Source organism: Schistocerca piceifrons, chromosome 4 (genome assembly GCF_021461385.2).
Source record: "Schistocerca piceifrons isolate TAMUIC-IGC-003096 chromosome 4, iqSchPice1.1, whole genome shotgun sequence".
NCBI classification, from domain to species: domain Eukaryota; kingdom Metazoa; phylum Arthropoda; class Insecta; order Orthoptera; family Acrididae; genus Schistocerca; species Schistocerca piceifrons.
Window position 1 is genome coordinate 710158843 of NC_060141.1, and position 288358 is coordinate 710447200.

General features: G+C 40.7%; 2 protein-coding genes across 4 annotated transcripts; one reads left to right on the forward strand and one right to left on the reverse strand.

Moving 5' to 3' along the window:
* Nucleotides 1-33658: 33658 nt before the first annotated feature.
* LOC124794630 (autophagy-related protein 13 homolog) lies at nt 33659-109540 on the forward strand. 3 transcript variants are annotated; one of them, XM_047258138.1, is made up of 6 exons: nt 33659-34303; nt 34448-34796; nt 42725-42911; nt 53790-54105; nt 56327-56480; nt 109451-109540. In XM_047258138.1, the coding sequence occupies exons 1-6, from the start codon at nt 34085-34087 to the stop codon at nt 109453-109455; spliced, it is 1230 nt and encodes a 409-aa protein (XP_047114094.1). In that variant the 5' UTR covers nt 33659-34084; the 3' UTR covers nt 109456-109540. The 3 variants fall into 3 exon arrangements, with proteins under 3 accessions (XP_047114094.1, XP_047114092.1, XP_047114093.1); XM_047258136.1 differs by lacking the exon at nt 109451-109540 and having other exon boundaries at nt 33660-34303; nt 56327-56720; XM_047258137.1 differs by lacking the exon at nt 109451-109540 and having other exon boundaries at nt 33660-34279; nt 56327-56719.
* LOC124794629 (SET and MYND domain-containing protein 4-like) lies at nt 94860-205498 on the reverse strand. Its single transcript, XM_047258135.1, has 13 exons — nt 205275-205498; nt 188213-188447; nt 168557-168722; nt 156077-156290; nt 155811-155966; nt 130241-130553; nt 122265-122566; nt 122105-122178; nt 113532-113644; nt 101256-101427; nt 100846-100992; nt 99064-99223; nt 94860-95064 (listed from the first exon to the last, which is right to left on the reverse strand). Exons 1-13 carry the CDS (start codon nt 205418-205420, stop codon nt 94917-94919), a joined length of 2346 nt encoding a protein of 781 aa, XP_047114091.1. The 5' UTR covers nt 205421-205498; the 3' UTR covers nt 94860-94916.
* Nucleotides 205499-288358: the final 82860 nt, after the last annotated feature.

Below are 288358 nucleotides of genomic sequence, written 5' to 3' on the forward strand. Positions count from 1 at the left end.
TCTCGAACAGCTTGCACCATTTTATATTGTCGAACGCTTTTTCCAGGTCGACAAATCCTATGAAAGTGTCTTGATTTTTCTTTAGCCTTGCTTCCATTATTAGCTGTAACGTCAGAATTGCCTCTCTCATCCCTTTACTTTTCTTAAAGCCAAACTGATCGTCACCTAGCGCATTCTCAATTTTCTTTTCCATTCTTCTGTATATTATTCTTGTAAGCAGCTTCGATGCATGAGCTGTTAAGCTGATTGTGCGATAATTCTCGCACTTGTCAGCTCTTGCCGTCTTCGGAATTGTATGGATGATGCTTTTCCGAAAGTCAGATGGTATGTCGCCAGACTCATATATTCTACACACCAACGTGAATAGTCGTTTTGTTGCCACTTCCCCCAATGATTTTAGAAATTCTGATGAAATGTTATCTATCCCTTCTGCCTTATTTGACCGTAAGTCCTCCAAAGCTCTTTTAAATTCCGATTCTAATACTGGATCCCCTATCTCTTCTAAATCGACTCCTGTTTCTTCTTCTATCACATCAGACAAATCTTCACCCTCATAGAGGCTTTCAATGTATTCTTTCCACCTATCCGCTCTCTCCTCTGCATTTAACAGTGGAATTCCCGTTGCACTCTTAATGTTACCACCGTTGCTTTTAATGTAACCAAAGGTTGTTTTGACTTTCCTGTATGCTGAGTCTGTCCTTCCGACAATCATATCTTTTTTGATGTCTTCACATTTTTCCTGCAGCCATTTCGTCTTAGCTTCCCTGCACTTCCTATTTATTTCATTCCTCAGCGACTTGTATTTCTGTATTCCTGATTTTCCCGGAACGCGTTTGTACTTCCTCCTTTCATCAAATTAGAAAGGCTAAGAACTCCAGATACCTCTGTCTGTACTTTGTGTAGACATCATGGTTCAAACATTAATAATAATAAACAACATAACCTTGGCAATTATTAACTCTAATGTAATAGGGATCAGGCATAGAATATTTAATGTCCCTTAAACAGCACAGTTTTTATGTATAAACTCCTCACACAACCTTTCTGGAATGTTTCTGTCATAGACTTTCCAAAATGGTGATTTCTAATTTTAAAATACTCAAATAAAATTGATTTAATTAGAGCATTTCTGTGATTTTCTGTGGGCTCAAAGTCCATAATATGTTCGTTAATGGATTGAAAAACACTACAATCAACATCTGCCATAGCACATGAAACAAGTACAAGCATCCATTTTTCTTTTGCAACATTCCCTTCGCCTGTTGCAACCGATAAGCTTGCTCTGCTGCTTTGCAAATTTTAATAACGTCAGCAGAAGGCGTAACTAAACCTCCCACATTCTTTCTTCTGATTAGTCCAATGTCACTGTCCACTGCCCCACACAAGGAATTTGCACATTCTACACAATTTACTGACTTAGTCAATGAATCCTGCTATGTATGCAACAACATTCCGTACATAATTTGACAGCTGTTCAAATGAGACAGCAGGAGTGCTGTATGAGTGATCATGAGAGACTGATGCAACATCTAGGCCTAACTTCTCTGAATTACAATTGATAGCTGATGTAAATGGGTTAGATTGCATCACATCCAGTCCAGAAGATACACTGAGAATGGAACAATCTGCAGTATCAAAGTAGATCCAAATTCTGACCCTCTTACCTGCTGATGGATAAGCAATCGTTTGTAGGCTGCTTTGCATTGAGCTGCTGTGGGATTGTTGTATCATCACCATATCTTCTGATTGAGCTGAAAAATGTCTCTATGTGGTCCTGTAGCAATTTATATGTAAGCAAGAAATTTAGTTTTGGTTGAGAGCTGTCTATGAGGGAAACATAATTTTCTTAGGCTCTGTATACATACAAGAAAGCCAAGGAAACCAGTCTTTCTGTTAGTATACAAAATAGATGGCCCATTGGCCTCAAGTCTCAGCTCCTTAATATATTTTTCCACTTCATCAAGAAATGGTAAAATATGGCCAGCTGTCTGCATTGACAGAGGTGATTTATACCCTTTGGACAGGAGATTCCTACTATTGAAGCAATCAAAAAGGTTGTTCATTGTCCTTATAAATTTAACTGTATGTTCACACCCTTTAAAGTCAGCTAGCTGCAAATCGTTGTCAAGGAATTCTAGAGCATTAGCTACACTACCACTAAATGTTTGCACAGCAATCCTTACATTCATTTCATGACGATACCACTCAACGTGTTTTGTTCTTACTTTTGTAGCAGCCAGAAGTTTCTCCACTTTTTGCAGCTCATGTAATTTTAATACATAATCCCATTTTATTGGATTTCTGTTTCCATCAAAAATGACACCTTTACCAGCTAATGTATTGTGTATTAACTTGAACATGTGACATGGATCAAGGAATATGCAAACATCATCCTTACATAGAGGGTGTTTAAAAAAAGATTTCATTTTGCACGTTGAAAGACAGGCCCCTAGCTTGTCTACCATTGCAGTGTTTACGTGAGCACCATCAAAAGTAACAGAAATTACTTCTACCCCAGCACCATATGTAAATTTCAACGCCTCCTTAAGTAGGTTTGATTTTTCAACAGCACCCAGGCCATTGACTAAAAAGTAGCCAATTGGAATTTTCCATGAACCATTAACAGCAGTCAACATGAATGTTAATGCCTCATTTGCAACAGGCAGATTGTCATTGTCAAGATCTGTACCATAATCTATGTAACCAATAAACTTATTTCCACAAAATTCAACATGCTTCCTTATGGCAATCTCATCAAACGACATGGCACACAGCAATTTCTTACCTTTGCTAATGAGTTCCTGACTCTTTATTCTAAGCGCTATTGCTGCTTCTTTACTGAAACCACGATCCCCATCAACAACACTGTACCATTTTCTTAATGTTCGTGGATGTGGCAGTGATGTTTTAAAATTTTTCCTTACGTAGCTATATGCCTTGCTACTGTAAAAATTTAGTGTTAGAGCAAAGGTCCGAAGAGCTGCTGGATACATATTTGCTTCTTTACCTTTACTGACACGTTGGAGCAACTCCGAAGTACCAGGTGGCAGCATCTGATAGCAAAAAGCTACATCATTTAAGCGTAAGTATTCCAACCTGGAATCAGTCATACATTTTAAAAATGACAGGCATTGTAAATATACTTGCCTTTAGTAAATTAGCCACGGATTCATTTATAACACGATTATTTTCAAGATTATTTATCAAAGATTTCAAAGACAAGACTTTCTTCTTCATCCCACGAGATGACTGCTGCAAATTCTTTAACTTTCTGGCTTTGATGCTAATCTGCCGTCTTGCCACATCTATCATTTTTTCTGCTATGCCAGGAGTACACAAATCGCTATTCGAAAAGTCCCCAATATACCTGAAACTTTTGTTTTTCGGGGTGTTCGTTTCCATATCGCATAACCTCACTGTAAACAAAACAAACATGCATGTTGTGAGGTATAATTTGTGGGTGAAGCATGTCCGAAATGTCACTTAACGTAACGTGCTACAGTTCTATTCTAATACAATATTTTACTAACTCGCACTTGTTACACACATTCTAACAACATTCAGACTTACAGGCATTGGAAGCACAGATTTCAGAAGACGAGGCATCATCTAACGAATGCCTTCTAGTGTGTGATTTACGGAGCTTAGGCCTCTTCGATTTCATATGCTCCGGAAAATCGAAAAGTGTCGGGATAGCATCACTTCTTAGCCAATTCCCTCCAGTCTTAGCCCTATAAAATCATCAGGTTTAAAAATGACAGACATTGTAAATACAAATTATAAATACAAATTATAAATATACATTGTAAATAATAACTAACCTATCAAAACATTTCTCCTCGAAGTGCTTCGAGCAAAGGCGCGTATGTGCAGATGGCTTAAAGTTTTTCTGCTTCATGGCCTGTATCCAAAGCTGCCTTCGGTTTTCATCCTTAGGGAACCTATGTAGTATGAGTCTGACTTTACAGGTACCACTTTCAACACTTTAATTTACGTGACACTCTATTTCAAGTGTAAAAAACATATAAAAGTTACTTCAGCAGATTTCAATAAATGCATCTGCACTATCATAGAAACACTTACACGTGAAATGTAATGCCATTTCCCCCTATAAAACGCTGAGTACAGCCATAAGCGCAACACAAAACAACCATGTTTTGCCAACATTCACGTGACTTCAGCCCAGAGATGTTGGAGCTACGAAAATGACGTCAGGGCCAGTCTATTATATTTATGGTCGAAGATGGCACCTTCATTTCCCTTCGCAGTGGTTCGGCGATCCTGCACCCATAAACTGCCATTTTATTCTGGCAACAACAGGGAACACACGCAAATACACAACAAATCACAGTTGAAAGACTCGACATGAATAGTGTGATAGGGTCGCGCCATTTGAAAACGTCATTACAAACGATACAACATAACAACGTGGCTATTTGCCCATTCAAGTCTTCGTCCATGTTGTGCAAAGTCCCCGCTTGCGTTTTTGGCATTTTTGTAACCTCCATCTGCCGTCATACAAGAAACAATAAGAAAACTGTATTCACAATGTGCAAACAACAGACCGATTTCATTAATCCTTGTGTCACATCATGAGCTATCAGGAGTCTCTGCACTGCTGTGCCTTGTGGCCAGAAATTCCCCATGTGCTACGTATAGCTGACAGCTCGAATACATAACAACTTGTATCTACACAATTTATAATATGGGCATCTTGTCCGCCGGAGGTAAACTTCCATACAATTTTTACTTAGAACACAAGTCACTAACGAAATTGATTTTAGAGATGTATCCATAGCTTATACAAGTGTCAACAATAGTGAAGTAAGGGTTCTGAAAATAAGCTGAAATGTCAAAAACTACAAAATATAATGTATTTAAGTAAATGTGAAAAGATGGCAAATGCATGGTACGAAATGTTTTTCGTACAAAGACTACAGGATTGTCCAGAAAGGTCCTGCTCCACTATGTGATCAAAAGTATCAGGTCACCTGGCTGAGAATGACTTACAAGTTCCTGGAGCCCTGCGTCGGTAATGTTGGAATTCATTATGGTGTTAGCCCACCCTTCGCATTGATGACAGCTTCCACTTTCGCAGGCATACGTTCAATCAGGTGCTGGGAGGTTTCTTGGGGAATGGCAGCCCATTCTTCACAGAGTGCTGCACTAAGGGGAGGTATCGATCTCAGTCAGTGACACCTGGCACAAAGTCTGCGTTCCAAAACATCCCAAAGGTGTTCTACAGGATTCAGGTCAGTCCATTACAGGGATGCTATTGTCGTGTAACCACTCCACAGCAGGCCGTGCATTAATGAACAAGTGCTCGATCATGTTGAAAGATGCAGTCACCATCCCTGAGTTCCTCTTCAACAATGGGTTCACTGGGCATTCGTCATACCCACACCCTGCCATCGGATCACCACATTGCGTACCGTGATTCGTCACTCCACACAACGTTTTTCCACTGTTCAATCATCCAATGCTTATGCTCCTTACGCCAAGGGAGGTGTTGTCTGCCATTTACCTGCATGATGTGTGGCTTATGAGCAACCGCTCAACCATGTAATCCAAGTTTTCTCACCTCCCACCTAACTGTCATAGTACTTGCAGAGGATCCTGATGCAGTTTGGAATTCCTGTGTGATGGACTGGATGGTTGTCTGCCTATTACACATTACAACCCTCTTCAACTGTCAGCAGTGTCTGTCAGTCAACAGGCGAGGTCGGCATGTACGCTTTTTTGCTGCATGTGTCCCTTCACATTTCCACTTCACTATCACATTGCTAATGGTGGACATAGGGGTGTTTAGGATTGTGGAAATCTCGCATAAAGACGTATGACATAAGTGACACCCAATCACTTGACCATGTCCGAAGTCCATGAGTTCCGTGGAGCACCCTATTCTGCTCTCTCACGATGTCTAATGACTGCTGAGTTCAGTGATAGGAGTACATGACAGTAGGTGGCAGCACAATGCACCTAATATGAAAAACGTATGTTTTTGGGGGTGCCCAGATACTTTTGATCATATAGTGTATTATCAGTATGGAAAATATTGGTAGAAGATGGAACTGGCTTCCTAAAGAAGATTCTTAAGAATGTGAATATGAGAATGAAATCAGGAAAGAAGCACTTCCAACACTAGATTTTTCAGTGTTCCTGAACTAAAGCCTTCTTTTTAAGTTGCACGTTAATGGGTAGTATGAATACAATGACTTGCTAAAAGCATTTAAAAAGTTCTGTGCAAGTACACATTTCCAGCCACTTCATAAACATTAAAAAAGTGGGAACTGTATAAACTATGACTTAAAAACTGCTCGGAACAGAGTACGGAAATTCTTAACTAGAAGTCATATGGCATATGATATGCAAAATTATCCAATGCTTATGCTCAGTAAAATTCTTAAATGTGACAGAAATTTCTGATACTGATGATATTACTGAATTTTTTGAAAAATCTTGGTGGAAATGTCATCATCCAAATCGAATTTGTAACAGAGAAATTATATTCAGTTTGGAAAACTGATCCCCAAAGTCAGGTAAACTTGTTCATGATATGAAAAATGGACTAGACTATGATCCTGAGAACAAAGAAATATTATGTAAGAGACAGAGGAACAAGCAGATTTCAGAACAAACACCCCATGAAGCAACATATTTTAAAATTTGCTCCTATGCTTAGGGATATGATGGACAGGAGACACAGAATATTAGCAGTCTTCTTAAATTTTAAGGCTCCTATAACTCTATGTTCCACCATAAACAATGGTCCTTTTAAAGGTGTGGTGGTTCGTGTGCAAAACAATACAGATAGCTGTAACATAGGTGTGTCATCAAAGGAGTGTCTGCGGTGAGACAAACATGTAGTTTCTGAAGAGGGACAGCAGCCTTTTCAGTAGTTGAAGGACAAACAGTCTGGATGATTCACCAATCTGGCTTTGTAACAGCAGCAAACATGGCATGCTTTGCTGGTACTACAGGCAGCTCACAGCAGTTTAATTCTTAAATTCTTTGCATGTTTTTGTATTTAAAAGATGTAATCCAATAGCTAATAACTGTAAAGTGTAGATTCATGGAGTCTGTAAAATAAGTCACTTCTTTTGAAAGCCCAGCTACAACGCTCAGTATGTGTCAGCCTCTATTAGTGACACACCATGAGTGTAGCAAGTTACATATTTAGCTTTCTCTGTGTGCTTTTATAGTTAATTTCTAAGTTAGTAATACTGGGATGGATAGAATGTGTGCATGCTATTTGTGAACTTAGGAGGAGCTGGCTGCAGTTTGCAAAGAGCTGAAGATGGTTTTGGCCACAGCCAGCAGTTGCCTCGAGGTGTAGCAGTAGTGGAGAATCAGGTGTCTTATGGGACACCTCAGATGTCACTTGTTTCACCAACAGGCACTGCTGCCAGTGCAATGCACCTGATAAGTAGACCTGGCCTGACTGTGGTGTGAGTGGCAGATAGTAACATTCTGACATCGTTTGAGGTAGAGGGCCAATGTGGAAGCTGGCTGGCATCCCTCATTCACCTTGTGAGTGGACAGGCAGCCGCTCCTGCAGCAGAGTCCGAACAGGCACATGGGGTAGGGGTTTGCAACTTAATAGGAGCTCCAATGTCAGACACACTACAGAGCCCCTTAGGGAAACAGCATCCCGTGCTTGGTATGTCTGTTAGAGGGATCTCATCCAAGTTGTGGATGAGGCCCTGCATGTGGCTATCAAGTGTGAAGGGTGCAGTCATCTGCAAATTGTGGCTCAAGTTGGCACCAATGACATCTGTTTGCTTGAGTTCTGAAGCCATTGTCAGTTCATAAGGGCAGCAGGAAGAAGTAGTGAAGACTGCTGACCTCATGTGTGGGGTGTAAGCAGAGCTTGGAATTTGCAGCATTGTTCCCAGAATTGATCAAAGTCTTTTGGTTTGGAGCCAAGTGGAATGTCTCTACTAAACACTCAGTCGATTCTGTGGTGGTTTAGACTGCAGATTTCTGGACCTGCATAAAGGGGTGGAGAATTGTAGAACTATCCCTGATAAGTCAACAGTGCACTACACAAATGTAGTAGCTACTTGGGTACCAGAGTACTTGTGGAGTGCACATGGGGGTTTTCAGACTAGGTGGTAGTTTGATATCCTCTGATGAGTGCTTGCCAGTTGATATGCAGAGGGAAAAGCCAGACTGCATACAAAGGAAAGACAGTTTGACTGTCAAGATTTTAACATTAAAATGTCAAAGTATTCATAACAAGGGTCCTGAGTTTACTGGCCTCCAGGGAAATTGTCATGCTCAATTTATTATCAGAACCGAGAGCTGGCAGAATCCTAAGTAGAAAGCTCTGAAATATTTAGTGAGACATGGAACATATATCAAAAAGACAGATTAGATGATACAGTCAGGAGAGTATTCATTGAAGTCAGCCAAAAGTTTACGTCTGTTACGTATGAAATTGAGTTTGACTGCAAAGTTAACTCGATAGGTGTAACAGGGCTAGGTGAAGTCAAGTTAATTATTTAATATTTTTACTGGACATCCAATTCTGACATGACAGATTTAGGGTCATTCAAAGAAAGTCTACACTTAGTAGTGCAGGAATACCCAGATTATGCAACATCAGTTGGAGATGACTTTAACCTATCAAGTACGAGGATTGGAACTTAAATAGTGGCAACTACTTATTCACAACCGATACAAAAGAGTTACATGTTTGCACCTGTTACTGTCCTTCAAAGTAGTCACCAGTGTTGTGTAGAACCTGTTGCCAGTGATGTGGAAGCATAATATACCGTCAGCAGAGCCTGTTCTGTTGATGGTGCGAATGGATCAGTTTACTGCCTGTTGAATCTCTGGAACAGTTCTGAAGCGAATGCCACGAAGTGGTTCCTTCATCTTTGGAATCAAATCAAAGTCACAAGGACTTAAGTCTGGGGAGTATGGTGGGAGTATGGTGGATGGTACAGTACTTACCAGTTCCATCAACCGAACAGAGCAGCCACAGCTTGCGTTGTATGCGCCTGCACATTGTCGTGCAAAATGATGGGTAGGTTGTGCAGAAAGTGTCACCACTTCTTTTGCAAATCTGGTTGCACATGGTGCTCCAAAAACAAACAGTAATACTGAGCACTGACAGTCTGCCGTGGAGGAACGTAATGCATTAGGATAATACCATCACAGTTGTACACAAGAATCACCATAACTTTAGACTGCTCCATTTGCATCATCAACAGAACAGGCTCTGCTAACGGTATACTACCCCTTCCACATCACTGGCAACAGGTTCTACACAATGCTGGTGACTACTTTGAAGGACAGTAACAGGTGCAAACATGTAACTCTTTTGTATTGGTTGTGAATAAATAATTGCCACTATTTATAAAAGTTGTAACCCACGTATTTTCATTGCAAGTGGTATGGGCAGGCAGTCTTGTGAAGTACTTTTAAGCATGTTTTCCAAAAACTGTCTTGAGCAGCTAGTTCAATAGCCCACACACAATGGAAATATTTTAGAGCTTGTAGCCACCAATAGGCCTGACCAAAGCAACTGTATCAGTATAGACACATGGATTAGTGATCAAATGCCATCATAGCAACAGTTAATAAACGCATCAAGAAGGCTAGGAGAGTATTTTTGCTAGAAATAGCAGATAAGCAGTTCTCAGCATCCCTTTTAGACAGGAAATGTAAAGCATTTAGTTCTAATTTGATGGGTGTAGAGGAATTATGTGCAACATTTAAATGGACTGTAAATTATTCTATGAAAAAGTGTGTATTGATTAAATGGATTAAGAACAGAAAAGATCCACAGTGGTTTAGTAATGAAATTTGGTAAATGTCGAGGAAGCAGAGAGTACTGCACTCTCAGTTCAAAAAAGAATGTTATTAGATGTGCCACTGCCCATGCCTGGTTCATGTGGGTGATGTTTCCACCATGGGTACTGCTGATATAAGACACTGTTCCAAGATGTTGCTGACAGTAGAACACCATGGGGGACAAACCCTGCCAGGGAGGGACACAGAGTGAGCCGGCTAGTGGAGTTCAGGACACACAGTCTCTCCGTTGCCTACCAGCTCTCCTCCAAGTTAGACATGTTTGCTAGCTTCTCTTTTTGGGCACCATGCCCTCAGTCTGACAGTGGTAGTCTTCCATTGCCATAGCACACCCCCTTTGTTGCATCACTTAGTATAGAGCTTGGATCAATAAACTCCAAATGTGGCACTAAAGAGAAATTCGCTAGCACACTTGGGCATCCATGACCTGCATCCATCCTAACTTGGCACAATCTGGTGTCAGAAGTGGGACAGAAGCAACTCTTGTTGACATATCCTTTTGTGGATGGTCGCTACTTATTTTATGGAGAGAGATAACTGGTAAGTTGCATCATTTCCATCATTTAGTGCTTGATGTGCTATGTTGCACTGTGCTGCACATGCATGAGCAAGGGTGTTGTGAACCGCAGGTGATGTCAAGTGTCTCACTGCACCAGGCCCTCTCTTAACACAGCAATAGCCTCTTAGGCCTGGCAGTCACTGCTTACATGTGGTCAGTGCCACACACCATGCTACCACACTGACCGGCCCAGCATGATCTTCACCAACTACATCACCATTGTGGGCAGATGGAACATCTCATTGCTGCGGCACCCACTGAAGGTCCACACCAATGCTAATGCCGCCGTCTCCATTGTCACCGATGCCATGTGCCATGTTGCAGACTCGCAGCCATTTCTGTATCTCTCCAGCTGACTTTGAAAAGACGAATGTAAGTCCTGCTGTTATATGCACTTATTTTGTATTGAATCACTTCAGCGAGCTGCTGTCACTGGATATCATTCATTAAATATTGTAGTTAAATGTTGAGGCATTCTTTCCATTAGACTTTAGAAATTTAACCTCAAATCTTGTAACTGAGCCTGACATGCACTCTGGGGCAAATTGGCCACAGGACTGGTAAGAGGCTGCCAGAAATGCTGAGATAGGTAAAATCACTTTTATCCAAGAGCAGGTTAGTGAATTGTTATTACAGAAAATATAGTTACAGGAACAGGTTGCTGACCTACTACATTGACATGAATAGAGCCAGCAAGTCAAACTAATGCAAGCACTTCTTTGGCCTCTGCAGTGAAGACTGAGACATACGCACCAAATGTGGCTAGTACCCTTCTGGCAGTTTCGTTTGTCTCCTCTTGTTTGAGAAAACCTGGTGTGCTACCACCTATCTGCACAATGTCCATGACTTGGGGTGTACTTGCTCCTGGCTGGAAAATTTTCTCCTGAATGTAACCAAGTTGAAATTTTCAGGCAGTGCCATTGCTTTTGTTGAATCTGTTGATGCATTACACGATGTGACAAGTTTTGATATTCTGGTGGCAGGTTTATCAGAGCACTACTCAGATAAAAAGGCATCAGCTATTACCTAGATTGGTTGTCCACTTTGTGCCAGGAAAATGGCGAGGACTTTGAGGCTTTTGCAGATAGAATACAAACTGTGTCTTTTTGTGTGTACGCATTGGGCAAAGACGCCACGTGAAATGAGGTTCTCACAGAAGAAGCTGATCTGAGAGCTATTGGTGTATTTATCCATGGAATAAATCCACAGACAAGGACTGAGGTTAAGATGGTACCATGACCTCATTACAGGAAGCTGTGAAATTGGCTCTGTTACATGAGGAAGTAAGTGGATTTGTGTCAGCCCCTGTGTGCAGCACTGAGCCACATCGTGTTTATGTAAATGATACAAACAGTCAGCAGTGTGGGAAACCAAACCATGCAGCTGAGGATTGCTGCACTCCTTGTTGTACAAAATGTCATACGGTAGGGCATGCAACCAATGGCTACTCACAAAATCAGAGGTACAGCTTTCCATAGTGGAACACATCACAAAGCAGTTGGTGAAATGAGACAATACAACGGGGAAATGCAAACGCACAGTGGGGAAACAATCATGGGGCAGGCCCTGCCACTGACCCTCATCCCCTACCAGAACAATGAACCTAGTGAGAAAGAGAGAAGTTGAGGAAGTACCAAATCTAGTGTCAGACGACAAGCTCAGAGGAAGGACTGTCCAGAACGCTAAAAGATACAGAAGCTTGTTTCACAAAATAACAAATGTGTGCTTAAACTGCCATGCTACAACATCAATGGTTTAGGTAAGGAGGTAATCATTCCTGCAAATATCTGTCTAGTAGAGTTGTAGACTGATGGGATAAGGTATGAGTTTGAGATGGAGATGGTCAGGAAACGCAGATGCAATTTTGATGTCACTTTAAGGAACAATTTCCTAAGCTGTTCTCAGCCAGTGATACATTACAAGATGCGAACTTTGCAATTCAGTGACGTGACTCACTGTTTTGACAGTAAGCGTTCACCTCAGTCACAAGGAATCTGTAGTGTGAAGTCTCCTCTGCAGGCTCTGAAAAAATTGTATACATGGGCACTAAAAACTAGCACTCCTGTCAGAATAAGTGGAGGTATGGGAAAAGTTCTCAGATATCACTGAGATCAGAATTTCTGGTTGATCTGCTCAGCCAAATTACATTTTTGACCAGTTGCAAATCCATGTCAAAATGAGTATAAGTAAAGCAGAAGCAGTAGGAAAGAAGATTTGTGTTGATAGTTTTGATCAGATGTAGAGATCCCTTGTGGAACTATATTAGTCAGTGGAGAGGAAGTAATTGAAGAAGTTTTTCTACGTGAAAAACAGTTTAAGCAAAGTAGGAAGAAGAGTTGCCAGTGAGAAAGGGTCATGCAATTATGCCTTCACTAAGAAATCGGTTACGAGAGAAATTAGCACAAATGCCTGAGTCCAAGCAGCCTCTTTTGTATCCAGTTCTGGAGGAATATGGGTGGCTATTTTAAGTATGGCAGTATTTGCCAGCAACTGACCTCATACAGCATGAAATTCCCATGGGAGACGCTAGACCAATCACCCAGGGACCGTAAAGACTACCATTTCATCATTGAGGAAGCTATTCAACAGTAGTTGGCTGCAGGAATAATTCAACCCTCTGTGAGCCCCTGGTTGTCACCTATTGTTGTGGTCCCTAAGAAGTCAGTCAATGGAGAAAAGTCCTATCTCTTGTGTGTCGATAGGAGAATGGTAAATATGGTCACAACCCCTGATACATAACCTCTAACCCCTGTCAACAAAACACTAGACAGATTAGGAAACTGTCAGTATTTTACCACCCTAGTCATGCACTCTGGATATGACCAAATTCTAATTGCAGTACAAGATCGACCCAAAATCGCTTTCGTGTTTCCTTTTGGATTATATGAGTTTTCCATGTGCCTTTATGTCAAAAGAGTACACCTGGTGCTTTTCAGAGATTTGCTGACCTGGTATTGAGAGATTTTAAGCCCACTATGTGTTTCATATACCTGCATGATATAATAATTTTTCTTGAGAACTGTTGAGGAACATGTAGAGAGGATAAGAAGTGTGTTGTCCATATTGCAAAGTGCTCTTTTACACCTGAAAATAGAGAAATGTTCTTTTGCGGACTCGCAGGTCTAATACCTGTGACATGTTGTTAGCGCAGAAGGAGTTTAGCCAGACCCAAGTTTGACAGACGCAGTTGAGAATTTTCCAGTTCCTATTAACATTAAGGAGTTACAGTCGTTCCTTGATCTAGCTAACTGTTATCATCATTCTCTGAAGAATTATGCCGTGGTGACTAAACCTTTGATGAAGTTATTAAAGAAAGTTGTTGTATTTGAGGGGAGAGAGGAGAGCGAGATAGCCAAGAGACAAATTGAGGATTTTTTCACAAGTTCACCTTTGCTGGTCTACCCAGATTTTGAAAAATCCTTTATGTTTTTCAACAGACTTTTTGGACTATCTTCACAGAGCTGTCCTTAGTCATAAGTATAATGGAGAAGAAAGATCTATAGGTTACACTTCTAGGCTGATGAATTTAGCAGAATAAACTATAGCACTACTGACAAACCCTAGTGTGGATGTTACGTTTAAAGGATCCCAGCAGTCATTTAACTTGGTGGTTGCTGAAACTGTCGGAGTATGTTATGATGTACGATATAAACCATGATGTTTACATCAAAATGCTGATGGGTTAAGCCATAGAGAAAAGGTTGCTCAGACAGATGATGATTCCCATAGAAGAGTTGAAAGCAGCAGAGGAAAGGGGTGCAGAATGTGACCAGTGTGCTTCCCATACAGAATTTGTCACGGAGGATAGTATCTTGTACTGTAAAACCACACTGAGTAACAGAGTAGTAATACCTAAAGAGCTGCAACAACTCATCATGGTGCAATTTCATGACTGTTTACAGGCACGCCTAATGGGCGACGAATCACAAATGCTAGGATAGCCTCCCACTTCTGGTGGAAAGGTAGGCACACAGATGTTTGGAGGTATATACATAACTGCTTGTGTTGTGTTCAAAGGACACCTCCACCAAGTACCATAGTTCCTCTACAGACCCTCCCACAAGCTACTAAACCATTCCAAAATGTTGCCCTTGACATTGCTGGCCTCTTTCCACAAAGCACACAGAATAATAAATTCATCCTCTATATGACAGATCATTTTTCCGGGTACCTTATACTCAAACCACATGCAGATATGACTGTAGAAATTGTTGTGTGTCTCTTTTCCAATCATTTTGTCTTCCCCTACAGCATGGATGCTATTCTGACTGACCCAAAAGGGATCATGAACCAACAGTAATGCAGTTGTTTCATTTACATGCATAGCCATTTTGACACCTCTAGGCACCCCTGTCTTAGAGCATGCAGGGAGTATGTGCATGAGTTGCACTCGTCCTGCTATGCCTTTGTCACATTTCTCTTGAAATGTAGTAGATACTGAACCCACTGCAGTGTACCACTCAACCTGCAGTTTATCAGCAGCCCTACTATAGGCTTTATACTGGTCATCATCTGACCAGACAATTGATGCTACTATCATCCTGGTTTTGTATTGAGCAGACATGAGGTTGTTGATTGGTTCTCTGTTCATCCAGGACCAAGAAACTAGCAAAATGTGATTTGGGATCACAGAGACGCCAAGGTGGTCATAGTATTGTCTTCCGATTTGTTTTCATACTATGATCTACCCGCTGTATGTCATCTTGCTGTCACACAGACACACAGACTGTCACACAGACTGGAATGCTGGGTACTATGCAGTTTCAAGTAAGTCATAGTGAACCCACTCTTGCACAACACAAACACATACCGAACACACTCACCCTGAGACATATTGTAGAGGATATTGTGAAGGGTACAGCCTTCTCCTATTTTGTTTTTCCTCTTCTTATCCAACTAGCAACCTTTGGGTTATGGTTAATAATACCAATACTACCCCTCCACTGGCGTACCTCAGTTCACCTTGCCTGTGCGAACTAAAGTGCTGGCAGGTCGATAGACACACAAACAAACACAAACATACAGGCGAAATTCAAGCTTTCGCAACAAACTGTTGCCTCATCAGGAAAGAGGGAAGGAGAGGGAAAGACGAAAGGATGTGGGTTTTAAGGGAGAGGGTAAGGAGTCATTCCAATGCCGGGTGCGGAAAGACTTACCTTAGGGGGGAAAAGGACAGGTATATAATTGCACACACACACATATCCATCCATGGAGTGTGTGTTTGGGCCCAAACTCTTTGCTTTTGAATATATCTGCTTTTGTCTGTATATGTGTGGATGGATATGTGTGTGTGTGAGACTGGAATGACTCCTTACCCTCTCCCTTAAAACCCACATTCTATTGTCTTTCCCTCTCCTTCCCTCTTTCCTGACGAAGCAACCGTTAGTTGCGAAAGCTTGAATTTTGTGTGTATGTTTGTGTTTGTTTGTGTGTCTATCGACCTACCAGCACTTTCTTTTGGTAAGTCACATCATCTTTGTTTTTATATATTCAATTCAATTTTTATTATCACATAACATGCCTTATACAATCAAAGATTGTGACATAGGTGACTTGTCAGTTTTACACTATATATAATAATACTAAAAATAGACAATAAACTAATAAGATACATGGTATAACATCTTCAAAGAGGTATTTTAATTACAATTATAATGCATTGTTGTCATTCATGAAATCTTCTACACTATAGTAACATTTATCTTTCAGATATTTTTCCAGGTCTCGTTTGGTACCTTTTACATTTGTGTCATCCATATCTATTTACAAATTTCATGCCCATATAGTATGGGGTTTTTACATATGATTTTAAACGGTGGGTAGGTAACATGTAGCTCGTTCTATATCTAGTATCATATTGATGCAAGAAGAAGTTGCCCTCAAAAAGTTGTGGGTTTCTTTTCGTGAAAGTGAGAGTTTCATAGATGTATATGCTTGGAATGCTCATTAGATCTAGTTTTACAAATAAAGGTTTACAATGTTGCTTTGGTTTTGCTCCCACCATTGCTCGGATGATTCTTTTTTGTAGTCTAAAAGCTCTAAGTAAATTTGTTTTTCAGACCCCCAGAAAATTATACTATACCTAATGACTGAAACAAAATATGCATTATATACAGTTTTTCTTACAGCTAAATCAGTAATACTATACAAGATATTCATAATATATACAAGGCTATTCAGTCGACCCAGTATGTTGTCCACATGGTGACTCCATAACAGGTTTTTATTGACTAATACGCCAAGGAATTTGACACAGTCTGCAGTCTCTAATTTTTTGTCCATATACCTTATTTCACTTATAGACTGTGCAGATTGTTTTGTGGTGAAATGAACAATTTCTGTTTTTGTAAAATTTAATGTCAAGTTATTGTTTTTGACCCATGCCTCCACTTCCCCAAGTGTTTGTTCAATATGACGAATTAGGTCTACCTCATTTTTACAACAGACTACAGCTGTTGAGTCATCTGCATAGAGGATAGTATCAGACTGGACCTGACATGGCATATCATTAATATAATACAGAAAAAGCTGTGGCCCTAATATTGAACCTTGTGGAACACCTAATTGAGTGTGTTTCCAGCCAGAGAGAAATTTCTTGCCGTTGATGTTAATAAGTACTCTTTGTTTTCTGTTTGCCAAGTATGATGACATCCAGCTAAGAGCTTTGCCTTGAAAACCATAGCGTGCCAGTTTTTGTAGCAGCAGGTCATGATTTACTGTGTCGAAGGCTTTGTACAGGTCACAATAGATGCCTGACACACACATTCTATCATCAAGACATTTGCTGACTTTTGTGACTAGTTCATTATTGCATGGATTGTGCTGTGGCCTTTTCTGAAACCATATTGATTGCCTAAGATAATACTGTTAGATGAATTGTGATTTTCGATCTGATCACATGCAGCTCTTTCAAATATTTTTGAGAGAATTGGTAACAGTGAGATTGGCCCATAGTTGCCCAATTCATCTTGTTTGCCTTTTTTATGTATGGGCCGAACTTCTGCACATTTTAATCGATCTGGGAAACATCCCTCATCAAAAGATTGGTTGATTATGAAAGAGAGTGAATATGCAATACTGTGACGGACTATTTTTATTATTTCAGTGGGGACCTCATCCCACCCTGCAGATTTTGAATTTTTTAGGGACATTATGATTTTGATGACATCTGAGATGGAAACATGAGAAAACTTAAAACATGGGCAATTGCTGTCTGTCATATTGGGCTTTGTTTTTGGTGGTGAACAGTCACCAAATTTGTTACAGTTTATGAAAAAGTCATTGAATGATTCACAAATGGCATTGAGTTCTGTAACAGCTCTACCATTTGTCACTATTTTAGAAGGGCATTTTCTCTCTGCCTCACTGCCAACTTCGCTTCTTATAACAGACCAAACAGCTTTTGATTTGTTTTTTGCATTTGAAATGAAGTTATTATTTGCAGTACGTTTTGCTAGTTTAACTATTTTGTCAAACTTTTTTTGTATGTGCTTACATACTTAAGAAACTGTGGGCTTCGATTTATTTTTGCCTCCATATGCAGTTTCCTCTTACAAGGGAACCTCCCCATCGCACCCCCCTCAGATTTAGTTATAAGTTGGCACAGTGGATAGGCCTTGAAAAACTGAACACAGATCAATTGAGAAAACAGGAAGAAGTTGTGTGGAACTGTGAAAAAATAAGCAAAATATACAAACTGAGTAGTTCATGGGAAGATATGCAATATCAAGGACATTATGAACGCAGGAGTGCCGTGGTCTCGTGGTAACGTGAGCAGCTGCGGAACGAAAGGTCCTTAGTTCAAATCTTCCATCGAGTAAAAAGTTTAATCTTTTATTTTTTGGGAGTGATTATCACATCCACAAGAAAACTTAAATCGGGCAAAGTAGAAGAATCTTTTTACCCACTCGCCAAGTGTACAAGTTAGGTGGGTCGACAACATATTCCTGTCATGTGACGCACATGCCGTCACCAGTGTCATACAGAATATATCAGATGTGTTTTCTTGTGGAGGAATCGGTTGACGTATGACCTTGCAATCAAATGTTTTCGGTTCCCATTGGAGAGGCACGTCCTTTCGTCTACTAATCGCACGGTTTTGCGATGTGGTCGCAAAACACAGACACTAAACTTATTACAGTGAACAGAGACGTCAATGAACGAACGGACAGATAATAACTATGCAAAAATAAAGAAAGTAAAGAGGGAAGACTTGAACCCAGGACCTCTCGTTCCGCAGCAGCTCACGCTACCACGGGACCACGCCGCTCCTGTGTTCAAATTGTCCATTATGTTGCCTATGTCGCCAATGGACTGCTCAGTTTGTATATTTTGCTTATTTTTTCACAGTTCTACACAACTTCTTCCTGTTTTCTCAATTGATCTGTGTTCAGTTTATCAAGGCCTATCCACTGTGTCAACTTATAACTAAATCTGAGGGGGGTGCGATGGGGAGGTTCCCTTGTTAGTAGCACTGGACACTCTAATTCCTTTTGTTACCCAGGATCTACTTTTTTGGGACCTGGTCCTCACTGTTACAAAAGGGAAGCATTCATTGAATATACCCAAGAATTCAGTTAAAAAGTTATTGCAATTGCCACTTGTGGAAGTGTGTTTGCTGACTGTCCACTTGGTTTGGCTTAGTTTTTTGCAAAATACTTCCACATTTTCTTGACTGAAATTCCTACATCTTTTTGTTGTGGAGACTGAATTTTGCTTCGGTAGTGATACAAATAGTGCTTTATGGTCTGATACTCCTAAATCTAGAAGAAACTTTTCTTTTACATAATAATTATAACTACTTACAATATTGTCAATACATGTTGCAGAGGTTGCTGTAATTCTTGTATACTGATCAAAATTGAGATTTAGCCCATTTGTGGCTACCAGGTTCTTTAAGTGTGAAGAAAATTTGTCATCAGTCCTTACATCTATGTTGAAGTCAGCACATATAACTACTTTCTTGTACAGTTTCTCACTTTTTAATTTATGTAGAAATGTATCAAACTTATCTAAAAATACAGAGCTTATATGGTACCCAGGGGTGCGATAGATAATTAGTTTGTTATACTCTTTAAGTTCTATACAACAACTTTCAAATGTACCTTCTTCATTCAGATGGCTAAAATTCTGTCTGATATCATAGTCTACCGTGGAATGAACTAGTATGCAAGAGCCTCCATACCCATTGGTCCTACAAAAGCTGGTAGCCAGTTTATAACCTGTAAGTTTATTAAGGAGACTGATATTTTCAGATTTTAGCCAATGTTCATTAAGGCATATTACTTTCACAGATTGCTTCACACTTTCTAGCAAAATTTCTATATCATAAAGCTTCCTGATCATTCCTTCAGACAGACCTCTGATGTTTAAGTGCATAATGAAATTACTACTGCATATATTATTAGGTAGAGGGTCTTTAAAAATAATTTGACTATAAAGTAATGGAACATCGACCTGAGTGTTGACTGCTTGTTCTGGATTCATTGTATTGGGCCAAACTCGGAAAGAATTGGCCCCCTTCATCAGTTTCCCTGTGTGTGAGCATGTGGATGATGAGTAGGTACAGTTTTCTTGATGATAATTTCAATCTCTGCTGTATCTTTTGAGGCTGGTTCTGTCACCGTCTCATCATCTGGACGTGATGTTCCTGTTTGAGCTGTCGCTGTGGCTGCGACTGTGTGTGTGATTTTGAAGTTGTTTTCCCGTTTTTCAATTTCCTTGGTCGAAATTGGTTGCATGGCAATTGGTTTTCTTGCAACGTCATCATCTTTTTGTATTAATTTCACTAGCATTTTGCCAAAGTATGACTTGCCAGCGTTATTATAATGTAGTCCATGTTTCGTAAACAAATCTCTTGCATCAGGAAGATCAAAAAGTGTTACATTTTGTTGGGACTTGCATATTTTGTAGAACTGACTGTTTACCTTTGCAAGCTCCAGATTTACGATGGAATTGAGTTGCAGGTCGTACCTGTGAGGCAAGCTAGTAACTATGGTGTTCGGAACTTTCAGATCAAGTAATGTAGTTTTTAAACACTGGGTCACATGTTTACCCTCATTTCTGTATACATCATTACTTCCACCCATGATTATGACGGCATCATTCTTCGTTAGCTCTTTAAGTGACTTGCTGCTCTTAATTATCTCATTCAAAGGTGCACTGGGTTTCGTCATACCTGTTGCTGTGAATAACATACTGTACTCATTTATTTTTTCGGCAATTTTCTTGGCGTGGCTATCACCAAATACAACAACTCGTCGTTTGATGTTCACTGGTTTATTTTTCGTATTAAATGTTCTTGACTGTGCACTTGATTGGAAGTTTTGTCACTGATTTTTGTTCATCATTGTTTGTTGTCCTATCACAGTCTTCGCCTAGTGCTGTGAATTTATTTGATAGCAGTATCACTATCCCACAAGTATCCTCAAATTACTCTGCCAATTAAAAATAACCAAGCACCACTTAAATAGAAAGAGCTGTTAATATCTCAACCCTTTCTGCATCCGGAGCTGGTATCTCAACTAGCAACTCTATAGCCCTGGTTAAGTTCTTGGAGCTCCTGCATGAATTAGAACCAGAGCAAGATTCATGAAAACATAGTGTGCCTAAGAACACGGGGGCTTTGCAACCCATGCACTAGGTCTCGCAAGTTTAAACATTGTGTGTAAAAAGACACAGCATCACTGCACTTATTTACCTGACAGTGCAGTACTGGTAGTGACTACTCATGGATTTCTCAGGTGTTCAACTTGTAATACTCTCTTCTAAAGTGATGGGTAGCCTTGAGGCAAAGTTGGTGTTCCCCATACCCCTGCTAAAAGATGCCGTACTTCTGCCTTGGCCACTGAGGTTAGCCAATCTTTCTTGCTGTCTTATCAGACGACGTGTGAGAAACAGTCTTCTGCTTACAAGCCCCTTATTCATGCTGGAGCCACTTACAAGGTGGACCTCAATATGAGGACATCCATAATTATTATATGTGTGCACTACCTTGTGTGTCTGATCATACCTTCACAATCGCCCCTGCTCATTGATACTTGACTATTAATTTCTTCATGTTTTTGACATTCTGATGAAATTAAGTACTCATGCAAAATGGACAAACTCATACACATTACACGTCTGCTGCAACTACATTCACTATGATTAATTTCTTATCTTACTATGGATTTACACCTTTACATACATTGCTTCTTTGCAGTTAATGTAACAAATATGTTCTCACCCGAGAAGTCAACTTACTCTGCTCAGATCATTCAAATGCCCTTCACTTTGAGGCCTTATGCCACAACTGACACTCCCTTCTAAACGGATAAAAAGTCTGAAGCTAAAATACATTTGGGATGCATTTTTTAGGCACTTACTACTGATAACAATGGTATCAGGAAGCATTTGACAGTCAGTTCCTGTATGATCATATTTGCATTTGCCAGAGTTGCACATATTACATTAAACAACTATACTTGCGTGCGCGCGCACACACACACACACACACACACACACACACACACACACACACACACATATATATATATATATGACTCCTTACCCTCTCCTTTAAAACCCACTTCCTTTCGTCTTCCCCTCTCCTTCCCTCTTTCCTGATGAGGCAACAATTTGTTGCGAAAGCTTGAATTTTGTGTGTATGTTTGTGTTTGTTTGTGTGTCTATCGACCTGCCAGCGTTTTTGTTCGGTAAGTCACCTCATCTTTGTTTTTATATATAATTTTTCCCACGTGGAATGTTTCCTTCCATTATATATATATATATATATATATATATATATATATATAAAAACAAAGATGAGGTGACTTACCGAACAAAAGCGCTGGCAGGTCGATAGACACACAAACAAACACAAACACACACACAAAATTCAAGCTTTCGCAACAAACTGTTGCCTCATCAGGAAAGAGGTAAGGAGAGGGGAAGACGAAAGGAAGTGGGTTTTAAAGGAGAGGGTAAGGAGTCATTCCAATCCCGGGAGCGGAAAGACTTACCTTAATATATATATATATATATATATATATATATATATATATATATATATATATATATATATATATCACAGATTACTGTACTCCTTTTCAACATAGCTGCAAATTTCAATTGTTACACTCTATTACAATGGGGTTGCTGTCCCCATTATTTTTTGGGTAATTGTACCTAACCATACTCAGTATAAAATACTTGCTGTCTTTCATGCCTCCCACCATGCATCGTGAAAACTACATATGCACTGTCTGCATTTTCTGGAAGGGGTCTTTCAGCTTTTACGGAAAGTGTCTGGCACCCTGGTGGTGCTTCTCTGCAATTGTTGAGGGGGAGACTGCACTTGGTCCTTGGTTATCTTCCCTTGAAATCCAACCTATCCCCCACCACGTTCTATACTTTGTGCCTAGCCGAGAGCACCTATATGTGGTTCACCACACTGCAAGTGAACTGGCACAGTGCATAATGTTCGTTTCCTTAGGACACTGCGGGTCCGAACAAATTGTCAGAATTACCTTCCCAGCCACTCTCACACTTGCCTTCCATTCTACTACTAGGATGAATATTCATATGCATGTTGTATCATTTGATTAGTTAATATTGTCTGTGAAACCTGCAGTACCAATCCATGTGGAAAACATACCTAACTTTTATTTAGATTTCTCTACAGTAAACTGCTATGCAGCATCTACATATTACACGCAAATCATTAAATTTTAGCTACTGAGCTGGTATGATATGAAACACTAGAACCTCAATCCAACATGAAGTAGTCACTGTATACAGAGAATTATCAAACCTGACTGCCACCCAGCAGGTACCGAAGTGTTACAAATCTTGTTATACAATACACATGCAACCCAGTTGTGTATTAACACTTTACATTCTATTATTCAGCTGGCACTGGAACACAGGTTCGGCCCCAACCTGTTACCCACCAAAGCCTTTTTGGAAACATTAACAAACATTTTTTTTTCTTTTATCAACACCTATGCCGATGATTTACCCCATATGGGAATCATCTCTGCCATATTACTACTCAGCTGCTAGGATACAATTGTCACATTCTCTGGATATGCAAAACATGCAGATATTGTTGCCTGTCACTTGCACAAAGTGTGAATTAGAATGTTACTGTCTTTACCCCTTCTAAGTTGCATGGGCTGATGCCCGGAAATACATCCTCTGGCAAACCAAGCACATCTTAATTGTTAGTAAAGACTGCCAGACACACTTGACTGTGTTGCTATATACACTTCAATCTTGCATTCACGTTAATTATTGCTGTGACCTGTCCTGTCCTATCCTATACCTTAGCACTGGGGTGAATAACTGTGGAATTGTATTATTTTCAGAAGAAATGAAATACCTCCCACTGACCCTGAACTGTTGTTGTGATATATGAACCCTGGTTCATAAAAGCTTATTATATTCTGTGCCACAACCCACTATAGTGGCCTTACTTTGTTATGATCACGCATTTATGACTCGGACATATTTGGTTACTTTGGCTAATCGGACTCCTGTTTAACAGTTCCACCTGTGACATAGTTGTGCCTGCCATCAAACTATCTGCCTGTCTTACATATGCACATAAAGCTAGTATTAAGCCTTTTCTGTTTTACCTGCCTGAAGTCCTCAGAGTGTTGTCTCGCCCTGACTGCCTACCTGTATTGACAAATAATACCAGAACTTTCTTCGTGGCATCTATAAATGATTTGTTGGTTCAAGAATGAGGACAGATTACCGTTGACCACGCAACAGTCCATATTAATGACTGTAATACTAAGGATTACATACACCAAGTAGTCGTTACCAGTGTTACATGTGTGATCATTGTCTGCTTCATTATATGGGTTCTGTACATTGAGGTGACAAAAGTCATGGCATAATGATATGCACATACACAGATGGCAGTAGTATTGTGTTCACGAGATGTACAAGGGCAGAGCACTGGCAGAGCGAGCATTTGAACTCAGGTGATCCATTAACAGACTTTGAATGCAGAATGGTAGTTGGAGCTAGATGTGTTGGACATTACACTTCGGAAATCATTAGGGCATTCAATATTCTGAGATTCACAGTGTGCCGAGAATGCAAGATTTCAGGTATTACCTCTCACGACAGACAATGCAATGACTGATGACCTTCACTTACTGACCGAGAGCAGTGGCACTTGCGTAGAGTTGCCAGTGCTAACAGACAAGAAACACTGCATGAAATAACCACAGAAATCAATGTGGGATGTACGACGAACATATACATTACAACAGTGCGGTGAAATTTGGCATTAAATGGACTCTGGCCACAGACGTAATGCAAGTGCCTTTGCTAACAGCACGACATCATGTGCAGCACCTTTCCTGGACTCGTGACCATATCGATTGGGCCCTAGATGAATGGAAAACCATGGCCTGCTCAAATGAGCCCCCATTTCAGTTGGCAAGAGCTGTTGGTAGGGTTTGGGAGACTGGATGAAGTGATGGACTCATGTAGTCAACAAGGCATTGTACAGGCTGGTGGTGGCTCCTTAATGGTGTGGGCTGTATTTACATGGAATGGACTGAATCCTCTGGTCAAACTAAACTAATCATTGGCCAGAAACAATTTGCAACAATTCATGAACTTCATGTTTGCAAACAATGAAGGAATTTTTACAGATTACAATGCATCACATCGCTGGGCCACAATTGTTCGTGACTGATTTGAAGAACGTTCTTCTGGACAATTCGAGCGAATGATTTGGCCACCCAGATTGCCCATCACGAATCGCATCGAATATTTATGGGACATAATCCAGAGGTCGGTTTGTGCACAAAATCCTGCACCGGCAACACTTTCACAATTATGTATTGCTACAGAGGCACCACAACTCAATATTTCTGCAGGAGGCTTCAATGGACTCGTTGAGTCTATGCCACATTGAGTTGCTGCACTACTTTAGGCAAAAGGAGGACTGACATGATAATAGGTTGTATGTCATGACTTTCGTCACCTTGTACACCCAGGGCACTGTGGATGGAGTAAAACGCAACCTTAAGCAATCCTTGAGCAGTAGGCATCTGGTGAATACTATGGCTGAAACAGTTAGAAACATGGAACCCTTCAGGCATGGGCCCTACTCCCTAGTTTAACATTTAATCATTACATAGTCACAACAGTTAGCTATTTTCCTTTTAAAACAAATATTTTCATTTTTAACTAAACATAATGAGATGTAGTAATACAGGAGTACTGAGTTGCTAACTACTAATGTTGTATACCATTCTTCTGTAAGAGTACAGCATAGATTATTAATTAGCCTTGTATTATAAGCTTTTGTTACTACCCCCCCCCCCCCCCCCCCAGACTGAGTGTGGAGATTGTTGCTCTGAATACTTTGTACAATTACTTGTAAACCCCCTTTCTATTGACATTTCCCTATGAGCCCTCACTGATGCGCACCCGTGATTCAATGCTGCAGTCCCCTACCATATGTGGAGTGAGACCGCCATGCCTGCCGGCCTTCCACGGCAGCATCAATGCATTTGGTTACTGCCTCAGCCACATCACTGCACACAGGCACTACCAACGCACTGGCTTGGCAACTGCCTGGCTGCTGCTTCTGCAATGCCTTCGTCAACTCTAACCACTGTTGCCGCTCTGGCACAACTCCCATCTCACAATGTCACATCAGCGTAACGATTCAAAGAGTTGCTTTGTCTCTCTATTTTGTAAAGTTTTCTATTGGGCTCATTTCACAACAAAATTCTTGTATATGCTTTTGTAACATCAGTGAATATTACCTTGATTTGTATCCCATGAACACCTATAAGCAACTTTGTTCCAGCACCTCCCAATAGAATAAGCCCCATACTAAATGTCAGCAACCTGTACACAAGAACCCTTAACCTTTTGCTACCAGTTGATGTTATGTTATTGATGTTTGAGCATTCCTTTGACCCACAAAATGGCTCCTGTGGAAGGGGGAAAGTTGTGCATGATGAGCAGCCAGACAGGGAGAGAGAGAAATCCAAGGATTAAGGAATTCTTCATTCAAAATTTTTTTACACAATATTTTATGATTTCACTGCTGCGTTCTATGATGAGACAGTGGCTGATCTTGGGCAGTTGCATACCAAATCATACTCAATATGCCAATGCCTTGTTCACATGGGTAATGTTCCCACCAGGGGTGTTGCTGACAGGGAATGCTACTCCAAGGTGTTGCTTTGGTGTACCACCCTGCCAGCCAACAAGAAAGCTGGAAATCATCATGTGAGGAATACAGAGTGGGCTGGCCCGAAACGACTCACGGTCTCTCTCTCTCTGCCATCTACCAGGTCTCCTACCACCTTGACATATTTGCTAGCTCCTCTTTTAGGGCATCATGCCCTCAGTCTGCCTGCAGCAGTCTCCCGTTGACGTAGCACATCTCTTTTGTTGTATTCCTTAGTAGTAGAGATTGGAACAATAAATTCCAAATATGGCACTGAAGTTCTTGTCATATTTCTCATTTCGAGAAATTTCATAGTACATGTGGGCACCCACATCCCACCTCCATCCTAACTCAGCTGTCCCTGCACACAACTACTTGTCATACCTCTGTAAAAGATCTTGCCAAGAACCTGAGAAAATCCTTGTTCAACTTAAAAATGGTGAATGGGTCATAAGGTTTTTAACCACTAACTCATTGACCATCAGGTGTGGCAATAAAAGGCAGCAAAAGGAAAGCTTAAGTTTTAAATTTCACGTTTAAGAAATCATTCAGGCAGGAGGATCGTACAAACATACCACTGTTTAACTGTCCCACAGATTCCATTATGGAGCTACAGTTATAGGCATTCCTGGTAAAGAGAAGCAATTGAAAGAATTGAAAACAAGAAAGTGACTAGGGTCTGAATAGAATCCCAATTTGGTTTTACAGGCAGAACTCTGCAGCATTGTCCCCTTACTTAGCTTGGATTTATCGCAAATCTCTCGCCAAATGCTAAGTCCCAAGTGACTGGAAAATAGTGCATGTGACTCCTGTACGTAAGAAATGTAAAAGAATGGACCCACTAAATTACAGACCAATATCTGTAACATTGGTTTGCTGTGGAGTTCTTGAATGTAGTTTCAATTAGAACACAATATATTTTCTTGAGATGGTAAAGCTTCTGTTCACCAATCAGCACAGATGTAGACAGCATTGCTGGTGCGAGACTCAGTTTGCTCTTTTCTCATGTGATAGCCTGCAAACCACAGATGAAGGACAACAGACAAATAACATATTCCTAAATTTCTGGAAAGCATTAGACATAGTGCCCCACTGCACATGTAACAAAGGTACAAGCATACAGAATAGGTTACCAGGTATGGGAATGGTTCAAAGACTTGTTAATTTTATTTAGTATGTTGCCCTGAATGGCGAGAATTCATCAGAGACAAGCGTACCATCACAAGCGCCTCAGGGAAGTGTAATAGGACCACTCTTATTCTCTACGAACATAAATGATCTGACAGAGAAGGTAGAGCAGTAACGTGCAGTTGTTTGCCGATGATGCTGTGGCATATGGAAAGTTGTCATTGTGCAGTGACTGTACAAGGATACAAGATTACTTACACAAAATTTCTAGTTGTTGTGATGAATTATGTCTTGCTCCAAATGTAGAAACACGCCAGTTTATGTACACGAGTATGAAAAACAATACTGCTATATTTGAATACAACATTAGTAGTGTGCTACTTGACACAGTCATATTGATTACATATCTAGGCATAATGTTGCGAAGTGATACAAAATGGAACAACCATGTAATGATGGCAGTAGGGAAGGCGAATGGTCAACTTTGGTTTATAGGGAGAATTTTAGGAAAGTATGCTTCATGTGTAAAGGAGACCACATATAGAAGATGTACATGTATTCGGGCTCTCCACCTCATCAGAATAAAGGAACACTTTGAAGCAACTCAGATGTGGGCTGATGGATTTTTTACCAATAGGTTCAATCGACATGTATTACGGAGATGCCTCATATACTCAAATGGGTATCTCAAACGACAGCCGCTTGGCTTCTCTTGTAAATAATATATTTAATGACCAGTTTCGTAGCCTAGAAGCCACATCATCACATTAGATTATCTTGTATGAGGGACAACTACAACCAAAAGTAGACATCTTGAATAATAACTGCTTTGCTGCTCTTGTAAATAATTTATTTAATTAATTAGGGCTCAATAGGGAATCCATGAATGGAAAACGACATTCTTTTCATTGAGCACTATTGAGAAAATTTAGAGAACTGGGATTTTAAGCAGACTGCAGAGCAGTTGCCAACATACATTTCACATAAGGACCGTGAAGGCAAGAAAGAGAAGTTAGATCACATATGAAGGCATATAGGTAATCAGTTTTTCCTTGCTCTGTTTGCGAGCGGAACAAGAAAGGAAATGACTAGCAGTGGTACAAGGTACCCTCGGCCAAGCACCATATGGTGGGCTGCAATGAAGTAAGATTGCATATATATGTATGTAGAACTACAACTGAGGGCTTGAATCACTATTGTATGGTTAAAAGATGATGGTGTCCTCCTGGATAAAATATTCCAGAGCTAAAGTAGTCACCCATTGAGATCTCCAGGCAGTGACTACTCAGGATGATGTCTTCCTCAGAAAAAAAGACAAAACTGGGTCTGGACATGAAAAGTTAGAGCATTTAATCAAGCAGCTAGGTTAGGAAAATTAAAGAGGTAAACAGATAAACTGAAGTTAGATATAGTGAGAAAATAGTGAAGTTCGGTAGCAGCAGGAATAGGATTTGTGGTCAGGCATGATGTACAAGTACATACAATAATGAATAGGAAAACAGGAATGCAAGTAACCTACTAGGAACAGCACAGTGAATGCATTATCATAGCCAAGACAGACATGAAACCAACAGCTACCACAGTAGTGTAAGTTTACATGCCAACTGGCACCATAGGTGAAGAGATTGAAAGAATTTATGAAGAGATAAAGGAAGTTATTCACGTAGTTAATGGAGAGGAAAATTTAATTGTAATGGAGATCAAAATTTGATAACATGAAAATGAAGAGGAAGAAAAATAGTAGGACAATCTGGACTGGGGGAAAGAAATGAAAGAGGAAGCTGCCTGGTAGAATTTTGAAAAGAGCATAATTTAATCATTGCTACGATTTTGTTTAAGAATTGTGAAGGAGGTTGTCTGTGTGGACGAGACCTGGAGACATTGGAGGTTTTCATATTGATTGTATAATGTTAAGACAGAGACCTCTGAGCCAGATCTTAAACTGCAAGACATTTTCAGAGGCAGATGTAGTCTCTGACACAATTTGTTTGTTATGAAACATAGATTAGAACTCAAGTAACTGCAAAGAGGTAGGAAATTAAAGACATGGGACTTGGATAAGTTGAAAGAATCGTTGCTGATAGTTGCAAAGGGGGCATTAGATGACGGCTGACTGAAACACAGAGAAGGAAAACAATACAAAACAAGTGGGTAGCTTTGGGAGATGAAATAGTAAAGGCAGCAGAGGATCAAATAGGTAAAAAGACAAGGTCTAGTAGCAATCCTTATCTATCATAAGAGATACTGAAATTAACTGATGAATAGAGAAAATATAAAAATACTTTAGGATTAAAAGAAACCACTACCGAAAAGCAGACGCATTGTGTTGTCTATAGGCACACAAAAACCTCGTGCACGCGCACGCGTTGCCCCCCCCCCCCCCCCCCCCACAGCTATGCCCATACATGGTGTGCTGGATAGACTCAGGTAGGGGCATACGCGTGAGGCGCGCACGCGGTCGTGTGTGTGTGTGTACATAATTTAACTCGTCACAGGATAACTCCGAAAGCAGCAGTTTCCCTTCTTTTGACAACTCAACCCTTCTTGCTTTTCGGTGCATGGTCTCTTTTAATCCTGAAGTATTTACATTCGACAGGAACTTTCCTATAATGAAAACACAAAAACGCAGCAACTGAAGCAGGCAAAAGATGATACAGATGTCTAAGAATGAGAGTGACAGAAAGTGGAAAATGGCTAACCAGGAATGGCTAGAGGAAACTACAAGGCTACAGAAGCATTAATAACTAGGGGAAGATAGATGCTGTTTACAGGAAAATTAGAGAGGCTTTCAGAGAAAATAGAAGTGAATATATTGATACCAAGACCTCAGATGGCAAACTAATGCTAAGCAAACAAGGGAAATGTGAAGGAGTATACAGAAGGGCTGTACAGGGAAATGAACTCTAAGACAGTATCATAGAAACAGACAAGGATATAGATGAATGTTAGATCTGGTACTTTGAGAATTATTTCAGTGTATTAAAAGATTTTAGGTGAAAGAAGGTCCCTGGAGTTGACAACATTCTCTCAGACGTACTGATATCCTTAGGAGAGCCAGCCATGACAAAAATGTTTCACATTATGTGCAAGATGTATGAGATGGGTGAAACACTCTCAGATTGCAAGAAGAATGTAACAGTTCCAGTTCCAAAGAAAATGGGTACTGACAGGTGTGAATAATACCAAAACATGTTTAATAAGTCATTGTTGCAAAATGCTGACACAAATTTTTATGGAAATATTGAAAGAGAGGCCAACCTCAGGGAAGATCAGTTTGGGTTCCAGAAAAATGTAGTTAAATGCAAGACACAACTGCACATGCGTGTTCTCTTAAAAACAGGTTAACGAAAGGCAAAACTGTATTTAATGCATTTGTAGGTTTAGAGAAAGATGCTGACTGGAATATACTCAGTGAAATTCTGAAGGTAGCAGGGGTAACACACAGGAAGCAAAAGGTTATTTGTAACTTGTACAGAAACCGGTCAGCATTTATAAGAGTCAAAGGGAATGAAAGAGAAGCACTCATTGAGAAAGGAGTGAGACTGGGTCATAGCCTATACCGAATGTTGTTTAATTTGTGCATTGAGCAAGCACTAAAGTAAACTACGAAAAAATTTGGAGAAGGAATTTTTCAGGGAGAAAAAATAAAAACAAGTTTGTTTGTGTAGCCATCCTCCACAGCAAGCATAGAAATACTTGTTTTGTAAATGAAACTGCCTTTTCCCGGTGCCTCTTAATTTATTTATCCCAGACGCATTTCGCCTTTTTCTTGTTCTAAGGCATCATTAGTGGGAAGATTTGCTGATCTTTTACATTGACGAAATAGTTATAGTGAGTCGCAAAAGAACAAAAGTACACCACAAAAAATAAGGAGAAACATAGTGAACAGTGTGAAGGAGGTCAGAACACAAATTTGTGCTTGTATGTCAGTAATAAAATGGTAGTGCGATCTCCAGACCAGATGACAAGAAACACAGATCAGCAAATCATCCCACTGATGATGATGTCTTAGAACAAGAAAAAGGCGAAACACTTCTGAGACAAATAAATTAAGAGGCAGCAGGAAAAGGCAGTTTCAGTTACAAAACAAAAAATAATTTCATTTACAAAAAAAAAAAAAAAAAATTAAAACTTTGAGGTTTGCCAATTACATTTTAATTCTTTCATACACAGCAAAAGACTTGGAAGAGCAATGGTATGGAATGGACAATATCTTGAAAGGAGGATGCAAAATGAATATCAACAAAAGAAAAACAAGGTTAATTGAAAGTAGTCGAATCAAATCAGGTAATGCTGCACGAAATAGATTGGAAAATGAGAGAAAAATAGTAGATTAATTTTACTATTTGGGCATTAAAAGTGACTGATGATGGCTGAAGTACAGGGGATACAAAATATAGTCTGGCAATGCCAAGAAAAGCGATTCAGAAGAAAAGAAATTTGTTAACAATGAATACAGATTTAAGTTTTAGGAAGTCTTTTCGGGAAGTATTTGTATGGAGTGAGAAGAATTATAAGTCATTTAATAATATACTTATTGTTACAAAGATTAAGAAAACATTTCAAAATCTTTTTCTGTAGTCGTTACTATTTATATGTACTTAAAGCAAACACAACAACACTGCATCATCTGAGACACTTATAAATGACATGGGTGATAAACAAGTTAAACAAAAAGAGAATAGAAGCTTTTGAAATGTGATGCTACTGAAGAATGCTGATAATTACATGAGCAGATCACATAACAAATGAGAAGGTATTGAATAGATTGGGGAGAAAAGAAACTGTGGCACAACTTAAGTAAAAGAAGGGATCGGCTGATAGGAAATATTTTAAAACGTCAAGGAAATGTCAATTTAGTATTGGAGGGAGACTGCGGGGGGAGGGGATTATAGGAGGAGACCAAGAGATGAATACAGAAAGCAAGTTCACATAAATGTAATGTAGGTTGCAGTAGTTAGTACTTAGTTGATAATAATGAGGCTTGCACATGCTACAGTGGCAAGAAGTGCTGCAGAAAGCCCATCTCCAGCTGAAGTCCACAACAAAAGGTTACTCAAATAAAAATCAGCGTTACAATCACAAAAATGCTTTTAATGACACGTGTACAACTAGCTAAAAAAATCAATTGTGTTATTAGTGGGGTAATGTAATATTTAAATTATAAACTAAGAAACTTTTCATAATAGATAAAAGTATAACTCTCAAATGGTTTTCTGTGGGTTTGTGGCTACCAGTCGCTATTTTCTTTTTATTTATGTTTTGAATGACGTAATTTGGGAAATGATGCATATTTTCAAGTGCGTTTTTCGTGTGCTATGCCATTCATTCAATCCGTTCGCGATGTGAGATGCTGCCTTTTTCTGTAGTCGTTACTATTTATATGTATTTAAAGCAAACACAACAACACTGCATCATCTGAGACACTTATAAATGACACAGCACACGCATAAACGCACTTGAAAACTGGAATCATTGCCCGAAACGAGCCGTGCAAAAATATAAATAAAAAATAAATCTTGACTGTTAGCAGAAAAAGTTATTTTATAAACAGCTTCATTCCTTTCAAATTTGTCAGACTTTCACGAACGATTTGTAAAAGATAAAATCAAATTTGTATGTGTCATTGCACATTACAGTTCAAGTCACAAGTTTATCAAATGCAACTGATAACGATAACACACTGGTGTCAGCATTTCCAGTCTATGACTCTGCAGTACACATACTGATACGTTTTAAGATTCCTGTTTATTACTTTTGTGCTTATCACACATTATTATCCGCGTGACATATTATGTAAATGCCTCTATTAGTGCAAGACAAACACATCTCAAGGGCAGAGACCTTGTGACGAATTCCGTAGGGGACGAACCCTCGTAATTCCTAGTACGCCAGCCAATAGCAAACCGACACTTTGCTGCCGCTGACAACGGCACCGCCTTCTTGGCGCCACTTTCACCTTCCTGTGTACTTCCGGAACAAATGAAGGCCGTTGATATACACGTCGGCTTTTATGGGATTATTGTGATAGCGGTTTGTGTGTGTAAAATGTTGAACTTCTTAAGTATTCAATGCCGCTACTATTAATATGTTGGATACTTTTTTAGTGTACAACCCGTTCAAACTAAGGAAATACAAAGTTATGGCATTGACTGTAGTTCTAATGTCCGGCATTTAAGCTCCCAAGTGGGAGTGGTTCGGATCTCCGATCTTGGGAACACTGTTCTCAATTGATGAGAAGCTTTTAACATCTTTAATTGAAGTCAAGTGATTAGACTTTGGAAGTGTAGTGTTTGTGGAGCTAGGCGAAGTGATTTGTGACATTTAGTTCAAGTGGATTTTCTACAGTAAGGTTTCGGTGATCATGCTGTCCAACGTATGGGTATATGTTAAAGCTTGAAGAGACGAGAAAACTGCTTGGATGTAAAATGGCAACTGTTAAATTAAGTATACATGATAAAAAGGAACTAGATAAATTTACAAAATTTCTTGTTTTAAAAGCTGCGCAAATAATTATTCAGTCGAGATTAGGTGAGAAAGTGCACACCAAATGCAAACCACACTCAACGGGGACAGATTGGGTAAGCGGCAATAAAGAACCCACTGTAAGTTTCTGACATAGAGCTTTTTTACAAAATGCCAAAGGTTCCGAATTGCTCGGTTTCTTTAGGCTGTGGTGCTACGTAGCAAATGGTAAGACATTCTGTTCATATGGAGTTAATAATATCAACCTATTTCTTTCTTTTTAGTTTAATCTGGCAATAAAGGATCTTCCCGAAGTGCTTGCAGAAGCCAAAAAGGCGTTGAGCGGTGAAATGGCGTCTACTCACACGTCGCTGTGTGTGGAAATATCACTACGGACTGTTGAGGGCGATGCAATGGTATTAGAGACTTGGTGTTTAGCTGTGTTACCGGACCAGTGTGATACATCTGCGAGAGTTACATATACAGTATACAACAGAATGGGCATTTTGTTAAAGTCACTTGTTTCCGTGACTCGAGTTACTCCAGCATACAAGTTGTCAAGAAGACAGAGCCCAGACTCCTATGTAATTTGCTATAGAATATATGTGGGAGAGCCCCAACTTCACACTCTCGGTAAGTCTAAGCCTTTTATTATTCAGTTACTTGCCGTGTTTTCGGCTAACAGTGTTTGAGATAATTTCAACTTGGGTTTTCTCTTAAAAGGTCTAAATGTTTGTCACTTTGAGATTTCAATTCACACCCATTTGTTCTACTGTGGGGCCATTTTTTCTGACATATAATGTCTGTGTGTGTGAGTATTTCAGCTGCCACATTTATAGTTTTGTAAAAGTTTTTAGTTTCAACTTAACCTTTTGCTGTGAAGGAAATTGAAATTTATGTAATGATTGCTCATTTGATGTGTTACAAAAGTTCTAGTGAAGAGAATGAATGTCACATTCAGTAGCTTATTCTAGAAGAATTAAAAGCCATTTAATAATATACTTATTGTTACAAAGATTAAGAAAACATTTCAAAATCTAATGTAAGTAAACCATATAACACACAGAAGTGCTACAAAATACTACCATTTCCTAGATTGTTTACCTTGGCTGTGACTTGTAGAATACATTTACTATAAGAGTTAAGTGGAAGAAAGACTGAAATGGTGGAAAAAGATGTATTGTCAGGTAAAGGATATAGCAAAAACAGTAGATAGTTAATGGTGGTCCTGGGAGTGAAGAGATGGCTGCACAGCCTAGTTCTAAAATGTTGATACACTGAGAATGTGTTAAGATGGCTCAGATGTTAGAAATGTGATATATTCTGTTGGTGTTTAAGAAAAAATATTACATCATTATATCTGACATTCTCTGAAAGCCTTTGACTTAATCCTGTGAGTATGACCACATATTGTGTGGCAGAGGACCACAGAGATCTTCAACATTTCAATCAATGTTTATACCGTTCTCAGTGTGGCTCTTAAACTTCCACATGTCCAAGAGTAGTAGTAACCTCCTCAGAAGTTTGTAATAACACGGGTACTCTCTTCTCTTAACAGTGTAAAACTCTTGAGATTAGTCAAAGAAAATACTAGTGCACATCTGATACTTTCATCCAGATGTGAAGTAAACTCAAAGGCTTTAAATGTCAACTCACAAAACCATGTGTAATAACAGTTGCACATAGGTTAGCCCATAGGAATTCATGTAGGTGAAGACAAAAAAATCTTACCTTCATAATCTTAGATGATATTCAATTTAACACACCTTAATTTCCCACAACAGTGATCCAAATTCAGCATCTCTCTCTCTCTCTCTCTCTCTCTCTCTCTCTCTCTCTCTGTCTGTGTGTGTGTGTGTGTGTGTGTGTGTGTGTGTGTGTGTGTGTGTGTGTGTGTGTGTGTGTGTGTGTCTGTGTGTGTGACATTCAGATTACTTCTTTCTTGCAAGTATTCAGTGAATTGAAAGGAACATTACTATAATTCCAGTTCTTAATATGGTGTATAATCAAAGTAGATATTAATTGTCAAAAACTAGACAACAGGGGCCAGTATTCATAACTATGATCAACCCCACATATGGGAAATACGGAAGCGTCCGATCCCACCCGTCTGCTTTGACCCACGACGTCACAAATATGGCGGAAACAAAAACACACACACACACACACACACACACACACACTTTCCACAAGAAGCCTAATGACACTACCGGGACAAGCGCGGGAAATTGGGTGTTTTGGGTGGGGGGCAAACTAAATATAAACAAATTTAGACGCCTTGCGTAGCTACAACGTGTTAGTGAAGACAGCCATGCATGAATACCCACCCACCTCCCCAGGGGTCGTAACCCCTGCAACCCATAGAAGATAAAGATGCTTCAGTGGCTGATTAGTGCTTTTTGTCTTTTTTTAAAAAAAAATCTCACGGGATAGAACAAACAGATCAGAAAGATAAATATAATAAACTAAAACAGAAATTGGAGGAAACAGATAATTAAAATAAGTAATAAGTGTTTTTAAATAAATAAAAAAAAATCTCATGAGATAGAACGAACAGATCAGAAAAGTAAATAAAATAAGATAAAACAGAACTGGAGACAGCCACACTCAAACCAAACTCTGTGCCATCATGTCACACACGACAACACCCTTACGTCACGGGTCAAAGCCGACACGTGGGATCGGACGCTTCTGTCGACCCCACATATGTGTTATGTTGTGGGTCTTATGTCCTTTTATTTGAGAAGGATATTAAAGGAAATCATTAGTGAACACACTTATTTTCCAGTTTATTAAATTTAAAAACACCAGTAGGCATACTTAAGAAAAGAAATGACACCATTGTTCATTTTCCCTGTGCCTTGCAGTTGTTGTATGGAATATAATTCGCTTTTGTTAGAGGTCTTAACTGGTCCTCAAATTTTGCAAATTAAATCAGATTCGTTGGACATAAGAAGATCCCTTTCCTCAGGCCAAATCATCATCTTCCTGGTTCATATCATGCAGGTCATTTCTGGCCCAGTTTTGCGAACTTTAATGGCTATACATGGCCAAATGAAGTTGAGGAAAAGATAAATCGATTAGGTGACATTCAACAATGTCGTGGAATAATGTCCTGGGATAACTCAACTGTAAGAAAAGTACTCATTGCTCAGAAACATGCTGGAAGAATAATAGTGATGACCACACATGACAATTTTGTAGACGGCTGTTTAAGAAGTTAGTCATTTTGTCTACTGCTTCACAGTATATTTCTCTCTCATGAAGTTTGTTGCAAATAATCCAGTGCAGTTTGAAAGGAACAACAGTGTGCATAATTACCATATAAGAAGTAAAAAATACCTTTGTTACTTCACATTAAGGTTTTCTGTAACATTAAAAAGGGGTGCACTGTGCTGACACCAAGATTTTTAACCACTTACCCAATTATGTAAAATGTCCAACAGCAAAGAAGTTAAATTTGAAAACTGACCAAAAAAGTTTCTCCTTAACTCACAACAATGCTAAAAAATATATTTTGCAGATGGTCAGCATATATCCATATGTACATATGAAGGTTAAGTGTGAATGTAACATGACGTGTTCCACATCATTATAGTTAATCATACAAGTGATCTGCAGAATATGAAACTAAACAACCAACTCTCAAATTTCACAATGAAAAATCTTTAACAGAGGTTGAAAATACCGCTTTCGTTTTCAACCTCTGCTATAATGCTCAGTTGCTGATGTTCTGCCAACAGGATTGTTTGTAGAAAAATCTTTAATTTAGAAAACTCTCCCCCTGACTCAGCATTGTTACCCCCCCCCCCCCTCTTCTTCTTCTTCTTCTTCCTCCCCCCCTGTAAACACATCCATTATATCTAAAGTGTAAGGGCGATATGGCCTTGGACCTATTCGTGTTCAGTGTTTATTGTTCATTATTTACTGTAGTATAAACTGTAATTTGTATCAACTCACTTCCACCAGCTAGTACGGGCCAAGGGCTGTTATTAAACCACGGCATACACGCACTTTTGCTGTAGTATAAACTGCAATTTGGTATTAAAAAGAGCTACTTTAATTTCAGGTATTTAAATACTGTACTAGTACTGTAAATTAATTTAACATGAACACCCCTTAGATGGGAATTGTGGAACTCCAGTATGTTGTACGGACTCTGCAACTGCTACAGATACCTATGGATTTGTGACTAATACCATGGTTTACCATAGGCATGGCTGCTGGTTATGGTGTGTTACTGTAAATGGTAAATGGAAGACAGTGTTTGATAATTTTGTTCTGCTACTGTCCAAATGAGTTATGTCAGTAGATGAATAATGCTTTCTTCTTGCATTTATTTACGCAGCTACATAAACTAATATGGAAATTCCGGGTAATCAAGTGCGTTTTCAACTTGTGACATTCTATTTCAATTAAAATACCTAATCCTTCTAGTAGCCTTGACCCAATTCATTGTGGGAACGGGTGCAGTGGTCTGCTTTACAAATACCAAGAAACAACAACACACAAAAAAAGACTGGAAAGATTCAAAGGAAGCCTCATCATTTAAGGACCAAACAATAGGGGAATGTTACAAAAGCAATGAACAGGCTAGTGAATATGCATTATATGTGTATATCTCAAGATGAAAAACGTGAAGGTGCAGAACTGTACATTGCCCACATCTACAGTTTCTGTGATAAGGACCATAATTTTCAGTTTACTCTCTTCTGAATCCTCAGATGAAATGATATCTGCATGTCATTGAATAATTTATTAATTTCATTTCATCTTGTTGAATTAAATATACTGATCAGCTGACGTATACTGAGGCATGTAAAAATTATGAATGCCTGCATCCCATTGATATGATGACAATTTGTATGAAAGTCACTACCATCACTCCTGGTATCTTAGTGCTTTTCCATACCAGTGCTCTCCCACCTCCTTCTGGTTCCCACAGCCCCGTCTTCAGGAACTACTTCCTGCACCTGACCAAAGCAGCAGCTTCAAGAAGAAAAATGGGGACAAGGCTTTTTTGGTGAGCTTGGAGGAGCTAGATCCCCCTCCCTCCCCCTACACCTTCAGATTATGAAACAATGTTCATTGATACGGTTCCATCAACATTGGTGACAGGTATTGATTGTGGGGCATGACTGGTCCTCCTGTTCTTTTCATGGAACTGTAATGAATGTGTCACCTGCCAGAACTGCACAACCTTATTTCCTCCTCTTGTGCAATTTATGTTACTCTGCTAGAAAAGCACTTCAGTGATGGCCATTTCCTAAGCTCTGTGGTCATCGTGCATTCTGTCAGTACCATGCTGGCCTCAAAAGGGCATATGGAGGAGTCTGTACATTGGTTTGCACAGATATAGTGAGTGGACAGCCCCACCATTCTGTGTTGGAAGCCTTAGAGGTGCAGGTGCATGTGACCTTGGTATTCACCATTTGCAGTGTCTACGTAGCTCCACCCAGGCCACTTATTTACAATGGGTTGACCACCTTAATCCAACAGTCCTCACCCCCCACTTCTCCTGTTCTCCTTTTCTCCTGCTTTGGGAATTCAGTTCACACTGTTCCCTGGAGGAAGTCCCATGTTGTCTGACAGGGCCAGCTTCTTACCATCCATGATCTGTCTCTCCTCGATGATGGTATTCCTACCAACTTCGGTGCTGTCTGTTACACCTTTCCAGCTGTTGATCTAATATTCCCTTCATCCAATTTTGCAGCTTCACAATATTTATCACATGACAATCTTCGTGACAGTGACCATTTTATGATGATTCTGTTGCTTCCTTGCTAAAGCCAGATGGACCGTCTACGATTTGGGTGCATTAAAGAACCAACTGTGAATTTATGTTTCTGCTACTACCTGTCAGATCGCACCAGTGAGGTTGTGGAGGACATCTCCGATGTTGTCATTTTGCTGGACCTGCTATTCCACTTTCTACAGGTCCCATCCATTGCTGGGCCATGAAATGGTGGACCAAACACGTAGCAACTGTTATTCAGGAGCTCTGAAGAGCCCTTAGACATTTCAGGTGACATCTTTTACAGACAAAACTTATCACTTTTAAGTGACTTCATGGTAAGGCTTGCTGTCTAATTAAAAGCATTAGCAACGAATGCTGGGAACGTGATGTCTCCTGCATGGGCATTTATGCCTCTTCTTTCCAGGTGTGGGTCAATGTAGTCTCATGGGCTGTCGAAGATTCACAGCTTCACTGGTCTGTTCCTCCAGGATGGTCACTGTACTGGTACTGTACATGTCCAGCTCTCGCTGGACATGTAGCAACTCACTTAGTGTTGGCGCTATCTTATGTGGCTGCCTTCTGGGCATGTAAGCGACGAATTGAAGATGGACCCCCCCCCCCCCCCCCCTTTGTTCATCCCTTGGGATGCCAAATTATGTAATGAACCTTTCACTGACTTAGCCAATTGGCCTCGCCAATGTGCTCTGCAAACTACTTGAAAGGATGATTGCCTGCTGATTGTGGTCTTTTCTCCCCCCCCCCCCCCCCCCCCCCCCCCCCTCCCATTCTATCGATGTGATTTCTGGGAGAGTTGATCCACAGCTGACTAGCCAACATCTGATTGCAATCTTTTTTGATCTGCATAAGGCATACAACTGGCGCCATCACATTTTTCGTAGCCTTCTTGTCTGGGGCTTTTGAGCCCCCCTACCAATTTTTATTCATCGCTTTTTGTCCCACTGGTTGTGCTGCACTCGAGTTGGGACTTCACTTGGCTCTCCATGGGTCCAAGAGAACAGCGACCTGCAAGGCTCCATGCTGAGTGTAGCACTCATCATCATCATCATCACCACCACCGATGGGCTAGTGATCACTGTTAGGCCATGGTCACCCCTGCAATTTGCAGCTACAACTTCAGCATTTGCTGCAGCTCCCACTCTGTAACCTTGTCTGAACGGCAGCTCCAAGGCACCATCTGAAGGACCTCTGTCTGGATGCTTTACCATAGTTTACAATTCTCTCGTGCAAAAACATAATTTGTGAGTTTTTGTAGCAGCATGGACCATCCCGACCAAGAACACTACTTTGGTACCCCAAGCTTAGATGTTGTTGCACAGTTTGGTCATTTGTGCCTTCCAGTCTAGTAGTGTAGACAATCTCCTTGCCAAAGTGGGGAACTACCTCTTAATTCCACTGGTACCAACACTTGCTCACCTATGCAGTTGCCAATTGACAATTTCCTGATCCTCCAACATGTCCAGTTCTTTTTGCATGTGAGGGACATCGACCCCCTGACAACCAATCTCAGATGGGAATACCAATTGGAATACATCTTGCATACCCCTGCCAGGACAGAATACATCTTGCAGGCCCCTGCCAGGACCTCTTCCTATCTTCCTTAGAATGTGCTCTGTATGTTTGTGTTCACTTGTGCCCCCTCCCCACTAATGATTGGCACCCATGCCATGAATTAGGACAGAACTGTTTAAATGACCTACAGTCTGTCACCTGGATGACCTTCTGGCTGCAGTTTCTCTCATTTCTTCAAGAATATCAGAGTGCTGTCATCTTTAACACTGACTGTTCTAAAATCAGGGATAGATTGGGTTATGACTTTTCATCTCCCACCTGTCGGAAACACCATTCATTGCCTGTAACATGTAGTGTTTCTGTGGCAGAGCATATGGCCATTAACAGAGTTGTCCCTTGACTGCACATGATGTGTAGTGACTCAGTGAGCAGTCTCCAGGCCAGTGACCAATGTCACTTTTGTCATGCTGTGATATCTGCTGTTCATGACCTTTCTTCGAATTAATCCATACTGCCTGCACGGTTGTCCTTCTCTGGGTCCTCAGTCATGTGGGTATCCCAGGGAATGAACTAGCAGACCGTTTGGCTAGAGAAGCAGATTGCTCCCTGCAACCCCCGCACCCCTACCCACCCGCCTCCATACACTTTGACAATCCCAAGTGTTAATTTGTGAGTGCAACTAAGGTATCTGCTCACTTGGAAAGGGAACAATATTTGGGGTATGGCATGACAACTACTGTGTGCCTGTCCTGCTTTTGGTTCAGGTCACTCTACTTTTTATTATCTTTCACATCTCTTTCTGATATCTGCATGCTCTTGGTTATTTACGCCTATTCCATTTGAATTACCTTCCCTTTGCCTGTTTAGAAGACTGTTGTTTGTTACATCGTAGTTTTACACAAATCTGATGATGTCATCTGAAGGTTGGGCCTGAGAGGAAGGGGGGGGGGGGTCTTGCCTCTGGGCTACGCTTTTGCATGTGCAGCGATATGCTTGGGTGGCTTTCACTTTTGGTAAGTGATAAAGCTCTCTTAATAGACTTGTTCTGCAAATGAAAGACGGGTGACTTCATAGTCTGCTGGAGCCCTTAATCCCCCCCTACAATCTATCAACCCACATGTGTTATCTCAGGAGCATGTGGAAGAAGTCTAGCACAAACTAGTTACTACATTTGGAGTAGTGAAAGTGTCAAGTAACTTTCTGATTTTTCTTAAATAGCCCAATAGTACTTTAAGAAAGAAGTTACATAAACATATGTTAAGTGAACAGTAAAGATTGCTTTTTTTTTTTGCAGGTGAAGGCTACAACAAACTGAGAGTTGGACAGCTGTGCACACCTGTAGGCACAATACATCTTACGGTGGCATACAGAACAAAAATGACTATCTCACCACAACACACAGGCAAAGATAGCTCCATAATGTTGAAAAGTGATCATTTCCACTCTGACCTCAGTCCCAAGCATGGACGATACCAACAAAGGTAAATGCTGTTGTATACTCACATTGAGATGATGTCTGATGTCTGCATAAGGTATTTCCTGTTTCCAGTGAAATTGTCATTTGTAAGGAAAAGTTCACTTTCATACTTTTTTCCTCCCACAGCAAGGCTTGGCTCAGGGCTTTCATACTGACTCTTTTATGGCTGAGCACATTAGTGAAAACTATTAAAGTATTGTGTGTGTGTGTGTGTGTGTGTGTGTGTGTGTGTGTGTGTGTGTGAGAGAGAGAGAGAGAGAGAGAGAGAGAGAGAGAGAGAGAGAGAGAGGATGAAATGATAGAATGGGAAGGTAATACGATGATAGCAAACATCACTAGATTCCTGAAAGATATATGGGAAAAGGGAAACATTCTAGACAATTGGACGATGGCAGTCAGATCCTTATTACCAGGAATGGAGAACCTGAAGATGTGAAGAATACAAAGGGATGATACCCTGCTACCAGTCACTGTGAAACTTCTGTTTAATATGGTAGAAAAACAGACAGAAAGTCATGTCAGTGAATATCAGGTAGGATTTTAAAAAAAGAAAACCCACACCTTGAACAGATACACAACCTGAAATAATCATAAAAAATAGGAGGCAAAGAAACAAGCACATGACCTTGAAATTCATGGGTTTTTAAAAAGGCATCTGACTACAGACAGACAAACATTATTTAACATCTTACAAGGGACATACCCAAGTTTGAACAACTAAAACAAAATAGGAACAGTGATTTCTGTTCTACTAGTCATCAATGTCATTTATCTGCAAAAATTTGAATTTGTGTGCAGTCAGTGTTTGAAGGCTAACAGATCTCAAGACTCTAAGAGCATGAGTCACTGAAGAAACAGTGAAATGACCAAGAGATTCACAAGAGTTATAAATGAGATATTTTCAGTAAGCTAAACACTTGCTTGAACAGTATACACCATCTGTCAAAAAACTTCAAAGACTGTATTCCTGTCATATAAGTGACATCAGTGCAGTAACTATGATGGCAGCTTGAACTAACACTGTAAGGAACAGAAACATATTTGAACAGTCACTTCTGAAGCAAATTGCAATTTGCAACACATCTAAATCTAGTGTTCAAGACATTCTCCAGAATGTTTTGAAGAAGAGGATCTCAAAGGTGGACTTCACTGACAACTCTGTGCAATGTACTCAAGAGGGAGAAGACTACACAGAACCCCGGAAACATTGGAATCACCACAACTTCCCTATAGTTTTTATTAATCCAGTCTTGATGAAACTTTTTGGACTGACAGAGTATGTTAACACCTGAAGTACTTATGGAGTCAGTTCGCAAAAAAGAGAAGTTTCTGTTTTGTTATAGATTCTTCTCTTATTAGACACCGAAGAGAGAAATGTGTAGTGTCAGTGATGTGATTAATACCCAGCAGGATGCAACAGTATGCCCACAAGCAACATGTGGATGTGGTAGATTATTTTCATTGTAGTCAAATATCAAAGCTGTAGTGATCACAATATCCAGATCTTTGCCTTGCCAATGTGTTTGAATACGTTTATCGACACTCCTCATTTTCACTTCAGTGACAAAGGAAGAATGTAAAACAACACAGCAACTTCTGTTGTGGGAAGCTTTACACTGCAAGTACTGCACATAACATATTGTTCCAATCAAATACTTAGCTTTCATGGTAGCCGTAGTGACTATTCTTGCCAAACCAAGACAGTGAATTCCTTCTACTGCCTTCATAGAATTTCTTTATAATTCCATGGTATATTTAAAGTCACAGCTTCATTACCACCCAGAAGCACTGCATGTTTCCGAATGTTTAACACACATTAGGGAAACAGAAACCAAGAAGTTAAGAAAATAGATAAGAAGGTGCTAAGGGAGATATTCGCCCAAAAAAGGAATAAATGCCTTATGAAGAAAAGGAGAAATCGGAAGCTTTACACAATAATAAATTGACAGCTGAAGTGGTGAAAAGTTAGTTGAAGTTCACTGGGAGTACCCATGAAATTAGTGACAGCAGATTGCCCTTGAGGGTCTGAAAGAGCTCAAAGAAATGCAAGAGTACCACATGACTGATGTAAGAAGTTACGGAGGAATTCAGCTTAATCACAGAAGGCATGGACAAGGATGTATAAAGACAACTGACACATGCAGAGAGTTCAAGAAAATCACGAAACAAAATGAGTAGAAGGTTAGGTGGAGCTGTGGGAAAACCAGAGTTTAAAACACCAGCAGTTCTCGCTTGTCAGGATGGATTCAGGTTTTCCTGTGGGAATGATAAGGTCTGTAGGTGGTTTGAGAGATGATAGGCTTGAGGAGAAGCAGCAGACAGGTCAGCAGTGGACATATTCACAGTCCTTTATTCAGTCATTCAATTTGATTCCGACATGGACAAGTCTTTAATTATTCTTTGTGGCTGGTACAGTCATTCCTGTGTGTTTTCGTTTTCATGTAACATTCTGCTCTGAGCAACAGGTGCAGACACAGCCAGTGTTGTGCACATGTTGTCTGGATTCGAAATCTGGATCAATGATGAAGAACAGGGGCAGGCAGCTGGTGGGGTGTTGGCTGTCCGGGCTGGGCAGACAGGCAGAGGTCCCTTGTTCATGACCTGATGGAGGCAGAGTTTACAACAAAGACTCTCAGCAGTGCCGTTTCAAACATTGCAAACCACCTGGAATGGTGCAGTGGTAGGGGTCTGTCATAATTGGCAGTGCGGGTCAACAGTGCAGAAGTCGATGCCAGAGTGGCCTCCCAAAGGCTGGTCCCAGTGCGTTGACACCTGGAATGGTGTCACAGAAGTCTTGCTGCTGCTGCTTGAAGAGTGCTGATCAAGCAAGGATGGCAGATGGCTGCAGCGAATTTCTTTGGCCTGTGGCCTGATTTCACAGGAGCTGATCACACAGTTCAGTGATCAGCACCTGCTGCCTGGCTGTGGCCGTATTGCAGTTCTGGGCTCTGACATTTGCTTAAAGTTTTCCTGTAGTTTTGTCCCATTTCATGACACTGGCTGACTGACTGAGAGGGGCAAGAAGTCACAGTGCAGTGGCCACAACTAGAAATTGCTGCGCTAGGCAAAATCTGTAGATTTGTATTTCATAAGGCTTCTAAGCATACCTTCAGTGTTCCAAAGAAGGGAGTATTGCAGACTTGCTATCAACAGGTGGCTTGGATATGGGAGAAACTATTTACTGTGGAAGGGACAGCAGCTATCAAAACGGAGATACTCCTGTCGGTTGATTGGGTCTATAGGGGTGGACTTTTTATGGAGATATAGTAGAGGTGAGAGGAAATATTCAGTTAGGTAGCACACTAACCTTGAAGAAATCCCATTGTAATTCATGGGTGAGATGGAGGCTGTAGAGGTATGAGGATAGTGTGTGTGAGTCCTGGGTCCAGATTATGATGTCATTGTCAGTGGACTTCGACCAGTCAAGATCTTAGATTACTTGGAAGTCTTCCTCTAGGTGGCCAGTAAACAAGTTTGCTTATGACGGTGCCATGTGGATCCCTGTAGCATGCCACAGATTTGTTTGTGTATCTTTCTGTCGAAGGACAAGTTGTGTAAAAGCATATAATTTGTTATGTGTAATGAGATGATGTGTATTGTTGATCCTGTAGTGGGAGTGATAGTGCTTAATGGCAACAGAGGGCTTGAACATGGGGAATGTATTGTTAGAGGGAGGTGGCATAACAGTGACAATCGGGGAACATTGTGTGGCAGTGGTCAAGAAGTGATAAAGGAAGGTAGACTGTGAACAGTGGAGTCATTGGTCAGCTTGGAAGAAGATTCTTCTGTGGGAGCTCTGTAAGCATATACTATAGGTTGTATAAAATGGTTAGGTTAGTTACCTACTTCTTACTGTTCCTTTGCATGCCATGGATACCTGTAATGCTGATGCTGCATCACTGAGTAGGGGAAAGAGATGCTGTTTTACTTCATGTTGTGTGTGGATAACACTATCAGCTTACTGTCCTTTACATACCAGGCACTGGAAGAATAGGAACAGTAGTAGTTTTTCTATAGTCTGTTTAAAATTACTTGATAGTTGATGTCTGTCACTTGCAATGACAGTATTACCAAATCAGATGTTGGCTTCAGCTCTTGTTATAAATGACACACAGCGCATCACTTCGTAAGTGCTGCTAACAGGCCTGCAAACATTCAATATTTATTGACAGTTTTAGTTTTTCATACTTTTAAAACATTAAAGCAAGCATGACATCATCAATAATACTGTCAGTATTGTCAGTGGGCAATGTGATTTTACCAGGTTATATATGCTTGACATTATTCCATTCTGGAATTCTGAAAATTGAAGTAACAGACTTCAAACTGTCACAATCTAGAAGATCGTTTTTCCAGATCACCAGTTTCACTCTGCTAAAGCGGTGGTGGCATTTTGAAGTTTGTTACTTTGATTTTCATCATTTTACAAGATTGTAGCTGACAAACAACAGAAAACAATGAAAAGGGGGCAATATGTCTGAGAATGGTTGAAAAAAAGCTGTCATATGTTAATTTACTGACTAAAATCTTAATCACGGAAACAGAAGATGTCAAACCATTTTCATGTGAGTCCTTCATCTTATGACTAATTATTAATGTTGATATGATGTAAAATAGAAAAACAAAATTTGTCAATGGGAGGGGCAGTTGCAGTCAATAACATCAAGTATAACTTGAGATTTCTCTCAACAGGCAGGTCATTTGAATGCTTGAAATTTCCTGCTGTAATATCATAAAATACAATTAGCAAAAAGTTATTGAAACCTATGAAGTAATTACATCTGTACTGCAATGATATATTCAGGTAATTAATGTAAATAATGTGACCATTCTGATTCGTATTTCTTAGTCATTGCATATACAGTACATGTTGAGGCCTACTATGCTTGCTTCCTAGTTAAAGAAGAAAACAGGATGCTCAATTGATCACTGTAAAGTGATAAATATGACTACTGCGTAGACCTTTCAGCTATTTCTGTTCAGACTACTATGAAAACTGAATCTGAAAGATGTTATGCTCAAAGATGAACTGATCAATTGAAGAGTGCACATTAGCTGTGTGGCTAGTTCGTAAAGTTCTGCCAATGCTTGAATGGTGAATAATGTTAAACCATCAATGCTTGACCCCACAGGGTCGGTACACATTGAGAATGCTTTTGGGGCCATCAATACTGCTTGTAAATATTTCTGGTATTGGCAGTACATCTGTAAGTGCCCTCAAGTGGTCAATATGGTTACAAATTGATAATATTATGGAACACATGAGACCCTCTTTTCTTGTGTATAATGCAAAGCAATGATGGCAGTTGCTGTTCTGAGGTATGATGAACATAACCGCAACCTCATGAAATGCGGTGTATCCGAGGAGACAGCGGTCAAGAGCTTGTGGCAGAACTCGTCACACTCACTTTGTTTACAGCGATTAAAGCTAACCAATGCAAGCACAATCAAGAGAGAAATCGGTGCCTAAATCAAACTGTTATTTCTGACTTACATTGATTACATGGAACTACCCCCACGCTGGCGTCAGGAGCTGACACATTACATGTTATAGGCCACACAGGCACAGCACATAGAAATAATGTACACTGTTTAAAAGTAAGGAAACTTTTTTGTGTACATTCCTCCACTGATTGCTAGCTGCAGGTAGCTTCTCTGTCCAAAAGAGGGTGGTTACCACTCTTATCAGAATCACTGGAACCTTCCAAAGTGGATGAGTAGCTTGAAGTAATTTGTGTCATCACAACAGCCCTCCAGTCCATTTCTGTGACTTTTTCTAGGTCCTGAATAGTCAGTTTCTCAACTTCACTCATAATAATTTTTTTATTTCTGCAAGTAACATAGCCTTTTACTTCCGTCCAAATAAGTTCAATAGTGTTAAAGTGGCAGTGATAAGGTGATATTCTTATGACTATTTATAAGCTATCTTCTCGATAACATAGGTTGGAAACTGTGGCTTGTGAAGTGACACAAGTACTTCATCCGCAGTAACTCAGTGTTGTTGTAACTATTGAATAATGGCTTCCTTTCGAGAGGACGATGTTGGAGTCTTTATCCTTCAAAACTAAACGGTATGTGGCAGTGTCAATAATAGTTATTGATGAATTTTCTAAACTTAGTAACATTGTATTTTCGAACCAATTTAAAAATGTTTCATGATTCATTTCCTCATGGTACTCTGACGTTTTCTTGGATATGAAAAGCAGTTGACAGCTGGAAATAAAGCTATGGTACATACCAGCATGCAAATGAACAATTGTACCACCTTTTACAGTGGGGAGTGTCACACTTCTCCTTTGTTGTCCTCCAGCCTTTCTTAACAGTATGATCTGCATTCACCCATGTTTCATTGATCCAAACAATGTCTTCGAAATTAATGTCTTTCATTTCACATAAAAATCTGCGTCAGCATGCGGCTATGTGTTCTCGTTCCACCAACATTTTACGACCTGTAATATTTTCGTATTTAAAGCTGAGACTCTGCAGAACCAGTTGCAACGATGATCTGCCCCCCCTCCCCCAAATCTCTCTCCAGAGGTATCTTGGTTCTTTCGTGTGTGGTGCACACGGGTGCCTGGAGCTATTGCAGCCAATTCTTCCTCCCCTGGCTGAATTTCCTTCACCCTGCCCTCCCTCCATATCCTCACTCCTTCGCCTTTGCCCCGTCCTTCCCCCCCTCATGGTGTTCTGATTTATATCGACCTGACTATCCAACTGGTTCCCTGTACTGCTTGCAATTTTGTTCCTTCTGCCTGTTCTTTCATTCTTTTTGCGTTTAGGTCCTCACTTGAGGTTTTACCTCCACTTCTAAATTTCCTGTTTTTAGTGTGAGTCATTTGGGGAAGAACCACCTCCCTAGCGTCTATGGTGTGGATTCCTCTTCCCCCACTTCCTTCCCCTCTCCCTTCCCCACTGTAGCCCACTTCTACCCTGCTAGGTCACCAGCATGTGTAGCCAGTCCGTGATGTGGGGCTGTTATGATGTACCCAGCCAGATGGCCGAGCCTTCAACACAGGGATCACACTACTGATATCTGAGCTATTCCCTCCCCATGTATGCCAAGAAGTGGTTGCTTATATTCTTGGAGCATCAGAACTCTCACAAATGGCTGCCGTGCCAGGTGGTCCATGCTGTGGCTTGGTGATGCCCTAGGGAGAGCCCACTTCGGGTGGTACCAGGGCGGATGCGTGGAACATGAAACGTATCAAGCTACAAAAATCTGTTCGTTCTCAGATGGTCTTCTCTTCAAGTGGTGAAGGATCATCGAATGCTCCTTTGTATGACCAGGCAGCCTTCCTTCGCCGTCTTGGGATGAAACACTTTCTCCGCTACCTCGTCTGTACTAGGATGGATGGGGACACATTCACTGCCACAAAGCCATTGTTTTTTGTGGAGCATATAGAGGACAAGTTTGGTGAAGTGGAGTCTCTTAGTAAGATGCGGTCAGGCTCCCTGTTGATATAAGCCTCTTCTGCCACCCAATCTGCAGCTCATGGTGCTTATGATCGTCTTGGCAATATCCTAATGTCTGTTATTCCTCACCAGTCTCTGAATATTGTCTGGGGTGTTATCTTCCTTAGGGACCTCATCCTGCAAACTGATGAGGAACTCCGGGCTAATCTGGAGCAATGCAGTGTTCATTTTGTTCGGCTTGAGCAGAAGGGTTGCAAAGGTAACTGCACTGATAACGGCTTCTTCGTTCTGGATTTTGGGGGGTACCCTGCCAGAGAAGGTCAACATTGTGTGTTACAGATGAGATGTGAAGGTGAACATCCCAACACCCATGAGGTGCTTTCAGTGCTTGCATTTTAGGTTCTGCCACCTGTGTGTGTCAGTTATCTTGACCGCCACTCAGCTTGCTTGCCAGATTGGCTAGCTTACAAGAGAGAAAAGAAGATGCAAGAGTACAAGTCTGTGGATCACCTGTCCTATGCTGAGGCTTGCCAAAAGTATGAGAGACTCTATCCAGTGTTTCTATCTTTCACTTTTGCCTCTGTTACATCCTATCCCCCTCCTACCTCTTCCTTACTCCAGCCCTGTCCTCCCTCTCCCATCCCCCTCCCCCTCCCATGCAGTTCCCACGACGTCCCGTCCGGGAGTCTCTCCCTTCCCCGGCTGAAGAAGTGCCCCCTTCTTTGGCACCTGCCAGTGATCGGGCTCCCTCCTGGGACCCCTCTCCTCAGCGTCTCTCAAGCCGGAAGATTCCTACAACCATCGGCCACGAGATGCACCATCTGTGTGCACCAAGGTCACCTGCTCTTTTTCGGTTCCAAATCTTTCAGACACCTGTACTCCCTCTGTGTCCTGCCCTCCTCTGCCTTAAAAGAAAAAGAAACATAAGTTCCAAGACAAGGCCGCCCCCCCCCCCCCCCCCCCAGATGCTCCCGGAGGTGCCATCTTCCCCCTTGCAACCTGAGATCTTATTTATAGATGTCACCCCATCCTTGTCGGTGACGACCATTGACAGAGCGACGTGACATCCTCTCTGCTTTTTTATGTCTAACCTGGACTCTCACGACATGTTCATCCAGTAGAACTGCAATGGATACTATCATCGCCTACCGGAAAAAATCCTCGCCTCCTCCTATTCTGCATTCTGTTTTGTTCTTCAAGAACACCATTTTGTGGTTATCAGGCATTCTGTTGGAACCAGGTCCCCGGTCCTCCTGCCTGGTCTGCACTTTGGCTCACTCTGATGTCATTAGTGTCTGGATCCTCCTATGTATCAACCTGGAAGCAATAAAGTTTAGAGTGCAAACGACTCCGGCAATCACCATTAGCAATGTCTGCCTCCCTTCAGGTAGGCTACTTCCTTACATTGAACTTTCTGGCTTAATCCAGCAATGTCTGCCCCCGTTTCTCTTCCTTGGGGACTTCAATGCCCCCCACCCATTGTGAGGGAGTGCCACTTCAACAGGTAGGGGTCTCGATTTGTCTCCCCTCAATGATGGTTCCCGTACCCACTTCAGTGCCGCTCATGGCACCTTTACTGCTATCGATCTCATGATCTCCTCCCGTGCTTCCCTACATTGGTCATCCCATGATGACCTTTGTGACAGTGACTGCTTTCCGGTGATTCTATTGTTCCCCGGTTGCCACCAAGTAATCACACATTGGGCATTCCGCAAGGCCAATTGGCCTTTATTTACGTCTGCTGTGCACTTCGACACTTCCTCTCGAATTCCGTTGATGCAGTCATGCAAGGCACCTCTGCCACTATTTTTCAAGCTGCTGGCACTGCTGTCCCCCTATCCACAGGTCCCCCTCGTCATCGACGTACCATGGCAGTCCAAGGATGTCCCAGTCACTGTCCAGGATGGCTGACGGGTGCTTCAGCGATTTAAATGACACCCTTCACAGACCAACCTCCTCGCTTTTAAGCATCTCCCTGCTAAGGCTTATTACCTTATTAAGCAGAGAAAAAGGGAATGCTGGGAGCACTATGTTTCCTCCCTGGGAGCGTATGCCTCTTCATCGCAGGTTTGGTCCAATCTCCGTAGACTTCTGGGCCGCAAGCAACAGTCAACTGTCCAGGGTCTTAACCTTCTAGGTGCTCTGAGCACTGATCCATTGGTTCTTGCAGAACACCTCGCGACACACTTTGCGACAGCATCGGCACCCTCTTCCTATCCCGCCTCATCCTGCACCATTCTGAGCCCTATAATGAACCCATCACTGAATGTGAATTCTAGCAGGCTCTTCCCTTTTCACGAGACACGGCCAAGTCCCAAATTCCATCCACAACCCGATGATCCAACACTTGGACTTTCCCCAGAGGCAATATCTCTTCAGGGTCTTCAACCACATTTGGCTCACGTGTGCTTTTCCGTCACAATGGTGAGGCAGTATAGTTATCTTCATCTCTAAGTCCGGGAAGAGCCCAACGTCTCTAGACAGCTACTGCCCAGTTAGCCTGATGAATGTACTTTGTAAACTGCCTGCTTCAGATTATGTTGGGTACTCGAATCTTGGGGCCTTTTGTCCCCATATCAGTGTGGCTTTCACTTTTCTTACTTTCCTACCTGTGTCTTATTAAAATGTCATTGTTGATTTGCTTCATGTTTGGTCATGCCATTCCATTTAATTGTGAACTGTGAAGTTTTCTCTGTGAACAGGAACCAAGCTGCATGCATGAATGCATGCATGCATGCTCTTCACGATTACATAATAGGAAGAGTTACACATGGTAGCTCTCAGTTGTCTCTGATTTAGGCAGCAGAATTTCTGTGGACTTGCCAATAGTGCAGTCCCCTTTTCTCTCTTTCGTTGTATGAAAAAACTGCTTCTTCTGCAAATTGTTATTGTCCATTTTTGCTGATACTTGCTAAATATTTCGTTAGACATATATTGAAGAAGACCTCTTTTAGTACCTAAGTGGACTAAAATTTTCCAATAGAGATTATATGCTTCATAGCTCATCAAAATCAGATATTTTTAATAGTGAATTAATTCAGAGATCTCTCCATCTGTAAATGTTTCCAAAAACTAATGTCAGTTATTTAAACAGACCAAACTTACATTTTTTTTAATATACATTTCAGCTTCAGGTCATACAAATGTTACCATTACTAGTTTGGACTGCGTACTAAGTTGCCGTCTGTCATCTTATGATTGGAATGTGTTACATAGTAACTTCACAAATTATGTGATGGTGACTTGGTAGTAAATTGAAACCAGCAATTATACCAATTGAGTGAACTGATGTTGAAGTATATAATTTAAAACTTATACCGACTTGACTTTTGTTTGAAAGTGTGTGTACAGAATGTAATACTTGTCTCACTGTTTATTGTTTCAGTTACGCATAGTAATTGTTAATATTGTTTTACCAATGGATCTGTAACACTCTTGAATTCTAAGTGTCTTTATTGTTCTTTCACAGTGAAGACAATGCCTCATCTCTGTCAGAAACCATGAAGCTTGGAGCATTTGCAGATAGTAAAAGGCATCCTTTGAAAGCAGTTGAACCAGAGCTCATTATTCCAAATGTTCCATTCAGTAGTTTGTTAACTCCAAAGCAACAATCACCATTACAAAGTCCAATGCCACAACAGCAAAACAAAGATCAGCAACAACCATCAAGGGAAAGTGAAGCGGAAGACGAAGGGAATGGTAATCTTACACCTCACTGTCATTCACCAACAGAATCAAGGCGATCAAGCTGTTCTGTAAACGAAGATTTTATTATGGTGGACTTGGTGAGTGTAAAATACGGTGTGAATAATAAACTTCAGACTTTGTGTTTCATTTACAAGATTTATTAAAAATCTTATTTGTTTGATCATCACCCTAATTTTGAAACAGCTTTATTCTCACTTTACAGTTACTGGGTAAGTGTGTGTCAATGAACAGAATTTCTGCACTTGCATTGTGCCAAGAAACGATAGTAGTGATGGCCTGTCTTTGTAAAAGACTATACTTGCAAGCCTCATTGTTAACACTTCTCTTACAGTGACTTTTTCCAGTGGCACTTAAATAATGCATAGAATGTTACTTTAAAAGTGCATTTGTCTGATTGTAATACTGAAATCTTCATCTGTCTGGTTTGAGTGTGAACATGGGTACAGCACTAAAATTTTGATTAGATGTTTCCTTCCCTATTTCTGTCACATTTGTAACATTGATATGCCTCTCGCAGTTATTTTCACTGTCAAACAAAATTACAAAATGCTTGCAACAAAATTTAGTCCTGTGCTTAACCTTGCTTTTTTTCCCAATGTTTCTCTCTTCAGTGGTTCCTAAGGTTATTATTGGAATTGGCTTCACAGCACCTCTAAAAATTTATTAAAAGCCATGAAAAAAAACTACCGTATTTACTCGAATCTAAGCCGCACTCGAATCTAAGCCGCACCTGAAAAATGAGACTCGAAATAAAGGAAAAAAAAATTTCCCGAATCTAAGCCGCACCTGAAATCTGAGACTCGAAATTCAAGGGGAGAGAAAAGTTTTAGGCCGCACCTTCAAATCGAAATAAAGTTGGTCCATTCTAATATGAGACACAATTTAGGTATAATGAATGACGATACAGCTACAGTAGTTTCGTTCGAGTCGTAAGCTTAGCAGTTAAGCTTTACCAGATAGCCATTGCTATGCGTCAGGCGCTCCGTCCGTATTTATAAGGGTACCCTTCCTTTTTCACGTGCTTCGTCTGGTTTGGATCGATTGCTTATTTTGCTTTGATCTGATAAGTGCCGTTTTCTTTGTTATTGGTGTTTACGTCACTCTAAGGTGAAAATGAATTACTGCGCTGTGTCATACATTGTTTGTCGCATTTTGATAGTGCGTGTTTACGGCCTGTCGCCGCTCGCGGCATGGCTTGCTTTTGTGCGCGCTACCGCCGCTTACAATTAAAAAACGAGAGAGGGATCATCTCATCAGTGAAACAATGGCAAGAGACTGCTATTTGTTGTTACTTACACTGCTGCTTTCGTTGATAATGATCAACAAGAACCAAATAATAGACTGCGTATGATAGAACATGTTCTGAACGAGAGTTAGGCGAAAATTTTTCTCCGTTTGAAAATCTTTGTGGCCGCTTCTTTAGTACGTCAAATTCTGCACAGAAATTAGAGTCGTCTTAGATTTAAAAATCTAGTCAGTTGCCCTGCTTCATTTCTGACTGTATCACTATTAGGCATAAGAATAATACGAATATAAACATGACACGATACGTATATTCTTCCGCACTTGCTGTTGTCTCACTCTAGTTTCGTAGTTTATTAGGCAGACAGGATTTAAATGAGATAGCAGGAAACACGAAAGAATACATGGAAAATGTTTATATTCGTATTACTCTTATGGTGAAGAGAATACTGCATGTGATTCACATTTCATCAGGTTCCTATTAGCAACCATCTCTTCTCACAGGTAGGAAAATATTCAGAACGTAGAGCTTGGCCATATTGACAAACATCCCAAACAGTTTTGCCAGTCGGATTTTCGTAGTACATTGAAATTCTGCTACATTCGAATATGAACAATACGGAATTTGTATTATTTCGTTGGATAATGTATGAAAATGCAGTGGTCGAAACTCGGGGCGGAGAAAAAAAGCTAGTCTTCCATCTTTCTTTCTTTTTTTTTTTTTATTTTTTATTTTTTTAATTTATTTACTGACGCATTGGTTTTGGTGCCAGTATTTATCTTTGTGCCTACAAAGCATGCCTGTGTAGCGCTACATATATTCTACTGCAGAAGTTAGTTGTGGTGGCACCTACCAACATTTTTCAAAACTTCCGCTTGCTTTGCACTCGATTCTAAGCCGCAGGCGGTTTTTTGGATTACAAAAACCGGAAAAAAAGTGCGCCTTAAATTCGAGTAAATACGGTACACACAAAAAAGATAAAGTGCAATCACATTAGTAGGATTATGTTGTAATTTTATGGTGAGATATTTGATATGTGTGCCCTTTGTTTTCAGAAAACCCCATTTGCTGGGAGCAATGCCAACAGTGACTTAGGAGCATTCTATCGTGAATGTCAGAGTGCTCCCCAGCTCAAGACTTTCATGGAACAGCCAACTCTTGCGGAACAAGTTAGTGACATCTCAAAAACACTTGAAGCATTCGAATCAAGTATGCGTGAATATGATGATATGTTAAATTCTCTTTGTATAAATGATAACAACAACTAACCTAGCACAGACCATGAAACTATGTATTTAGATGTGTAATATACAGATTACATGAGAGACTGTGTGTGTGTGTGTGTGTGTGTGTACGTGCATCTCATACATAAAAATGGCATATCAAGAGTTGTCAGGCTAGTTCTCTCTCTCTCCCTCCCCCCCCTCTCTCCCTCCCCCCCTCTCTCCCCCCTCTGTCTCCCTCCCCCCCTCTCTCTCACTCCCCTCCATCCCCCCCTCTCTCTCTCCCCCTCATAAGTGGGTGGCTGGATGTGCATGCATGTGTGTGGGTGTCCCCCTTTCCCTACCTACTATGTGCAGAGAGAGAGAGAGAGAGAGAGAGAGAGAGAGAGAGAGAGAGAGAGAGAGAGAGAGAGAGAGAGAGATGTGGGAAGGATATATAATCATGTCTTATTTTGTTGCTGATGATTTTGCAAGACTGTTTATGTAATTCTTCAAAGATTTACATATTAATTTTGTTTTACTATGTTTTTAAGGACATAAAATTTATTTTGTACTGATAAATGTAAAAATATATTTTAGCAAAGCTTTTGTTGAAGTGGAGTGTTTTGTACATAAATAATGTAAAGATATTTGTATATATTATATACAAAAAATGAAATGTACTAGTCATTGTTATAAGGAAAATGACACTCCAAAGCTTCATTGAGGCCTTTGTGTTTTATGTTATGACTGTTTGGTGATGTTACAGTGTGCTGGCTCATACTGAGTCAAATGAAGTTTTATATAGCAAATAAGTGGAGCAGGTGTGATCAGGAAATGTATATAAAATGTATGAAGTCAGTTTTGTAAGTATTGGATTTAAAGTAGCCAATCTGAACAAACCTACTGAATCTAGGCAGGGTGTGTTTTTGACATTCTGCATTAGATTCTAGAGTTAAGTTTCATCACCACCATTTCTGATGAGTAAGTCCAAGGCCAGCCACACTGGCACAGTGAATGTGTGAACTAAATCAGTGGCTAGTGTTTTCAAATCACTGCATGACTTTCCTGAATAATATTTTTGTGCTTACCCCTCTTTCAGGTGAATAGGGTGATAGCTGCTTCAACAACACTAGACTGATGTCAGTGCCTGCCTCTTTCGAACTATTGTGCTGCAGTCTCTGGTGTCTTCACAGTTGATGGAAGTGAGCTAAGACTGCAACACAGTAGATATGTGCCATAGCTGTTAAAAGGACACACATAAAGCTTTATTGTTGCCTACTTTATCTTATGTAGGAATCAAGTTCCCTCTTTGACATTTAGTACCCTTATAATTATTTTCCCACATAGGACAGTTGCAGCTGTTCATCATATTGCATGTAGCAGAAGGCAAACATTCATAAAAAGTTAGGTACAATTTCACAGCCTAATGTCCAAAAGCTGTGAAGTGTCAAGTCATTTCACACAAATGCTGATCCAATTCAGCAAAACAGTTGTTGCTATTTTGACTGTGCCATTGTCACTTGATATTACATTAAGGCAGTTGCTTTGTATCAGTTTGGAATTTTTGTCAAAGCTCCTTTTATTTAAGATAGTTTTACTTTAAAATTATTTTTTGTTCTTACGTTACACTGCAGCAGAAGTAGCCATTTCTAAAAGAGTTCTCAGAAATACTGTGGTTGAAAAGTTAATCCTAAGTAATGTCTCAGCCGTGACGTTTACATTGGACTCCTGAAACCAGATTTCGTAAGCAGATTTCCCATTGCCACTTCTGGATGGTCATGTAAAGACTTCAAAATCAATTCTGGAAATTCGCCTCTGGTTATCAGTTTTCTAATTCCACAATAGATTTCCACTCCCATGTAAAAACAGCCGGTTTTGAAACATGCTTGGGCTGTCAGGTTTCATCTTGTTTTTAAAATGTTTTGGCTGATATGGATGGAGTGGCTTCTTTTACAGTGAAGGATAAGTGTAAATATTAGACTGAACCTGTTTACGGTGTGTCTGTCTGAAGAGAAATGGAATCAGTGCCGACTAAATCGTAAACTGTAACAGCTGCTTTCCAGGCACCGTATTTAACTGGACTAACAAATCTGCATCAGACCTTAACACGTAAACATGACAGTGGAAAAACAGTTTCCAAAATTCAGTTTTCGACTTTCAGAAGATGTAGTGAGTACGATCTTAGCAAATGTTGCCTTTGTGTGTTTCAGGAAAAAGAAAAGTAGAAACTGCTCAGCATTTGTATAATTCTGTATGAAAAATTGAGAGGGGGAAAAAACATGTTTTGGTTGAACTGTCCAACACATTCTTCCCTCAAATAGAGTGCTTGAAGCAGCCCCTGGCTTTAAATTTCCACATATCAAAACTTTTCTTAATGTGCAATGGTGCACAGGAGGAACACACACAATTTTCCGTCCTGTTGATGATAAGGTTGTTAGCTATTTAGCACAAGTGGGAACCAGGATGAGGCAGAAAATGGACTGATGTCATTTCAAAGATCAAAAAGCATTTGTCTGAAGTGATAGTGGAAAGCAAAATTTAGGGTTCTTGGGAGGAGTTTTTAATGTGAATCGCATTCCTCCAGTGCCTTAACTGCTGGGCCATTTCTGTAGAGTTGTGCACAGAAGACTGATGTTTGTGCCGCAAGTAATGTTTTAAACAGCAAGTACCGAGTATCCTACGCAGGAAATTGATGTCTGTTGTCTAGTTTGTTCCAGGTTGTGCCACCTAGATTCTGTTGTTGTGTATATATCCTGATCACACCTCCTACAGTGAGATCTGAGATTCATCATGTAAATACGCACTTAGTTAATATTTTTATATGTATCTGAAGTAATGGTTCTATTTGTAAAACTCCTATTTATTAAATTTAAAATGAGTTTGCAAAAAATGGTTTGATGATATCTTCCTTGTTGGTTTATTCTTAAGATTCAGTACAAGAACAGTGTTGTCTTTTACTGTTTGTTTGTGACTGCTTTTCGGTTTCATTTGATATTCATTTTCTTGCCTTCATAAATTTTGTAATGAATATCAAACAATAGAAAGGAACAAAAACTGGCATAGTATTATTCCATGTGCTTTATGAAACCCATGAAAAAGAATTTACATTTCTAAGGATTTCAAAAGGCCATATGTCATTTAGGTTTGGAATTACCAGTTTTATACATGTTTTGTGTTTTATAGATTTTTAGCGAGTCCAAAATTTCTTTTGGTTTACATTACATAACAAAAAATGGCAATTTTCTAACGAATGTCTGAAACAGCTACATTAGATTGTGAGAGATCATGAGACTTATGTTTGTGCTTGGGTTGTCAATATATTTAGAACAAAAAAACACAAGAATTGAGACATTGGAAGCCGCTTCTAGTGAAACAACAGATATTGATTTGTCTAGGAATTTGTAGAGAAACAAAATGGCGATTCTGTATATTTAAACTTGACAAAAACGAATACATTGAAGAAAGTTATTATGTACATTCTGTGTCATCGGATCTAAAAATATGCGTTTCAACCTTTTAAACACATACACACATTTAATCTGTTCATATTTATATGCTGAATAGCAATTTAAGATATTAATTCAGAGGCTATGAAAACCTGAAATATTTTTAAGGCAGAAAATCAGGCATTGTATTGAATAATTGATGTAAATGCTTTCAAATTATTAGGACAGGCAAGGCACGAAGTTCTGTTAGGTTGTGTGACAGGCGAGTTTATACATTTTGATTACATTGTACAAGTGCACTAATTAATTTAGGTATATATGATATTGTTCTAAAACTGATGTTCCTTTATCACAGTTTTACATTGTAAATCTTTAGTGATGTTAATCTTATAAGAAAGTCAGTGGCTAAAGGTTGTGAGAGTGAATTTAATGTATCGTATCACTGTCATCCTGGCTCAGATCTTTATGTATGAAACTGGCAGGATACTTTAAATAAAGACTGTATTTTTTGTTGCAATTAAAATGCATAGCTCGATCGATGCACATGCATTCATGTAACTATTTGCAAATTTAATATTGAAAATAAATTATTGCTGTAATGTAATGTCTGTGCCTGTATTTTACATTGAAATGGATTTATGTGAGTAATTAATGAATTAGAAACATTTTGAGTGTTGCGTTACACAGTATGTATATTGATAGCATAGGTCACCTTTTACTCACACATGAACATTTATTATTGATTATTCTGTAATAATTGCCCTTCAGTAGCACAATAAGTTACATATTTGGTGCCATAGTCACAAACTATTCATCACAGAAATAGCAGTTCAGTATTTTGCTATTTTGGTTATTCTGTCCTCTTTGTCTAGTAACAATGAGAATTATGTGCTGAACTATAAAATAATTGTGACTGAATCTCTTCATGATACAAGCTGTGTTGTATGAAATGAAGCTTGGTGCTGATACTGTTTATTATTGGTTACTTAAAAAATAAATAAAGACATAAGAACAGTATAATAACTGTAGGTATTGACATCACAGAAATACAATTGAGGTCAAGTTCCAAAATGAATTAATTAAAATTATTACCTTTTAATTTGGTCCTATTTTGCACCATCACCGACCCCAATTGTTTGTCAGTTTTGAAATGCATCCTGACAGTCTTTCTTCATTAGAACGTTGAGTGCCTTCTGTTATTTTGCTCGAATCTGTTCCATTGTATCAAAGTCTCACACCTTCAACTCGGGGAAGAGGTAGCTACATGGAGCTAATTCTGGTGAGTACAGTTTGTGCGAATGGCTGTAAGCAGTTGCGCATTATCACAGTGGAGAACCCAGTCGTTTGTATGCCACTTTGCAGATGTTTTCTCCTATGTCCTTACTCAAACGTCTTACGTCATACGACTATAACACTCTACTAGCTATATGACCAGAAGAAATGAACTCTCTATTAACAGTCCAGTAAACAAGGACTTAATACTTTTCGGCCGAGATGGACAAACTAGTCTGATTTAAGCTAGTTGGTATCTGATGATTGAGGACTAAGTTGCGTGACGTCAGGTACTGTCTGTAGGCAACTGCCACAGTGCATTACTTTCTGTGGTGATAGATAATCACTTCAAAATCTGTCTCTGACAAAAATAAAGTAAAAAATTACAAATTCACATGCAGGATAGATATCTATAGTTGGTCTAAGTGTGTCAAAAATTTGTTCTCAATTTTAATTGGGGGCAAGGTTATTTAATTTTTTTGAAACTAATGAAATTTTCCAGTTCATAAACAGCGTAAAACTTATGTCATATCTCAAAAACTATTGAACTCAAGGCAGAAATTTTTTTATTGATTATCAGAATACCTTATTAAACACCGACTCTTTCCAAAGTTCTGTATGCTATTGCCATTCTTATATGTTGTTGTTGTTGTGGTCTTCAGTCATGAGACTGGTTTGATGCAGCTCTCCATGTTACTCTATCCTGTGCAAGCTTCATCATCTCCTAGTACCTACTGCAACCTACATCCTTCTGAATCTTGGTCTCCCCCTACGATTTTTACCGTCCATGCTTCCCTCCAATACTAAATTGGTGATCCCTTGATGCCTCAGAACATGTCCTACCAACCGATCCCTTCTTCTACTCAAATTGTGCCACAAACTTCTCTTCTCCCCAGTCCTCTTCAATACCTTTTCATTAGTTATATGATCTACCCATCTAATCTTCAGCATTCTCCTGTAGCACCACATTTCGAAAGCTTCTATTCTCTTCTAGTCCAAACTAGTTATCGTCCATGTTTCACTTCCATACATGGCTACGCTCCATACAAATACTTTCAGAAACGACTTCCTGACACTTAAATCTCTACTCAATGTTAACAAATTTCTCCTCTTCAGATACGCTTTCCTTGCCATTGCCAGTCTACCTTTTATATCCTCTCTACTTCGACCATCATCAGTTATTTTGCTCCCCAATTAGCAAAACTCCTTTACTACTTTAAGTGCCTCATTTCCTAATCTAATTCCCTCAGCATCACCCGACTTAATTAGACTACATTCCATTATCCTTGTTTTGCTTTTGTTGATGTTCATCTTATATCCTCCTTTCAAGACACTGTCCATTCCGTTCAACTGCTCTTCCGAGTCCTTTGCTGTCTCTGACAGAATTACAATGTCATTGGCGAACCTCAAAGTTTTTATTTCTTTGCCATGGATTTTAATACCTACTCTGAAATTTTCTTTTGTTTCCTTCACTGCTTGCTCAAGATACGGATTGAATAACATCGGGGATAGGCTACAACCCTGTCTCACTCCCTTCCCCAACCACTGCTTCCCCTTCATGCCCCTTATATAAGCTTATGAAAATTGTTTCTATTCGATTGTGTCAATATTTAAGTCTTAACAAGTATGAGGTTTTAAAGTCTCAATTTCTTACAAATGCCATATAAAAAATTCTGAAAACCACACTCAATATCACTCTCAGTAGTATCTCTAAGCATGTCAGAAATCTTTTCTGTATTTTAATTAGGGCTGATGTTACATTGATTATTGGAATAGGAGAAATGTTCACAACTGGAAAAGTTTTCCACTTACCACTGCATATCCTGAACACGAAATAACATGCACGCACGTGTGATCTCCGACAAAGTCTTTGTTGGTCGAAAGCTCATTTTTCACAGTCTTTCTGTTGCGCCTATTGCAACTCAGCATCTCTGCTAGAAAGTGAGTAGCAACTATCCTTTTCATAATGTTGTTACTCATTAATGTGTCTCATATCGGCATTGAGACATAGTTAAACTTTACAGTACGATGTTAATGAGCATAATACGTATTTTTCTTAATATTGGTACCTTAAGATGTAGTTACACCTTACAGTAGGATGCTAATGTGCATAATATGTATTTTCCTTAATATTGGTACCTTCATTATCCAGTGTGATGTGATTCACATGATAACAATATTGTATAAACAATGGAGAGTTTGTTCTTATTGAATTACACTTTGGTTACACTTGATTATTTATTGTAGGTGTTGTAATTTTGCCAGGTGTTAATACAAAGCATTTTATTAGAAGTTCTTACATAATCTCCGATATTTTCAGTTTACTTCCCGATTCTATTAATATCACTGATTATGTTTAGTGTGAGACATAGTTGTCCATCACACAACAATTGTAAAATAAGTTTTCCTTTTCTTTTCAGCACTACTTATGAAGAAACGTTTTATTTGTATTTCAATGGAATCCACTTACTATATTTTTATGCTTTTAAAATTTTCAATGTAGTTGTAGTCTTGTATTTAGTGAGTGATTAAGGTAGGATGGAGTACACTAATTAAGGTGTCGTGCCAGTAAATAAGACTAGCAAGTCACAGTGCACTGAAAAAGCTTATTTATGTACTGTGTGTGTGTGTACTTTTCAAGTTAGTGTCAACTGGTGTGTTACATTTACGTAGACAGAAAAAAAATTCTTTTTTTTCACTGTCTTTGTGGGGGAGCCTTATGTTGTTTAATAGAGAGATATGGAGCACTATGCATAATAATTGTGGAGTTTCTCCTTAACTGTCGAAGCATGTAGCCTTCAAATCATATCACAAAAGTACTGTTGTCCATCTCGGTAGTCGGAGGTGATGTTTGAACTGAATAACAGACATCTACAAATTAAACCTTTCAAAGTTCCTGCATGCGCTACAGTGATTATCTTCCCTTTGCCAGTCAAAGCTGCCTTACTGCCTACCATTGATGGTATTGTCTTTCTAGCATTGTATTATTTTATTATTATTATTATTATTATTATTATTATTATTAGTTCTGCATTTACCCATGTATCATAATACCAAATGATATCGTGGAAATTTATCCCTTCTTATTCCCTCAGAATACAGCAGCAGCAAGCAGTAATATCTTGCCCTTCTATTAATAATGCTCAGCCACAAATAGATTTATGGCAGAATGCTAACTTATTCACAACCTGTAACAAGGAAGATTTATTAACCTGAAACTGGTCAACTGCTGCAAGGATGGCATGTAGCTTTTTAAATGTCGGATGCTCCTTCCTTGAATATTATGTGAGCATCTCACAACGAATCGCATCCTGAATAGCCAAGATTTGTGACCATCCTGTATAAGTGCTACTTCTTCCCAGCCATCGCCAGTTTTCATGATTCACCTAATCTTTTAGCCATTTTCCTTCCTAATTGTTATTAGTGATTGCAACTGTTCTGTAAAGCAACAGATGTTCACTTCACCACTTTAGGCAAAGGAATGACAGACATTCCCCCAACCCTATCTCTTGCACATAACCATACCTCACCAGACACTTTTGAAAGTGTCTTAGGAGTGAGCAGTCTCAGTCTGTCAGTCTTTTGCCTACTTCTATCAAACACAAAGCTAAAAGTTACCCAAATCTTGTACAGTAACAGCTCACTGTTGAGGAGTGGCTGGTGCAGTGCTTTAAACAGCATAGCGCAAGTTCCAACACGATGATAGTTGACAGTGCCAGGCTCTCAGTGGTGTAGTAGCGGCAGGACCTGTCAGGTGACCACTAGTTTAAATTGGACTGTGACAATTGCATGGTTTCATGGTGATACTCACGAACCCAAATTTCATCAGCAATGACATTTTTTTTTGTAACATCTTGAAACAGTTGTATAAGTTCCTGACAGTGTTCAGTGTTGGGGCGGAAAAGAAACATTAATTTTATTAAAAAACCTAGGCTTTTTAAAAATTTCATCAGTGATGGGTTCATTGCTTCCAAGTCGTGCACAAAGTACCTATCAGCTACTATGGTAGAAATAGCACACAGAAGTAATAAGTTTTGTAAAAGCACTTTATAGAAACGTACATGTTCAATTTAGTACACTATCTAAATTAAATTGAACCTGTTATAACATTTATTATAACAAATAAAACAAGCAATTGTCGACAAAATAATTTAACAGGATAGCACTCCATGCAGTACGTCTCCCCTGACTTTCCCAGAATCTACCCCTTTTCCTAGACCTCTCCAGTCCTTTTCCTCCTCCCCTTCAACCCTTTTGCATGAAGAAAGAGCCACTGGCTCCAAAAGCTCGCCAATTACAACTGTCTTTTATGTGTGTGTTCTGCCACCACTTGGTGAGAGATTTTTATCTGTCCAGTTAAATTATTATAACAACTGTTTGAGCGTTGTTCTATCAAATTGCTGATGTCATAGTTACGAGGGCTACCGATTTGTACGAATATGTGTCAAGGAGAATCTATGAAGCTGAAAAAGGCTTCTATGGCCTTGGTGGTGTTGGGCCAAAAGACTGCCCGGTGTCGACAGACTGACATATTATTGTGAATGAAGAACTTAGCATTTGGGTTTACTGTGGGATACTTTGCCATGTCGTGTCAATAAATCTATAGCATGTGAATATTTGCTTGGCTAGCTTGCCAACTGGAACAGTAATACCTCTCAGAGCGATGAAATGAATGCTTCACAAGCTGCAGGGTGAGGAAAGGTTCATGGAAGCAGTACTGGCAACTTCACAATCCATAGCAGTTATTTTCTATGGTTGAAACTATTCATGGAAATAACAAGCTTTTGTGAGAGTGCATATGTAGAGATGTTCACATTAAATGCAGTGCTTATTTGGAGTATCAAAATTAAGTCAAGGGTGTTATAACATAATTATTCAAATAGAATGCAATGAATGACATTTTAAACTTTTCTGATCGTGTCGCATTTGTGGTATTGATACAATTACCCAGTTCTAAGTAATTAATCATCCCCTTATGTACTCGCCCATTTTCTTCCATTGGCAGCACTGCCCGATGTTTATAATTATTTCACCCTGTATCGAAGGGCTCCATTAGTTGCTCCTGATTCCTAAACCAGCACAAATTTTATTTGTGCTTCATGCAAAAAAGTGATCAATATTTCCAGTATGGGGAAAAATGCTTCAGAAAGTCATGCCTAGAGCATAAAGCATTGGAGTTTAAGAGCAAAAGTTGCTGCCACTAGATGCATTTATGCTGCATTCTGAAACATGAACAGCAGATTTCAGCACAATCAATTGTACTTCACTCCAGGCCATTTTTATGAATGACTTTTACACAATTTATAATATTTTATGTCTTCTGTTTACACTGTCTAGAAGTTTGTTTGAAATGTCACAGATTTATTATTAAATATAAAACCTGTATTAGCTATTGATATGGGGCAAACAATAGTCTTAAGTGGTTTAGTTTCTGGATGATTTCGTAACGCCCCTCACCCTCGACTCTTTATAGAAGCAAACTCCTGTGTATAAAACATCTCCAAACGTCTAGAAGAAACATAGTACAGAAGTAATAAATTAAAATATCTTTAAGCTAAAGTTTTACCACATAAACAGCGAACATTTAGCAAGCAATAAACTGTTTCATTTTTATTATTTTATGGGTTTATAAGAGAAGAAATTTAAGAAAAGATTTGAAATAATGAGTAATGTTTATTGGAAGACCCTACACGCTTCACTTCTTGAATACTGGATGAATGTAACCTGGGTAATTTGCACGGCGTGAGTTTTGCTTCCTCAACACATAAGCAGTTTCTAACTTGAATACCTGCCTTGTTGTATTAAACCTCTACTAGGCAAGTTGCAAATGGAACCGGGTTTGACCGTTGGCCATTTAGTAATATAAATGAACGTGATTTTCAGCAAGTGTTAGGTTAGCTTTACGAGCCAAAAGCAAGTTCAGATGTCATGCAAATTGAGACTTGAGTTCCACATTTGCCCCATCACACACAGGGGGTTATTCTCAATGGCAAGAGCAAAAAACCTCAGCTTCCATTGTCCTCCTCAAAACATGCAACGAAAATGGTTATGGAAGGAAACTATCCATCGTTCACAGCAGTTTTCTGAGGAACAAAGTGGGAATTTTGTTTTAATTTTGAGAAAATTATATTGTAACAATTTTTTGGCTGAAGTAAAATTCATTTGTGTTGTTATTAACTAGATAACATAGATTATCATTTTTAATATGTGTTCCAACATCAAACAAAGGAATATACCTGAAGCCACAGAAAAATCCAATGAAACAGTCTACAACACAGTCCTATTTACTATAGGATTGTTTTACACAAGCTGAAATTTCGTGGTACTTGCACACCATCAGAAGCCTTTTGTCAATTCACAGCTTAATGCACTGTGTAGCATTATTCCCTTCGTTATTTCTGGATAGCCAAATTGCAAAGCAAATGCTGCAATAGCAGAAATCAAAACTTTGTTACAGCAGTGTGTATGGATTTGCACCATACATGAGACATAAACTTACTGACTTTCTTGACAAATGTGAAATGATCATACTTGGATTTGATGAAAGCTTGATACTCTTTCTTGAAAGACCTAGATTGGTGTACATGTAAGATTTTTGGGACCATGATAAATAATTAATAAAGACAATTCCATTTCTCTGAAATGTACAAGGGCAAATGATTTGCTTGAAGTTGTAAAAATATTGTTGGATTTGGAAACCCTTAATAATAATAATAATAATAATAATGCAGTTATCAATTAATGGACCAAATGTGAATTTAAATTTTTCAACGACTAACGAGGAACTGAAAAACCTCAAATTGCCTACAATTGCTACAAATTGGTATCTGAAGTTTGCGTGTATTACCTGGTGCTTTCAAAATTGGCATATCCAAAACTAAGACACTCATGTTTAATAATAGTATTATTTTTTTCACGATATGCCTGTACGGTGATCAGAACAAACTGAGAGAACCGTATCTTTATCTTTCCTACGTCATTTTGTGGAACAGGATGGGTCGGAAATGCCATAACAACTGGAAAAGCCTGGAAATCCTCAAACACAGTCGAACCTATGTTACTGAGATTAATAAAAATCAAAAACCATTTCTTAGTCATCAAGTTTTAGGCACCTTAAACAGCAAAAATAGTCTACATGAAAATTGACCTGAAGGATGGGAACAAACGCATTACGGCAAGACAGAACTAAAAAAATTAAGAATGTATCTAAAGAAACTGTGTTGCTGAAGGAACACGTGTTATTGGTGTGCTAGAGAAATTGCAGGAAAGATCAACCCCCTCCCCCACAAATAGAAGTTAATGTGTGTGATTTCCTGCTTAAGCCCAAAAGTCACATTATACCACAAAGCAGCTCAAAGACACAGTATGTCATGAAATTTTGGCATCAAACAGAACAACATTGGGTTCAAAGACAGACCACGTCAAACTTTAATTTTGTGGAGATCTGCAGAGAAAATTGAATTCACGACAACAGGAAGTCTTACAAGAAAATCCTCTAGATAAATTCTGGATTGATATAATAAAATTATCTTCAATGCCGTGCACAAATTTCTAAGAATTTGTGTGAATTATTCTAACACTCTTACATGGAAATGCTTCTGGTGAATGAATCTTTTTCTGTAAACTCCCAAATTATAGTTGAAAAGTCAAACAGAAAAATGCCTTATTGCTCAAAGATACATACTCGGATATGATACAGCCCAGGACACTAATGGAGTTGACAATTTCATGATGTGACTTACCAAACGAAAGTGCTGGCAGGTTGATAGACACACAAACATACACACAAAATTCAAGCTTTCGCAACGATTGCTTCATCAGGAAAGAGGGAAGGAGAGGGAAAGACGAAAGGATGTGGGTTTTAAGGGAGAGGGTAAGGAGTCATTCCAATCCCGGGAGCGGAAAGACTTACCTTAGGGGGAAAAAAAGGACAGGTATACACTCGCATACACACACATATCCATCCGCACATACACAGACACAAGCAGACAAGACCCACATCCTTTCGTCTCTCCCTCTCCTTCCCTCTTTCCTGATGATTGTTGTTGTTGTTGTGGTCTTCAGTCCTGAGACTGGTTTGATGCAGCTCTCCATGCTACTCTATCCTGTGCAAGCTTTTTCATCTCCCAGTACCTACCGCAACCTACATCCTTCTGAATCTGCTTAGTGTATTCATCTCTTGGTCTCCCTCTACGATTTTTACCCTCCACGCTGCCCTCCAATACTAAATTGGTGATCCCTTGATGCCTCAGAACATGTCCTACCAACCGATCCCTTCTTCTGGTCAAGTTGTGCCACAAACTTCTCCCCTCCCCAATCCTATTCAATACCTCCGCATTAGTTATGTGATCTACCCATCTAATCTTCAGCATTCTTCTGTAGCACCACATTTCGAAAGCTTCTATTCTCTTCTTGTCCAAACTATTTATCGTCCATGTTTCACTTCCATACATGGCTACACTCCATACGAATACTTTCAGAAATGACTTCCTGACACTTAAATCAATACTGGATGTTAACAAATTTCTCTTCTTCAGAAACGCTTTCCTTGCCATTGCCAGCCTACATTTTATATCCTCTCTACTTCGACCATCATCAGTTATTTTGCTCCCCAAATAGCAAAACTCCTTTACTACTTTAAGTGCCTCATTTCCTAATCTAATTCCCTCAGCATCACCGGACTTAATTAGACTACATTCCATTATCCTTGTTTTGCTTTTGTTGATGTTCATCTTATATCCTCCTTTCAAGACACTGTCCATTCCATTCAACTGCTCTTCCAAGTCCTTTGCTGTCTCTGACAGAATTACAATGTCATCGGCGAACCTCAAAGTTTTTATTTCTTCTCCATGAATTTTAATACCTACCCCGAATTTTTCTTTTGTTTCCTTTACTGCTTGCTCAATATACAGATTGAACAACATCGGGGAGAGGCTACAACCCTGTCTTACTCCCTTCCCAACCACTGCTTCCCTTTCATGTCCCTCGACTCTTATAACTGCCATCTGGTTTCTGTACAAATTGTAAATAGCCTTTCGCTCCCTGTATTTTACCCCTGCCACCTTTAGAATTTGAAAGAGAGTATTCCAGTCAACATTGTCAAAAGCTTTCTCTAAGTCTACAAATGCTAGAAACGTAGGTTTGCCTTTCCTTAGTCTTTCTTCTAAGATAAGTCGTAAGGTCAGTATTGCCTCACGTGTTCCAGTGTTTCTACGGAATCCAAACTGATCTTCCCCGAGGTTGGCTTCTACTAGTTTTTCCATTCGTCCGTAAAGAATTCGTGTTAGTATTTTGCAGCTGTGACTTATTAAGCTGATAGTTCGGTAATTTTCACATCTGTCAACACCTGCTTTCTTTGGGATTGGAATTATTATATTCTTCTTGAAGTCTGAGGGTATTTCACCTGTCTCATACATCTTGCTCACCAGATGGTAGAGTTTTGTCAGGACTGGCTCTCCCACGGCCGTCAGTAGTTCCAATGGAATATTGTCTACTCCGGGGGCCTTGTTTCGACTCAGGTCTTTCAGTGCTCTGTCAAACTCTTCATGCAGTATCGTATCTCCCATTTCATCTTCATCTACATCCTCTTCCATTTCCATAATATTGTCCTCAAGTACATCGCCCTTGTATAGACCCTCTATAAACTCCTTCCACCTTTCTGCTTTCCCTTCTTTGCTTAGAACTGGGTTTCCATCTGAGCTCTTGATATTCATACAAGTCGTTCTCTTATCTCCAAAGGTCTCTTTAATTTTCCTGTAGGCGGTATCTATCTTACCCCTAGTGAGATAGGCCTCTACATCCTTACATTTGTCCTCTAGCCATCCCTGCTTAGCCATTTTGCACTTCCTGTCGATCTCATTTTTGAGACGTTTGTATTCCTTTTTGCCTGTTTCACTTACTGCATTTTTATATTTTCTCCTTTCATCAATTAAATCCAATATTTCTTCTGTTACCCAAGGATTTCTACTAGCCCTCGTCTTTTTACCTACTTGATCCTCTGCTGCCTTCACTACTTCATCCCTCAAAGCTACCCATTCTTCTTCTACTGTATTTATTTCCCCCATTCCTGTCAATTGCTCCCTTATGCTCTCCCTGAATCTCTGTACAACCTCTGGTTCTTTTAGTTTATCCAGGTCCCATCTCCTTAAATTCCCACCTTTTTGCAGTTTCTTCAGTTTTAATCTACAGGTCATAACCAATAGATTGTGGTCAGAGTCCACATCTGCCCCTGGAAATGTCTTACAATTTAAAACCTGGTTCCTAAATCTCTGTCTTACCATTATATAATCTATCTGATACCTTTTAGTATCTCCAGGGTTCTTCCATGTATACAACCTTCTTTCATGATTCTTAAACCAAGTGTTAGTTATGATTATGTTGTGCTCTGTGCAAAATTCTACCAGGCGGCTTCCTCTTTCATTTCTGTCCCCCAATCCATATTCACCTACTATGTTTCCTTCTCTCCCTTTTCCTACACTCGAATTCCAGTCACCCATGACTATTAAATTTTCGTCTCCCTTCACAATCTGAATAATTTCTTTTATTTCATCATACATTTCTTCAATTTCTTCGTCATCTGCAGAGCTAGTTGGCATATAAACTTGTACTACTGTAGTAGGTGTGGGCTTCGTGTCTATCTTGGCCACAATAATGCGTTCACTATGCTGTTTGTAGTAGCTTACCCGCATTCCTATTTTCCTATTCATTATTAAACCTACTCCTGCATTACCCCTATTTGATTTTGTGTTTATAACCCTGTAGTCACCTGACCAGAAGTCTTGTTCCTCCTGCCACCGAACTTCACTAATTCCCACTATATCTAACTTCAACCTATCCATTTCCCTTTTTAAATTTTCTAACCTACCTGCCCGATTAAGGGATCTGACATTCCACGCTCCGATCCGTAGAACGCCAGTTTTCTTTCTCCTGATAACGACATCCTCTTGAGTAGTCCCCGCCCGGAGATCCGAATGGGGGACTATTTTACCTCCGGAATATTTTACCCAAGAGGACACCATCATCATGTAATCATACAGTAAAGCTGCATGCCCTCGGGATAAATTACGGCTGTAGTTTCCCCTTGCTTTCAGCCGTTCGCAGTACCAGCACAGCAAGGCCGTTTTGGTTATTGTTACAAGGCCAGATCAGTCAATCATCCAGACTGCTGCCCTTGCAACTACTGAAAAGGCTGCTGCCCCTCTTCAGGAACCACACGTTTGTCTGGCCTCTCAACAGATACCCCTCCGTTGTGGTTGCACCTACGGTACGGCTATCTGTATCGCTGAGGCACGCAAGCCTCCCCACCAACGGCAAGGTCCATGGTTCAAGGGGGGGTCCTGATGATTATATATATATATATATGGAAACATTCCACGTGGGAAAAATATATCTAAAAACAAAGATGATGAGACTTACCAAACAAAAGCACTGGCAGGTCGATAGACACACAAACATACCCACAAAATTCAAGCTTTTGCAACAAACGGTTGCTTCATCAGGAAAGAGGGAAGGAGAGGGAAAGACGAAAGGATGTGGTTTTTAAGGGAGAGGGTAAGGAGTCATTCCAATCCCGGGAGCGGAAAGACTTACCTTAGGGGGAAAAAAGGACAGGTATACACTCGCAAACACACACATATCCATCCGCACATACACAAGTGTCTATATATGTACAGATGTTCAAATCAAACACCTTTCAGCCCTCTAATTTCCAATTGCCTACCAGTTTCAGTGATTTACTATGCCATCATCAGGCCCCTAACTGACGTATATGAAGAGTCCAACCTTGGTTCTGGTCAAAATAGAGGCCAGCATACAAATCTGGTAACTATAACAAGCAGAAATCTACAGATACCAGTATTTGAATGTTGGCCCGTATTTTGATCAGAACCAAGGTTGTAATATTCCTGTGTGTTCGTTATGGGCCTGAAGATGGTGTAGTAAATTGTCGAAACTGGTAGCCAAATAAAATAAGTTTGGAAATTATACCTCAGAAAGGTGTTTGATTTTACATCCTGCAGCGAACAACCGAGTCCCACAACCATCTCTGAAAAGATTGATGTACAGAGGATTAATGTAAGTGTGAGATAACCCACTGTAAATGTGAAATGCTTGTACATTAATAACCACGATAACTGCCAGAATATTGAATGTAAACATGCAAGTGTGCATGCATTTTATTGTACAACTGCCAGATGTCAGTTTGTGGAATGGAGGTGCGTGCCTGTTGTACTTGGTCAGTCAATAGAGGGACAGTTAATGTCATTTGTGGATGACGCGGGAGTTGTCGTCCAGTGATGTCCCATATGAGCTTAACTGGAGACAGATCTGGTGATTGAGTAGGCGAAGGCAACATGTCGACACACTGTAGAGCATATTGTGTTACAACAGTGGTATGGAGCGAGTGTTATCGTGTTGGAAAAAAAAACCTGGAATGCTGTTCATGATTGGAAGCACAACAGGTTGAATCACCTTACTGACGTACAGATTTGCAGTCTGGGTGCATGGGATAATTATGAAAGTGCTCCTGCTCAGACCATAACTCCAGGTGTGGACAGGTTGGTTGCAGGCCCTCAACTGCTTCTAACCAACACATGGCTATCTCTGCACTGAGAGAGAACCAGCTTTCTTCAGAAAACACAACAGAACTACACTCTGCTCCCCATTGAGCTCTCACTTGACACCAATTAAGTCGCAAATGGTGGTGGTTTGGTGTCAGCGAAATGCGTGCTACCGGGTCGTCTGGCTAGGAGCTATCCTCTGATTGTATCAGTTCATTGTGTCACTGTGGTGCCAACTTCTGATCAAATTGCTGCTGCAGATGCAGTACAATGTGCCACAGCTGTAGACCGAGCACAATGATCTTCCTTCTCGGTAGTGGCATGTGGCCGTCCAGAGCTGTTCACTCTCATGACCACCATTGCTAGAAATCATGTAAAGTGGTTACATTCCTGCCGAGTCTTTCTGCAATATCGCAGAAGGGACATCCAGCTTCTCATAGCCATATTACAAGATCTCGTTCAAACTCGTTGAGGTGTTCATAATAGTGTATTTGTCATATTACAGGTATTCTTGATTGACATCGACTCACAATGTCCAATCTCAAGCTAACTAATGCTCATGACCATTACATATTGTATTTAAAGCAAATCGTATTTGCATCCTCATAGTGGCACTACTAGCACTGCTCTTATCCAACTGGTGCAAAATTTTAATAGACATTATCTTTCAGATGTAGAAACATGCCTACCAACTTTTATTTATGTTGCACAACTCCTCCTTGGTGATGTGACTTTTTTCCGTCATTGTGTACATGTAAAAATAGAATTTGCAATTTTTTGTTTTGTATTTCTTACTGCCTGTAAATCAAAAGATAGTGTCTAATATTTATTAATATATACTTGTGAAAGAAGGATGATTTAGTGTCAAATTTAATACAAAAGTAACCTGCTTTGAAAAACCTGGAGAAGACCTTGAATTTGTAATGGCTAACTATTGGACACTATGTCTAGGTATTAACATCACCACAGCCATCTTCATGTTAAGTTCTTCTAACATAATACCTGTAACATAATGTATTTCCAATGTGTTCCACAAGTCTTGTATGGGCTTTTTATGATCTTGCAAAGTCACATCCCTCACTTTCTAGTGTTTCCTGGCATGATGATGGTTGATGGCTGATCAGAACTGTTATTGTAATCACTCTTATGTTTCCTCCTTTTTGAACTGCTTATACCAAACACAAGTATGTGTCTGGCCTCAAGTGTTAACACCAAAAGGTTGCTTCAGTGTTTGGTACATTTATTCAGCCATTCTCTCAAATTAAAAGTAGAAGTTTTTGCTCTTTATGGTCAGGCATCACAAAACTGCAAACTCACGAAAACACAACAGTTGAAATGTGCTCACCAGCAACTAACATAATCACTTAGCTCACAACCGCTTGCCATGCTTGTTTCTTTATGGGTATGCATCAAAAGGTATTTCTGTGTACTCATAACTTTGAGTGCATTTTGCTCTGAGGATCAAGATCCATAAGGGAAGTTGGAGAACAAGGTAAGGGATAAATGAGTCCAGAAAAACCAAATACAACAAGAACAAGGTACATGACTTTCCTTTTTCTCTATCAGCATATTATCAGTTTCACTGCTATTTTAGAATTTTTTCTTGCCCTTGCTAAATTTTCCTAAATTACCAGGTCAGTGCCCACTCTTACATAGCTAGCTGAACCTAATGGATCCTACAATGTTACTGCTACATATTTCCTTATGGTGCTTTCAATGGACACTATCTGAATTGAGTGGTAATGGTCAGATCTCTAAAAGTGTGTGATTAAGTAACAATACAGACAAAATAGTTTATGAGAATGCATCACCATAGACTTGGTATTAAACGACGGGAAGACATTTGGAAAGGACGGGAAGTTGCTTAGCATTTAGACAAGTCCAACTGCGAAAACAACACAAGGAGGGAACAGTCTCACTTTCTTGTCAATAGTTGCTATAGCAGCTGTGCAGCAAACAATTAGTTTTACACAACTGTTATGAAAGTCTACCACGTCTAGAAGCCAAGATGTTATCTCCTGGTGCTGTAGGATATACCATATAAAGAATTACTAGGTTTTTTATAGGTATAATACGAGAGTGTCATCTACTAATGTTAAGCTTTCAAAGTGAGTCGACACACCACAAGTGTGAAAAGAAAACGAGATGAAAATTATTGCAGACAGTAGTATTTAACAGGACAGTTCTTAAAATTACAAATTGTCTGGAACAGGAGCAGGATTTGTGCATGTAATAGGTTCCACATACTATTTGACGTCTCCGTAAAAGAATACCTTCCAATAATGGTTTTTTGAGCCCTAACCTGGATTTTGTGTCTGTGATCCAATATAACAATTTAATTTTCTTGAATAATTCTTTCCATCCTGTTCTTTTATGTGTAACATTTGTAAAGAACACATGCACTGTGGTGACTTAAGTCATGGGGTACCTCTTAGTATCATGTCCAACTTCCTCTTGCCCAGCATAGTGCAGCGACTTGACATGGTGTGCACTCAATAAGCCGTTGGAAGTCCACTGCAGAAATATTGAGCCATGCCACTTGTATAGCCATCCATAATTGCAAAAGAGTGGCCGGTGCAGGATTTTGTTCATGAAATGACCTCTCAATTATGTCCAATAAATGTTCGATGGGACTCATGATGGGCGATCTGGGTAGCCAGATCATTCACCTGAATTGCCCGGAATTGCAAACAATAGTGGCCCAGTGAAATGCCACACTATCATACATAAAAATTCCATCGTTGTTTGGGAACACAAGTCCTTAAATGGCTGCAAAAGGTCTCCAGGTAGCTCAACATAGATATTTCCAGTTAATGACTGGTTCAGTGGGACCAGAGAATCCAGTCCATTCCATGAAAACACAACCCACACCATTATAGAGCCATCATCAACTTGCACAGTGCCTTGTTGACATCCTGGGACCATGGCTTCATGGGGTCTGCACTACACTCGAGCACTACCCTCAGCTCTAACAGCTGAAATTGGGTCTAATCTCACTAGGCCACAGTTTTCCAATCATCTAAGGTCCAACCAATATTGTCATGAGCCCAGGAGAGGCGCTGCAGGCAATGTCATACTGTTAGCAAAGGCACTGACATCTGTCGTCTGCTGCCACGGCCCATTAACGCCAAATTTTGCCACACTGTCCTAACAGATATGTTTGTCATACATTCCACATTGACTTCTGCAGCTATTTCACACAGTGTTGTTTGTCTGTTAGTACTGATGTAAATGCTGCTGCTTCCTTGTTAAGCAAAGGCCACTGGTCATTGCATTGTCCATGGTGATAGGTAATCCCTGAAATCTGGTATTTTTGGGACACTCATGACAGTGTGAATCTGAGACTGTTGAATTCTATAATGATTTCTGAAATGGACTGTCCTAACTACTATTCTGCATTCAAAGTCAGTTAATTCCCATCATGTAGCCATAATCAGCTCAGGAACCTTTTCACAGGAATCATCTAAGTAGACATGACAGCTCCGCCAGTGCACTGCTCTTTCATACCTTTTGTACACGATACTACTGCCATCTTTATATGTGTATATTACTATCCCATGACTTTTGTCACCCCCATGTGTATGGGATTTTCTCATGTGGTGTTGTAATATTTCTGAGACTATTTCACCCGTCATTCAAGTAAGACTACGAGCCAGCTAAAGTCATAGATGTAACCTAGTGGGATATCACTGAACTGTTGCTACACTAGTGACCATTAATATTGCAACACCATGAAGGGTAGTGAATAATAAGACTTTACTTCTTACACATGCACACACTAGTATGAAGAGTGCATAATTAAATTTGTAGGGGATTTGCCAGAACACAGGGTGTAATACTTACTACACAGAGTTACTACCTTGGGCAGCAACAGCAGCTCTAACCTAGCTGGGCACTGAGTCAGTGGGTATGTCAGTCCATGCTGCTAAGTCCTATGCCAGAGTTCACCAATCATAGAGGTGGCTTTCCAGTGTCTCAGGAAGCCATTTTCCATGTGGGTGAGAGATTTGGGGAGCCTGCTGGCCAGGGAAATAGTCGAAAGATGTCTGTATTGAGGCACATTAGGACAACACTGGGAACATGTGGCCTTGTGTTACCTTACTGAAGGATAACGTCACACTCCTTGAAGATGGAGCACAACTAGAGGCCGTAAAATTTCCAAATTATTGGCTATACAAACAAGAGGTGATTGTATTCTGTAACCAATGGTACACCAGGTGGTGGGCCTGTATCACAATGAGAAATATAATTTGGGAACATTCATGCTCCTCAGAGACTCCACACACAGATACACCAATCATGCTGCTGTGTGCAGAATCAGGACTTGTCTGAAAGAACAACATGGCACCACTCCTGTGACCATTGTTGTAGTCAACTAAACCACTGTTGTTATGCATATCTCTCTCTCTCTCTCTCTCTCCCCCCCCCCCCCCCCCCCCCGCCCCTCCCTCTCCTGCTGCATCATGGGAAGCTGCAACACTGGTAATTGTGCTGACAGTCCACGCTGCTCCAGGCAGCATCACACTCCTCATGTGGAAACTTGTCTTGCTTGAAGATATACAATATGGTTGTATGATCCTGTTTGACTGAGCGAACTACGCGTATGTCATCTAAGGACATTGAATATAACCCTCTGGAACCACTGATCCCATATTTGCATGATAGTTGTGGCATCCTGAGCAACAGCCCATGATCCTGCTGCTGTCCAGTTCTGATTCCTCCAGGTAGAAATTTCTCCTTCAACAACCAACATTCAAATTAAACTGCCGACTGAAAAATCTGTCGCATAATCTCTCCTTATATATAGAAAGTAGGTGGTGTTAAGCCCGTCTAATCTGTGCAGTTGATCTCAAATGTCAATCATTAATACCTCAGCTTTTTGCCACTTCATTGTGTGTTGCATGCATGTGTGTTGCAATTGTGATGGCTAGCAGTGCATTTCATGCAATGGTAAGTTTAATGTGGACCGCAACATGGGGCTCCATATTCTTGTAATGATTGCACTGGCATTAGGTGTGCTAATTCTTTTCTACATTTGCAGCTATTTTTCAATATTCACATCACTAAATGCTGTATCGACTAACACTTCTAATGTGTTCAGCTGAAATTACGTTCCACACTACAACAACAACTATGTATTTGGTTGATTCACCAGAGAGAACACTTTCACCACTGCTGGATTACATTCTCACTGATGCATGCCTTTCCCTTGTGAATGGAATGTATTTGCTTTTACTCATTATCTTTCGTTGTCCACTAACCATTTGTACAATGTGGAGATGTTGCTGGAGCATCTGCTTATGATAATTGCTGGAAGTTGCCCTAGAAATAAAATAGCTGTCTGCAAAGAACCTCACACAGGAGTGAAATAGCAGTGTAAAATCAGTAATAAACATGAAGAAGAGCAGTGGACCTAGCACACTCCCTTGAAACTCTCATGAGCAGAAGAGAAAGACATCAGTCTTTCTTGTAGTTTGAGGAAGCTAGGGTACAATTACTTAGATTTAGGTGGAAGAAGGTAGGTTGGGAACTAGCTGCTTATGGCCAGCAGGTTTTCAAATTTTGTAAGAATCAAGACAACTAAGAATTTTGCAGCAGACTTAGGAAACCTAGAATGATAAATCTAATGCAGGTTTCAAATCATATAAGAAGTGGGTGTCTATACAAAGTTTTTACACAAGAAGACTCAGGTACTAAAGGCGGGTATGATTTTGCACTGATAATACTGAACAGCTTAAAAATTTTGTTATTTCTCATCCTGAAGGCATGCTTTCATTGGTCCGATATGCTTAAAAATTATGAAAATACCATATTATAGCTTTTTTTTGCCAATGTACACAAGCAAGCAGATGTGAAACAATTATTGGACATGGTTTTACAGTCTACAATGTGAACATTACATTTCTTTATTATGTCACACACACCACTGACAACTACAGTAATTTATTCAAAATAAAACTCACTGTAGTAGGCTGTGAATAGACTTTGGTTTTCTGCAATGCAATATTACAATGTAAAATATCAAGCAGAATTCATATTAGATAACAAGCTGCGCTATAGTAAGTATATGCAGATTTTGCTCCCTTGGATGATAACATCCCCACAAGGCCCCATGATGCTGTCAGAAATAATTGTTTGCTGTATCTCAGAATTGTATTGTATGGTATTGTATTGAACCGCAGACCTAGAAACAATGGAGAGGCTTCGTCCTGCAGTAGCCCTCAGTGGTTCACAAGCCCACAATAGGCCACAGCAGTCCACCTGCTCCACCGCCGGCCCCCACCAAACCCAGGTGGTGGTGGTTGTTGGGATGTTTAAGGGGGACTAAACAGCGAAGGTCATCAGTCCCCCATTCCAAAATCAGGCGAGCCGAAAATCTACAGAGCAGATAAAAACCAAAGGGGGAGGAGACGTCCCCCCAGGTGCTAAAAGCACACAAATTCAGCAACAAACACTACAGACAAGAACAGGACAGAGGAACACCAGACAGAAAGAAACAGAAGAAAGGAAGATGGCCGGAGACTGGGTGACTGACCACGAGATCAAAAATGGGAAAGAGCAACCATCTCACGGCACACCAGAACAGCAACAGACACAAGGACAATAGACACAGAAAGGGAAAGGCGCAGGACCTCCCTAAATCGAACCATAAAACGGACGACCACGGATAAAATTGAAAACGGTATCAGCCATGGAGGCATCGTCGGATAAAACCAAAGCCAAAGTGCCCGGGAGATTAAAAGATTGCCGGAGTGTGCGCAGTCGAGGACACTCCAGCAAAATGTGGCCGACCGTCAGCCGTGACCCACACTGACACAAGGGGGGATCCTCCTGACGTAACAGATGGCCGTGCGTCAGGTAGGTATGGCCGATGCGCAGCCGACACAGGACTACCGAGTCCCTGCGAGAAGCTCGCAGGGAGGAACGCCACACATCGGTCGTCCCCTTGACAGCCCGTAGTTTATTCGGGGCTGTCATGCCACGCCACTCAGCAGCCCACATCCCAAGTACCTTACGGCGCAACACCAGCTGCTGGTCGCGAGCCGTAAGGCCGATCTCCAAAGCTGGGGCGTCTATCGCCCCTTTGGCCAGCCTGTCAACACGTTCGTTCCCCGGGATGCCAACGTGACCTGGCGTCCAAACAAAAACCACCGAACGACCAGAGTGGGTAATGGTGGAAACAGACTCCCGAATAGAGGACACCAGAGGAGAAGAGGGATAGCAGTGGTCGATGGCCTGAAGGCTGCTCAGGGAGTCACTGCAGATCACGACGGACCTACCTGAGCAGAAACGCATATGCTCAAGAGCGCGCAATATGGCCACCAGCTCTGCAGTAAAAATACTGCAGCCAGCCGGCAAGGAGCGTTGCTCAACATGGGCAGCGTGAGCAAAAGCGTAGGCAGTGCGACCATCAACCAGGGAACCATCAGTGTAGACAGGCTCACAGCCCGGAAATGAGTCGAGGAGCGCAAGAAAACGGCGACGGAGGGCCACAGGCGGAACCGAGTCCTTAGGTCCCTGTGCCACATCCAGATGGATGGATGGCCGGGACAAACACCAGGGAGGCGTAGGTGTATGGACCCGGAAGGGAGGCAGAAGAGGGAATGACCCCAGTTCTGACAGCAGGGACTGGACACGGACAGCTACGGAAAGCCCAGACCGAGGTCGCCGTTCGGGCAGGTGGTGGACCAAGGCAGGGAAAAGCAGGCGACGATTGGGATGGCCTGGCGAGCAATGTACGTGGACAGCAAAGTCGGCGAGCAGACGATGGCGGCGAATCCGCAGCGGGGGAACCCCGGCCTCCACCAGTAGACTATCCACGGGGCTGGTGCGAAAAGCGCCAGTTGCAAGCCGAACCCCACAGTGATGTATGGGGTCTAACAACTTCAACACTGAGGGTGACGCAGACCCATAGGCCAGGCTCCCATAATCAAGCCGGGACTGCACAAGGGCTCTGTACAATTGCAGTAGCGTGCAGCGATCTGCACCCCAAGACGTGTGGCTAAGGCAGCGGAGGGCGTTGAGGTGCCGCCAGCATTTTTGCTTCAGCCGAGTAACATGAGGAACCCATGTGAGCCGGGCATCAAACACGAGTCCCAAGAAGCGGCAAGTGTCCACCACTTCAAGCAGGTGGCCGTCGAGGTAAAGGTCAGGATGAGGGTGGACCGTCCGACGCCTGCAGAAGTGCATAACCCGAGTCTTGGCAGCAGAGAACTGAAAACCATGAGCCAGAGCCCATGATGCTGCCTTGCGAACGGCGACTTGCAACCTGCGTTCGGCGACTCCCGTAGTCGTGGAGCTAAATGAGATGCAGAAGTCGTCGGCATACAAAGAAGGAGACACCGACGACCCCACTGCGGCAGCCAGACCATTAATGGCCACTAGAAATAACGAGACGCTCAACACCGAGCCCTGCGGGACCCCATTTTCCTGTATATAAGAGGAAGTAGAGGTGGCACCGACTTGCACCCGGAAAGAGCGGCGCAATAAAAAGCTTTGAAGAAAAGCCGGGAGCCGACCACGAAGACCCCACCCATGCAACGTGGCGAGGATGTGATGCCTCCATGTGGTGTCATACGCCTTCCGCAGATCAAAAAATACAGCAACAAGGTGCTGACGTCGGGCAAGAGCCGTACGGACAGCAGATTCCAGCCGCACCAAATTGTCCACTGCAGACCGGCCCCGACGGAAGCCACCCTGGGATGGAGCGAGGAGACCGCGCGACTCAAGGACCCAACACAAACGCCGCCCCACCATACGTTCGAGCAATTTGCACAAAACGTTGGTGAGGGTAATGGGACGATAGCTGTCCACCGCCAGTGGGTCCGCACCGGGCTTCACGATGGGGACAATAAGACCCTCTCGCCATTGCGACGGGAACACGCCCTCGCTCCAAATGCGGTTAAAGATGGTGAGGATGTGTCTCTGGCAGTCCCTGGAGAGATGCTTCAGCATCTGCGCGTGGATGCAGTCCGGTCCTGGTGCTGTATCAGGGCAATCGGCGAGGGCAGCGAGGAGTTCCCTCTCACTGAAAGGAGCATTGTATGTTTCATAATGACGCGTGTGGAATGAGAACGGCGTCCGCTCGGCTCGCTCCTTTAGAGAGCGAAAGGCGGGGGGATAGGATGCAGTCGCAGAGCTCTGAGCAAAGTGCGCGGCTAGCCGTTCAGCAATGGCGGCAGCGTCCGTGCAGACAGCGCCGTCCAAGGAGAGCCCAGGGACACCCACAGGGGTCTGGGAGCCATAAATCCGCCGGATCCGGGACCACACGTGCGAGGACGAGACACGGGAGCCCAGGGAAGAGACGTACCTCTCCCAGCACTCCTGCTTACGCCGTGCAATAAGACGACGGGCGAAGGCACGGAGCCTCTTAAAGGCGATGAGGGTCTCCAGAGACGGGTGCCGCCTATGACGCTGGAGAGCCCGCCTACGGTCGCGAATAGCCTCAGCAATCTCCGGCGACCACCAGGGCACAGCCTTCCGCCGAGGGAGGCCAGAGGAACGGGGGACGGTAGCCTCGGCCGCTGAAATGATGGACGTGGTTAAAACACGGACCACCTCGTCAATGTCACCCTGTGGGGGAGACGCAATGGTTACAGCGGAAGTAAAAGCTGGCCAGTCAGCCCTGTGGAAAGCCCAGCGGGGCAAGCGCCCAGAAGAATGACACTGTGGCAGTGACAAATAGATGGGAAAATGGTCACTACCACACAGGTCAGGATGCACCCTCCAGTGGAGGGATGGGACAAGTCCAGGGCTGCAAATAGAGAGATCGATGGCCGAGAACGAGCCATGGGCCACACTGAAATGCGTGGGAGCACCGGTGTTTAAGAGGCTAAGGTCGAGCTGAGCCAACACATGCTCCACGGCCCGACCACGATCATCGGAGACAGTCCCACCCCATAGAGGGTTGTGGGCATTGAAATCGCCCAGCAGCAAAAAAGGTGGCGGCAGTTGTGCTATCAGAGCAGCCAGGACATGCTGCGCGGCAGTACCATCAGGTGGAAGGTAAATACTGCAGACGGTGATAGCCTGTGGCGTCCACACCCGAACAGCGACAGCCTCTAAAGCTGTTTGTAGAGGTACAAACTCGCTGTGAAGAGAGTTCAGGACATATATGCAGACGCCACCAGACACCCTTTCGTAAGTTGCCCGGTTCTTAAAATAACCCCGATAGCCACGGAGGGCGGGGGTTCGCATTGCTGGAAACCAAGTTTCCTGCAGAGCAATGCAAAGGAAAGGATGACGGCTGATAAGTTGGCGGAGCTCAGCTAAATGGTGGAAAAAACCGCTGCAGTTCCACTGGAGGATGGTACTGGCCATTGCTGGGAAAGGCGTGACGGGACGGGGAAGGCAGATTACGCCACTGGGTCACCTGCTGCCTCCAAGTGAGCACCTGTGCCAGTGCTTTCCATGGCGTCAGAGGGACTGGCGAGATCGAGGTCCTCAGCGGACGCCAGGATCTCCACCTCGTCCTCAGACGCAGAGGTTGAAGGTTGCGGTGGGACAGGTGCCACCGCAAGGTCAGGATGCTTGGGAGCCTTTTTCTTCAACGGCTTTGCACGCTGTGCCTTGGGAGGGTCTGGCTGGGAGGGCCCCACTGGGTCAGTCTCAGGGACGGACGACGACCGTGAAGCCCTATGACCAGCGACCGGTTGTTGCTTCAAAACTTTGCGGGTATCCGCTTTGACACTGGGCAAAGCCTGGGAAGGGAGGGCCCCAAGGGACCCCTTCCTGGCTAGAGTAGCCGAAGAAGCCCTACGCTTCTCCGGCTGGGAGGGGGGGACGAATGTCCCCGATGGTTGGGGTGGTGTCGCTCCTGGAGTAGATGGAGCAACAGAGGGCGAAGTGCTCCCCACAACCAAGGGGGCCGGGTCATTTTGACATAGCTGAGAGGCAACAGTACGTGACGACACGGGAGAGGATCGGACCGCTGTTGCAGCAGCGGCATAGGTGGATGTCATGGGCACAGGATGTAGCCGCTCATATTTCCGCCTTGCCTCTGTGTAGGTCAGGCGGTCCAGGGTCTTATATTCCATTATCTTCCTTTCCTTCTGGAAGTTCCGACAGTCCGGTGAGCAGGGGGAATGGTGTTCTCCACAGTTAACACAGACGGGAGGCGGAGCACATGGAGTATCAGGATGCGAAGGACGTCCGCAATCCCGACACGTGATGCTGGAAGTACAGCGAGATGACATGTGCCCGAACTTCCAGCATTTAAAACACCGCATCGGAGGAGGGATATAGGGTTTCACATCACAACGGTAAACCATCACCTTAACCTTTTCGGGTAAGACATCACCCTCAAAGGCCAAGATGAAGGCACCGGTGGCTACCTGATTATCCCTCGGACCCCGATGGACGCGCCGGACGAAGTGAACACCTCGTCGTTCGAGGTTGGCGCGTAATTCATCGTCGGTCTGCAGAAGAAGATCCCTATGGAATATAATACCCTGGACCATGTTGAGACTCTTATGCGGCGTGATGGTAACTGAAACATTCCCCAACTTGTCACAATTGAGCAACCTCCGTGACTGGGCAGAGGATGCCGTTTTGATGAGCACAGAGCCAGAGCGCATCTTGGACAAGCCCTCCACCTCCCCGAACTTGTCCTCTAAATGCTCCACAAAAAACTGGGGCTTGGTCGACACGAACGATTCTCCATCAACCCGCGTACACACAAGGTACCGGGGTGAATATTCGCCACTGCCTTCTTTAGCAAGACGTTCCTCCCATGGAGTAGCTAGGGAGGGAAACGATCTCTGATCCAATTTCTTCCCGTTGAGGTTAGACCTCGATCGCTTAGAGACTGCTGGTGGAGGCCCACCAGCGATAGATGATGTACCACGCTTCATTGCGGGTCATCCGCCCTGATGCCACCTACTCCGACCAAGGGCCCTCCCCACGGGCGCCACCCAGCCACAGCAAAGGCCACCTGGCAGGATGGCCATTGCCGGGAGTCCCGATGCCCCAGGGAGATGGGCATCTACTCCTTGGCATACGTGGGGAGTGAACGGCGCAGGCATCAGTAGAGCGATCCCTGTGTTGTCAGGGGGCTACAACCAAGAGGGTACATGGCGACCCCACCACAACGGACTGGCTACCGTGCTGGATCTTAGGTGCAAAAATGGCCAAGGTCGTCGACACAGTTAAAAGAAACACTGCAGAGTGCAGCGTGGTAATCGCCCAAGAGATCGAAAACGAGCGGGACACCATTGCAACGACGAGAAAGACGGCTATAGGTCTAATTGCACGAAGGATACAGTGCACCATGTAAGGTGCCCTTCCCCAATTGGCTCGCTCTTCGGAATAATTTAGAAAGATGGAGGTCAAACCCGAGAGGGGACCATCACATAAGGCCGAAACGTTTGAGACTCCTTTTAGTCGCCTCTTACGACAGGCAGGAATACCGCGGGCCTATTCTAACCCCCGAACCCGCAGGGGGAACCAAACCCAGGGTTATTGTGTGGTTCACCCCTCAGTAGACCCTCCCCCCCCCCCCCCCCCACCCCCCCCCCACCCCTCTGTGGAACGTCTCATACCAAACGAGTATAACCCCAAATGTTTGCTTGGTAGAGTAATTATGGTGTATGCTTACGTTCACTGACATAGTGTAACTGAGGCAGAATAAAGGGAATCAGCCTGCATTCGTGAAGGCAAAAGGAAAACTGCCTTAAAAACCACCCACAGGCTGGCCGGCACACCGGGCCTCGACACTAATCCACCAGGTAGATACGTGTCGGGGGACCGGCACGTCTTCCCATTGGGGAAACAGCACAATAGACTGCGCGGCTAGCCAGTCGGTTTTATCTCGGAATACTTGTTTCCATTTCCAAGTGTGCTACAGGGTTCAACTGCCATTTCCCTTACACTCTTTTCCACCCCATAACATTTTCATCTATGTTCATACTCTGCAAACCACTCTGAAGTGCGTTTAATTTGTTCATTCATTCAATCATAAATCATGCTCTGTTGATTTATACAAATGTCAATACCAGTCACAGTAATGAATATCACTTTCTGCTATGCATATTTTATCTAATAACATGATAATGAAAACCTCAATTTTCATTGTACTGTCTTCAGTTCTCTAATACCTAACATGGCAACAGATTTCCTACATTTTACTGTTACATGAACTCAACTGTCAAAAGTCAACATGCAGTTTAAATTTGGATTAATTTAATTTCCCACAGATTCATTCATTAAGATGTATGACAGAAATGAACATGTAAAAATGTGGCTAGACAATTAATTTTCAATGCTAAACTTAAATCTTCCCTACCTACATCTACATCTGTACTCTGCAAACCACCGTGAGGTGCATGGTAGAGGGTATGTCCCATTGTACAAGTTATTACATTTTATTCCTGCTCCAATCATGTATGGGGTGTGGGATGAATCACTGTTCGAATGCCCCTGTGCAGTAGTTATTCTAATCTTATCTTCATGATCCCTGTGTGAGTGATACACATATCCCTGGAGTAATCATTTAAAGCTGGTTCTCGAAACTTCGTTAATAGATGTCTGTCTTCGAGAGTCTGCATTTCCCTTCCTTCAGCATTTCTGTGACACTCTTCCATGAATTAAACAAACCTGTCACAATTTGTCTGCCCTTATTTGTACACATTCAATATATCCTGTTAATCCTATCTGGTACGGATCCCACACACTGGAGCAACATTCTAGGATCGGTCGCACGAGTGATTTGTAAGCAATCTTTTTTGTAAACTGACTGCATTTCCCCAGTATTGTACCAATAAACAGTCTTATCATCTGCTTTACCCCCGAATGAACTTATGTGATCACTCCATTTCATATCCCTACAGAGTGTTACACCCAGGTACTTGCACGAGTTGGCCGATTCCAAGAGCAACTCATTGATATTATAGTCATAGGATACTACGTTTTTACATTTTGTGAAGTGCAAAATTTTACATTTATGAACATTTAGAGCACCATGTTGAAATCTTATCAAGATCTGACTGAATATTTATGCAGCTTCTCTCAGATAGCAATTAATTATAGATAACTGCATCATCTGCAAAAAGCCTGATTTTTGCTATTAATATTGTCTGCAAGGTCTTTAATATATAGCATGAACAGTAAGGGCCCCAACACACTTCCCTGGGGCACACCTGAAGTTACTTCTACATATGACGATGACTCTCCATCCAAGAAAACATATGTTCTCCCTACCAAAAAGTCCTCAATCCAGTCACAAATTTCACTCGATACCCCATTTGATCATACTTTTGACAATAAACATAGGTGTGGTACTGAGTCAAATGCTTTTTAGAAATCAAGGAGCACTGCATCTACCTGGTTGCCTTAAACCAAAGCTTTCAGTATGCCATGTGAGGAATGTGCGAGTTGGGTTTCACATGATTGATCTTTTCGAAACCCATGCTGGTTGGCATTGAGAAGATCATTCTGTTCAAGATACCTCATTATGTTTGAGCTCAGAATATGTTCTAAGATTCTACAACAAATCGATGTCAAGGATATTGGACCGTAGCTTTGTGGGTCACTTCCACTACCTTACTTGTAGACGGGTGTGACCTGAGCCTTTTTCCAAGTACTGGGCACAGTTTTTTTTTTTTTTTCAAGGGATCTACGATAGATTATAGTGAGAAGAGAGGGCTAACTCCGCCACAAATTCAGTACAGAATCTGATGGATTCCATCGGGGCCTGGAGCTTTGTTCAGTTTTAACGATTTCAGCTGTTCCTCAACACTACTGACATTAACAGTTATTTCATTCATCTTGTCAGCGGTACAAGAATTAAAGTGGGGCAGTTCTACTGGGTTTTCCTTTGTAAACAAACATTTGAAAATGGAGTTAAGCATCTCAGCTTTTGCTTTGCTACACTCAATCTCAGTTCCTGTCTCATTCGTTAGGGACTAGACACTGACTTTGGTGCCACTGACAGCCTTTTCATATGACCAGAATTTCTTTGGATTTTGTGAAATGTCATTTGACAATATTCTGCTACGGTAGTCACTGAAGGCTTCACGCATTTCTCTCTTGCCAGTCAAATGCATTTTATTCAGTGTCTCTCTACCTATAGCCCTACGCTTTGTTTTACACCTATTATGCAGTAATCTCTGTTTCCTTAGAAGTTTCTTTACAGTGACAATGTCATGGAGGTTGCCTCCCATTATGAACTGTTTTACTCAGTTCCTAGCAATCCAATGTGTGGTTAATTATTATTTTAAAACTGAGCTAGAGTTCCTCTACATGCTCCTGGAGATATGATGCTATGACTGATATTTTATCTAGTGTACTGAGATATATATCTTTCTGGTTGTTCTAGTTGTCCTTTGTACTTTGGTAATCATTGTTGCCACAGCCATGTCATGGTCTCTGATACCAGTTTTAATGTGGACATCCGGAATAATGTCAGGTCTATTTGTTGCCATTAGATCCAATATATTTCCATCATTAGTAGGTTTCCTGACTATCTGTTCTAGGTAGTTTTCAGTGAAGGCAATTAGTAAATTTTCACAGGATGTCTTATCACTCTCACCATTAACAAAACTGTAATTTTCCCAATTAATTAATGGATGATTAAAGTCACTACCAATGACTACATTATGACTGGAGGACTTACGTATGAATGAACTGAGGTTTTCTCTGAATTCTTCAGTTACACCAGGACATAAGTTTTGTGGGCAATAGAAGGATCCAGCTATCATTTTATGCCCACTCCTGATACTGAGTCTTGCCCAATCTCACTTGCAGCTACAATTTCTTTCCCAGTGGATTTGGGTTTCTTGTCTACTGTGACAAATATGTCTCCAGTCCCCATTTGCCTATCCTTTCCATATACATTTAAATTTTCCCCAAAAATCTCCCAGCTATCAATTTCAGGTTTCAACCAGGTTTCTGTACCTAGTATTATGTGAGCTTCACTGCTTTCCGTGAGTGCTTCAAACTGGCATTTTGTTGTGAATGCTTGGGCAGTTAACCATTACGATTTTAATACTCTCACCTGTGGGAGGCATTTCTTTCAAACTTGCACTGATATTTCTGGGTTTCGTACAGCTGTCGTTATCTGGATTGGTTGGAGGGTTGCCTAATCTAAAAAACTCTTTTGTGCACCCCACACCCAGTCACCTACCTGAGTAACAGCCTCTGACATGTGGTGCACACCTGACCTAATTAGGGGGACCCTACCGTTTTCAACCTTATGGCGCAAATTCAGGAAGTCGCAGCGTAGCTTGTCACAGAACTTTCAAAGTCTCTGGTTCAGTCCTTCCACTCAACTCAGAACCAAAGGGCCACAGTCAGTTCTGGGGACAATGCTGCAATTGTGAGCTTCGTTGAAGCTCCATGCGTAAGACTGGTCTTCTCAACCTTCTCTGCCAGTCAACGGAATGAACCAAGAATGACTTTGGAGCCCAGACAACAGGCATCATTTGTTGCAATGTACACCACTATCTGCAGTTGGCTGCAACCTGTACCCTCAATGGCTGCCAGAATATGATGATGATGATGTTTGTTTGTGGGGTGCTCAACATTGTGGGCAACCAAATCTTTCCATATTCAGTATCGGCACTTCCCAAATGATGATGACATGATGAGGACAACACAAGCACCCAGTCCCCAGGTGGAGAAAATCTCCAACCCGGCTGGTTCAAATGGCTCTGAGCACTATGGGACTCAACTGCTGAGGTCATAAGTCCCCTAGAACTTAGAACTACTTAAACCTAACTAACCTAAGGACAACACACACACATCCATGCCTGAGGCAGGATTTGAACCTGCAACCGTAGCGGTCGCGCGGTTCTAGACTGTAGCGTTAGAACCGCTCGGCCACCAGCGGCCGGCCAACACGGCTGGGAATTGAACCAGAGACCCTGTGAACCTGAGGCAGCAACGCTAGTCACTAGACCATGAGCTGTGCTGCCAGCATAGCCTCCTCAACATGTTGAATGTGGGCCCCCAGACATACACACTGAGAGCACTTGGTGTCCTTTCCTGTCCCTTGCTGCCATTTGCCTACGGGATACAATCATTCACCATATGTTTAAACTTCCAACGATTAATAGACGCCTACCCTTTTGCATTTGCCTCCTCCTGACACTGAACAAAACAGGACTCCCCACAACAGGTGATGTGAGTACCACTGGGTCAGTTTCAGTTTCAGTGAAGGACAGCATCTCAAACTTGTTGGTTTGGGAAATCGGTACTACATCTTGAGTCCACCTTCTACAGGATGCCCTATTTTGCCAAGGTCTGCATACATATATTTTTTTATTTTATTTATTTATTTATTTTGGGGGGGGGGGGGGGGTTGCATACACCACACACATTCATTTGGCTCTAGATTTATCACCAAACACAGTTTGAGTTTATTTCAGTTGCTACAAGTTACTGGTGTGGTATCTTGGATTTCATGTAATTAACTACTCATGGCATTTTTCGTAACGATGATAAAAAATTCTATTGGGCAAAGAGTTTTCTAGATGCAGTTGCTAGAACTGATTTGACAACCTACATCAACATATTTGAAAATCAAATATTACAATTGTGCATCCATTGATAATTTTTACTAGGCCATTTGACCTGTCATGGTATTAAAGCTGAAAAAATTAATGACAAAAATTCATGTATACACTCATTTACATATATATAGTTTGACAAAGATGGGGCAGGTAGTAGACCATGGTCTTAAGGGGACACAGTCACAAGGAAACTCCCATAAGGAATCAATGCTAAAACGAGCAAATGTCAGGTACACTTTCTGAAGTAATTAATGGAAATAAAGACCTGAAACTTTTACAGTGTACAGCTGAAACATCATTCTCAAATCACATAGAAAAATGGTTAATGTATTTTATATATTTCATGAGCAATCATTTTTTTGTCCTATAAGACAAAAAATTAAAACTTTTCTAAACACCTTGGAGCTTGTAAATCTGTTCTTTTTATCACTACTGGTCTATTTTTTTATCTAATTAATCATTGTTGTATTAACAAGAGATACTGTAAGTCTGATGTCTGTAGAAGTCATAGTTTTTGAGAAAAGTGTACCAGAAGGTCAAAAAATGTAATTTTGAGAAAAGTGGTATTAAAGTTTTACATGCAAGAAAGTAATGTACAATGTCATACAGACACACTTTTAAAACATTCCAGGGCTATACTGTGGCTCAGCTTCTTGATCTTTATCTTCTTTTCTTTGATCTTCTGGCTATCCTGGCCTCCTTGGTAGCATTTCCTGCAGAAATATCAGCATAACGGATATGGTCCATGTCAATCTTTTTCAGTCCCCTTTCAGTATTGATACCTTCCTTTGTTCCCAAGAGTCTTAATACATCAGTCTTCTTTGACACACCAGCATTGAAGCACATCACTGCATCATGAACACCAAATTTTAGTGTTTCTTTTCTAACGAAAACAGTTTTTGGTAGCCTTGTCCAAATGACAGAATTCAAACTTTCATTTGGGTTTTGAGTTTTTCCATGGAGACACTTTTTCAAGAGCCCTTGTTGGCTAATGTCTCTGAAAATGGGTTTCACAGATAGCAGGATCTTTTCTGGAATTGAATGTTTGTGCTTATAGCTGGAAGATGTAGCTGGGTTGTTGAATTTGCACCAGCTGTCAGGTCCCCGTGGGCGAAGGTTATGTTGTGTTCCTCATCTGCTGACATTTTATGAAAGAATATAGCCCAGATGGCTCTCCTCATTGCTTCTACATTTTTGCAGTTATTTCTAATGGCCATACCATAATAAGTCTGGATCCTGTCTATTTTAGCCTTTGTCAGGCCCCCTTTACCACCTAACTTTTTTTCCTTACATATCTTTAGAAGTCATGATCCCATCCTTTTCTGTACATGTCCTATACATTCCAGTTTATTAATTTTGACTCTAGGCCCATAAGGTTTATCTTCTACCACTTTCTGATAAGCCTTACTGTCCCCGTCCCCAAGATAGTCTGTATAGAGGATACCTCTTGACTGCACAGACCTTTTGAAAATGTTAGCAACACCAGCCACTTCCATGCCTCCACTAGAACCATCATAGTCCTTTTTGCACACATGTTGTATAGTGGGATTTTTGCTACAGATGTCACAGAACTTAGTAATAATTTCAATATCCAGAACGTTCCCTGTATCAAAAGAAGTTGCTGACACAATGCTATTTAGGGATGTGTGCCCACGTTTCTGCCAACTGCCATCAAAACCAGCAGAAATTTGCCTTGGATCAGATTTCGTATCATTCAACTGAACTGCTTCTTTGGCTGCTTTCAACATTGTAGATTCACTTACCTCAGCTACAACTGCACCAATAGTCTTGTTGTAAACATCAAACTTTCTTGGAGGTGGAGGAATGTTCATCACTGCACAAAGAACAGCACCTGCACTTCGCTCTTTTCCAATAGATCTAAGTGCATACACTAATCTTATATTGTTTTCATACAATCTGCTTCTTGTTACGTGGGATGACATTGTATTGGCAGTACAGCTACATTCCAAACATGTCAAAACTAAATTACAAACAATTCCCTTGGTTTTCACCACATCTTCGTGCAAAGTAACGTTTCCACCACAGTTTTTACAATTTGTGTGTTTTTCGATAAGATCACGTAATAACCTCATGGAGATCAGAATGTTTGTGTCAGTAATGACAGAAACACTGTTCACACCACATATTGCATATTGCATTGTCACGCATTTGAGAGGCACTTGGAAAACCGGCAGCACCTAGAAGCTTCTCGCTTGAAACACTGACACTCGCATTGACTTCACTTTCAATATTATTTTCTGCCCTCTGTTCAAAACTAGCAGTTTCGTGGTTTATTTTTACATATTTATTTCTATGAAACTTAGGCCTTATATCCAAACTTACTTATTCTACCCATTGTGTTATAACGTTTCACAAAATCATTACATTTGTATCACCAGAACGTAAACAACTAGGATGAAGAAACTGGCAAACGATAGTCGACAATGCAGACAGGCTGGCAAACATCAGAATAACAATTCTCTCTTGCAACCCAAATAAAGAGTATTTATATCAGTGGAACATAAATGATTGTTGTACTATAGTCAATGCTAACTACTGCGCAAGACACAGCAAAAATGGACGTGGTGCTAGTTACCATGCTTCACGAACAAATTAATAACTCCGAATCTAATAATCAGATTTGTATGAAACAAACGGCATTTTGTAGCCAAATAATTGGAGCATGTACTAAGGGAAAAAAAAGATCGATTTTTTTGAGCCTGTTCGCAACTGTGTCCCCTTTAGCAGGAACTGCCCTGAAAAATCTAAATCATGTTTCTGGATGAAGACCAGGGTCTCCATTGTCCCAAATACAAGGCTAGTCTGTCTAAATCAGTACAGGCTCATTTGGTTTATCCCTAGTGTACAATACTGTTTCGTAAAGAAGTTATTACATAATGCAGAAAGCAAGTGCTACACTGTTCATTTCTCAATACCCAACATCGCATATACTATACAAATTATTTAATAATATAACACAGCATACAAATCAGCTACCATCAGGGCCATGGCAATGACATTTGGTTTTGATTCTGTGTACTGTAATTTCCCATTTACTTGTCTGAGAAACTGAGTCAGCACGTCTCCACAACGATTGAGATGTTGAGCTGAGAATGAGAATAAGGTGTTAGTATTATCCACTACAGAGCTTCAGAGTAAGGTTACTTTGTATTATCTAAGTAAACCTTCACTGCACAGAACATATTGCTTAATATGTACCTTCTAACATAATTTTACAATAAGTTCATTTTAGTAATCTCTTTAATCTCATTTGGCAGTTTATTGTACAATTTTATTTCTTGGTAGAAAATTCTGTTTTGAGTTTTATGTTTATTATTTTGTGGTGAATGTTAGTTCAGTTCAGATCTTGTTCCATGTCATGGATAGAGTTATTTGTGCAGTTATTATCAATTTGATGTATGAATTTGGTTCGTAAATGTACTCAAATTAGTTAAAACCCACACTGTTTTAACTCATATTTACTGTGGAATAGGGTAGTACATGATGACTTTTATAATATTATTCTATTTATGGCTTTTACAACTATAACTGAAGATGGTCAATGTGTAAAAGTAGTAAAGGACAAAGTTTCTCAAACGAATAAGATTCTGTAAGTTTTAATGTTCCGTTCTTTACATATTTATAATGTTCAGGAAATTCAAGATTGTTCCGCTGTTGGTTTCAGGCTATTTAAGTACTCTTCTTTATCCAGTATATCTTGCATCACATTTGTCCATCTGCCACATGTAATTTCCAGGATGGCCTTTGCCTTCTTAACAATGCTTTCTGCTTCCTTCCACTTTTTCCTGAAATAAATGTTGAGCATAAGAATAATGGCAATTTCAGGATGGATTAATACATAAAATGATGGAAAACCAACCACTCACCTTTAGCAGACTGATTTGTAGTGCATAGACACACACAACAGAAGACAGTATTCACTAGCTCTCAAGCTCTTTTTCTATAAGAAAGCAAACACATTCACACACACAACCATAGACACCAATACACACATTACCACGTCTGCAGCGATTAATGATTAATTAAATGGAAACCTTGAAAAGTGTTTAGTTTACAGAAAGTGAATGTAATAATGGTCCTACAATAATTAATTTGCTAATATGCAATAATGTTTTTAATTATAAGCAACTGGAAACTATAATAGAATGCTGTTTGAAGCTTGTCTTTTAAGCTTTAACAAATGACCTCTAAATGGCACTACTGACATGTGACATTACTGTTGTTTGAAAATTTGTTATTGTTAAAACAGCAGCAAAAGCGCAGACATAGCTGAATAGTTTGTTTACAGTAAGTCTTTAAAGAAACAGTGTCATACAGAATTGAAATTTCATTGAAGGTTTTTGCTGAATGATTTGTTATGATTTACATAAAGGTCTAACTCAACAATGGCTCAAATCACTTGATTCAACATCTGGTAATCAACCATCTTCACAAGAGACTGTTTACAATTGGAAGACAGAATTTTGTAAAGATGACCAAAATTAGTTGTTCCAAACAACCCTGATGCTGTGCACAATATAATTGAAGATGTGATTCTTCAATTTCTAGTTGTATATCAGTTGACCAAACAGTCCACAGGACTACTGCTTGTTAACAGTGTCCAATGGGAACAGTAATTTGGCGATTTGACATGTCACCATAGTCAAGTGCACTGACAAACTGGCCTGATGGGAGCTTGGCCGACTCATATCCCCTCCCCCCTTGGGGGGGGGGGGGGGGGTGTTTATATTGATATATAATAAAATTATTTGTACCATTTTTTTTTAAATTCATTGTTTTTATAAAGACACAAAAGGCAGCCCTTATATCAGCAGTTAGTCTGGAACAAATATGTGGTAATAGCTGAAATGTGAGGGACACCAATTCACAAACTGTACATGACGCACTCCATTATGCGCCGTTATAATATGCTACTGAAGAACGGAATGCGAAGGGCAATGTTGATGGAGATGGAAGGAAGACAACTGCAGTGAAAGTAAGTTTCACTTACAGACAGTCAGGAAATAATTTTCTTCATTCATTAAGTATTTACTCCCCACTAAAAATGTCTATTGTATCTCCACCACATAATGATGAAGATATCCCACTAGTGGAGAGCAATGTGGATGTAGAATCATTAGTTGCCTCCACACAGTGGGAGTACAGAAACTGAGCAATGCGGTAAAAGAGACCACTGTGAGGTGTGATTTAGAGGGACAGGTCCTTTGGTTTCTCAGCCACTTTAAATAGGTGCACACGAAGGTCAGAAAACCAATTTACAAACTGTACATGAAGCACTCCATTATACACCATTATAATATTGTCTTATTTATCTTATTATGGACTTGAATTTTGATTTGAGTAAACTGGGGTATTTGTACACTACTTACAATGGACTTGGCATACATCTGGAATTTATCAGCTTGCAACTTGCTGGGTGAAGCTGCACATCGCCATCTCCTGGACTGCATTGTTTGTGAATGTGTTCCACACCAGTATGAACCTCATTCCAAGCAGCACATAGTGTGACTCGCCAATCATGTGTGAAGAACAATTTATGTTTGGTACTCAGTGGGAAACAGGCTTGTTACAGATGAAAAACAAGCTCTGACTGATGAAAAGTTTAGGAAAGAAATTGGCCAGGCTCCTTTCAAAAGAGCCATCCCATCATTTGCCTAAAGCAATTTAATAAATTACAGAAAAAGTAAACCTTGATGACATGGCAGGGTTTTGAACTGATGTCCCCTCAAATGCCAGTTTGGTGTATTATTTCTGTGCTACCTTGCTAGAAGAGAGAGATGAGACATAAATGGATGAAAAGTTGAGTTTACAACGTATGTTCGTACCATTTGTGAAGGAGGTGGCAGAAGGTGACTGATTGTTCAATTTGTCAAAATTTATGGTATGTGTGTACCCAAAGGACCACATAAAACAGTACAGGCACCATAATGGAAAATACATTTTCTCTATAATTCTGATCATAGGGAGATGAAAATGATCAAAATCCATGGTATAAATTGAGGTGACAAAAGTCACAGGATACCTCCTAAGATTGTGTCGGACCTTCTTGTGCCTGGCGTAGTGCAGCAACATATGAACTCAACTAATCATTGGAAGCCCTCTGCAGAAATATTGAGTCATGCTGCCACTACACCCGTCCATAATTGCGGAACTGTAGTCGGTGGAAGATTTTGTGGATGAACTGACTCTCGATTATGTCCCATAAATGTTCGTTGGGATTAATGTTTGGCGATCCAGCTGGCCAAATAATTAGCTCAAAATGTCCCAGAATATTCTTCAAACCAATTGCAAACAGTTAGGGCCTGGTGACATGGTGCATCGTCATCCATAAAAATTCTGTCACAGTTTAGGAACATGAAGCCCATGAATGGCTGAAAATGGTCTCCAAGTAGCCAAACATAACCATTTCCAGCCAATGATCAGTTCAGTTGGACCAGCCCATTCCATGTAAACACAGCCCACATCATTATGGAACCACCACCAGTTTGCACAGGGCCTTGTTGACAATTTGGGTCCATGCCTATGTGGGGCCTGCACCATATCCGAATCCTACCATCCGCTTTTACCAATTGAAATCAGGGCTCATCCGACCAGGCCATGGTTTTCCAGTCATCTAGGGTCCAACTGATACGGTCACAAGTCCAGGAGAGGGACTACAATTGCTTTGGTAGTCGGGTGTCAGAGCCCATTAATGCCCAATTACGATGCAGTGTCCTAATGGAAACATTTGTTGTACCTCTTACATTGATTTCTATGGTTATGACATGCAGTGTTGCATGTCAGTCACCACTGACGACTATACACAAATGCCGCTGTTCTCGATCATTAAGTGAAAGTTGGTGGCCACTGCATTGTGCATAATGAGAGATAATGCCTGAAATGTGGTATTCTCAGCACACTCTTGACACTGTGGATCCCAGAATATTGAATTCCATAACGATTACTGAAATGGAATGTTAACTACCATTCTGTTTTCGAAGTCTGTTAATTCCTGCCGTGCAACCATAATCACATCGGCAACTATTTCGTATGAAACACCTGAGTACAAATGACAACTCCGCCAATGCAGCATCCTTTTATACTTTGTGTAAATGATATTATCACCATCTGTATAAGTGCAAGGCCTCATCCTGCCTACCTTCCTAATTAGCTTTGGAAGAAATCAAGAAAATGAAAATACTTCACAATTAGGCAGTCCAGAACGAAAGTCCTACTGTCCCATTAAAGGAAGAATTAGCAGCACAAAACCACTGTTCTTTTCGTATATTTGAAAGTCTGAACTGACTTCACACTGGAGTTACAAAAAAGGAAGATACCGTGCTTAAAGGAGAATTTGATACCAAATAATGACTCTATTAATATAAGTAGACACTGGATGGGTATCATGTAATCTGCAAAAAGAAACTAAAGCACACAAATTGAAATACAGCCTTAAGTTACATTTTCCTCCATCTGATTTGTTCTTTACATATTTGTTTTTACTTCTTTGAACTGACTTCCACTGAGGAAACACTAAATGTGAAAGGCAAATGTAAAATCCACAAAAATTATTATCTTATGCTGCTTTATATTCCTGTAGCACATCTCTGAACACAAGGATTAAGGACATAGTTTCTTCTTGCCTTTTCAGCTGCACTGCAGCAGGTAAATATATTCTATAAAGGATTTCTTTTCACTGAAATTAATGAAAACAATGTAGTTTCACAATAATAATTTAAGTAAAAATGCCAGGATATTTTAGGAATAAATGGAAGAAAATAAATTTACGTAAAGCATATACTTACAAAAATTCAGATCGCTGTAGACTACTTCCTTTCAAACAACACAGCATCACATCGGACAGTTTCTGCAGTTCATTTGCAAGTTCGATACTTGTTTCACCAAACTGTTCTTCAACCATTGTTATGCTCCTCTTGAGGAGCTGAACACTTTGTTCAAAATCTCCTAAAATAAAGGTATAAGTTATAATACAATACAGTCTTCCACAAGAATCACTCCAAAGCAATCTCTTCTTACAGTCTCATAGAGTTTATTATTATAATGAGGTTTTCTGAATGGCTCAACAAAAACAAATTGCCTAGAAAACTGTAGGTTTAAACCTTCATTTACTTATTTTCTCTTGCCGAATATTGGTCCACCCTTAATTAGCCTGTTGATTGATGTGGTCACAGCAGTCAGTGTCTGATGTTCCCCAGGAGCATTCAAATTCTGAGATTCCAAATTGTTTACCGATTATTTGTAGTGAACTTCTGTGACAGTTTGACTGCATGGCAACTGGCAGACTCTCACGACACTATATCATTCATTTTAGAGTTTAGACCCGACAAAAAGCATTTAGACATACTGTGTAAGACGTCATTGTCATCTTGACATCATTGTTAATCACATTTAATGCTTTGCTTTATATTCAACAATGGCATTCCAAGTAAAGACATGTTCTACCAAATGAAATTAAACTCTCTTTGTTTCACTGAGCTTCAAAATATATCCAAGTAAAATATTTCAGCAGTAAATAATATGCTTTAGAAATATTACTGTAGTGAATATCAACAATGTAGGAAAAGATAGATTGCTACTTACTTTAAAGAAGACATATTAACTTGCAGACAGGCATGATTAAAAGACAATCACATGTAGCTTCTGGCCACAGCCTTCATCATTAAAGACAGACACACACACAACATTCACACACAAACAATACACAAGCAAGAACACCCCAGGCACACACGACTGCCAACTCCAGCAACTCAGACCAGAATGTTGGGAAAGAAATTCCATTTGGCCATTTAAAGCTGCACTAGCATTCTATGTTAGACATTTATTGATTTGAAAGATTTCCAATAGTGTCATCTACCTGCTTTTCTAAACAGTATTTAAAGCATTATAATGTACATTGCATGGAGGGTAACCTCCTGGTACCCTTTCTGCTAACACACTGCTCCAAAGCCATCTCAACTCTGCCCCAAGACCCTAACTTTACTCATCCTGCACCCACACCTTCTTCCCCCACAGTCACTCTTCCTCTGTTCTGTCACCCCTATTCTACTATTCCACATCATCATCATCATAATCATAATCATCATGCACTGCACAAATTCGCTGATGCCAGTGTGTGTGTGCTACATTTGTATCCTGTACACCTACTGTCTCACCCTCCCACATTTCTACCCTGTACACCCGCTGCCTCTCTCTGACCGTCAACCACCCTTCCTCAACCAACCTTCCCACTCTCTGCCTCCTTTTCTCCTCATTCACCACATCCAACACAATCCTTTACCTCAGTCAATCCACAGAACTGCAATCCTGGGGCTGGGCATTCAGCTGGCACAATGTAGCTGTATAGGTGTGCCAGAGAGAGAGAGAGAGAGAGAGAGAGAGACAGAGAGAGAGAGAGAGAGAGAGAGGGAGTGTGTGTGTGTGTGTGTGTGTGTGTGTGTGTGTGTGTGTGTACTCTACCTCAAAAAAAGGTACATCTAAGAGGTAGTGAGGTTTTCAACCTTGTTTCGGTCAGTTGTTACCTAAATTATTTACATTCTGCCAAAACTTTCCTCACCACATTTACTAACCTTTCACTGCACAGCACCTTGCCAGCTGGTTTAAGCATTTAGAGATGTCAGCATTTTTACTGTACAGATATTTCTCTCTCAGGGACAAACACTGCTTGAGCATCTGCAGAGCTTGTTCTATATCACCACTGTCAGCTGCATCAACTCCTGTTTGGAAAACAGTATCACAGATCAGAACATAAGGTTCACTGTTTCTTCTGCTTAAAAGTTGCAAATGTGGGATTATTTCTTTCATGCTTTAAATTTTATTTTAGAGGAAATAATTTTGTTGATGGTTGAAATTGCATACAGTAATGCTGAGTCATGACAATTCAGAAATTGACATTTTTCAAGATACATCCCTATGACTTTTTTCTCAGTTGCACTACCACAATACATTAAGCTTATTCTAAGTAGAAAAAAAAGTATACCTTTCTCATAACAATTGTTGGCTTGATCTACATAATGTTCAGTTTTGTCAGCTCTCTCTTTAAATCTACAGCAACAACACTTTAATATACGGATTTTGTTCTCACTCTCCAATTCATTGTTCGATATTAGAGGTCCACTACACTGCGGGCACATCCATGCTGAAAAATGTTTCTGTAAAATAAAAATAAAAAATACATAAATTATCGCTATAAATTTTCAGTAACCTGCCAAGGAAGAAAAACATTTTATCAAGCTCTAATTTTGATTGGGTTGCAGGAGATTTTATGCCAATTAACTGCCAACATTTGAGATACTGTTTTAGTTTTACAGTATACACCAACATTACCCAAACAGACACTTTAGTAGAAGTTTAAAACAGCTATGTCTGAAGCAAAAAATGGATATATGCTTTCTCTGAATTTTACTACTCAAACACAGAGCTTCAATGTAAATACCTTTACAGCTGGAACACCTACTAGCAATACTCTGATGAGATTATGGATATGAGAAAAAACCACTCATATGGCTTATTCTATCCAAACATATGAAAGTCTATCATCAAATGTAGAAAAGTACATGTGCATGTGCATCAACCCCCCCCCCCCCTCCCTCCCTCTCTCTCTCTCTCTCTCTCTCTCTCTCTCTCTCTCTCTCTCTCTCTCACACACACACACACACACACACACACACACACAAAAATTCAATTAAACATAGCCAGTGTTGCTTCTAGACAATGAGGCCTTTTCAACTATGCAGGTGGGAACCATCCCTGCAACATACCCACTGTTCTGGTTATGTCCCCCACCCCTCCCAGCCTCAACTTTGTTAGTCCCTCCTATTCTCCACCTGCCTCTATCCCATTTCCTGCTCCCACTGAGCCTCATACACATCTTCTCCCCACATCCCCCCCCCCGCCCCCCCATCCTCCCCCAGTGGACCTGTGTGAATCTATCCCCCCCTCTACACCCCCCCCCCCCCCCCCCACACACACACACCAGCACAACCTTCCGATGCTGGACCTAGCAGCCCACTACCCTGTCCCCACCATGTCCCCGCACATCACATTCCCACAAGCACACACAGTACTGCAGTATCTTCCTCCACCCTACCCTACTATTGCCACTCACTCCATTAGGGCCTCAGCACCCAGAAATGACATTAACCATATGTGTATGGGTGTAGGAATTATAAATGTGTGTGTTTGTACATTTGATGAAGGACTTTGTCCAATATCTTAATATTCAACAGTCTTCTTTTAAACAATATCTTAATGATGTCTAACATTTAACAGTTTTCTTTTAAATATGCACGTTTGACATTCAGCATCAACTTTATGTAGTAAGCAACAATCTGTTTAATTCATATCTTTGTTATTTCACACTAGATTTTCCCTGTTTCAAAACATAAGAAAGATCATGTATCCAATGTATGAATTCACATTATTAAGCCAGAAAAATTTTAAAAACAAACAAACAGAGGCAACATTTGCAGATGTGTTATGCTTACCAGAAAATCACCTGGGAATCATGGAATTGAACAGATACACCTACATGCAAAAAGGTTGGTAAGCTAATTTATGCTGTGCCACAATATTGGATCATATCAAACAAAGAGAGGCAAGATAGTAACACTGACTGTAACAAGAAGATATCCGCATGAAGGAAATACAGCAATAACAATGAGGGAAAAATGACCAACCCCCCCCCCCCTCCCCCTCAGATGTTAGCACAGAGGGTACACACAAGGTGTCCCAAGAGGAACGGTCAATATTCAGGAATATGTCAGGAACGATCATTCAAAACAAGAATGTCTAGTCAACATGGGCTCTAACTTGCCTACCGTAAGAGCTAGGAGCACTACTTACTCTTTGATACTGTGAAACAAATCTCTTCTACTGCTTGCTCTGTGCTCTCCATATTTGGGGAGGAGGTAGTATGGACCAAAACAAGAAGAAATTGTTGGGGCAACATGGACCCTAAAATGCATATCTTAAGCACTATGAGCACTTGTTCAGTGGAAGAGATGTACAGTATTTCACAATAGCAAAGATGAGAAAGTGCCCATAGCTCAAGTATGTATTTTAGAGCCCATGTTTACTAGACTTTTTTTTTGCTTCAAATGGAAGTTCCTTTCAAATCCATAAATATTAACTATTCCTCTTTGAGACACCCAGTACAACCACCAGCCATGGGCTCAACTTGTTCACTACCAATAACAGATGGTCTGAAGATTCTGAGGTGAAAGCCAATAGGAAAGATGTCAAAGTCAACAATGTTGTTATTGTGGCTCTATTGCACTTTGTCAGCTATACGCAGCTGTAACTCACCTTTATAATCGAATGCATGACATGGGAAACTATACTTATACCTGTAGAATGGAAAACGTAAGAATGGGACAGCTTCAATAATCTATGAATCACATAGTTTCTCTTCTGTGTAAAACATACTTTAACCCCAGTAATCCTTATCAATGGATTATTAGATAATGGATAGGAGTATAACGTCACATTCTTTGGTACCTTTCCAGGATGTAATATGAAAGCTTTGCGTAACAATAGAATCTACAATGGAAGTGCAACTTCCAAGAAAACATGCAACAATGTGTCTTGGGGTGTTGACAGCAACCCGCACGACTCTTTATGTTGCAGTGCTGCGTGAAAGCTCACAGTTGTGTTCTATAGCAGCTGCTGGTATTTTGTCGCTCTGTGCAGTTAAAATAACTATGGATCATTACGAAATAGAACAAGAAAAATTGTGGAAGCTTATGGAAGAGGTCTTAGACAAAACTTTTGAAGGAGGAGATGAGGAAGAGGAGGAAACAGACAGTTGTGAAGTTCTCTCTCATCACAGTAACGTGGAAACTGAGAATGAAGACAACCTAGAACTGGAACCGCAAGTAAGTGCAGCGGATAATGAAAGCAAGCATGATTTTTTATTGGTAAGGATAAGGTTACAAAATGGATGAAAAGTTATCGTAGTCACAACGTAAGAACTAGAAGTGTAGGCCTCATTATTCATCTCCCTGGAGTGAAACCTATCACAAAATCTACGAAAACTGCTGTGGACTGTTTTTCGATATTTATAAATGGCATAATAATTAGAACGATTACATCATGAACAAATATTTACATACAACACATTGCATCAAATTTTACAAGAGACCGTGGTGCCAAACCAACAAATGAGGAATAAATCAAGTCTCTTCTGGTACTGTTGATATTGGCTGGGCATTACAGGGCAGGACACCAAAATCTGGAAGACTTATAGGACACAAATGATTTTGGAATTGCAATATTTCATGCAACAATGAGTTTCCGGCACTTTCATTTCTTGTTGTATTGTCTGACATTTGATGATATTCAAGACAGACCACAACGTAGAGAACTTGATCGCCTAGCTGTGTTCAGAGAAGTGTTTGAATTATTCACGTGAAACTGTGTCAGTAATTACACTGTGCCTGAATATATGACAGTGGATGAACATCTGGTTGTATTTAGAGGCAAATGCAGTTTCCAACAGTATATACCAACCAAATCTGTGAAATATGGTTTGAAAATTTTCACCTTATGTGACGCAAGAACATGGTATACTTTGGTGATGAAAATCTATGTTGGGAAACAGCCAGAGGATTCCTTTGCACTGTCAAACTTGTATGGCCTATCGAAGGTACAGGACACAGTGTGACACTAGACAATGGGTTTTGTTCCATACCACTGGCTGAAGAGTACTTACAGTAGTAGGAACTCTTAGAAAGAATAAGACGCAGCTCCCTCCAGACTTACGTCGCACGAGAGGTTGTGAACTTAGAGGCAGCCTTTTTGGATTCAGAATGGATATCACCATAGTTTCATATGTGCCAAAGAAGTGCAAAAACGTTACTCTCCTTTCATCTTTGCATCATGATGGTGACATTGACACTAATACTGCGGAGGAAGAGAAACCAGAAATTATAACAATGTACAATAAGACCAAAACGGGCGTGGACACAGTAGATGAAATGTATGCTACTTATTCAACCTCAAGAAAAACCTTCACTGCCCACTTGCCCCATTTTTCCAAATGATTGACATTGCTTGCATTAATACCTTCATCGTATACACAAATAATAACAATGAGAGGATTTCACAAAGAATGTTTTTGAGTGATGTTGGAAGGTCATTAGTAAATCCCATAGTGTGCAAGAGAGCAGCTGCTCACTCCCTGCCTAAACAAGTTACAAAGAAAGCCACTAAAATGGTGGGAATTGAAGACAGCAATAATGCACCACCTTCTGAACACGGAATACTTAAGCCCAGGTACTGCACAGTTGGTCCCCAGAGTAAAGATGTAAAAGTTAAATTGCACTGTGCTCGATATTTGAAAGTTATGTGCCTAAGCACATGAGAAATGTTTGTGAAAAGTGTTACGATAAGGCACCCCATGCAGGCAGTGATAGTGAGTGATTTCATAAAATGTTTGTATGAGTTGGCTGAACAAATGTTGAATTATATGTATAATATCATACCTGTAATACACTACGAAGAATAACAGAAATAAATAATTCAACAAAATATTGTAAGAAAATGGGAATTATTGCTTATGTTTCAAATAACCCAATTTAATACTAAAGTAATATTAAATAAAATGATAATGTACTGGGAGATAACATTCTAAATAGTCATTTGTGAAGTATACATATACATATCAGTTATATGCTGCACAACAATGTCATTATAGCCACTTTTATTTGGGGTGTTACCAACACCCCGCGCGACTATTAACGTTACGAAAAGCCGCATAAGTCCAACAATCTTTCTCTCTCTCTCTCTCTCTCTCTCTCTCTCTCTCTCTCACACACACACACACACACACACACACACACACACACACACATTCCTACAACAGTAATTCATTCCTTCCGTGATTTATTCATTTTTATCATGTACTAAAGATCCCACCATGAAGAAAATTCAAAAAAGTGAAATGAGTACAGCCATACACTAAAAAATAGAATTAACTGTAAAAAACTAGTTCTAAAATGTCAGATGGTTTAATTAGATTCAATTCTATATACTGTAATTGTTCCAGATTTAATTGTCTCAATTTAGCATAAGGTTAAAAATTTAATTAGTAAGACCATCATAAATTGATGAAGTACCACTTTGTAAAGAATTAATTACATTTGTAATCCCTCCAGGTGTTGAATTTAAACATACATCAGTGGAATGTAGCATCTTCCAGTGTAAATAGACTCTAATCTGCATCAGTTCCTGCAGTCACTGTTAAGAAAATATATGGAAATTTATTTGCGAATAATTTCCCTGTATTGGCACAATTCGGGAACTTAATAAATGAGGTGTGGAGGCAAACAATTCAAGACAGATGAACGAAAACAATACTTGCCCCTCAAGTAATCTAAGTAATAAGTAAGTCAGTCAGGATGTATCACCTGAAGGACTGATACATGCCATGATAACAACGATTTATAAAATTAGTTATAAGCAACAGACCTCTTATTACAGACCCATTTACTACCATTCCACGTTCTCAAAATTTTTCGAGAAGTTGGCTTACAACAGAATAGTGAAAAAAATTCTGACATCCTTTTAACAACAGCTTAGTTTGCCTCCTGTACAAGCTTTTCCATAGAGAAATCAATATACCATCACACAAACCCTCTTCTGATAAAGCTAATCATGAAAAATTACCTGCTGGCATTTCCTGTGATCTTTCTGAAGCCTTTGATTGTGGAGATCATAACATTATACTATGCAAAGTACGTGTTACAATGTTAAAGGCATTCACTTTGCATGGATGGAGTCATATTTTCGCAATAATAATAATAATAAGAGACAACAGAGGGTCACAGTAACAAATAATACAAAAGGAATAAGACTGAATTTGGATGGGGGAATCATTAAATATGGTGCCCCGCAAAGTTTGGTGCTAGGCCTGTTCACATTCTTGACCGTATACAAACAATTTTCCTGGGACTTCGAAAAACTGTCATGTTTGCTGATAACAAGTATGTATATCAATAAGCTGCCAAAATACATCTATATCAGATATAGTCAAGAGAATAATGAAACTGCATGCAATTTTTGATGATACAGGTATACTGATAAATGGTCCAAAAACATTCATACCCGACACAATTACGAGAATAGTGGAATGGGCTTCCAGCTGGTTCAAAGTAATAGCTTTTTATCTCATAAAGACTCATGGTATGCAATACAGAGATCAGTAGGCACAGACTAGATCAGGCTCCATGTGTAAACTTCTTGTGTATCCAGATAGGTAATAAACTGAGGTGGCATCAGCATATGGATAAACTAACCAAAATGCTGAGTTCTGCATGCTTTGCACTTAGAAATGTAAATCATTCAGTTGACCTGCAATTGAAATTGTCTTATGACATTATCCTTTGGGACCAAGCAGCTAAGGCCAAAAAAAAGCATTTTTTTACAGAAGCATGGAGTAAGAATACTGTGTAAAGTTTAACATTTTGTATGAGCCTCTTCAGAAATCTGAGGATTCTTACACATATGTGGCAATATATAAATTCTCTAGTGGTATTTGCTAGTAATAAAAGAGTGAATTAAGGATGAACTTTACAATTTAAAAGCAAAATACTAGAAGTAAAATTCATTTCCATATAAATTACATATCCCTATCTAGGGTTCTGAATGGCTTTTTATATTCTAGCTAAGAAGTCTATACCAGGTTACCCAAAGACATCATGCAAAAAATTTGAAATTCCCCAATATTGAAAACAAAGTGAAAGGGTACTTTACAAAGATGGTTTAATAAGTCTTGTATAAAAAGCAAGAAAAAATGTTTTTTTCATAAACGACTCTTCGTACTACACAACATAATGTCCTTTGAGGGATATACACTTGGTCCAGTTCTCCTCCAGCTTTTTGATTCCATCAGAAAAATATGTCCTCTTAAACTCAGCAAAATAATTATACACTGCAAACATTACTTCTTCATTTGATGAAACTTTCTTCCCAGCAAGCCAATGTTTCAAGTTAGAGAACACGAAGCAGTCACTTAGGGATAAGTCTGGTGAACTGGATGGATGAATAACCAATCCAAAGCCCAATTCAGGCACTTTCATCATTCTTATTGCTGATATGTGGGATGATGCATCATCCTCACAAAACAGCACTTTTTTCAGTCAATGCAAGTTTCAAACAATCCAACAATGAAGCATAATAGGGTCCGGTTATGGTTCTGCATTTTCCCAAGTAACCTATGAGGTTTATTCCTCAGGAACCCCAAAAATAGTGGCCATCACCTTACCAGCTGACAAAATGGTCTTTGCCTTTTTCAGTGCACCTTTCACGCACCTCTATTCATTGTTGTGACTGCCATTTCCACTCTGGCATGTAATGATGGATCCATGTTTCATCAACAGTCACAAAACAGGGCAACAAGTCTTCTGGATTGTGATTAAACATCATCAGACATTGTTTGAAATGTTGTGTCAGATGCAATTCTGATTGACTGTGAGCAATTGCAGCAACCATTTCACACACGTCTCCTTCATAGCCAATTTTCCATGCAGGATATTATGCATGCACTCAGTTGACCTGCTTGCAGTCTCTCAAATTTTTATTCGGTGGTCTTGCATTATCATATAATAGATTCTGTCCATGGTTTCCTTTATGGGAAACTCAATTGGATTCCCAGAGCATGCTTCATCTTTGGTACTTGTCTGACCACATTTAAATTCATCACTCCAAAGGTAAATGGTTTTCAATGATGCAGAGTTCATGTGAATGTCATCTAATTCTGTTTTGATTTGTGTGGCAGTCCAACCCTTCAAAACTGACCAATTCAGATGGCTGTCGACAATTAATTGTATGGTGTACACGTTGAAATTCTTTATACAATCCTTGGAATAATCAAGCTTACCAACCATGAAAGTGCAACACAAATGTTCCGTTATTTCATTTAAATTTACCAGACTTATCAAATCACTGTCGTTTTAACCACTCTTTCTATAACTTATCAGAATATCTGATCACAAAGATGTAAATTCTGCTTAATGCTAATGTTCATTTTTAATAGATTTTGACTTTGCCAATGTAGAGACGATAACTGTCCTATTTCAAAGTAGCCTGCAGTGGCTACCTCTGTCTGTTAATATATAACTTAACATCTTCCATATCCCTGAAGGCCCTCCTTCATGACAAGATTTACTGTTCCAGCATAAAATCAAGTGCCACCACACCAGTCAGAAATGAGAGAGCAGAGAGGGCTGTGAAGAAGACATCAGCCAATTGCATGCTGACCAACCCCTCTCTAGGACGACAACACAAAAGCAGCGGCCTCTATGTAAAGAGGACAAGCGCTGTGCTGACTGGTCACGGCCCACTTCTACAGCACCATAAAGATTAGGCACTTCAAGACCAGCGGCTTAGGAATTGTAATTACTGGCAAGATTTCTTATTTGCAAGTCTCCCTTTGCTTGCAACACTTTTGTGTTATTGTCAAAATTAAGTATTGTCATTGTTCATTTTGTAATAAAACTCATTAATATGATTTGCTTGAATGTTGTCTAGTGATCCAAGAAAGCAGGTTTCCTAAGCACCCTATATTTGACGAGTAGGCAGGATTCAACATTTATGGAATATGATGTGTAAATGAATGAATGAATCAATGTCTGTCTTCCACAACTCCTTCTCAACACAACAATCATGTCATTCAAATGCTCCATTGAAGGTAAGCTCTCTTACAAATCCAGGTTCTATAGTGCTTACAGAAATCAACATGTGTCCCACTTACTGGAAGTGGACAAAAATATTGAAAGACTGAGAGAAATGCATGCTTGAACATAAATGCAGATGCTAGCCAAGCCTGCAGGTTGTGCTGTTATATTTGACCATGAATGGCACATGTGCAATGTACTCAATACTTTCAAAGTGTCAATCATGGTCAAAACAATATTCTGTAGAGTTTTGATTGTATTATGTTGCAGCTCAGTGTATTCAAAGTAGGGCAATTTGTTGGTGCCCGTATGGTGTGTATTTTCATAACCACGGTAGCTGAAGTGTTTAAGGGTTTCAAGAGGCACTACAGCGAAGGTTATACCACATACAAAGAAAGTGGAAAAACATCATCTGCTAAGTCATAGTGTGGACTACAATGTGTGCTGTGTGATTGTGACGGACAATCACTGAAAAGGACTGTGATGTAAAATGAGAGGATAATGGCTCCAAAAGTCACAGCAGAACTGAATGTTGTGCTCGCAAACCTTGTCATCACTAATACAACATGAAGGGAGCTCCATAATCAGGGTATTAAAGGTTTTGCAGAAAATATTAATAGTAACTTTAGGCTTTCTGCAGATGATCTAGGTATCTACAATGAAGAATGGTCTGACTAAAGCTGTACAAATATTTATATAAAGATATGAAACAACTACAAACAAAGAGACAGAGGGGCTGGCCAGTACTTACCTCAGCTCAGTACAACCGATAGATAACACAAAACAGAACATAAAATTTACATTCCTAGCTTTTGGAACTTAGTTCCTTCATCAGGGAGGAGAGAGGGGAAAAAAGGCAAGAAGGGAAAGTGGATTTAGTTACTCACAACCCAGGTTATGAAGCAACTTCCTTTGGCTTCCTTCTGACAACCATGCATCCATCCTTGCTACCCTCCCTGTTTACCTTTACCTTTCCCTGTTGCTTCATAACCTGGGTTGTGAGTAACTAAATCCACTTTCCCTTCTTCCCGTTTTCCCCTCTCTCCTCCCTGATGAAGGAACAAAGTTCCGAAAGCTAGGAATGTAAATTTTATGTTCTGTTTTGTGTTATCTATCGGCTGTACTGAGCTGAGGTAAGTACCGGCCAGCCCCTCTATCTATTTGTTAGTATTTGTACAAATATTCAGTCAATCCTTCATAAGATTTCGAAGTGGTGCAAAGACTGGCAACATGCTTTAAATGTTCATAAACGCAAAATTGTGTACTTCACAAAATGAAGAAACACAGTACCCTATGAATTTAATCTCACTGAGTAACAACTGGAATCTGTAAACTCATACAAATACAGTAGGGACATGAACTGGAATGACCACATAGGCTCAGTTGTGGGTACAGCAGATAGGAGACTTCAGTTCACTGGTAGAATACTAGGGAAATACAGTTAGTCTAAAAAGAAGAAGACTGCTTACAAATCACTCATGTGACCTATCCTAAAATATTGCTGAAGTGTGTGGGAGCTGTACCAAATAGGACCAGCATGGGATATTGAATGTATACAGGGAAGGGAGGCACTAATTCTCACATTATTTTTGTGGGAGTGTGTCACAGAGTTATTGAAAGAACTGAAATGGCAGACTCGAAAAGACAGACGGAAAATGTCCCGAGAAAGTCCGCTGGCAAAGTTTCAACAACCAGCTATAAATGATGACTCTAGGAATACACTAAAACCTCCTACATATCATTCCGGTAGCGATCATGAGGACAATATTATACTTGTTACAGCACACACAGAAGCATTTAGACAATCATTCTTCCCACACTCCATACATGAATGGAATGGAAAGAGCCCTAATAACTGGTACAATGGGGTGTACCCTCTGGCATCCACTCAACAATGGATCACAGAATGTACATGTAGAATATCAGGGCAAGCTGGAATTCCAAAATAACTCATCAGTGATGCAAGTGCCCATAACGAGAGAATGAGGTGCCGAAGCCATAAAACATGGACTATGGGGCAATGGAAGAATGTCATTTGGTTGGATGGGTCATTCACACAGTTTCCAGCTACTGGCCAAGTCCCAAGAGTAATATGTGATGAGGGTTTGGTGACAATTTGCACAGCCATGTCATGGTGTTCCATAGGCCTGATGGCTACTCTGCAAAGTCTCATTACTGCCAAGGATTCTGTGACCATTATGGCTGATCAGGTCCAGCCTATGGCACAATGTTTGTACCCCAAACGTGATGCTGTGTTCCAAGACAATAGGGCCCCTGTTCAGACAGCTCACATCATCCAAAAGTAGTTTTGGGAGCACAAAGGATGAATTGTTGCATCTTCCCTGGCCACCAGTCACCTTATTTCAGTATTATTGAGCCTTTTTGGTATGTGATCATTATCCATCTCCATCACATTTACCTGAGCTTGCTATTATTTTGCCAGGAGAATTGTATAAGAATCCCCTGGAAACCATGCATGAACTGTATTTATCAATTCTGAGATGACTGGAAGCTGTTCTGATAGCCAATGGTTTGCCTATGCCATATTAAGCATGATAATATTATGTGTTCTTGGTGTTTCCATATTTGTGCCCACCCTGTGTACCGTATAACATAGATCCAATGGAAACTCGTGAGACATCCAAAGCATTCTACAACTGTCCAATGTAAAACACCTCATATGGATACAATTGACATTCTGTTACAATGGAAGCAAAAAAAGATTTCTTCCTAACAGGCATGTATGTCACAATAAAAGGTCAAATCGAGGGAAAGATTTCACGTAGGAAAAATATATCTAAAAACAAAGATGATGTGACTTACCAAATGAAAGTGCTGGCAGGTCGACAGACACACAAACAAACACAAACATACACACAAAATTCAAGCTTTCGCAACAAACTGTTGCCTCATCAGGAAAGAGGGAAGGAGAGGGAAAGACGAAAGGATGTGGGTTTTAAGGGAGAGGGTAAGGAGTCATTCCAATCCCGGGAGCGGAAAGACTTACCTTAGGGGGAAAAAAGGACGGGTATACACTCGCACACACACACATCCGTCCTTTTTTTCCCCCTAAGGTAAGTCTTTCCGCTCCCGGGATTGGAATGACTCCTTACCCTCTCCCTTAAAACCCACATCCTTTCGTCTTACCCTCTCCTTCCCTCTTTCCTGATGAGGCAACAGTTTGTTGCGAAAGCTTGAATTTTGTGTGTATGTTTGTGTTTGTTTGTGTGTCTGTCGACCTGCCAGCACTTTCATTTGGTAAGTCACATCATCTTTGTTTTTTTTATATATATATACATATATATATATAAAAACAAAGATGAGGTGACTTACCGAACAAAAACGCTGGCAGGTCGACCTGCCAGCGTTTTTGTTCGGTAAGTCACCTCATCTTTGTTTTTATATATAATTTTTCCCACGTGGAATGTTTCCTTCCATTATATATATATATATATATATATATATATATATATATATATATATATATATATATATATATATATATATATATATATATATATATATATAAAAAAGATAACTGAACTTCACAATATATCACATTTTCAAATCAAAATACTTACTTCTTTTTCAATCATAGCTGAATCTGTGCAGCAATCACAAGAACATCTAAAAAAGTACTGTGACTTTAAGATTTCTTGTCGTTCCTTCAGTGGCATTCGTCTGAAATGTGGTCCTGTATAAAAAATCAAATAATTATGAAATGGAAAATGCATGGATTAAACTTTAGATGGGTTTCACGATAATGTATTATTGGGCTGGTGCATAAGTTCATAGCATTTTTCTATAAGTTTAATAAACACAACAGATACACGTAGCAAGATACTTTAGTCATCAATAATGCGTTCTCCACTATTTACAACAGTCTGCCAATGTTGGGATAACTTTTCAATTCCAAGACCGTACAAATCTTGCAGTTTTGAGGCAAAGAACTCACTGAGCCATGTTCGGAATGTTCCTTGACTGTTGTTTGATAGAGCGCGGAAAAGATGAAACTATTAACAGCATACAATCAGGTGAATAAGATGGGTGCAGAATGGCATCCCAACCCAACACCTGTGTATTTTTTGTCAGTCAAGCAGAATGTGGATGGGTGTTATCATGGAGTGGCATCACTTCACGCAGTCTGTCTGGTCATTGTTCTTGGATTCTGTATGCAAGACATATCAGTTGTTTACAATAAATGTCAGTAGTGATGGTTATACGACATCTCAGTGTGGCTTCAGCTGCCAGATGCTGCAGTCATGTGTGTGTGTGTGTGTGTGTGTGTGTGTGTGTGTCTATATACAGGGTGATTCAAAAAGAATACCACAACTTTAGGAATTTAAAACTCTGCAACGACAAAAGGCAGAGCTAAGCACTATCTGTCGGCGAATTAAGGGAGCTATAAAGTTTCATTTAGTTGTACATTTGTTCGCCATTTCAGCCAATAAAGTTTTTGGTCCCTTTTTCTTCGAAGGTGCTACTGTAACTGGACTACAGTATCTGGAGATGTTAGAGAATTGGCTGTTTCCTCAGCTCGAACAAGAAGCACAACAATTCATATTTCAGCAGGATGGAGCGCCACCACATTGGCACTTATCTGTCCGTAACTACCTGAACGTCAACTACCCGAGGCGATGGATCGGCCGCCAGGCAGCCCGTGACAGAGCACTTCATCACTGGCCCCCAAGAAGCCCTGATCTTACCCCCTGCGATTTTTTCTTATGGGGGTATGTTAAGGATATGGTGTTTCGGCCACCTCTCCCAGCCACCATTGATGATTTGAGACGAGAAATAACAGCAGCTATCCAAACTGTTACGCCTGATATGCTACAGAGAGTGTGGAACGAGTTGGAGTATCAGGTTGATATTGCTCGTGTGTCTGGAGGGGGGCATATTGAACATCTCTGAACTTGTTTTTGAGTGAAAAAAAAAACCTTTTTAAATACTCTTTGTAATGATGTATAACAGAAGGTTATATTATGTTTCTTTCATTAAATACACATTTTTAAAGTTGTGGTATTCTTTTTGAATCACCCTGTATATCATCTTTTCGGCAAAGGCCTTATTGGCTGAAAGCTTATATTGTAACAGGTGTTTTGTTGTGCCTATTTGCGATTCAGCATCTCTGCTACATGGTGAGTAGCAACATTCCTTTTCATAATATTTTTACATTCCATCCTGGATTTTTTCCATTGTTTGAAAAATGGCAATATGTTAACTCAAATGGCAACTGTGAACTACAAATAAAAATGATAACCAATAAATAAACCCACAGGAACTGGAATACCAACATAAAAAACAAAAACACTATGGACTTACAAACCAACCCAATATTTGTTGTCAAACAATTCAGCTAACTTTTTATCAACTCCTCATGTCATTCAGAATAAGACAAGTGTATATGCATGCCAAAATCTTATTACACATCTAAGTGTTAGTAACTGTATCCAATAAAGTGTTCTCCAATACAAAGATGTTAGCACATTGTGTTAGCACTCAATTTTCAGTTCAATGAACAGAAACAACCTACACAAATCAGTAATATTATTCTAGCTCTCACATTGCAAGCGAGTACTAGAAAACTAGCAATAAAAGACATAGATATTAAGTATACTGCTATAAAATCCATTGACAAAATGAGCCTTAGTTCTCAAGCCAAATCACATTTTATGAGACCATTCAACCATCACAGTTTTACACCTATGTATAAAAGCTCACAGATGAAGTATTTGTCATTCCATTAACAGAACACATTGGTCTCTTTGGAACACTGCAGGCTGTCTAGAACAGCTATCAAGTAGTCATGCTCTCTCCAGTACTGACATTAGTCATGACAGTGAAGTAGTGTGCAAGTGTCAGTTGACTGTATGGAAAACAGCACATTAGGAGTGGTCTACATGGAGAAGTGACAGAATGGCAGAAAGGGATAACATGTTTTGACGTGGATGCAGACTGTCCAATGTGTCTAAAAGAAACCTTTTGCAACCATGTACCACAGTAAAAGAAAAGTGGTAGTAAAATGATCCTAACTGACAGAGAACAGAAACAAAAGGCATACCGAATCAATAATAATGTTTCAAACCCAATAGGAACTGCTGCTGTCAGTGAATGCCAACTAATATGTTACTGAATGAACATTTCAAAAGCAACAGCATGCAATGAACATTTGGAGTCGGATACATCGGAAAAAAACCATTGCTCACAGCAGCATGTAAAGTTGCTTGTCTTCAAAGGGCCAAACAACAAAGAAACTGGACAGCACCTGACTGGACTCATGTTGCGCCGTCGAACGGGTCATGATTTTGCCTCTTTTCAAATTATGGAAAGCATCAAATGCACTAATGCCCAAATAAGACATTTATACCATAGCTACAGTCGAAGATAGCTCCATGATGTTCTGGGGGCTGTCTTTTGTACCATGACTTGGGCCTATTCATTTACATTAACCAGGGTGCTCTGTTCAGTGCCCTTTCTTCTACAGCTTCATAGTGAATATGCTGTGAAAACTGACAACTGCTGTGTTCACAGGGCTGCATGCATGCAGCTGTGGTTTGATAACACTGAGGCACCCTGCTGCATCTTGACTGGCCCACTAAAGCATCCAATCTTAATCCCATTCAAAATGTGTGGATATATCTGGAACAGAGGCTGAAACATAGCACTCAACATCTCCAAAATTTGGTGGCTCTTTATGATATAATCATCAATAGATGGCTTCAGCCGGACATGACACACTTGAAGAAACTTTTAGATTTTCATCATCACCAAACTGAGGCTACTGTCAAGGCTAGAAATAGTGTTAGATGGTTTTAACCTGTCATTTTCTGGGGGTGACTAATTTTTTGTATGGTTTGCTTATATAGTACATCTTCCAGTCTATGGAGTAGTACTTCCTGTGACCAAAAGGAGTTACCATTACACCAATAATCTGGCAATAGTAAGTCAAGAGGGAGCTGAGTGCCTATTACACTAACAAATTAACTTCATCCAATGCCAGCTAAAACACAACTGCGTGCATTTCATTTTAAGCACAATCAGGCACGTCATAAACTTGACATCACATAGTGGGGGATACAGTTAGTAAACACGAACCTTTCAAAATATCTGGGAGTCACTCTGGACTATACTCTGACCTATGGGCAGCATTGTGAGAATACTAGAATGAAGGTGGAAGCCACAAATATTATTCTCCACGAGATCACTGGTAACACATGCGGCTCCTGTCCACAAAGCCTGAGAATGATGGTACTAACAATGTGTTACAGTGCTGCAGAGAACATGTGCCCAGTCTGGTACAAATCCACCTATGCAAACATAGTGTACAAGGAACTAAACAAAATGTGTAGGCTTAGTATAGGCTATCTTAAACCTACACTACTTGCAAAACTCTTCCAACTTGCTGGTATAGTGCCACCAGATATTCATCATAAAGTAACTGACAATGTGGAGAGAACAAATCAAGCTCATCGGGAAAACCATCCATTACATTGACACATTCCAGCACCTCCAAGGTTGAGGTCCAGAGGAAGTTCCCTCAAGACCACTCCAGTACTACAAGTGACAATGGCCACAGAAAGAAAACAACTGTGAGTCTCTCGACTTTTAGAATAACTCCACCTGGCCTCCTCCTTCAGAAACCCTCACACCTGGGCATGAACAGAATTGAATGGTGTGGAGGTCACTCAGTCACCTTCGTTCTGGAGTTGGAAGATCCAGCAGCAACCTCCAGAAATATGTGGATATCACCAACTGTGACTGCAGAGAACCACATACCATGGAGCACCTATTAGACTGTCAGCTATGCCTTCCATCTAGCACTGAATGTCTTTTGCTTGTGACATTGGGTGCAGTTGTGGTTGTAAGATTTTTGCTGCAAGTGGTGTAGTTTAGTAATTCTTTCTTTCATCTGTTTGTAATGGTAATTACCATATACTGTATTTGTTTTCTGATTAAAGTAAATAGTAATAGTAATACACCTCCTGTTTAGCCACTCAACAAAATCTGAGAAATTTTACACAAAATTAAGGGTAGTACTTTTATAGGACAACTTAAATATGTGAAGAGACTGACTGATAAGAAATGTCATGAAGCAACAAGCAACAGTTAAATTGGTAATGGAGGAAGCCCGAAGGGGTACACCTTTAGAGGAAGATCAGGGTTTGAATATAGTAAGCAAGTTCAAGACAATAACATAACAGTGTTATACAATGCATAACACAGTCTCCCGTAAGCAAAAATGGAATTACACAGTGTAGTCTCCTCAAGCTGAATTACCATGATTGGACACAATGTGTGTAGGTAACATGAAATGTTTGTGATTTTCTGGTTCAATTTGATCTGGTCTGAAATGGTTCAGTCTTCATTCTGTTAATGTACAAACATGAGCACATATAACCACTGCAATATGTACACTGTTTTATATAATAGTTCTTTTTTGCTTGGCTTGCTGATACACTATTGTTCTCATGTTCATGAAGTAGCATTCTGTCATATGACTTGGTATAATAAGCATTTGATCAAGATTCAGTGAAATGTTCAGCAGAAGATCTGATGATGGCAATGTAGTTTGCTGAAACCAGTTATCACAATAAATGCTGTACAACAGAAATCTTGGCTCATTGGAGCTGTACTTCAGTTTCTATGTAAATCTTAAAATACACATGCATTCATGTACTATCATATGTACAGAGGTGTAAAAAATAAACAAGAAAAAAAGAGTAATATGTGCTATCAAAATTTAGTTCTATGATTAGTGTGACTGCATGCCATTGCCATACCAAACATTTCTTTGGAAAAAAAATGGCATGTAGATGTACAAAGCTTCACCTTGTGTGGCCTACAGATTGTTTTCACAATGAATCTTTCACTCTGTGGAGGAATGTGTGCTGTATTGAAGTGCCTTGGCAGATTAAAACTATGGGACAGATTGGCCCTCAAAACTGGAGCCTTGTCTTTCATGGACAATACCTTACAAACTAAGCTACCCAGGCACAACTCACAGCTTCATTTCTGGCATTATCTCTCCCCTACTTAAAAAACTTCACAGAAGCTGTCCTGCATATATCTACCAAGTAACTTTTCTAGAAGATAGATTCACTCTGGGAACAGTCTCCTAGGCTGTGGCTAAGTTATTTCTCTCCAACACACTTTCTTTGAGGATGTATGACTATAAATCTGATTTTACCATGGAATAAATAATAATAATAATAATAATAATTATTATTATTATTATTATTTATAATTTAAGCAAAAGAAGGTGTAACATATATGTCATGTTATGCAGATCATACTTTTAAGTTAAATACATGGCAGTAAATAAAATAAAGCATGTATGTGTGTATCTAATCTAATCTACATTGCATTTAGGCAACAGCATTCATTTACTTTTTTGTTTATCATGTTGTATTACATTTCATAAATTACAATGAACAAATAAATATCTGATTTGCAAAATTCAAAAGTGAAAATTAATTCAGCCAGGAATTGGTTAATAAATGATTAATAACTGTTTTTCACTGTGTTGCTAGCACTGTTTTTGTTGTAGATTACTATTATTATTATGATTATTATTATATAATGTTCTGGCACATGACTTACTGTCATTCACATTCTTGCTTCCTAATGCAATGTTGTTAAGTTTGAATTACAGTCACTTAATTTTGTTCACTCTTTGATATGCTCCTTTTAAAGACTGAACAAATATTGAGATGCAAAACACATTCTGGAGATGGCAGGATGGAGATCTTCTGCAGATGGGGAGCCTAACAGTCATGCCCAGTGTTCAAGCAGAATATGGCACCTGCTTCTCTACTTGGTCCATCAGCCACTATCAAGTAGTCCATGAGATATTTTTCAGGTCTTTCTGTCGCATTAAATTTTATTGGATCAATTTAATTCTCCTTTAAATTTGTTAATAATGCTACTTACCATAAAGATAACATGCTAAGTTGCAGACAGGCACAATTAAAAGACACTTACGCACAAATTTTCAGCCTCAGCCATCATCGGAAAAAGAGAACACAGGCACCATTCACTCACACGTGCAAGCACATCCCATGCACACATGACTGCCAACTCTGGCAGCTTGGGCAAGAGCGCCTGTCTGAGCTGCTGGAGTTGGAAGTCATGTGGGTGTGTGGTGTAGTGTGCTTGCTTGTGTGAATGAATGATATGTGTTTCTCTTTTTCCGATGAAGGTTGAGGCCAAAAATTTATATATAAGTGTCTTTTAATTGTGCCTGTCTGCATTTACCATATTATTTCTATGGTAAGTAGCAACCTTTCTTTTCTTACGTTGTTGATATTCCTACATGGAGTTTCCATTGTTTGATTTTGTTAATAATACATTTCATTGAAGAATATGACACACTGAGTCTTTCCTGTCTGTTTAATTTTCATCCTCTTTTTGGCTACAAAATCTGCTTTTCACTGACATCTAATAAGCCTCAGTGTGATAGTATACAATGTATTGCAACTTTCTTGTTCTTATGCTACTGACTGGTTCTTTAACATGAATGATTTTTGGATCTTGTGTATTGATAATTGTCAGTTTGCTGCTCTGGAATCACAAACTGTTGCCCTGTGACAATACAGTTCTGCATGCAAGCACACCACTTGAAGACAGCAACTACTTTCTGTTGTTAAATGTTTGCTTCTTGCTGACTACGTTGGGCACTTGTAGTAACCTGCTGGTTACCACACTTCCCGACCAAGCAGACATAAGTACAGCCACTATGACAAATGAAATGTGCATACTGACATGCAAACAGCACACCCACAACTACCTGCGGTGGCTGCCGGGAGCAGTCCAGTCACCAATCACCATCACCTGGTCCACTGTGGGCACACAACATTACACCAGCAACACCTGACTTGGACAGCTTCTCTACAAGGGCATGCATGAGCCTCTGGGCCCTCTACTGTTAAATGCATTCGAGACGTGTATGCTACTTTCATTGTATTCATGTTTATGTCACTATGACCCAATAAATTGTACTTTTCATGGGCATGTGTTTCCTTGAGTTCCCAGTTACGACAGCACCAGGCTTAACTGGTGAATACAACAATAATGCAGCAGTGTCTGTTGCTCCTATATTTTGGTATAGCTTTATGTGTGTAATGTCACAGTGCAAACAGACTCACACTACTACTACTACTACTACTACTACTACTGCTACCGCTACCACCGCCACCACCACCACCACCACCACCACCACCACTACCATCACCAGCATTATATATCCCCTTTCTAATGCCCCTCAACCAAAACAGCTGAAGTATGTACATCTATCTGGAAAGATCTACCCTCTCAAGACTGGATTAATAAGAAATAGAGAAAAGTTAAGGTGGTGGTTTTAATGCTTCAGATATTATATACAGTCTACCCACACTTTAGTACAATGCACACAACACTTGTACAAAAAAATGAAACTGTCAGAAAAGTCCTTCTTTGGAATGTTGTTCAACTCATGTGTCACATTGGCTTGAAGGTCAGTTACATTGTCAAAGTACTGACCCTTCATGACAATTTCGTAGCAGGTTTGTATCAATAACACCAAGTCTCATAATCCGTGATAAGTTTTTCCTGAAAAAAATTGTCCGCATTTCACATTTCAATAAAGTCACAGCAGGTGTCCATCCATCATGGTTTTTGTTAGGGAGTCAAGGCATGCAAGACAAACTTTGCACAGACTTTTCTCTTCTTCAAAACATTCTGGAAAATGTCTTCAGTTCTTGATTCAGAGACGTTGCTCCAAAGTAATTTGTGACACAACAATGCTAATACAGTATGGTCACATGTCCACAACTACACACTGTCTGTTCACAACTGATTGGTTGAATATATAATTGTTGCTCAGAATTGTTAGTTCAAGCTGCTTTTCTGATGTCACTTACATGCCAGAAACAAAATCAGTCTCAGAGTTTTTTGGGCAGACATTGTATTTCATTAACTTGTGTGAAGGAAAAGATTTCATTTAGCTGCCATGACGTTGCTACAAATAAAGCCATTTAAAAATAAATAAATAATTTGTAGAGCAACGCTTTACCAAAAAATTTTCATATTGTCTTGATAATCCGCTCAAACTTTCCTCAAAATCCACCAAAAATAGTTTGATAAACATCATTTACGAAAGTTAAGCCTGATGGCTTACCGTAGCAGTTAAATACTTCTGAACCAGCTGCAATTTCTCTGCTGGCGCGCACAACAACATATTCACCATAAAAGCTGCAAATAATAATAATAACAGAGATAAGACATTGATATAACTGTCTGGTAATACATACACAATTTTAGTATCACTAATCACCTACCTACTAATAATGTTTGGATTACATGAATGATTCATCATACTGGCAGATGGATATATTGCTGTAGCAATACGAACTTGAGCTTCCTCTGTAACATTATGAACAGCAGGCACACTCTCAATTTTGGTAATAGCATGAGCATTGCAAATCAACTGTGCAATATGTCTCAGTATCAGTCTCCCAATAAAATCAATGCTTAGCTCAGATTTATCAGAGATATGCAATGATTCAATTTGATTAGTAAGCTGCCTGTTATCAAAGTATTCTGTGCTCTCCTTCAGATATATAAGCAACAATGTAGCAGTCTGAAATGGGAAACAGTGGCAAACAGTTAGGTACTGCACTAATATGATTCATATTTTTAAAAAAAGACTTAGATTTAATGTTCCATCAATAATGAGGTCATTAGAGATGGTGCTTACACTCAGATAAGACAAGGCTGGAAAAAAATAGCTGTAATTCCCCCCCATCTATCTATCTATCTGTCCATCCATCCAAGAAACTACACCGATTATCTAACAAGAGTGTGTTAGGTAATTCTGATGTTAGAGGTATTGGACAATTGTTGCAGAATGAATTATGGTCAGAATTGTGACCTATTGCTATGATGGGGCAACATGCTGACCATTACATGATTGTCTTTTTTTGTTACACTTAGTGATTTATATTTCATTATGTTCGATCTCTCTCTCTCTCTCTCTCTCTCTCTCTCTCTCTCTCGAATACACACACACACACACAAATAGTGTTGCATATTCAGGAATTCTTCTAGTTAGAAGGAGCTGTCACACAGATATGATTTCAGCTTTTGTTTGAAGTTAATTTTATTACTGATTATAAATTATTTCCAACACTGGGTAGGTGGTCAAAAATGTTTATTGCTGAACATCTCACTCCTTCTGTGCCAGACTAAAGCAGAGTGTACGTCATTTCTTCTTTTAGTGTTGTATTTACAACTGCTTCTGTTATTTCTGTTGTGGACTGGGGGCGTCCACTTCAAAGAAACTCTCGTTCCCACTGAAAGAGACAAATAAAGGTGTCCCAGCAGGACAGATGTATGGATTTTAGGGCAGCACACATACAATGAAAGTAACACAGAATAGTGAGTAGTGAAATATGTTACTCAACTCGGGTAACATTGGTTACAGCAATTGTAGAATACAGGTTTAGCCTATCACTCTTGTGCTGACTACAGTTCCATGAACATAAACTCAATAAGGTTCTCTGAACTTAAGTTGGAAGAAAACTAATCTTCTGTCTTGAAGTACTATTTGAAGAACAGTTCCAACTAACAGTACTCAGATGGTCCCTGTCCGTACATGATTATTCTATTCACTGTTCTGTTTCTACTGAAGACTAACCACTGTCTGTCTATGAGGCACTGTTTCTATCCCATTCGACAACTTGAAGAGCTGAAGACATGACGAAAGTTCTGCGAGAACTTCCTACCAAGACTCGGATTGACTTACAACTTGAACTGACAATGTCTGCTAGTTCATGGTTACCTAAGCATGGATCTCTCTTCCTGATGGCATTGACACTCACAGGGGGCACGATTCTCATGGGCAGCATTATTGGTTTGCGTGCAGCAATGTTCTTGCTGTGGACAGACGTCCATGGTACTTCTGGTACCAACTATCGCCAACTCTTCTTGTGTGATATCTCAGTACATCACAATTTCAGAATTGTTATTGTTTGTTGACAACAACCTTAATAAGAGAGTAAAGGTGCTGCGATGTTGCTACAGTACAGTTAGGTCACAATCATTTTCTCCAAGCACTGCCAATATTTCTATGTGTGTCACATGCTTACACAGGTAAGGGAAGGAGTCAGCACTGCCTTCTCACACAGCTCCTCTCCCTTTGACAGTCCTAATGGGGGAGTAAGGCAGCCCTCCAAATATCTCCAATATAAAGCAACTGCATGAATCATCAAATTTCATGGCTAAACAGTATGTCCAACTGTTTAAAAGTTGTCTACATTGGGATTCTGAGAGCAAGCCACAATTTTGACCAATGGACTCGTTTGTCCTCAATGAATAGTTGCCCCAGAGTATGGTGCCACAAGAGCTTAGTAAATGAAAATAGATAAAGTAAGTCAACATTTTTGAATTTTTATCTCCAAAATCTTATATTATAAATAATGAAAATGATGCACAGCTTAACCATTTAATACCTGTAATATGTGACTTCTACTTCAGGTTCTTATCAACACAAAAACCACAGAACAAAGTAGTGCTAACCTGTCTTTGTACAGAACATTATCCATGATCCATGGCTGCTTACCCAAGAGGACCATCTGTTGTACATTTGCAATTCAATTTCAGTACACAATATTTTAACAAAGCGCATTTTTTATTTTTTGAGAGGACAGCAGTATATTTAAATGGGTATCTATCCTCTGCTTTTGCTGATGATGAGATAAGATTGATGTGCATTTTTTTAAAAATTTAATTGCTTGGTCTCCAGTCTTAAGTTTTAAGTTTTAAACATACCCTAGCCTTTGTGTGTCATTTTAGGGAGATAATTTGTGTTGTAACTTTTAATTCTTCACTAATAATCAACTTCATCTCTAAGTATATTTGGATAATTGATAAAGAGCCAGAAGCTGGGCATCAAAATATCATTGGACACCAAAATATCCTATAATCATACTCATCATTTGCATGAACTACTGGGATAAGGTTTGATACTTTTTTTGTTTCAGAGGCACACGGTAAGGAGATCCTCGTGGATGTTGAACATGATACATTTAATAATAATGCAGAACACATACAATACTTAATGTGCTTGGATTTAATGTTAATCCATAGGGAAGTGCTCCTCAAACATGTAGAACATGTGGGCAAAAGAATAAAAATAAAACCCATTTGAACATGTATATGACAAGAGATGTCTGCTTACCAAATAGAGGAGTGGTTGGGTAGTGGTCAAAGACACAGAACAGGTGGAAAAGTGCTAAACTGTCTTCCATGTGATCCATATTCTGTTTATCGGCATTTTCAGATGAAACTTAATATAACTGCCGCGCACTGCACCATTCTCATGCAGTTTAGTAAAAACACAAGTAAAAACTCTTGAATTTAGTACTGTAATTGTGAAATCGTCTAACATATTCTCTGCAAGCAGCAGCAATGTTTGCATTACAAAACTCATACATATCAGCATATGTGGCATTTGTAAATACATATGACATGCTTAAATGATACAATAGAAATGGTCAACAATTCACAATAACAGATGAAAAATTCAGCTCAAGCATAACTTCAAAACTGGCCCTTAAAAATAAAAATGGCATTCAATAAATAAATCCATAAGAACCAGAATACCAAAATGCAAAATGAAAACTTATCTCTGCAACCAGCTATCTCTCTGTAACCAATAAAGCTTGGACATGGAATGTTTTATTCAAATAGGTCTACCACCTCCTAAAATATTTACTACTACTCCTACAACACTTTATACAGATGCTCCAAACCATGGAGCACAGTCAGCCATCCAGTTGTTAGATGTTAGTTTAAGCAGTTATTGTTCAGGGTTCATTATGAGCACTGCTCACCTCTGCAACCTGATTCTTCCAGTTTGGCTATTGATGCAACTGTGGTAAAATAATGATTTTAAAATACCTCTTGCAGTTTCTTTTGAATGACTGGTTACTGTCCACTGGCTCTGCTAAAAGCCACATTTCAAGTAAGCAAAACATAACTGCAACAGGGACAGCACTGGAGTGGTAGAGGCACATGTAAGGTACCTTGATTGGTTGAGTACTGAACAATGTGGCTGAGCAACTGACAGACTGGCTGCTCCTTCAAAGAAAGTATACAATGGTTACAAACTGATGACCACTTCTCTCAGTATACGAGGAGCGTTTGAAAAGTCCGTGCAAAGTCTGAGAGATGGCACCCACCGGTGCTGTTCCGAGGTCATGTTTAGTTAGTAGCATCTTTGGAAAGAACGCACACCAAGCTTCAGCCATATTGGTCTATTGCTTTGTGTTTGGTATTCGTGTGAATCAAGGAAGTCGAGTGATTGTCAAAAAATGGACAAAAAAGAATCTCGTGTGGTGATTAAACATTACTTTATGAAAGGCAAAATGCCTCAGGAGACTAAACAGAAGCTTGATAAACATTACGGTGACTCTGTACCTTCAATTAGAACAGTTTATAAGTGATTTCAAAATTTTTGGAGTGGCCATATGGGCACAAGTGATGCTGAACGTTCTGGACGCCCTGTGGAGGTTATGACTCCAGAAATCATTGATAAAATCCATGATATGGTGACGGATGACAGAAGAATTAAGGCACGTGAGATTGCTAGTGCTGTGGGTATCACAAATGAACAGGTACATAATATTTTGCATAAACATTTCGACATGAGAAAGATATCCGCAAGATGGGTTCTGCGATTGCTCACGCTTGACCAAAAATGGAATCATGTGAAGTGTTACAAGGATGGTTTGCAGCTGTTCAGGAAGAATCCGCAGGACTTAAAGCATTGTTTCATCACTGTGGATGAAACATGGATACATTACTATACTCCTGAGACCAAACGACAATCTAAATAATGGGTTACTAAGGGAGAACCTGCACCAAAAAGGCGAAGACCATTCCTTCGGCCGGAAAGGTTATGGTGACCGTATTTTGGGATTCGCAAGGGACAATCCTCATTGACTATCTGGAAAAGGGTAAAAATATTACAGGTACATATTAATCATCATTATTGGACCATTTGAAAACCAAGCTGCAAGAAAGACACCAACAATTGGACCACAGAAAAGTCCTTTTCCATCATGACAATGCACCAGCACACACCTCAGCAGTTGTGGTCGCAAAATTAATGGAAATAGGATTCCAACTTGTTTCACATCCCCCCTGTTCTCCAGACTTGACTCCTTCAGACTACTATTTGTTCCCCAATTTGAAGAAATGGATGGCGGGACAAAGATTTTATTCAAACAAGGAGGTGATTGCAGCAACTAATAGCTATTTTGCAGACTTGGACAATTCCTATTACTCAGAAGGGATCAACAAATTAGAACAGCGTTGGGAAGTGTATAAGTTTAAAAGGGGACTGTGTCGAAAAATAAAAACTGTTTACCCCAAACACGTAAGTAGTTTTTATTTTTGGACGGACTTTTCAAATGCCCCTCATAACTTACAGTGCTGTAGCCAGTAAACTACATTTGTAACTGTGATATCATCAAGAGATAGCGGCGCCACACCATGGTCAGCAATACGAATAATTATGTTATTGAGGGCTCGCTGTAATGCATAAGAACCAATGGGAGACATTCCAGAAGACATGCACTCCCTCTTAGAATAGCAGCATCCTCATGCTGAGGGCACTACAGTGTTGAGTGTGCAAGAGCTCTGCCCCAGTTTGTGACCTCATCTGAAGGAATCAACATCACACTGTAAGAGCAATGAGTTAATGAAGTTTCTGAGGAACTTGTACTTTAGTAAAGGATGACCATCGAGCCTAAAGAAAATAGTGTATTAATTAGTGCATTAAGTGATGCTTTGCTAGTCAATGACAGTTGTAAATTATTCAGTAATTCTGTGGCAAAGAAGTGTTCAAAATTAAGTAAATATTTTATTCATAAATGTAACAAAGTGAACTAACATTTAATGAGTTACAGTTCCTATGTGTCACCTCACCAAGCAATCAAAAAACCCACAGTTATGACCGGGTGAAAGTAGTTTCTATAGTTTATTCATTTTGAGCCACAAAGGGCAAACAGTGATAATACATTAGGAAAGATATTTTCTCAAATGTATTAGCTTAAAATGAGTAAACTAAAGGACACAGTGCCATGCCAGGCACTAAGGTAAGCATGCAAATTTCTCACACTGCAGAAGTTTCATGTGGTCACAATAATAATGATAACTTTTCCATTGGAATTTGAACTTCTGTTATTTGTATGTTCTCAATCTAGTGTCTACTTCAACCAAGGGCTTGGTATAATGTGTACTTTTTCCAACCCTCCATACATCTTGTGCCCAGCTCTCTTCCCCATTTCCTATTTTTGCATCTCTCTAGGTAAAATATTCCAGTATTCAAATCAAGAACAGCTACCAGCATGAGTAATTTGGAAGTAGATACCCCTGTTGTAGCATAGCAGCTTCAGACACTCAATATAGACAAGTCTTCAATTTTTAGCAATATTATACAACTGCTCTCTCTATGAAAGAATGTTGCATTGTTGCAAAGGTCACACCAGAAAGTAAATGGAAGTAATCTGTTGAGTTACAGGCTCATATCACTGAAACACTCTGTAATAGTCTTTTGGAACATATACTATGTTCAAATCAGTGTTCAGACTGATAACTCTTACTTTTTTACTGTTATCCAGCATTATGAAATACCCTGGAGACAGTGATCTATTGACAAATATCCAGCATGGGTTCATAAAATACTATTCTTGTGAAATACATCATGCTCTTTATTCACACAAAGTAATGAATGCTATAAACACCAGATATGAAATTGATTCCATTCCTCACAAGTGGCTTCTAATGAGATTGTGTGCCTATGGAGTATTCTCAGTTGTGTGACTGAATTCACAATTTTCTATCACACAGGTTACAGCTCATAGTAATTAATGGCATGTCATCTAATAAAACGAAAGTAATATCTAGGATTTCCAAAGAAAGTGTTATACGCACTCTGCTGTTTGTAAGCTATATAAATGATTTCTGAGCAGCCCTCTCAGACCATTTGCGGGTTATGCTGTCATTTACTGTCTAGTGAACTAGTCAGAAGATCAGGATGATTTAGGACAGTGATAGTCAACCTTTCATAGCTACTGCAAAATTTTATGAAAACCTAATGAAAATGTTTAAAACTCCTACCTCCCATTGTGAAATCTGCAACGCCTACTAGTGGGCGGTAGGGACAGTGTTGACTAAGACTGATTTAGGTGACCAAAATTATTTAGACAAGATAATTGCCTGGTGCAAAATGTGACAACTGACCCTAAACAATAGAAAGTGTGACATCCTCCACATGAGTACTAAAATCTTTTAAATTTTGGTTACACAGTAAATAATATAAATTTAAAGGGTGCAATTTCATCTACATACCTAAGGATTAGAAACTACTTAAATTGTAATTACTACATAGAATCACTACACAGAAAATCTTGTGGGTAATGCAAACCAAAGACTGCATTTCATTGACAGAACACTTAGCAGATGCAACAAATTGACTAAATAAACGGCCAACACTACACTTGCTCATCCTTTTCTGGAGTACTCTTGCACATTATGGGATCTTTACCAAGTGGGATTGATGAAGAACGTTGAAAAAGTTCCAAGAAAAGCATCTCATTTAGTGTTATCACAAAATTGAGGAGTCAATGTCATGAATATGATAACTGAACTGGGGGTGGAATCATTAAAACAAAGGCATTTTTCATTACAGCAACATCTTTCCATGAAATTTCTAACACCAATTTTCTCTTCCAAATGCCAAAATAGCTTGTTGACTACCACCAATATAGGGAGAAAATACCATTGTAATAAAATGAGAGAATACAGAGCTCGCATGGAAAGATTTAAATATTCATTTTTTTTTTAGAGGAAAGGTTGAGAAATGGCCTAAAAGTGTTTCTAAGAACCCTCTGCTAAACATTTATTTGTGAACTGCAGATTAATTGTATAGATGTAGAATTCCTTTTTAACAGTTTCAGAAGTTTGAGGTTGAATGAAATTAAAAACTTGAGTGGCTGTCAGTCTCATTTCAGTTGCTTCTTCTTCAATGCCTGGATAAGCAGTGGTTCTCTCCTGTTTTAACTCAGTCAATAAAATGTACTATAATAATTCTTAAATTTCATCTAAAAACCTAGGGATTACAAACTACTTGAATTGGAACCATTGCATAGAAAATGTTGTGGGTAATGCAAACCAAAAATTGCGTTTCATTTATGGAAATGGTTTAATAAAGAAATAACAGTTTAAGCATTGTCATACCAGTACATACCAGAGCATACTGAAAGAAGTCATCATTTTCCATGTTCTCAATATGAGGTAGCAGGCTGTACACAGCAGGATAATTATTATTTTTATTTCCGAATGATTCAACACAGTCTGATTTGTCTGGTGGATGTTTTATAAATTTGCTGTTTTCAGAACACAGAGGATCTGCCTTAAGCACAACACGCAATGCTAAATGGGCTATGCCAACAGAGTGCAATAATTCTAGGCCACCAGAGCATTCATATCTGTGGTACTCTCGCCAAGATGAATCACGACAGCACTGTCCACAGTAGAAAGTTTTAGTACAACCCGTACACCTGCAAAAATGAGTTAACAACAACATTGCAAATAAACTGCAGATATACACGATCACAGTACATTCTGCATTGCCCACAAAATACCAGGTGACATTTTAAATTTCCTACATCCTCCGCATAAAAACAAGAATAATATACAGTATCAAGACAGCAGATTCAATAATCAAAACAGAAAATTTCTTTTTACATTATTACTAATAATGTAATGCTAAGCAGCTAAAAAAACATGCTAATTTATTTTTTCATTATATACTAAAGCATTATAAAGGAGTGCTTTACACATATCCTTATCTTGTAATGTAACGATCTTCCACTGAAAATAACAGACTGCTGAAAAATGATATGTTTGCTGAGAATATTGTTGTCGTGCTCTTCAGTCTGAAGACTGGTTTGATGCAGCTCTCCGTGCTACTCTATCCTATGCAAGCCTCTTCATCTCCAAATAACTACTGCGACATATATCCTTCTAAATATGCTTAATCAACAAATTTGTGAGACTAGGTTTTTTATATTACAACATCAAAGATAAAAGATTTGTGTGAAGCAATCCTTCTCGATCTCTTGGTGTCCCTCTATGAGTTTTACTCCCCATACTTCCCTCCAATGTTAAATTAGGATCCTTTGATGTCTCAGAAAGTGTCCTACCAACTGATCACTTTTTCTGATCAGGTTGTGCTATAAATTTCTCCTGAGTTCTACTCAGCACTTCATCGTTAGTTACATGATCTACTCATCTAATCTTCAGCATTCTTCTGTAGCACCACATTTTAAAAGCTTCTATTCTCTTATAGTCCAAACTGTTAATCATCCAAGTTTCACTCACATACATGGTTACACTCTATACAAATATGTGACTGATGCACATTAATCAAGGGTCAAAACAAAACCATGCCTACAGCTCAGATGATAGCTTAGCAGGCCTATAGTGAACTCATCTCATGAACATCCAGCAGATGCTGATGTAGAAAGAAGACAACAAACTTTTAGTACGGCTTTGAACACTAAGAACACAATGAAATCAGTAATGAGGAAGAAAGTTTTGTAATGGGTAAGTCTCATGCTAGAGGAGTAGGCCAACTTTTGCAGGATGAGCTATGATCAGAATAACAAATCATCAATTTCTTTTTAACCTAGTGCTGGTCTGAGTCAGGTGATAGAGGACTAAGATTTAAAAATATCAGCAAAAGACACTGTGGTTATAGTGAGTGAGCTGGGAAGTAGAATACACAAAGGTGTTGAGTACAATATAGAGTGTGACCTGTTAAAGACAGTCAGCATCAAGGCATACCAGTGTTGGATTTGTACCTGTTTTGAGCTATGATCAGCTTCATTAAAGTGTACGGTTCATGTTGTTTATATTAGTAGATTGTATTATACCAGGCATAGCCTTCACCCAACAGAGAAGGGAAATCAAAATTGGCTGAGCTAATAGCAGAAAACTTACGGGAATAGTCGCTATCACAAGTGGTAAAATGCCAAGAGAGTTGCACCATCCTTTACGTTGGGGAGACTAGAGTACTAAAATTATGAAACTACTTATTTGCAACAATGAATGAGTGCCAAAAAAGCGAGTTAAAATGATATGCCGCCCTCAACATCATGTGACCACTGGCATCAATATGTTGAGTGTTATAATGATTTGGGTTAACATTTAATTTGTTCAGAGCACATATGAAGAAAGGAGGGATGCTCCATTCATAGGAACCACTATGTTTTTAAAGATATAAACATTAAATCTTCGCTTGGAGTAGAATTTGAAATGAGACAGCACTGTCAAGATAAGACTGCAGAACAACTCACAACATCAGAGGATCCTGACACATACGACTACATCCACACTCTGCAAACCACTGCGAAATGCATGGCAAAGGGTACGCCCCACTGTGCCCATTATTGGGGTTTCTTCTCATCCTATTCACATATGTAGTGCAGGAAGGATGATTGTTTGAAAGTCTCCGTGGCTGCTGTAATTATTCTAATCTTGTCCTTGCGATCCCTAGCACAGCAACACATAGGGGGGGTTGTAATATATTCCTAGATTCATCATTTAAAACCAGTTCTTGAAAATTGTTTTTTAGCAGATCTTCAGAAAAGTTTAGGTCTACCCTTAAGAGTCGATGAGTTCAGTTTCTTCAGCATCACCGTAATGCTCTCCCAAGGGTCTAACAAACACGTGGCTATTCACGTCTGGAATGCTGTGCACACCATTTCGGTTCATATCTTTGAGTAATTTTCTAAAATAATTCAATTTGGCTTATTGACTACCGTCTTCAACACAGCTTTGGTAGGCTTTGTATCTTGATCACTATTAACATTTAACATACGGAACTACAAGTCAGGATCTGAGAAGCCATTGTCTATTAATTTTGCAGTATAATTTTGTTCATTGAACCTGCTTATAAATATATTTTCAGTGGCTGTTATTGGGAGTAAACCAGTTTTCAGAATAGATGAAGACCTTATTAATGAATATTTTTTATTTTTCATTCATTTTATTTTAAAATAATCTGCGTTAAAATAAACAAATACCAATAAACTGATGTCTACTAGCAGCTTCACCCACAACCAAGCCTATATGATCATTCCATTTAATATCGCTGCAAAGTGTTACACCCAAGTACTTGTATGAGCTGGTTGATTCCAACTGTGGCTCACTGATATTATAGGCATAGGAGACTATATCTTTTTGTTTTGTGATGCGCAAAACCACTCTTTTGTTGTTCATCATAAATTGGTAGAATACTGGGGAAGTGCAATCAGTCTACAAAGAAGAATACTTACAAATCACTCGTGTCACCCCTTCTAGAATATTGCTTAAGTGCATGGGACATGTACCAAAGATGACTAACAGGGGATTGCTGAAAATATACAGAGAAGGGCAGCACAAATAAATGTCCTTCTTGTAGATGTCTGTTACCTGTACTTTCTTCTAACTACTGAGCATGGTTTTCTGTTGATGGGATCTATGATGGATCATAGTTAGAAGAGGGGCTAACTCACCCACAAGTTCAACATAGAATCTGACAGGGATTCCAACAGGCCGGGGGGATTTGTTCAGTTTTAATGATTTCATCTGTTTCTCAATTCCAATGACACTAAAGATGATTTCACTCATCTTTTCAGTGGTATGAGGATTAAATTGGGGCAATTCTCCTATGTTTTCCTTTGTAAAGGAACATTTGAAAACAGAGTTATGCATTTCAGCTTTTGCTTTGCTATCCTCAATTTCAGCTTCTGTCTCATTTGTTACGGACTCGACACTAACTTTGGTGCCACTAACAGCCTTTACTAACTATGTGGAAGATGTATGGTTGGCATTATGGAATGCAGCATTAGTGAGTGCAAATGATGAAATTGTTTGTCATCCAAAATGCACAATTGAAAATTTGGTACTATGAAGAATGTCGGGAATCTGTAGAGACCAAATTATGGAAGAGGCAAAAATGACTAGAACAATTTTTGGGAGATGCAAAGATCACTTATTATGAGATGAGATGTAACACAGATCAGCTCTTAAGGAAGAAGAAATGGGAACACTACAAAAGTCTGTTGATAGGGGTCAAAGAATCAAAGCCATCACACTCCTTTTTCTGGGCCTCAAACTTGTGAGAGCTGTCTACCAACAAATGCACTGGTTCAAATAATTGAGAGTGGTGAAGTGGTACCATTATTAGAGCAGGCAGATCTATTTAAAAAACCTTTTGAGAACTTACAGGATCGTGGCATTCCAACAGCACTTACAACACACATGCAGGCCCAATTTGATAGAGTGGAAGTCCCTGAACCATCAAAGGAAGAAATGAGTCTCATGCTTAAGATCCTCAAGAACAACAAGGCTCCAGGAGGTAGCGCTATCACAGCCAAGAGGCTCCACTTGGGAAGTGAAACACTGATGGAGGCTTTGAAGCTGTTAATATCTACATTTGGACAGCGAAAACAATTCATGCAGAATGGAAGGGAGCAATTATACGCCCCATCTTCAAGAAGGGTGATGCTACATAAGTGCCCAACTACCAAGGGATTTCATTACTTGAAACTGGTTGCAAAGTCTTTATAACACTGCTGCTAAACCGCTTGAAACCAATGGCTGAAGGAATTGTAGGCCACTATCAATGTGGCTTTGTTAATGGACAGTCCACTCTTGACTACATATTTACCTTGAGGCAGCTGATAGAGAAGAATTTTATGAGTTCAACTGGGAATTACATCTTACCTTCATTGATTTCTGAGAAGCATATGATAGCACTGACTGCCTCCGTGTTATGGAAACCATTGGAGAAATTTCACATCCCACTGAAGTACATCCAACTAATAAATGAAAAGCACCAGTCTGCTTTTGTTCTACAATATTACTTTTATTGTTAACCGGTTTTCGGCTTACAAGGCCATCTTCAGACATTTACTGAGTATTATCACCAAAGAAGTTAAATGTTAGCAGACAACATTCGAAGAGAAGTAACACATCTAGACTGAAGTAGAAACATACAGTAAGTAACATTTTTACAATGAAAAAGTAAAAACTGAACAGTACATAAATAACAATGGAGTAGACAGGAAAACCTTTAGCGCAAAACAGGAATAGCATGCCTACATAACAGTTTCTATTAATAAACAAAACTAATAAAATAAAATAAAATTAGTACTAGACAAGGCCGCATCAAGAGGTATGAAACATGGAAACATACCTCCTGATGCAGCCTTGTCTAGTACTAATTTTATTTTATTTTATTTTATTAGTTTTGTTTATTAATAGAAACTGTAATGTAGGCATGCTATTCTTATTTTGTGCTAAAGGTTTTCCTTTCTACTCCATTGTTATTTAGTGTTACTTCTCTTCCAATGTTGTTCTCACTGTATCATGCCGTCAAGTTCTCCTTCATTCCACTGTTGTTGGCTGGTATACTATTGTATAAGAATTCAAGTACCCATGTTCCATACTTAAATAATAAAAGTGAAGTGACAAAAAATGAGCATCAACAAATAATTAATGCTAATCACATGTTCTTTAGCTTGAACAATTCATTCACAACACAACTGATACCACAGAAAAATAAGATCCAGCTGTAAATCAATTAGTACCCTTATATGCTTGTAGAACCTGGGCATCATCAGCAACAACTGAAGAAACAATCTGTGCCTTCGAGAGGGAGGTACTTCAAAAGATTTATGGACCCATCTACAGTATCACAGAAGGTAAATGAGGATAAAGGAAGAACTAAGACATCTATTACTGGTATGGAAAACAACATATTGCCATTTTAGGGCACAAGAGGCTACAGTGGCTTGGTCACATTCTTCGAGCTGATAGATCTCTCCCATACTGAGTCCTCCATTCGCAACCTGCTCTGAAATGCCTAAGGGGACATCCAACAATGCGATAGAAGGATCTAGTATTAACAACCCATAAAGAAGTGGAGCCAACATTGATGGAAGACGAAGCTGGAGACTGGCAACCATCTACAGTAGGTATCTCCTCTGTTCTTATGGTGCTTTAGTAATGAGATCTTTTATAATATTTTTTTTTTTTACAGAATGCTGTTTTTACCCTTTTGTAGTGTGGTTATTTCTTTTGTTTTTCTGCTCTAGGCCTTAAAGGCTCATTAATGCAATAAATGATTCTGATGAAATGATTAGAGCACATTTTAATAACAAATCCTTCACATTTTTAAGTCATCTGTCCTTTGGTTTTTTTAATATATTATACTAACATTTATAATAGTAAGTGTACATTGAACACCTGCAGATATTTTAACTTGTTACAAATTATTTGGGAGCTATATTGGTCTATTTATGATGAACAACAAAAGAGTGGTTGCTGTTTATTTTAATGCAGATTATTTTAAAAACCCATCCAATATGAGTTTTTTGTTGCCAGTAACATTATCACTCAATGTAACTCCTTCACAAAGAAGGTAGCTCACTGTCCAACAACAGCCACTGAAAATATATTTATAAGCAAGTTCAATGAACAAAATTATACTGCAAAATTAATGGACAATGGCTTCTCAGATCTTGACTTGTAGTTCCGTATGTTAAATGTTAATAGTGATCAAGATACAAAGTCTACCAAAGCTGTGTTGAAGAGGGTAGTCAATAAGCCAAATTGAATTATTTTAGAAAATTACTCAAAGATATGAACTGAAATAGTGTACACAGCATTCCAGACGTGAATGAAAAATACAAAATATTCGTTAATAAGGTCTTCATCTAATCTGAAAACTGATTTACACCCAAAGTAAATCAAATCATACCAAAGTCTACAAAAAAAAAAAAAAAAAAAAAAAAAAAAAAAAAAAAAAAAAAAAAAAAAAAAAAAATGTGAATAAAGGTACGCTGTATGGTAAAAATAAAACTGTATCTGTCATTCAGAAACAGCTCCAATGTCGATGTTGTTGCTTTTTACAAGGCATACTGCAAAATACTGAATACAGTAAGCCAGGCATGGAAGCAACCCACCTCTGCAGCTGAGGTAAATAATGCATCCTGGTGGAGTGGCGCTTGACTAGGAAGTAAGCCAGTTCGAATCCTGGTAGTAGAAAATTTTCACTGCCAATATTTGGCCAGTAAGGGGAAGTGAGGTGGTGCCTCAAAATTCCTGATCACCAGTCTTTTTGCCAATATATGCAAGCAAATTCCAAACCTCTCCACAGTGTATCATGAAGTGAGGGCATGTGACACTGTTGATGATGATTCATTCATCACATGGGGATGTTAAGCTTGGCAGCTCCACTGGTGCTATTCAGAGGAGTGGGCTACGTGCTGGCACAGAGTTTTAACCTCTAACTTCCCTTCATTCATGAAAACATAAACCCAACAACACACTGCATAAGCACTCATCACAATCATCCACATGTCACAAACATACACTTGACACTTCATCACAGGTTGGAGGAATGCAATGGCAAACCAGCTCCACTAGGACCTTGCCCATGGTGGCAATGCAATATTCCTGCATCTGCTCCCCATCGCTCACTCTCTGAGTAATTTATGTTATGCTAGACATTGAACCAAACAGACTACGAGATAAAGACAGCCACCAACTTTAATTACAATGAAAGAGGAGGCCAAGAGAACAGAGATGAGGAGGATAAGATAGCTTTAAGAGTATTGATACACTGTAACACATGACTGCACTATAAAAAAGCTTTTTAACTCATCTATTATAGCTGTTGCTCAAAATTTGCTGTTGCCAGACTCAATAAATGTTTCCAAAAAATGTCAAATATAGTCACAAACAACTTCAGTAACATACATATCATTCTCACTTCACCAGAAGTACTATCCACCACAAAATATTTAAAATGTTCTTCTGAGACCAATAAAATAGTAAGTTATTTGTATACCAGTTATTTATCACTGGAACACCCACCAACTGGCTGAAATAGGGAGAAGTTAAAACCATGTAGAAGAAGAGAGAAAGAAATACCATTTCACTTCTGTCCAATTTCACTTCTGGCACCAGTCTTGAAAAATATTGAAAAGGTAATATACAATGGTTGCCCAGAAAGTAATGAACTGCATTTTTTTCTTCAAGAATTCTTTATTGAACATAATGAGAATTACACATACGAAAGAATGGTGTTTTATCTACATACCCTATTTTTTCAGATAATCTCCATCCCATTCTATGACCTTCCTCCAGCACAAAACAAGGGTGTGTATGCCCTGTCAGTACCAACCCTTGTCCTGGTGGTGGAGCCAGCGCTTCACTGTGTGAATCACCTCCTCATCATCCTCAAAATGTCTTCCACAAATCGCATCCTTTAATGGCTCAAGCAAGTGGAAGTCCGTGGGGGCTGGGTCAGGTGTGTCACGTGTGACAGCTGCGGATGGTCTTCCCAACCACTGCAAATCGTCCCGAACCGCCTTCTTATGACCTCAACCTCCATGCCGAGTGACTAAATGTACTTCTGTCGACAGCAGATGCCCCACAGAATTTGCACAAGTGTTTGTGAATATTCCCCACACTTTCTTTCACTGCAGTGTGAAATTCAATGATGGCATCATCTACAGACACCATTTTGAAACTGTCCTGCAGCTACACTATCTGTCAGAAGTGATGGAATCTTGGTGCATTCACTCAGGAGACTTCAAGTAATATGTACCTAATGTTTGACATTCATAGCATTGTTGCATTACTTTCTGGGCAACCCTTGTACAAGAAGCTTTTCAACTATCTGACAACAAATAATATACTTTTAAAGAAACAATTGGGTTTCTGAAGGGTTCAGGTACTGAGAGGGCAACTTATACACATTGTATGAATGTACTTTATTTATCCCATAATAAATTACAAGTCACTGGTATTTTCTGTGCTATGTTAAAGGCATTTGATTGCATAAATCAAAAACTCCTTTTAACTAAATTAGAATACAATATTTGCTGTATATTGGTTCAAATGTGTTGTATGGAAATACAATCTATTCACACATTACATTAGTTAATTACATCACATAATCATAAACTGCAAAGAACATCTATATATCATTCCTTTGTTCAAAGTCAACTGAATGACTGGTGACAATGATTCTGTGGTTGAAATATACAAGTTGCACAGAATGAGTGGTGACTGGAGATTTACTTGCATGCACATACTGTGGTGGTGGAATGCTGGGTGCATCCAGTGTCCTTGTGAAATCACATACCAGTGAGTCTGACAAGGAGTAAAAATTGGCTTAAGTCTGTTGATGGATATCATGATGGAAGAGCCATTGATGTTAATGTCAAACATTCTGTAGTGACATATGAATGCTGTGCAAAGGTCATTGTCCAGGGGTTGGAATGATTTTCAAATGGCATTATGTTGGACGAAAACCTGTTAGCAGGACTATACATGTAGATAATGATTGGTCGCTAGATAGAATGTTATTTTGAAACAGTCGGGCAGAGCTTGCAAATCTGCAAACACTCATTTGTGAAAAGTCTTTTATAGGCTTTGATCACAATGCTTGAAATGTCAATGAAGAATTCTCCAGGAAGTTGAAGTGTGTACCCATATGATAATTCAACCAATGTTTTGCTGAGATCTTCTTGGAAAGCTGTTCAGATGCCAAGTAAGACAATAGGGAGGCTGTCAGTCCAACACTCTGTGGCAAGGTAGCTGAAGGAGACCTTTAACTGTCAATGGAGTCATTCCACAGGTTCACAGTAGTGGGGTGGTAGGCACAGCTTCGAATGTGGTTCATGCCATGTGCTGTTCAAGACGCTTCAAAGAGGTATGGCACAAATTGTTTGCTGTGACAGATATTTATGGGAAGGGAAAGCAATTGTGTTGGATAGCTTGTGACAGAATACTGGGTGGAGAGACTGGGGACTTCCCCCACCCTCCCCACATTCTCTGCTGCTAAGCCGTGGGTGTGCCTCCAAGGAATTGGGCAACAGCATATCAAAAAATCTGATTATTTAAAATCATGTAATTTATTAGTAAAATGGTTCAAAAATACATAAACATAATTCAACCTGAGTTTAAACCTCATCACATCATAGTTTCTATGGAAACCAATGTTTTGCAGAAGTTTTACATCCCTTGATAATTGAAGATATAAGTTTGAAATTTGAACAATATTAGGGAAGGAAGAATTGGAGAGAAGAGAAATTTGTGGCACAACTTGACTAGAAGAAGGGATCGGTTGATAGGGCATATTCTGAGGCATCAAGGGATCAGCAGTTTAGTTTTGGAGGGCAGCGCGGAGGGTAAAAATCGTAGAGGGGGACCAAGGGATGAGTACACTAAACAGATTCAGAAGGATGTAGGTTGCAGTAGGTACTGGGAGATAAAGAAGTTTGCACAGGATAGAGTAGTGTGGAGAGATGCATCAAACCAGGCTTGGACTGAAGACCACAACAACAGGGAAGGAAAGCTGCTACTCACCTTATAGCGGAGATGCTGAGTCACGATAGGCACAACAAAAAGATTCACAAAATTATAGCTTTTGGCCATTAAGGCCTTTGTCAGCAGTAGACACACACACACACACACACACACACACACAACTTGCATACACATCTGCTGTCTCAGACAACTGAAATCACACTGCGAGCAGCAGCACCAGTGCATGATGGGAGTGGTGACCGGGTGGGGGTAAGGAGGAGGCTGGGACGGGGAGGGGGACTGCTTCACAGACTGTGCCATATGGATCCTTCCCATCAACACAAAGCTTTTCTGAACTGTGCAGGTGGGAACTTTACCTTCAATACATCCTACGGTCCCGTATTCCACCTGGCCTCAACCTTTGTTAGTCACTGGCCTCACACTTCTAGCCCCCTCCCTGTTCCCTTTCCAGCACTACACAGTTGTCATTTCACCGCCACACCCAGTCTTTTAATTTCTTTTATTTCTCTCCTTTCCACAACTTAACCTCCCCCCCCCCCCCCACCTTCTCCCCTGCCCTCTGTCTAAACTGCAGCACTTCACTGTCTGCCATCCCCACCATACTATCCCTCCCCCTCCCCACCCCAGCCTCCTCCTTACCCCCACCCAATTGCCACTCCCATCATGCACTGGTGCTGCTGCTCGCAGTGTGGTTTCAGTTGTCTGAGACAGCAGATGTGTAGATGTGTGTGCAAATTGCATTTTCGTGTGTGGGGGAGAGAGAGAGAGAGAGAGAGAGAGAGAGAGAGAGAGAGAGAGTGTGTGTGTGTGTGTGTGTGTGTGTGTGTGTGTACTGCTGAAAAAGGCCTTAATGGCTGAAAGCTGTAATTCTGTGAATCTTTATGTTGTGCCTATCGTGACTCAGCATCTCTGCTACATGGTGAGTAGCAACTTTCCTTCCTTAATATTGTTACATTCCGTCCTGGATTTTCCATTGTTTAATTCATAATTTTAATAGTGTATGTATCTTGGTATAAAATCATTGTGTAGTAGTTTCTGGCAGGCAAGAAGTGAGTGGTGTATTTGCCATTTACACAGAGAGAAATCCAATTAGAACATTCAGAATCAGTGTGTTATAGTTGGTCATGAAGTTAGTGTCAGTCTGTTAGAGCCTTGCAGCGTATTCACTTGTGACAGTTGCTGCAATTGTGAGCACTAGCCTTGAACAGCTATATGCAAAGGAACTGTCATGTTATCATGAGAAAGACTGTGGTCATACTCAATTTGCACTGTACAAAACTGAACTTTCATGTGAACATAAGAGTGTTATTTGGTTATAATAGAGGGAAACATTCCACGTAGGAAAAATATATCTAAAAACAAAGATGATGTGACTTACCAAATGAAAGTGCTGGCAGGTCGACAGACACACAAACAAACACAAACATACACACAAAATTCAAGCTTTCGCAACAAACTGTTGCCTCATCAGGAAAGAGGGAAGGAGAGGGAAAGACGAAAGGATGTGGGTTTTAAGGGAGAGGGTAAGGAGTCATTCCAATCCTGGGAGCGGAAAGACTTACCTTAGGGGGAAAAAAGGACGGGTATACACTCGCACACACACACATATCCATCCACACATATACAGACACAAGCAGACATACCCGTCCAGCTGGTAAAGCATCACTGTTAAAGTGTGAACTAAGATAGTTCGTGTGAAAGTGTTCTGGACATCAAAATGGAGGCAGACAGATACGAAAAAAGCTGCCTATACTGTCGCAAACCAGCACCCAGCATTATGCTACTACCAGTAATGATGTAACTTCCCGGATTCTCCCGAAATCATCTGAAGATGAACCCGAAAGGGTTCGAAAACCAGTTAATGTAATAAAGCATTATTAATGAAAAAAGTGACTGGTTGCAGTTGTGTATAATTTATTTACACTTGACTTCTGACTGGGACAAGCATATTACCAAGTGCATACTTAATAGGGTTGTACTTTTGAGTACTTGATGGTGAAACTTGTATGTCTCCTACTTGCAGAGCCATGTTTTTACTACGTAGGGACACCACAGAACTATATTCAATTTTGTCCAAGCTATGTGGGGAAGACAAATTAGCTTTCTAGTTGGCCGAACCATGTTGCTATCACACTCAAACATAGCACTATACTGCAACATATCAGTGTCACAAGTGCAACTGTTTATAGCAGCAGATTCTCCCCCCCCCCCCCCCCCAAGCAGTTTCCTTTATCATGTACAAATAAAGGCTAATATGCAAGTAGTGAAAAACCACAAAAGACATGTACAAGTATTCCACATATATATTGTCCTTAACTGCATCGCCCGCCAGTGTGGACGTAAAGATGCCGAAGTAATCAGGGGCAATCATCGAGTTCTTCAGTGTGAGGCAATATTTCAAGTCACTTGGATTCTGAATGAGACAATCACTTTACAAGTGCACGCTTAGTAGAGGTGTATTTTTTCAGTGTTTGATTGTGAAGCCAGACTCTCTTGTATTTCCACAGCCATTCATTCATTAAATGCTGTCATCACATGATTATATTTAGTTTTGTCAAGGTGATGTGGGGCAATAGAAATTATTGTATTTCACTTTGGACAAAACAAAATACTGGAATGCTCAACCAGAATGGCAGGGGTTTCATGCCTATCAGACTAAGGATAATGTTTGCAGAATTTTATACGTTCATCATGGCAGCCGATTACAGAATCCAGCTGTTCATGGGTAGTTCTATAAGGTGTGGTTGATGCAAAAACTTACATAAAATGTCTTTTCTCATTTTACAGTGCACAACTGAATTTTTTTGGCACGAGATTCAATCATTCCACCATACGATTCGGAAACTTTGGTCACTAAATTTCACGTGAAAATGCAATTTATTCAACACAACATATAACTGTTCATTATACTGTGTAATTGTAAACTGTTAAGAACATCTCTACATTATTCATTTGTTTGAAGTTCAGAGACAACACACAATTAAAGTGTTGACACTGTACATAAAATATAACACATGATTTGCTGGCCACAAATATATCCCTCCACAAGGAAGCAAAGAGAACCAACAGGAAAGCATGGTCACCATATAAATGAGGAGGAATTGTTTGTTTGGTGTCCCACAAGGTTACATCTTAGAGTTCTTACCTTATCTTGTGTATATTAATGACCTTTTATCAGTAACATTACCAAATCTGAAGTTTGTTTTGTTCACAGAAGATACAAACATTGCACAAATTAGTACATCAAGTACAGTTTTACAAAGACCTTTAAAGGAAATTGTCAAGAGGATTAATAAATGATTTCTGGCGAATTCTTTGTCAAAAGACTTCAAAGAAACACAATGCTATCTGTGTAGATAAGTATAGTAAACTTAATTTCTGTTGATGGTGTATGATTACAAAAGCCTCCACACTTCACACTTCAGTGCACATATATTTACATTTTGTACAAGTTTGGTCTTCATTTTTAAATGAAAATATGCTAAAGGTTTTTTACTCATTTCATATCCTTGAGGACTGCTTCAGTTAAGGTATATGTGTAAGAAACAGAAGCACTTCTCTTCTCTTCTAAATAAATATTGTATTGTTTGTATGGCATGTTCTACATTCTTAAGGATATCCTCACTATTGCACTATGGAACAAAAAGTCTATCTTTCTATTTATGCAGTGTTGAACAAACAAAAATGACTTACTGGCACCTGAAATAGATATCTGAGGTCATGTGTAAAATTGCTTGGATGTACAGCTGGACAAAAAGTTAAAAATCAAGCACCTTCCCTATCATACCCTAAATGGACAAATGGAATTAAGGTACCATAGTGTCTTAACAAATTTTGACTGCCTCAGTAAAGGTTAGATGATGTATAGCTCTTTTCTTGTTTCCCTCCTCTTTTCTCCTTGGCCTTTCCCATTTCCTGTCTTCCACCTCCTTGCCTCTCCATCACCTTTTTTTTCTCTTAATAGTTTATAATGTCCTCTATAGTTACAAGAGACATGACTGATTTTTGCTTACTATGCTTTCAAGTATATTATATAAATTGTCAAAAATTATATAGTATAAAGCTGTTAGATTTTTATGATTTATGAGAAGCTTAAGTTTTGAAAACAACTTTATATTTTAAGATCATTTTTTAGGTTTATTACTTTCAACTGGATCAATTCCCTTTGCTATAATGCATGTATTTAGTGATCTTCTTTTAAGTCATTAAACTCCGTTAGTTCATGTTTTTCCTCTTACGCTACCACTACTGTATGGGCATTATATGTGATATATTTTAATACAGATTAACTGACACTTTTATATTTTCCATACAAGTTTTAAGATTATTGTATTCAGACACCCCACCATTCCTTGTCCTTATTTGATTATTCACGCGTTCCCAAAAGATAACCAATTCTTTGGTTGTGACCACGTATCATCTACCCATGCTCAAGCTCTCCATTGCCTGGCTGTTTATGTTCACGTGTCAGTATTTCAGAGTACACAGATGCATCCCGTGTCCTGGGAATGAGCATTGATTGGAGTAGCGGTATGTGTTTATTTCATTTATATCTCCTTTTCGGTTGATAAGTCACTTGCATGACACACACTGTCCAGGTTCTTGGGACTATTGCGCCACTTTGCTATAAGCTCCCCCTCTGCTCTTTAAGCTAGGTGCTCATCAGGGCTTTCTATGGTTTTTTATGTATTTTCATGTTACCAGAGGTTACCGTGATGTAATTTGTTTAGGCTTCACTGATCATTTTGGACTTGGATCCCAACATCCAACAGATTCTGATTCACTGACATACTACCACTTAGCAGTTGATTAGTTCGGTCAGACAACGGAAGTTGGGTTCCACATTCTGAGCTAGCTCTCATGATTTAGCTACATGAGTATGAATTTCTCTATTTTATATGTTTTTGAAAGTTCTTTGATTTATTTCATACGAGAGAATATTTTAGGGTCTGTTACTCTTTCATGATTCATCGTTATGCAGATCTAAACAGAGGTGGTAGTTTTCAGTGTCACTAACTGGTTATGGTCTGATACTAAAAACCACTTAAGTACAGCTAAAGCAGCTTCTTAAACGCCAAGATAAAATGTATTCAACACATACTAATACAGAAGGTCAGATCAGCATGTTTTGCACTTACAACTATCTTTGGTAGTATTTATAACAATATTATGAAAAGATTGTTGCTACTCACCCAATAGCAGACATGGTGGGTTGAATATAGGCACAACAAAAAAACTGTCAGAAAGGAAGCTTTCGGCCAACATGGCCTTTGTCGAAATTAGACAACATACACACACACACTCAAGCAAACTCAATTCACACACACATGATCACAGTCTCTGGCTGCTGTTGTTACGTCAACCATATACAGCTTTGATTACTGCAGGCGCAGTTTCTGTACATGGGCTATCATCTGCATTTGTCACACTTACAGTATGAATGATTTGAAAATGTACCCAGTTATCCAAAACTAGTCATCATCAAGAAATAAAAAATAGATACTTCTCAATGTAACTTATGACAGAGTTACAACAATTTATTTAACTTTCAATTATAAGACAAGTTGTGGGCCAATTTTACACCTGAAACATGCTGCAAGTTCATATATTATTTCTTTGTTTACATGTATACATCTGCAATCTTGGTACACATTGAAACTCCTGTGCCACAGTACTGTAACACGCCACTGAGGATGACAAAACAAAATGGCACATCCCATTAGTTATGTAGCACAGATGTTTCCAGTGAGGTCAAATTAGTCTAAATGAAGAAGAATAAAGTGGTTGAGCATCTGTGGTTCGAAGAGTAGTGTATCAAAAACAAGACAATAGTGGAAAAAGTGAAAATTAATCATAGATCAGTTTTAAACATCATGCATGACATTTTGAAGCTGACAAAGGCCACTATCTGCTGGGTTTTGTGGCTGCTCACACACATTCAAAATGCCAAACAAACCAAGGCAACTGTATCAGGTCAATCTAGATGACTTTTTTTGCCATCTAATCATCACAGTTGAGTGACACATGTATCACTATGACCCTGAGACAAAAGAGCACAGTAAGCAGTGGAAACAGGGCTTCATCACCGCCAAAAAATGCTAAGACCCAACCATAATTTGGCAAGGTAATGTTGAGTGTTGGTGCTAACAGAGTATGCTCATAGGGAGCAAACTGTGACAGAAGCATACTATTGAAATCTGCTGATTTAGTTCCAAAGGCTGACAACACAAATTATCACAGGACGCTGTCCAAGGTGATGCTTTTGCTCTGTGATGATGGCACAACTCATTCTGCCCAGGACACATGTTGCTTCGGTGGGCTATCAAATTTTGACTCATTCGCCATGTTCTCCTGATATGGCACAAGTTACTTTTTCTTTTTTCCTCAGATGAAGAAACCAAGGTATGGTAACCATTTTCAGAATGGTGACAAGGTGGTTTTTGCTACATAATATTTCCAGAAAAGCCAAAATGCATGCTTATACAACTACATTTCCACCAAGTTATCAATCACTGGGAAAAATGTGTTGCACTGAAGGGTGACTTTGTAGAGGAAGCATACTATCACCACCACCACCAAGTTTTGTGGTCCCAGCTTTTTTGAGGTAATGATTAAAACTTTAACACTGCCCATCATATATTTGTTCACTTTTGTGCCACAAATAGTTTGAACCTAAGTGGCACACAGAAATTATTCCATATGACATTAATAAATGGAAATATGAAAAAGTGAGCTATTCTTCTGATAGTTTTACTACCAAGAACAGAAATCAGCAAAGGGAAAAAGTTGCTATATTCGAGCATTTAAGAATATGTTGGTACATAGTATTTAAAATAGCATACCTATCCATATGCACACAGAGAAATTTTGCACATTACACTGAGGTGACAAAAGTCATGGGATACATTCATATAGTGTGTTCGATCTCCTTTTGCCCAGAATAGTGCAGCAACTCAATGTGGCATGGTCTCAACAAGTTTTCGAAAATCTCCTGCAGAAATACTGAGCCATGCTGCCTCTACAGTCAACCACAATTGCGAAAGTGTTGGTGGCACAAGATTTTGTGCATGAACAGACCTCTCAATTACACCCCATAAATGTTCGATGAGATTCATATTGGGTGACCTCGGTGGCCAATTCATTCGCTCAAATTGTCCAGAATGTTCTTCATGCCAATTGCAGACAACTGTGGCCAATGACATGGTGCAACGTCATCCGTAAAAAATCCACCATGGTTTGGGAACATGAAGGCCATTTTATGGCTGGAAATGGTCTCCAAGTTGCCAAACTTAACCATTTCCAGTCAATGGTTGGTTCAATTGGACCAGAGGATCCAGTCCATTCCATGTAAACACAGCTCATCATTAAGGTGTCAACATCAGCTTGCACAGTCCCTTGTTGACAACTTCAGTCCTTGGCTTTGTAGGGTCAGTGCCACACTCGAATCCCTTCATCATCTCTTAAGAACTGAAATCAAGACTCATCTGACCAAGACATGGTTTTCCAGTTGTCTTGTGTCCAACCAATATGGTCACTGGCCCAGGACAGGTGCTGAAGGTGATGTCGCGCTGTTAGCAAAGGCAGTCATGTCAGTTGTTTGCTGCCATAGCACACTGAAGCCCAATTTTGCTGCACTGTCCTAACAGATGGTTTGTTGTACATCCCACATTGATTTCTGTGGTTATTGCACACAGTGTGGATTGTCTGTTAACACCAACAACTCTATGCAAATGCCCTTGCTCTCAGTTGCTAAGTGAAGGCCGTCACACACTGCGTTGTCTGTAGTGAGAGTAATGGCTGAAATTTGGTATTCTCAGCACACTCTTGACACTGTAGACCTCGGAATATTGAATTCCCTAACAATTTCTGAAATGGAACATCCCATGCATCTAGCTTCAACTACCATTCTGTGTTCAAAGTCTGTTAATTCCCATTGTGCAGCAATAAACACCTCAGAAACCTTCTCACATGAATCATCTGAATATAAATGAAGCTCGGCCAATGCATTGTCCCTTTTATATCTTGTACCTACCATCCATTCATGACAAGTCATCACATGTGTGTTCCAACCACCTACATTTAATTTTCATTACCATCACGAGGCACCCATGGTGAGGCTGACATGCTACAATTCCTCGAATCTTCAAATACCTTCTCCCAATTACATTTCACATGATCCTATTCTGAATCCCATGTCACTATCCTTGATGTTGATCTCATCCTCACAGAAGGCCAGCTACACACTTCCATCAACATTAAACTGATCAACAAACAACAGTACTTGCATTCTGATTGCTATCCTTTCCATGCCAAACATTCCCTCCCATACAGCCTTGGCATCCAAGGAAAATGTATTTGTTTGGATGCAGGCTCTTTAGAGCAATACACCACCATTATCACCTCAGCCTTCACTGCAAATAATCGCTCCACCAGTCTAGTTAAAAAGCAGATTTCCCACGTCATCACATCCAATCCTGGTACTGCTGATCCCTCTAAAAAACAACTTTGGGGCACACCATTGGTGACTCAGTATTTTCCTGGTCCAGAATGTATTAATCAGCTACTTTGAAGGGCCATGACTTCCAAAAATCATGCGCTGAAATGATATCCATTCTGTCTGAAATTTTATCCGCCACACCATCCTCCCAATCTCCGTCAACATTCTTGTCAGACCCTATGCTCCTTCTGTTATATCCTAGCCAGTAATGCCACCCGAGCCCGCTGCCAAAAGGTTGGCAGCATCAAAGTCCGGACGCCGTCCGCATAAGCAGCGCCAGCGAGACAGCAAATCGCCGCAAGTCTGCGCGCGCCACGGCTGGCTTCTGGCTTCTTAAGCGCTGGAGTCGCGAGCGCTAGGACAGTTCTGTATTCGCCGCTCAGTTGTATACTCGCCACCGAATTGTGTACTGGCTAGTCAGTTGTGTGTTCATCGCAGCAGAGTTGTTGTTTGTCGTCAGCCGACGCTGACCTAGCCGCTCCGACTCGAACTAGACAGATTTCTGTAGACACGGAGTTCACTACTGTATTTCTGTATCTTCGTAATAAAGATAAGTACTGACTTTTATTTAATCAGAGTGTTTGGGTTTTCATCTTTCTGTTCACTGTTCCAGCGGACCGGTCGGCCCGCTATTAAAAGTGTGGCGGTGACTTCGTAAGCCGTTTCTACAGCGAATTGGTTGTCGCTACGAACGCCGCCACAAAACCTTCTGTACCCATCTCCCTACCCTATGGCTCCTACCCCTGTGACCGTCTCCACTGCAAGACTTGCCCTATGCACCCTCCTACAACCACCAGTTTCAGCCCTGTAACTGGCAAATCACATACTATCAAGGGAGAGCCACCTGCGAAACGACTTATCATATATCAGCTGTTATGTAAATACTGTTTGGCCATAGAATGCTCTACAACATGACATTTGTGACCTCGGCACCTGTTTAGCCACACATACCATCTGGATTCTTCCCCCAGACGCCAGTTTCTCAGAACTCCGCAGGTGGGAACTAGCAACATGTCCTTGGTTCTCATCATCCCACCTGGCCTTAATTTATGTTAATTTCTTCCATATCAGCATTTCTTCACTGTAACTACTCTTTGCTTCACTCTGTTTTAGTTTTCTACACCTTTTATTGTCTTTCCCATCTATTTTTCACAGCCCCCCTTCCACCTCTGTTATGTACAGTGCACTTAGCTTTTCACTCTTATTAACTCGTGTATAATGTTTAAGCAGTAATCTCCATCTGCATATTACCCTATCTTCCACCTTCAAGCTCTCAGGTTTTCAAATCTTGTCCGATGCAGTCCCCAACAATCAGTCTTTCATTCTCATCCCATACCGTAAGTCTCCACTGACACGCAGTTCTGGGTGACTTTCCTGAAATCTACCCCTTTTCCTAGACCTCTAGTCCTTTTCCTTCACCCCTCTTGCTTCTCCTTCAACCATTCTGCCTGAAAAGGAGCCACTGGCTCTGAAAGCTTGCCAATTACAACCGTTTTTTTGTGTGTGTTTTCTGCCACTGCTTGGTGAGTAGATTGTTTATCCATCAAATTAATAATTCTGTCAATAATTGATTGTTTTCATTTTTACATTTTATGTAAATACTTTAGGATTAAAGGAGACATCTCATAAAAAAGCAGAAGCACTGATTATCAATAGACACACACAGATGAAAGAAAACTTGCTAGATTTCAGAGTTACCCTTTGATGAGCTACAGTAAAATAGTGGTTAGTCTAGCTGGCACCATGTAAGGGCATTGGTGTGTGTGTGTGTGTGTGTGTGTGTGTGTGTGTGTGTGTGTGTGTGTGTGTTACTGTAGCTAGCCAAAGGATAACTCCAAAAGCTAGGAAGTTTATTTTGTGTGTGCCTATCGACAACTCAAAACTTCTACTTTTTCGTGAGTGGTCTCATTTAATCCTACAGTATTTACAATCTACAAGAACTTTCCTACAACATTAATAGCTTACTTTTGATTTATTCTGTCTCAAACATCTTATGGGCTGTTTCTGAGGGGTATGCTCTCATCATATCAGTGACATTCTACTTACACAGAAACAGGTAATATGAATAATATGTAAGACTGGTCCCAAGGACAATGTGTCTCTCTCTGTCCATTATGGTCAAAAAATTAACAATCATCTCTGCTATATGGTGAGTAGCAACTATCCTTTTCATAATATTGTTACATTCCATCCTGGATTTTCCATTGTTTGATTTTAAGTAACTAAATTGATGACCACGTGATCTCAGTATAACTCAGTTTTTAATATGTCTAGATTGCTACAATTAACTGGTTTCAACCACTATACACTGTCACCTTTAGTCCATACTATAGGAAGCACAGTAACCGATCAAAGTTGTGTAATCAGTTACTAACCACTGAACAAATCTTTGGCTATTAAGCTTAGTAAGTATGTCAGTCTTATTAATGCACAAAGATTTGTCCAACATTCAGTACAGCAAGATTGATTACACAATGGCAATGAACTTCTGTGGCAGTCATTGCAGAAGCAAAAGAGGACCACATACAATGGCTGAAAACAGTCACTAAGTTATATAGGGAGTGGCTAATAAGATACTTTCTACTTCCATGTTTCATATTTGGGGATTTCCAATTTCTTGCCTGATGTCTGCTGACAACCTTTGAAGGACTTTTTCAACGAAACATAAAGATCCAGTTTGGGCTCTAGACAGTGCTATGCAGTCTATAGAGAAATTATTTTCGTTCCTAGTACAATGATTGTGAATTTCATAGTTCATCCTAAATTCACTCTTATTATTAATCAAAAACAACACTGAGTAAATATATTGGCATGTACGACTGACAGAATATTTTTTAATCCCAGCTGCACTGCACTAGAGGTCAATGCAGTGAGAGAGATTTTGAAGCACCTAGTGGGCAGAACTGAGATTTTTGGTTAATTTATCCATGTATTGTTATCACCTCAGATTGTTAACCAAATAGATGACTAGATACTTCACACATAGTGTACCAGTTAGTCGTGCCCATTACCCACTGCTTCAGGTACCTGAAGTTACTTTTACATAAAATAAAGTAAACCACTCACCTACAGCTGACAAATTTGTGGTGCACAGAAAAATACCACAGGAAACAGTATTTAGCTTTCATGCTTTGCCATTTGTCTAGTAGAAGTACACACACACACACACACACACACACACACACACACACACACACACACACAAACACAACCACACACACAGAGAGAGAGAGAGAGAGAGAGAGAGAGCGAGAGAGAGAGAGAGAGAGAGACAGAGAGAGATCTGGGTATCTGTATGTGTGAAAGAGTGTACTTCTGCTAAAGATAGAGCAAGAGCTCGAAAGCTGTTTTATGTTGCCACCCATCAGTCTGGTATAGGTGAGTAGTTGCCTTTCCTTTATTGTACATGTTAGTCCATCCAGGAATTTCCATTGTTGTTGTAAGATATTTTTATTTGTTAGAACTTCATATTATGAGTTTAGGTACGATTAAGGATTAAGCTGTTTGTTGTGAACAAGTTATATGGTTGTTCTTCTTCTTCTCTCTGTGTCTGGTATGGATGTATTTTACACCTTTACCAGATCCTTGTATCATCTGAAACCTACTAGTTTTCGTTGACTACTCCAATGTCTTTGGTAAGTCACATACATTGACAGAAATGTGAACACACTATCGTATTCATTGTGCCACGAAAGTAAACAGTCCCCAAATTCCATCTTCAGGAATTTCCTGCCATAATCGAAAAACATTCTGTGTTGGTTCATGAAGACTGTTGTCTGGAGCCTGAGATATAAATGTACATCTTCCTACCACATCCCAGACCTGCTCTATGGGTAACAAATCAGGGGGCCAGGCAGATCAATACAGTCCTCAAAGTGTTTGTTCTGTGAACTGCAGTTTGGTGTTTGGCATTTATCAAGGGCATCCATACCCAATGGCAAGGAGAGTCACGGCTCCTCCCTAGCTCTCAGGGAAAGGAAAAAAATATAATGTAGTCAGGTGTTTTTCTTTCAATTAAGTGATTTAAAAATTGGCATTACACGGGTTTTTAAGTTGTCATTCATCTTCCGTAATATTAAAAATACTCCACACCCTCAGTTCTTGCCCCTCCCCCTTCAAACTGTCAAATGGGTGCCTTTGTGCATTATCATGCTGGAATATTCCATTTGGTACCCAGTCATGAAAGATATGACAAAAGAGTTTCTGGACACACACTCACATGTGTCCAGTCTCCTTCCAACAATTACCAAATCAGCCCTGTTGTCCATATCCAATGGCTGTTTACACAACTATTCCACAAGCTGGGAAGGTATGGGGCTCAAGAATCACTGCTTGGTGTGAGATTGCATCAGATTGTATATGGACATGTTAGTGTCAATCTGACTGTAAGAGACAGAGCAAGACTCATTGCTGAAAACTGCAGACTGTCACTCAGTGTCCCATTGGACTCTGGCTCTAACATTGGGTAGGTACATAAGTTTGTTGTATTTTTCCGTTAGTTTAATAAACACAACAGATATGCATAACAAAGACTAGTGGCTTTTCTCCATTGCATGTAAATGTTGCACAATGGTGGAATGATCAAAGTTCATCAGACCTACCAGTTCTTGAATACACTGAGGTGGATCATGTGGTTAACACATATCAAAAATCATGGTCTTCCTTGACTAATGTCAAAACAATCCTTCTTAAAATGAGAAAAGATTTTTTTTAACCATGCTCTATCCACTGGCAATATCTCCAAATGCGACGCAAATGTTTCTGGCTGCCTCTGTTGATGTCACCCCTCTACTGAACTGAAATAGAAGAATATGTCAGAAATGTTCCTATTTCTCCACTTGACATTCCAATTTCTGGCATCCGTAGCTCCACCCAATATCTCCAAATGACAAAATAAAAATATGTAAACTCTAACACCACTAGTGAACTACAACTATTAAATGACAATCGATAAATAAACCCACAGCAACCGGAATACAAACATGCAAAACAAAAACACTACAAACTTATGCACCAACCAAAACCTACAAGTTTTTGTTGTCTGTGGTATGATGTCAGCAGTAAATGATGCATGGGAACTCGAGATCTCAGCACAGCTTCCACTAAGCTCCTCCTGACTGTTCCTGGTGACACTGCCTATAAACTCTGCTCTGATTTATACTGCTGTCATCTGTCCGTTCATGAGGGGTAATGATTAACTGGTTTAATATTCAAGATATGACTCCAGCCATGCAAGAGGAGAGTCCATTAATGGTATGACATTTTGATCTCCTTAGTAAAATTTTACAATATACACATTCGGGAGCCTTAGTGAGGTAACATAAAAGTGAACAACATTATGTACTATTTTTTATGCAAAGAATTTTTTCCTGGCGCCAACTAGGCAGTTGTCAAAACTTTATTGTCTAAAAAGCAGTTCTATATACCATAACAAACCACCTAACCACCTTTTCAAAAATGTCTGAGAACACACAAAGGAAGGAGACGAGTCCAGAATTAGATGCTGCTTGCATATCTCTACATTTATAAACAGCTGTTACTGTTGCAAATTTAAGTTTTTCAGGAAATATGCCTTGACTCACTGACATAACAAAGGTAACCCACGGGAGTTGGGGGAGGCGGCATTATGAAATCAGAAAAGATTACAGTACTTTGGATGAAATACCATCACAGCCAGAAGAATTATTACTCTTCAGCAATAATTTACAACTATTGAGCAAGTATAACTGATGTTTTTGTTAAAGTATGCAATATATATTTAAGTCTCTAATAGATCTGGTTTCAGTGGTCCATGTTTTGCCTGTGTGTTTCCTGCTACTGCTACAAAGAGTTCACAGAATTTAGTAGCCAATGATTTAAACAAACATCAACCAGCCTGCAGTTATTATCATCCAGGAGCTAAACATCATTTGCCTCACCAAATTTATTTGTTTCATACCTTATAATGCTCAGAATTATCTTTGCTTTGTCTTTCAAATTTTGAATTTTTTTGTGCTTAGTACATTGTGTTTTGCTTTTCAGATGACATGGTGAAAAATTACGCAATATTGCTTGTAGTGAACCCTAAAACTGGATTAGTGCCAGCTCTCAGATGTTAGTCATCTTTTCTTTCATCTTCCACTGTAATTGTCCCTAACCCACTGTAAAGTAAGTTGAATTCTTAGTGTTGTAGAAAAAGTTACGTCAGTAACTCTACCATTTTTCAGATGTAATGAATCCCCTCTCACGTTAGTGCCAGGCTTGCATGGTGCATAGTCCTGTTAGCTGGTGGCATACAAATTCAGTGTATGTTCCTATGTACCAACAAGCTTGAATACACTGCAAGTAGATGAAGTGTATTTAGACTAGCTGATAAACAGGAAATAGTCTTCCCATGTTCTCCATCAGGAAATGCTGTATGTTGTGGATGTCGATTTCCACATTTCTGTTATGTGCCTGAATATTAAATCATTTTGCTCTGAAACTAATAGCATGTAAAACTGTAAACAACTGGTGCCCCCATTATCTTCATGACTACGAAATCTACAAGAATAAGGATATATGCATTTCATGGACTAATGGCGAATGATCAGGAAAACAAATGTGGTTTAAAGGGCACTGCAGGTTCTGGGACTACAATGTGGCTATAAAGAGGAATCTAATAGCAACAATACTTCTAGTTTAGCTGTGGTCCTGGCACCAAGCACAAGTAAGACGCATGCTCAGAGGACCAGAAGAAGACCAACAAGTCAGTCATCAAAATACTGGATACAAAACTGAACTGTTGGGTCTGCTAAAACCCACAAAACATACCATCATGTTTAAATATATTCCATGACCTTGTGTCACTGATACAGATGTCTAATTGAACAAAAATTAAATAGAAGAGAGACAATGGAGCATGAGATCAAGATATCTTAGTATTACTATAGAAACATGCAGTTCTTACGGGATGGGTGTTGCACATTGCTTACAACAGTGATGACAATACTGTCTGCAGTAATCGGGGAGCAGTACAAATGCATATGGTTTCTCCACGAAGATTATATCTCCAGCTCTTAGATCCTGTTTAGCTACAACGTGTCTTCCTTTTGATGTATTATACCTAAGCAATTCAACACAGAGTAATTAACAACTGAGAACACAGACAATGCAATAGATAAATGAAAACATTTTCTATAGGAAAATAATTTAAGTGTTAGAAATGTAACTGACCTAAGGGATAAGGCTGCTGATGCATAAGCAAAATTTTCACTTTCACCATGAGAAACTACTGGAATTTTGTCCACTAACTTCATTTCTCTTTCACCACTTGTTCCTAAATCACTGCAGTCCTTAGTAACATTGCTCTCAGACAGTGAGTCCTTAAGTTTCATCTGTATTGTTGATTTATTCATTATAATTTGCAATTCTTTTTCTTCTGCATCACCTATAAATTTAAAAACATGTCACTCTATTAGAAAAAAAAAAATGTTTACCATGAGTATATGTAATGAATACAAAGGAGCTAGTAAGATTAAGGAGGATGTGTTCACACAGTACTGTAAATGAGTAAAGTAGGTGTGATGGACAACAACAGTAAATTTGTCTTTCTTATGAAAGACACATTCCAAACAATTTTCAACTCCCAGATAACAACAGTGAGTGAATTTGACAAAAGGTGTACAGATGAATATAAATTCAACAGCAGCTACATACAGTTTTTTCATATGCAAGTTACAGTCTCTGTGATGATAATGTAGATAAACTGCTTTGACACTAAACAGATTTATGGAAGACAAATTGCACTACACAGCACTCCTTCACAAGACACACTGGTTATATTGAAGAGTAAGAAGAAGAAAAACTACAGCCTAGAAAAAGTAAGTCAGTACAATACTCATAACCTTAAAGGAGGCTCTTTTGGGAACATGAAACAAATTATAGCATTAAGCAGAGACTAACAGCATTTCAGCTATGCTGTAATGACAGGTTGAGATATTTTTACACACACACACACACACACACACACACACACACGCACGCACACATCACACCTAATTTTTTGTGAGTTTTTCCTATCTTAGAATTTTTATTATCATACCACTTTATGATCTGTTTGAGCAGCACCCAGACAAATTAATGAAAATCTGACTAAAAATATCTATACGAGAATTAATCACTTTTCACCAAAAAGAAAACACTTTGAGCACCACATAAAAAAGGGGGATTAAAAGATAATTCTGAAAACAGAGTCCTTTGTGATAGAGCTAACAAAAACACAGAACTCTAGCTCAGATAGCCACGCTCTTTTCCAGTAACACAATGTGACTGACATAAGCAGTCATCTCGGATGGAGCGAGCGATGGGGACAAGGAAGAAGCATGACACAAGGAAAAGGAGAAACAACACATGTGGTGTTTAGATCAAAGCACACAGGTATAGAACAAGCAGGTGCATGCAAATGGAGCCACAAGAACTTTAGTAAGAAGGCATGAGGTGGAACAGAGAACAAATAAGACAACACTAAAGATAGAAGATTTTTTCTTTTCTTGTGATTTATCAAGGCAGATAAACCACAATCCCCTACTGCTGTGACATACAACATTCCACTGTTGCACCACACTGTGGTCACTGAATCAGCTCAAATATTATGAATCAGATTCTACCAAGAATGGCCAACTTTCCAGAGTTGTCATGTATGGCATAGGGATCATGCATAGTTTACTGAATGTAACAACGCTTTGGACTTGGTGAGCATTATCATACACCAGTTGAGGATGTGACTCCCACAGATTCTGTATTGAAGTCCAGTGTGTTGACAGCTGCACCACTTTGCTCATTGTTGACATGACTGTCAGTCATCAGTTTTTGCCATCAAACCACCTCCCCCCATATACTGGTCTACAGCAGATCCTTGTGTTTCCCGTATTTTTCTTGCCCTCTGTCAAGGACTTCTTCAAGAAAGAATAAGAGCAGGCAGTTCACACACCATTGGTGTGCACCCCCTTAAGATTTGATTTTCATCAGCTCACAATGTTTGGGCTCTTATAAATTTTATCCAACTTGCAAATGTACTGGCTTCACAATTTTCCAGCATTTCCATTTTTTATGGATTTAAGGTCATCCTTGGGAGTTTTTTGGTAAAATAATGGGGATTTTGAAAACCCTGCTTGCAGGTAATTCACATCAGCACAAATATATCATTAGTTTGATCGTTGTCTGATGTATGGTGACGATGACTTTCTCCACAAGCTATATGACTTAATTACATGATGATGAACAAAAACACTGCTGACAGCAGGTAAAATTTGATTTTAACTAACCACACTGCCAATTTCATGGATTACAGTTGCATCTTCACATGCGACAAAGATTGTTTCATTAATCATGATAGGTGAAGAACACTGGGTTCACCTACAAAGGATTAATGCAATAATTTTTGTTGCGCCTGAAAATGAGAGTGTAAGCCAAGAAACTGGTAGTGTGGTCAATTAAAACCAATTTTTACGAGTTGTCAGCAGTCTTTTCATTCATCATGATCTGCAGCAGCTGCAGATGACCTGCACATAATACAGTTTGTTAATTAGAGGACTGATACCATAGAGTGAGAACAATTACCAGCCTGGATCCTTATGTTCATCTCTGTCTGGCATTCGGTATCCTATGGGAAAATTGTCACTGGAAAATTAAATTCTCTAACCCTTTTATAGAATAGTTCTCCCTCTATTAGTGGCCGAAGTGGACCTTTTGCCCTCAGTAAATCCCTGTTCATGATAAGATATTCTGTTTGTACTTTTTTTTTTTTTTTTTTTTTTTTTTTTTTTTTGCAAGGACAGCAATCCTGTTCACTGTAATCTCATGATCCAGCTCATTTGCAAAGGTTCTGTCTCATCATGCACACAGTATGGTTACATTATCATTGTATACCAAGTGAGTGATGTTCTTATTTTTGACTTGAATTCCATCAAAGTTCTTGTTGAATTTTACTTTCTCTATATTTTTAGAAGGAATCTGGGAAGTAGGGATGAATACTAAAGTGCTATAGAACATACAAAATTTATTGAAAATATAATTTTTTTCCACACATAAATGAGTAATTTCTCCCCATTTATGTATCAAAAGTATGTTCTCCACATGATCACCTAAGGCTGCACAGCAACAAGTGATGCATTCACTGAAGTTCTCAGTGATGGGTTCACAAACATCTGGTGGGATGTTGTTAACAACCCTTTTAATTTCATTCTTCAATGGGTGTATTGTTTGCGGTTTGTTCACGTACATTTTTGATTTTACAAATACCCACAAAAAAACAGACACAAGATGTAAGATCGCACGATCTGGTGGGCCATTCCTAGTTGCCATGCAAAGAGGTAATCTTTTAAGGAAACTTTTCATTCAGCAGAGCAATCATTTTATGGGGTGTGTGACATGTCAGACGATTTTGTTGAAACCAAAAATCATCATTTTCATCACTGAGGGAAAAACCTATCAGAAAGCATGTTTCAGTAACGGTTGCCATTCACAGTGAAGGCAGCTCCCTCATCATGTTCAAAAAAGTACGGGCCGATCACTACTCCTTCCCAGAACCCACACAACACAGTCTTGCATTGTGGACCGCCTCATCTGAGAAAATTATTCTTTTTGTGAAGTTCTCATTCTCCACTTGTCAAACCAAGGCCCATTGAGCATATTAGTGTCTCCTTCCATGATCTGCAGGCAATGCTTGTGTAAGTTGTATCTTGCACACATGCATTTTCAGATCTTTTAAAAGGGTTTCATGAAGTGAACGTGGTGATAAATTCAATCATTGAGCTTATCAGTGAACCAATTTTCTGGGGCTTACTGTCACATCGATACACAAGACAGCTATGTTTTCTTATGTTCAAACAGAATGCAGTCGGTCTGTTTTCATAATGTTTGAAACAGAACTGGTGGTCTAACAATTCCAGATCAACTTCCGAACTGATTATTCAGTTGGAGCAGCATTATGTCCATGTGTCACACACAATTCACGAACGGTTACCTTCGGACTTTCACAGTTTTTGTAATAACTTTTTAGCATTAGGATATGTTACTCAGTTGTCATCTGCTCCACGATGAAACTAAACATCAAACAACAATACTCACCAGACAAAAGCTATCAGTCTACTAATGAGATCACAGATAACAAACATGAAAAAACCACGTCTTCCAACCATCATATGACAAAACGGCGCACAACTCAAATTTGTCCTTACTTCCTGGACACACGGTAGTGCAAGATTGAACAAACCCTTATTTATAGAAAACATTTTCTGAGTTTCATCTTGCCCTCTGTGTTACTTAAGTATACTCGAATTTAAGTTTCTTAGGGATTCTGAACTTTATCAGTCACTTCGTTAGGGCTTCCCAGTGAATACAGTAGTTACTTGCCTGATTTCTGAAAAAGGCACATACATTTCTTCTTAGTGTTCTCACATCTTTTTGATGAAATACTGAAGAACATATTTATCACAAACTGTTGAAACAAATGAGCCCTTGGTCACAATTTTAGTCTAATTAACCAGGTTTCCAACGCTTCTGAGAGTGCCTTCATCAGAATTTAAATGTTTAAAGTGGCCTAAAACATAATTAAATGATTAATGGAAAATCTCATATAAAGATGTGAAACAAATTCTAACAAAGAGATAGAGGGGCTGGCCAGCACTTACCTCAGCTCAGTACAGCCGATAGATACACAAAAAACAGAACCGAATATTTACGTTCCTAGCTTTCGGAACAAATGTTCCTTCATCAGGGAGGAGAGAGGGGAAAGAAAGGGAAGAAGGGAAAGTGGATTCAGTTACTCACAACCCAGGTTATGAAGCAACAGGGAAAGGGAAACAGGGAGGGTAGCAAGGATGGAGGCATGGTTGTCAGAGGGAAGCCAAAGATATTCTACTGTAAGTACTGTGCCAGCTTCAAACCAAAGAGGATGCATACAGAAGTAAAGAGGTATATAGTATAAAGATAAACACAACTATGTAGGATGAAAAGATGCGTGAATGGCTAAAGAGGAAAGGGAAAGAGGAGAAGACTGAAGAGTAAATGGGAGTGAGGTTGTTTAACGTAGGTTCAGTCCAGGGGGATGGCGGGATGAAAGGATGTGTTGGAGTGCATGTTCCCATCTCCGCAGTTCAGAGGGACTGGTGTTGGGTGGGAGAAACCAAATGGCACATACGGTGTAGCAGGTTCCTAGGTCCCTAGAATTATGCTGGAGGGCATGTTCCGCTACTGGGTATTTGACATCTCCTAGGCGGACAGTTCGTCTGTGTCCGTTCATGCGCTCAGCCAGTTTAGTTGTTGTCATACCGATGTAAAATGCTGTGCAGTGCAGGCATGTCAGCTGATAAATGACATGTGCAGTTTGACACGTGGCCCTGCCTTGAATTGTATATGTTTTACCAGTAGCGGGGCTGGAGTAAGTGGTTGTGGGGGGATGCATGGGACAGGTTTTGCAGCGGGGTCGGTTACAGGGGTAGGAACCGCTGGGTAGAGAAGATAGTCTGGGAATATTGTAGGGTTTAACAAGAATGTTACGGAGGTTAGGGGGGCGACAAAAGGCAACTCTGGGTGGTGTGGGGAGAGTTTTGTCAAGGGATGATCTCATTTCAGGGGTTGACTTGAGAAAGTCATATCCCTGGCGGAGTAATTTGTTGATGTATTCGAGGCCAGGATAATACTGGGTGACAAGGGGGATGCTTCTGTGTGGTCTGGGGGTAGGAACATTGTTGTTTCCTCTTTAGCCATTCACGCATCTTTTCATCCTACATAATTGTGTTTATCTTTATACTATATACCTCTTTACTTCTGTATGCATCCTCTTTGGTTTGAAGCTGGCACAGTACTTACAGTAGAATATCTTTGGCTTCCCTCTGACAACCATGCCTCCATCCTTGCTACCCTCCCTGTTTTCCTTTCTCTGTTGCTTCATAACCTGGGTTGTGAGTAACTGAATCCACTTTCCCTTCTTCCCTTTCTTTCCCCTCTCTCCTCCCTGACGAAGAAACATATGTTCCGAAAGCTAGGAACATAAATTTTCATTCTGTTTTTTGTGTATCTATCGGCTGTACTGAGCTGAGGTAAGTACTGGCCAGCCCCTCTATCTCTTTCTATAACATAATTACAAATTTGTGGGAAAATAAAATGTTTTATATAAAAGTGTAAGTACTGACAAACAATACAAGACAGAGACAGTACTTACATGTCACATATACCGTACAATAAATAACAGGCCAGAAGGGCTTTAGTCGCAAAATTTTTTTCTTCCAGAAACTACTTTGGTACGAACCTATAACTATTTACTTTTTTAATTCTGTTCAATATATAGTTGAGCAGTAGAAATTGTGTGATACTTGTTGCAGTCAGCTTTGTCAACCTTCTCATAAACTGGCCAAATGATCACTGTTTTTTAGTTTCCTGGAATTTATTTCATTACCATATCTTCTAGATTAGTTACTGAAATTCTGCTCGCGTTTCTATTTTGGATGCCATCCTCACCTGGGTTTTGGATTTTCCTCAATTTCCTCACTTGTGTTTTCATTTACTTAAATGTGGATGGAGGATAATCTGGATATACACTGACTGGATATTGAAATTTTTCTTTGTTGGGTTGACCATTTTAATGTCTGAAATAACATAAATGATAAAAAAAATCTCAGTGGACTCACTGTCATTCCCTTTTATTCTCACTTACAATCATTCACTTATACACACACCTATACTATGTTAAAATGTATGCACATGGTATTCCTTATATATACATGGGTAACAGACAATTATGAAAGAAAGATGAAATAACAGGCCAGGGAAGTTTGGATGGCTGCTATTCAAACACCTGGCAATCATAAATATTTTTAATCTCTCTAATCTCAGTTGCTGGAAATATCAATATAGTGCTTTTTAAGTTATGTTTATCTATATGTGACAGAATAATAATCATTAATATAATAAACCTACCTAACAAATTGAGTATGACATCAGCCAAGATACACAATTTAAAAGTTTTATGACATATGTTTCCTCATCACTTAAAATACAGGACATATAATTCAATAAATTGAAGGTTGCTCAACTTCCACACAATATAAAATACATTCACTTGAAATGTGGTGTATCAAAAATTGTATCTGAGGATTATTTGGTTATTGAAATTTTTGACGGCTACTTACTTCCGTCACCCAAAGCACTAATTTTCCCACGGGCACACAACGTTGTGCCTCAGCAGTAACACTGCTGCTTACAAGACAGAAGTTAGCACACATTATTGGCTGCAATATCAATGAACTCATTTCGCTGTATTTCACTGTGCATAGCTATCTAGAAGAATGAGACCTCCTTTCCTGCCTTGGTAGGTAGAAAAGGAAATACTGTACAATCTGAATTAATTTTCTGGTTGGAAGCATGAGCTAGATACCATGAAAGGCATGATTACATTGCATCTGCTCCTCTGGTGCCAGGATATAACACTGGAAAAATGTGAATGCCTATTGGAAGTGGGTCTTGAGACAACATTCAAAACAGACCACAGAACACATGGCAAAAATTCTGTGATCTGCAATAGTAAATGTTTAAAAAAATACATTCTTAGGTACAGTTCACTCATTAGCTCAGTGTAGATAAAATAACTCTAATATGTAGAAAACTTCCAGCAGAATGTACATATTTAAGAGTAAATGACACCACTCATTAAATAGCAGAGGTGTGGAGTCATTGAGAGGTATGCAAAAGAGAATGAAAAAAACACTGCTAGCTTTTGGAATAAATCTTTTGACAAGCTAGAGTACACACACACACACACACACACACACACACACACACACACACACACCTTGTCAAAGGATCTGGATTTATTATGAAACATAGCAAAGATTTTTTATTTTCTTTATTGCATTTGGTACTTCCTGAATTCTAGGAAAAAGGCAGCTACACTCCTCACTCTCCTCACTGCTATTAAAATACTCCTGCAAAAAAAGGAAAGTGTATGTGTGTATATCTGGGGTCTCCTGTCAAATCCCTGGATCAATTTCAAATAAATTTGACACAGACCCAGCAGGCCTCACAAGTATCAGCACTGTAAGGTTTATAGCCTCCTAGCTCCGACAGGAGTGAAGATATGGGTAATAATGTGTTTTCCAGCCTCTGGTATGTACGCTACCCTTCCCGACACTCGTTGTGTGGGAATCGTATCAGGCTGCCAAATCAATCTGCTCTGCAGGTCAGCATAAATTTCAGGTGCTAGAAACAGTGTTCTGGGCCCCAACATGCAAGCTGCCCTGCACGATAAATTTGTAGTGGGAGTTGTACCAGCTGCTTTATTGAACTGTATTACAGGGGCTACATGTGATGATGAGCATGGATGGACAGGCTGACATGGATAGACGAGGGATGGATGGAGTGAGGGGGAGGAGAAAATGGACAGAGAAAGGGGGGAGTGGGGGCTGCTTGAGGCAGGTGGAAGGTGTAGAGGGGTAGTGAGCAGGTGGGAAAGGAAGAGGGGGAGGCTGGGATGGAAACAGAGAGGAGGAGAAGGCATGGTCAAGAGGGAGGAGGAGGAGGAGGAGGAGGAGGAGGAGGAGGAGAGAGAGAGAGAATTGGGAGAAGGAGATACACAGATAGAGGTGGGAGGATGAGATGGTCAGACTGAGGGAGGAAGTTGTGGACACACAGAGACGTGTTCAACACGTGTGAAACACATGCGGGGAAAGCAACTCGGTAAAGGCTAGTATACATACAAAAGCACAGTGCATGTACGTGTGTATGTCTGGAATCTCCTCCCAAACCCCTGGATCTGTTTCAACTAAATTTGGCATACAAACAGAAAGTTTCACGAGACACAGGGGGAAATGTGCTTTTTTTTTTTTTTTTTAGCCCCTGCCATATAGGCTGACCTGCATACCAGGCGTGTTGTATCGCTCTACCTTACTGACCTGCTTCATAGGGCAGCCTACATTCTGGCCCCTCAAGTGTAAATGGCCTATGACAGGCATGTTGTATTGGAGTAGTGTCAGCTTACATTATTGCTCTGCATGGCAGTCTATGCGTCAGATACAAAACCCCGTTTTTGAGCTCAGATATGGATGCTACCCTGCACGACAAACATGTTGTGCGAGCAGTATCAGCCTGCTTTATCGACCTGTTTTGCAAGTGCTACACATGCAGAAGGGCATGGATGGGGGAAGGCTGAGACAAATAGAGGAGAGGATGGATGGAGAGAGAAGGAGCAGGAGGGGATGAATAGGGGGAGATGGGGAGGAGGAGATGTAAAAAGAGTTGGGTGAGGAGGAGATCCGTGCAATATATGTACTGAGCACGGGGACTTGTAAGGTTGTAATTGACAGAGATAATGAATAACACACTTCCAAAATACACTCCTGGAAATTGAAATAAGAACACCGTGAATTCATTGTCCAAGGAAGGGGAAACTTTATTGACACATTCCTGGGGTCAGATACATCACATGATCACACTAACAGAACCACAGTCACATAGACACAGGCAACAGAGCATGCACAATGTCGGCACTAGTACAGTGTATATCCACCATCCGCAGCAATGCAGGCTGCTATTCTCCCATGGAGACGATCGTAGAGATGCTGGATGTAGTCCTGTGGAACGGCTTGCCATGCCATTTCCACCTGGCGCCTCAGTTGGACCAGCGTTCGTGCTGGACGTGCAGACCGCGTGAGACGACGCTTCATCCAGTCCCAAACATGCTCATTGGGGGACAGATCCGGAGATCTTGCTGGCCAGGGTAGTTGACTTACACCTTTTGGAGCACGTTGGGTGGCACGGGATACATGCGGACGTGCATTGTCCTGTTGGAACAGCAAGTTCCCTTGCCGGTCTAGGAATGGTAGAACGATGGGTTCGATGATGGTTTGGATGTACCGTGCACTATTCAGTGTCCCCTCGACGATCACCAGTGGTGTACGGCCAGTGTAGGAGATCGCTCCCCACATCATGATGCCGGGTGTTGGCCCTGTGTGCCTTGGTCGTATGCAGTCCTGATTGTGGCGCTCACCTGCACGGCGCCAAACATGCATACGACCATCATTGGCACCAAGGCAGAAGCGACTCTCATCGCTGAAGACGACACGTCTCCATTCGTCCCTCCATTCACGCCTGTCGCGACACCACTGGAGGCGGGCTGCACGATGTTGGGGCGTGAGCGGAAGACGGCCTAACGGTGTGCGGGACCGTAGCCCAGCTTCATGGAGACGGTTGCGAATGGTCCTCGCCGATACCCCAGGAGCAACAGTGTCCCTAATTTGCTGGGAAGTGGCGGTGCGGTCCCCTACGGCACTGCGTAGGATCCTAGGGTCTTGGCGTGCATCCATGCGTCGCTGCGGTCCGGTCCCAGGTCGACGGGCACGTGCACCTTCCGCCGACCACTGGCGACAACATCGATGTACTGTGGAGACCTCACGCCCCACGTGTTGAGCAATTCGGCGGTACGTCCACCCGGCCTCCCGCATGCCCACTATACGCCCTCGCTCAAAGTCCGTCAACTGCACATACGGTTCACGTCCACGCTGTCGCGGCATGCTACCAGTGTTAAAGACTGCGATGGAGCTCCGTATGCCACGGCAAACTGGCTGACACTGACGGCGGCGGTGCACAAATGCTGCACAGCTAGCGCCATTCGACGGCCAACACCGCGGTTCCTGGTGTGTCCGCTGTGCCGTGCGTGTGATCATTGCTTGTACAGCCCTCTCGCAGTGTCCGGAGCAAGTATGGTGGGTCTGACACACCGGTGTCAATGTGTTCTTTTTTCCATTTCCAGGAGTGTATTTTGAGACCTTCCCAAGGCATCTAAACTAATCATTCCAACTGAACTGCATATATATTTGCTATGCACATCAGATCACATTATGAGAAGGGAATAACAAAGCTCTACTGCTAGGAGAAACAATGCGTTAGGTATGGTGTATTGCAAGAATCCATTATGGGATCAACAGTTTTTTTTAATTAATTTATTTTTTTAAATATAATTGTCACTAAGTCAACCAGTCTGTACCACAAGATGTTATCTTATGACAAAACTTTTTTTAAAACCATTTTTTTACTTTTAGCTGTTCAAGTTTGTTATTGAAATGTTGCAATCACGTGCCCTTGTTAATGTATTGGCACCAACTGATGTTACTATGGAAACTGATTAGCTGGTGCAACATTACTGTTGAGCACCACAGCATCTCTACTCCAATGGTGTTGATCCTCATGTGGGTCCTCTGATTTGACCATGCCAGAATCTGGCATATAAGCCAGCCCACGGCCAGCCTAAGCCAGTGTTGATACGAGCGGTGGAGTGCACACCGCAAGTTTTGTTATATCACCTACGACATTATTCTGGTGTACTGCTGTGAATAAACTCTGTTGTTTGTGGATGTTGATTGCCGAATGTCAAGCATAAGATTCATTGTCATATTGCAGCACAGACACAGGTTAAAAATAACAACAGCCCTAAACAACTGTGTCACAATAATCGATGGTAAAAGAGTTAACGGCTGTTATTGCCATCAAGGGTGACACAGCCTTATGAAGACACTGTTATTTTTAACCTATTTCTATGAACCTTATGCTAGACAATGACACACAAGCGAAAATTGCAAAAGTTCAATAAAAGCAGTTATAATCAAAAGTGGAAAATGATGTTACTTAAAGAATTTATAGTGGCTGTGACCCACATTAGAAGAAGTTAGGATAATTATTTCTGGTTATGCATCCAAACTGACAGTAGCTATCACTGCGATATGGCAAACTCTTCTGGGGAAACTTATCTGCCACCAAAGATTGTATTTTATCCCAAAGAAGAACTGTAAAAGTCAGGGAAATTTCAGACTTTAAAATTAGTACAGGTCTTTTATTTAAGAAACTTCATTTACTTTTATTACTGTGCTTAAATGTCTAGTTGCACAAACACAGTATTCTGCAAATCCTATCATGAAGGAAAGCCTTAAAGGATTTGGAACAAGTAAAGTTATAGATTAACAAGCAGCAGCAGTCACTGCTCGCTACTCCTGTAAAGTCTACTAAGAACAAATTATGACTTTTGTTACTCAAACTGATAATTGTGCTAATTACTACTATATAACTTAACAAATAATAAAATTCATTACCAATCTTTTATAGAGTAGTAACAACCTGGTATCTATGGAACAGATATTACATAAGAAGTAAGCGTGATGCACATTCTCAATATGCACTTGCAGCACTAAAGCGCAAACAAACCAACATAAACAGGGAGCAAGCTGTACAATAAGTTAAATGACAAAAGATACTTCAACATTTTAGACAGCTGTTAATAATTGCTTGCTGTAAAATGTTTAAGTATAGATCAGTATTTTGTACTATAAAGATGCTTTCTCAGACTTATCACTATAAAAATTAAATGTATGTGAGAAAAGTAGGTATATAAATATTGAGTGGTTTCTTTTAAGTGTTAGATGTTTGAAACGTATATAGTTTAAAGATAATCTGTATATATGACAGATACATCAATGCCAATATTGTTCTCGTGCTACATAGAAAACCTGTAAGTAAAATAATGCTTCGTTTCAAGATGCAAATAAAAGAACAAATTAGCGAAGATGGTCTTGTATTATCCGTTCACTGACATAAACAAAAAATATATGCATGGAAACTTGAATAACGACCACATAATGAACTGTATCAATATGTGATTGACCATCTTACCTATGTTAGCATTCTTCAACAGCTGCAGTGCACAGTTATAGGCATCAATGGCTTCTTTGTATCTGTTCAGTTTTTCCATACATTCGGCCTTCCTGGTATAGAGTTTATATTTCAAAGACTCTGGATAGTTATTATCTAATGCTAATTCAATGTCCTTAAGGCATTCCTGTAAATAAAAATACAAGGAACCACTAATAAGTTGGTGGCATGTAGAAAATAAGTTATGTTAAAGGCTAGTAAAGTGAAACAATTTGGAAAATATTAAGACAAAATTTAACTACTTGAGCTATAAATTTCATGAAAAAAGTTATAAAATAAATGGATCATATTACAATGAGGATACAGGAGCATAATATTCAACAGATTGACAGTTTGCTACACTATCAGTAATGGCATTTCATTATTGTCAATATTGGCAAGATATGAATGTGTCTAATTACATATGACTCTCCTTCCAATGCCTCAGCACCAATTTTCAGTAACTCTACCATGTTCTCTTTCCCCGTTTACTGTTGAATTGCCATCTCCAATTTTTTCGTCCTGTGAAACACTGCTGGGTTGTACATGACGTGCATTGACAGCGATTGCAATGATGACGATGATGAAAAATAAAAAAACCTATAAACCACAGACTCTACCACCGATGGAGGGGAGCGTCACTTCTCTTCTTCAACAACACAGACAGCTGTTCTCATTGCCACATTAAGCTAGCATGCAGTCCATTGTAAATGCTGAGAGGCCGCCCTTGGTTTGCTTTAGGCCTCAAAGTTTAGCATATAAAACAAAACAGCACTTTACTTTTGTCCCAAAACGATGGATGGTTAATCATACAAGAATTTAAAACATAAATTATTTTCACACTATGCTAAAACATAAATGCTCTCTTACCGCATTCACATCTTTTATACAAATTCACTTAATTAAATCTGTGCAAAATAATAAACTTAATACAATGATTAAAATGAGGAATTCAAGGAGCAGAGATTAAATTTAAGAAAAGAATTACATTTAAAACCAAAATAAATTAATGAAAATAAACTACCACAATAATTCTGCTTAAGGATTTTAAAAATAATTACCGTTCTGTAACTACTAAACATGTGACCTTTAGCTAATGAGCCTGTAGCCTTGGCTATTATGCTATGGGGCTACAGGGTAAACTCAGGTTATTTTTAATTTTTTAGTCTCTCATGAGAAATTACTTTTGTCATATTTTCACAAATGAGGGTCCACCATGGTGGATGGCTGCATGGTGTGAAACCTGGCACCCAGTCCTACACCACCATATGTGTGATTTCAAAAAGTTAATCTCACCCTTGGTGGCTCAACGTGAAGTATATATTTACTGTATTCGGTAGTACATGAATTATAACAACAACATTTTAAAATCAGATTGATCACTAATAATTGATATGAATATTGTTATATATGTTGCACTTTTCTTAAAACTTGGTAGCATATATAAACAAAACGAATAAGCTTACCTTGTATGTATTGTATTGTATGTTAACCGGGGGCCTAGAAACGATGGAGAGGCTCCGTCCCTGCTGCAGCCGCAGTGGTTACCGCAGTCCACTTCACCCCTCTGCTGCCCCGCACCAAACCCAGGGTTATTGTGCAGTTCGGCCCCCTGTGGACACCCCCCCCCCCCTCCCCCCAGGGAACATCTCATACCAGATGAGTGTAACCCGTATGTTTGCATGGTAGAGTAATGGTGGTGTACATGTATGTGGAGACCTTGTTTGTGCAGCAATCACCGACATAGTGTAGCTGAGGCACAATAAGGGAAACCAGCCCGCATTCGCCGTGGCGGATGGAAAACCGCCTAAAACCATCCACAGACTCACCGTACTCACCGTACTTCAACACAAGTCCGCCGGGCGGATTCGAGCTGGGGACCAGGCGCTCCTTCCCGCACGGAAAGTCATGCGTTAGACCCCACGGCCAACCAAGCTTACCTTACTCTTCAGTGTTTCTCGTTTTTCTGTTAGAATATTTTGCAATCACTATATAAAACAATATTTCAGCCTATTAATATCTTCTCTTGTCATTAAACAGTCGTGCATAACAGGTGTACGTGAAACAAAGTTAATTGTTGGATGGTTTTATGGGCCACACGATTCTGCTGTGAAATTCTAGAGTCATTCACAGGAAGTCTACGGTCGATAGCATGTAAATACCCAGATCATGCAATACTGGTTGGAGGCGACTTTAACATGCCAAGTATAGACTGGGATGCCTATGGATTCACTGCGGGGTAGGGGAGGGGAGGGGAGGGGGGGCGTTACAGACAGTTATGCGACGTACTTTTGAAAACATTTTCTGAAAATTATCTCGAGCAGCTAGCTTGGCAGCCCAGACACAATGGAAATATCTTAAGCCTGCTAGCTAAAAATAGGCCAGACCTCATCAACAATGTCAGTATAGAAACAGGGATTAGTAATCATGACGCCATTATAGAAACTATGATTATGAAAGTGAATAAAGCAGTCAAGAAGGCTAGGAGAGTGTTTCTGATAGATAGAGCAAATAAGCAGTTATTAACATCTCACATAAGCAATTATTAACATCTCACTTAAACAGTGAATTCGAATCATTTAGTTCCAGTAAGATGGATGTAGAGGAATTATGGGCAAAGTTTACGCAGATTGTACTGTAAGGATGAGCCAGATAGTAGGCCTAAAGTAGGGGATTTTATTTTATTTTTTATTCGCTTTCAAAAGTCACTTTATCCTCAAGCAGTAGCCGGCAGCTTCAGCTGCCTGTAACTTTCCCATCCCATGATCCAGGACCAGCAAGTCAGCACCGGGATAGGCAATCTCGATCATGCGCCTCCATCGTGTGCTGACAAGGTAACACCATCTCTGCAACACTGAGCAGGCCACACTCTGGAAATTTCCATGCCGCCCCGCGGGTTTCTCAGCTTCTGACCAATCAGGGCTGAGGAAGCCGTGTGGCTGAGCTGGATGTACTCTGCCGCCCTCCGCCGGGGCTCTCTTTCGATTGTGTGCCCTGTAGCAGCCAACATCTCCTGCCCTTCCCGGTGCTGCAGCACCATGGACTTTGTTTTTTCAGTAGCTGCCACACCAGTCAGACTTGTCCGAATGGCAGACACCATTTTTCCTTAGCTACGTGAACTACATTTCGCCCCTGACTACGCTCTGGCTCACCCTCGCCTCCATAGGCCTGACTATGTGCTCCTTTTTCAATGCAGTCTCTGCTAATAAAAGACCTATTAACTAAAATCTTCCTAATGGTTCATTCCTGCCCACTGCCTTCCAATCCAGCTGTCCTGTACAGTACACCATCGTGTGGAGAGTTATGTGCCTAATAAGTGGATATAGGATGGAAAAGACCCACCATGGTTTAATAATGAAATTTGGTCGATGCTGAGGAAGCAGAGGCTGTTGCACTCTCGATTCAGAAGGCTCTGAGTACTATGCGACTTAACTTCTGATGGATTCAGAAGGGAACACACAAATGATGACAAGCGAAGGTAAGTAGAGATTCATGCAGCTGTGAAAAGGTCTTTGCACGAAGCACACAACAATTACCACCATGACATCTTAGCAACTGATCTGGCAAAGAACCAGAGAAAATTCTGGTCATCTGTAAAATCGCTAACAAGTCTAGGGCTTCCATTGAGTCCCATGTTGCTGGTATGACAGCTGATGATAGCAAAATGAAAGCTAATGTTTTAAATCTCACGTTCAGGAAATCATTCACAAAGGAGCATCATACAAACATACTGTCATTTGGCCATCAGACAGACTCCCATATGAATGACATACTACACACATCAAAAAAAGTTTTGCATCACCCCAGTTCGCAGAACTCCTGAAGTAGATGTTGACTATGGATGTTGTATCACAGACACAGTCCCTCTGACTGTTCAGGGATGTCACTGAACCCACCCAAAGGTGTAAGTAACCATGCATGAGCAGCGCCTATTACACGGAGGGGGTCCAACAGCCGATCAGTTCCAGTCATTCCACCAGGAAGGCAGTACACAGCTCATGTTGTCTGTAGTTCAACCATGCCTAGATGGTCAATACCGCAGTTCGATCGCGTCCGCATTGTTACTTTGTGCCAGGAAGGGCTCTCAGCAAGGGAAGTGTCCAGGCGTCTCAGGGTGAACCAAAGCGATGTTGTTCGGACATGGTGGAGATACAGAGAGACAGGAACGGTCGATGACATGCCTCACTCAAGCCGTCCAAGGGCTACTACTGCAGTGAATGACTGCTACCTAAGGATTATGGCTCAGAGGAACCCTGACAGCAATGCCACCATGTTGATTAATGCTTTTCGTGCAGCCACAGGACGTCATGTTACGACTCAAACTGTGCAGTTGGCTGCATGATGCATAACTTCACTCCTGTTGTCCATGGCAAGGTCCATCTTTGCACCCATGACACTATGCAGCGTGGTACAACAACATGACGAATGGACTGTTCAGGGTTGGCATCTTGTTCTCTTCACCGATGAGTGTTGCATATGCCTTCAAGCAGACAATTGTCCGAGACACGTTTGGAGGCAACCCGGTCAGGTTAAAGTCGTAGACACACTGTCCAGCAAGTGCAATGTGGTGGAGGCTCCCTGCTGGTTTGGGGTGGCATTATGTGGGGCCAATGTACGCTGCTGCTGATGGTCAAGGAAGGTGCCATAACAGCTGTACGATACGTGAATGCCATCCTCGAACTGATAGTGCAACCACATAGGCAGCATATTGGCGAGGCTTTCATCTTCATGGTCTACTATTCGCACCCCCATCATGCACATCTTGTGAATGACTTCTTTCAAGGTAACGACATCGCTTGACAGGAGTGGCCAGCATGTTCTTCCAGACATGAACTCTGTTAAACATGCCTGGGATAGAATGAAAAAGGCTGTTTATTGACGACGTGACCCACCAACCACTCTGAGAGATCTATGACAAATCACCGTTGAGGAGTGGGACAATCTGGGCGAATAGTGCCTTGATGAGCTTGTGGATAGTATGCCACGATGAATACAGGCATGCATCAATCCAAGAGGACGTGCTACCGGGTATTGGAGGTACCGGTGTGTACAGCAATCTGGACCACCACCTCTGAAGGTCTCGCTGCATGGTGGTACAACATGCAATGTGTGGTTTTCATGAGAAATATAAAAGGCGAAAATGATGTTTATGTTGATCTCTGTTCCAATTTTCTGTACAGGTTCCAGAACTCTCGGAACCGAGATGATGCAAAACTTTTTTTATGTGTGTAATAAGCATACCTGGTGTAGAAAACAACCAAAGAATTTGAAAGCAAATAAATCACCAGGTCCAGAAGGAACCCCAGTTAGATTTTACAGAGTACTCTACTGCATTGGCCTCTTACCTAGCTTGCATTTATCAAGAATCTCTCACCCAACACTAAATCCCAAGTGACTGGAAAAAAGTGTAGGTGACTCCATTACATAAGAAAGGTAAACGAATAGACCCACAAAGTTACAGACCAATATCCCTGACTTATGTTTGCTGCAGAATCCTTGAACATCTTCTCACTCTGAATATAATGAACTTTCTTGAGACTGAGAAGCTTTTTTGCACAAATCAGCATGGTTTCAGAAAGCATCACTCATGTGAAAATCAGCTTGCCCTTTTCTCACATGATATACTGAGAACTATGGATGACGGGCAAGAGGCAGATTCTATATTTCTAGATCTCAGGAAAGCGTTTGACACGGTGCTCTATTGGAGGCTGTTAATGAAGGTATGAGCATACGGAATAATTTCACAGATATGTGAGTGACTCGAAGACTTTTTAAATAATAGAAATCAGTATGTTGTCCCTGATGGCGAGTGTTCATCAGAGACAAGGATATCATCAGGAGTGCCACAGGGAAGTATGTTAGGACTGCTGTTGTTCTCTATACACATAAATGATGCGGCTGATGGTGTGGACAGCAATCCGCAGTTGTTTGCTGATGATGCTGTGGTGTATGGTGAGGTGTCGAAGTTGAGTGACTGGGTATTGATGACAAGATGACTTAGATGAAATTTAAAATTGGTGTGATGAATAGCAGCTAGCCCTAAATGTGGAAAAATGTATGTTAATTCGGATGAGTAGGAAGATCAAACCTTTAATGTTCAGATATGGTCTTGTGTCCTGCTTGACACAGTCAAATCATTTAAATATCTGGGCATAACGTTGCAAAGCGATATGAGGTGAAATGAACATGAAAAATGTGGTAGGGAAGGCAAATGCTAGACTTCAATTTATTGGGAGAATTTTAGGAAAGAGTAGTTCACCTGTGAAGGATATCACATACAGGACACTGGTGTGACCTATTTTTGAGTACTGCTTGAGTGTTTGGGATCCATACCAGGTCGGATTGTAGGAAGATATTGAAGCAATTCACAGGCAGGCTGCTAGATTTGTTACCAGTACGTTCAAGCAACACGTGTTACAGAGTTGCTTTGGGAACTGAAATGGGACTCCCTGGACAGAAGGTGACGTTCTTTTCGAGAAACACTATTGAGCAAATTTTGAGAACCGACATTTGAAGCTGACTGCTGAACGACTTTGCCCGTAAGGGCCATGAAGATAAGATATGAGAAATTAGGGCTCATACAGAGGCAAACTGACAGTCATTTTTCCCTTGCTCTATTTGTGAGTGGAACAGGAAAGGAAATAACAAGTAGTGGTACAGGGTACCAGCCACCACGCACCATACAGTGGCTTGCAGAGTATCGATGTAGATGTAGAACAGTAGTGTCATATCTTAGTACTCCACAGCAAGTAGTAAGAAAATGACACAAAAGAAATGCAGGAACCATGAAACTACAGCATGTTCTGCAACAATAATGCACCAACAAGAAAGCAGTCTCCACTCTAGGCAGCTTGTATCAAAAGTACTCTAGGTAAAGTAAATACATTGTAGAAGAAATGAATAATTGTAACAGTAGAATTACAAAAATGAGTACGGTATCCATTAATTACTTTTATTGGTAATCAACAGACCCCTATTCTAATTAATTGGGTTGCTCGGACTAGCTTGGATAACATTAGAGAATTTCCCTGTAAGTTTTGCTATGTTGTCAATCTATGAAACATAACATATGGTGTGGCCAGTGCTCACTCTTAGAAATGAGCTAAAATTGTTATTACTCATTGTATATTTGAACACCATAATCTTTCCATTGAACAGTAGGTAGAACATGATTAATATCCAACTTAACAGATTCTACTAACACCCAGGTGCGGGGACCCCTAATGCATGGGGCCGGTAGCATTTACTAACTCTCACTATGTGGCTAAAATGGCACTGGCTGTTCTGCAAGCACTAAGACATGTGATACAGGGTACTTCCCATTGTACCATTTATTAGGGCTTCTTCTTGTCCCATTCACATATGGAGAAAGAATGACCATTTAAACACCTCTGTGCACACTGTAATTACTCTAATGCTGTCCTTGCGATCCCTAGGAGAGAGATACATAGGGAGATGTAGTACATTCCTCGATTCATCATTTACAGCTGATTCTTGAAATTTTATAAGTAGTTTCTCGATTTAGTATCTGCAAGGGCATGACAATGCCACGGGATCATCAGTCAGCATGAATTTAACTATACAAGCCACCAGTTGCTCAACTACAAGCCAGGGAGCTTAACTCTGGATGAGGGAATTAACCTTGATGTACGAGCCATTCTACAGGGGAGCAGAGTCTGAATACCACACAGAGAACAAGCATGGAGGAAAACACAATATGTGACCTGTGTGAGCAACTGACAACTGAGCACATGGAGAAGGATGAGGAGATTAGTGTTTAACATCCCGTCGACAGCTAGGTCATTAGAGACTGAGCACAAGTTCGGATTAGGGAAGGATGGGGAAGGAAACCAGACGTGCCTTTTCAAAGGAACCATCCCAGCATTTGCCTGAAATGATTTAGGGAAATCATGGAAAATCTAAATCAGGATGGCCGGAGATGGATTTGAAATGTCATCCTCCTGAATACGAGTCCAGTGTCCTAACAACTGTGCCTCCTCGCTCGGTCTGAGCACATAGAAACAGAGCACTGTGCAAGGCAAAGTCTTCATCCATAAGCACTGAAATCAATGGTGGAACAAACTGACAAGCCTGTTAATGCCAGCACACAATCACCTCAGTCAGTGGCTCTGCCCAAGACAAGCTTTGTCTAAGCTCTTCATGACAAGTGTTCTGTGATAACTGCACAGCTTCTCTGTCTTCATCTCAATGTCTGCTGATGGAGATTATGAACTCAAAATAGTTTCTGTCTATCTTCAACTGTTTGCCATTTCAGTCCTTACAGCATCTCCATTACATTCTCCCAGGGTCAATCAAACCTTTGAGCATTCATGCTGCCCTTCTCTGAATATGTTAAGTATCCCCTGCTAGTCCCATTTTGTATGGATCCCACACACTTGAGCAATTTTCTAGCATTGGCCACATGGATGTTTGTAAGCAATCTCCTTTATAGACTGATTGTATTTCCTTAGTATTCTAACAATGACCCACAATCTGCCATTTGCTCCATTTACAACTGAGCCTATGTGGTCATCCTATGGTGGGGCCTGACAGCCACATGATCCTGCAGAGGAGTAGCAATTTTTTCAGTAGTTACACGGACAACACTCTGGAAGATTGACCAATTTGGCCTTGTAATATGGGAACTACAGCCACACGATTCCCCATGGGTATGCAGCTCTGTTTTATGAATGAATGATGATGGCATCCTCTTGTGTAAAATATTCCAGAGGTAAAATTGTCCCACATTTGGATCTCCAAGTATGGGCTAATCTGGACACTGTTACCAGAAAAAAGAAAAAGAAAAAAATTGGCATGCTACTGGTTGGAGTGTGAAATGTTAGACCGCCTTAACCAGCTGCATTATAGAACTTGAAGTCAGATGTGGTAGGAGTTAGTAAATGACAAGTAACAGATAGGACGGGATTTCTCATTACAATAGAAAAAGGTAGTCAACACAAAATCAAATACGAGTAATGAAGGAGTAGGTTTAATAACGAACAAGAAACGAGGGATGTGCATAAGGTACTATGAATAGCATAGTGAACAGGTCATCAGACAGACACAAGGCTACAACTCACCAACTGAAAAAAAGTATGACGAGATAAAAGAAATTATCCAGTAGATTATTGGAGATGAAAAATTAACTGTGTTGGGTGACTGGAATTTGACAGCAGCAAAAGGAAGAGATGGTAAAACAATAGAAGAACATGGAATGGGCACAGGGAATCAAAGGGGAAGCTGCCTGGTACAATTTTGCACAGTGTACAATTTAATCACTTGGTCTAAGAATCATGGAAGAAGGCTGTATATGTGTAAGAGACCTGGAAGATTTTAGATAAATTATATACTGCTAAGACAGAGATTTTAAACTGCAAAACTGTTACAGGAGTAAATGTACTCTCTGGCCATATTATGAAATGCAGATTACAAGTGAAGAAACTGCAATAAGGGAGGAAATTGTGGAAGGGGAACCTCAATAAGCTGAAAGAACTGAAGATTGTTGGTAGTTTCAAAGGGAGTGTTAGGGAATATCTGACAGAAACAAGTTATAGAAACATGATAGAAGGTAAATGGGTAGCTTTCAGAAATGGAACAGTAAAAACTGCACAAAAGGAACAACTAGGCAAAAAGAAAACGCCACATTGGAATTCTTGGATAACATATGAGATATCAAATTCAACTGATGTAAGAAGAAAACATCAAAATGCAAAAAGTGAAACAGGTGGAAGGGTATACAGATACATAAAAAAGGGAGAGTGACGGGTGATGTATACGCAGACAAGGAAAAAAAAATACCCGGATTTCCAGGTTAAAAATACACTTTCTCCTGGATGAAAACATACTTTTTCCATGTTATTAAGTGACAGTATATTTTCCCCTTGGAATTGTAAAACTTATCAATCCATTGAATGGTTATGTTTTTATACACAGGCATGGAATTTCCCAGCACTTTAGAAAACGAAACTCAGGGAAGAAAACTCCTTTTGGAAAGATTTTTATGTGCAGCAATATGTATGCTGTATATTTTCATTTACGAAAGTATAGATTTGAATTCCACCAAACACTGCATGTCACTTTCCGAACCATTGTAATCGAGATTGTGATGCACTTTTGTAAGCTAGTCATAGCTCATGTCACGTGATCCTGCCAGCCGATGACAGCGGATATTCAAATCACAGGACACGAGATGTAGTCAGCTAATAGCAACATCACTGTTAAGTAGTGCGGATACATAAACAGGAAAAGTTAATGTTTTAAATTAATATACATAGTGTTGCCACAAGGAAAGCAAAGCTTTCATATATAATATTGGTCTCTAAGGTTAATAAGCTGCAAGAGAAGCTAAGCTTTCACGTATAATATTGATTTTTTGTGCATGTTACACTTTAGGATACATCGCACAAATGTGCCAGTAAAACTTTTAGCTGAGTCCAGTGACTTGGCCTCAAAGTTTTCCTCAAATAAATTAGCTACCACAGAGGAGAGAGAGAGCTTCCTGTAGCACTACATCAATTTGCTCATATTAACGACATGAATTTCTGATCTTCTGGGCTCGAAATACTTCTAAATGGCTCATCATCAAATGCTCTGTGATTTACGAAATTCATCGTACATTTTCGCACATAGTTCAACTTGCGTAAAAGGAAATTTACTTTGAAAGTAACGCTTTTCAAACCCCCATTCGCAATATTTTCCCGTGACCCGTTAGAAATAGGTTCGTTTCAGTAGTTGTCAGAGAGCGCCCGATAACAGGCGCCACCGCACTTTGGCAGCTGCTATGACACAGGAAGCCCGTATGTTCGTATGTGTAAAACATTAAAAGATCTTACATTATGTCATAAAAGAGAAAAAGACATCAGGGGATATCTAAGAGCATCGGAATTTCATGAACCATACTAAAATGGCACATTTAAAGTGCATACTTAAAGAGAACATTCGTATGTCCAGATTCCCAATGAAGCAGGCCTTGACCTGATATTAAGCTTTCCAGTGTGGGTTTTGGGATGTAAATTTTCTTGGAGTACCAGGACTGTATTAACTAATTTTTTATTCTTTATTATGGCATAATGCCATGCGTGCTAGAAGATCAAAATGTGCACTTGAAATGCAGCGAGCAGTTGAAATTAGCCAATAGTGTGGAACTAAACACTTTGTTTCAAACACATTGACTGCCTCAGCATGAAAGATAATAAAAACAAAATTTCTTTAGCAAACTGACAAAAATAACTACATTGTTCTAGAAGGCGATTAATGCATGGCTGTAAGAAAAGTGGAAATAAAATAAATTTGAAACTAATAATGTATATTAGCCTTCCGTAATTATGTGAATGTATTTTAATTCACTTGATAGCTCCCGGCCACAGAAATCCATTTTGTTTCCATTTGACGAGAAAGCAGTAAACGAAGAGGAAACAGCAAAATCACTAAATGTAAACATGGGTCATGTGGAGACAACACACTTCTTCCCCACTATAACTCAGGCTGCTCTGCGCATCAGCCTCAGACCTACGATATTTCCGAACTGGGGCAATACTAAGATAGTGGTGCCCCCCCCCCCCCTACCCCCCCCCCCCCCCTTCTCACCCAGCCTCCTTCCTTGAGCGTTTGAGATATGTCAAAAATTGTAAAAAAATCAAATTTTCGAAATATGTTAGCGCACAGCTGTCTGAAGAGTCTGATACATAAAACATATGTGTTAGAGGAAATGTAAGACATTTTATTTGGTCTTAAGTGTGCCAAAGTGCAGTGCCACCAGGGTGGCTGAGTTGTTCTAGGCACTTCAGTCCGGAACTGCGCGACTACTACAGTCGCAGGTTCGAATCCTGCCTCGGGCATGGAGGTGTGTGATGTCCTTAGGTTAGTTAGGTTTAAGTAGTTCTAAGTTCTAGGGGATAGAGGACCTCAGCTGTTAAGTCCCATAGTGCTCAGAGCCATTTGATCCATTTTGTGCAGTGCCACCCCATTTCACACAGCATTCTTCTATCGCACATCACTGTATTTTGCTCCGTGGAATTGAAACGTGTATATTTTGTATTGGATGCCATCAAACTATATTCAGGACAGTGGAAATTAAAATGCCCTAGTGCCTATCCTGCTCCCAGTTGCACGGTTTGACACTCTGCACTCTTTAAAAAAAAAAAAAGTAAAATAAAAAAAAATTCGCAATTAATACTGGATGGGATTATTTGTAATCAGGAGAACAAGAACTCTTCAGAAAATTTGCACTCTTTATTGCCTTTTAGCTAATAAATTTCTGTTTTGGGTGACATGAAATTAAATGTAGGGTACATACCCCACCCCCATGAACCTTGCCGTTAGTGGGGAGGCTTGCGTGCCTCAGCGATACAGATGGCCACACCGTAGGTGCAACCACAACGGAGGGGTATCTGTTGAGAGGCCAGACAAACATGTTGTTCCTGAAGAGGGGCAGCAGCCTTTTCAGTAGTTGTAGGGGCAACAGTCTGGATGATTGACTGATCTGGCCTTGTAACACTAACCAAAACGGCCTTGCTGTGCTGGTACTGCGAACGGTTGAAAGCAAGGAGAAACTACAGCTGTAATTTTTCCCGAGGGCATGCAGCTTTACTGTATCGTTAAATGATGATGGTGTCCTCTTGGGTGAAATATTCCGGAGGTAAAATAGTCCCCCATTCGGATCTCCGGACGGGCACTGCTCAGGAGGATGTCGTTATCAGGAGAAAGAAAACTGGCGTTTTACAGATCGGAGCGTGGAATGTCAGATCCCTTAATCGGGCAGGTAGGTTAGAAAATTTAAAAAGGGAAATGGATAGGTTAACGTTAGATATAGGGGGAATTAGTGAAGTTTGGTGGCAGGAGGAACAAGACTTTTGGTCAGGTGAATACAGGGTTATAAATACAAAATCAAATAGGGGTAATGCAGGAGTAGGTTTAATAATGAATAAAAAAATAGGAGTGCAAGTAAGCTACTACAAACAGCATAGTGAACGCATTATTGTGGCCAAGATAGACACAAAGCCCACGTCTACTACAGTAGTACGAGTTTATATGGCAACTAGCTACGCAGGTGATGAAGAAATTGAAGAAATGTATGATGAGATAAAATACTTATTCAGGTAGTGAAGGGAGACGAAAATTTAATAGTCATGGGTGACTGGAATTTGAGAGTAGGAAAGCGAGAGAAGGAAACATAGTAGGTGAATATGGATTGGGGGTAAGAAATGAAAGAGGAAGCCGTCTGGTAGAATTTTGCAAAGAGCATAAATTAATCATAGCTAACACTTGGTTCAAGAATCATGAAAGAAGGTTGTATACATGGAAGAAGCCTGGAGATACTGACAGGTATCAGATAGATTATATAATGGTAAGACAGAGATTTAGGAACCAGGTTTTAAATTGTAAGACATTTCCAGGGGCAGATGTGGACTCGGACCACAATCTATTGGTTATGAACTGTAGATTAAAACTGAAGAAACTGCAAAAAGGTGGGAATTTAAGGAGATGGGACCTGGATAAACTGAAAGAACCAGAGGTTGTGCAGAGTTTCAGGGAGAGCATAAGGGAACAATTGACAGGAATGGGGGAAAGAAACACAGCAGGGATGGCTAGAGGACAAATGTAAGGATGTAGAGGCTTATCTCGCTAGGGGTAAGATAGATACTGCCTACAGGAAAATTAAAGAGACCTTTGGAGAAAGGAGTGCCACTTGTATGAATATCAAGAGCTCGGATGGAAACCCAGTTCTAACCAAAGAAGGGAAAGCAGAAAGGTGGACGAAGTATATAGAGGGTCTATACAAGGGCGATGTACTTGAGGCCAACATTATGGAAATGGAAGAGGATGTAGATGAAGATGAAATGGGAGATAAGATACTGCGTGAAGAGTTTGACAGACCACGGAAAGATCGAAGTCGAAACAAGGCTCCAGGAGTAGACAACATTCCATTAGAGCTACTGATGGCCTTGGGAGAGCCAGTCATGACAAAACTACACCATATGGTGAGCAAGATGTATGAGACAGACGAAATACCCTCAGACTTCGAGAAGAGTATAATAATTCCAATCCCAAAGAAAGCAGGTGTTCACAGATGTGAAAATTACCGAACTATCAGTTTAATAAGTCACAGCTGCAAAATACTAACGTGAATTCCTTACAGATGTATGGAAAAACTGGTAGAAGTCGACCGCGGGGAAGATCAGTTTGGATTCCGTAGAAATGTGGAACATGTGAGGCAATACTGACCTTACGCCTTATCTTAGAAGAAAGATTAAGGAAAGGCAAACCTACATTTGTAGCATTTGTAGACTTAGAGAAAGCTTTTGACAATGTTGACTGGAATACTCTCTTTCAAATTCTGAAGGTGGCAGGGGTAAAATACAGGGAGTGAAAGGCTGTTTAAAATTTGTACAGAAACCAGAAGGCAGTTATAAGAGTCGAGGGGCATCAAAGGGATGCAGTGGTTGGGAAGGGAGTGAGACAGGGTTGTAGCCTATCCCCGATGTTATTCAATCTGTATATTGAGCAAGCTTAAAAGGAAACAAAAGAAAAATTTGGAGTAGGTATTAAAATCCATGGAGAAGAAATAAAAACTTTGAGATTCGCCGATGACATTGTAATTCTGTCAGAGACAGCAAAGGACTTGGAAGAGCAGTTGAACGGAATGGACAGTGTCTTGAAAGGAGGATATAAGATGAACATCAACAAAAGCAAAAAGAGGATCATGGAATGTAGTCGAATTAAGTCGGGTGACGCTGAGGGAATTAGATTAGGAAATGAGACACTTAACGTAGTGGAGCAAAATAACTGATGATGGTCGAAGTAGAGAGGATATAAAATGTAGACTGGCAATGGCAAGGAAAGCGTTTCTGAAGAAGAGGAATTTGTTAACATCGAGTATAGATTTAAGGGTCAGGAAGTTGTTTCTGAAAGTATTTGTATGGAGTGTAGCCATGTATGGAAGTGAAACATGGACGATAAATAGTTTGGACAAGAAGAGAATAGAAGCTTTCGAAATGTGGTGCTACAGAAGAATGCTGAAGATTAGATGGGTAGATCACCTAACTAATGAGGAGGTATTGAATAGAATAGGGGAGAAGAGGAGGAGTTTGTGGCACAACTTGACAATAAGAAGGGACTGGTTGGTAGGGCATGTTCTGAGGCATCAAGGGATCACAAATTTAGCATTGGAGGGCAGCATGGAGAGTAAAAATCGTAGAGGGAGACCAAGAGATGAATACACTAAGCAGATTGAGAAGGATGTAGGTTGCAGTAAGTACTGGGAGATGAAGATTGCACAGGATAGAGCAGCATGGAGAGCTGCATCAAACCAGTCTCAGGACTGAAGACCACAACAACAACAACAACATAAAACCACTAAAGACAAAAGACAAGCAATACAGTACACATTTCTTCAATCTTTATCTCCTAGCATTGTTTTCTCTCTTATCTTGCTACAGCTTTACATGGTTTGCTTTCCTTTCTGCGAAAGAATCTATTACTTCATCATAGTTCGTCAAACGTTTTGCTACATGAAAATCGAAATATCATTGTCTAATACTGTGTAAGCTGTTAATACAAATAGTACCCAAGACTGGTGTGGTTTCTCGATCTGATTATGTCTATTTTGTCTCTGTCTGCTAGATAAAATAAAACAGGCCTTTCTAACACTGCAGAAATAGTAACACACACCAAATAAACTAGACTGTTTTGGCACAAATGCTCATTTTTATAACATGACAGAACGTAATTCACGAAGACCAACATAAAATGCCTATTAGGCCTACCACATGCAAAAAGCTTTATGTTAGACATTAGTTGCACATTTCATTCATACGCTCCAGTTCCTCAAGAATGAGATTGGAAAGTAGTAGTACGAGATTTTTATATAAATTTGAAATCGTCATATTGTTCCCTAATTTGTATGATGTCCCCATTTCCTCTCCTTCCTCGATCTAACAAACGATCTTGTCATGACTAGTTCTGGAACTATTCCTGCCTTTGTCAAAACTTATTCGTCGGTTAACTTTACTAACCCTGCCCGAATCACCGGTTTAGTTATCCCTGATTATTATCCGGTTAGGCGTTGTTATGTTCGTACAAACCATTTTCCGTGCTACTTCCATAATAGAACTTAAGCGACTGCTAGACGGGGACTGCCCTTACTAGTGTAGCAATCTGCTTGTATAGCCCGGCCCCTTTTGCTCTCTCTCTCTCTCTCTCTCTCTCTCTCTCTCTCTCTTCTTCTTCTTCTTCTTCTTCTTCTATTTTTTTTTTCCTGTGGGATCAAACTGCTGATGTCATCGGTCCCTAAGCTTACACACTACTTAATCTAACATAAACTAACTTACATGAAGGAAAACATATACACCCATGCCCGAGAGAGGATTCGAACCTCCAACGGGAGAAGCCGTGCGAACCGTGACAAGTCGCCTGAGACCGCACGGCTACCCCGTGAGGTTTATGATTCATTCAGAAATCAACTTACAGAGTGTTCAAAAACCAACAGGGGTGCACATCAAAATCATATGAGTAATCGATAGACCAACATGCGCTAGATGCTAGGCGCTCTGTGAAACAAGGTTTTTCTCCTCAAGAATATGAATTTGGCACCACCGCGCCCCCCCCTCCCCCTCATCACTCATAGATCCGGGCCTGTTGCACATGCATGTATCTGGCAGTTTGAGTCCGGCAGTAATTTTTCCCGGTTGCATCTAGCAATCTAGCTGCTTGCTGCGACTTCTTATACAGCCAACAGCCACATTTATGTAGCCAGAAATGGGAGAAGGTACCACTCATATGCCACTCAACTGAGCAAGCGCATGAGCCCGCTAATAACTGCTAAAACGAATCTGGTAAACATTTGTGACGTCACACTCATCAGAGGCAAATTCTTGTTATGAAGCACTGTATAGTCATCTTAAAGCCTTTGACACAGTTTGCTGTTGGCACACGCTTGTATGAGCACTGTGTTTTGTTGTTGTACACGGCACATTTCCTTTGCAATTTATGTTTTATTTTTGTTTTTTTTTTCTCATTCACGTTTTATTGTTGCAGTATTATTCTGCAGTAGCGGGATACAGTAATATCCTTTGTTATCGAATCTTACAAGTCAAAATTACAAAAATTAGACTGAAAACTAAAACAACGAAAAATTCCCAGAATTCTAAAAAATTCCCGGGTTTTTCCCGGTTTTCTCCTGGATGAAAAAATTCCCGGGTTTTTCCTGGATCTCCTGGTTGTCCCGGGTCGTATACACCCTGGATAGATAAGGCATTAACAAAAATTAGAGAACTTTTTTGGGAGGAGAGATGATGCTGTATGAACACCAAGAGTCTAGATGAAAAGCTAGAATTGAGCATAAACGTAAGGCTGGAAGATGCAAGGAATGTATAGAAGGGCTATAAAAATATAAAAGTACAAACTATGAAGACAATATTATAGTGAGGGGGGAGAAAATGAATGAACACGAGGGGGAGGATGTTACACTGCATGAAAAATTCAAAAGAGCTCAGAAAGTCCTGAGTCAAAACAAAGGCATCTAGATAATACAACTTTGCCTCAGAATTATTAAGAGCCTTGTGAAAAACAAATACGAGAAAAATGTTTTCTTTTCGTATGCAGGATATGAGAAACAGATGAAATACTCTCAGACTTAAAAAAGAATTAATAGTAAAACCATCAAAGAATGCAGATGCTGACAATTAGGAATATAAGCAAACTATCAGCTTAATAAATAATGGTTGGAAAATAATAATACAAATTATCTACAAAGTATGGAATGACTACTATAAGGTTATCTGAGGGAATGTCAGTTTTGGTTCTGGAGAAATGTAGAAACACATGAAGCAATATTAACTTGCTAATTATCTTAGAACACATGTTGAAGAAAGGCAAATCAATACTGATAGCGTATGTAGCTTCAAAGAAAGCTTTTAGCAATATTGACTGGAATAACATGTAAAGAAATTGACTGCAGTTATAAGAGTCAGAAGACATTTACGGGTGAAAGTAATTGGAATGGGACTGAAACAGGGTACAGCCTGAGCGCCCCCCCCCCCCCCCAACCCCCCATGGATAATGTCATATCTAACCAAAAGAATGTAGGAAGTTACACTTAATAATTCAACCAATGTAGGCAGCAGAAATCTTTCCAATTGGGGAGAAATCACTTACGGGCTTCCGCAAGGCCTTAATTTCCTCATATACGTAAACTACCTTCCATCTAAACAACAAGCTGAATTAGTTCTTTTTGAACAAATCACAATAGTATTGCAATCCATCCAAACATATACACAACATGAGAAGTGGTAAATAATTTTCTGTGAATGGTCTAATTCTCAATTTCAAAAAGACACAACATATTCAGTTCATGTCCAGATACTATACCAACAATAAGTGTAAAAAACAGTGAAAAAATTTCAAAAATTTTAAGTGTCCATATTGATGAGAATTTAAACTGGAATAAAACATGTTCTGCAAATCTAAAAACAACTTAGTTCAGCAATATTTGCATTTCAAAACATTGGAAATCTTTGGGAAAGGTAAATCAGTAACTTGACCTATTTCTGAGTACTTTCTTCATTCAATAACATCGTATAGGGGTAACTCATCCTTAAGAAAGAAAGTGTTCATTGATCAAATATGTATTGCAAGAATAATAAGCAATGCTCACCCACGATCATCTTGTGGACATCTGTTTGAGTAGCTCACATTTCGACTACTGTTTCATAGTATAATTACTCCCTCATGGAGTCTATTGTAAATAATACATTAAAGTTGAAAAGGAATTACAATACCAGAAAAAAATGATATTCATTACACCACATCAAGGTTGTCTTTAGCAGAAAAAGTGGTGCATTCAAAAGGTGGTGGGTAAGGGATACTAACTCCCAATATCATTAAAAAATAATAATAATAATTTAAAAGGTCAGGATAGCCATATTTTCATATGAATGTGTAATGTGATTGTTAAATGACCAGTTTCATGTCATTACAATGAATTGTACAAATGATCTGTGGAACATGAAACTACATAACAAAAGCTCACGTGGCACACATGTGCTGTCACTAAAGTTACCTCTGTAGGCCAATGTGAGGTTGCTTCTCACCTTGATACACCAGAATGAAGAGGCTAAGAACATAAATACATGCCTAAGAGATGTACAAGTATTTACAAAGGGTAGCATCATATTTGAAGAATTTCTTTTAATACGATTGAACACTTATCCACAAATGAGGTACTTCAAGAGTAAACACAGTTTTCATATTGAGATGAATTGGATGAAGAACTATACATGAAATAGTAATTAGGATGGTCTTTGGACTCAACTAGAATGATGGAATCCCACAAAAGATGTAGACTAGTATTTTCAGTAAGCAATTCAATGCATTCTAAAGCACTGTGGAGCATTTTATTGCTGGCCTGCCTCATTGGCAGTTTAAAGCAATGAACAAAAGCTATATTTCTCTGAAAAGCATTATCAGCTACAATACCACAGCAAGAATCAACAACATTCCAAAATAAAATTTTAACATCCATAAAAGATGATGAATAACAGCAACAGAAACTTACAAAATGTAATATTCCAATGTTTAGTGTGCCCTTTCTTTCTCCAATCTATTACAACATGCAAATTAAGAACTATAAATTTAGAGTACCTCATACGCTCCCAAATAAAACAAGGCAGCAGACCTATTTGCAACAGCCAGAGCCATTTCCTTGCTGTTATACAATGCATGTGCCATGCTCTCTGTAAACAATTCAACACTAGACGCATAGTCTTTGTATTTGAATTTTTCATTCCCTTCAGCCCTCAGTTTTGATGACGGAGTTGGTGATTTCTGCAGGCATCTCTTACTTTTTACAAATGTGATCCACTCCAACAGTTTCATTCTGTGAACAGAAATATAAATAAAATTATATTTATATTACTCTTTTTACTTACAATTAATACTACAGAACTAGAGTAGATGACACTGAAAATTAAATTGTGTCAAGTTTAATGGATTATAACATTAGTCTTGCCTCTTTCTAAGTATTTTAATGTTCTTAGTAAGGAAGTTATTTATAAGTAACTGCTTTAGCATCAGGTGAAATGACGAGTAGTAAATGTGTCAAAATGTTACAACAACACCAAGCCACAGTGCCGCTGATAACACGAGATGATTTCATCAATGAAATTCACTGAGGAAGCTTGCATTATCATATGCTATTTGATATGATTGAAACAGCTTGCTACTTTCATCCATTTAGCTAGCAAGAGGGGAGATAACATTGTTATTCCAGTGAAGCCAGTAGCAAGCTAAATTCCTTCCTGTGCCACCAACAGTTTGATTAGTACAGTGCACCTATTGTCACAACATCAGTAAAGAATAGCATGTGGTATGGAGCAGTGGTGTCTTTTGTGTGATGTACTTGCCGCATTCTGGCAACCCAGCTCCCTCCATGATAAAGGCTCCTTTTCTTTTTCTTTAATCCATGGTTGCACTCGTGCCTCTACTGTGCATTGTGGTGGGATGGGACCAACACAGCAGACATCATTATTAGTTAATGGCTGCAACCCTCTAAAATAGACTTGAATGTATTATAAGTCACAGAGAAACAGACAGACAGCTAAATGACAATACTGATGTTTGGGTCTGTTGGAATGTGAACTGCTCCAGTATTTGGATGTACTTATGACTGGGATGAACCTCCTGTGAGCATAGCTCTGCTGAGGTTTAGCACTGTTCAGATGTGCCACCAAACACTTTGGGCCCTGGCACACTAATCCACGAGGGATAGAGTTATTAAAGGTCTTACTGTCACATGTGAGTTCCTGTGAAGTCAGTATTAGGTGGAACAACATTGGGATTAGTAGTCAGACGAAATCCACGCAATTGCTTTAGTCTACAAGATACACCCAGATACTACAGGACACACACAATGGTCAGAAGTCTGGCCAAATAAACGATAGCATGGACCTTTGAAATCCAATCACTTCTACTACTTGTTTAGGAACAATACACTGAAAAAATATTAGTGGAATTGGGAGAGACGTTAAATAATATATTGAATAGGATCACAATGCTCATCAGAGGTGCTGTGAAAACTGAAGATCACGATGTATTTCATTATAGAGGATCTGAGCAAGAAGGAAATTTAATTGTGGGCTTACTGTGAACAAGACTATTAAAAACAATAATACAGCAAGATATCATTTGTAATCCATACAGATCATTAAATTCTATGCACCAATGTGCTCACATTCTGATCAGGATGTAGAGGAACCTCACAGAGAGTTACAGAAACTAACAAATGATAGCGAATACCATTAAAATGTAATACCAGGTGATCTCAATGCAAAAACGGGATGTAGTTTTTTAAAAATGGTTCTTCAGAAGGAATTCCAGTTATGAGAAAGCATGCATCACCATATACTATTTGGCTTGTTAAAACAGCTTGCAACTTTTACACATGTAGCTAGCAGGAGGGGATATAACATTTGTCATTCTGGTGAAGCCAGTGGCAAGCTAACTTCCTTTTAGTGTCACCAACTGTTTGATTAGTTTCCCCACGTGGAACAACTTTGGGATTCTGAGGGAACCCAGGCAAAGGCTTTAGGCCATAGGGCACACCCAGATATTACAGCTCACACACAAAAGTCAGGAGTCTTGCCAAATGAACACTAGCATTGGCCTTTGAAACCCACTCGCTTCTACTACTTGTTTAGGGAAAATAAATTAAGACTTGTTAATAAACACACCAAAAAAAGTTTTACATCTCCCCAGAGTTACCCAGAACTCCTGAAGACAGACGTTGACTGTGGATATTGTATCACAGACACAGTCCCTCTGACTGTTCAGAGATGTCAATGAACCTGCCCAAAGATGTAAAACAACTATGCAGGAGCAGTGCCTATTAGACGGAGGGGGTCCCAACAGCCTACCAGTTCCAGTCATTCCACCAGGAAGGAGGTACACGGCTAGTGTTGTTGTAGTTTAACCATGCCTAGACGGTCAATACCGCAGTTCGATCGCGTCCGCATTGCTACTTTGTGCCAGGAAGAGCTTTCAACAAGGGATGCATCCAGGTGTCTCGGAGTGAAGCAAAGCGATGATGTTCGGACATGGTGGAGATACAGAGAGACGGAAACTGTTGATGACGTGCCTCGTGCAGGCCACCCAAGGGCTACTACTGTAGTGCATGACCGCTACCTAAAGATTATGGCTCAGAGGAACCCTGACAGCAACGCCACCATGTTCAATCACGCTTTTTGTGTAGCCACAGGACATCGTGTTACAACTCAAATTGTGTGCAATAGGCTGCATGATGCGCAACTTCACTCCCGATGTCCATGGGGAGGTCCATCTTTGCAACCACGACACCATGCAGCGTGGTACAGATGGGGCCCAACAACATGCCGAATGGACTGCTCAGGACTGGCATCACATCCTCTTCACCGATGAGTGTCGCATATGCTTTCAACAAAACAATCATCGGAGATGTGTTTGGAGGCAACCTGCTCAGGCTGAACACCTTAAATACACTGGCCAGCGAGTGCAGCAAGGTGGAGGTTCCCTGCTGTGAGCTGACTTACACCAGTGGTAGTCATGGAAGGCGCCCTAATGGTCATACGATAACGTGAATGCCATCCTCTGACCAATAGTGCAACCATATCGGCAGCATATTGGCGAGGCATTCGTCTTCACAGATGACAATTCGTGCCCCCACCATGCACATCTTGTGAATGACTTCCTTCAGGATAGCAACATCACTCGACCTAGAGTGGTCAGCATGTTCTCCAGACATGAACCCGATCAAACATGCCTGGGATAGATTGAAAAGGGCTGTTTATGGACGACGCGATTCATCTAGCAACTCTGAGGGATCTACACCAAATCGCTGTTCAGGAGTGGGACAGTCTGGACCAACAACGTCTTGATGAGCTTGTGGATGGTATGCCACAATGAAATACAGGCACGCATCAATGCAAGAGGACGTGCTACTGGGCTTTAGAGGTACTGGTATGTTCAGCAAATTGGACCACCACCTCTGAAGGTCTCACTGTTTGGTGGTACAACATGTGATGTGTGGTTTTCATGATCAAAAAAAGAGCAGAAATAATGTTTTTCTTGATCTTTATTCCAATTTTCTGTACAGGTTCCAGAACTCTTGGAACAAAGGTGCTGCAAATTTTTTTTTGATGTGTCTACAATGATGAAAAGTCCTTGGTGCTTCTGAAGAACCAATTTTTTAAATTGTATCTCATTTTTGCATTAAGATTCACTGTCACTTGTTACTTTCTCTAACTTTCTGTAGAGGTCCTATACCTTCTGATCAGAATTTGAGCATGTTGGGTGCACAGAATAGCTATGGAAATGGAAATGAGCGTTTGGCATCATTGGCCGGGAGGCCTGTATGGGGGAGGGCCGGCCGCCTTGGTGCAGGTGTTTATTACATTCGACGCCACATTGGGGTGACCTGCATGCCGGGAGGGGGATGAAATGATGATGAAGACAACACAACACCCAGTCCCTGAGCAGAGAAAAATCCCTGAGCCAGCCGGGAATCGAACCCGGCCCCTTAGGACGGCAATCCGTCACGCTGACCATTCAGCTAAGGCGGCAGACATAGAACAGCTATAGCACATACACAGTTCAAATACTCTATGAAATGTGGCCATGTAGAATCTTGCAAATCATCTGATATTTTATTGGGTAACCATCCTATTATTGTCACGACGCTAAAGAATGCTACCTGGCCTCACTCCAGTAAGTTATACAAACAGGTCATGCATTAGTGGAATTTGTTGGATCTATAGATGTTTTGCTTTAATTAAAGTTACTATCTGGTTTTATATAAACTGTTTCCAAGCGATATAATGTAACTGCCTGACGTTAGTTTTCCAAAACATAAAGAATGAAGTGCTAAAGATTTATTGATGTAATGATAAAAAGTCCTTCATGGAATATGACTTGTGAAATGAGGAAAGGTACTTACACATCATGTAACTAAGGCAACTGAATGGTTGACAGGCATGCTAACAAGACTGAAAACTTCGCTGAGCTTTCAAAAATTTATCTTCTTTAGAGCTAATTAACATGCCATTTACATCCACATAAATGCATACAGCTACATAGTACGAGCTGACTATTTTTCTCAGCACTGTAGTGCATCTGGTGTGAGGAGTTGTGCCAAGTGGTGTAAGTGAGAAGAGAAAAGATGCACAGAGGGAAATAAGAGGGTGAAAAAAAGGATGGCTGAAGGCTGGGAGGGAGAGGCAGCAAGAGAACAGAATAGGAATATGGCACTGATAAACTCCCTCTGGTGCAATTTACAGGAGTTTGGTGCACCACACAATGAAGTGAAGAAATGGTTAAGTGAGCAAGATAAAATCAAGGAAGAGAGAGAACTGGAGAGGAAGTGTGAGTGTAGATTGATGGGGTAAGGGTTGTGTGTTTGGTGGCGAAGGGGAGGCATGGCAGCAGAAGTAAAGGGTGAGGAGGGGGGGGGGGGGGGGGAGGCAGGAAAATTATAAGATTGAAGGGTGCGGTGTAAGGATAATTCCTATTTACAAATCAGAGAATGTGGAAATGGGGAGGATTATACAGGTGGCATGGGTTGTGAAGCAAGCACTGAAATTGAATCTGTTGTCCCCAGTTGTGTCTTCTGCCACTGATTGGTAAATTTTTCTCTTGGTCACAATTTGGCAGACAGTAGGTTGGTGGTCATACCGTCATAAAAGAGTTCTGTCAAAGTTACAGTAGAGCAGGTATACTATGCGACTGATTTCACAGGTGGCCCTCCCTTTGATAGAGTTATATACTTCTGTAGCACGATTGAAATAGAATGTGTGCAGTAGTTGCATACAACAGGTCTTCCACTGGTATTAAGCATGTGGTGAAGGTTTGTAAATAAATGTGGTGTAAGGATGTACCCGAATATTTCATGGATTGAATTGGCAGTTGAATATCACCCTGAGAGAGATGGAAAGGTTTATGGATAGGATGTTCCTAATTTCCAGACACAATAATAGAAAGTCGAATCCCAGCTGAAGGGCGTGGTTGGGTAATGAAAGGGGCTCTCTTTTGCACCTGGTTCTTGCGAGTGTTTGAAGGATTGTGGATGTGTGTGAATACAGCATAGGAGGTCTGTTTGTGATGTAGGACTGGAGGGCAATACCATTTGTCAAGACTATCAGCATAAAAAATGATTGCTTGTCACACAGATGTGCCACCTGTAAGTGATCAGACTGTGAATGAGAAACTTTTTAGTGTGGAAGGGAGGGCAGCAATCAAACTGGAGGTACTGTTGACAACTGATGGGCTTGATAAAGGACAGAGGTTTTCACAGAGCCATGAGAGAGCTGGAGGGACAAAATGATGAGGATGAAGTACAAAGTATTGAAACTAATGAGGAAAGAGGAGAGTGTCTTAGCCTGGGTCCAGGTCATGAAGTTATTGTCAATGAATCTGAACCGGGAAAGCAGTTAAGATCTTGGGTGGCCACACAGCTTTCCTTTAGATGGTCTACAATCTAGTTGGCATATAAGAGTAACACCTACATGCCCGCTGCTGGCTGTGTCGTTGATTTGTTTGTATACAGCCCCATTGAAAGAGAGATAGTTATGGATCAGGACATAGTTGGTCAGGTTTATAACAAATGAGGTGGTGGGTTTGGGGACCAGTAAGACATTGGGGAAAGTCATGCTATTTGAGCAGGGAATGATAGTACACTATGTGATCAAAAGTATCTGGACACCTGGCTGAAAATGACTTACAAGTTCGTGGTGCCCTCCATTGGTAATGCTGGAATTCAATATGGTGCTGGCCCAACCTTAGCCTTGATCACAGCTTCCACTCTTACAAGCATACGTTCAATCAGTTGCTGCAAGATTTCTAGGGGAATGGCAGCCCATTCTTCACAGAGTGCTGCACTGAAGAGAGGTATCAATATCGTATCAATATCGGTCGATTAGGCCTGGCACGAAGTCAGCGTTCCAAAACATCCCAAAGGTGTTCTATAGGTTTCAGATCATGACTCTATGCAGGTCAGTCCATTACAGGGATGTTATTGTCATGTAACCACTCCGCCATAGGCCGTGCATTATGAACAGGTGCTCGATTGTGTTGAAAGATGAAATCACCATCCTCAAATTGCTCTTCAACAGTGGGAAGCAAGAAGGTGCTAAACATCAATGTAGGCCTGTGCTGCGATAGTGCCACGCAAAACAACAAGGGATGCAAGCCTCCTCCATGGTAAACACACCATTACACCACCACCTCCGAATTTTACTGTTGGCACTACACATGCTAGCAGATGATGCTCACCAGGCATTCCCCATACCCACACCCTGCTATCGGATTGCCACACTGTGTGCCATGATTCGTCACTCCACACAACAGTTTTCCACTGTTCAATCATCCAGTGTTTACGCTCCTTACACCAAGCGAGGCACTGTTTGGCGTTTACTGGTGTGATGTGTAGTTTATGAGCAGCCACTCGACAATGAAATCCAAGTTTTCTCACCTCCCGCCTAACTGTCATAGTACTTGCAGTGGATCTTGATGCAGTTTGGAATTCCTGTGTGATGGTCTGGATAGATGTCCGCCTATTAAACATGATGACTCTCTTCAACTGTCGGCGGTCTCTGTAAGTCAACAGACGAGGTCGGCCAGTACTCTTTTTTTGTGTATGTGTCCCTTCATGTTCCCACTTCACTATCACATCGAAACAGTGGACCTAGGAAACTTAGGAATGTGGAAATCTTGTGCACAGATGTACGACACAAGTGACACCGAATCACCAGACTACGTTGGAAGTCCGTGAGTTCTATGGAGCACCCCATTCTGCTCTGTCACGATGTCTAATGACTACTGAGATCGCTGATATGGAGTACCTGGCAGTAGGTGGCAGCACAATGCACCTAATATGAAAAACACATGTTTTTGGGGGGGTCCGGATACTTTTGATCACATAGTGTATGTAGGTAATATTACACATATCACCACTATATTCCTGGTTGCAATATAAAAATCGGAGACAGTCAAACAGTTTACAGTCCCAGTAATGAAAGTTATAAGAAACACAAATAAAAATGAGTGTAGTACTTTTAGATCTTTTTTTTTCAAAAAGTGAGAAAAGCACATTAGACTTCTAACTGGAAAAGTAGATTTGTCCACATGGAGTGATTTGGATTATTATGAATTTCCAATACATGTTGTAGTCTTCAGCCCAAAGACTGGTTTGGTGTGGCTCTCTATGATAATTTGCCACATGCAAGCCTCATCATCTCCAAATAACACTGCAACCAATATTCATTTGAACCTGTTCATTGTATTCATCTCTTTGTCTCCACTATAATTAACCCCCCACGCACAAACACACTCATACTTTCCTCCAATACTATACCAATGATACTTTGGTGTCTCAGAATAAGTCCTATCAATCATTCCCTTCTTTTAGTCACATTGTGCGACAAGTTTCTTTTCTCCACAGTTCTATCCAGTACTTCCTCATTAGGTTTGCGATCTACCCATCCAATGTTCAGCACTCTTCTGCAGCACTACATTTCAAAAGCTTTACTCTCCTCTTTGCAAAATTCTTACCATTCACATTTCACTTCCATACATAGCAATACTCCCAAAAATGACCTTCAGAAAAGACTTCCTAACACTTCAATTTACATTCCATTTTAACAAATTTCTCTTTTTCAGTATAACTTTTCTCACCCTTGCCAGACTATTTTTTATATTCTCTCTGCTTCGGCCATCATCAGCTATTTTACTGCCCAACTACCAAAATGCATTTACTACTTTTAGAGACGGTCTTGCCGCAGTGGATACACCGGTTCCCGTGAGATCACCGAAGTTGAGCGCTGTCGGGCATGGTCAGTATTTGGATGGGTGACCATCCAGGCTGCCATGCGCTGTTGGCATTTTTTGGGGTGCACTCAGCCTCGTGATGCCAACTGAGGAGCTACTCGACCAAATAGTAGCGGCTTCGGTCAAGAATACCACCTTACGATCGGGAGAGCGGTGTGCTGACCCCACGCCCCTCCTATCCACATCCTCCACCGAGGATGACACGGCGGTCGGATGGTCCCAGGTAGGCCACTCATGGCCTGAAGACGGAGTACTAGTGTCTCATTTTCTAATTTAATTCCCTCAGCATCACCTGCTTTGATCTGACTGCATTCCATTACCATTATTTTATTTTTTATTAATGTCTATCTTCTAAACCTCTTTTCAACACACTATTCATTCTGCTCAACTGGTCTTTCAAGCCCTTTTTTATCTATGACAGAAGTATAATGTCATCGACAACACTCAAAGTTTTTTTTTTCTTTGTTTTTTTTTCCCCACCCTGAAGTTTAATTCCTATTGCAAATTTTTCTTTGGTTTCCATTACTGTATGATCGATGTACAGATCATCAAACATCAGGGATGGGTCACAACCCTGTCTCACTTCCTCCTCAACTACTGCTTCTCTTTCAGTTCTTTTGACTCTTACAACTGTGGTCTGATTTCTGCAAAAGTTTTAAACAATGTTTCACTCCCTGTATTTTACCCTTCCTACCATCAGAATCTCAAAGATTGTATTGCAGTCAGTATTGTCAAAATCTTTCTCTAAATCTACAGGTATAAATACTGTTTTGCCTTTCCTCAATCTATCGTCTAAGAGAAGTCTTGGGGGTCAGTAGTGCCTCATAAGTTCCTATATGTTCCTACCAATTTTTCCAATCTTCTGTATATAATTTGTGTCAGTATTTTGCAACCATTGCTCATTAATATTTACACCTGTTATCAACTGATTTATTTTGAACTGGAATTATTCTTCCTTATGTCTGAGGGTGTTTTGCTTGTCTTCCACGTCTAATGTTAAAGTAAACACCGAACCATTGACTGAAGACAGGCTGTAGAAGTACAAAACAGGCAGCAAAAGAGAAAACACAATTTTCACCAAAAGACTAACGTAACTCAAAATTATGCCAAATATGCACTTACCATCAATAATATTTATGAGTCTGACAAACAAAGAGATACTGCTCCTTACACACCACAACAGAATGAAACAGCAAACAAGAAATGTGAACAATAAAAGAAATGGCAAGAGCTTTCAAATGTTCAAATTACAAATCCAGCTTTCCAACAGCTGTGTGGGCAGAGTTGTGTCTGTTTCTGTTAGTCCTTGTGAATAACGAATAAGCAAGACATAAACAATTGTGTATTGGAGGGTCCTCAAGTTATGCTTACATTCCAGTTCAGAGGTGAAAGAAAATGGACGAAAAGTCAGTCAAATGATATTTAGTAGGATATGATCTACATCTACATGTATACTCTGAAAGCCACCATATGGTGGATATCAGAGGGGACCTCGTACCACTACTAATCATTTTCTTTCCATTTCTCTCACAAACAGAGCAAGGGAAAAAATAACTGTCTATATGTCACTGTATGAGCTCTAATTTCTTTTATCTCACCTTTGTTGTACTTCAGTAAAATGTACATTGATGGCAGTAGATTCATTCTGCAGTCAACTTCAAATGATGGTCCTCTCAGTTTTCTCATCAGTGGTTTGTGAAAAGAACATTGTCTTCCCTCCAGAGTTTCCCAATTTAGTTCACAAAGCATCTCCGTAACACTCACATATTGACTGAACCTGTCAGTAACAAACGTAACAGTCCACCTCCGAACTGCTTCAGTGTCTTACTTTAATTCCACTTGGTGGGGATCCCAAACACTTGAGCCATACTCAAGAAAGCATCGCACTAGTGTTCTACGAGCTGTCTGGTTTACAGATGAAGCAAACTTCCCTAAAATTTTCCAATAAACCGAAGCCAACCATTTGCCTTCCCTCCTACCGTCCGTATGCGCTCTTTCCATTTCATATATTTTGCGATGTTACACTCAGACATTTAATCAATGTGACTGTGTCCAGCAGTGCACTACTTCTGCTGCATTCAAACATTACAGGATTGTTTTTGCTAGCCCTACTCATCTTACAGTTTTCTATATTTAGAGCATACTGTCATTCATCACAACAACTAGAAATTTTGTCTGTTATCTTGTATCCCATTACAGCCACTCAATGACAACACCTCTCCATACAAAACAGCATCACCAGTAAACAGCCGCAGATTGCTGCTCACCCTAATCTGCTCACCCTGTCTGGCAGACCTTCTATGTATATAGAGAATAACAGCTATCATGTCACACTTCCCTGGTGCGCTCCTGACTATACCCTTGTCTCTGACGAACACTCACTGTCAAGGATAGCTGATTCTCTACACAGAGGATGCCCATCACTATGTTCCCTGTAAGGGAGTCTCTGCAACAGTCAAACAATGCTGTATCCGTGTATCCTTCTGTGTGACTGATTTCTTAAATGAGAAATTTAAAATTTCAGCTTTCCATTTGCTGTCTTCTATTGCCACAACAGACTGGTCAATGAGTGAGTTAGCCATTTTACATATGACAAGAATTTTCTCTGCTTCTCAGCATATCATTTTGGATGGAAGTTGTTGTATGCTTTGCACATCAACATTTCTACAGACACATGAATTTCTACTTAATTTTACCTGTCATCATTTGCGCATTATTTTTTCAACCAATAGTGCAACAGTTTCTGCTTCCTACGCATTTTCCAAATTTTGTTATTACACAACAGCAGGTCTTTTCTGTCCATCCATTTATTCAGCACATACTTCTTAAGAGGGCAATTTACAATCTATTTAAACTTTGCCCAAAATTCTTTTACATCCTTCATATTGGAACTAAATGATGTCCATCCTTTGTATAAATTGAATGCCAATCACTGTTTATCTGCTCTTTCCAATGAAAATACTTTCCTAGTCTTCTTGTTAGGTTTATTAATTTTAGTAACCATCACTGTTATGATGATATAATGATCACTCATCCCTGTCTCTATACTGACACCACCGATAAGGTCAAGCCTATTTGTAGCTATAAGGTCCAAAATATTTCCACTGTTTGTAGGCTGTCAAACTAGCTGCTTAAGACAGCTTCCAGAAAAAAGTGTTGTACTCCACAAATACAGTATTTGTCTGTCCGAGATGCCTGCAATGATCCAGAGACATCCCAGTCTACATGTAGTAGGCTAAAGTCTCCTCCAACTAATATTGCTTTTCCATGCTATGGGTATAGTCTTTCTTTCAATGACTCTAAAACTGATACAGCAGAATCAGGTGGCCAGTAGAAATGTCAGATAATACATAATTAAACTGAGTTTACCTAGGCCTGTTGCAAGCATCCAGAAAGTTTCACAGTCAGACTCAATTTTGAGCTTGATAGACACATTTCTGTTGACTGCAATGAACACTCTCTCTCCTCTAGTATCTAATCTGGCTTTTCAATAAACATTTCATACCTCACTAAATATTTAAGAGATTTGTACTCTGGGTTTCAGCCAGCCCTTGGTTCTGAGAATAATTTGAGTGAACACCTTTCCTGGGTGACAGTAAATTCAGGAACTTTCTTATGAATACTTCAACAATTTAACATTAAAATTTTGACAGTCGAAGTGTCATTACTTTTATACAGTCTGGTTTCGTTCTCTGCATATTGACTGGAGAGTGTTGATCAGAGAACCTCAAACTACTGCCTAGCATAAAAAAAAACCCATGTGCACTCCACAAGTAATCTAGTACCCGGGTAGCTGCTCCTGCATATAGTACATTCATGACTTATCAAGGGGAGTCCTACAACTCTCCACCCCATAACGTAGGCACAAAAATCTGCAATCAAATCTGTCACAGAATCAAAAAACACTTTAGTTGAGACCCTCTACTTGGCTCTAAACCAAAGGCCCTTGATCAGTTCTGGGAATGATGCTGCAAATCACACAAGCTCTGCTTGCACCCCATGAGCGAGACCACCAGACTTCATCACTTCCAACAGCCTCCCGTATGATCAGATGATGCCCTCAGGAAACAAGTGACAGATGTTACTGCCCACAACTTATAGAAGACTGCGCTCTACATGTTCAATAGTAAACAGACACGGCCTCCACTATCTCTCAGATGAGGCCTCACTGGCAGACATGAGTACACATTGGATTCTCTCTGGCCCTGGAAGCTATTTCCCTATGGGCTGCATAATGCGTCTAACAGCTGATACCTGATAACTAGCAACCCCCCCCCCCCCCCCCCCACACACACACACGTGCTTGCTCAGACCCCTCTGAAGGAGCGGTCACCTGTCCATTCAGAGGGCGAATGTCCAAGGTCAGACAGCCAGCCTCCACTTTCACTCATTCCACATTGACCCTGCAACTCAAGCAACCTGAACGTGTTATCACCCGCACGCATCCTGCAATGACGGCAGATCATCAGCATCGGGTACCCTGTAAGGTGCCTCAGCAGCAGAGCCCATGAACAAAACATGTTGTATCTCATTAGTCCACGCAATACACCAGGTTCTCTGCCACCCCGATGCAGCAGCCTAGAGGCTGCAGACCGTGGCCAAAACTGTCTTCTGCTGTTTGCAGACTGCTGACAGCTCTCCTGTGTCCACACACAGCATGCACACATTCTATCAGCCTTGGTACCCCTAACTTCAGAATTGACTATAAAATCACACACAGAATGCGTAGCATGTAAGAATGTCTTCTTAAATCACCTATTCAGCAACTAAGATTGGTCCAGACTAAGGAACCCATCACATTAGTGAAATGGTGGATCCTGAAAGCTATGAAGAACAACTTAACAGCAAATACACTAATGTATAGGGAAAAAGGAGAAAAACAGAAAGTACAGCAACATAGAGGAAAAAGGAGAAAGAATCTGTTTCAGTAATGAACTGTCAATTTAATTAAAAATCATGTTGCATTTCAGGTGTTCAAAATCATCATTGTATGATACTTTCCCATTCTGTTGCCCTTTGTTAGTGACAGTTTCTCTCTCAAGACTGATTTTATCAAAAAGTGGTCTGAATCACAGTTTGGTCATCTGCAGCTCCGTACATCCGTAACTGACGTGGAGTGGCGTGCAATCACTAAAATACGGTCAATCTGATTGACTACTCCATTGGCTGCAGACTTCCAAGTACCCAGATGGATCCTTTTATGTGGAAAGCAGGTACTTTTAATAATCATATTATTCCTTGCTGCAAATTGGCATAGTAAGTCTCCATTCTCATTGTTTTCTTCATGTAGTGAATATTTTCCAGAAACTCCATACGGATGTTCATTCCTCCCTATTTTTGCATTAAAATCTCCTATTACTAGCATCAGGTCATATTTAGGTACTGCACAGCATACTTTTTCCAAGTCTTCGTAGAACTGTTCTTTAATTATATCCTCTTTTTCCTTTGTTGGTGCATGTGCAGATGATGAAATGGAATACAGACAAACTGAACATCCCTGATGAAGTAAAAAAATACCAAGTAACACTAAGCAGAAAGTTCAGCAATGAAGAGACCACAGTAGGAATAGATGAAAGGTGGAACAGGTTTGAAAAAGCCATTAAGGATGCTGCAGAGGAAATAATAGGCATAAGAAGGAACAGAAGAACCCAGGAGTGGTTTGATGAAGATTGCAGGTCAGCAATAGAGGAAAAGAACAGGGCAAGAACAAATGTGCTACAGAGAGAAACCAGAAATAATGTGGAACAATATAGAGAATTAAGGAGAAGAGCAAACAGACTGTGCAAGAGAAAGAAAAGAGAGTGGAATAAGAAGAAATTTCAAGAACTAGAAGAACTAAAGGAACAGAGTGAAATAAGAAAGTTCTATCATGCCATAGGCAAAATGAAGAATAGATTCCAACCAAAAACAACGGCCTGTTCCAGTAAAGATGGGAAAATGATAAGGGAGGAAGAACAGATAGTGGGAAGATGGGCAGAGTATTTCAAAGATACACTAAGCACCAGCCTAGAAGATGAAGAGACAGCTGCACAGGAGGGAAGAGTGGAGCTGGAAGTAGACAATGAAACCAGTGAAGCAAGAAAGCCAACACTACAAGAGGTCTCCCAGGCTGTGCACAAGTCAAAAAACAATCGAGCCCCTGGGGAAGACAGCATAATTGCTGAATTAATAAAAACTGGTGGTGAGGCTGTAATAAAGGAACTGCACACATTAATATCAGATATATGGGAAACAGAAACTATGCCGGATAATTGATGCCGGATAATTGGAATAACAGTCCCCATTTATATGAAAGGGGACAGAACAGCATGTGAAAACTATAGAGGTGTAACACTCCTAAGTACAGCTTATAAGATCTTCACAAGTATATTAAACGAGAGGATACAGAAGTGTGCAGAAGGCATACTAGGGGAATATCAGTGTGGCTTTCGACCAGGCAGAGGAACAACGGATCAAATATTTGTGATAAGGCAAATGATGGAAAAGTTCTATGAATATGATATAGATCTGCATTTCTTATTCATCGATTTCAAACAAGCCTTTGACAGCATAAATCGGCAAGAACTATACAGAGTACTGAAAGAAGTTGGTATATGTGCTAAATTAATAAGACTAATCAGAATGACAATGACAGAGACAAGAGCAAAAGTAAAGGTCCTTAGCAGAACAAGTGATAGCTTTGACTTTAATAAAGGTGTGAAACAAGGGGATAGTCTCTCCACTGTCCTATTCAACATAGCCCTGCATAGTGCAGTAAATAAAATCAACAAAAGAGGCACCATATTTATGAAAACTAGCCAGATATGTGCATACGCTGATGACATTGCTATAGTAGGAAGAAATACCAATACACTCCTAGAAACATACCGGGCAATGGAAACAGAAGCCTTAAAAATTGGCCACATAGTAAATGAAAACAAAACAAAATATATGGTAATGTCACAATCTGAGGCCAGAAGAACCACTAAAAACCTAAACATCAATGGGAAATGCTTCAATGGAGTGTCCTCTTTTAACTACTTGGGAGCCCTAACAACAAATGATAACAGTATTGGAAAGGCTATAAGGGAAAGAATACAAGCAGGAAACAGAGCTTACTTTGCAAATATGCAGCTTTTCAAAAATAGCCTTGTTACAAGAAAAACTAAACTGCTAATATATAATTCCCTAGTCCGCCCAGTTATCACATACGGCTCAGAGGTATGGACGTTGACAGAACACGATAAAAATGCTCTAAGAAGCATTGAGCGGAAAATACTACGCAAAATCTATGGGCCAATAAGGGAGGAAGAAGGCTGGAGAATACGCTACAATGCCGAATTACAAGAGTTAATACAAGGCAGGGACATAGTAAAACTTGTGAAATCTCAGCGAATACCATGGCTAGGACACTTGGAGAGAATGGCAGAGGATAGAATTCCAAAGAAAATGATGAAAGGTATGATCCATTCAGTTAGGCGAAAAGGGAGACCTAGAAGAAGATGGATCGATGAGGTAATAATGGATATCAGCAATATGGGAGTCCGGGGGTGGAAAAGAGCAGCAAATAACCGAGAAGTGTGGAGGGAGATTGTTGAAGAAGCCAAGGCTCACAAAGGGCTGTAGAGTTACTGAAGAAGAAGATTGTATGACACTTCTCACTATATATAAATTCTTGCTTGAAGATGAAATGCTTGTGACTAAAATACGCCACCTGTCCAAAAATTATTGCTTTCTTTGACAGTTCTACAGACTTGAAGTATGGATATATTATGCTTTAAACACACAAGTGTCATGTATTATAGGAGCCCACAGATAACCTTTGTTCATTAGTAGATGTCAATTACGTGATGAGGATATGAAGTTATGAGGGACTGTGATATAGCCTAAGTCTACATATCAATGCCAAGGAGCAGTCTTACATGTGTTTTTTAATTCTCTTAGTACACTTTGAATGCTTGTAACGAAAACTGAGTACAAATAATTGTAATAGAGCAATAAATAACAAAATGTATTCTGCCACTTTGCATTTTCCGAGTCAAAGAGTTATGGCAATTTGTAAGACCTTGGTAATTATATTTAGAAACAGTTAATAACAATGAATGGTAGTGGTTAGTAAGGTTGTAATTTTCCGTATTCTCATCTCACAGGGTGTACTTGAGGGATGGTTTGCTTTGTTTCCTAATGCCCTTCCTACAATAGCATTGGTAATAGTTATTAGTTTACGTTAGCTAGTTAAAACACAATAACTGCAAGAGTCTTTCACATGAGGGCATGTAATTCTGGTATGAGAAATAGTATATTTCCATACATGAGTTGACGCCTTGCTATAGACCCTTAAAATGTGCAATTGGGATTTAGAGGCAACTAAGATTTCCCTATATGTCAGTTTCACATGCAACAGTTCTGAGTAGTTATATTTATTTTGGAATGAGAGAAAAGTTGTCTGATTCAGCTTTGGTTATAATAATGTAATATGAATATGGATCAGAGAAAGGAAAGTTATTTCGTTTTATATTGGAAATAATTTTACGACTGAAGAAGGAAGTTTAGGATTTTTAACAAGCAGTCAACGTGAGGACATTACAGACGCAGAACAACCGCGGATTGGGGAAGGAATTCGGTTGTGTCCTAATGAAAGGAACCATCCTGGGAATTGCCATAAGCAAACCTCGGAAAACGTATATGTGATGTGGGGTTTTAAATCACCGCTCTGCTGTCTGCGAGTCTAGAGTCTTATGCACTGCTCCATCTTACTCAGCTCTATGACTGAAATATACTTAACCAGTAAACTCATAGCTCAAGTTTGAAAGATAAATATTTATTCGTCACAAGCTAAACACTTTTAAGGTAGTGGACGACTTACAGACCCTACCTGTAAAATGAGTGGCTCAGACAAGTTTTTACAGCATTATTTCTCGCCGGTAAATTGGTGACTCTTTCAAAAAAGCCGTCACATTTAGCTGTCAACGTTAGAAGATCAAGCATTTCTTGCCACGTAGGTGGCAAAAAGTTAGACATGCTGAAACACGCGCACTACGGTTCACAACAATACAGCGAGCACTTCCGAAATGTAAACAACAACAAACCACATGTCACAGCCCTCTTGTCGCATCGTAACCAACAGCTGACTTCCGCTAAAATCAAAAGTACTGGGTGACAGAGAGCCTTCCAGGAATACCAAGCAATAGATCAAGTACAGCATTATGAGTATCAGCGGGGCTGTTAATTATTTAACAGTTTTTCTCCTTCGCCTGTTTTACTCTTATTTCGATGGCAATATTTCAAAATATGGACAAATATGTATATCATCGACTGCAGAGCATTCAAATTGTAAATTTTCGCTTTGGATTATACATAATTCACTAATTATTTGCATTTTTCTGTTTATAATGTTCACGATACCTCAGTACGTCAATGATTAGCTTACGGTATCCTCCGTGGACGTACAAAAATACATGTTGACAGTGGCGTAGCGTGGATATATGCCACCCTCCCTATTATCGCAATTTAGCAAAAAAATGTAGAGACCGTTGACAACGTTTAGCAGTATTTGGGTAAAGCTTATCAAAAGATGTTATGACGTTGCCATTTATTTTTCCTGCACAAATTTTGGGGTTTTCTTCTATGCTTTCCGGTATGCTGAACGAATCGTTTTCGAAGATTGTTTATACGAGCTGTTTGTTTGAGTGATCCGTAACACCAAAGAAAAACTTAATGTATGTATGACAGGTTCAAGAAAGAAAACGTATACATTCATGAATTGAGAAATAATTTGTAACATAATTTTTCGCCCTGTAGAGAATTCTTGCAAAGCAATAAATTATGCGGTTCTGGTTGAAGTTTGTGGAGTACTTTTGCATATATTTAATCTATTATAATGCCTTGTCAGTGGGAACTCAGTAGGCATTTTCACTGCCCATTAGACAAGGTGCATCCAGTCTGCTTATGGGAAGGCGTGCTCCATTTGCGATTTACCACTACCTAAGGGGATGAATTCAGTTAAACCAGGTTTCGCTGGATTCATGAGAATTCCACCACTCATAAGAGCTTGTGTTGAGATACAAACTTTTCAACTTTTTATAAGGTTAAGCAGAGAGAGATATGCAGCAACAAAGAAAATATGTCAACTATAATGTCGAATTTGTGCCCTTCTCAAACCACTCACTGGACATAGTTTGCTTGCATGTGGCTTCGGTGGAGGTGAATTCAGTGACTTTCTTTGGCACAATGGCACAATAAGATGTAGTTATGGTTTCTATTCCATGTCCACTCAGGGATAGGAATTTATAATTGCTGTTACAGGCAAGAGTGTGAAGAGTGTTCAGGAGACACACTGGAGTGCAAGAGGCGATGAAGTAGACATGACACGAAATCATTACAAAGAAATTTTGACGACCCTACACAAGCCAACAGAAACAGACGAAGATTTGAACACAGGTACTTTGTTATATAGTTATCATGCAGTCATTTTCGTTTCTGTGTATCTTGGGTCTGGCAACTGGTAGTACGCTAAGTGAATGATACCCAAAATCATTTTCAATGGAGGGATTTAACTTGCATTGACGTGTTCAGAAAAGAAGCGCCTTACAGAGGATATAAACGAGAGGAATTCATAGGTAAGGCTTTAAGTTATGGTTAAAGCTTGTGTTAAGAACTTGGCTTTCTATTGAACTTCCAGGCTGAATTAGGAATTGGTACTCAGTGGCGACAGAAGTAGAGACACCAACTTATCGCACGAAGACGCTTTAAAATGAAAAATGTTTTCCTCATTAGATAAAATAACTGCTGAAGTTCGTGAAAAGTTCCAGGAGCTCCAGAATTTGGTCGCAGAATATGCCTTCCTAAGGCCTGCAATAATACTGGGTGTCAATGATGAGGAATGCAACTTTGACCAAGCTCCTCAAGATACTGGCAGAGAAGAGTTGAAGTCCAGTATGTGTGTCTATGTACCTTTGTAGGTACAACAGACTGTAAGAAACAACTTTTTGACTCTGGCCCACTGTGTTTCTGAGTCCAAATGTGAAGCAAATTCTCTATGATTCTTTTACAATGCTATAATTCCTAATATTCCTCACAGCTGTCCCCAGTAATGTTAGTAAGAGAAACTAAGTTGAAACTGATAAAAAATATTTAAGATCAACAATGTCCATGTTGAAATCAACAAATCTAGCGAATTTGGCAACTGAACAAGGGGTAAAAATTAACATTTACCAGTATATAAAAGAATTTACATTGCAAAAAAGGTCTCAGAATATAATTTTCGCTTAAGAAAGACGTCTTTATTTGGAACAGTGACAGAGCACCAGAGATTTTTTTGCTTTCCAATTCTTTTTTGTTTTATTTTGACTACTGAGTTTATTATACTCTGTGGTATCTTGCATTTATTTTTGGATGACTCTGTGCTAAACAAGTTCTGTTTTTTTCTTAGCCTCATTGACTGCTCATTTATAATCCTTTCGAGCTCTTAAGTTTCTCAGCTTGGCCATATCTGTTTCATGTAGTCTATAAAAATGTAAACACATTAACAATGTATTTTTAATGCTGGCTAATTTAGAAGTATATCATGTGTTCTTATGCTCAGCTTATTTGTGTTGAGATTCACTTTACACTTATAGTGAGGGAAGTTGGTGTCAAAAATATGTAAATAGGCACAAAAAACCTCTTAAAGATTATATTAGCAGAGCAGTGACTGTTATTGTTAAACAAATCTTTCCAATCATAATTATCGAGTGAATCAATAAAATTAGAAATTTTGTCCTGCATTATTGGTCTTTTAATGGCCATTTCAGACTCTTTGAGCTCTTTAGACGTCATGTTAGGCTTACTTATTTTTATGCAAACTGAATCATGATTTGAGAAAGCAAAAATAGCTACATCAGAACATATTAAATCTTGTCAAGACAAGCATTTCGCTCGTAGATTTAGAGTTAATAAAACTAAAATAAAATTGTCTTAACAGATTTTTAAATTCATTGACATTGTATGTATGTTGCATTACATCAAATGTAGCATTTATATGACCACCAATCACTATACTATACTTTCTCCACTGAGGACTGTGAAAAAAAAATCCTCAAGGTTTTGTAAAGGATTCGTGGATCATCATTGGGTGACTTACATAGTGATACAATAACGATTTTTAAATGCGCGTGATAAAGAGTGGAGCAAATGAAAGTGGCCCTTTTGAGTAGATATGATTGGACATGAATGTATGTGTATGACACACACAATGATGCGAACACAACATGTATGCCAGCCATGTGATCCACATTGGTTCCTTGGAGCATATTTACAAAATCTGAACACTTGACAAAGTTGTTAGCAGTTGTTAGTGTGGTTGCAGTTATAGCTGACCACCAAGGTCACCTGGTATGCCAGTGTGTGGTTACCTTGTGCGGTTCAAATGGCTCTGAGCACTATGGGACTCAACTGCTGAGGTCATTAGTCCCCTAGAACTTAGAACTAGTTAAACCTAACTAACCTAAGGACATCACAAACATCCATGCCCGAGGCAGGATTCGAACCTGCAACCGTAGTGGTCCTGCGGTTCCAGACTGCAGCGCCTTTAACCGCACGGCCACTTTGGCCGGCCTACCTTGCGTGGTGAGCCCTCAAGCTTAAAGAGTACTGCAACAACCGCATAGTCTTCAAGAACAGCAGCAGAACATTTCAGATGAGATTGCAACAACTAGCAGTCCAGTTTTATTTTGCCTTCAGAAACTTGCTGACCAGAGACCAAAAGTGCCAAGAGATGAATGTTGGTCACTTTCAACATCTGCTGTAGTCAGGTTAGTACTGTGTTTCCTTTCCTCTGCTGCATTTCTTTGTAACCCAGAACTCTGTTCTCTGGGCCACTTTTATTTACCCCACCCTATATACATATCTGTAGCTTCAAAGTGCAACTCAGCACACAAAAAAAACTTGGATATATTCCAATATTACAATTTATTAAAGCTTTATTAACATATTTTTAACATTTTTATTAACACAAATTTAGCATTGGAAGGCAGCATGGAGGGTAAAAATCGTAGAGGGAGACCAAGAGATGAATACACTAAGCAGATTCAGAAGGATGTAGGTTGCAGTAAGTACTGGGAGATGAAGAAGCTTGCACAGGATAGAGTAGCATGGAGAGCTGCATCAAACCAGTCTCAGGACTGAAGACCACAACAACAAACAACAACATAAAGTGACACAGACTCATGAATATGCTGCCCTCGGTTAAAAGTATTAACTAACAGTAAATCATAGAACACATGAAGAGAAATTTCAGTTGCCTTGCACCAGTGTTCACTGAAACATAATGAATCAAGCATATTCTCATTTGCAGAATCGTTTAAAACTATATCTTTTCCACTCATTCGTTCAACATTGAGATAGCCTACCTTAAATGACAAAGTTAATGAGAAAGTTGTGTTACAAGATGCGCCAGCTCTAAAAAGTTGCCTGAATTGACACTAGTGCTGTCTTCTCTTTGGCCACATGATGTGAAATTTTCTTTTGCCAGGAATCTTGTTATATCAAACATTCCGGTTAGAATCTGATAGCACATTATTATCTTTTGCCGTGACTTCTTGCTCTTTTTTATCAATGGACATTTTTGAAGTCTTGCTTCCAAATCCTTTCATTTTCAAAAAATTTGGTTCACATCTACATCTACATTTATACTCCGCAAGCCATCCAACGGTGTGTGGCGGAGGGCACTTTATGTGCCACTGTCATTACCTCCCTTTCCTGTTCCAGTCGCGTATGGTTCGCAGGAAGAACGACTGCCGAAAAGCCTCCGTGCGCGCTCGAATATCTCTAATTATACATTCGTGATTTCCTCGGGAGTTGTGTGTAGCTTTGGGATTTACTTTCTACCAAGTATTAAACCAATTGGTGGAGTAAAACTTCGATGTGTTTGGTGAGTTTGCTTTCTGAAACAAACAAAAGTAGAAGCAAAACAATGATACTTTAGAAGTATTAAACCAATTGGTGGAGTAAAACTTCGATGTGTTTGGTGAGTTTGCTTTCTGAAACAAACAAAAGTAGAAGCAAAACAATGATACTTTAGAAGGAAAATAAGTAAGCCAAGTGTATAAGGCTTTTTCTCCATTTGTCAGTGTATGCCAAAACCATTCTCGCATTAACCCCCTCCTTCACAGTACTTTTGGGTGATAAAGTCCATGTCTGACTTTGAACCATGTGCGGTGCTGTCTATTCTTCAGCAAAGTCTGTATTAATGTGCTGAAAGACTTTCCGACTTTGCCTGACTAATAGCTAATGCATGTCTTTAAATCTGTATTTTTAGGCCATTTTCCAAAATCGTTTCTGACGAATTCTTACCTGGGTGATGTGGTTACAGTTTTTTCTGGTGTCTCAATGTCACCAATTGCACCAGGAGCACGTGAAGCTGATAGATTCGTAGCATCAATTTCAAGTCCTGGCAAGTTATCAGGGTCAGGTACTTGGACCACTTGAGCTTCTCCATGGTTTATAGCAGCACTATCCTTTGAAGAACTGACATCTGATGGCTCTGGAATACATTATGGCATCTCTGGAGGAACTTCCATAAATTTTAGTATAGCCTCTGCATTTTTCCTGATACTGATCTCCTTGACCTTCTTCTTATTTCGATACAATACTCCACCTCTTTTACCCCTTTCATGGTTAGATTACTTGTAATTAATATATTAAAATGAATAAATAACATTCTACATGGGTACAACCGCAAAGCTATTGAGAAGTTTAAAAATAAACAAAATACATTTACTTTAACACTTCTATATATTCAACAATTCGTATAGAACTTGACTTTACTAGATCTTTCCATTTTAGGAACATGTGAAACTTTGTGAAAATGTAAAATAAACAATATCAACACAGCACCGCTAAATAATAAAAATGTTGACGAAATTAAATGTAGACTAGCCAGTTTCACGTCTATGAGCAGTTCAAGGCCAGTAAGACAATAATTCAAAAACAGATTGTATCCGTACGAAACAATGCTGCTATCAGTAAATCATAATACTAACAATCCCATCAGAAACTGTTCTGTCTAAAAAAAGAAACCGAACCTTTTTTTTTCGTTTTGTCCTTAAGATGACCCTCAGGCCTCAAGTGCCTTAAATATACTGTCTGGGGCGAAGTCTCTCCCTCTACCCCCATTCACTATGCCACTGTACCTTATAAATCTTCATCTTGTGCTTCCTGGGACTTTTACCAGCCAATCCACAGATGAACAAACATACTGATGTCGGCTGAGGCTAATTTTCGTCTAGAAAGTGGAGTAGATTAACAGAATTATAGGTACTGAGCGCCACCTAACTAATGTAATTCTCATCGGCTGCATGAGAAACCCATGGATTGTGAACATTTGGTGTGGTGTGGCTTCATTTGGCATCATCGGTCCACATTTTTTGAGGATCTCCATGGCTGTACAGAACACTCACTAGTGGTCGGTATTTCCAATATATGCTACAAATCCTCATATTGCGGCCGAACTCAAGGAAAGGTTATGTACATCAGTGAAGAGCTCCTTTCAAAGATTCTGAATTGGGTGATGGAAGCTTTTGATCGCCGGATGGAGAAATGAGCAGAGTGTGATTTCGACCATTTGCATGGTGTTGTATTCAAACCAAATGAAGGGCTTATATGATATGTAATGGGACTTTTTTTTTCAAAGTGTGTTTCAAAAAATTTGTCAGTTTGTTTCTAACATGTAAGTTCTGTCCTTTTCATATACTACTATGCGTTCTGCTGGACCCTGTACCAGCGGCCCATTATCATCGGTAGCTCATTACAGATATAATTAAGACTTATTTGGTTTATTATCCTACTTAACCTTTGTTTCACCGACAGTACCTTCGCAATAGCGAAGAAGTGAACAATATGCTTCATCAAAGTGTACAATGTAAAACAAAGAGTAACGCAACAACCAATCAGACAGATATAAAAGTACTGTGATGTGGTTGCCGTCTCTGTGCGAACAGCTTAGTATAGCGTTGTTATGTATTCAGTGGATCCACACACAAGGTACATATTGGCTAACTTATCGTCACTAATCAATGCTGTTGTATATCACTGTTAATGTACAAGTAGTACGGCCATAAAAACAAACACGAGATGTAACGGAGCACTACTAAATGCCAGCCTGAGGGCAAAGAGCAAAGTAGGCATTACTGTTGTCAACAGCAAGCAGCTGAGAGAATGAAACCAGTTTATTTCCAAACAATACACACAGCACATACTGTCAACATCTGCAGTGTTGTGCAGGTATTTTCAGTCGAATACAGATAGAGAAACAATGGAAGGTAATAAATCAAATTAAATCCAATTACTCTATAACTGGCCACTGGAGACTGTGAGTCCTTTATAGCAAACCACACAGAAAATATCCCTGAACAGCTACTGAAACATTGTCGGTAGAGCCTGGGTCACACTGCAAATGGAAAACAGCGACTGGAAGAAAAAAATGGAGTGGTAAGATATTTGTTCAGATATTAGGAACTAATTTTCATAGTATTAGAGGGATCTGTAGAGGGCAAAAATTTGGAGACAGGGGTAAGAATATATAGAACAAATAAGTTCTTAAACTGATACACATAATCATAGGCCTATATTGCTGTCATCCATCTGTTGTAGAATTACGAAAAACGTTTTCTACTCACGCATTATGGAGTTTCTTGAGGAAGAAAATCTCTTCTCCAAAAGCCAATACACACTCTGTAAAAAGAGCCCTTGCATAGCATGGCTCACTTTGTTCGTCCATGAAATCCAGAGGCGCCCAGTTCACAAGGTGTTCTTGACATTTGGAAGGCATTCAATACAGTTTCGCAGGGTTGTATAGTGAACAAAACACGAGGTTACCGAGTATCAGATCAGATTTGTGCCTGGATTCAGAGCTTTTTAAGAGACAAAACCAAGTACATTATTCTTAATGGGGTGAAATTGACATATGTGAAGTTAATTTCTGGAATACTCAAAGGGAGTATTACAGGATCATTGCTGTCTATAAATGCCCCATAGGACGAAGTCTCCATTGGTGATTCAATGTTCATGTTCCAACACAAAGTTATTTCAAAATAGTCTTATCTGTCCTAGTATCAAACCATACAATGCATTACCAGATACCATTAAACATATACCAAACACTGGTCACTTCAAATCTAAATTGAAGTTGTACTTGGTTGATCACTGCTTTTACACAGTAAATGAATATCTACAAAAATAAATTTTTCTATGTTAATCCAATGTAGTCTCATACAGAACAGCATTTGTATATTATCTACCTATATGTAGCATAACAACATTTCTTTAAGAATTCATCATTAATTGATATATTAATGGGTGTTATTTCATGTACAGAGGTATAATTATATATAAAATTGTTAATATTAACATAAACATCCAAATATCTCTTGCACATTGTAGAGCTGTAGATGAAATGGATCAATAAATCAATCAATAGTATTGGGCCATAGTACATGGTCTGTGTTTGGGGATATGGCAGGAACAGTCATCTGAAGCAAATAAGTCTAGTAAACAAGAGCTCTAAAATGCGTATCTTAAAAGCTATGAGCACGACTCCATCTTTGACACAGTGAAGCAAATCTCATCTACAGCAAGCTCTCTGTTTTCCATATTTTGAGAAGTGGTAGTATGGACCAAACCAAGGAAAAAATGCCCAGTAAACAAGGGCTTTAAAGTGCATACCTTAAGAGCAATGAACTCTTGTTCATCTTCACTACTGTGAAACACATCTCTTCCACTGAACAGGTGCTCATACACTATGTGATCAAAAGTATCTGGACACCTGGCTGAAAATGACTTACAAGTTCGTGGCGCCCTCCATCGTCAATGCTGGCATTCAATAAGGTATTGGCCAACCCTTAACCTTGATGACAGCTTCCACCATCGCAGGCATACGTTCAGTCAGGTGCTGGACGGCTTCCTGGGGAATGGCAGCCCATTCTTAACGGAGTGCTGCACTGAGGACAGGTATCGATGTCGGCCGGTGAGGCCTGACATGAAGCCGGCGGTCCAAAACATCCCAAAGGTGTTCTACAGGATTCAAGTCAGAACTCTGTGCAGGCCAGTCCATCACAGGGGTGTAACAACTCCGCCACTGGCTAAGCTCGATCGTGTTGAAAGATGCAATCGCCATCACCAAATTGCTCTTCAACAGTGGCAAGCAAGAAGGTGCTTATAACATCAATGTAGGCCTGTGCTGTGATAGTGCCACTCGAAACAATAAGGGTTGCAAGCCCCTTTCATGAAAACAAGACCACACCATAACACTACCGCCTCCGAATTTTGCTGTTGGCACTGCGCACACTGGCAGATGACGTTCACCGGGCATTCGCCATACCCACACCCTGCCATCGGACCGCCACATTGTGTACCGTGATTCGTCACTCTACATAATGTTTTTCCAGTGTTTAATCGTCCAATGTTTACGTTCCTTACACCAAGCGAGGCGTCGTTTGGCATTTACCGGTGTGATGTGTGGCTTATGAGCAGCCACTCGACCATGAAATCCAAGTTTTCTCACCTCCCGCCTAATTGTCACAGTACTTGCAGTGGATCCTGATGCATTTTTGGAATTCCTGTGTAATGGTAAGTATAGATGTCTGCCTATTACACATTCCGACCCTCTTCAACTGTCGGCGGTCTCTGTCAGTCAACAGACGAGGTCGGCCAGTACGCTTTTGTGCTGTACGTATCCCTTCACGTTTCCACTTCACTATCACATCGGAAACAGTGGACCTAGGGATGTTTAGGAATGTGGAAATCTCGTGTACAGATGTGTGACTCAAGTGACACCCAGTCACCTGACAACGTTCGAAGTCCGTGAGTTCCGCGGAGCTCCCCATTCTGCTCTCTTACGATGTCTAATGACTACTGAGGTCGCTGATATGGAGTACCTGGCATTATTCGGCAGCACAATGCACCTAATATGAAAAACGTATGTTTTTGGGGGTGACCGGATACTTTTAATCATAAAGAGAGGCATTTTATGCGCATGTGTAAAGCTGAATACAAAAAAGGCATCGTTTTGACGCACCTTAACGCTGTCACACTTACTAAACGATTTTGTGACGAAATTTTAGAGCCCATGTTTAGGAGACAAATTTTTTCTTGTTTTGGTCAATACTATCTCCTCCCAAAATCCGGAAAACAAAGAACTAGTAGTAGAAGGTGAGTAAGTGCTCATAGCTCTTAAGGTATGCATTTTAGGTACCGTGTTTAATAGACTCTTTGCTTTCAGCGATCGTTCCTGTCATATCACTAAATAAGATTATGTCCTCTGGGCCAATATTATTCAATTGTCATTGTAGACTTTGTCCTATGGGACTTGGCTTTTGAATCACTTTGTGTAGAATGATCTAGTGCTTAATGCTAGAAGTTGTATGAGGTATCTTTGTAGACTATGGTGTTATCTATAGGAAGGTTGCAACAACGGAATATTGTAGCGAAATGCAGAATCACCTGTAGAGGATCAAAGATTGCGCATAAATAGACGAAAAGTTCCATTACTGTTCGATTACGCTACTGGCGAAAAATCACTGTGAACGGTAACTAGATGTAATAGTACGAAGCGACAAAAAGTGGAATGGCCGCGTAAAACAAATTGTAGGATAAGCAGACGGCAGGATGAGAAAATGCAATTCATACATGTAAGAAGAGGCTTACAAAATGCTTGTTCAGCCGATTCTTGAGTATTGTTTATCAGTCTGGGACTCTTATCAAGTAGAATTAACAGAGTACACAGAGATGACCCAATGAAGAGCGGTACGTTTCGTCACGAAATCGTTTGGTAAGTGTGACAGCGTTAAGGTGCGTCCAAACGATGCCTTTTTTGTGTTCAGCTATGCGCATAAAATTCTACCTACGCATGAGCATTTGTACATGATAATGGAGGCTGTTCATAAAGCGTATTGCTTTCCGTCTTCGGTGGGGATCTTAGCGGTTTTTTAGCGGATAGCAGGCAGCAAGGACACATGTATCTTTGATTGTGTAGGCTGCTGAAGTCATGCTGTCAAGCGAATTATGTCCACTGTCTCCAAAAGAAGCACGCCTAAATTTATAGATGATTACAGCCAAAGAAAAGTCGTATACAATGTCGCTTCTGAAGATTATTTGAAGAAAAATTTGAGACGTGATGCCCTGAGCGGAGATAAAATTCTCCGATCATGTTACTGTAAGGAATAAGATACCGTAAGTTTCGAAGTAGGAAAACAGAGAAGCACAGTCTGTTAAGTAAAAGACAAATGATAAAAGATATCGCACTTAGTTCTTTCGGAGGCCGACAGTGGGAACCTTTGCCCTTCACACAATGTCCGTAAAGCATTAGTTTACGTTGAATTCTTGGATGAGATGCGTTTATGAAAGATGTTTGATGCCGAGTGCCAAGCGTTGGCTCCAACGACAAAAATGAAGATTGGATACTACAGGAAGATAATGATCCAAAGCACCGTAGCAGGCTTCGCAGCGACAGGAAATAGGAGAAAAGTGTGAAGTTGGCCCTCACAGTCGCCTGACGTTAGTTCTGTTGAAAATGTATGGCCTTACAGCAAAAAGAAGTTGCAGGGGAAAAAGGTCTCCACATTGAAACAGACGTCAACGCATTTGGAGGTCTGTTACACCTGGATACGAGGAACATCTGGTTTGAAGCATATCTCAGAGATGCCAAGCAATTATCGACCCTGCGGATGACTGGACGCATTTTTCATTGTAGCTGATATTACAGACACACAACAGCGTGATTCCAATACAACATTAATTTATTTCTCTCCAAGGAACGTACATCATGGAATATAAAACATTAATTCAAGGATAATCAATATTTCCAGAGTGTATATAATTACAAATATCAACCCGCAACACCCTCCCCACCCTGGTCAACTTCTAGAGGAATGACCAGTTGAACGGGACGTGAGATTATGGATCCTTCTGAAGTTCGTAAGGTTACCGTTCGTATTTTCCCATCTCTTCCTTCATGAAGATCTTCTATCCGCGCCTTCCTCCACATGTGTCGTGGACAAACATCCTCTTGTAGAAGAATGACATCACCCAGCTGGAGTCTTCCTGAACCTGGCCTTGGTTGATGAGTTTCATGGAAGTTTTTGAGCAGGATCAGATATTCTTTCTTCCACCTGTTCCAGAAGTGTTCTACCATCTTCTGCAGCTGTAGAAATTCCTTGGACAAGTCCTTTCTAGCTGGTGATTCTGGACCAGTAGGTAGTGTTGTGAGTCGATCACCTACAAGGAAATGTGCGGGCGTCAGTGGCTCAGATTCCTCTCCTCCTTGCGTAATTGGTCTAGAGTTTAGTGCTGCTTCTATGCTGACCAGGATTGTGATGAGACCTTCTTCGTCCAACTGTGACTGTCCTAAAACTTTTCTCAGGCAGCGTTTGACAGATCCCACCATCCGTTCCCAAAATCCTCCCCACCAAGGCGCATGTGGGGCGAGGTACTTGTGCTTCTTCAGCTCTAAGTGCGTGGCATGGAAGGTAGTAGCACTATCAGTGTAAATTGTGCTGGGCACTCCTCGTCTTCCGACAAACCTTTGTAGGGCTTGAAGAAATCTGTCAGTTGACATATCTGAGCATAGTTCCAGGTGTATGGCTCGTGTTGTTGCGCATGTAAATAGAGCGATATACGCTTTCTTCGTAATATGTCCTTGTCTGACATATAATGGACCAGCAAAGTCAATACCTGTTACTGTAAATGGTTTCAGTGGTGAGACTCGTTCAGCTGGTAATGGAGCCTCAGTTTGTTGAACAACGTGAGTTTTCACCATCTTACAAGGTATGCAACGACGTAGAACATGTTAAATTGCCTGTCGAGCTCTAAGGATCCAGAATTCTGTTCTCAGTTCAGATAACACTATGTTTACTCCAAGGTTATGCAAACGAATGTGAGTCTGCTGGATCAGTAAACGTGTGAAATGATGATGTCCTTCAAGAAGAATCGGGTGGCGTTGATCTCTGGGTAATTCTGCAAACTGCAGCCGTCCACCAAGACGAATAAGACCATTATCCAAGAATGGGTTGTAGCGAGCTATCTGAGAATTACGTGGTAGAGGCATGTTGTTGTATAGTGCGATGCAGTTCGAGCACAAAATGTTGCTGTTGAACAACTTGAATCCAGTAAGTGCGTGTATCGCCCAAATCTAATGCTGTTAGTTCTCCAGATGTTCTGTTTTCTTTCAATAAGTGACGTTTAAAGCGAAGTAACCATCCCGTAACTCTTAACAGCTTGAAGTAGCTACTGTACCGTGTAGCTGTTAAAATAGGAATCGTTGTTTGTACCATGAAGACTTGGTCTGTTAATTTCATCTTTTCTGGCAAGGAGTGCTCTTCCGTCTGTAAAATTCGAGGCCACTGTGTTCTGCTCTTTGTTAACCAAGCAGGTCCATGGAACCATACAGAAGCATGGTGAAGTTTATCTGCTGTGGTACCTCTGGAGGTTAGATCAGCTGGATTTTCGCCACCAGGGCAGTGCCTCCACTGTGACGGATTCGTTAGTCGTATTTCCATAACACGGTTTGACACAAAGGTTTTCCATCGATTAGGGTCATGTTGTATCCATCCTAAGGCTACAGTTGAGTCAGTCCACAATGTTGCACGACTTGCATTATAGCTCGTGGCTTTACAGAAATAATGAAGTAGTCTTGATCCAAGAAGTGTCGCTAGAAGTTCCAGCCGTTCGAGACTTATTTTTTTGATGGGAGCTAGTCGGTTTTTACTGCAAACTAAATGGACTGATACCATATTTGTTGTGGTGCACCGTACATAAAGGACTGCTCCGTAGGCCTTTTCTGATGCGTCGCAAAAGACATGGATTTCTGGCTCTGTTTTCAGACACACCAACCCATCGGGGCATTTTTATGTGTGAACATGATGGCAATGTTGATACCCACATTCGATAGCGTTTGCTAAGATCAAGGGGTAAAAGCTCATCCCATTTAATTCCTCTTGACCAAATTTCTTGAAAAATTATTTTTGCAGTGAGGGACCAAATTTCTTGAAAAATTATTTTTGCAGTGAGGGACACAGGCGACAACAAACCCAGTTGGTCATAGAATCTAGCAGTGTTTCGTAGTGCTTTTCGCTTAGTGGCAGGACGATTTATAACATTGTCGGTAACAATATTGTGAACAACACTGAGCGTATCAGTCTGTGTTCCAGTGGACTCCCAGTACCTCCGTATCTGTAGTGTTTATGACACCTTCTGATTGCCATATTCCAATCAATTGGCTTGAATTTGTGGCCCACTTTGCCATTGGTAGACTGATCTGTCCCATGAGTGATGTAAGCTCATAATATAAGTTAATTACGGCATTGTAATCTTTAGCACCTGCTACTAAATCATCCATGTACATATTATCTTCAACAAGTAAAGCAGCTTGCGGAAAATTCGTTTTCTGCATTACAGCAAGTTCTTTCAGCGTGGTTGCAAGAAGAAACGGACTGCAGGTAAGTCCGAAAGGTAGCCGGGTGAAGCGGTATGTAATCCTTTCGTCAGTTGTAATATAGTTTCCTTGTTGGTCTACGATTACTTTGGACCAAATAAACCTCGTGAGATCTCTATCTATCCTGTGAAGAACTAACTGTAGAAATGCTTGTTTGATATCGGCAATTAAGGCTACTTGATGTAGACGATATCTCAGTAATATTGAAAGAATGTCAGGAAGTAAATTAGGACCTATTTCTAAAGAGTCATTCAATGAACGTGTATTCTGGTCGTGCGACGAACCATCAAATACAATCCTCCATTTGATGACACCTAGCTTTTCTTTCTTTACTGCATGATGTGGCAGATATGTGTTACGCAATTTCTGTCCAGAAGGGGTGACTTCCACTTGCTTCTTCTTGATGTGTTCTATCATTTGCGCCTCGTAAATTTGTTTCAGTTTCTTCGTAAATTTTTCCTCCAGTGAAGCAAATCTCTTCTCTGCTTGCTGAAGATTATTAGATAACATAACGTTGGGTTTTCTGGGGAAAGACATCACTCTTCTTTTGTCTTCGATGCAGTAGGATTTTGAGAAATCTTGCAATAACGCCAATTCCTCCTGATTCATAGTTGTTGTTTCATGTTCTGTGATTCCCATTGTTTCTAAATTCCAGAAACGTCGTGAAATATCGTCTGTTGTTGTCGTTGTCTCTAAACTGATGTAGTTTGCCGTCACAAGGTTAGCTGTGGTGCTTGATTTGCTTCCACTAAAAATCCAATCTAGAATGGAAGGTACCAGAACAACTGATGACGTTAGTCGAATCAGAGGGGAATCTTTAACGATTTTGCAATAGTAATCTGCTCCGATAAGAATCTCGATGGGAAGATCTTCTGTACCATCCCCTAGGTCCGCAAACTGAAGTCCCCGTGTGCGTACAAGTTTTCGTAAATCGGAAGGCACAGTTGGGTGCGCGGAAAATGAGTATGTTCTTTCAAACGCAGTCATAGACGTCTTGGAATTAGTCCATGCACCCTGTAATGTGAATTCTACGATGCGTTGAAGTTGCGGATGGCGTTTCAAAGGCGTTGAGAGATAGATCACGATGTTCTATAGTTCTTAAACCTAGCTCACAATTAGGAACTTGGAAATGAAGCTTGACTGACTACCGCTATCCAGAACGCAGCGAGTAAGTTTGCTTAATCCTGCGTGTCCGCTGACCCAAACTCGAGCTGTCTGAAGATAAGTAAAACCTGCTGAACTTACATCGATTCTCCCTACAGATGTAGAGCTAATTTACTGAGAAGATGAAGAAGAGGCAGCAATGTCAGTACAGATAGCTTTGTGATGACTTTTCTTGCACTTAGAACAGGAGACCTTGCCCTTCTTACTGCAGTTTCTAGCATTATGACCTCGGTTTAGACATATAAAACAGCGATTGTCTTGCTCTAGTTTATCGATACGTTGTTGGCTGTCATTTGCTGTGATGCAGTCTTGGGCCCAATGAGAGCGAGCTTCGCAAAATACGCAATATGGTTGTACCGGTACTTCTCGTTTAGGCTTACGCGGATTTTTAGCTTCCTTTGAATTTATGTGAAGCGCTGCTGCAGTGGGCGTGAAGCTAGGAGATGACTGATATTCTGTACGAATATTTTGTGCAGTGAGAGCACCACGAACTTCTTCTTCCAAAAAGTTAAGTAGTTTCAGTACATCTCCTTCCGCTACTTCGGTTCTTCTAGCATGAATGACCCATTTCTAGCACATTTCAGCGGGAAATGCACGCAGAATTTTCGGAGTGAGAATTTTACCGTATGCCACGACGTCTTCTGCTAAGGCACGCAGTGCTTGAATACGACGGTTACATTTCAGGAATGTAATGTTCAGCGTTTCACGTGTCGCTGACTGTACAGGCTTTAGCGCATCCAAATAATCGAGGTGCGCCTGTACAATGCGATTGCTATCTCCATATCTATTCAATAAAATTTTCTTTGCTTCTTCATACGTGTTAGCCGTTATAGGTATTCCATCTACTAGCAACTTCGGTTCGCCTGACAGATACCCTCGTAGGAAAACATGTTTGTTTACTGTAGAGAGGGCTGGGTCTTTATCAATGGTCGCTTCAAATTGTTCCCAGAAGCGGGACCACATTTCGACATCTCCACAAAATGACTCAAGCTTAATTGCTGGTAGCTTGACAGAGTGGAATACAGTTGATTGTGTGAGCACTGGTGGTGACGTGATATTCATCTGCGACGTTGTGGCTGAAAGCTTGTAATCAATTGTTTTTGTAGCCTTCTGTATAGCGCGTTTGACTTTGTCTATATATTCCTCACAGCTCAGCACGTCTACATTGTATTCATGGTCAGAGAGAAAATTATGAATAGCGTCAACTAATGAAACGAGCTTCTCTAGAGTTTCTTGAAGACGTTCCCTGTAATGTTCAAAATCATCAAACGGGCTTTCTGTGGTAAGAGCATCAATAGCCGCAACCGCGTAGCATTTGTCCTCTCCCTAGTTCGCTTTCTTTTGAAGTTTGCTAACTGTATCTGATTCGTCCTGCATTATGTCTTACTAAAGACGGCTGTAGTAAGATTGTTTACGAGTGCGCTTGTGAATAGCTTAAACGTTTCAAAAAATGGCTCTGAGCACTATGGGACTTAACATCTATGGTCATCAGTCCCCTAGAACTTAGAACTACTTAAACCTAACTAACCTAAGGACAGCACACAACACCCAGCCATCACGAGGCAGAGAGAATCCCTGACCCCGCCGGGAATCGAACCCGGGAACCCGGGCGTGGGAAGCGAGAACGCTACCGCACGACCACGAGATGCGGGCGCTTAAACGTTTAACAAGCAGCGTATGCGCAAATGTAAGTGAACGAAAACCTTTTAACAAAACTAGCTACTCTGAGTGCAAGTTTCAGGCTTGCAATACAAAGCCGCAAAAATTGTTTTGAAGCAACCAGTTCATGCAATCATATTATATTGGAATGGGCTTAACTTGTGATGCGGTCCGACGTCATCCCTTGTTTCCTACAGCGTGAAGTAAGCCGTTAATTGTTGAAATCACGCAGGAAATCGCAATTTCTTCCCGGGTTTCGGCACCAAAATATTACGGACACACAACACCGTGATTCCAATACAACATTAATTTATTTCTCTCCAAGGAAGGTACATTATGGAATATAAAACATTAATTCAAGGATAATCAGTATTTCCAGACTGTATATTTACAAATATCAACCCGCAACAACTGAATTTTTCTTTTGTTCATATATGATGTATTTATATGTTTTAGCTTGTCGTCAAATACATTTTTCTACTGATTAACCCGGCCACAAGCTTACTTAAACTACTGCATAAGCCAGATATTTATGAAAAGTGTATATGAAAACTGTGGACTCATGATCACGCTACGGCGACTTAATAGCACAACAACTGAGGAGCCTGACATCCGGAAAAAGAAACGATGGGCATACTGGAAACAGAAATGAATCACATTGAAGATGTGAAAAATACGAAACTGGAAAACATAATCTCCATTGTAGTGGATTCTGGCGTCTACGAAATTGTCAGATTTGTCAAGTCTGAGGATTGTAATCTACATGTAATCTTCTATGATTAAAATTGTGTAAACAATTTGTATAAAATGAAATACAAATGGCGCAGTGAAAGGTAATTAACCTTCACATGACGACTAAGGATTTTGCAGTTTCAGGAATATTCACTGAAATGCTATTTCTTTACCTATAGTCGCTTTTACGTTTTCTTTTCCTATCGCCTTCTCAACGCAGTAAACACAGCACAAACTCCCAAGCAAAGCAGGGGATTCATAGCAGACGGCTAGCGCAATGAAGAAGCGTATGGACACAAGAGCGTCCATGCGTACACGCGCTCTTTTCATAAAACTTTTGTGCATACCCTTTCATACCCGCGCGTCTGCTGTTGCGCACGAAGAAAGAGGCACCATGTGGACATACTTTTACGGAGACGCTCAACGAACTCCAGTGACCATCACAACAATAAAGGCGTTGTGTATCACGGTGAAGGCTGTTGTTGCAATTCCGAGAGCGTACGTTAGAAAACGTGTCGGGCAACATGTTACTTCTACATATGCCTCGCGAAATGACCACGACGAAAATCTCAGTGAAATTAGAGCTCGCACGAAAGTGTATCGCCAGTCGTTCTTGTCATACGTGGAACAAAGAAGGGGGGAATATGATAATGATACTACAAGTATCCTCCGCCATGCAATGTAAGCTGGTTTGTGGAGTGTAGACGTAGATTTAGAGGTAGATAACTGACAGGGAGAGGTCTCCAGTGGGAGGAATGACTTTTTGAAGCCAAATATGCAGTGATGTAGGTTAAGATCTCAGGTACCACACTCTGCAGCTATTCACACTGGTGGGCCCTTGTTTGCGAGTAATTGACGATAAAAAATTTCGCTAAAAAAAGTAGTGTTAGAGTTATTGGGTGCGTGATTTAGTGGACAGGATAACAGCTACACATGCAGGAGAATGCCGGTCGAATCTCCTCAGGTGCGGTAAAGTTTTTCTATTTTTAAATCCTTATCGAAATGACTTGTATCATTATTTTAATTAAATTAATTGATCTAAACCTAATTTTTATTTCCATTCCTTTGGCACATCATTTTAATCACCGTATGTACTTTTTCATCTGTTTCCTTTTTTTCTTTATATCATCCAATCGGAATTTTTGCGAATATGAATTTAATTACATTTATATGCTATAATATTAAATTGTTTGAAAATTCCGATCTACCAGTTAAAAACAAAAGACAAAATAATCTATGTATATTGACTGTGCAATGTCGTAAAATATGTAGTTTTCGTTACTGGATGTGCAATTTTTTTGCACAGTGCTCGTCATACCAACATTTAAAACATAACCTAAATACCTACTGCACTACGGACGAAATAATGCAGATGAAGATTTAGATGAAAGAAGGGTTTATAAGTAAAACAAAATTCAAAAACCTTAGTCGTCATGTGAAGATTAATTAACTTTCACTGCGCCATGAGAAATAGATATAATGAACGTAATAATGTGGAAGAAAAAACAGAGCGATAAAACAAAAGAAATTTAATCGAAATTAATACATAAAATTAATTAACAACACACAAACAGAGAGTTCAAGAGGAAAAAGAATGATAGGAAGAAAAATGAGAGGAAATGAAGAAGTTGATATTATGATTAATATCATGTGACAAAGAAATGGAATTAAAAAATACATTTAAATCAATTAATTGAATAAAAATGAACCTGGTGAGATTTGAACCCACAATCACCTGCATGGGAAGCTATTATCGAATCCATTGTATCATACACTTATTATTTCAACTATTTTAACGTTACACAGTGTCACACAACATTCCGAATTTCTTTCCGCCAAATACTCGCAAACAAGGGCACCCATGATGAATGGCTGCAGTGTGTGATACCTGGGACTTTAACCTACATGACCGCATAGATGGTTTCAAAAAATCGACCCCATGCTGGGGACCTCTCCTTGTGAGGGCGTTGGGTGTAGGTGCTACTCTGAAATGAAAAGAATGGAGCAAGCGATAAAATGGTGGAAGACGGATACCTGGCCGAAAAGGAAATCGTTTCTGGGGGCACAAGAAATAACGTTGCTATTGCTGTTGTGGAGTTTGTGGGAAGTCGGGTGTGGCCTCCTATCTGCGTATAACGTGGCGAATTACCCTAACGACCTGACTATATCTTGTCTTGGTCATCAGAAGATGAGGTCAGGTGAGGTGACCTTAGAGTAGATATATCTCTGTAGTGAGCGTTGCGTTCTGCGCAAATTGTCAACATTACCTGTGGTTGTCACTCGATCTCGGGATACCGCCGTTTGTTTGTTTATGTTTTCTGCAGTTTGAAAATTCTAATAATAGACGTATTTGTCGCGTTTTCATCGTTTGTTTATTCGTAACATCAACATGAGTGACTTTTGTTGCTACAGGTGCAAAGAGAAATACATGAAAGGAGATAAAGTTTGTGTTTACTTTTACGTTCTACGCAGTTCTGGTTGCATTTTGAATGTACGTTTTAAATCTGTTATTGTCCGTGTTCAAAAATGGTTCAAATGGCTCTGAGCAGTATGGGACTTGTCATCTGAGGTCATCAGTCCCCCAGAACTTAGAACTACTTAAACCTAACTAACCTAAGGACATCACACACATACATGCCCAAGGCAGGATTCGAACCTGCGACCGTAGCGGTCGCGCGATTCCAGACTGAAGCGCCTAGAACTGCTCGGCCACAGCGGCCGGCATTGTCCGTGTAAAACGGGCGTAGTGATACATAAGAAAGGCAGTTTAAATCCGCGGCTCAAAAAATGAGCATTTCTTTTGAAAGTCGTGAACTTCAAAAAAGACGTTGAAGGTAGGCTTCTCCCTCTTTATATATTTCTGATAGCTCACGGCTGCGTAATTTGTGGCCGCTTCGTGTGTTTTAAACTGTAATATACTTACCATGTGATACTATGAACCCGAAGAAACAGTTTCGTGTTTTATTCAAAAGTAGAATGTTCATGAAATGTTTCACTCTTGGTCAGATAGGATGTTTTGCAAAAACTGAATGTGTGTGTGTGTGTGTGTGTGTGTGTGTGAGAGAGAGAGAGAGAGAGAGAGAGAGAGAGAGAGAGAGAGAGACGCAACTGCTACGCTCGCAGGTTCGAATCCTGCCTCGGGCATGGGTGTGTGTGATGTCCTTAGGTTAGTTAGGTTTAAGTAGTTCTAAGTTATAGGGGACTGATGACCTCAGAAGTTAAGTCCCATAGTGCTCAGAGCCATTTTTTATCCTTTTTTTCGTCCGACCAGGCAACATGTTTCCAGTCATCAACAGTCTAATGTCAGTGTTAATAGCTCAGGCGCGGCGCAAAGCTTTGTATCGTGCAGTCATCAGGGGTACACGAGTGGGCCTTCGGCTCCGAAAGCCAATATCGATGATGTTCCGTTGAATGGTTCGCACGCTGACACTTGTTGAAGGCCCAGCATTGAAATCTGCAGCAATATGCGAAAGAGTTGCACTTCTGCCACGTTGAACGATTCTCTACAGTCGTCGTTGCTCCCGTCCTTCAGGATCTTTTTCCGGCCGCAGCGATGTCGGAGATTTGATATTTTACCGGATTCCTGATTGTCACGGTACACTCGTGAAATGGGTCATACGGGAAAATCCCTACTTCATCGCTACCTCGGAGAAGCTGTGTCCCATCGCTCGTGCGTCGACTGTAACACCACGTTCAGACTCACTTAAATCTTGATAACGTGCCATTGTAGCAGCAGTAATCGATCTAACAACTGCGCCAGAAACTTGTAGTCTTATATACGCGTTGCCGACCGCAGCGCCGTATTCTGCCTGTTTACATATCTGTGTATTTAAGTACGCATGCCTATACCAGTTTCTTTGGCGCTTCAGTGCATTTTCCACATGTGGGATAAATCTGGCTTTGTAACTTTTTATTCACGTCATTATTTAGTCTGTAACGAAGTGGGAGTAAATGCGCTAAATATACAGGGTGGTCCATTGATAGTGACTGAACCAGATGGCGCTATGGTTGGCCCGCTAAATGGCGCTGCCATAGGTCAATCTGATATCAACTGCGTTTTTTAAAATAGGAACCCCCAATTTTTATTACAAATGTTCAAATGTGTGTGAAATCTTATGGGACTTAACTGCTAAGGTCATCAGTCCCTAAGCTTACACACTACTTAACCTAAATTATCCTAAGGACACACACACCCACGCCCGAGGGAGGACTCGAACCTCCGCCGGGATCAGCCGCACAGTACCTGACTGCAGCGCCTTAAACCGCTCGGCTAGTCCCGCGCAGCAATTTTTTAATTACATATTCGTGTAGTACGTAAAGAAATATGAATCTTTTAGTTGGACCACTTTTTTCGCTTTGTGGTAGATGGAGCTGTAATAGTCACATTCGTATGGCTCGCAATTTTAGACGAACAGTTGGTAACAGGTAGGTTTTTTAATTTAAAATACAGAACGTAGGTACGTTTGAACATTTTATTTCGGTTGTTCCAATGTGATACATGTACCTTTGTGAACTTATCGTTTCTGAGAACGCATACTGTTACAGCGTGATTACCTGTAAATACCACATTAATGCAATAAATGCTCAAAATGATGTACGTCAACCTCAATTCATTTGGCAATACGTATAACGACATTCCTCTAAACAGCGTGAAGTTCGCCTTCCGTAATGTTCGCACATGGAAATCCAGGGACGTCAGATCCAGTGAACGTGCAGGCCATGGTATGGTGCTTCGACGACCAATCCACCTGTCATGAAATATGATATTCAATACCGCTTCAACCGCACACGAACTATGTGCCGGACATCAAAATAGTTCAAATGGCTCTGAGCACTATGCGACTTATCTTCTGAGGTCATCAGTCGCCTAGAATTTAGAACTAATTAAACCTAACTAACCTAAGGACATCACACACATCCATGCCCGAGGCAGGATTCGAACCTGCGACCGTAGCGGTCACGCGGTTCCAGACTGAAGCGCCTTTAACCGCACGGCCACACCGGCCGGCTGTGCCGGACATCCATCATGTTGGAAGTACATCGCCATTCTGTCATGTAACAGCTTGTAGTAACATCGGTAGAACATTACGTAGGAAATCAGCATGCATTGCACCATTTAGATTGCCATCGATAAAATGGGGGCCAATTATCCTTCCTCCCATAATGCCGCACCATACATTAACCCGCCAAGGTCGCTGATGTTCCACTTGTCGCAGCCATCTTGGATTTTCCGTTGCCCGATAGTGCATATTATGCCGGTTCACTGTACCGCTGTTGGTGAATAACGCTTCGTCACTAAATAGAACGCGTGCAAAAAATCAGTCATCGTCCCGTGATTTCTCTTGTACCCAATGGCAGAACTGTGCGCGACGTTGAAAGTCGTCACCATGCAATTCCTGGTGCATAGAAATATGGTACGGGTACAATCGATGTTCATGTAGCATTCTCAACACCGACGTTTTTGAGATTCCCGATTCTCGAGCAATTCGTCTGCTACTGATGTGTGGATTAGCCGCGACAGCAGCTAGAACACCTACTTGGGCATCATCATTTGTTGCAGGTCGTGGTTGACGTTTCACATGTGGCTGAACGCTTCCTGTTTCCTTAAATAATGTAACTATCCGGCGAACGGTCCGGACACTTGGATGATGTCGTCCAGGATACCGAGCAGCATACATAGCACACGCCCACTGAGCATTTTGATCAAAATAGCCATAGATCAACACGATATCGACCTTTTCAGATATTGGTAAACGGTCCATTTTAATACGGGTAATGTATCACGAAGCAAATACCGTCCGCACTAGCGGAATGTTACGTGATACCATGTACTTATACGTTTGTGACTATTACAGCGCCATCTATCACAAAGCGAAAAAAAGTGGTCCAACTAAAACATTCATACTTCTTTACGTACTACACGAATATGTAATAAAAGATTGGGGTTTCTATCTTTTAAAAAACGCGGTTGATATCCGTTTGACCTATGGCAGCGCCATCTAGCGCCCTTCAAGCTATACAAGAGTTCTTTGTAGTTTTCTCGTTTGATGCTTATGTCGTGAGATATTTGGCCCTGTCACTATCAATGGACCACCCTGTATATGCCAAGGTGTTACCAGTAAGCAAAACTGTGCACTAGCCAACAAGAAAGAGGAAACTAAATTCATAAAAACTAGAAAAAATCGACGAAGCAGGTGGTGTAGTCGCTAATATGCGGCAAATTAGGTGGTATTGGGACATCTTCAAAGGCATGTAGTGTAATAAATATGTAATGTACTGAATCGACTGTGAGAAAGCTAAGTGGCAAAGACGTTATCTGAGAGACTCTATGATAATTATATCGTTGACTCGGAATATTACTCTCTCTGTGGTTTACTCCTAACCAAGGGTAACTAGAGTTTTCTGTTCGCTTCTTTTGATGTTATGTGGAGAATTGTACAAGAGACACAATAAACCGTTATTATTTCCTGAGAACAAAGGTGAGCGTCACGACCTTTATTAGTATTTTTGGAAGTATTGAAATAGCAGAATTGTTTCAGATCGAATGCGACGTGTACGGGAAGAGACGTGGACAACAGCACTAGAACCTACAATCTCATGTATGAATAGTTGCTAAAAACATCCAGCCGTCTCTCCCAAGACTCTGCATACGTGCAACAAACAGTAATTCTTTTAACAGCACTATCAGAGACCATTTTATCACGTTGTTACGACCTTTTACTGCGAGCATAATACATAGTCAACAGACAAACAAAAAATGGACAAACACATAAAAGAATCTACCACACGCACTGGCTTGCTATCAAGTTGTTTTGGAATATTATAACAGAAAAATTTACTACATAAGACACGATAATGCGATTAAATGCCACATAACAATGAAAACTCGAGGTGTCTGACCCAGATACCAAAAAATGGGTGCGTCTGAACTGTGAGATTAGTCACAAAGAAACTTCTTGGTTTCCTTCATTTCTCTACAAACCGGTTTATTCCAAGTATCAAAAAAAAAAAAAAAAAAAAAAAAAAAATTGTAACGATATTTGAGAAAGGTCTATGCCAAATCCACAGCACCCACGAAGAGAATCTGTCGTAGTGATGTAATGACATTTTAAATGTACAAGGCGGTTTACGGACAGACATATAGCATTCCGGGATTACGGACCATGCTGGCAATGTATTTTGACAACACAAAATCCGTTCTGTGCATCCGAATGCTCACTCTAGAGATACACTATTGCCCATTAAAATTGCTACACCAAGGAGAAATGCAGATGATAAACGGGTATTCATTGGACAAATATATTATACTAGAACTGACATGTCATTACATTTTCGCGCAATTTGGGTGCATAGATCCTGAGAAATCAGTACCCAGAACAACCACCTGTAGCCGTAATAACGACATTGGTACGCTTGGGCATTGAGTCAAACAGAGCTTGGATGGCGTGTACAGGTACAGCTGCCCATGCAGCTTCAACACGATATCACAGTTCATCAAGAGTAGTGATTGGCGTATTGTGACGAGCCAGGTGCTCGGCCACCATTGACCAGACGTTTTTAATTGGTGAGAGAGCTGGAGAATGTGCCGGCCAGGGCAGCAGTCGAATATTTTCTGTATCCAGAAAGGCCCGTACAGCACCTGAAACATGCGGTCGTACATTATCCTGCTGAAATGTAGGGTTTCGTAGGGATCGAATGAAGGACAGAGCCACGGGTCGTAACACATCTGAAATGTAACGTCCACTGTTCAAAGTGCCATCAATGCGAACAAGAGGTGACCGAGACGCGTAATCAATGGCACCCCATACCATCACGCCGGGTGATACGCCAGTATGGCGATGACGATTACGCTTCTAATGTGCGTTCACCGGGATGTCGCCAAACACGGATGCGACCATCATGATGCTGTAAACAGAACCTGGATTCATCCGAAAAAATGACGTTTTGCCATTCGTGCACCCATGTTCGAGTTGAGTACACCAACGCAGGGACTCCTGTCTGTGATGCAGCGTCAAGGGTAACAGCAGCCACGGTCTCCGAGCTGATAGTCCATGCTGCTGCAAACGTCGTCGAACTGTTCGTCCAGTTGGTTGTTGTCTTGCAAACGTCCCCATCTGTTGATTCGGGGATCGAGACGTGGCTGCACGATCCGTTACAGCTATGCGGATAAGATGCCTGTCATCTCGACTGCTAGTGATACGAGGCCGTTGGGATCCTGCACGGCGTGCCGTATTACCCTCCTGTAGCCACCAATTCCATATTCTGCCAACAGTCATTGGATCTCGACCAATGCGAGCAGCAATGTCGCAACACGATAAACCGTAATCGCGATAGGCTACAAGCCGACCTTTATCAAAGTCGGAAACATGATGGCACGCATTTTCTCCTCCTTACACGAGGCATCACAACAACGTTTCACCAGGCAACGCCGGTCAACTGCTGTTTGTGTATGAGAAATCGGTTGGAAACTTTCCTCATGTCAGCATGTTGTAGGTGTCGCCACCGGCGGCAACCTTGTGTGAATGCTCTGAAAAGCTAATCATTTGCATATCGCAGCATCTTGTTCCTGTCTGTTAAATTTCGCGTCTGTAGCATGCCATCTTCGTGGTGTAGCAATTTTAATGGCCAGTAGTGTATTCTGTGGAGATGACGGACAGCGCACTTGCCGACGTGAAGAGCCGTGTGGTCCAGTGGCGCCCCCTCTGCCCACACGACGGCGCGTTGCGCTGACGGGGCTGACCACCAGCTGCTGCTCCTCGCTCCCGGGGCTGATACACTTCGGCTGACGCGGTGTCAGCAGCCCCGCTATCGCGAACGCGCCGTTGCTGGCGCCACACTATCATCGCCGCGCCTCGTCTCGATGACAGACACCAGGATGGTTCCCGTAGCGCTTGCTGCGCGTCGAGCGAGCTTCGCAGGACATCCATCTGCGTCCACACCTGCACCGGTACTCTATAAACGACATTAAAATGCACAGCGGCGGGTGATTTTTATTGTGCCGCGTACACAGAGCGTTGGTTCACAGTCGTAATGAAAAGGGGAGGCCACGACGTTCGGATCACTGATTTACTTCAACCTCTGTACGCTTTTAAAGGTCTATTGGGATAACATAATGTGCAATAATGTAAGGCGTCCTACTTAGGCGATTTCGAGAAAATAGCAAGAGAAGTGTGTCAGCAGTGCGCAAGTAGCAGCAAGTGGCTTATTTAGCGTTCATATAAGTGTAGCAGTCAAGTTGAAAATTTTTTTGAGTGTTCTTAGCGCACTTGTTTAGTTATATCCGTGAAATCATTGTGTAGTTTCGTATTTAGCAGGGGCAGATTTGCATTTTAATATCTGTGACGTGTAAAGTTGCGTAGTCGTCTGTCATTTGTTTATTTCTTTCAAATAGTCTTTGTACGTTACTGACAGTACAGTTAGACTTCTGCCGCCGAGCAAAAAAAAATAAATAAATAAATAAATCATATGATAGCGGAATAAACACTGGTAGCAGTTACTTCTGTAAAATATCTGGGAGTGTGCGTACGGAACCACCATTTAAAGTGGAATGATCATATAAAATTAATTGTTGGTAAGGCGGGTACCAGGTTGAGATTCATTGGGAGAGTCATTAGAAAATGTAGTCCACCAACAAAGGAGGTGGCTTTCAAAACACTCGTTCGACCTATACTTGAATATTGCTCATCAGTGTGGGATCCGTACCAGGTCGGGTTGACAGAGGAGATAGAGAACATCCAAAGAAGAGCGGCTCATTTCGTCACAGTGTTATTTGGTAAGCGTGATAGGGTTGCGGAGGTGTTTAGCAAACTCAAGTGGCAGACTCTGCAAGAGAGGCGCTCTGCATCGCGGTGTAGCTTGCTGTCCAGCTTTCGAGAGGGTGCGTTTCTGGATGAGGTATCGAATATATTGCTTCCCCCTACTTATACCTCCCGAGGAGATCACGAATGTAGAATTAGAGATTCGAGCGCGCACGGAGGCTTTCCGGCAGTCGTTCTTCCCACACGCGACTGGAACAGGAAAGGGTGGTAATGACAGTGGCACGTAAAGTGCCCTCCGCCACACACCGTTGGGTGGCTTGCGGAGTGTAAATGTATATGTAGATGTAGAGGTTTTACACGTCCCTGACGTACCGGTGCGTTGCGACCCTGAGAATGAGCTGGCGGCAATCATGTGGTTAGCGTTTCTAATAACCCTGCTTTGGCCACTAGAAAAATTATTAAGTATCCCTGATAAGAGCAAAAAGAACGAACAGACAGACAGCCTCGAAACTTTCCGCTGCAAAATTAATTGTAGCTACTGTTCCCTTGTCTTACCAGGTCCCCTTCCCATTCTAGTATTAGATGATTTAAATAAATCTGTCCTTTGGTGTTACATTTTAATTTGAAAATTGAAATTGACTTTTTCATCAAAAATAAAATATTTAGTGCTGTGGATCTTAATTACTATCTTCTTGGGTGAAAAAGAGTAAACTATTAATTTTTCAGTAATGCGTGGCGTCTCCGGAGTGCAGTCGAGCGCACTCAAGGTTAAAGCTCTTCTTAGCAGCCAGCGTAAGAAACAGCTTTTCAAGATCTGCGTCGTAATGTAGCTCTGAAAAATTCTTGACGCAGTTTTTGAAGAGCAAGTCAGGCGTATACGATTCTGAACAACTATGATAGTCTGTGTCGGTAGGGCAAGTTCCACAAATTTTCGCTTTTCACAAAAGATAATCTGTTCATTCCAAAAGACCGCGATATTAAATAGGGATCGCACAGTACTAGCTACCATTCAAAATCCTAAGTCTTGTGCTTGCTTGCACTTTGTATCGTAATTACTAGGGGAGAAAAGATGAGCATAATATTCACTTCAAAAATGAGGAAAAAATTGCCTTTTAAAATAAAAATTATTGTTTCATAAAAACGTTCTTCTCAGTGCTCAACTATTATAGTATATACTCATCTTCTTACAAGAGCGTATCTGACAAAAATTAATATTTTCTGATATCTCGCAGCGATGGTTGCTGTTGTTTCTTTTTTAACAATAGAAGTACACCTCCTCTGAAAATACGTCCTTCCGTAGTCTAGTCTACTTTCAGAGGAAAAAGTCAGTAGTAAAGTCACGGAATACACAAGTCTGTTAAAAATCACGGAACGCTAACAAGCCAACCATATTATTTACAATGCTGCGCTTTCCCAGGCGAAAGCAATAATTGAGGTCGTAGGTTGTGTTCCAAAAATGAACAGCATAGAGACAGAAGTGATGACACTTTGTGCAGGACCTGACCATCATTTTGCAGAACAATGCTGAAGCACATACAGTGTTACTGATTTATTTGATTGATGGGGCTGCTGAGTACTATACCACCTACTGCACTCCCCTGACGTAAGCACTCGCGAGTTCAACTCGATTTCTAAACTGAAGGGAACACTTCACGACATTCGCTTCAGAGCTGCTACAAATTCGTCGGGCAATAGACCGCGCCGTTCGAACTGTCAACACAACTTGCATTGCTAAGAGTATCTTACGACTTCCACATCGCTGGCAACGGATTATACACAATTCTGGTGATTAGTTTGAAGGATAGTAAAACTTTGGAACACGTATCTATTTTGTACGAGCTGTAAATAAATAGTTGCCACTATTAAAGTTCCAACCCTCGTACAATTAAACCATCTGGCGGAAAATGACATCATGGCCAGGATTATTTATTTAAAGGCAAACGTCAACTTAAACCTACTAACAGGACCTATTTTTACAAGCTTGCGCAAGAAGAAGAAGCAGCAGCCGGTGTGACTATCGTCAAAACTTCATCAGTCAAAAGCTAAGTACAATTATTTCATCTACGTCTTTTTAACTTTGCCCAAAGTTAGATAATTTAGGGTAGAAGACGAATATTAGAATTTGGTCATACCCAAAAGGTATTGGGACAGGTGTATGAAACGACGTTAGAATCTGCAAGGACTTTTACTGAATTTCCAATGTTATTTGGCTGTTTACTAATTTTTATTAGTACAGCAAATATTATGCGACTTTTATTTCTATAGGTAAGTTGAAACCTTTATCAAGATGCTTCCAATTTGTTCATATTTGACTGATAACGAACGAGACATTGCTTCTCGTAAAAATGCTTTTAAAAAACATTGTCGCACATCGGCAATTTTCGGTACCTGCATTTACAAAAATGTTAAGTTACACTTGGGTTGCACACAGATTGTCGGAAGAAAGAGAAATACTTCAAAATGTCAGCAAGCTTTATTTTGCCTTAGAAACTCTGAAGATTCTTTTTGCATGTGGGAAAACTGCAGTCATTCGATGTATAGAAGAGGCCGTTTTAATATATGTTTTCCGTGTCTGTATGAAAAATATCATCCTGCAACTTGTAATATCGAAAACGCATCCGACGATTAATGGTACATTGCTCCCATATTCTGCCATACTGTAACTCATCACATTTTTGAATTAAGTTATTTACACTTTCATTTATGTGTTTCCGTGCCTGTCCCTGGTCCTGGAAACCTATGTTTGCAGGTCGAAGCGTCCAGGTGCAAAGCAGTTCTCAATACGTTACCCAACCGCAGGTATAAAGGATTTTGGAAATCACGACAGGCACACATTTTCGGGAAAACTGTATGCGTTTTGTCGTTTACTCGTTGATAATTCTAAACATAATATTTGTTGTCGCAATAATAATAATTAGCAAACAACCAAATAACGCTGGAAATTCAATAAACGTTCATGCAAATACATGTTTCTTTTCACCATATTACCTTTCAAGTATAATGTATATGAAATAATATAATTAGAACTGAAAATATAAATTTAAAAAAATGAGCGGGACTCGATCCAGCGATCCAGTGAGCACGGAGCTTCAGCGCTAACCACATGACAGTTGCCATGTAGTGCTAAGGGTCGCAACGTACCGGCGCACCACTGACGCGTAAAACATCTCTTGTGATTTTCTCGAAATCGCCCAAGTACACTCATGCTCATAAATTAAGGATAATTGCAGAATGTGTTGCCACACAGCGTGGCACAACACAAAACTGTCCCTAATAGCACATGTGCTACAAAACGCCACTGTTTCCTGCGCGTGTACCCCGACAACAGTATGGGATATGATCACCATGCACACGTACACAGGCCACACAACGGGTTGGCATACTCCGGATCAGGTGGTGGAGCAGCTGCTGGGGTATAGCCTCCCATTCTTGCACCAGTGCCTGTCGGAGCTCCTGAAGTGTCATAGGGGTTTGAAGACGAGCAGCGATACATTGACCGAGAGCATCCCGGACGTGTTCGATGGTGTTTAGGTCTGGAGAACAGGCAGGCCACTCCAGTTGCCTGATATCTTCTGTTTCAAGGTACTCCACTCCCCCATGATGGCAGCTTGTTGGGGCCGTGCATTATCATCCATCAGGTGGGACCCACTGCACCCCTGAAAAGGTGGACATACTGGTGTAAAATGACGTCCCGATACGCCTGACCTGTTACAGTTCCTCTGTCAAAGACATGCAGGTGTGTACATCCACCAATCATAATCCCACCCCACGCTATCAAACCACGACCTCCATACAGGTCCCTTTCAAGGACATTAAGGGGTTGGTATCTAGTTCCTGGTGCACGCCAGATGAAAACCCATCGAGAATCACTGTTCAGACTATACCTGGACTCGTCCATGAACATAACATGGGAGCACTGTTACAATGACCATGTACTGTGTTCTTGACACCAGGCTTTACGGGGTCTCCTGTGACCAGGGGCCAGTGGAAAGCACCTTGCAGGTCTCCATGCGAATAAACCATGTCTGTTCAGTCGTCTGTACTGTGTGTGTGGAGACAACTGTTCCAGTGGCTGCAGTAAAGTCCCGAGCAAGGCTACCTGCAGTACTCCTTGGCCGTCTGTGGGCACTGATGGTGAGACATCGGTCTTTTTGTGGTGTTGTACGCTGTGGACGTCACGTACTGTAGCGCCTGGACAAATATGCTGTCTGCTGGAATTGTTGCCATAATCTTGAGATCACACTTTGTGGCACACGGAGGGCCCATGCCACAACCTGCTGTGTTTGACCAGCCTCCAGTCGACCTAGTATTGTACCCCTCATAACGTCATCAACATGTGTTCTTTGAGCCATTTTCAACACACAGTCACCATTAGCATTGAAACGTCCCCTTAGAAAAATTTATGATTTACTGTGCTGATAAGCCTCTTACGTTATTTGCTTTTCAAATAGCTAAGCAAAACTGAACGTACTCAGACATTACTCTCTTTACTTATTCTGATCAACACTAAACTGACACACAATATTTTTAGCGCAACGCAATCTGACTTTTAATAATCCCTACAAAAAATGGCCGTGACTAACAATAACATATACCTTTCATAAATCACTTACCTCACAAAAATCTTCGTTACTCAAACTACTGCAATACAGCGAGCGCCAATACTGCCAGCTAAATAAAAGATTCTAACTACTGAAGTCACTAACTACTGACAGGCATAGTTGGAAATGAAAGATTTTGATAGAGAACAAACAATACATTTACCTTAATAGTGTTCAAAAGTCAAAAAATATATATCAATCAGTTCATGACATCCAGTCTTACAAATTTACTGTCTCTGATGGACACACGTCCAGATCATCCGCTCTCAAAACTCCGCCATCTCTCTCCCCACATCCACCACTGCTGGCGGCTCACCTCCCACTGCGCAACGCTACGCGCTGTTCATGCCAGCTGCCCAACACTACACTAGCAAACAACAATGCACACAACCCCCAGACTGCACACAGCACAGCCAGTGATTTTCATACTGAGCGCTACGTGGCGTTACCAATATAAAAACCTAAACAGCCTACTTACATAGCCCCATGCTGCCCACAAAAAATTTTCCAAATTGTTTTCGGCAGTGGCCAATACAGATTTGAAGAAATTTTTCATAATTACAATAACAAAGAAATCAAATGCACACACTTATTGATATACTGTTGGTCAAAAGCAAAGGTTTTCTCACAGTCCATAAAGACAGTCTTGATCGTTCATCACAGTAAAATTGCAGTGTTTTTCTCAAAGTCTGATTAGTAAAAGATAACGCACATGGAGATAGTGGATTTCCATGCAGTCTTGAAGAAGACCGTGCTGACTCTTGACATGCAGACAGGTAATGGGCCACAACAGAGCAAACCCACAGCAGAGTCAGTCGAAGTTTTGAAGAATATTGGCAGGTAGGTCATCACAGAGCAGACTCACTGTAGTCCTGGTAGAGATTACGGTATTGGTGGGCCACCAGAGGTGCAGACCCACTGTAGTCCTTGTAGAGATAATGGTATTGGTGGGCCATCAAAGATGCAGACCCACTATAGTCCTTGTAGAGACGGCCAGCAGCCATCTGTTGCAACTGTGCAGGTGCACAATCACCATCAAAGAGTCTTGCGGACAATCTTGCGGACAATATAGCAAGTCCATAAACCACCACTTGTGCACTCACAAAGTTTTTGGAACTGTCCTTAGAACCAGCAATGCTGTTAACCAGTCCCTTGCTGAATTATTAACACATGTGCAAACACTAACAGTCCCAACTTCTTATCTATTGTGCATATAATATGACCAACAGAAACGTGTACAGTGAAATGTAACTTAATTTGAAGAACTGGTGTCTATACAAGTATAAATTTACAACATAAGAATACAATTACAAAGGTACAAGATACATAAGTAAAGAACATAATAATACAGATGACGTTTGTAGTAATACAGGCTTTACAAAAGAATAGAAATAAGCATACACATCAGCGTTACAGGAATTATGACATAAGTAAATACACAAAAGGTCAGAATAACTTTCGAAACATCAACTTCACACGTGAGCATTAAAACAAAACAGAATAAATAATGTCTAAACAACTTTACAAAGTAAATAACATATTATAAATGCAAATTATATTTGAGAGTAACAGTATTCCTCATCATATGAATGTAGTTGAGTATTACAAAAATTCTACAACATAAGTCTTATCAGATAAACACATAAAGACAGGAAGAACACAAATACACAAGGTGCACAGACACATAGTGGAATGACACAAATGGACAGGTCAGGGTTTGTTTTCAGTGTGACATTTGGTACTGCAGTCCAATCCAAAACTCCATTTCATAGATGTTTCCTTTTATTTCACTTTTTTTAATACCTTGTCAATGCACTTCTTCCAATTCATCACAACTCATTCTCTTATATAGCCTACCCCCTCTTAAGCTAACTTAAATCTACTGAGCTCAGATGCTAAACTAAGGGACGAGGCAATGCAGCAGCCCAAATAATTAACACAAACAGCAATGACAAAAAATGCGAATTGGCAAAGCAAGCAGCAATATATATAAATTAGCAAAGAAAATGCAACATTATGACTAATATGAGCCAATGTGCAGCAAAAAGAAAAATAAATCAGTAGTAAAACTGGCTTAACAGAGTAATACAAAGTGAAATTCAGTAGCACTATGCCTGGCAAACAGCAGCAGCAAATACTATAACTTATATCTAAACATGACAAAGCTCAAGCAGAAAAAATAGTACGCTAAAGATGCTCATGTCTAATACCTATGTCACACCTTAACACTAGAGTGATGCATCACGATAACTTACTCTAGCAGACAAGTTACCACGTCATTGACAAAAATTATGTATGCAATTCCCGTGAAGTGGAAATGTCTTTTTGTACTCCCTCGTTTTTTTGGAAGTAGATCATAAAATTATTATTTACTGGATCTGTAGGCTTAAAATATCTATATTAGTACATCTATTACATTTTATTTTAACCAATGCTGCAGTGCAACTAGAAACTAGATATTAAACAAAATGAGCAAATATATACAAAGCAATGTGTGAAACGTCATTCACTAGGCAAATGGCGTCTCCAAAGGCAGTAAAAAAATCTCTCAACTAGAAAGACAATAGATGTAAAAATGTTTCTCATCATTTCATTAGGCATTTTAGTAAATATCATAAATTAAGATGTTTTTAAGTTTGAGCGTGTCGTATTTGCGATGCTTTCTACAAAGAAATGTCAATAGCGAGGCTAATGGCCTCCTTTATTTTCTCCACCTAATGGCTTTCTTTTTTCAGGCGATTGGCACAGCTGGGCATCCACAACGCTAAACGCCAAGGTTAATTAGCTTTCTTACTGAAATATTTACGACAGCAGTTTGCACTACAGTGACAGTCTCATATAAAAAATTTCACGGGTCGAGAATTTGCGTTGCAAATGTGTAGAAACAAAATCCTATAAATATAACACTGTCCAAAAAATTGTCGCTGGCATTGTGATACATTCATGCATATACACACATTTCATAACTCTTAAAGTACGATTCTTGGTTTCCAACCTCCTTTTCACAAATCAGACTCATTATTCCTAACTTTATTACACACATACATATTTATCGACACTTCTTCAATATTTCATCATAATAAATACGTAGCATAATCAAATTTCTCATATAACATCAGCTTATTGATCATAAACATACCTCAACAGCATAATACACAGTGTCATCGTAATAATAACATCATAACACCTTAGTCAAATCTCAAAAATGTCGTAGCTTCCTCCAATAATTTCAAAAACTAAAAAAATTCTCTGCTCATTTCAATAGTGTCAGCTACCTCAAACGTACTTTAAAATCATGATCCCATACCAAACACATCATTCAAAGCTCTTATAGTATCACAATGGTTCCGAAAAAATATGAACAGTTCACAAAGTACAGACAAAATACAATTTCATGAGTGTGGAGTTATCCAACTGTGTAATTGCGTAAACATGTGTCACTGATGTAGTAAAAAAAAATGTTTGTCTCTCTCAGTTAAATGATCAGATTGCTGTGTAATTTATGTGTTAGAGAAATATGGTACCGATGTGTAAAATTGTATAAGCAAATACCATATCAGCTAGGGCCCCTTGTGCTTGCCAGACGCATGGTACACAAAGTAAGCGTGTATCCCCTGAGGATTAATGTAATTATACCCTCAGGTGTTACAGATTACAGCAATGGAATGAGATGTATCACGCAAAACTTTCTTTGTAATTCAAATATCTTTAAAAATAAATGTTTTAAGTACAAAATTAATCACTCAAATACGTGTACTGCCGCACTAAATTGTGTGTCTTGTTGTAACATAATCTCTGTCATTACATAAGGGTAAAAAATGTTCCAAGTGTCGTAATTATCGTCGTCCGTAAGCAAAGTTCTGTAGAAGTCAATGTACTTACCTCGTAATAAACAAAGTGAATTGATATGCGTATAGATATCGTAGTTGTTACGCTTATTGCCGTGATGAAGTAAGCACTGTACTGTAATGTATTGTTGTGCTAGAGAAAAGGCTGTCTCATTGTAGCTATACCACAAAAGTTACTACTAAAACATATTTTCCTTTCCAGAAGAATTCAGAAAAACTGTGCAGATATAAAACATATACACCACAAAAGCAACAATGTAAATTGTGTCACACATTAGTAGTGTCATGATATAGTCGTGTAGCTGTCAAATAAACTAACCACTGTGTCATCTGGTATCTCTCAGAAAGCACTTTAAATCCAAAATGTATTTTCAAGTAAACCAAAATGTTGCAGTAAAATCTCATTAGCAGTACTGGTATATGTTTTAAGTATGTAAGCCTTATAGTCATTACATAATCGTGCAACTAATAAGCAAGAATGTACACACACAATAACACTTTGTCGTCTGTTCACTATAACAATGCATTCGTAATTACTGTCTAAATATGTTCCCTAGGTTCCAGACTCGATAGTTAATTTTAAAACATAGTTGCATGTTAACAGTTTCTAAGTGTGACAAAGAGTACTAGTAATGTGAAGTGAAAAATTTTATAGCAAAGACTAAGTTAAAAAGCAGATTATCTTTCAATAAACGGTTTTATATGTGAAATGTGGTGCAATCCTTTACTCTTCCTAGTATGCAGAGTTCAACTTCAACACAATTATCATGTGGTATACGTCGGATTCTGTAAGGTCCATTGTAAATCAGAAAGAATTTGTGACTCAAGTGTCTATGTTATTTTTCGCTGAGCCAGCCGGCGCACGTGGCTGCCTGTGGGTGCGAGTCATTGTCTGCCTCTTTGTTGGCGTGCGTCGTTATTGGGATTAGGAGACCTAACTTCTTTAAATTCACCTTGTCGATAGGGCCCTGCTCTGTTTGAATCCCGCCAGTTCTGACGAAATTCAGGTCTGTCGTTATGACTATATCGTCTGTCGTCGTGTCGGTAGATTTCATAGTTTCTTTCTTGTCCGTCACGTGGTGGAAAATTTCTCCCTGAATCGGATCTGTGCACTGAACCGTTGCGTCTGAAGTTATTCTGTCTCTCTTCATAATAATTGTTTTGGTTCTCATATTGTCTGTTTCTATGGTTATCTCTGTCATATTCATTACTATGGAAGTGCGATCTTTCTCTGTAACTATTATTCTGCCAACGGTTGTCATATGGGTGGTGTCTGCTTTGGTCACGATTTGCGTTGTGAGAATAGCCTTGTCATGTTCAGTTATTATTTCTTTCATCGCGGAATTGTGATGGATGTGACTTGTAATTGTTGTGTTCCTGTTTTCGCGTTCTGCGATTGTCAGTGTCAATTTCCAATTCTTGTAAGAGTCCCTGAAAAGCTTCAACATCGTCTTTGCAACGTCCTGCCAAAATAATATGTCGTAAATGTTCAGGCAATTTGATTAAGCAAATGCGGATGAGTTCTGAGGGGCTGTATGGGTTTGAAAGATACTGAATCTTATGTAACATGTCTTCGAAATATTTAACAAGACTGGAAAATTCAGATTGTTCGAAATGTTTCATCATTATGATGCTATGTTTTACTCGGTCTTGTGTAGCTTGAGACCAATATGCTGAGAGGAAGGCATGATAAAATTATCCTTCACTGTGACAATCGTGAATGACCGATCGCATTCTTACAGCTGGTTCGTTCTCTAAGTAGCCACACACAAATTCTAACCTGTACTCCAATGACCAGTTGGGAGGAAAACAATGAGAGAATTGATGGAGCCATACTAGTGGATGAATGTCGTTGCCAGAATTCTTAAATGTTTTGAATTTACGTGTTGTAATGAACAGCTTGCAGTCAAAATCATCATGTCGGCGAGTCGCATATCGGTCATTGTTACTTCTTTTCGGCGGTTCCATCTCAAAATTCGGTGTACCTTGCCAATTTCTTTCATAATTTCCGAAGTGCCCTGTGTTATTATTTTGTGGCTGTTCCATATTTCTATGTCCCTCTTCCCATATTGGCGCCCGAGTGTTCTCTGAAATATGTAATTCTTTTAGTACCTGCGTCAACTGATCTTGTACTTCCTGGACTTCTCCTTTGTACTGTGTATTGATTTGATTCTGATTTTGTTTGAATTTTCTAATTTGTTCATACCCTTCTGTGTCATTAAAGACTTCCGGTCTTATGTCATACCTACCTTCATAGGTAAGTTACTGAACTGATCCGAAAGTTTGGCTACTTTCTCCGATAGTGAACTGATTTCCTCAGTGTGTTTTTCCGAACCAAGTTTCAGAGTGTTCATTTGTGTTCAAATCGTATCTACTGTGTCCTTTAAGTTTTCCGGAGTTTTTGCAAGTTGTGTAACCGAATCAGTAGATGCAACTGAGTCAATTTTAGCTTGCAAGGTGTCGTGATTTTCATGAACAATAGTTCGCAGTTCTTTTATGGCTGCTTCGTGATTCTGTAATGCATTTTCATGACGCGAAAAAATAGGTTGAAAATGCTCGCAAATTTGTGTTTTTACGTCATTACAGTTTTTTGGACATTTATATTCGATTTTAAGTAACTCTGCAGTTAAATCTTCACCTGTTTGTTCAAGCGTTTGCTCCATTGAATCTAACTTTCGAAGCTGTTGCTGTGTTTGTCTGTGGTGTTCTTCCAGTGTATCTAACTTTTGCTATGTTTGTCTCTGATTTTGTTTCATTTGTTGCATTAATTGCAATAATAATGTATAAATGTCTGGAATCTGTTCCTCTATGCTTTTCGGCAGAACATTTTCACCGGCAACATTCACATTTTGACAAGCAGAAAATGTGTCTTGACTAATTTGAGAAAACGGTGAGGACCCAAAACCTGAATCTGCAGTATTTGCAAGATTGTGTTCTGTCATTCCCGATTCCTGAGGCGAGCTATTGCTGACTGATCGATCGATAATGCTTCCCTGTTCACTAATTGTTTCCCTGGCTACACCATTATTTGCCACCCGCTCCATTTCCCTATGCACAATTACCAAATTACTATGTTGAACATTAGTTAATTCATTACACGGTGGTGCTAAAACATTGTTATCGTCTTCACTGTCATTTCTCAGTTTACTTTGGAGCCTACTATTACGTTTTTACACACCATAATTGTCACAATATTTCACATGATAACACAGAAAAGCACAATTTGAAGAGGAAAAATAAGAAAACACATTAACATAGCACTAAAAATAATATCTAGTTAATCGCAAGTGCTGCTGCGAAACACTTGGTGCAAATCTACATGCATGCCACAACTGTTTTACTGTACAACAATGAAAAACTACAACTACAAAGGAAATTCTCTCTATAATTACACTCTAGCAATAAACAATAGCTACACTACTTACACAAACTACAAAAAAAAAATGAGAAGATTCTAGTGAGGTATCCTGGCAGGGTCGCCATATGAAACGTCCCCTTAGGAAAATTTATGATTGACTGTGCTGATAAACCTCTTACATTATTTGCTTTTCAAACAGCTGAGCAAAACTGAACGTACTCAAACATTACTCTCTTTACTTATTCTGATCAACACTAAACTGACACACAATATTTTTAGTGCAACGCAATCTGACTTTTAATAATCCCTACAAAAGAATGGCCCTGACTAACAATAACATATACCTTTCATAAATCACTTACATCACAAAAATCTTCGTTACTCAAACTACTGCAATACAGCGAGCGCCAATACTGCCAGCTAAATAAAAGATTCTAACTACTGAAGTCACTAACTACTGACAGGCATAGTTGGAAATGAAAGATTTTGTTAGAGAACAAACAATACATTTACCTTAATAGTGTTCAAAAGTCAAAAAATATATATCAATCAGTTCATGACATCCAGTCTTACAAATTTACTGTCTATGATGGACACATGTCCAGATCATCTGCTCTCAAAACTCTGCCATCTCTCTCCCCACATCCACCACTGCTGGCGCCTCACCTCCCACAGCAAAACGCTACGCGCTGTTCACATCCAGCTGCCCAACACTACAATAGCAAACAACAATGCTCACCAACCCCAGACTGCACATAGCACAGCCAGTGAGTTTCATACTGAGCACTAAGTGGCGTTACCAAAATAAAAACCGAAACAGCCTACTTACTGCATGTTTGAAAAAGTCTGCACACTTATTTGCTGTGCCGTACTCTGACGTGCACCAACATACCTCTGCGTATGTGGGCTGCTGCCACCGCCACCGTGCGATGACCGTAAGTCAAATGCACCTCATGGTCATACCCTGAGGTGATTTACACCCGCAAACCGCTCACCAGAGCGTTGTTTCACCAAGTATCAGTATTATCCTTAATTTATGAGCAAGAGTGTAGTATGTCTTACTACCTGCACATTCTGTTGCCCTAATCGACTACCAAAAGAGTACAAAGGTTGAATAAAATGCGTGATACAAACGTCGTGGCGTTCCCTTGTGAGTAGATTACCCTTCATCGAGTCAGATATCTTGTGTAATATACTGCAGTTCCCTTGACTCGACATAACTCTTTTTGTTTAGCTTTGTGGTTTTAGGTAGCGTTTTCGTCGCACTGCTTTTATTGTAAAGTGTTCCTGACTGTCGATTAGGGTGTTTTTTGAACAACGTCATCTGTACTACTACTACTATCTCATTTTCACTTGCCTCAAAATAAATAATGAAAGAGAGACACAATTTGTCATCTCGCGGTAGCTGTGGAATTGAGCAGACGCAGAGAGAGCTGCACACGTCTTTGTATATATATATATATATATATATATATATATATATATATATATATATGTATAGAGAGAGAGAGAGAGAGAGAGAGAGAGAGATAGAGAGAGAGAGAGAGAGAGAGAGAGAGAGAGGCGAAGTTGGTACTAGGGGCTACCGCTTTATTTTTAAACTATAAATTCCGAAATGGTTACTGAAATTTGCTGAAAACATCAAAAAATAATCGTTATGATGTTATAAAATGCCAAACGCATATTTTTTAGTTTAAATCAATATACATTTTTACAAAATTGACATACTGTGAAAAAATGAAAATATTGTGATAATATGGGCTACCTTATAAAAACAAAAATGTCAATATTATTTCCTGCAAATTTTTATAGAGTAGTTAGAAAACAGCAAACCCTTTATACTAGGACATGTTTATCATAAGTTGTTCATTTAGGGTCGGCAGAAATCACAAATATAATGTTCTGCTTCACAGCCAGCACACTCACTGTGCGCCCATATCTCAAACATTACGCACTGGAGCCATAGCTCTCCTATAGTGTCTTTGAAATGTATCCCCTCACAAAAAAGGCAGGTAGCATCTTCATCTCCAGGCTTTTACACACTAATACATGGCTCTATAACTGATTCCTCAGAGTCTATCGATCCCTCCTCTGAGCTCTCAGATGGTGATTGTAGATCGATGATCGATGTTTGCTTCACAGATGGCGTTTTGCTTTTAATTCCTTGTTTCTTTCTTTTCTCAACACCTGGCCCATGTTTCATGTTCTTCATATTCTCTTTTATGCCATCACTTTCGATCTTTCTTTTCTTTTGCCCACTTCTTTTTTCTCCTTTATTTTTTGTCAGCATTCTTTTCTTCTTGCTTTTTTCAGTTTCTTCCAAATATATTTTGTAGGGCAATACTGTAATGACAGCTGCCTTTTCTGGCTTAGGTCCTTTGCTTGCTGTTTTTTTCTTGTTTTGGAATAGGCAAAATGTCCTTGGAACAGGCAAAATATCCTTGGGTGATATCTTAATATTTCCTATTAGAAAGTGGGATACACTGCTAGGGCCAGCTCCTGCTAGGTCTTTGGCACACAGTGTTGGGTTGGGTTATTTGGAGAAAGAGACCAGACAGTGAGGTGATCGGTCTCATTGGACTAGGGAAGGACGTTGAAGGAAGTCGGCCTCCCGAATGGCACACAGTGTGTTGTGGCTCTGGTCGCTGGTGTGAGCCTTGTGTGGACCAGTAGCTGCCTGGCGTGTGTTCTGGGGCGAGCCTTCTGTGTTATCAGGCTGGTTTTCTTGAGGCAGCAAGGTTGGTTTTGTTTTAGAACGCTTCCTTCCTTTATGGGTGTGGAGGGTGTCAACAGCCAACTCTTCCACGTTTAAGAGTTCAAAGTCGACATCTGTGAAAACATTTCGATTGCAGAGGAAAATTCCAGGAACTTCAAACCCATCGTAGATTTTTGACCACTCTGGCACCTTAGGTATGCTTTTACAAAGAGTTAAGCTATCTCATAAGGACTAAGTGGATTATCATTATGGAGCATCCAGTCTCACTATAGTGAAACTTGAGAGGGGACATGAATGACTTGTCCAATGGTTGCATTTTATGTGATGTGTGGGGCAGTAGACTTAGAATTGTGACATGGTTGCTTCTTGCCACATCTACAACATTTATATTCTTGGTATGTGTGTTATGTCCATCCAAGATAAGAATAACTGGGCTTTCTTCTGTAGGCTTGACGTAGTTGATAAAGTGATCCCACCATTCCGTAAACAAATACCCCTTTATCCAACCAAATGGGTGGTATCGTCCTATGGAGCCCGGCAGAGCACCTTTCACCAAAAGGTCAGACATATTTTTCCTGGGAAAAATTAGTATTGGCGGAACAAACGTCCCACCAGCGCTCATGCAACAGACAATTGTAACCAGGGATCCCCTTTCAGCAGCACTCAAAGCACCAACCTGCCACTTACCTTTGAGACCCCTGACTTTAGACACTGGACGACAGATAAACCTGTCTCATCCACATTGAAAATGCAGTCAGGTGCATACTTATTTCTTTGCTATTCAGCTTCAAGAATATCAAAAAATTCGTCTACTAGATCTCTATTGAAACCATTAGCTCTGGAGAATGACTTCGCTGTGTGTTCTAGAATTGACACCAAATCTTTATGACGATTTATAAAATGGTCAAACCATGCTCTCCCAGAGACTCTGTCACCAGTGAAACGATAATCTACTCCGTTTCTGTCGCACAACTGATGAGCCAAACGTCTAACATGGTTTCTTGTCAGGCCATAAAACTTTTGTTCCATTATCAGCAAATAATGTACAAGTTCAGCTTCCATTTCACTAGACATAATTGGTTTCCTCCCAAACTTCCTAGACGCAGCTTCTTCAGCTGGTATGCCAAGCTGAACTAGCTTTTGCAAAGTCGTTCATGGTACAGAAAACTGTTTTGAAGCTTTTGAAAACCCCATTATCTTTTCTCAAACTTCTTTAATCACAGATATCATGTCATCCTAATTCCAACATTGCCCGCATTTATTTTCATTTCACGGATTGAGCACTTTGCGAGGCATCTGAAACAGAAAACCACACAGTGTTTGTAGGGGCTGTAATATGGACTAGTTCAGTTAGCAGCCCATATAACCATCATGGCGATTGTCCGTATTACAACATTCTCGGTACTTTGGAAAGCGAAGCGTCACTAGCCGTTATAAGCAACCTTTAATTAACCGACTGCAGGAGCATTAGAGATGATGATGTTTGGTTTGTGGGGCGCTCAAGTGCGCGGTCATCGTCGTCCGTACAAAGTCCCAATTTTTACACGGTCCAACTTTTTTCACGGTCCATTGTAGCCACTGTAACGAATGATGATGATGAAATGATGAAGGCAGCACAGACACCGAGTCCCCGGACAGAGAAAATCTCCAACGCGGCTGGGGAGCAAACCTGGGACCCCGCGATCCAGAGACAGCAACGCTAGCCACTAGACCACGAGCTGCGGACAGAGCATTATAGAGCTAAACACTAATGTAATGTGTAATTAATAAGTGAACAGCTAACTACACATTAGCAGTACATCAAATATAACTGTAAATTCTTACCTTTCAAGGTTTTTGAAATGAGAAAAATCACAAAGCAGTTCGCCACTAATGCGCAGTTTACACGACGACACTGGGTTGCGCCACTCGTTGCGTGGAATGAGTTGCACGCAAGTGGTTTCATGTATGACTGTAGACACGGCGACACCAGTATACGCTTCAGTTTCATCGTTTTGTGGATCCCTGAGCCGTGTCTGAAATGAATGTTTTGGCAGCTGCTCGTCACACGAGTTATGATGGAGTTAAAGCTTGTTGCGTGGAATTGCTGCATAAGAAAAAAATAAGAAAGGTGTTTCGATCCGTGACTGGATGAAGAAAAGACGTCACCTCGGTTGCTCAGCATCCTTGCTGAAATAGTTTATAATGGAAGATTCAAGAAGTTCTTTTAATTATCTTAGAATGTCGCCAGAACTGTTCATGTTTCTTCTAAATAGAGTTAATTATGCAATAAGGAATAAATGTACTGTAATGTATGAAGCACTGTCGCCAGAACTGAAATTACATGTAACATTGCGTGCATTACAATCGAGAACACTCGGCATGCTATAAGATATGGTTTTAGTTGGTGATGACGCTTTTTCATTAACAACAAAAATTATTAACATTAACAGTAATAGTTATTAACATTAGCAACAATAATTATTCGAAGTAGGCCGTATTAAGAAGAGAATGGTTTGCAAACTACTCTCTTGAAGATATATCTGTACAGCGGCAATATTTCAAAATTCTACCATGTGTGAATGGTACGCACTGCAGCGACGTTTTAAATAGATAAATATTTAATAAAAAATGCAGCTTCTTGAATTTGTACAGCCTTCCCTCCTGTCAACAATATTCCTTAACAAAGAGTTGGACTACTCGAACGACGGGATTTTAGCCTTGTAGACGAGAGCACTGCCGCAGCTAGAATTACATTTGCTTGTATGTTTCTTAATTCAGTTGTATATGTGCTCCTAACTCAATAAATATTGACCTGCAGCTTAGATATTGTCAAACCGTCTATGTTATGATCGCATATGACAGTCTCAGGGGCAGCAATATGTTGCTTATTTTTGTACTCAGCATCACTGAAATCCCACAAACACTTATGCAAAGCTCAGATATCCAAAAAGTGAACATTATTCTCCATTCCTCACTTCATATTTCAGTTTGTCTACACTCTACGAACACACATAACCTCAAAACTCATGCAACTTGTGTCGCCAAAGTTTGAACACGCCCAAAGTGTTTAGTTTCACTGAGTTGCGCAAACGCAGTGGCCGGTAGTGCAGTTGCCTACAACCTAGTGTCGTCGTGTAAACTAGGCTTAATGTTCAATATAACTGACTGCGTGGCAAAAAAAATGGTTCTAATGGCTCTGAGCACTATGGGACTTAACATCTGAGGTCATCAGTCCCCTAGAACTTAGAACTACTTAAACCTAACTAACCTAAGGACACCACTCACATCCATGCCCGAGGCAGGATTCGAACCTGCGACCGTAGCGGTCGCGCGGTTCCAGACTGAAGTGCCTAGAACCGCTCGGCCACCATCGGCCGGCCATACTGTGGCACTTGTCCGAACTAACTACTAATATTTATCGAGGTCGCCGCTAGAATGCGCGGACTTTAGTCAGATATTAAGGTAGCCCATTGCAACCACTAGCCCATAATACCACCTTTGCCTCATTGGCTTTTGTGGCCACATGCTGACAAACTGTCTGTTGGCTTCTGTCACGTGTTCTTCCAGCGACGTTCGTTTGATGATTTTCCTGACATTTCGCCAACATGAGAGCCTGGCCCCATCAAAGTTTCAGTCTCCATTGCTGGTGGCAGACTGGAGTCGAGCTCGCGGCCGCAGGTTATATGTACCTGTCGCGCCAACGTCTGAGTGCTTTTACCTGGGAAGGCAACATCCAGTTTACCACATCATTGAGTCTCAGAATACGTTCGTGTGGACTACATTACTTCATTAAACCAATGAGTTATTTTATTATTATTGAGAAGGAGAGAGACACGATACTGCCGGAATGCAGCCACAAGATTTCTTCCACTAGTCTCAGTAGAAGAAGAAAATGTTACAAGAAACGTCAGTTGTAGACAATGGTAAGGGACAAGTTCGTTGTTTTGAGAAACTGTGCAGTAACGTTTGAATAAAATCTCACGAATAACATACGGGCGTGACGAAAAGTAATGCCTACGATTTTTTATGTGAAAAGCTTTATAAATAAAACAGACGTTATGAACATTCTGCATCTTTATTCTTCGTATCTACGTATTTTTAGCCCTCTGCCACTAGAAGGCCTCGAATTTTAGCACGCAACATGGCAATGTGTTAGGTGACAACGAGGGGGCGTTCAATAAGTAATGCAACTTTTTTTTCTTGGCCAGTTTCTATTGAAAAAATGCAGAATTTGTTGTGGGAGATCACGGATTACTCCCTCTTCAGCCCCTATAGGTCCGTGAAGTTCCAACAGGTGGCGGCGCTATACCCTTCAAATTCATGTCTGCGATGGAGATGCGTTGCAAGCAGAGAGCTGTAATTGAGTTTCTTTTGGCGGAAAACCAGAGCATCGCAGATATCCATAGGCGCTTGCAGAATACCTACAGAGTCCTGTTAGTGAACAAAAGCATGGTGAGTCGTTGGGCGAGACGTCTGTTGCGCAAACCTCTCTGATTATCCGCGTGCCAGCCAGCCGCACACAGCTGTGACTTCTGCATTGTTACAACGTGCGGATACTCTCATTCAAGGTGATCGACAGATCACAATCACACACCCCGCTCCACAACTGGATGTCTCTGTTGGTAGTGCTGACACACTCGTACACCAGTTTGGTTACTTGGAGGTGTGTGCCCATTGAGTTCCTCGCCGCCTAACAGACCATAAGGAGCAACCAAGGGACCATCTGTGAGGAACTGCTTGTACATTACGAGGCTGATCGTGACAATTTTTTTTGCACTTACTCACATGCGATGAAACTTGGGTTCATCACTTCGAACTGGAAACGAACTACCTCTCCTCCGAAGAAAAAGTTCAAAGCTGCACCCTCAGCTGATAAACCCATGGCGTCGGTCCACTGGGACTCTGGAAGTGTCATTCCATTTCATGTCCTCCCTCATGGTGCAACGATCAACTCGGTAATGTATTGTGCTACCCTGAGGAAGTTGAAGAAACGACTTCAGCGAGTTCGTCACCACAAAAACGCAAAGGAACTTCTCCATGACAACGCAAGGCCTGACCAAGTCTGCACACTCGAGAGGAGCTCACGAAACTACACTGGACTGTTCTTCCACATCCACCCTACAGCTCGGATCTCGCACATTCCGACTTCCATCCGTTTGGCCCAATGAAGGGTGCACTCCATGGGAAAAAGTACGAGCATGATGGGGAGGTAATTGATGCAGAAAGACTTTGGCTGCTTCGTCGATCAGTAGAGCAGTATGATGCACGCATACGAGGGCTATGCCGAAAGTTTTTAGCAGCCCGTAAACCGTAAGGCGGAGGACAATGGGGTTGTTTTCATTCGAAAGAGCGACGTTTTTCGACCTTGGGACGTGCGCGCGCGGCCCCTGGTTAGCGGTGATCCCCCCACAGCGCGGTAAGAGAGCACAGGCGGTGCTGAGTCAGAAACGGTGCAAGATGGAGCTGTCGCGCCGCGACTTTCGCGCCATGATTTTTTACGATTATAAAAAGGGTTTAAGTGCCGAAGAATGCCATTCTTCTTTGCCGCGTGTTTTTGGTGAAGCTTCCCCTTCTAGGGCCACAGTTGGAAATTGGTTTCGCGAGTTTTTGAGGGGCCGGCAGTCAATTGAAGATGAACCTCGTCCCAGTCGGCCAGCAACAGCTGTGACTCCTGAAAACATTGATGTTGTGAGGTAAATGATCAAAGAAGATCCACATCTTACATTTTGCGACATTGAAGGGACCCTAAATGTTGCATCAACAGCAGCACAGACATCGTTCATAGTCACTTAGGCCTTACTAAGAGATGTGCCCGTTGGGTGCCACATTCCCTGACACAAAGCCAAAAGGAGGCGAGAGTGGACTGGTGTCGTTTCATGCTCGAAAAATTCAATGCAGGGAAGTCCCAAGACACCTACAATATCGTCACAGGTGATGAAACGTGGGTCTACCATTATGACTCTGAAACGAAGAGACAGTCTTCTGTGTGGTGCTTTCCGGGGGAGGAACCACCCACAAAAGTTCGACGAAGTCGGAGCTCTGAAAAAAGATGGTGGCAACTTTTTTCACAAAAATCGGGCATCTCACCTCTGTGACGTTGGACTCACGACATACAGTCAATGCTGTATGGTACGTGAACGATTGTCTTCCAGAAGTCATCGCCACATGGAAGTCACAGCATCCAAAGTCCAAGGGTGGGCACCTTCTGCTGCATCACGACAATGGATCTGCGCACAGGGCTGCCAGACTGATGGACTTTCTGAAGAAGGAGAAAGTGCGAGTGTTACCCCATCCCCCCCATTCACCTGACCTCGCCCCCTGTGACTTCTTTCTGTTCCCTAAGACTAAGGAACAAATTCGAGGGCAGCGGTTTTCATCAGATGAAGAGGTCATTGCAGCGTACGAGAGTGCACTAAATGACATCCCAAAAGAAGCTTGGATTAACACATTTTATAAGTGGTTTCAGAGAATGGAAAAATGTATACATGCTAATGGAGAGTATTTTGAAAAGTTGTAAACGTTTTTTTGCAAATAAATTTTTTCACAGATTCTGCTAAAATATTTCAACATGGCACTCGTACAGGCACTCCCAGTAAGGTGGCGTAAGGCCATTGCATTGAACGGAGATTACGTTGAGAAATAGGGTTTCATAGCCAAAAGAGGTTATTGGAATCCTGGATAAAACCAACTTGCTTTCAGAAAAAAATGTGTTGCATTAATTACTGAACACCGCTCATATGTCAGTGCTTGAGAAGCAGCGTGCTGTAATCGAATTTCGATTTCGATAAGTTCGTCCACACATGTAGCAGTCTCCTTCAGCATGACAATGCCAAACCAGACACGAGCGCTAGGACGTCTGCTACAATCCAACGCCTTGGGTTAACATTGTCATCGATTATCCTCCATACAGTCCCGACTTGGCCTATCCGATATTCGCCTGTTTCCAGAAGTTAAACAATACTTTCGAGAACTTCACTTTGATAGTGATGAAGCGATGGAAGCAGCGGTGAAGTTGTTCTGTGAACAAATCAAACAATCGTCCGTCACCAGGGTGAATATGTTGAGAAAGAAATACATAGGCATGAATAACAAAGGTGTAGAGCGTTGATAACGTTTGTTTTATAGTATTAAAAGCTTTAAGAGTTTTCACATTAAAAATTCGGGGGTATCATTTTTCAGCATGCCCTCCTATATCACACCTCACACCTCATAACTCTCTTTTTTTAGCTTTGTAGTTGTAGGTATAGTTTTCGCCGTATTGTCTTCGGCTAAAGTATATTTTCATCTACCTCAAAATAAATATAAAAGGGTAGACATAATTTGTCATCTCCTGGTAACCGAGTAATTGGGCGGACAGAAAGAGAGGCAGGATCATGTCTTTTTACCATATTTGTGAAATAAATCGGCGAGTCTTACAGTACGTTGTTGTGGACACCACTACTTCGTTAAGCCATTTAATCATTTTATATTTTATTAAGGAGTAGAAAGAGAAAGAGAGAACATGGACGAAATTCACCTACAAGATTTCTCCTGCCAGTCTCAGCAGCAGTTGAACAAAAAGTAATATGAAGACTCTGGTGGTAAATTATGGCGGGTGGCAAGTTGGATGTTTTGAGAAATTCCGCAGTAAAGTTTCAATAAAATCTCATAAGTAGGACATATATATTTCAAGCACATCCACTGGGATTTTTTAATTCAGATAAGTTACTGTTTTCAAATATTTCTAGAGTAACGATGTACTTTTAAAATCGTAAATTGTATCCAAAATTTTATTCTTAAAAATATGTCGGTGGATGCTTAACATTGTTTAGTGCAAACTGTGTGCATGTTGCATGAGTTACCATTGACTTATCACTATTTACTTCTGGCCAGGTTAACGATACATTACTCTGAAACCACTCCAAAATATAGGAGTAAATTTAAAACGTTCGAATTGTTTCAGTTTATGATACTAAGATTTGTATTATCAATTTTTGGAATAATGAACTACAACAACCTCAAAAATTATTGTATGGTCCGGCACAATATAAAATATATTTTGTTATCACTTTACTACAGCAGAGGCAACGGCCTTGCTGCAGTGGATACACCGGTTTCCGTCAGATGACCGAAGTTAAGCGCTGTTGGGCCTGGCCGGCACTTGGATGGGTGACCATCCGGGCCGTCGTGCGCTGTTGCCACGTTTCGGGGTGCACTCAGCCTCGTGATGCCAATTGAGGAGCTATTCGACCGATTAGTAACGCCTCTGGTCACAGAAAACCATCATAACGACTGCGAGAGCAGTGTGCTGACCACACGCCCCTCCTATCCGCATCCTCATTGAGGATGACACGGCGGTCGGATGGTAACCCAATGGGCCACTTGTGGTCTGAAGATGGAGTGCTTTAGTACAGCAAGCAAACGATATGAAGGATGGCTCATAACATCTCTGCACTCATGCTGTCAGGTAATCCACATAAAAATGGCACGGGACACAACATTGTTTACATAGTTAAAGAATTTTTCACATATACCTGATTAGAAACAGCTTTTGAAGCACATTTGCGTTCCGGGACGGATACTGCACACGTTACTACTATTGGTGGCCATATTTTTATACTTACCACTCTTTACATGCACGTATCCTGACGAAGTTGACAGTGAGAATCTGAAATTAGCGATAGAGCTGCCATTACTCGTTTTATCGTGGAACTGTCAACTAATATGAATAAAGCTTATCACATACTACGTTTTAGGTGTAATAAGTCTGTTTCTCATCTGTCCCTTACCGCTGTTTATAGTCGAGTTATTCGTATGAGATTGGCAATGACCCAAACATAGCTTATAGTGGTTTGCATGTAAGAAGGTAAATGGTGGGGATACGAGTGGTGGCAAGGGTCAGTGTGGATGAAAAAGCGCAGCCTCGGTATAAAAATAAATGTGTAATATCCTCAATTATCTTTCCCGAAACCCATGGCGTTTCTTGTTTTAAGTTACCTGTGAGTGAAAGATATATCCACATGTTTGGTATAGTTGTTTCGGAATCAAAGGGACACATATTTGAACATCTTACCGCTCGTAATACCACTCATTAAAGTGTGCTCCACTGGGCGAGCACCTCTGTCGTTGGCGACACTCTGAGTCACTCGCGATTAAACGTTGTTCACTGTGTTGGCACTTACTGTGCCGTGTGAACTTGGGAGCGCGTGTTGAGTGGCATCGCGGTGGACTGCTTATCTGACTGGTGTACCACGCCAATAGTTACACTAGGGGCGGATAGGAGTCCTTGACTTCATCAAGGGGTAGGGAAAGTTTGATTGGCGAAGGTCAATCCAGATAGAAAGAGATAGTTGTGCTATTTGTCAGCAGCGAGCGACGCAGGCAGCAGTCGCAGCTCACGGTGTTGTGCGCTACAGCGTATGCGAGCCCCATCTGTCCTCCATAACAGTACACTCCATTACATTTCTCACGCGACAGCCTTGACCGTTCATAGAAAAGTTATTCAAGTTGTGTAGGTGCGGCTCTCAGCCATTCTGCCGAGTAAATAACATTCTTAAAGAAAAGGGAGAAAAGAACCTTTCCATACTTTGTAAAATAATAGCATTCCTATCCATAAGAAGCAATCTGCTGTTCCGAAAAGAACCCGGAAATTTATTAATTTTTTTATATAAGAAAAAGTTTCACTTGATTTCTCAGAATTTTTTGTAATAAATAATATTTTTCGTTCGTTTAATGTTTCTCTTTCACTAACTAGCGATACTCCAGTACCCAAGTATCCCACTAGTTACGTAAGAATATATAGAATATTTTTGTGTCTTTTCCCTACAGCAGACGACTCTAGAAAATATTTGTTGCTGAATATTTTTCAAGCAGTTCTTGTTGGTACGCTAGGAGCGTCTGTCTGACCTCTGTAGTAGTGTAGGTAGAAATTGTTTCTTGCAGGAACCAAAGGGCACTTGTTGGATCAATCCATTGCGCAACTTGACAAAATAAAACCCACACACTCACAAAATAAATAATAATAATAATAATGACTATAAAACATCCAACATTCCACATAACAGCTTCACTCTATGTTTTTTTCCTTTTTTTTTCCTTCGTAGAAATACTTACTCCCAAGCTATGCATAGCACGATAACTAACACCTCTTCCTCTTTCTGAGCACAACGTCTCACTCATTATGGAGGGATGCTGACTCAGTTTCTCAGGATAGCAAATGGGAAGTTTCGGTAGAGAAAATGGCCCAGAGATCACTAGTGTGTGTGTGTGTGTGTGTGTGTGTGTGTGTGTGTGTGTGTGTGTGTGTGTGTGGTGAGTGAAGTGTTATGAAACAATGTGTGTATAGTGTGTGCAGTGACTGATAGTGACGTATGAGTGAACAGTGTGGCATTACATTATTTAAATTTAATAAGTTAGTTGTAAAAAAAGTATTGTATACCAGGAGTAAATCTAATGATTGTCTCTAACTAGAAGTAAATATATGTGTATACGAATTAGCTTATTTTAAATTGGTCGAAACTTGTAAATACTTTGACATGTCCTATATCCTTATAGAAAGAGATCTACGAATGAATAAAGCTACTACTACTACTAATACTACTACTACCACTCACCTCAGTTCAAGCCGAGCGGTTCTAGGCGCTTCAGTCCGGAACTGCACGACTGCTACTGTCGCAGGTTCGAATTTTACCTAGGGCACGGATGTGTGTGATGTCATTAGGTTAGTTAGGTTTAAATAGTTCTAAGTTCATGGGGACTGATGACCCCAGATGTTAAGTCTCATAGTGCTCAGAGCCATTTGAACCCAAGTTCACATATAAAAATTACCTTTATTTACGTAAACACACACCAAGAAGGTATTTGCAATATAGCTGCTCACATTTCAGGTTGATTTACTGTGTTTGCTTCGGAATGGAGTGTAGGCTGTGCTGGCATGCGCCACAAACTGTATGGAATGGGACCAAACGGACGGTTGAGTTACGTAGTTCCTCACAGAATCCGCTGGGACGCTTAGCTCCTGCCAGTAAATAAATGTAAAGTATTTATTATGTTACCCAAAGGTTTTACCCATTAGCTTCATTGTACCTATATTAGTGTCCAAACCCATTGCCCTTTTCGAGGATGTACATCCTTCTTCAGTTGATCTGCCTACACTGCCTGGAGATACTGACAGTTTTCAGATAGATTATATAATGGTAAAACGGAGATTTAGGGACCAGGTTTTAAACTGTAAGGCATTTCCAGGGGCAGATGTGGACTCTGACCACAATCTATTGGTTATGAACTGTAGATTAAAACTGAAGAAACAGCAAAAAGTTAGGAATTTAAGGAGATGGGACCTGGATAAACTGACTAAACCAGAGGTTGTACAGAGTTTCAGGGAGAGCATAAGGCAAACAATTGACAAGAATTGGGGAAAGAAATACAGTAGAAGAAGAATGGGTAGCTTTGAGGGATGAAGTAGTGAAGGCAGCAGAGGATCAAGTAGGTAAAAAGACGAGGGCTAGTGGAAATCCTTAGGTGACAGACGAAATATTGAATTTAATTGATGAAAGGAGAAAATATAAAAATGCAGTAAATGAAGCAGGCAAAAAGGAATACAAACGTGTCAAAAATGAGATCGACAGGAAGTGCAAAATGGCTAAGCAGGCATGGCTAGAGGACAAATGTAAGGATGTAGAGGCTTATCTCACTAGGGGTAAAATAGATACTGCCTACAGGAAAATTAAAGAGACCTTTGGAGAAAAGAGAACCACTCGTACGAATATCAAGAGCTCAGATGGAAACCCAGTTCTAAGCAAAGAAGGGAAAGCAGAAAGGTGGAAGGAGTATATAGAGGGTCTATACAAAGGCGAGGTACTTGAGGGCAATATTATGGAAATAGAAGAGGAGGTAGATGAGGATGAAATGGGAGGTATGATACTGCGTGAAGAGTTTGACAGAGCACTGAAAGACCTAAGTCGAAACAAGGCCCCAGGAATAGACAACATTCCATTAGAAATACTGACGACCTTGGGAGAGCCAGTCCTGACAAAACTCTACCATCTGGTGAGCAAAATGTATGAGACTGGCGAAATACCCTCAGACTTCAAGAAGAATATAATAATTCCAATCCCAAAGAAAGCAGGTGTTGACAGATGTGAAAATTACCGAACTATCAGTTTAATAAGTCACGGCTGCAAAATACTAACACGATTTCTTTGCAGACCAATGGAAAAACTGGTAGAAGCCGACCGCGGGGAAGATCAGTCTGGATTCCGTAGAAATGTTGGAACCCGTGAGGCAATACTGACCCTACGACGTATCTTAGAAGAACGATTAAGGAAAGGCAAACCTACTTTTCTAGCTTTTGTGGACTTAGAGAAAGCTTTTGACAATGTTGACTGGAATACTCTCTTTCAAATTCTGAAGGTGGCAGGTATAAATACAGGGAGCGAAAGGCTATTTACAATTTGTATAGAAAGCAGATGGCAGTTATAAGAGTCGAGGGACATGAAAGGGAAGCAGTGGTTGGGAAGGGAGTGAGACAGGGTTGTAGGCTCTCCCCAATGCTATTCAATCTGTATATTGAGCAAGCAGTAAAGGAAACAAAAGAAAAGTTCGGAGTAGGCATTAAAATCCATGAAGAAGAAATAAAAACTTTAAGGTTCGCCGATGACATTGTAATTCTGTCAGAGGCAGCAAAGGACTTGGAAGAGCAGTTGAACGGAATGGGCAGTGTCTCGAAAGGAGGATATAAGATGAACATCAACAAAAGCAAAACGAGGATAATGGAATGTAGTCGAATTAAGTCGGGTGATGCTGAGGGAATTCGATTAGGAAATGAGACACTTAAAGTAGTAAAGGAGTTTTGCTATTTGGGGACCAAAATAGCTGATGATGGTCGAAGTAGAGAGGATATAAAATGTAGACTGGCAATGGCAAGGAAAGCGTTTCTGAAGAAGAGAAATTTGTTAACATCGAGTATAGATTTAAGTGTCAGGAAGTCGTTTCTGAGAGTATTTGTATGGAGTGTAGCCATGTATGGAAGTGAAACATGGACGATAAATAGTTCGGACAAGAAGAGAATAGAAGCTTTCGAAATGTGGTGCTACAGAAGAATGCTGAAGATTAGATGGGTAGATCACACAACTAATGAGGAGGTACTGAATAGAATTGGGGAGAAGAGGAGTTTGTGGCACAACTTAACTAGAAGGAATCGGTTGGTAGGACATGTTCTGAAACGTCAAGGGATCGCCAATTTAGTATTGGAGGGCAGTGTGGAGGGTAAAAATCGTAGAGGGAGACCAAGAGAGGAATACACTAAGCAGATTCAGAAGGATGTAGGCTGCAGTACGTACTAGGAGATGAAGCAGCTTGCACAGGAAAGAGTATCATGGAGAGCCGCATCAAACCACTCAGGACTGAAGACCAGAACAACAACACACTGGTATTCAGTATCGCACTATTTAAAGCCTCAGGGAACTCCAAAGCAAATCAACGTTGCTCAGTACTTCACTATACTACCTCAGTACGCACTATTTATTTAATACCCAGTGATATCGACATCGATTTAGACTGGGAAGTAGAGACTCTTGTAGTGTCCCAGCTGCGTTCAGATCCTGTCCACACTAGGCGCCAGCAGAGTGTATGGTCGTTGAGTTCCCTCTCCCCCCCTCCCCCCAATTTTTTCCCATATAGGAAGGAGCCGCTCTACACCCACACTGGCATTATGGCCAACACAAAAGGTCTACTGCGGTCTCTGCATAGGAGTTAGTGTTCAGTAAGTGACGTTTTCGCAGGATGTGGGTACTGTGATGTTTATGTACGTCTGGTTATGATTAACTATTAATACGCATTCATCTGGAGATAGATTGGATCGAAAATTGAACTAAAGGTAGCGGTTTGAAGGGCAGAGGAAAAAAGTGCCAAGGCCAGAGCCAAGGGAAAAAAAATCTCTGCAACAATCTGATTGGGTAGTAAGAACAGTAGTGGACTGCTTGTTATCTGTGACAGATCATGTAAGGATTAGGTCAGTCAGTAGTGGGTATCATGTAGGCTGATACCTTTGACGTTTCGATGCGTTGTCACTCGGCTTTTGCAACTGGGTACCAGCTTTGTCTTCTCAGCCAGCATCACCATACCTGAAAGAGTTGAGTTCGTCATTGGCTAGTGTCCGGTAGATCATATACCGGATGCACAGTGTAGGATAGTGCTAGCCGTTTGTTTGTGCATTAGTGTGAGAGTTTATCAACATCCCTGCTGCTGCCTGTTGCTCAGCTGTGATAGCAGTTGTCATGTCCAGTCAATATTGCTGATGTGCATGGACTCGCTGATGTTGTTGCTTGTGAGTGTGTTAGGTCGCTGTAGTTGGTTATGCCGTAGGTTGCAGTGTTTTTGGTCGTTTATGCTTCCACCTATGGTCGTGATGATAGTTCCCCAGAGTGTCTTGAGTTCCTGTATAGTCATGTAGTGAGTTTTTTGAATACTTCCTTGAGGGTTTCAAAGTGGTATTCATTGATTGAAAAGCGACCAAGTAGCTTGAACAGTCCAAATGCTCACACAAAACTAACCTACAGACGATAATGCACGCATGCACAAAATGCTTGATCCTGAATACTTGCCAGGTCACCTTTAGTAATGGGACGTAATTCGATCAGGCTTTATTATTTGTTTACGTTCATGGATATCCGCTCTGCTTCAATGAACCTCGAAATGCGAAGACTTTTCGGAATCTCTTTCCTCTACTATGTAACCTAGCTAGTGTCTTCCTGTGTCTGAAAGTAATCCTTCTCCTCTTGTGGTTACTGAACAGTATACTTAGTATTGCTGGTTGAAATTTATTACACAACTATTGCAATGAGGTTCTCTGGGATCAGGAGAATAAGATTTATCATGTAATTTGGGACTATGTTATCGTTTACCTTTAGCTTTGCATTGATATTTGTTTTTCCTTTATTGTGATTTCATTCTCCTGCACCATATGGGCAGGGGAGGGTTGGCAGCGGCACAATCCGCCGCTCTTCAGCTGAGGGACATGACAGCTAATAAAACGAGAAAATTATACACATAAAGGCGATAAAAAGGGGGACATAAAAACAGAGTAAGGGGAGACAATGAAGAAAAAATATACACTGACACAGAGACATTCATGGGGGGACAATTTAAAAAGTCTACAAAGTTAAAAAACACAGTTGGCGATTCCTAGAGCACAAAAAAGACACTGAAGTCACACGCACAGGTTGAAAGTTGGCGACAGTATTAAAACACTCCAGAACAAAGACACCTTAAAACCACTTTAAGAGATGAAGCACACACAACAAAGAATAAAACCTGCCAGGAGGGACCTGCTGAGGGAGAGGTCTGAAGGGATGGAAAAAGAGGGAAGAGTAAGGTGCAGCAGGGGAGGAGGTGGGATGAAAGGAATAGAGGGTCAGGGGATGTAACAAGAGACAGGGGACAGGTGGAGTGGGAGACAGGGCAGGAGGGAGTGCAGAGATACTGAAGAGGAGCATGGGGAGGAGTGTAGGAGGGGGAAAGCCGCCCAGGAGAAGGGAGGGGCAGGAGAGGGAGCCCTGAGGAGAAGGCAGGGGGAAGGTGGGGTTAGAGTTGGTAGGAGGGGTAGACATCAGGGCGAAGTTCATCATCGAGGAGGGGTAGGTGCTGGAAGTTGCGTTGGGAAAGGAGGCGGAGGGTGTCGAGATGGAGAGAGGGGGGGACACTACAGTAAAGGTGTGGCAGCAGGCTAGGGGTGGAGAGGAAGGGGGACACCAAGTGGTGGGGGGGGGGGGGGGGTTTGAATTGATATGTGTATTTATGTTTTTATTTGATTCATTCTATTTTTATTTCGAGTGCTCCATACCTTAGACCATTTTTCTTACTTCTTTTAGCAATGTCATAATATTTCACATGTACAATAGCTACAAGAAAAAAACTAAAACTTCGTTTTCTCTTTTCTCGGTAGCATGATCCTATTCATTTCAAGAAAAACGCCTTTCTGTTCCTATCACTTAGCCTTTCTGTTCTGCTGACAGTATGCGATGTGCGAGACACCTATCGGCCACCATAATGAATTATCTTTCCCATAGAGTTGTCACGAGAGGGAACAAGTGTCAAACAAGTGCATGGGTCAAATGTATAGTTACAATTATCCTTATAAGAATTACCAAATTAAAACAAGAAAGTTATTTATCTAACGATTACTATTTTTTACGACGAAAGCTACTGTTGCAATTAGCAGTACGAATTATTTTATATACATATAGAAAAGGAAGCTTGATTTCGTTTAATGTAACATCGTCTTCTTCCCAGAGCTGGTTCTCAAAACGTAATGTGTTGTGCCTATAGCCGCTTTGTGAGATACAGGTGAGCTAACTCGGAGTGAATTGTTCCGCACTATCAGTAGTTATTATACTCATATTTCCTACACAGGGAAGAATATTGTTGAACAGGGATTTTGTAGAATCTGTTTAAGTTGTAACCGTAATTGAATGTAAATGTGGTCGATGAACCAAGTCTTGGCTTAAATAATTTTAGACACACAAATCTATGGACATTTCGTGTTTGTGATGAAAACAAGTCAATAAATGCTTAGTACTTTATTAATCTCGAGCGGAACATGCACTCATAGTCATTAGTTACAGTAATTTATTATTTAGAGTCGTCTTTGGTCATTGCATTTCTGTTTCGCAAAAATAACGCCATTTTATGGAGTTTGGTATTTTCGATAATTCTCATCTTAAAGAAAGTTGTAAAAGTAATCAAGGCCGAGGTTGAGACTTAAATTCTTTAGAGAAGAGATTCGTTACAGGATATAGATTTAACTTATTTACTCCATTTGGTAACATTTATCATAATATATATTATTCATAACCAGGTTTAACTTTTTTGATTTTTGGAAAGTTAAGCTGTCTTGAGTATATCGCTCAACTTCTGCCAAAGCTTCCGAGGCCAAAACAGCGATAACAACCACCAAAGAAGGCTAAAGATTAGACATCTGTAAGTAAATAGTGATCGTATTTGGTAATTTTTATCTCATTTACATCGAATACATTTTCACAAATGCTGTCTACTACTAGTAGTTGCATTCGGAAGCAATAATTGTTGGGACGAGCAGAAATCACTGTAATGAATACAGAGACAATTCTGAATTCTCGTTGCCCAAAGAGATACCAGTTCATAATAACTCGACGATTTTATGGCAGTATGAAAGTGCTGACACTTCGCTTAGAAATACAGCACACTTCAGTAAAATATAACGTGTTCTCTTGTGAGACCAGACACTGACGCGAATTCTAAATTAAATGACTAAAAGTATTTAATAAAGGAGTAGTAACTAGACTTACGATGATTTAAAGCCGATTCTATTTTTATTTTGCTTTTTATAAATACATTATCAGCATCTAACGCCTAGTAAGATAACTAATGCTACGGAAAGACAACATAACTGTGTATTTGCTTCCTGTCCGGGTTTGGTTTTATGAGAGAACAAAGTCTTTCACATGAGATTTCATTAAAAATATTCCTAGAAACGGAATGGGAGTGAACACATGTGTGTGAAAACTGTTCTCCTTCATTCGGAAAATATGAGGGAGAGATTCAAATGTTTGTGACGCTCATGCCTGTTATTTCCTTACAAACGGTGTTGCACAATACAGTGTGGCTCGTAGCATTCTGTTGCACGTAATTATTCAGGACAAACCAAAGAGATTGTCATGCATATGCTAATCAAAGTACGTAGTGGAGAGGAAAACGAGAGAAGTCTCCAATGGTTACCGTTAAAATCGCCCTAGTGACCTTTCTCGGTAAATATACAATGTTGATGTTACGGCTGAAGACAGCGACAGAATTCCGAGAGCTTGCGGGGCCCTAAAGCATACGCTGTGTTGATAATCAGCGTTTGCTGACTTAAGAAGCGCTGGCGAGACGGCCGCCTGCGCTTCCTGTGATAAGGGAGTGACCCCCGCGTACTTAGCGACGTCTCCACGTCTCGCGCCCAGTCACAGTCTCCGTCCGAACGGCTCTCCGTGTAAGTAGGGAGGGATACAAGACCGCGTGTCAAGAGTATCCGACAACCTGGATCAAGGGCACACCTAATCCCACCTCGATACGGTACGGGTTCGTATATTTCTAAAAGGGGCCATAAGGACGCGATTAGTTCCCGGTAGACTCTTCAGTACACAGCTGGCCATTAAAAGTGCACTGGTGGAGATGCAGGAAGAGGGAGGGGCGACTGGGGAAGGTGGATGGAAGGAGGGGCGTGAAGGACGTGTTCCTGCCCCCTCCTCCCCCCGCCCACCTCCAGCAAAAAAAGCAAAATCACTGCATTAACCGCGGATATCAACAAGTTATTATGATTTTTATGTTGATAATTGTCACTTTAATTACGTCTAGTTACCACTGCATGAAACGAGTTTTTCGTGCCGTTGCCGTTTCGTCTTTATTATTTGAAAGGCATCCATCATCAGCGGCCTGAAGTACAGGATGATTCTTTTAACGTTTAAAAACCTGAGAAGCGATGTAGGTGATGCTGAGGCAAGTAATTTAATATAAGGCACTTGGGGTCGCAAACGTCGGGAGATAAGACAAAAATGGATGACAAATGTTGAACATCTGACGTCACCAGATGACGTACCTCGCCACATGTGCAGCGTTTGGCGGATGCAATGCTTGCATTCAGTCATGTGGTGCCAATTTCGAACACCTTTTGTAAATGTGATCTCTTGTTAACGTAGAAGTTACAAAATTAGTAACTAAGTAGAAGCAGTTCGTATTTTGTGTTTCTTTCCTTTTATCCATTTTTTAAAAGATATTATTTAGTAAAGAAAACGTGGGTCATTTACTCCTAACGACGGAATTCGGTAGGTTTTTGTTCTACTGTACTTTGCAGTAAACCAGCGGAGACAGCAAGACTGGTAAATAAAAAACGATAGCCGGCCGTGGTGAACGAGCGGTTCTAGGCGCTACAGTCTGGAACCGCGCGATCGCTACGGTCGCAGGTTCGAATCCTGCCTCGGCCATGGATGTGTGAGATGTCCTTAGGTCAGTTAGGTTTAACTAGTTCTAAGTTCTAGGGGACTGATGACCTGAGAAGTTAAGTCCCATAGTGCTCAGAGCCATTTGAACCATTTTTTAAGAAACAATAAATTTTACCTCAATGTAAACAAGTAATTGTCTAACGCAATGAAAAAAATACCGCCTGGCAGACGCAAGTCTCGAAACCTGAGCTCCACTCACTAAAGCCGAGCACGTGGGCCCAGAGCCACACCGCACTATGTTTGCATGAGGCTCCCAAGACCGGATTTCGTAAACTGGTTTCTCAATACCGCTTCTAGTTGGTCGTGTAAACAACTCTGAAATCGTTTCTGGAAATCCGTTTCTAGCTCCACAACCGATTCTCGCCTCCATGTAAACGCTCAACCGTTTTTGGAAGGCGCTTTGATTGTCAGGTTACGCCTTGTTTTCAAAATATTCGACTAATAAAGACGGGGCGACATATTGTGCAGTGAAGGAGAAGCAGAAATATTAGACTGAGCATGAAAGTGTCTGCCTTTAATATTTAAGTGAAGAGAACTAAATGATTCTGTTGACATAAACCAGAAACTGGAACATCTGTTTTCCAGGCACCGTATTTAACCAGGCTAGCAAATTCGCTTCAGACTTTAACAAGTAAACAAGACAGCGAAAAGCGGTTTCCGAAATTCGGTTTTCGTCTTTCGGAAGATAAGCTGCATGTAAACATAGTGACCGCCGTGAATAGTGTACTTGATGATCAGGTGCACCAGACCGAAAGGCTCAACAGCTGCTCGTGCTGCGATGTACGTCATCTGGTGACGTCACACTCTCAACATTTGTCATCCAATTTTAGTGTACCTCCTGACATTTGCGACCATATGTGTCTTACATTAAATCACTTGCTCGGCGTCATCTTTGTTGCTTCGGAAATATTTGTGTTCAAACGGTCTGGTAAGATAAACAATAAAAAAAAGTATCAAGAGTATGCACCTAACCATCCTAAAACAAACAAACACACACGCCCGCAGCTCGTGGTCGTGCGGTAGCGTTCTCGCTTCCCACGCCCGGGTTCCCGGGTTCGATTCCCGGCGGGGTCAGGGATTTTCTCTGCCTCGTGATGGCTGGGTGTTGTGTGATGTCCTTAGGGTAGTTAGGTTTAAGTAGTTCTAAGTTCTAGGGGACTGATGAACATAGATGTTAAGTCCCATAGTGCTCAGAGCCAGCCAAACACACACACACACACACACACACACACACACACATCACAGATATCACAAACAAACATTCGATAGTAGCCGGCCGCTGTGGCCGAGCGGTTATAGGCGCTTCAGTCCGGAACCGCACTGCTGCTACGGTCACTGGTTCGAATCCTGCCTCGGGCATGGCATTTATGTGTGTGATGTCCTTAGGGTAGTTAGGTCTAATTAGTTCTAAGACTAGGGGACTGATGACCTCAGATGTTAAGTCCCATAGTGCTTAGAGCCATTTGAACCATTCGACAGTTGGCAATGAAATTCAGCAGTTGGCAACAACATCCAGAACACAACTTGAAGTAAATGAGCATTCATTTCTTAGTTCTGTGCAAGCGAAATTTCTAATGGCAATAAGCGGAAGAGTCTGCCTCCGTCACCGAGTGGGAGACCCAGGTTCGATTCCCGGTACTGCGAGGGATTTTTCCCTTGGTGGAAGAACTGAAGAGGGGTGCACTCAGCCTCGTGGTGCCACTTGAGGAGCTAACCTAATTGAGAGGCAGTGGCTGCAAGGTCGAAATGTCCCCAACAGCCGATGTACTGACAAGCGAAACTCCCCATCACACCCTGTCAGATTTAGTGATAAGAGAGCCCAGTGGACAGCCTGTCAAAAAGTCAGCACAGATCATGCATAAAAATAGGAAGAAGGTGTACTGAACTGCAAAAAAAGCAAAATAGAAACAGTGAACGATCCAAAAGAACTGCAATGAAGAGCAGCCTCAAGCAGCAACAGCGTCCTGGGTAAGTACTCATGGTGTTGAACTGCCAAGTGGGTGAGCTGTACTCAAAACTCCCTCGTGCCCTTTATTTATTTATTGTTCACAACATTATGAGTTGTCCGTCCAGTCATTGAAATGTTTACTCTCTTTCTGTTGTCTTGGCAGTTGTTATACAGTACATTGAACATTCTAAATACGAGGGTCACTGCAAAAGAAATGCACACTATTTTTTTTTAAATCCAGCTTTTATTCGACAGGTTTGAAAGTTATACAGTTTAGGAACAATAGTTTCATTTCTCGACATAATTTCCATCTCTCTCAACTGCCTTACGCCATCTTGGAACCAGCGCCTGTATACCCGCACGGTAAAATTTTGGACCAACCTGTTCGAGCCACTGTTTGACAGCGTGCACAAGGGAGTCATCATTTTCAAATCTTGTTCCAAGAAGAGACTCTTTCAGTTTCCCAAAAAGATGATAGTCACATGGAGCCAGGTCAGGACTGTAAGGCGAGTGTTTCAGTGTTCTCCATTCGAGTTTTATGATAGCTTCCATGGTTTTTTGACTGACGTGTGGCCGTGCATTGTCATGAAACAGCAAAACATCCTTCTTTTGCTGATGAGGTCGAACACGACTCAGTCGAGCTTGAAGTTTCTTCAGTGTCGTGACATGTGCATCAGAATTTATGGTGGTTCCACTTGGCATGATGTCCACAAGCAAGAGTCCTTCGGAATCGAAAAACACCGTAGCCATAACTTGTTCAGCAGAAAATGTGGTTTTGAATTTTTTTTTCTTTTGCAAGATGCCACTCCATTGATTGCCTCTTCGTCTCTGGTGAAAAATTATGGAGCCATGTTTCATCACCTGTCACAATTCTTCCAAGAAATTCATCTCCACCATTCTCGTACTGTTCCAAAAGTTCGCTGCATACCGTTTTCCATGTTTCTTTGTGAGCCACTGTCAACATCCTTGGAAGCCACCTGGCACAAACCTTTTTTAACGCCAACACTTTTGAGTATTTTGCAAACACTTCCTTCCCCTATCCCAGCGTAGCGTGACAATTCGTTCACTGTGATGCGTCTGTCAGCAGTCACCAATTTGTTAACTCTCTGCACATTGTCTGGAGTGTGTGCAGTGCGAGGCCTGCCGCTGCGAGGACAATCCTCAATATTGCCGTGCCCGCTTTCATCAAGTAACCTGCTTGCCCACCGACTAACTGTACTGCGATCGACAGCAGCATCTCCATACACCTTTTTCTACCTCTTGTGGATGTTTCCCACTGTCTCGTTTTCACAGCACAGGAATTCTATGACAGCAAGTTGCTTCTGACGAACATCAAGTATAGCAGCCATCTTGAAGACATGCTGTGACGGCGCCACTCACGGGAACAGGTTGAACTAAGTTTGAAAACAAGTGGGAAGGATGTATCTACACACTGTAAAACTTTCCCACATGCCGAATGAAAACTGTATTTTTACAAAAATAGTGTGCATTTCTTTTGGAGTGACCCTCGTATGGTTCATGCGGTAAGAATACGTTTCCGTCACAAGTAAATGTGATGAACAGTGAGAGCAGGCGAGATACCACACTGACGTCTTCCCTTGTGAGTAGAACCTACCTGCGTCACCCGCAAGCGGCTGAGGAGTGCGAGAAAATGGGCGGGCACTCTTAGCAAACGTTGGCGGAAGTTGCCGCAAATGACCGATGCTATCTCGCCTGATAACGCAGCCGCGTATCGTTTCTTGACAGCCACCTGTAAGACACGCATTATCTACCACCACGCGCTTGCACTCGCTTGAATATTGGCGGTGAATTTGCAGTGTGCAGATCTACATCTACATTTATACTCCGCAAGCCACCCAACGGTGTGTGGCGGAGGACACTTCTTTACGTGCCACTGTCGTTACCTCCCTTTTCTGTTCCAGTCGCGTATGGTTCGCAGGAAGAACGACTGCCGGAAAGCCTCTGTGCGCGGTCCAGTCTCTCTAATTTTACATTCGTGATCTCTTCGGGATGTATAAGTAGGGGGAAGCAATATATTCGATACATCATCCAGAAACGCACCCTCTCGAAACCTGGACAGCAAGCTACACCGCGATGCAGAGCGCCTCTCTTGCAGAGTCTGCCACTTGAGTTTGCTAAACATCTCTGTAACGTTATCACGCTTACCAAATAACCCTGTGACGAAACGCGCCGCTCTTCTTTGGATCTTCTCTATCTCCTCTGTCAACCCGGCCTGGTACAGATCCCACACTGATAGAGCAATACTCAAGTATAAGTCGAACGAGTGTTTTGTAAGCCACCACCTTTGTTCATGGACTACACTTTCTAAGCACTCTCCCAAAGAATCTCAACCAGGTACCCGCCTAACCAACAATTAATTTTATATGATCATTCCACTTCAAATCGCTCCGTACGCATACTCTCAGATATTTTACAGAAGTAACTGCTACCACTGTTTGTTCCGCTGTCATATAATCATACAATAAAGGATCATTCTTTCTATGTATTCGCAATACATTACATTTGTCTATGTTAAGGGTCAGTTGCCACTCCCTGCACCAAGTGCCTATCCGCTGCAGATCTTCCTGCATTTCGCTACAATTTTCTAATGCTGCAACTTCTCTGTATACTACAGCATCATCCGCGAAAAGCCGCATGGAACTTCCGACACTATTTACTAGGTCATTTATATATATTGTGAAAAGCAATAGTCCCATAACACTCCCCTGTGGCACGCCAGAGGTTACTTTAACGTCTGTAGACGTCTCTGCATTGAGAATAACATGCTGTGTTCTGTTTGCTAAAAACTCTTCAGTCGAGGGACGCAGCTGGTCTGATATTCTGTAGGCTCTTACTTTGTTTATCAGGCGACAGTGCGGAACTGTATCGAACACCTTCCGGAAGTCAACGAAAATGGCATCTACCTGGGAGCCTGTATCTAATATTTTCTGGGTCTCATGAACAAATACAGCGAGTTGGGTCTCACGCGATCGCTGTTTCCGGAATCCATGTTGATTTCTACAGAGTAGATTCCGGATTTCCAGAAATGACATGAAACGCGAGCAAAAAGCATGTTCTAAAATTCTACAACAGATCGATGTCAGACATATGGGCCTATAGTTTTGCGCATCTGCTCGACGATCCTTCTTGAAAACTGGAGCTACCTGTGCTCTTTTCCAATCATTGGAACCTTCCGTTCCTCTAGAGACTTGCGGTACACGGCTGTTAGAAGGGGGGCAAGTTCTTTCGCGTACTCTGTGTAGAATCGAATTGGTATCCCGTCGGGTCCAGGTCGAGATGCGCGATGCGCTAATCTTACCACTTCAGGGTCGACTCCGCACGTGGGTCAGGATACAATAGTCGATGCGCAGTGTCCGATTTTGGTGCTAAGGGCTGGACGAGTTCATTCCTTTATTCGGAAGAGGAGACGAACATTATATGTTTCCTCTCTTTCGGTCGGTTGGCGACATACTGCGATGACAAGAGTCGAGGCGCACGCTCTGCAATCTTTCTCAAACAGTTTTACAGAAACTATTCGGTAAAAGGAATTCGTTTTTGCGTTACTCATAGCTTTATGTGTCAGCTACATGATGACGTGTTCTTCATTTCGTTAATGGTCATAGTTATTGTGATATTTGCAATTAAGTAAGACACTGCGAGAAATTCAAAAAAGTTTGCAATGGAAGTAGGGGTCGCTATGATTTTGCGTTTGGCAGATATTACCTAATATGATGCTGCATATGAATTTGAACTAAGATATTGAACATTTTTTTAGACTTTGGTGGAGATCCCTATCTGTCACCAATCTCGAGAAACTTCATTTCATGTAGCAGACTCACTTGTGATAGCGTGCGTAAGCGACAAGGCCAGAATGAAAGATGCGAACCATTCCACATATTTTGAGATACAGGAACGACGTTTTGGCAAATGACAGCACACAAAGAGGAGAGTATTTTGTCATGTAGTTATTAACGAAAGTCCATTATCTAACGTTTTATTCCACTAACTACAGACATTTTCGATGACAAGAATGTAATTTTTAAGGGTCATCGATACATGGTGAAATGAAAAATTCTGTGGGTTCTGGAACAACAGAAGTGAAGACATTACGCGTTTATTTTTGTACCGATGATGCCCTTTTTTATAAGCCACTGACGTTTTGTCGTCAATCCCTAACTTAAGAAATCACTGTTTCGGAATTCTCTCGCAATTGCGTCTGCACAGCATGTTAGTGAGGTGACATTGTGTAAACTCCGCTGTGTTTTGGCAAAAGAAGCAAATTTTTAACATGGCAACATGAGAAACGTAATTTTTAATCAAAATTCGCCACTCATGTCGCTTCTCTGAAAGTTACGAATGGTTAGAAAGTCATGCGAAAATTAATCGCTGCTTTTTCAGCGGAATTCTTTTTAAATACTAAACAAAGCAGAGGTGACAGTAGATCATTTTGGATGTTTACCATGCAACTGCGGGCGTGGATGGTCCCACGTAATATTTACAAAAAATGTGAGCCTAGGTTTAAGTTCCCCTCCAGCGTAAAAAAATCTACACAGTCACAGTTGTTATTTTGTACTCAGTAGAATGTTGTACATAAAAAAAGTGTGTGAAATCTTATGGGACTTAACTGCTAAGGTCATCAGTCTCTAAGCTTACACACTACTTAACCTAAATTATCCTAATGACAAACACACACACCCATACCCGAGGGAGGACTCGAACCTCCGTCGGGACCTGTTGTTCATCAAATCAAGGGCAAGAGTTCCCTGTTATTAGTGATACACGCAAAAGTTGTTCATGAACAACATAAACATATTTTATATAAGCTCAACGAATTATTGATGCGATGTTTGATACACTTTTGTTTTGCGAGCTTTTTTTAAATTTTACCTTTTTATGAGGAAATGTGTTTTCTAGCGCTATGTGATAAACCTCTGCAGTTTCCTCTACAGCGGTGGTTCGCAACCTGGGGGTTATTACTCCCTGAAGGGTCCAATTAAATTTTCTGAAGGATAACAACAAATGTGTCCAATTGTTTTCGATCACGAAACTAAAGTATTTCTAAAAGGTTACCATCATTATCTCTATTTCATAAGACTGTAGTGCTGATTACGTAAGTTCCATTAATAATTAATTTTTTCACATACGTGTGACGCTATGCGGTGGAGCTTACATGCTGTGAAACGAGTATGTGAACGTCATCTTCCTCATATTAGCCACCTGCTACATACATACTTTGTACTTTGTACCATGCATATATGACAGTAAAATTGAAACACATACGCTTAAATAAATTGCTACAACAGACCAGAAATTTTTTCATTATTCGCTTCACAACAGTAAATGAACTAACTGACAGTTCAAGTCGACAGTAAATATGTAATGGCTAGGACACTGTTGTAGGACGTTCACTATATTAGAGTTGCGCTCTACCAAAACTACGGTTCGGTAGTTTCGGTAAAATACATAAATGAAGAGGCAAATGGTAGGATTTCCGATAGTACTGGTAGCATTCGTAGGGAAATAAACGTAAATGAATGTGTAAGGGTGCAACTGGGAGGCCACGGCTTCTCTTTGCTTGTTTGTTTGCCATATAATCAGTATCGCACATAATTCAGTGTTAAGTCGTTGCGTATTTTATATCCTTACAGGGTATAAGATACATTTAATAAGCAATAAAAATTAGTTGATCGCGTAACTTCTACGCTTTTACGTAACCAAAGCAATTATTTTCGATGTAAGTGCAGTTTACGTGCACAAACGTAAAAAAATCTACGCAGTTACTATTGTTATTTTGTACTCAATAGCAGTTTGTTCGTCAGATCAAGGGCAAGAGTTCCCTGTTATTAGTGATACATGCAAAAGTTGTTCATGAACAACAGAAACATATTTTATACAGGGTGTTACAAAAAGGTACGGCCAAACTATCAGGAAACATTCCTCACACACAAAGAAAGAAAATATGTTATGTGGGCATGTGTCTGGAAACGCTTACTTTCCATGTTAGAACTCATTTTATTACTTCTCTTCAAATCACATTAATCATGGAATGGAAACACACAGCAACAGAACGTACCAGCGTGACTTCAAACACTTTGTTACAGGAAATGTGCAAAATGTCCTCCGTTAGCGAGGATACATGCATCCACCCTCCGTCGCATGGAATCCCTGACGCTCTGATGCAGCCCTGGAGAATGGCTTATTGTATCACAGCTGTCCACTATACGAGCACCAAGAGTCTCTACATTTGGTACCGAGGTTGCGTAGACAAGAGCTTTCAAATGCCTCCATAAATGAAAGTCAAGAGGGTTGAGGTCAGGAGAGCGTGGAGGCCATGGAATTGGTCCGCCTCTACCAATCCATCGGTCACCGAATCTGTTGTTGAGAAGCGTGCGAACACTTGGACTGAAATGTGCAGGAGCTCCATCGTGCATGAACCACATGTTGTGTCGTACTTGTAAGGGCACATGTTTTAGCAGCACAGGTAGAGTATCCCGTATGAAATCATGACAACGTGCTCCATTGAGCGTAGGTGGAAGAACATGGGGCCCAATCAAGACATCACCAACAATGCATGCCCAAACGTTCACAGAAAATCTGTGTTGATGACGTGATTGCACAATTGCGTGCGGATTCTCGTCAGCCCACACATGTTGATTGTGAAAATTTACAATTTGATCACGTTGGAATGAAGCCTCATCCGTAAAGAGAACATTTGCACTGAAATGAGGATTGACACATTGTTGGATGAACCATTCGCAGAAGTGTACCCGTGGAGGCCAATCAGCTGCTGATAGTGCCTGCACACGCTGTACATGGTACGCAAACAACTGGTTCTCCCGTAGCACTCTCCATACAGTGACGTGGTCAACGTTACCTTGTACAGCAGCAACTTCTCTGACGCTGACATTAGGGTTATCGTCAACTGCACGAAGAATTGCCTCGTCCATTGCAGGTGTCCTCGTCGTTCTAGGTCTTCCCCAGTCGCGAGTCATAGGCTGGAATGTTCCGTGCTCCCTAAGACGGCGATCAATTGCTTCGAACGTCTTACTGTCGGGACACCTTCGTTCTGGAAGTCTGTCTCGATACAAACGTACCGCGCCACGACTATTGCCCCGTGCTAATCCATACATCAAATGGACATCTGCCAACTCCGCATTTGTAAACATTGCACTGACGGCAAAACCACGTTTGTGATAAACACTAACCTGTTGATGCTACGTTCTGATGTGCTTGACGTTAGTACTGTAGAGCAATGAGTCATGTCAACACAAGCACCGAAGTCAACATTACCTTCCTTCAATTGGGCCAACTGGCGGTGAATCGAGGAAGTACAGTACACACTGACGAAACTGAAATGAGCTCTAACATGGAAATTAAGCGTTTCCGGACACATGTCCACATAACATCTTTTCTTTATTTGTATGTGAGGAATGTTTCCTGAAAGTTTGGCCGTACCTTTTTGTAACACCCTGTATAAGCTCAACGAATTATTGAAGCGATGTTTGACACATTTTCGTTTTGCGAGGTTTTTTTTAATTTACCTTTTTTCAAGGAAATACGTACTCTAGCGCTATATGATAAACATCTGTAGTTTTCTTTATTTTAGTACAATGTCTGTTTCACATGACAAATCAACTATTTTAAAATAAAACCTGAATTAAACATTTACAGCTTCAAATTTGCTGTAAATACTGTGAAGGAAGTGTCACTAGGGAGAGGAGTAGTGTAGTGACACTAACGATGATATGAAATGAAATATTGTGCGGCGAAGGCCTCCACGAGAATGAAATGAGAACGATGAAGACGACACAGACACCAGTCCCTGGCCGGAGAAAATCTCCATCCCAGCCGGGAATCAACCCCCCCTCCCCGGCATGAAAAGCCGGCGCGCTGTCACTCAGCTACGGTGGCGGATTACTAATGATGATTGGATGGCAACGGTGGGGGAAGGATATTAGCTAATATCTGATTGCACCCCGGGTGTGACATGAGAAGAATTATAAATGTCATTGCTGTTCGTTTCGCTCGCAGGAAATTAGTTGTACTCTCAGGTTCCTGCCGAACCACACCCTCAGAAATCGCTACATATTGGGAAAAAACGGCCAAATATTTGTCACAAGTAAGAATACAAAATAATGTCATCGCAAGTTCTAGGTTCAAATGGTTCAAATGGCTCTGAGCACTATGGGACTAGGCCGGCAGGAGTGGCCGAGCGGTTCTAGGCGCTACAGTCTGGAACCGCGCGACCGCTACGGTCGCCGGTTCGAATCCTGCCTCGGGCATGGATGTGTGTGACGTCCTTAGGTTAGTCAGGTTTAAGTAGTTCTAAGTTCTAGGGGACTGATGACCAGAGAAGTTAAGTCCCATAGTGCTCAGAGCCATTTGAACCATTTTGAACTTTGGGACTTAACTTCTGAGGTCATCAGTCCACCAGAATTTAGAACTACTTAAACCTAACTAACCTAAGGACATCACACACATCCATGACCGACACAGGATCCGAACCTGCGACCGTAGCGGTCGCGCGGTTCCAGTCTGAAGCGCCTAGAACCACTCGGCCACTCCGGAATGGTAGTGTCACTGATACCTGTTTCCATTCACAAGTAAATGCGAGTTATTAAGTGGCGTCAATGCCGCGATCATAAGCCTATGGATATGGCGCGGGTCCAGCATAGTGTCAAATACTGCCGGATAGAAAGAAACGAATTACTAGGGATCGGTGCAGGTCTAGTGTCGGTCCCTTGTGTTATTTTAATGACCCATGTCTAGCATAATCCAAATATATACTGATTTTTAGCTTGGCGACGTCGGATTACAGTTGACAACCATTTGCTACTGTTCACGATGGGCCACAATTTACATTATAAAAAACAATTATTTGTTGTTCACATACTACAATTAGCAGAATGTGCATTTCGTATTTGTAACTAGAATAAACTGATCTAAGATGCGAATCAGGATGGACCGTAATAAAATCTTCCAACTTTTTACTTAATTCCTTTGCAGTGGGGGATGAAAAACGGCAGATACTAAAAATATAACTAGATTTATAGACGTTTCTATGCGTAAGTTCGACTGACAAGATTTTGTAGCTCTGGGAAAGTGTAGTTCCACAAGGTGTAAATAATTACATGCCTTAGATCAAGGCTTAACAACTGGCCGGTTTTGAGCACGAGTACTCGCGTCTGCTCACGCACGTGCTTGCGAGCAGGTGCAAGGTCGCGGAGTAGGGAGGGAGGGGTGTGAGGGGAAATGCGCGCGCACGTTTGAATAGGGCCGCAGCGTGCCTATTGAATTCGCGCCGACTGTGTAACGTTTAAAGTACTACGATCAGCTCTTAACAGTCACTTCGCTGGTTAAGAATCATGTGAAGTCGCCGTTGTGTAACCCCAACCATGCTTTCGCTGTTCAATCCCCATTGGGAGGAATTGTATCTGTTTACAGAAAAAGATGGTGTTGCAAAATGTTTAGTATGTCACAAAACGCTGAATTCTTTTACGAAATTTAATTTGCAGCGACATTATATGTCGTACCACGCGAAATACTACGGACGTAGAAAAAGTGATTGACCAGATCGTGCACAGGAAGTTATTAAACTTAAAAGGAAGCTATCCGAAGAAGATCTGGACGACGAAGAAAAATCAACTGAGGTAGCTCTCAGAGTGGGTTACAAAATTGCTTTGCTTTTGGCAAAATCCCTGCGCCCCTTAACTGATGGCGATTTAATAAAAGAATGTTTGGTAGTTGCAGCGGAACATTTGTGTCCATCTCAAGTTGAACAGTTTCGTATTGTGCCATTATCTAACATGACCATTATGCGTCGCATACAGGACTTGGCAAACGACGTCCAGAGCCAGCTTGCAAATATCTGTAAAGATTTTATGGCGTATTCTCTAGCTCTGGACGAAAGTGTTGATATCACTGGAACAGCGCAGCTTGCCATATTTATTAGAGGTGTTAATAGAGATCTTCAGGTGAGGGAGGAGCTCGTCGATGTAGTAGCCATGAAGAACACTACAACCGGAGGTGATATTTTAAGTAGTGTTGAAGAAAGTGTTGAAAATATAGGATTGTCGTGGAATTCTTTAGTTTCAGTGTCTACAGATGGTAGAGGCATACACTAAGCTAATAAAATTATGTGGCACGTGTACATTCTCCTTTATTTGTTTCATTTGTCACGGTAATAATTAGTGAGTGATATCCCTGCAGGTGGCCGCGGATTTACATTGACTGGTGGCAGCTGTTGTGTGCCCCACGTGACTCTCCCCACTCTCCGCTCTGGTCCAGTAGTGGGGGTAGCGTGCTCGCGCTGGCTGCTCCGTGCTCGCGCCTTGCTGCTCACAGCTTGCTCCGCGAGCACGTATGTTGTGAAGCCCTGCCTTAGATCGACCGTGTCTCCCTGTTTTAGGAAATTAAAGTAATGAAACCAAGGCTAGGTGGAACTGCATTTTATATCCTGATAGTAAAAACAGCCGTAATAAGTGCTAGTTTAAAAACGTCACTCATAGTTGTCGTTACTGAATTGTCTCCATAGCCCGCAACAAATAAAACTGTCTGCTTATAGGTATCGAGAAACCGCGTGCAACAAACAGAGGTGAAAAACGGCACTGCTGGAGTGACCTTGAAGCAGCGAATCACAGTTCAGGTTTCAGGTTAGACGGCGATGGTCACAGCACTAAACACAAACCACCTCGATCCTGGGCAGAATCATAGCGGGCAGCGACTGTGCAGGTTAAATGGGCTGATTTAGACATAGTGGGCTCGATCCGTCATCACGTGCCATGCCGATCAGCAGCGAGCAGCCATGTGGTCATACACTCCTGGAAATTGAAATAAGAACACCGTGAAGTCATTGTCCCAGGACGGGGAAACTTTATTGACACATTCCTGGGGTCAGATACATCACATGATCACACTGACAGAACCACAGGCACATAGACACAGGCAACAGAGCATGCACAATGTCGGCACTAGTACAGTGTATATCCACCTTTTGCAGCAATGCAGGCTGCTATTCTCCCATGGAGACGATCGTAGAGATGCTGGATGTAGTCCTGTGGAACGGCTTGCCATGCCATTTCCACCTGGCGCCTCAGTTGGACCAGCGTTCGTGCTGGACGTGCAGACCGCGTGAGACGACGCTTCATCCAGTCACAAACATGCTCAATGGGGGACAGATCCGGAGATCTTGCTGGCCAGGGTAGTTGACTTACACCTTCTAGAGCACGTTGGGTGGCACGGGATACATGCGGACGTGCATTGCCCTGTTGGAACAGCAAGTTCCCTTGCCGGTCTAGGAATGGTAGAACGATGGGTTCGATGACGGTTTGGATGTACCGTGCACTATTCAGTGTCCCCTCGACGATCACCAGTGGTGTACGGCCAGTGTAGGAGATCGCTCCCCACACCATGATGCCGGGTGTTGGCCCTGTGTGCCTCGGTCGTATGCAGTCCTGATAGTGGCGCTCACCTGCACGGCGCCAAACACGCATACGACCATCATTGGCACCAAGGCAGAAGCGACTCTCATCGCTGAAGACGACACGTCTCCATTCGTCCCTCCATTCACGCCTGTCGCGACACCACTGGAGGCGGGCTGCACGATGTTGGGGCGTGAGCGGAAGACGGCCTAACGGTGTGCGGGACCGTAGCCCAGCTTCATGGAGACGGTTGCGAATGGTCCTCGCCGATACCCCAGGAGCAACAGTGTCCCTAATTTGCTGGGAAGTGGCGGTGCGGTCCCCTACGGCACTGCGTAGGATCCTACGGTCTTGGCGTGCATCCGTGCGTCGCTGCGGTCCGGTCCCAGGTCGACGGGCACGTGCACCTTCCGCCGACCACTGGCGACAACATCGATGTACTGTGGAGACCTCACGCCCCACGTGTTGAGCAATTCGGCGGTACGTCCACCCGGCCTCCCGCATGCCCACTATACGCCCTCGCTCAAAGTCCGTCAACTGCACATACGGTTCACGTCCACGCTGTCGCGGCATGCTATCAGTGTTAAAGACTGCGATGGAGCTCCGTATGCCACGGCAAACTGGCTGACACTGACGGCGGCGGTGCACAAATGCTGTGCAGCTAGCGCCATTCGACGGCCAACACCGCGGTTCCTGGTGTGTCCGCTGTGCCGTGCGTGTGATCATTGCTTGTACAGCCCTCTCGCAGTGTCCGGAGCAAGTATGGTGGGTCTGACACACCGGTGTCAATGTGTTCTTTTTTCCATTTCCAGGAGTGTATTATGGCCGCCGCTGTCCTATGCAACATTTGTCCAACAAACTTTTCAGCTCCTATCATACTTTCGGGGCTATTCTTGGTGGCAATAGTTAGTGACTCACCTTGTACATACAGGGTGATCCCAAACTGCGCTGGGAAAATATTGGAGTTAATCAATGATATTTTTAGAGTATCTTTGCACAGCTCGTTAGAAATGGCTCTGAGCACTATGAGACTTAACATGTGTGGTCATCAGTCCCCTAGAACTTAGAACTACTTAAACCTAACTAACCTAAGGACATCACACATATCCATGCCCGAGGCAGGATTCGAACCTGCGACCGTAGCAGTCGCGCGATTCCGGACTGCGCGCCTAGAACCGCTAGACCACCGCGGCCGGCTAGCTCGTTAGAAAGTAATTATGTAATCATAATGTATTCCGTTTGTTGTCCGATTTATCTTTGCTCTGTGGACATGAATTCAACAATAGTGAAAAAGCCTATAATATGAAATCATAAAAACGAACAAAACAATACACAGATAATCATATTTTGGTTGTAGCTCATTATTTCGACGCACATCAGATATATTCTTCGATGGTCTGGAGCACGGAATTCGTCTGTAACAAAACACAGTGTAATACACTGAGATGACAAAAGTCATGTGATACCTCCTAATATCATGTCAGACCTTCTTTTGGCCAGCGGAGTGCAGCAACTCGTCGTGGCACAGACTCAACAAGACGTTGGAAGTTCCCTGCAGAAATGTGGAGACATGCTACCTCTGTAGCTGTCCGTAATTGCGAAAGCGTTGCCGGTGCAGGATTTTTGTCACGAACTGACCTCTCACTTACATTTCATAAATGTTCGATGGGATTTGTGTCGAGCGATTAGGGTGGCCAAATCACTCGTTCGAATGTTCCAGAATGTTCTTCAAACAAGACGCAAACAATAGCGTGAGAATGCACATTGTCATCCACAAAAACTCATTCATTATTTGGGGACACGAAGGACACGATTGGTCGCAAATGGTCTCCAAGTATCCGAACACCAAGAGGACCCGGTCCATTCCATGTCAATACAGCCTACAGCATTATGGAGCCATCACCAGCTTGCACAGTGTCTTGTTGACAACCTGGGCCCATGGCTTGGTGGGCTCTGCGCCACACTCTAACCCTACCATCAGCTCTTACCAACTTAAATCGGGACTCATCTGACAAGGCCATGATTTGCCACTCGCCTAGGGTCCAACCGATATGGTCAAGAGCGCAGGAGAGGTGCTGCAAGCGATGTCGTGTTGTTAGCAAAGGCACTTGCGCCGGTCGCATGCTGCCATGGCCCATTAACGCTGAATTTCGCCGCATTGCCAAAAAAAAAAAAAAAAAAAAAAAAATCCAATGTGTGTGAAATCTTATGGGACTTAACTGCTAAGGCCATCAGTCCCTAAGCTTACACACTACTTAACCTAAATTATTCTAAGGACAAACACACACACACCCATGCCCGAGGGAGGACTCGAACCTCCTCCGGGGTCAGCCGCACAGTCCATGACTCCAGCGCCCTCTGCCCGCTCGGCCAATCCCGCGCGGCGCCGCATTGCCCTCAGACTTTGTACACACTAGTATACAAAGTCGAGTGATTTTTGTATCTAGACAATGTCTATAAACAATCGAGGGATTTTGTGTATAGACGATTCAGAGACATTGTATTGTATTGTATTGAACTGGGGACCAAGAAGCGACGGAGGCTACGTCCCCTCCGGAGCCCTCAGTGGTTCACAACCCCACAACAGGCTACAGCAGTCCACACACCTCACCGTCGCCCCACACCGAATCCAGAGTGATTGTGCGATTCGGCCCCGCAGTGGACCCTCCCCCCTCCACCCCCCCTCCCCATCATTGAACCAAGATGTGGGATTATAAGTCTCTTTGATAAATCTATTATAAAGATTAATTAATTCTAGGAGTACGTGTACCTCCTGCTTGTTGATTCGACAGCATAATCTCGGATCACCTTGAGTTTTATGTGGTATGGACGAATTCCTTCAGAAGGTATTACATGCTCGAAGAAATTTATCTCTCTGCGCCCAACCTCTGATTTAGCCATATTCGCGACTGTACCCTTGTTTTTAAATGTGCATAATAAACAATACAATGTTTCACTATGGGCCTCCCATGATTTCCAAAATCAAGACTTCATCCACATGCAAGTTGACTTTGATGCTCAATGGGACCCCTAATAAGTGCTAAAGAAACTACAACTTCCAAAACTGATAACGGTTAGTGGTATACAAGAAGGCCATAAACTCTTGACACACCAGGTGCAGCTAGATTGACAGTAGCTGAAGTCAGTACTCCCACAACGCGAAACTTCTGTAAAAGGACACTGAGCATCTTTGGTCGATCAGTCTCCATCTCGACAACTGACTTGTCCACCAATCTCTCCTTACATATAAAAGGGATTGGACATGGGCTTACGAAGAATTTGCAACGTTCCTTCACTCTAAACCGGTAGAGAAAGTTCTTGATGTACCTGGCATTTTGAAACACTCATCAACATATGATTTCAGAACATCCTCTCTTCTCACTCAGCCGGCCAGTGTGGCCGAGCGGTTGTAGGCGCTTCAGTCTCCAACCGCGCGACCGCTACGGTCGCAGGTTCGAATCCTGCCTCGGACATGGATGTGTGTGATGTCCTTAGGTTAGTTAGGTTTGAGTAGTTCTAAGTTCTAGGGGACTGATGACCTCACATGTTAAGTCCCATAGTGCTTAGAGCCATTTGAACCATTTTCTCACTCAGCGACTATTATCTTGTTATCATTCACTTCATGTATTCTCACCCTATTGCAGATTCCTTCTCATTCGATCATCGTATTACTAAGTTCTGTTTCTGAAGTGAGAACGAGCCGTGGTGACCCACCATTAGTCACACAATCTTTATTGACACAGTTATCAAACTCTAGCCTCTTGGTGTTGCCTTGCACACTTTTATTAATTTTTCTCCCAAGCTTACATTCTTGCGGTAGTAGTTTAAGAGCTCTAAACCCAGGATCACATCCATTCCCAAAGACGGAATGACCATAAAGTTGGTGCTCATTGTAAGTAACATGAAAATTACATTCTCGTTTTTCCCCGCGACGGCACCACAAATTCTCATTTCTACAGGGGAGACATAGGCCAGGATCTTTCTAGTTGTAATCTTCAAATAAACTGTTACTAATCCCTAAGACCCGACAAATGATATCTAAAACACAGTGTACACACTTGTTATTAATATTTACATTTACCATCAGAAAGATAGTGACTGCTGGATCATCTTTACATCTACATTCACATGATTACTCTGTAGTTTACACTTAGGTACCTGCCAGAGGGTTCTTCAAACCACCTTCAGACCATTTCTCTTCTGTTCCACTCTTGAACAGCGTGTGGGAAAGATGAACACTTACATCTTTCTGTACAAATTCTGATTTCTCTTATCTTAGCACAAAGGTCATTTCTCCCTCTTTAGGTTGGTGGTGACAATAAAATATTTACACATTCATAGGAGAAAGTTGGTGAATGAAATTTCGTGAAAAAATCTTGCCGCAACAAAAAACGCCTTCGTTTTAATGATTATCACTCCACCTTGCATATCACATCCGTGACCCCCTCTCCCACGTCTCGCGATGATACGAAAATAGCTGCTCTGCTTTTGACTTTTTCGATGTGTTCCATCAGTCCTATCTGGTAAAGATCCCATACTGTACAGCAGTAGTCTAACAGAGGACGGGCAAGCATAGTGTAAGCAGTCTCTTTAGTAGACCTGTTGCATCTTCTAAGTGTTCTGCCAATAGAATGTAATCTTTGGTTTGCCTTCCCCGCAGCATTATCTATGTGACAGTTTTAATTTAAGTTGTTTGTAATTGGAATTCCTAGATATTTAGTTGAACTGACAGCCTTTAAATTTTAGTGATTTATTCGTAACCGAAATTTAATGGATTTCTTTTCGCATTCGTGCGGAGGACCTCACACTCTTCTTTATTCAGAGACTATTGCCACTTTTCGCACCATACAGATATCGTGTGTAAGTCATTTTGCAATTGACATTGATCATATGATGAATTTTTAGACGGTAAGTGACAGCATCATTGGCCAACAATCTATGACGGCTGCTAAGACTGAGTCTTGTATATGGAGTAGGAACGGTAGAGGGCATATAAAACTTCTTTCGGAAACGCCAAATATCACTTCTGTTTGGCTAGATTAGGTAGAGGACCGATAAAACTTCTTTAGGAAATGCCAAAAGTCACTTCCGTTTGGCTACATTGCTTTTCAGCAGTTATTATGAAGTATGATCTTTCTGACAGAAAATCCAGTTTCACAACTGAGACAATATCCTATACACAAACAATCTGATTAGAAGTTGTTTGTGAAGAACGATGTCAAAAGCCCTCTGGAAATCTAGAAACATGGAATCAATCTCAGATTTTCTGTCGATAGCACTAATTACTTTGTGTGATTAAACAGCTTGTTGTGTTTCACAAGAACGATATTTTCTGACTCAGTGTTGACCCCGTATTAATAGACCGTTTTCTTCCAGGTAATTCATAATCTTCGAGGACAGTATATGTTCCGTAATCCTACTGCAAATTGACGTCAGTGTTATGGATCTGTAATTCACTGGATTACTCCTGCTTCCTTTCTTGAGTACTGGCGAGCGAGATGGCGAAATGCCTGGCATACTGGACTCGCATTCGGTAGGTCGACGGTTCAATCGCGCGTCCGGCCATCCTGATTTAGGTTTTCCGTGATTTCCCTAAATCGCTCCAGACAAATGCCGGGATGGTTCCTTTGAAAGGGCACGGCCGACTTCCTTCCTCGTTCTTTCCTAATCCGATGAGACCGATGACATCGCTGTCTGGTCTCCTCTCCCAAAACAACCCAACCCCAACCCTCTTGAGTATCGATATCACCTGTGCAACTTTCTTGTATTTTGGAACGCATCTTTCCTCAAGTGAGAAGTTGCATATGATCGCCAAGTATGGGCGTGTTGTATCAGCAGACTCTGAAAGGATTCTCCTTGGTGTACTATCTGGACCAGAAGACTTACCTTTATTAAGTGATATGAGTTGCTTCGCTGCAGCGAGGATATCTAATTCTAAGCTACACATGTTGGCAGCTGTTACTGATTCGAATTCTGGAATATTTACTTCATCTTCTTTCGTGAAGGAATTTCGGAAAACTAAGGTTAATAACTCCGCTTTAGTGACGCCATCATAGGTAATATTACCATTGCTATTGCACAGTGAGGTACTGACTGCGTCTTGCCGTTGGAGTACTTTACATACGACAAGAATTTCTTTCTGTCAGATCTAGAGACAAGGTTATGTTGTGGAAGCTATTAAAAGCATCTAGCATTGAAGTCCATGCCACATTTCGAGCTTCAGTAGAACATCGCCAAGCGTGAAGATTTTGTGCTCTTTTAAAATTGGCATGCTTTCTTCGTTGCTTCTGCAACACTGTTCTCTCCTGTTTTGTGTACCACGAGGGATCAATACCATCTTTCATTAATTTATGTGGTATAAATATCTCAATTGTCGCACATACTATTTCCTTGAAATTAAACCACACATTGTCTACACTCACATAATTGGTTGGGAAGGAGTGGAGACTGTCTCTTAGGAAGGCGTCAAGCGAATTTTTATCTGCTTTTTTAAAAGTAGATGTATTTTGCGTTTACTTTTCGTGGATTTGGATGTTGCAGTGGTCAGTCTCCATACAACAACCTTGTGGTCACTAGTCCCTGTATCCTTTATGATGCTTCATGTTTGCTTGGGGTTATTTGTTGCTAAGAGGGCAAGTAAGTCTTCGCCACCATTTATGCTTTGCGTTGACTCCTGAACTAATTGCCAAAATAATCTTCGGAGTACAATTTCTGACGATGTTCTACACCTACCACCAGTTTTGAACATGTATTTTTGCCAACGTATCGAGTGTAGATTAAAATCACCACCAACTGTAATTGTATAAATGGGGTACCTATTTGAGATGATACTAAAGTTTTCTTTTAACTGTTCGGCAACTGTATCATCTGAGTCGAGGAAGTCGGTAAATTGCACCAATTATTAATTTAGTCCTGTTGTTAAGTATAGCCACTGCTCATACTAACTCACAGGAACTATCTAATTCAGTTTCGCTACAAGATAAGCTACAGCAATAAACAAGCCGCCACCCATTGCATTTAATCTATCCTTTCTGAACATCGTTAGGTTATTAGTAAAAATTTTGGCTGAACTTATCTCCGGCCTTAGCCACCTTTCGGTACCTATAACGATTTGAGCTTCACTGCGTTCTATCAGCTCTTGGAGCTCTGGTTCTTCCCCAACATAGCTACGACAATTTACAAGTTCAGTACTGTGTGTTGCTATGTCTAACATCTTCCTGTGTTCCTCCTGCACCCTTTGATACTGAAGCCCTTTCTGTACTTTCCCGAGACCCTCTAATCTAAAAAAACCGCCCAGGCCATTCCATGCAGTCCCCGCTACCCGTGCAGCCGCCTCCTGTATATACTGGAGCTCTGACCTGTCAAGCGTAACCAGAAATCTCACCACTCTACGGCGAAATCTGCTACTTACGATGTGTCAAAACCTTTTCAGCCTCTGATTCAGGCCCTCCACTCGACTATGTACCAAAGGTCTGTAATCCGTCACATCGAAGATGCTGTAGGTAGCTGATGTACTTTAAATGATACTTCAGGATTCATTACAGTGCATGCACTAACGAACACAATAAAGTAATTCACAGTGACTCAGTTTGATACAGTCAGTCTCAAATATTGCAGAAAACTGAGAGCGTTGGCAACACAGAGATCAGATCTGGATAGCACTCTAGTGCCAACTGAAGTCCTTTGCATGCGACAGCAAGCTTTAGTTCATTTTTTAAGACTTCGGAAATGTTTTACATTGCTGGCAGAATATTAACTATTATTTGTTTCTTAATATAGTGTACTGCACAGTGCCATTATGGTAGAAAAGCTTTAATGATTTGAGGACACCCAAAGCAGTTATTATCTTAAAATTACCTTGTAACTATTAATATTTAACATAAGAAAGTTAACAGTTTGTTGTCTAAATGTTGACGGGTCGCTGTTGTTTCTGTCATGACTCGCACAGTCTCTCTATCCCACTGGTATACTTTCAGCACCGTATGGTGTTACCAGCTATCAGCCTGCATGCTAACTGCAGGAATTGCTTTCTTATTCACCACAGCAGCTTTAAATATTTTTACTTAAGAGAGCAAATTATTCATCTTGACCACATCATTCAAACACAACATTAAAATAATGAAATAAGTGATGTTCAAAATAAGAGGAACCTTACAAAATGAAGACATAACCAATGGCTCTTCACCCCGTGACGCCAGGACTAGCACCTTTGTCCACGTCTAAAAGATTCCCTCGTCGCTACCATATTCCCTTACGATGGTCATCCGAGGTGGCGCAGAACCGCAGTTCATCGTTGAGCAAAATGCGACGCTTT

Coding starts and splice junctions, on each gene's coding strand:
- LOC124794630 (XM_047258136.1), top strand. CDS start 34,085: ATGTTAAAGCTTGAAGAGACGAGAAAACTGCTTGGATGTAAAATGGCA. Junction 34,304..34,447: donor GCGGCAATAAAGAACCCACT/GTAAGTTTCTGA, acceptor CTTTCTTTTTAG/TTTAATCTGGCAATAAAGGA. Junction 54,106..56,326: donor ATTTTATTATGGTGGACTTG/GTGAGTGTAAAA, acceptor CTTTGTTTTCAG/AAAACCCCATTTGCTGGGAG.
- LOC124794629 (XM_047258135.1), bottom strand. CDS start 205,420: ATGTCTAACTTTTTGCCACCTACGTGGCAAGAAATGCTTGATCTTCTA. Junction 188,448..205,274: donor CTGAGCCACTCATTTTACAG/GTAGGGTCTGTA, acceptor TTCTGTTCACAG/AATGAAACTGTTGGAGTGGA. Junction 122,567..130,240: donor ACTTCTTTCAGTATGCTCTG/GTATGTACTGGT, acceptor TTCCCATTTCAG/ACTGCTACATTGTTGCTTAT.